This window comes from Macaca thibetana, chromosome 17, assembly GCF_024542745.1.
Source record: "Macaca thibetana thibetana isolate TM-01 chromosome 17, ASM2454274v1, whole genome shotgun sequence".
Taxonomy (NCBI): Eukaryota; Metazoa; Chordata; class Mammalia; order Primates; family Cercopithecidae; genus Macaca; species Macaca thibetana.
The window spans coordinates 43,778,741-44,067,098 of record NC_065594.1 but is presented as its reverse complement, the minus strand read 5'-3'; positions in this window follow the sequence as shown (position 1 = coordinate 44,067,098).

Below are 288,358 nucleotides of genomic sequence, written 5' to 3'. Positions count from 1 at the left end.
AAAAAATTATAAGACCACTTTTTCTTCAAGAGAATGTGCTAAGAAATATGAAAAGCATCTGATTGAAGGAGAGAGAGAGAGCACGAGAGACAGAGAGAGCAGAAAGACAGAGTAGCATATATACATTAATAGAAGAATGAGAGATCAGATTTAAGAATTTCAGCATGGTTCCTTGAGCATAGAATTGGCCTAGATGTTAGAATTATCTTACAACTTAAATGTTAATAAGAATTGTCTGTAGGAAATTTCCCGCAGTTCAAATGAAGTTCTTTTTTCCCCTTATTGCTATAAGCACTCTTAGACTAAGACCACCATTACTTTGTCAAGACTCTGTAGTTCTGGGTCTTTTAATAAAAGGATTCTAAAATGCCTATCATACATGCTATAGTAGAAATGAGGTCACAAATCCATCACCATTATATTGATAGTTACTCTAAAGCTAGATGTGCTTAATTTGGTGTCCATTGCAGGTCTTCAAAAAAACCCATTAACAGACAAAGTGTTTTATATACAATGGACATTTTTTCTGGGGAAAAAAGCCATATGTTTTACTAATATGATAGATTCAACAATGACTAATATAAAAGTATGTTATCTGAAGACTATTTACCCAATTTTATGCCAACATGTTTTAAATTTTGTTCCATGAATGTCCAGCCTCAGAATCCCCTGGAGTGCTTGCTTATAATGTAGATTTATGTCCTAATCTCCCATTTAATGGGTCATAATCTTGACATATGAGGCTAGAATCCATAGTTTAATAAACTATTCATATATTTTCGTGCATAAGAAATGTTGAATACTACATGAAAGTAAAGTGAGTTTTCCTATACTTTGCATCAATTTCTACCCTCTGACAACAGAATATTTTTAAATGGTACTAGCTTCTATTCCACATGAATTTGAGCTAAATGTGATACTCATTTGGTGCTAACCTGTTTATTGTTTATGTCAAGCAACGAGAGTTAGACAAAAGTCACTAACATTATCTTGTATGTTTGATAAGTGGAAATGCAGTCAAACTTATGCAAAGTTCCATACATTTTGTATTGATTGGTACTTACTGTGGGAATAATTTATCCTTTAAAAAAATCAGTAATTTAAGAAACAGAGCTCTGCAATGCTAATCTTTCATTCACAAAAATTAATAATACTTCTAAAGACATACCAGGACATATTTTGCTTAGGTACTTCATACAATAAATTTCTTAAAGAGGTTACAGTGGATAGAAAACGTGACTGACTGATCAGGTGCTGTGGCTCATGCCTGTAATCCCAGCAATTGGCAGGCAGATCATGCAGTCAAGGGGTGGAGAACATCCTGGCCAACATGGTGAAACTCCATCTCTAATAAGAATACAAAAAAAAATTAGCTGGGCATGGTGGTGCACACCTGTAGTCCCAGCTACTCAGGAGACTGAGGCAGGAGAATCACTTGAACCTGGGAGGGGGAGGTTGCAGTGAGCTGAGATCATGCCACTGCACTCTATCCAGCTTGGAGACAGAGCGAGACTGCATGTCAAAATATATTTTGACACACACATATATATATGGAAAAATGTTTTTGCAATATTTATTGACATCAAGTAGATGGTTCTGAGGGAATAAGTTGGTGACTAAAAATGTAATGATCTATAAACAAGAGTAATGTTGTAGAAGTGGACTGGAGACCATTTCATGTATACATAGGAAAGACAAGAGGCTTCATTCAAAATTGTTTTCCTTGTGTTGCACCCATTCTTATTGCTGTGTATTTGGAACTACCCTAGAAACATTTGTTAGCTGATTATTTTTAGACCAAATGAATGCTTGTTCTGTTTTGTTTTAATATGTTTGTGTCTCTTGGAACACTATCTAATTATCGTTAAAAATTAAGAAAATCAACTAAAGAAATCATTTTTATTTGCAATATTTTGTATTCTATTTTGTCCTTAGATTTATTCAACATTAAATTAAAATCACACTGAAGAATATTTTGTTTTATTTATAGACGGACTTAAATAAATTCATTTAAAAATTTTGTTCCATACCACTCTAAACTCATCTGTAATTTATTTGTAAGACAGGTACTGTAAATTGCCAGTTCTGATACGTAAAAGGACTGAAACCTTTATTGTATGACTTTTAAGGTAGCAATTCTCTCTATCACCTAAAATTCCTCTCACTATGCTCTAAATTCCTGAAGTTTACAAGTCTTATTTAACAAAAATTTGACACACTCTCAAAAGGAAATATGTAACATCAAAAATAAACATTTACTTAAATATTTGAAGAATTTTATTAGAGTAGTTTTTGAGCTCATGTTACATTAACAAAGAGAAAAATAACAATATCCTGGAAAGCTAAATGGGACGAGGTCTGGAATAAAAGTAGCAAGAGTTGAGCTTTTTTAAAAAACTGAACATTGATTTCCCCAAATACTAAATGTGAGTCAGAATAGAACCTGTTGAAATTATTTATCAAATTTAAGAATAAATGAGTTATTGATTCCAAGTAGCTGTTCAAATTTACAACTTTTAGCAGCATCATCTATGTCAGGGGTTGTCAAACTTTCTCCGAAAATGGACCAGATAATTATTTTAGTTTTTGTGAGTGTTTCAGTCACTGTCACAACATCTCTCACAGCTGCTAAACACTGACATGGTAACATAAAATCAGATGTAGACATATGTAATTGAATGAATTTGGCTGTGTTCCAATAAAACTTTATTTACAAAATGGTACTGGGCAAGATTTGCCTTGTGGCCTGTAGTTTGCTGATCTCTGAACTAGATGAGATCTTGAAGATAACTACATGATAACTTGTTGGTGAATCAGTATGTATAAAAATGAATATAAAGGAGTTAGTATTAACATTTAAAGAGACCTCTGTTAGCTCTTGCATTCCTCTGTTTTTGGACCTGTCTCACTCAATCATTTCCATCATAAATTGCATTTCTTCACTTCTGGAAGAGTCAGAAAACACGCACACATATATATAGGAATGAGCATCAAATAGTTGAAATATATATATATATATTCATATAACAGAAGTTGTTGAATGTAATAATAAGAATAATCTTGAATTCAGTAAGCTAGAATAATAGAACACATTTATTGTGGCTAAGCAATATAAGGATAATATAAAATCTAATAAATGGTTAATACACCTAATTGTACAGCTTACATAAAGAAGGCATGACTTAAAACAACATTTGTGAATATGTACATATATTCACAAATTTTAAAAGCATAAGAAAACTTTGAAATTGTACTTAAAACCTACTCAATTTTACTCTCATTACTTACATTATTTTTGCTTTTCAGATTATTAATCTTTCTTTAAAAAGCTGTAAACCATTTTTCTAACACAAATAATTGACGTAAGTAACATACCTGTGCACTGAAATTGTATTGTGAGGAATAAACAAATAGATTCTCAAATTCAAGAATCTGTAAAATTCAGAGGTTATTAATGCTGATATTACACTTTGATTGCTGATTTACTTATTGCATTACTTCAATCTGATTAGTTACTCTGAAATTTTTGCCAACTCAATTGTTACTCATCTTAGTAATAACTTCTGCTAACATCATTTCCTTGTTGAGAGTAAATTCCCTTTTCAGAAGAACGGTCCGTTAGGGGTACAAAATATACTAGAACTGCTAAAAGTAGGTGATGAATGATGCGCACTTATAATAATAAAATGATTTTTATTAAAGCTGAATTTTTTCACAAGACATGCATTACAACATACACTACAAATAAGAATGATGGAAGAACATAAATAAATAAATGATTACTATGTTTTATTTCTAGGAAAGAGATGATTAAATATTTTACACTTTTTGGTTGAAATTATTTAAGATTGTACTTTTAAAATCCAGTTTACTTTTATCTGAGCTTAAGGAGATGAAAAATATTGGTGTTTTTTTTTCTGAAAAATGCTTTAAAATAATATCTCCTGTAAAATTATAAAAATATATAATTAATATTAGAAATGTCATTAAATATACTATTGGATGGTATCTTGATAATTTTTATGAGATCAGTAGTACTGTTGGACTTTCATTTCTTAGATTAGTCTTTATTTCCTTTATTTAGATAAACATCTATTTAATAGTTTTACTCTGTATTTGAAGGAGAAACTTCATAACCAAATATCTCCTGTTGAAAATGTTGGTCTTTGAAAGTATTAATTTAGTTCTTTCCTACCTTCTAGTCTACATATCCCCACTCAGAGGAATATCATACACACACACACACACACAGACACACATTAGCTATCTCACGCACACACACCTCCTTCTGACTTTTTTTTTTTTTTTTTCATCCCTCAATACCATCATGTAACTTTCTGGCTCTCCAGTGCCTTGTACTTGCTTTATTATTCCTTCTGTGAATATCATGCAGTGTTCTTCTCATCCTAGTCATACTTGAAGAACAATACATTCTCCAAGTAGTGTTACAATTCAATGTAGCTATTGAATTTATCACCAGAAGGAAAAACAAGAAAACAAGTATTTATTACTTCCCCTACAAAACATGCATGGAGCTGTCATTGAAAATCCACTAATTTTTACCACCTTTCTTTAGCCATGTCAACTTCCTTCCTAGATTATTAAAATGCCCTACAAGCTGACTGTCTTGCTTCTAACATTGCTCCCTGTTGTAAGTTGAATTGTATCCCCCAAATAGTATGTTGAAGTCCTAACCATTGATGTGGGTACCTTATGTGAATGTGACCTTATTTACAAATAGTATCCTCGTAGATGTAATCAAGTTAAAATGAGTTTATACTGGAATACATTGGGCCTTAATGCGGTGATTGTTGTCCTCATGTGACTCAGGAAATTGGGACACAGACACAAAGAGAAAACAATGTCATGTGAAGACAGAGGCAGAGACTGGAGTGACAGATGTACAAGCCAAGAACCTCAAGAGAGCCGGCAATTATCAGAAGCTTAGAGTTAGGGATGGATCATCGTCTAAAGATCAGAGAAATCTAGTCCTGACCTGTCAACATGTTGATTTCAGACTACTAGACTCCAGAAATGTGAGATAAAAAAATTTAATATTTTAAGTTAAAAAATTTGTGGTAATTTGTTCCTGCAGCCCGAGCAAACTAACAAGCTCACTTTCAGTTCAATTTCGTGGAAGAATAGAACCATCTTTTGATCCCATAACACAACCTCTCACTCAGGAGAACTCTGAGTGATTTTAAAAAGACACACCAAATATTGTCCCTTTTATGCTCAAAATGATTCAGCATTTCTATGTCATTCTTAAAATAAAAACGAATATATTATAATGTTTACAGGCTTGTATTTGATCTGGTCCTCCATAAGTCTCTTGTCTTGATTTCATATTTCCTGTTGTGCTAACTGTTTTAAGCAACTAGCCCTATTGTTCCTAAAATAGAGCTGAAATTTCATTTTCAGGCATTAAAACTGTGCATTCCCTTGGTCTGGATTTTTTTACCTCAGATATTCACATGAGTGACTCCCTTACTTCAATCATTGTGCAGATTTCACTGTTTCTTTCTATCCTATTTTGATCAAATTTATGGCACTCAAAAATTTCATGAACTTTAATAATTTGTTTTTGTTCATTATTTATTATCTCTTCCTGCTGGAACATGTTTTTAAAGTCACTTCAATTTTCCTTCTCTGTTTCAGAACTGCTCCATTGAATACAGTAGCCACTAGTCACACGTGGCTATGGAACTGGTGGATACACATTTATTATGAGCTTGGCATGTAAAATATGCACCTTGTTTCAAAATATTCATGTGAAAATGATGTTAAATATGACATTAATATTTATTTATTGATTACATATGAAATGATAATATTTTGGATAATATGGTTATATATAAATAATTTTAACTTTATTTAACTCTTTTAAATGTGCCTTCTGGCAAATTTTAAACTACATATGTATTTCATAATTCTGGAGTGCATTAAATTTTTACTGGAAGAGTGTTGATCTAAATAAGCCTGATAATAACAGGTAAGGGAGAGAGATTAATGCTAAATGGTTGCTAATATGCTCATGCTTTCTGGGAAACACATACACTTTATGAAGGAGTTTCTGTATGTACATTTTTAAGGTAAACAATGTACTATTTCATACTGATTTCGATAACAAAGTCAATTAGAAAGCACATCTTTGGCTGGGCACGGTGGCTCAGGCCTGTAATCCCAGCACTTTGAGAGACCGAGGCGGACATCCTGGCTAACATGGTGAAACCCCGTCTCTGTTAAAAGTACAAAAAATTAGCCCAGCATGATGGTGGGTGCCTGTAGTCCCAGCTACTTGGGAGGCTGAAGTAGGAGAATGGTGTGAACCCAGTAGGTGGAGCTTGCAGTGAGCCGTGATCGTGCCACTGCACTCCAGCTTGGGTGTCGGGTGACAGGGCCAGACTCTGACTCAAAAAAAAAAAAGAAAGAAAGAAAGCACATCTTCATTAGAAATTGTTTATTTTGTGATTCCAGTTTTGCAAATTGAAGTAGAGTAAGTATGTAAAAAATAAATATATGAAAAATGTATGTTGCCCAGAACAAAACACAGTTATAAAATTTTATCTTGATTTCAAAAGTAATGCTTTTATGTATTATTAAAATTTATACAATCTTGTATTAGATCACAAATGTAGTTTTAAAGTGTGTGTAGTGCTTGAGCTGAGCTTTTTATTATCTGATAAATTAGAATATTACTACATCTTAAAAGGCAAGAAAAAAACGTTTAGTTTATTGTATGAATGGAAAGAGAAATAAATTTCTTGAGTTATTTATATTTATTTTATTGTAAGAACATAACATAAGATCTACTGTCTTGATTTTTAAGTTAACACAGTATTGTTAGCTACAGGCACCATGTTGTATAGCAGATCTCTAGGACTTATTGATTTTGCATTACTGAAATGTCACACTTATGGATGAGCAACTTTCCATTCTCCTCTTAATATGGTTTGAATTTGTATCCCAACCCAAATCTCATGTGGAACCTCTAATTCCCAATGTTGGAGGACAAGCCTACTGGGAGGTGAATGGATCATGGGGACAGATTTCCCCCTTGCTGTTCTTGTGATAGTGTGTGAGTTCTTATGAGTTCCAGTTGTTTAAAACTGTTAGGTAGGCCAGGCACGGTGGCTCACGCCTGTAATCACAGCACTTTGGGAGGATGAGGCAGACGGATCAAGAGGTCAGGAGATTGAGACCTTCCTGGCTAACATGGTGAAACCCCATCTCTACTAAAAATACAAAAAAATTAGCCAAGCGTGGTGGTGGGCGCCTGTAGTCCCAGCCACTAGGAAGGCTGAGGCAGGAGACTGGCATGAACTCAGGAAGCGGAGCTTACAGTGAGCCGAGATCACACCACTGCACTCCTGCCTAGGCCACAGAGCAAGACTCCATCTCAAAAACAAGCAAGCAAACAAGAAAAACTGTTAGGCAGCTTGCCTTTCTCTCCCTCTCCCTCTCCCTCTCCTGCCTCAGCCGTGTAGAAGGTGCCTACTTACCTTTCACCATCCACCATGAATGTAAGTTTCCTGGGGCCTCGTCAGCCATGCTTCCTGTACAGCCTGCAGAACAGTGAGGCTATTAAAACTCTTTTTTATATATTACCCAGTCTCAGGTATTTCTATATAGCAATGCAAGAATTGACTAATACAGAAAATTGGTACCTAGGAGTGATGCATTGCTATAAAAATAGCTGAAAATGTGGAAGCCACTTTGGAACTGGGTAATGGACAGAGATTAGAATAGCTTGGTAGACTTGGAGGAAGACAGGAAGATGAGGGAAAGTTTTGGACTTCCTAGAGACTTGTTGAATGGTTGTGACCAAAATATTCATAGTGAAATGGAAATATTGATAGTGAAGTCCAGGCTGAGGAGATCTCAGACAGAGATGAGGAACTTATTGGGGACTGTAGTAAAAGTCACTCTTGCTATGCTTTAGCAAAGAGACTGGTGACATTGTGCCCCTGCTCTAGGGATCTGTGGAACTTTGAACTTGAGAGAGATGATTTAGGGTATCTGGTGGAAGAAATTTCTAAACAGGAAGGCATTCAAGAAGTGGCCTGGATGCTTGTAACAGCATATGCTCATGTGCATGAGCAAAGAGATTATCTGAAACTGATACTTATATTTAAAATGCAAACAGAGAATAAAAGTTTGGAAAATGTGCAGCCTGACCATGTGAGAAAAAAAAATAATAAATAAAATTCTGTGGAGGAATTCAAGCAGGCCTGCAAAAATTTGCATAAGTAAAGAGGAGTCAAATGTTAATAGCCGAGACAATGGGGAAAATGCCTCAAAGGCATTTCAGAGATCTTTACAGCAACTACTCCTGTCACAGTCCCAGAGGTCTAGGAGGGAAGAAGGGTTTCCCAGGCTGGGCCCAGGGCCTGCTGCCCTTCACAACACTGGGACACTTCTGCCTGTGTTCCAGCTATTCCAGTTCCAGCCAATACTAAAAGGGCTCCAGATATGTCTCAGGCTACTGGTCCAAAGGGTGCAAGCTGTAAGCTTTGACAGTTTCCATGTAGTGTTAAGCCTGCAGGTGTGCAGAGGGCAAGAATTGAGGCTTGGGTTTCTCTGCCTAGATTTCAAAGGATATATGGAAAGGTCTGGATGTTGAGGAAGATTTCTGCTGCAGGAGTGGAGCCCTCATGGAGAACCTCTACTAGGACAGTGCAGAAGGGAAATGTGGGGTTGGAGCCCCAACACAGACTCTCCTCTGGGGCACTGTCTAGTGAAGCTATGAAAAGAGGGCTATCATTTTCCAGAGCCCCAAATGGTAGGTCCACTGACAGCTTGCATCTGGAAAAGCCGCAGGTACTCAATACCAGACTGTGAAAGCAGCTGTGGGGCTGTTCCCTGCAGGGCCACAGGGGTAGAGCTTCCCAAGGTCTTGGAAGCCCACCCCTTGCATCAATGTTGCTTGAATGTGAGATATAAAGTTAAAGGAGACTATTTTGGTGCTTTAAGATTTAATGACTATCCTCCTGGGTTTTGGACTTGAATAGGGCCTGTAGACACAGTCTTTTGGCCAATTAATACCTCTTCAAAAGGGAGTATTTACACATTACCTAGATCCCTATAGTGTCTTAGAAATAACTACCTTGTTTTAGATTTTACAGGGTACTAAGCAGAAGAGAATTACCTTGTCTCAAATGAGTCTTTGGAAAGTGGACTTTTTGCTAATGCTGAAATGAGTTAAGTCATGGGAGACTGTTGAGAAGGGGTGATTGTATTTTGCAATGTGAAAAGGATAAAAGATTTGGGAGGGGTTGTGGGGTGGGGGAATTATATGGTTTGGAATGGTATGAGATTTGGGAGGAGTGGTGGAGAAATTATATGGTTTGGATTTGTGTCCCTGACCAAATCTTATGTTCAATTGTAATTCCCAGTACTGGAGGAGGGGATTGGTGGGAGGTGATTGGATCATGAAGGCAGATTTCCTTCTTGCTGTTCTTGTGAAGATCTGGTTGTTTAAAAGTGTATAGTACCTCCCCATTCTCTCTCTTCCTTTCGCTCTGGCCACATAAGATGTGCCTGCTTCCCCTCCACCTTCCACCATTAATGTAAGTTTACTGAGGCTTCCCTAGCCATGCTTTCTGTACAGTTTGAGGAACGACTAACTAATTAAACCTTTTTTCTTTATAAATTACCCAGTCCCAGGTATTTCTTTATAGCAGTGCAAGAACAGACTACACCCCCCTCTATGGTCCTGGCAACTACTATTCTAATCTCTGTGTCTATGAGTTTGACTATATTACATACTTCATATACATTAATAACACAGTGTTTGTTCTTCTCTGACTGACTTATTTCACTTAGCCTACTGTCCTCGAGTTTCATACATGTTGCTCAATATTGCAGAATATTCTTTTTTTTAATTGGATATTGCATTCCAAAGAAGATGAAAAAATGGCCAAGAGGTATGTGAAAAGATAATCAGTGCCATTAATCATCAGGCATATACAAATAGAAGCCACAATGAGATAATACCACAAACTTGTTAGGACGGCTATTATTAATAAAAAATAAAATTAAGTATTGGGGAGAATGGGGAGCAACTGGGACCCCTGTACTGTTAATGGAAATGGTGCAGCTTTATAGAAAACAGCATGGAGGTTCCTCAAAAACTAAAAGTAAAACTGCCTTATGATCCAGCAAGGCTACTTCTGGATATCTATCCAAAAGAACGGAAATCTTAATCCTGAAGAGATTTTTAGCACTGCTATGTTCACTGCAACGTTATTTACACTAGCTAAGATGTGAAAACAAACTAAATATTAATTAATTGACAGAAAGATAAAGAGTTATATTTGGAACAATAGGAATTAAACCTTTTTTATATTTACATTTCCTAAACGAATGCACTGAGATAAAGAATGCCTTAGTTTTGTTGATATCAAGCTACATGGAGCCATACTACAATATGTACCTTAACACAAGACTGACTACCAGTCAGAGGTGAAGACTGTTGTCTTTTACCAAAATTTATTTCTCCCATATTCTATTAGAGAATTATAACTGGAGAGATAGCCATCTAATAAGGCTGTTTCCCAGCCTGTTTACTGTATGATGTGGGCACATAACTAACTTGTTGATAATAAAGTGATTATATGTGAAAAAATAAATAAATAAAATAAAAAATAAAAAACCAATTATATATGAAAATTTTGGGTCTGACCTTGAAAACATGAGTTACTCTTTCCCCCATATTGTGCTTCCCTTTTCACAGCCATGAAAGTGGACAATGGGAATTCCAGCTTTGGGACATCAGACAAGGCTTGTTTTCACTAAACTAACTGGACACTTGTCATTCATAAATTGACTATATATATATATATGATTATTACTAGACAATGTGTTTTGTTTTATTGATCTCTATGTTAATTCTTACACCAATTTCACATTGTCTTTATTAGAGTTGCTTTATAGAAAGTCTCAATATCAGATATGAGTACTTAATATTTATTGTTTTCCATCATTGTATCGGATACTTGCATTTTTTAATTTTCCCATTTAAATGTTGAAATCAGATTGTCAATTTCTGACAAAATCATCAACTGGAAATGTGGTTTAAAGTATGTAAAATCTATAAATCAACTTGAAACCACATAAAATGATAAAATAATAAAATTTTTGATTTGTAAAGGCAACATATATCTTCATATATTTGTTTTTTTTCTCAATTTTGCCTTCAATTTTTATAGATTTTAGTATACACATTTTTCTCATAACCTGTTTAATTATGCCTAAGCATTTCATATTTTATTCTATTGTGAATTATGTCATTTTAAAATTTTAATATCCTGTTGCTCATTACTGTCCTCACATGTAAATTATTTTGCATATTGGCATGAAAAGTTTTGATACTCTAAACTCACTTATTATTTGTAGTAATCCATTATATAGTTTGCAGTTTTCTAGTCATTATGCTATTCACATATAAAATACACAAATATGATACAATTATATTTCTGTTTTTTCAAAGTCTGTACTTTTTATTTCCTTTCCTTGTTTTATTGTATTTCCCAAGATATCCAAAAATGTTCAATAAAAGAGATGATTCTACACCCTTGCCTTGATCAATCCAGTGAGAATGTATTCAGTCTTTTGCCATTATGTAAGATGTTAGGTATAAGTTTCTCACATACAGACTTTATCAGATTGAATAAATTTTATATTCTTTGCTAGTTTAGAGTTTGTAGTTAAATTTTGTAGTTAAAATTTGTAGTTAAAGTTTGTAGTTAAATTTTGGATGTAATTTGGTAATATTTGACCAAGGAATTTTAGTTATGTGCTTATAAATGTACAGTGCTTATAAATTTTGGTTATGTGCTTATAAATGTACAGTACTTTTTTTCCTTAATTTTTAAGTCCGGTTTTGATCTCCGTACAATTTTAATTTCAGAAGTTAAATTAGAAACCGCCCCTGACTTTGATTTTTTAAAAATTATTGTGTAGAATTTCCATTATTTGTTTATAATTATTTGTTAACCTCATATTTATTCATTTATTTTTTCAGTGATTTATCAAACTTATTGATATATATACAAATAATATGTATAATATATCTATAAATACATATTATATACACACACAGATGGAGAGGGAAAGAGAGGAAGAGAGAAATACTGCAAGATTGATTGCATTTTATATAAATGTTGCAATGCAATGTCATCAATGTTTTAAAAATGTTGCCAAATAGTATAAGAAAAAATACTATTATATGCTCTGTTACTTAATCTTATCTACTTAATGCTTTTTATTTGTTTAAGATTTAAAAACAGTAAATTCTATATGAAATTATACATACAATAAACAATATTTGCTGGAAGATTTGTCATTTCCGGATGTAGTAGCAGAAAAGAAATCTACTTCAACTGGGTTAGTGTTAGGCATAACATAACTTCTTAATTTGGAAATATTACACTAAACTTAAATTGAGAAAAGCTTTAAAAAATAAATGAACACATTTTTGGTTGAAAAGTTTAGTGAAGGCACTTAATATTTTATATACTGAGAAAAAGAAGTACTTAAATTTTCTCTTCATTTTGTTAGTTTTCTATTCTTGCTCTAATAAATTATCATTTAGTGACTTAGAACAACACAAATTTATAATCTTACAGTTCAGGATGTCAGATGTCATACATAGGTCTTTCTGCACAGAAATCAAGATGTCAGTAGGGCTGAGTTAATTTCCTGTGGACCTGTAAGAGAATCCACTTTCTTGCCTTCTCCAGCTTCTAGAAGTCACTTGTTGTTTGTTGTTGTTGTTGTTTTGTTTTGTTTGGTTCATGAGTGCCTTCTGCCATCTTCAGAGCCAGCAACATTGGGCCAAGTCCCTCTGATAATGCTAATTCTAACTCTGTCATCCTATTCTCTGATTTGCTTTCAAAGATGTGTGTAATTACCTTGGGCCCACCCAGATAATCTGGAATAATCCCCCTATTTTAAGGTCAGCAAATTAACAACCTTAATTCTATCTGTAACTTCAATTCTCCTTTGCCACATATAAAAATACACATGTTTTAGGAACTAAGATGTAGATAACTTGGGAGCTCATTTTTTCTTCTTACTAAAAGATTAAATCATAAATGGATAAATAATTTTAAAATTAAAGTGATCACAGAAATAATAGGAAAAAAAGCTAAGTAAAAGCTCAAAAGAGTAAAAAAAAAAAAAAAAAGGAGTACTGCAATGATACAATAAGTGGAAGAGGAACAGAGAAGATGATTCTGTAGATAAGGGTAACAGAAAAGAGGAGCAGACTTCACTCTAAATATTATGATAGAGTGAGAAACACTTCAAAATATGTTACAGTGTATCCTCTGAAGATTGAATACATATTAATGAATATATTGCTACTTTTGATGATAATAATGATAATTGAGAAGTAAATGATAAATAATAGTGATGGATGATTTAATTGACTCATATGTAAATTACATTATTCTTAATGAATTTATAATTATCACATTTTTTCTATTATATTTCTATTAATAAGATTCTGCATATGTGCACTATATTGGAACTGTGGGTTTCATCTTTCGTACTTTCTTTACTTCATCTTTCACAAATTACATGGAAACAGGAAAATAAAAGCGTATTCTAAAATTTCTTTTTATATGTTTAAGCAGAAGAAACACCACCTTAGAATGTGTCCTTAAAATGGACTTTCTCCAAATTTTGTAACTTGAACAAATCACTTAGCCTTTTCCAATCCCTGCTATTGTATCTGTGAACATGGGAATAGCATAGTAAATTAACCCTCAATCAGTGACATCCCAGCAAGAAACATAGAATATACTCAAACTCAGTAATTGAAAGAGAGTTTGAGAAATTTTTGTTTTGATTAGAGTATAGCAAACTCAAAACTTTCTATGACACATAATTGGGGGTGGAGGGATGAGTAGATAAGGGAATATTCATTCGTACAGCTATGCCTAAAGGGACCAAATGACTCAGTTAACTTGGCCCTGAACGAATCTTTGAGTGGAGAGGGCCACCTGATAGGAATTCAGGAATTGCAACTTTGAGTCCAGGGTCACAGTTAGCTCTTAATAAGTGGGGAAACATATGAGCCTGACCTCACTCTCCACCTTCTCTTCAATTGCCACAGGTGCCCATTGCCTCCAATACTTAATAATTATGTGACCTTAACAATTTACTCAACTTTCTTGTGATCTTAATTTCTTTAATAATATGTTTATTTTGATCTTTAAATGTATTCATATCTGCAACTTTATTAAAACTGTGATGAGTCCTTAAAAAAACTCGGGAATTGCTGATTGCAATTATTATTAGAAACATTATCATCACACGTCTCTTGGTTGTAGGGAATTGATTCAGAACACAACATTGGCATGTTTAGGGCATTAGATTGGAGAAACGAGAGGTAAATAAATAGAAATAAAATAGTTTATTCAATATTGAGTAGTTAATATATGTCAGGAATTTTGTAGGCATTGTAAATACTTCATGACACCGGGTACACTGGTAAATTAAAATTCAAGATGGTATATGGCTGAGTTGAACTGTGAACAAAGGCAGTTAAACTGGAATGTAAAATAATCAATTTTGTATTTTTCTAAGATAGCTGCAGAAACAGCTTGTATGATGAATATAATGAAGGACAGAGTGACTTGTAAAATCGGTTAGCAAAATATATGACAGGCAAATCACATTCCTCTATAACAAGAGGACAAATCATTGGCTATCACCAATCTGAGAGCCAACATCTGAAAGAAGGCATCAGAAAAAATTTAATCAAAGCACAAGTGTCATACATTTTTAAAGTATAGTTCTTCCTTCAGAATTATTAAAGCTCTTCTTTTGCCTTGAGAATTTCACATAAAATGAATTCGTAAGAAGAATAAGGTATAATTCTTAGTTTCTTTTGTGAGCTATATTGATAGGGAAGATTCATTTATATTGCCAATGCATTATTTCACAAATCTCTCATTTGAACATTTCAAGTAGAATAGAAAGTTTAAATTAACTATATTGTTACTTAAAAATGAATTTGATTAATATGTGCTATCTTTAGAGTCCTAAAGGATCTGTATAGTTTTATACAAGAAAGATGGTCCTTGAGACTTAAAAAAAAAAAAAAAAATGTAATCAAGTAGAGGGTGAAATTCTTTGTGCCTCACTCTTCACTTGGTTTCTGCATTTTGTATGCGAAAACCAGCTCACATACATACATGTAACAGAGGACTTACAAAAGAGTATATAATGCAAAGAATCCTATTTCTTGGAAGGTTGTATGTGGCTGTTTGTCAAAAGTTATAATGTCGTTAAAGAGAAACACATTGTATAGCACAATACAAATTATTATGATGCAATGTGGAATAATGAAAAAAGAGGTAGCTTGGATATAATCAGCCTGGGTTTTAGTTTTTCCTGAGGCTTCAGATATTGAACATAGTGGTTTACTTACGAGGATCCTAAAGCTAGACGGTGGAATTTGAATCATGTTTCCACAACACATGCCTATACGTGACAAACATGAGCAAGTTATTTTTCCTGATTTTATCTCAGTTTTCTCATCAATAAAATTGTCATGATGAGCATTTAATATAAAACACAGGTAAGACTTCTTTTTAAAAGTACTTAGTAAGTGCCTGTCAAGGTTGCTTTCATTATTGTAATTATTAATATAAATATTTTAGTATCCTATTTAGAAGTCTAAGTTATGGAGGCCTCCTCCTCCCCTCCACAGATGCTCTCAGTCTCCATCACTGACTGCCTTTGTTTTCTTAGACGAGTCACATAACCCTTAAGCAATGTGTCTTCATTGTGAAGTGAATATAAAGGGATTCCTAATATTTAGTATCTTCGCAACTGTCAAATTATCTAGTGATTAGAAGAGAAAATAAAACACAACCTCTTTGCTATCAGTGTTGCTGATATTTTAAGAGGAACTTGTGAAGAAGCTGTAATGCTCCCTGAAGTTGGCAAATCTGCTGGGACTTGACTTTCTGCTCAAAGTAAATTCTGAGTCTCTGGTTGTCTGTGGCATGTTATTCATCGCCTGATGGATGACTCAATGTTTAAACGGTAAGGTCATTGTATGCACACATACATGCACACAAGTACACACACACTATAGAGCCACAATTATTTTGTTTTGCAGACTCGGGGTATTTTGTAGATTTTTTTTTTTTTTTATAATGAAGCTGTGGTATTAAAACTGAAAAGTTAAATGTAAAATGTAACAGTTTGTCACAATTACGTTTCATATTGGCAGGTGTTCTGAACTTTCTGTTTGATAACTAGACATATAAATTTCACTTCTTAAAGCTTTGCAGCCAATTTAAGGGCTCATTTATTTCACTGACAGCAAGATGTATGTGCAGCCTAACATACTGGATGTCTGGGGCCAAAATCGGCACTTCGTTGCTTGCTTGTCTCACAAGGAGTAAATAGTAGCAATTTTTCAGCATAGGCATGCTAGCACAAGGTGTTTAGCAAATAAATGAGCATAAGATGACCTGTGGTGTCCTGAAATTACTAAAATTCATGAATAATAAAATGATCTATAGATTGTTAGCAGAGGGCTACGGCACAGGCTAATTTGCAGCCAGTGAAGCTTTACAGGATAATTTATAACTTTTGAAAATTTAATGACTTCATCAATTTTTACCTATTTTTTACCAATATAATCTCCTGAATACCACTTTCAGCTATGATTTCCTCATAAGAAAATATCTAAGTCACCTACATGTTTAGGTTATTAAAATTAAGGTGGCTTTATTTATTTAGATTTTTTGATTGTTTTATATAATTCTGACAATAATAGGGAATAAAATTTGAGTGGGTTTTTGTGTGTTTTGTTTTAATAAGAAAATTTGTACAGAACAAATATTTAATGATTCTATGTAAAGAACTTTGCTATGACATACTACTTAGGTAGTTTGTTGCTATAATTTTGGAGCCTATTATTTCACTTTTGACAATTACATTTTTTATGTTAAATTCAAGCTTCAACACCAATTCGTGTTTTCTTTGCAAACTTCATGGAAAAAAAAAATTACTTAAAAATAGAAATATATATGCACTCTTACACTAAACACTACTTGGGTAATATTTTTTAGTTCTTTTAAAACAATAAATAATACTTGAATTTTAGCTTTATGTTCACCTACTAAAGATATATGATTTCTTTAAAATTCTAGAATGTGCCAGTATGTATGTTTTGTTTCACAACATATTTACATTTTATAGCTAAGTGCCTTAGATCAGTTATTAGATTGCATTTAGATTATGGCTTTATGAGTCTATTCATTATTTTTATTTTCTGAATTTTCTGGTGGCTAAAACTTTTATATCATTGTCACAAATATGAATAATACAATTTTTATAGACAGAATGTTGTATAGTATAGACTTTTCTCAATAATGTAGAATTTGTTCAATGAAGATAAATCTGGTTATGATGTGGAGCAAAGAGTATTTTTCTACACTGTCTAAACAGGTTAGACAGCACATAAAGTGATATAGGCATTATCAAAATGGAATATGTACATAAAGCAATGAAACTATTCTAATCTGTGATACACAAAAAAGTTGAATGAAATTTGAAATGTTTGCAGTTGTATTTAGAACAGTGATACTACATAACTGTGGTATGTTGGTGTGTAGACCTACATTTTATACTGTACATATATTTAATGACAAGTATTTGTTTTTCTGAATTGCTCTTACTTTTTCTACTAGCATTTAATATAATGGAAGGAACATAAGAAATAAAGTAGTCCAGGCCGGGCGCAGTGGCTCACGCCTGTAATCCCAGCACTTTGGGAGGCCGAGTCCAGTGGATCACAAGGTCAGGAGATCGAGACCATCCTGACCAACACAGTGAAACCTGTCTCCACTAAAAATACAAAAAATTAGCTGGATGTGGTGGTGGGCACCTGTCGTCCCAGCTACTCGGGAGGTTGAGGCAGGAGAATGGTGTGAACCTGGGAGGCAGAGCTTGCAGTGAGCCGAGATCGCGGCACTGCACTCCAGCCTGGGAGACAGAGCTATAAAGAAAGAGAGAAAATGAGAGAGAGAGAGAAGGATGGAAGGAAAGAAGGAAGGAAGGAAGGAAGGAAGGAAGGAAGGAAGGAAGGAAGGAAGGAAGGAAGGAAGGAAGGAACGAAGGAAGGAAGGAAGGAAGGAAGGAAGGAAGGAAGGAAGGAAGGAAGGAAGGAAGGAAGGAAGGAAGGAAGGAAGGAAGGAAGGAAGGAAGGAAGGAAGGAAGGAAGGAAGGAAGGAAGGGAGGGGAGTCCAAATGTCTTATTTATATTCTTGCCATTGCATTCCCTGGATCTCAGTTTTCTTATCCATAAACATGACATACTAATAAAAGTCATCATGACAATCTTGACTTCTGTGAGTACCATACAGTGCATGTGATAGCCTTAAAGTACTCCAATTATAATTCCCATAAAACAAAGAGACTACTGGCTAAGTGAAGAATTCAAAAATAATTATGTTGCAAATATGTCAACAAATTGTGAAAACAGAGAGGAGGAGAGAGAAATTTTTAACCTGTTTAGAGATAGAGCAATCTATTTTAAAGTGAATTATCCTAGATTATGTTTAATAACTTATTTTTCCATTTGCCAAAAGTTATTCAGTGTAAATATGACTTGTCAGAAAGAGATTTTAGAGTCAAGAGGATCAGAGTGAATTATTGACAGTCCAAAACTGAGTGTGGATATTTACTTGCCTTTAGCTTATTTTTTTCATAGACAAACTGAGCTATTTCAAGGTTCTGAGTTGAGATGGACAAATAAATGTGATATATAATTGAACAAGTAATATGTATTGAGAAATGTATTCTACAGGAGAAATGAACTTGCCAGTATAATACAATAAAAAACTTTGATGAAAAAGAAATACTATCACCATCAATTTGACCAGTTTAACATAAATTAAACGTAGTTTGGTATATGGGAACCCTTACTTAAATCCTCACCTGTTTTTCCTATAAGCAATTTTTCATTTTCTTTCTTTTACTGTCTCATTAATTTCCATTATTATTTTAAATATTGCTGTGAATAGTGAAAAATGGATATCAAATTGAGAGTCAGAAAGGGAAGAGCAACTAGAAACAGAGAATAGGATCAATCAGAGAGCTCTCATTCCATTTATTACCTCTCAGTCTTTTTTTATCTTGTCTTTATTTTTTTTTATAGCTGAACGTTCCTTCCCATTATCAAACCTTAGCTTCACTACTAAAAAGGGGACTGTGCTTACTTCTTGTATTTCAAATCTTATGAGAAATTTTGGTTTGTTTGGCTTGGACGATATATTTGCCCTGTGGCTACTGGGCAGGGTACTGCAGGATATTAGTCCTTAATTAGCAGTAAATGATACAGAGTCCAAGGGAAGACTGACACAAGTTTCATTGTTTACCAAATCTGTCCAATTCATCTACTTTCTATCAGGATGAATAATTATCTAGGATCTTTCAGGCCTTCTCCTGGAATGTAAAATGTATTTATTTTAGAAATTTTCATGTATCTCACAGTCCAAATCTCCTTGAACTAGAGGTTTTCTAGAATGTTGAAGATTAGACATCCTTTTGACATAGTTGAGGTTTTTCTGTAATCATACTACAACAGATTTTACCTCATGAAATTTTTTGGTAGAAGGCCTATGCTAAATAACCTGCTTAGTCATTATCTATAAAACTAACATCTCTGCATGTAAAGGCTCTCACATCTGAACCACTAGGTAGAAGAAATCTATTTAGCTATCCTAAGGGCAGAGGCTAATCCTGTAGACTTGGCAATGACTTCCAAGAAGTAGACAACTAAAGGCCAGAGTGCTGGCATGACTCACCAACCTGGGAGTTGCCATTTTCTTCCATGTTGTGTCTCATTTGAGGACAAATTCTTATTGGTCAAGTATGCAAAGTAATTGGAGATGGGAACGCCTGTCTATAGTTATTAAATGTTATAATATTTCCATTCTGATTTGTATAACACATTTAATTTTTAACATATGCGCTGAATTTCAACATTTCAACTGGCGGTAATTTAGTTAAAATATATATATATATATATATACACACACACACACACACACACACACACACACATACACACACACACACACATATATTATATATAAACATAAATGCTTGGCTATCTAGAATAGGTGAATAAAGACACTTTTATAAAACTGCATGTCTTTGTTGATATTGTAACCTCTTATTTTTCCTACAGTAACTTTAAAAAGTGAGAATATTAATATTCTCATATTCTGACTCCCCTAAATATCCACTGTTGATGGGCATGAGGTCAAAATAACAAGGGATCAAAAATATGGTCAAAGTCCTGAAAGATAATATCAATATTGTAATTTTCCGAAACCTGAAGTTTGCTGATTCTTAGTGCCCTTATCTTATGTTGGCCCAAAGTTCCACATTTTAGGTTTAGTAATTATTACTAAATAACATTTAGTAATTCACCATGATATTTTCAGTTAGTAACTTCTGTTTTAATTACGATTAGTTTATTTTAAAAGTGGAAATCATAATACAAAATCTATGTGCAAATCCGGTAGAAAAGGGAAAAATTGTAGTCAGGCCTTGTTGAAAACGGGGAATAGGAATTTACATGCCCCAGAGCTTCACTATCTTTCTGTGAAAGATTTAAGGTTGACCTTCACTTTTGCCACTGGAGGAAAAAGTGCCATTATTTTCTTGGTTTCAATTTGAGGGCTATCTAAAATAGTATCCTTCTTTAGTAGCCATTTAACTTCTGACATAATTGTGTCCTTGTAGACTCTTGGTGTTGTTGTATTTATTTTTATACAAAATTGCCTTTTAGAGTGTCAAAATGTCATGCCTCAGAAATAATATGGTTATTAGTTGCTGATTATTAATTCTAGTATTAGATTTGCACTAAATTACCACTGTAAACAGAAGATGAGGATGTGATATGTTAACATGGAAACTGGGATGATTCATTTAGCAATTTACTACTTCAAAACAAAACAAAAGAACCCTGTTGGTTATATGTTTTATACTTTCATATACATTGCTTTTTAAGTTAAGGTATGTGTCTTTCCCCTCATGATCTCTGAGTTCCCACTGGCCTTATCTCTTTTATTTAAACAAGTATTTTTGTTAGCTAGTTGATGAACACATAATTTTTAAAGAGTTCTCATTCTAATTTTATGAATATTCAATAAAATATATTATATTTCCAAATGCTACTAATCGTTTTAGCAAATTACTTTAAGCTTATTTATACATTTTTATGTGAGAGCAATTTAATAAGCTAATGTTCACATAAACATAAGTTAATGTGCATATGTAAAATTATAAAAGTTGCAACATAACATTCATTGCTATTTTAAAAAGTAGTTATCTATGCATTTTGCAACACCTATATTTTTGTCACCTGATAAAGACTTGTATTATAGCAACATCTGAAGATATATAACAAATAGTGCTAAAATAAAGAACAATTTTGGGGTCCCATTTTGAGCTATTGAAGTTAACATCTCTTTGGAAGCCATCAATTATAAATCATGTAAAGATAGTCATGAATTACCTTGAGTTTCCCTATCTGCAGGATTAGCTATTTTTGGCCTCCCCTCAAAATAATTATTTAATTTAAAACTCCAGAGATTGTCAACTTCTGTTACTCCTTACACAGGTTACTTATGTGCCAAGATACCAATCTCCTTAGTTTTCCCATCTCTGCAGGCCCTGGGCTGGTTCCTTGATGTACGTAAGAAAGTATTTCAGTTTCCCACAGCCTGGTATATAAACATTATTATTTTCTATGTATAATCCGCTTCTTACCTCACCCCCTGCTCAGGAAAAAAAAAAAAAAAAAAAAAAAGATGTTGAGGATTACCTTCTTAAGTTATGTCTAAAATGAGTGACACTGAAGAACAATTTTGGTAAGCTGGCAAAAATGGTGTCACAGGATTGACAAGGAGGGAGAAGAACTCATCAATCTGTCTGGAGATTATGGTGCCTTTTTCCACATCTACGTATTTATTTCTAAGAGAAGGTATTTATAAGCAGTTGCAGAGTTAAAGCAGGTTAAATTTAATGGCTTTTACATTTTGACTGACACTTATTTTGTACACAACAAATATTCTTATCCTTATCCTGCCATTTTAAGTAAAATATGTTGTATTTGGTTTGGAAGGTTTGGTGGTTTCTTTGAGGACGGGTGATATCTTGGTGCAGTTCGTGGTGGAAGAAAGGTCAGCAGAAATTATCATATGTAAGCACCATTTAAATTCTCTCTACTCTCAAAGTTGAGGGGAGATAATGAATCATTTATTCACCAGGTTAAATCTAAGATTTGCAACATGGAACTTTCTCTAAGTGAGGCTGGATCCCACTTTTTTGCCCTTTAAAAATGTCTTGGATATATTTACAGAGCTTTTATTTTTAATCTAGGAAAATTTGAAATTTAAAACTTTCACCAATTTTCTGACTGATTGATGAATCTTTGGGTTAATTATTTCCCTTTGACAAGTTGCATTGATAACTTCACCTGTGAAAAGAATATTCATAAATGCTGGATAATCATAATAATTGAAATAAACCAATGAATTACACTTAGAAAATTTAGCAATGTTCTTGGAATTATTCTTAGGAACACCCAATTGCCTTCATGCTGGTCAGCCATATGAGCGACATGCAGGTACCAAAAAGTACTTTTTAAAAGTTTTTATCTTGTTTGAAAGTAAGTAAATGATAGAGATGCAAAGTGAGTATGCATGGCAATTCTTTCAGTCACAGGGTTCAGTGATTTGTCCCACAAAAAAATATGGTGTTTACATCCCTTTGTCCCCCAGTTAATCCTCTTCAGTGAAATTAATTTATGCGTACCTCTAAATGACTCCTTGCATTTGAAATTATACCTGATGTTTGGAAAACAGAAGTTTGTCCTACCTTTTTGTTGTTGTTGTGGTTGAGACAAAGTCTTGCCCTGTCAACCAGGATGGAGGGCAGTGGTACAATCTCAGTTCATTGAGATCTACACCTCCTAGGCTCAAGGGATCCTCCCACCTCAGCCTCCCCAGCACCTAGGACTACACGGGTGCACCACCATACCCAGATAATTTTTTTTTTTTTTTTTTTTTTGTAGAGATGGGATTTCACCATGTTGTCTAGGCTGGTCTCAAACTTCTGGACTCAAGGGATCTGCCTGCTTCAGCCTCCTAAAGTGTTGGGATTACAGGTATGAGCCACCATACCCTGCCTTGTCCTAACTTTGAAAAGTTGTCATTTGCTATCTATTCAACTACTTTCCTTTTCTCTGGCATAGGGCCAAAAGCTCCAAGCATAACCGTTCCTCTTTATTCATCGTAACAGAGGAGTTATGCTTCTATTTGTAAATCCTTATATTCTCATTCCTGAAATCTCCATGTGTTTTTTCTCTGCAGGCTGGGAATGAAGCAGTGGCATCATGTCACACTTCCCTTGAAAGGTGGTAACGATATAGTCATGACTGTTTAACTTAAGTGCACTTTTCTCAAATCTTCAGCAACCCTCTTTCTATAGCCAAGATAAAGGTGATGGCGTGGGTGAACATGTCAGTTTCTTACTATACCCTGAACATTATAGCACCTTCCTTTTGAATCAGTTACCTTGGTACTTTGTACCTGTTTATTTTTTTTCAAGTCTGTGGCCTTAGTGAAAGTGAGAATGAAATCTTTACACATGTAAAATGATAAATTATATCATATGCCTTAATATGCTATTAATATTTAAAGGTCATTGTAACTAATTACATGTAGTTTTATCAAACTTTCATCATTCCCTCCTTTCTTAAATTTCTCATTTCTCAAGCATAAAAAAAAAAAAATTTGACCTTGAGATTACAGCACCATATGTTACAGAAATAAAAGGAGCTTTTACAGTGTAGCTGGTAGCCTCTTCCTGAAGAAACCTATGTCCAATGACTTCTTAATACTGGGGTAGAAGAGCCTGGCCTCCATGTTTCAATTCAAAACAGCTGTAAAAAACCATTCCAACTGCAGAACATAGAGGCAAGTTGAGGGCTTTTCTGAGACCTTTTCACAGTTCACATCCAATCTCTGGCCAATCCTGAGTCTTTCCTTTGCTGTCCTCAGAGAGAGAAATCCTAAATTGACTCTCTAATCAACCTCCTGTATGTTACCCCTCTCACTTGCTTCTTGGAGAGCCCAAACAGTGGCATACAGTCAGTGATCACAAAATACAAACCGCACAATACTCGCAGATGAGGTTAAAGAAAATCTTTAAATGATTTGAGGACTCTTTGAGAATATCAATCAGAATGCGTACTAAGGGAAAGCAAATCACTGTACCATCTATGTTAAAAGTTTAAAATATATCATTTTCTTTAAAAAGTATATGAAAACAAGCATAAACAACTTAATATGTGAAATGTTATGATACAATATAAGGTCCTAAATTTCAGCAGTTATTTCAATGAGAATATAAGTGAGAATATATTCTCTGTCATGAAGATATTTAAAGTAGTAACACAGTTTTGGAAGTCAAAATTGACTGTGTTTACATTAAAAAACACTCAAAACCTTAACATGTTACAAGTGAATACATGATGGTTTTAATGTATAAAAACACAAAAATAACATCCATAACTTGAATCGCCCAAAGTAAAAGGATTTCAGAAAGAAAAAAAAAAATCACTGTTGCCTATAAAATTTTTCCTTGCTTCATGATGTTTTCTTTTCTTGAAATATGTTTGCAGTTCTAGGTTTATATATTTCATGAATAGATCAATAGAGGTACATCCTTTAAAAACAAATAGCTCTTGGGCCAGGTGCGGTGGTTCATGCCCGTAATCCCAGCACTTTGGGAGGCCGAGATGTGAGGACAACTTGAGGTCAGGAGTTTGAGACCAGCCTTGCCAACATGGTGAAACTCCGTCTCTACTAAAAATACAAAAATTAGCAGGTTGTGGTGGCACAGGCCTGTAATCCCAGCTACTCAGGAGGCTGAAGCAGGAGAATCACTTGAACCCGGGAGGCAGAGGTTGCAGTGAACTAAGAGTGCACCACTGCACCCCAGCCTGGGCAAAGAGCAAGACTCCATCTCAAAAAAATAAAAATAAAAATAAAACAGCCTCTACTTTTGCTCATTGATGTTATGAGCCCAATTTTTTAGATATAAGTATATAAAAATTATAATTAATACAATAGCTTAAACTTCATCTGTTTACCAAGCTTAAGTTACCTGTGGTGCCCTTTTTAGAGCTGATAAAATGTGCTGAGACTAGAGGAAGCAAATTATTGCCTATTTCACTCTCCACCCCCAGTCCTTCTCATTGATACCTTCAATAAAACAACTCTGATGAAAGCCAATCTACTAAGAGAGTTTGCAAAAATGATATAAATGAAGCAGACTGTACATACATATACACATTTAAATGCATCTAATTTATAAAATAGAATGAGCAAACTTAGCTAACAGAAGTTTCTTAGAATAAATAAAATAAGATGTAAATGATATAGCATAAAGTAACTTATTTAAATTGGTGACTTCTAGTACTGTATTACTCTACAGTCGTACAGTAATACTCCACTCCTCCTGGTAGATAGTTTAACCAGGTGACCAGGTGACCAACTACCCACCAGGTGACCAACACGAACAAATATCTGCTTCACTCCCATCTTGCTTTTTCTGTACTTTTTCGTATTTCAGTTAATTTCCAAAAGACCTAGTCCTTATTATCTTAGAAAAATTGATAATTATTTCAGCTGACCTTGAATATTCTAGCCTCTATGTTTAAAGTCCTTGACTCATCCAAATTGTGACCTAACACTTTTCAGTTACTTTCTACTCTGTGGACCTAAATGAAATGTTAAGATGTTGAAATACAAACCCACCTGATAGGAATTATTTTAAGTTTACTTTAGACGCAATGCAATGAAAAGATCATTAGAAATAAATGGGATTTCCTAGGAAACCACTTCGTTTTTAAAGTGACCTTAGAAAAACATTTCCACCTTTCTGACTTAAAAAATCCTTTTTGCATGAGGTAATATAGTAACCGTTTTCTCTGCTTCAAAGGAATACTGTAATAATTGAACGAAACATTGGGAGCTCCATTAGTCAAGTTTTTCCAGAGAGACAGAACAAACAAGATGAATAAATAGATTAAGGATAGAAAGATACATAGATGTAGATATGTAGATATAGATATATGAGAGATAATTCATTATGAAACTTCTCTCATGCAATTATGGAGGCTGAGAAGTCTCATGGCAGGCTGTCTGCAAGCTGGAAACCCTGGAATGCCAGTAGTGTAGTACAGTCTAAATCCAAAAGCCTCAGGATCAGGGAAGCCCACATGTAACTCTCAATACATTGCCCAAGGTCTGAGAACCAACCAAGAGTTGGAGGAGGAGGCACTGGTGTGAGTTCCAGGGTTCAAAGGCCAGAAAGCCTGGAGTTCTGATCTTCAAGGGTAAGAGAAGGGTTTCCCAGCTCCAAAAGAGACAGAGATAAAAATTCTCCTTTCCTCTTCTTTTTTGTTCTATATGGACCCCTAGGAATTGGCTGGTGCCTACCCACATTCAGGGTGAATCTCCTCAGCTCATTTCACCAATTCACATATGAATCTCCTCCGTGAACACCCTCACAGATACACGGAAATAATGCTCTACTAGTTTTCTAGGTATTCCTTAACCCAGTCAAGTTGACACTTAAAATTAACCACCAGAGACCAAGAGGCTTAAGTACTATACATTATTTGCCAATTCAGTATATGATCATGACTGCTGATGCTCAGAATCATTTAAATATATCTGACAGAAAACTCTGGGAAATCTTTTATTAACATTAGCAAGGCTTAATTAATTCTATAGAAATCAAGAGGCTTTACAACCTCCCTTTCAACTTGCTCTTCTCCCACCAAAGAGAAATAAATACACAGGATAGCATAGCTCTAGCAATATGGGTTTTTGTTTGTTTGCTGTGTTTGAAATTTTTAATTAATTTAAGCTTGCTGAAATTTAATTTACAGAAATAATACATCTCTTTTCCATTACATGTTCTCCTCTTAAAAATGTTTGTTGGCCATATGTGATGGCTCAAGCTTGTAATCCCAGCACTTTAGGAGGTTGAGGTGAGAGGACTGCTTGAGACTAGGAGTTTGAGATCAGCCTGGGCAACTTAGTGAGACCCATCTCAAAAAAAAAAAAAAAAAATTAGATGAGCATGGTGCACAAGTGCATGTTGTGGTCCCAGCTACTTGGGAGGGTACAGTGCCAGGACTACTTGAGCCCAGGAGGTTGAGACTGCCATGAGCCATGATTGCACCACTGCACTCCAGCCTTTGTAACAGAATGAAATGAGACCCTGTCTCAAACAATAGCAACAACAATAGCATAACCAAAAATATTTGTCAAAAAAAAGAAAAATAATTACTTGTAGAATCAATGATTTAACATCATAGAAATTTATATCTAAGAGAATGATGCATTTTATGAGCTCAGTTGATCAATTTATTTTTCTTTTCTTTCAATTTTTAAATTAATAAAATTAGATTGTATTATAAATAGAAGTAAAATTTGATAGTATTCTTATGACTTGTATTTTGTGATATGTAAGAATTCACAAATGTAAATTAGAAATAATTTTGGAAATAAAATTAAATGGCAAACACCTGCACACTAAATTTTGCTTTGAGATCACATACATAATATAAAAAGAAAAAAGAAATACACAGATAAGAAAAAATTTGAAGAAAAAGCATTATTTCTTTATTTTATTTTATCTTATTTTATTTTATTTTATTTTTTGAGACGGAGTCTCGCTCTGTCGCCCAGGCTGGAGTGCAGTGGTGCGATCTCGGCTCACTGCAAGCTCCGCCTCCCAGGTTCACGCCATTCTCCTGCCTCAGCCTCCCGAGTAGCTGGGACTACAGGCGCCCACAACCGCGCCCGGCTAATTTTTTGTATTTTTAGTAGAGACGGGGTTTCACCGTGGTCTTGATCTCCGGACCTTGTGATCCGCCCGCCTCGGCCTCCCAAAGTGCTGGGATTACAGGCGTGAGCCACCGCGCCCGGCCATTTTTTTTTTTTTTTTTTTTTTTTTTTTTTGAGAGGGAGTCTCGCTCTGTCGCCCAGGCTGGGATGCAGTGGCCGGATCTCAGCTCACTGCAAGCTCCGCCTCCCGGGTTTACGCCATTCTCCTGCCTCAGCCTCCCGAGTAGCTGGGACTACAGGCGCCCGCCACCTCGCCCGGCTAGTTATTTTTTGTATTTTTTAGTTGAGATGGGGTTTCACCTTGTTAGCCAGGACGGTCTCGATCTCCTGACTTCGTGATCCGCCCGTCTCGGCCTCCCAAAGTGCTGGGATTACAGGCTTGAGCCACCGCGCCCATCCGAAAAAGCATTATTTCTAACAACTACTGTAATACATTGAGATCTGAAAAGTGCATGAGAAACATTGTAAAAAGAAAGAGTTTATGGTAAAACAGAAAACAGAGAGGCAAAACTTGTTCTGGTCCTGCCAAGTATATACATGTTCATCCTAGTCTTAATTTAGTATTTTTCAGTAAGAACTTTGACTTTGCCTGATATTTCCTCATAGTCAGATTCAGGTTTTTCATTTTAGGTAAGTATATTAGGTTGTGGTGGTGTCTTCAGGTTTCTTTCTCCATTGTAAAGTTAGTTTTTCCTTTATAATTAGCAAGTACTAGAAAATACTAGAGAATATGTAACTATCTTGGTATTCTTCACATTTTAACCAACGGTTTTAGTATCCATTGATGATGGGAATCAATCAATAAGTCATTTTCATGAAAGTTGCAAAATAATGATTTTCTAACTCCAGTATTGCCTTAATTTTTGTTGGCATTTTACTCTAAAGAAGTACTAATTTCGACAGTAAAGTGAAAGCAAGTTTATTGCGAATAGGAACAGCTCCAGTCTCCAACTCCCAGCGCGAGCGACACAGAAGACTGGTGATTTCTGCATTTTCAACAGAGCCTCTGCTGCTGATACCCAGGCAAACAGGGTCTGGAGTGGACCTCAAGCAATCTCCAACAGACCTACAGCTGAGGGTCCTGACACTTAGAAGGAAAACTATCAAACAGGAAGGACACCTACACCAAAACCCCATCAGTACATCACCATCATCAAGACCAGAGGCAGATAAAACCACAAAGATGGGGAAAAAGCAGGGCAGAAAAGCTGGAAATTCAAAAAATAAGAGCGCATCTCCCCCGGCAAAGGAGCGCAGCTCATCACCAGCAACGGATCAAAGCTGGACAGAGAATGACTTTGACGAGATGAGAGAAGAAGGCTTCAGTCCATCAAATTTCTCAGAGCTAAAGGAGGAATTACGTACCCAGCGCAAAGAAACTAAAAATCTTGAAAAAAAAGTGGAAGAATTGATGGCTAGAATAATTAACGCAGAGAAGGTCATAAACGAAATGAAAGAGATGAAAACCATGACACGAGAAATACGTGACAAATGCACAAGCTTCAGTAACCGACTCGATCAACTGGAAGAAAGAGTATCTGTGATTGAGGATCAAATGAATGAAATGAAGCGAGAAGAGAAACCAAAAGAACAAAGAAGAAAAAGAAATGAACAAAGCCTGCAAGAAGTATGGGATTATGTAAAAAGACCAAATCTACGTCTGATTGGGGTGCCTGAAAGTGAGGGGGAAAATGGAACCAAGTTGGAAAACACTCTTCAGGATATCATCCAGGAGAACTTCCCCAACCTAGTAGGGCAGGCCAACATTCAAATCCAGGAAATAGAGAGAACGTCACAAAGATACTCCTCGAGAAGAGCAACTCCAAGACACATAATTGCCAGATTCACCAAAGTTGAAATGAAGGAAAAAATCTTAAGGGCAGCCAGAGAGAAAGGTCAGGTTACCCACAAAGGGAAGCCCATCAGACTAACAGCAGATCTCTCGGCAGAAACTCTCCAAGCCAGAAGAGAGTGGGGGCCAATATTCAACATTCTTAAAGAAAAGAATTTTCAACCCAGAATTTCATATCCAGCCAAACTAAGTTTCATCAGTGAAGGAGAAATAAAATCCTTTACAGATAAGCAAATGCTTAGAGATTTTGTCACCACTAGGCCTGCCTTACAAGAGACCCTGAAGGAAGCACTCAACATGGAAAGGAACAACCGGTACCAGCCATTGCAAAAACATGCCAAAATGTAAAGACCATCGAGGCTAGGAAGAAACTGCATCAACTAACGAGCAAAATAACCAGTTAATATCATAATGGCAGGATCAAGTTCACACATAACAATCTTAACTTTAAATGTAAATGGACTAAATGCTCCAATTAAAAGACACAGACTGACAAACTGGATCAAGAGTCAAGACCCATCAGTCTGCTGTATTCAGGAGACCCATCTCACATGCAGAGACATACATAGGCTAAAAATAAAGGGATGGAGGAAGATTTACCAAGCAAATGGAGAACAAAAAAAAGCGGGGGTTGCAATACTAGTCTCTGATAAAACAGACTTTAAACCATCAAAGATCAAAAGAGACAAAGAAGGCCATTACATAATGGTAAAGGGATCAATTCACAGGAAGAGCTAACTATCCTAAATATATATGCACCCAATACAGGAGCACCCAGATTCATCAAGCAAGTCCTTAGAGACTTACAAAGAGACTTAGACTCCCATACAATAATAATGGGAGACTTCAACACTCCACTGTCAACATTAGACAGATCAATGAGACAGAAAGTTAACAAGGATATCCAGGAATTGAACTCATCTCTGCACCAAGCAGACCTAATAGACATCTATAGAACTCTCCACCCCAAATCAACAGAATATACATTTTTCTCAGCACCACATCGTACTTACTCCAAAATCACCACGTAATTGGAAGTAAAGCACTCCTCAGCAAATGTACAAGAACAGAAATTATAACAAACTGTCTCTCAGACCACAGTGCAATCAAACTAGAACTCAGGACTAAGAAACTCAATCAAAACCGCTCAACTACATGGAAACTGAACAACCTGCTCCTGAATGACTACTGGGTACATAACGCAATGAAGGCAGAAATAAAGATGTTCTTTGAAACCAATGAGAACAAAGATACAACATACCAGAATCTCTGGGACACTTTTAAAGCAGTGTGTAGAGGGAAATTTATAGCACTAAATGCCCATAAGAGAAAGCAGGAAAGATCTAAAATGGACACTCTAACATCGCAATTAAAAGAACTAGAGAAGCAAGAGCAAACACATACGAAAGCTAGCAGAAGGCAAGAAATAACTAAGATCAGAGCAGAACTGAAGGAGATAGAGACACAAAAAACTCTCCAAAAAATCAATGAATCCAGGAGTTGGTTTTTTGAAAAGATCAACAAAATTGACAGATCACTAGCAAGACTAATAAAGAAGAAAAGAGAGAAGAATCAAATCGACGCAATTAAAAATGATAAAGGGGATATCACCACCGACCCCACAGAAATACAAACTACCATCAGAGAATACTATAAACACCTCTACGCAAATAAACTGGAAAATCTAGAAGAAATGGATAATTTCCTGGACACTTACACTCTTCCAAGACTAAACCAGGAAGAAGTTGAATCCCTGAATAGACCAATAGTAGGCTCTGAAATTGAGGCAATAATTAATAGCCTACCAACCAAAAAAATTCCAGGACCAGATGGATTCACAGATGAATTCTACCAGAGGTACAAGGAGGAGTTGGTACCATTCCTTCTGAAACTATTCCAATCAATAGAAAAAGAGGGAATCCTCCCTAACTCATTTTATGAGGCCAACATCATCCTGATACCAAAGCCTGGCAGAGACACAAAAAAAAAAGAGAATTTTAGACCAATATCCCTGATGAACATCGATGCAAAAATCCTCAATAAAATACTGGCAAACCGGATTCAGCAACACATCAAAAAGCTTATCCACCATGATCAAGTGGGCTTCATCCCTGGGATGCAAGGCTGGTTCAACATTCGCAAATCAATAAACATAATCCAGCATATAAACAGAACCAAAGACAAGAACCACATGATTATCTCAATAGATGCTGAGAAGGCTTTTGACAAATTTCAACAGCCCTTCATGCTAAAAACGCTCAATAAATTCGGTATTGATGGAACGTACCTCAAAATAATAAGAGCTATTTATGACAAACCCACAGCCAATATCATACTGAATGGGCAAAAACTGGAAACATTCCCTTTGAAAACTGGCACAAGACAGGGATGCCCTCTCTCACCACTCCTATTCAACATAGTGCTGGAAGTTCTGGCTAGGGCAATTAGGCAAGAGAAAGAAATCAAGGGTATTCAGTTAGGAAAAGAAGAAGTCAAATTGTCCCTGTTTGCAGATGACATGATTGTATATTTAGAAAACCCCATTGTCTCAGCCCAAAATCTCCTTAAGCTGATAAGCAACTTCAGCAAAGTCTCAGGATACAAAATTAATGTGCAAAAATCACAAGCATTCTTATACATCAGTTACAGACAAACAGAGAGCCAAATCAGAAATGAACTTCCATTCACAATTGATTCAAAGACAATAAAATACCTAGGAATCCAACTTACAAGAGATGTAAAGGACCTCTTCAAGGAGAACTACAAACCACTGCTCAGTGAAATAAAAGAGGACACAAACAAATGGAAGAACATACCATGCTCATGGATAGGAAGAATCAATATCGTGAAAATGGCCATACTGCCCAAGGTTATTTATAGATTCAATGCCATCCCCATCAAGCTACCAATGAGTTTCTTCACAGAATTGGAAAAAACTGCTTTAAAGTTCATATGGAACCAAAAAAGAGCCCGCATCTCCAAGACAATCCTAAGTCAAAAGAACAAAGCTGGAGGCATCACGCTACCTGACTTCAAACTATACTACAAGGCTACAGTAACCAAAACAGCATGGTACTGGTACCAAAACAGAGATATAGACCAATGGAACAGAACAGAGTCCTCAGAAATAATACCACACATCTACAGCCATCTGATCTTTGACAAACCTGACAGAAACAAGAAATGGGGAAAGGATTCCCTATTTAATAAATGGTGCTGGGAAAATTGGCTAGCCGTAAGTAGAAAGCTGAAACTGGATCCTCTCCTTATTCCTTATACGGAAATTAATTCAAGATGGATTAAAGACTTAAATGTTAGACCGAACACCATAAAAACCCTAGAGGAAAACCTAGGCAGTACCATTCAGGACATAGGCATGGGCAAAGGCTTCATGTCTAAAACACCAAAAGCAATGGCAGCAAAAGCCAAAATTGACAAATGGGATCTAATTAAACTAAAAAGCTTCTGCACAGCAAAAGAAACTACCATCAGAGTGAACAGGCAACCTACAGAATGGGAGAAAATTTTTGCAATCTACTCATCTGACAAAGGGCTAATATCCAGAACCTACAAAGAACTCAAACAAATTTACAAGAAAAAAACAAACAACCCCATCAAAAAGTGGGCAAAGGATATGAACAGACATTTCTCAAAAGAAGACATTCATACAGCCAACAGACACATGAAAAAATGCTCATCATCACTGGCCATCAGCGAAATGCAAATCAAAACCACAATGAGATACCATCTCACACCAGTTAGAATGGCGATCATTAAAAAGTCAGGAAACAACAGGTGTTGGAGAGGATGTGGAGAAATAGGAACACTTTTACACTGTTGGTGGGATTGTAAACTAGTTCAACCATTATGGAAAACAGTATGGCGATTCCTCAAGGATCTAGAACTACATGTACCATACGACCCAGCCATCCCATTCCTGGGTATATACCCAAAGGATTATAAATTATGCTGCTATAAAGACACATGCACACGTATGTTTATTGCAGCACTATTCACAATAGCAACGACTTGGAATCAACCCAAATGTCCATCAGTGACAGATTGGATTAAGAAAATGTGGCACATATACACCATGGAATACTATGCAGCCATCAAAAAGGATGAGTTTGTGTCCTTTGTAGGGACATGGATGCAGCTGGAAACCATCATTCTTAGCAAACTATCATAAGAACAGAAAACCAAACACCGCATGTTCTCACTCATAGGTGGGAACTGAACAATGAGATCATTTGGACTCAGGAAGGGGAACATCACACACAGGGGCCTATCATGGGGAGGGGGGAGGGGGGAGGGATTGCATTGGGAGTTATACCTGATGTAAATGACGAGTTGATGGGTGCAGCACACCAACATGGCACAAGTATACATATGTAACAAACCTGCACGTTATGCACATGTACCCTACAACTTAAATTATAATAATAATAAATAAATTTTAAAAAAAAAGAAGTACTAATTTCATTATTTAAATTAAAGAGTCTTTGTATTATGTGTTAAGATTTCAGAGGCTAGTCAACCCTTGTAACTTTTCTGTTTAGTGTATGTGTTTAGGCTCATTTGAAGCTCAAAATAGTTCTGATAGAATTTTATTGCAATTTTCTACTTACAAGTGATTTGAGGTCTATGATCTTTATGTTATTTTATTTATGAATGATCAGGTAGCTTTTATATGGACCTAATAGTTCTTTTTTTTTTTAATGTGGCTATTTTGGAAAATGCATGGAATGATTTTGGTTTGTGACTGCTACTTTCCACAGGTTATAAAAAATAAAAATATTTTAAAATATGATTAAAATCCTGGTTTGCAAATGACTATCTTATTTCTGATAAGTTTATATGAATATTTGGACTAAACATTGAAAGCAACCTAAAAAATAAATTATATAAATAGTGTTTTATAAAATTTTTAAAAAGCAGGAAGTGAAATTGAATTTTATCAAATATTCTGAGCAATCATCAAAATAATTATACATTTAATATGCTAATGTAATGGATTATATTGCAATGTTTTCTAAAATTGAATCTTACTTGAATTATTCAGCTAAATTTTATTTGAGGTGTTTATTGTTTTGCTCTAAGTGCCTGGAATTTCTCCTTATTCACATTGTATTTGCCAGAATTTAGTATGGCAGTTTATTTTTATATTTGAAAACTAATTGTAATTTTAAGTCTTTTCCTTGCCCTTGAAAAAAATAGATAATATCTATATGGTTCTTCCTAATTGTTGGAAAAAAAGCAAAACTTCACTTGTGAAATTGCACTCACCCATTTAGCTTTGTGTTTGTTTCCTTTGCCTAATTATCTAACTTTCTTGCATCAATATTTCATGTGCAAATTTTCATTTCTTATTGAATAAAATTTGGTTGTTTTTACTTTTTTAACATATGTTCAATTTCATTAAAGTTATCAAATGTATTAGCTGAGGATATTCACAGAATTTGACTTTTTATCGATCTCTGCTTCATTTTATACTATTTCTAATTCATTATGCTATAAAGTGGTTGTTTTGCCCATTCTTTTGTCAGCATTCTTATTAATATCAAATGAGGGAGAAAGAAAGGAAAAGAATCTTAAAGGTATTCATGTACTTTTAAAATACATTGTTTTTTTCATAATTTTATTTCTATGTTACACTTTTTTCTAGTTTATTAAGGTATATCCTAAATCAATATATTAACGGCAAACTATCAAATAATATATAAATTTTTTATGTTCAAGCTTGCTGCATCAGAAACCCTTCTACAACTTTCCTCTCAAATTTTGAATTGTTGTATTTACATTTTTATTTCTTTATTAGAGAGTAAGTTCAAGTTTTTCCCAACACTTTATAGGAATCAAATACTGTTTGATTTTCAATAAAAAATTTTTAGTCAATGAATACATAGATAAGTCAAATGGCTTTTTTATTTTCTAAGATCCCAGAGCCAGTAGCATGGATGATAGTGTATACAGAGGCAGCCTCAATAAAGATCTATCTCTATGTGATTGTTTTCTTTTGAGGCGATTGCCAATAACTTTTATGGCTGTAAGCTGCTTTTTAAAATAATATAGCTAGATTTACAAGATAGATTTACAATATAGCAGGATATTGTAGTGCCAATAGCCTTTCTGACAAATGACACTGGTACAACTGGATATCCATATGCAAAGGAATAAATTTGAAACCTACCTCATGCCATCAGTGATTTCAATATACAAGCTGAAACTATGAAACTTTTAGAATACAAAATAATTATAAATATTTGTGATCTTGGATTAAGAAATAGTTTTTCAGAGATGGTTCCAAAGCACAAGTAACGAAAGAAAAAATATAAATTGAATTCAAAATTAAAACTCATTTGTGCTTCAAAGGATACTATCAAAAAAGTGTGAAGACAATCCACATAATAGGTCAAATCATATCTGACAATCATCTAGTATCCAGAATATCTTGCTACTCAATCATAAAAAAACAAATTGCAGAATTTTTTAAGTTAGGTAAAATATTTGAATAGACATATTGGCTGGACGATATACCAAATAACATTGAAAGCATCTGAAAACATATGTTCATATTAACATTTGTATATGGCCCTTCATAGCAGCATTATTCCCAATAGCTAATATTAGCCAAGGGCTGAGAGAAGGAGAATGGAGAACAAATGGTACTTGGTAAAGTACTTCTTTTCGGTGTGATAAAAATGTTCTAAAATAGAAAATAGTGATGGTTGCACAATCTGTGAATATACCAAAAGTTCTAAAAATGCTGAAACTCACTAAAATGTACACTTTAAAAGGTAAATTTGTTTTCTTTTCTTTTCTTTTTTTTTTTTTTTTTTTTGAAGTGGAGTCTCACTCTGTTGCCCAGACTGGAGTGCAATGGTACGATCTTGGTTCACTACAACCTCCACCTTCCAGGCTCAAGGGATTCTCCTGCCTAAGTCTCCCAAGTAGCTGGGGCTACAGGCGCGTGCCACCATGCCTAGGTAATTTTTTGTAATTTTAGTAGAGACAAGGTTTCATCGTGTTAGCCAGGATGGTCTTGACCTCCTGACTTCGTGATCTGCCCATCTCAGCCTCCCAAAGTGCTGGGATTACAGGCGTGATCATATATGAATTTAAAATGTGGGAAAATATAGAATTTTGTGTGTGTGTGTGCACATATATGTATATGACTACTAAAAGATCTGCAACCTAGAAATCTGATCACTATCATTTGGAATCACTACCTGCAGATGTTTGTGGAAGTTGTGGAAACTGAGATTTCAAAGTGAAGTATAAAGAAAAGGTGTGGAGGTTTTAGGTACAGACTTTGAAAAACATCCACACTTAATAGGGAAAAGAAGGAAAAAGAAGCAAGAAAACTTTCTGTGAGAAACCCTACATGACGTTTCACCATAGACACCTATGTGTGTAACCCGCCCTGAGCACTAGTCAGTATGAAAGGTGCCCTTCTTTTGTAATCCAAATGGTCATCTCTAACTCCTTAATGTGACCTTATTAACAGTACTCACTTAGGTTAATCATTTATTCATCTTATGATTTTCTTAATTTGTCAACATAAATCTGCAGTCCATTTTCTATGTGTGTTCTAAGTAGTGTTCTATCCACTAAAAATCCAGGATTCAAAGAAAAAAGTCTCTCCCTTTCATGGAGGTTACATAGCAGTGAGGGTAGCAAGCCATATATAAATGTATGTAAAAAAGTCTACAGTGTTTCAGACGGTCATTAATGTTATGAAGAAAAATAAAAAGCAGAATGGATAAGGATACTGGGGTCATAATGGGAGACAAAGATTTTTGTTCACTTTTGAATTTTCCTTCAAAAAAAGGGTGTAATTTTAAATATAGATATCAAAGGAGGTCTAACTAGAATGATATATTTGAGTAAAGACCTGAAGGTCATAATGGTGCAAGATCAGTGAGTTTTTTGGGGAAAGACTTTTTTTTTTTCAGGCACAGGAACAGAATGGTACAAATGCCTTGAGGCAGAAACATTCATCTAACAAATCATAACTTGGAATATAACACATTCTACTTTGTATAATCTAACGCAATATGCTCAATTAATTAATCTTCAAAGTACTGTATTATCATACTTTATTTGCACTTGGGTGAATCCATGGTTTGTGGTTCATGTATCATCAGATACAGCTTTTTAAGGGGCAGTTTTCAGATTATCAAATGAAATTATACCTGGATTTTGTGTGTTGTATACTGCTGTATACTCACATATTCAATTTCTCTAAGCGTTAATGATTATTGAAAGTCTAGGTACTTTTCATAGGTTTTCTCCCAAGTTTTATTTTTTTCCTTCTCTGGAGGAGTAACAGGTATTTGTGATACAAGCCTTATTGCATAATCCTTATTTATAACAATGGTATAACAATTTTGTGACATTCTTTGTCAACAATATTACACAGTATGATTTAAAAATGAACTTCATTTATACATTTAGATTGAAATATAAGCAATTGATAATATATGAATTAAGTATATTGGATTAGTATTTTTATTAATCTGAACAACATATTACCTGTCTTTGCTTGCATTCTTCATGATTTAATGTAATTCAATATAACATTATGGAAAATATAAGGATAATGCTGTTTTCACAAATTATTTCTCTTCTAGTGTTCAGTAATAGCAACATTAACTTTTCGCAATTTTGACAGTTAAATAAGGAAGTGGGTAGCTTATCTATAGCAAACTACAAAGGTAAAAGTCGTAAAGTAATTTGCAACCACTGAATGGTTTTTAAGTTGTTTGCTTTTATATGTAAAATTAATTAAACAAACAAGATTGAAAGTTGACACACTATGGGTTTTATTTCTTTTGCCTAATGTAGCATATTATTTCTCTCTAAAAATAATACTCTGTTGTAATTTCCTTTTATTTTCTCCTTTTAAAATATCTGAAAGTTTAGTTAACTACATCTGGCATTAAGTGATTTTTCCCCAGTAATGTGTTCTGTTTACAGATCTGATACTTTCATATATCATATAAAACTCAGTTTGTCATAACTAAACCAGAAATATTTTGCTATAATAAAAATGCTATGTACAGTTTGAATTTTTTGAAGACATTAAAAAGAATAAAAATGAAGCTAGTTGTAAGACATAAATTGCTTGCATAAGAAACTTGAAGGTGCTATTGATGCAGAGAGAGAAAAATAATTTTCTATGGCAGGTGTTCCACTGATATTTGCATTGGTTAAATATAATTTATTCATATATCATTCTTTCATCATACTTCATGATGCTAAACACAATTAGGGTAGAATGCCATAAATAATTATACATTTTAAAGGAAACTGAATTTACTGCTTTGTATTATGGCAACAACATTTCATCTGCTTAAATATTGTTTTGTAAAAAGTACATGGCTTTTGTTAATAAAAGCCCTAATGATTAGTTGTTGAAATCACTTACGATTATCGAGGTTGTGGTAGATATCCTAAAAGTATTTTGTTAGCTCATATGAAAGATGAATGCTTGTATAAGAACTATCATGTTATCTTCTAAATTCATATGATTTTGTTTCTGATGCTTTATAAATATCCTTAGGATTATTAATTTAAGTTCCAGCCACTGAATAAATGGCATTAAATAGCTGTGTGGAGAAAAACATATGCTTAATTAGTAGAAAAAATAAGCAAAAATGTTTACTATTAGGAGATAATAATTCAGTTAGTTCTATATTGCTTGGACAGTTCTTCAAAAATAAGAAAATAACTTATTTTACCAGAAAACAAAATGTAGAAATCCAAAATTTATTTGTTTGAGTTATTAACATAGTGGGTTATTCCCCTAGTGAGTAACTAAATTTAGTTGGATAGCATTTAATATCTACTTTTACTAAAAAATTTTCCAAGTAAACTTTTAAAAAGCTTTTATGTAAATCATTTAATATCATTTTAGTAATGCTAATAATTTTACTTTTTAACTTGCTTTATATTGCCACTAGGTGGAACCAGTAAACTTTATTATTTCTTCTAATACATTTTTGTCCTATATGTATATACTGATAAACTCTTCAACTAAAAATTCTAGAAATATTTCAATACTCAAATCCCTCAACTCTGTGATAGGCATCAAAACTAATTATCAATCTAACAATACTGAGAGCAAATACTAGAGCAAAACAAACAACAAATATCATCAACACAAAAAAAAATTGAGTAATTTAAAGATATCAATAAAGATATGCAGTTTTTGAACAATGAAGAGAAAAAATCAAAATTAGAAACTGTACTGATATATTTATTTATCAATATTAAATTATGTCTTGGTAGAAATATGTTAAATGTACCAAATAGATATATACCAATTTTTTGACTTACTAATATTTATTGGAAATCATTAAAACTTAGATTAAACATATTTTGAATGTTTCCATATAAACATTATTGCTGGTGACCAACATAATCAGGTAGTTTATAATTTCCACTTGTGTTGGCACTTTATTTCTCATATTAATGTTTTTGTCTGGACCTTAGTAAAGGACTAAATAAAGAAGGGATTAGCAAATAGAGAATGCATGGTGGTCACATAATAAACTTTTTCTGCCTTCATGTAGAGGCTTGATTTTTTTTCAATACATCTAACCCACAGAATTAGAAAGCACTAGTTGATAATATGTTCTATAAAAGAAAGAAACAAGTAAGAGAAGTGATAGGATAGTTAGAAAGTAGCATTCTTGAATGTTTCTATAACTTCAGCTTGGAAGGTCTGGAAATTGAGGCTTAAAATGTTTGGTAGTTTTCACCAAAACAACTACCTTTTAGAGCTGGTTTCTTATATAAGATACCATGCTCTTAACCTCTATGCAAAAGAAAAGCATGACTGGAATGTAGCATATAAGGAACAAGTGAAAAGCAATGAACCAGAAAACAAAAGCTTAGATCATTAAAGGCCTTGAATGGCATGTAAAATTTTTTCCAGTATTGATGACAATTGTAACCACTGAAATTGAAACGGTAATGTGGGGAATATGAAGACTAAGAATAGAAGAAAAAAAGGACAGAAGACAAAAAACCAGCATCTATATTCATTTGCTAAAGCTGCCTTAACAGAGGACCACAAACTGGATATCTTAAAACAACAGGAAAGTATGTCTTACATGCCTGAAAACCGTAAGTTTCAAATCAGGGTTGGCAGGACCATAGTCCTACCGAGACTTTGAGTACATCCTTCCTTGTGTTTTCCTACCTTTTGGTTGTGGCCAGAAATCCTTGCCATTTTCCTTTCCTTGCAAATGCATTGGTCTTGTCTCTACTTCTAAGGTCACATTGCTAGTGGCAGGAGGCAGACAAATGCCTAGGCAGATAGCGGCAGGTCCTTGCTGAAACCCCACCTCCAAGCCGAAGACAGTTTAAAGCCTGAAAGCCAAGCTACAGATCTGTGGACTGGATTGAAAACCTGTCTTTTAATTTGGTGGGCTTTCCTCTGATTGATCTCCACCCTTCACTTATTTTACATATACCTACCCTTTCCTATTTGGTTTTTTACACTGCCATACCCACTTTTGAGTGGTGCCTATGCTTTAGCCTTTCTTTGCATACTCACAAACCAATCAGTACACATTCCCCAATTCTGAGCCCATAAAAGCACTGTCACCACATCCTATCTCCAGTGACAGCTGTTCCATTGCTCAATATGAAAGAAAGGGCAGTGCGATCTGAGCCAGCCCCAGGGCCACAGACCGAGGTGGGGCAAGGGCGTTGCCAGCTGGGTGTCTCCAGCTGGCAAAAGTGACAGAGAAATATCCTGCATCAACATAACCTTCTTCCCATTGTCTTACCTCTGTGTTTGTCTGTGTCTGTGTCTAAATCACCCCCCTTTTATTAGGACATCTGCCATATTTCATTGGGACCCATTCTAACAACCTCAAGTTGATTAATGGCAAATATCTTATTTCAAAATAAATCACATTCAGAGTTTCTGGGTGTTAGGAATTCCACATATTTTGGGAGATATAATTCAAATTATAAAACCATGGTCATTGTGCTTCTACACCAAAATACCTGAGACTGGGTAATTTATAAGGAGCAGAAATTTATTTTCTCGCAGTTCTGGACATTGGGAAGTCCAAGATCAAGTCACCAGGCTGTTCAGTGTCTGGTACCAGGCTGTTCAGTGTCTGGTAAAAGCCTGTTCCTTATAGATGACAATATCTAGATATCCTCATATGATGGAAATGATAAAAGCAGAAAAAGGAGAAAGATATTATGTCCTGTCATGGTGAAAGAGTGAGCAGAAGGGACAAAAAAGGAGACAGCTCCCAGGAATTTCCATTATAAAGATGCTAATCCCATTCATGAAGTCTCTGTACTCACGACTTAATCACTTTCTAAAGTTCTCACCTGTTTCACATTGATGATTAAGTTTAAACATATAAATTTTGGAGAACATATTCAGACCACAGAAACCATATTTAAACAAAGTACTCAGGAAATACTACGTATACATCTAATGGAAGAGTCTACTAAAAATGCAGTTTTGATCAAGTTTGTTAATGGCACAGATTTTTAAGTAAGAGTAGGACTGAAGAAATTCTGTTAAACTTAGCAGCAAATACATTGGTAATGTTCGCAAAAGTCATTTTAAGAAACATAGTAAGGCCGAGCGCGGTGGCTCAAGCCTGTAATCCCAGCACTTTGGAAGGCCGAGACGGGCGGATAACGAGGTCAGGATATCAAGACCATCCTGGCTAACACGGTGAAACCCCGTCTCTACTAAAAAATACAAAAAACACTAGCCGGGCGAGGAGGCGGGCGCCTGTAGTCCCAGCTACTCGGGAGACTCAGGCAGGAGAATGGCATAAACCTGGGAGGCGGAGCTTGCAGTGAGCTGAGATCCGACCACTGCACTCCAGCCTGCGCGACAGAGCGAGATTCCGTCACCAAACAAACAAACAAAAAGAAACAAGAAACATAGTAGATCTGGTAGAACAAATTTTTGTGAGATGATTATGAATTATTAAAATATGAATATTTTATCAGGAATCTTAATTTTGAAAGGAAGATAATATTGCTTAAGATGGGAAAGTAATGTGCAAATTTAAACTGTTACAGGAAAACAAAATAAGTAAAGAGGGAATGTATATGCTTTATTTAAAGGGGGAAAAATAACTTACTGAGTGAGGATGGTGAGGTGGCATTAAGAAATTTGAATGAAACAGAATTGGATTGATTGGTCTTTCACAGAGTCTTTAAAGAACATGAGAATAATGTTGGCCCATTCCAATGTTTTGAAGCTATGGTGAACTTCAGTATAATATCTATTTTTTTTTTTTTAGAAATTGATGGTGAAATCAACTTTGAATATAATTAGATTTTGGTAAGAACATGATTGAGTATATACCCAGTAATGGGATGGCTGGGTCATATGGTGCATCTAGTTCTAGATCCTTGAGGAATCACCATACTTTTTTTCCATAATGGTTGAACTAGTTTACAATCCCACCAACAGTGTAAAAGTGTTCCTATTTCTCCACATCCTCTCCAGCACCTGTTGTTTCCTGACTTTTTAATGATCTGGGTATATACCCAAAGGATTATAAATTATGCTGCTATAAAGACACATGCACACGTATGTTTATTGCAGCACTATTCACAATAGCAAAGACTTGGAATCAACCCAAATGTCCATCAGTGACAGATTGAATTAAGAAAATGTGGCACATATACACCATGGAATACTATGCAGCCATCAAAAAGGATGAGTTTGTGTCCTTTGTAGGGACATGGATGCAGCTGGAAACCATCATTCTTAGCAAACTATCACAAGAACAGAAAACCAAACACCGCATGTTCTCACTCATAGGTGGGAACTGAACAATGAGATCACTCGGACTCAGGAAGGGGAACATCACACACAGGGGCCTATCAGGGGGAGGGGGGAGGGGGGGGGAGGGGGGAGGGGGGAGGGATTGCATTGGGAGTTATACCTGATGTAAATGACGAGTTGATGGGTGCAGCACAGCAACATGGCACAAGTATACATATGTAACAAACCTGCACGTTATGCACATGTACCCTACAACTTAAAGTATAATAATAATAAATAAATTTAAAAAAATAAATAAAAAAATAAAAAAAATTAAAAAAATAAAAAAAAAAGAACACGATTGAGGAAAATGTTGAAGGTTTGAATTATCACTCTGCAGAATGAATGAGATAGATGAGTAAAAATATAAACATCTAGCAGTACGTGCCCATTTATTTAAAAAGATTGAAGTTGTACACAGTAACACAAGTACTACGGAAAGGAAAAGTCACAAAATTAGAATGAAGGAGCTTTGGGCTGAATTGTAGTTACGTAGCTGGTAAGAGTAATGTAGGATGGAAACTCTGTGGTGACAGGTATAAATAAGAAGAGAAAATAGAAGTAAAAAACACGTACTCTCTAATTTAATAATATTAGCCCATTTTACCCTCTGAACATTTCAAAAATGACATTGAACATATATATGATTTCAATATTTTTAATATTAAAATATGTAGATATATCAATGTGAACTTTTGATTTTGTCTTAAATTAACCAAATAGTTGAATCAATTATTGACTTACAGATTTAGGTCCATAAAAATTGTATTTAATTTTGAGTTAAATAAAGAAAATAAACAAATTGAGGTTCAGGACTTGTACCTATATTAAACATATGGATAAATATAGAAAATGTCTTTCTTTATAAAACGTTAACATCAGGAAAATATTCAAAACGTTATTGAATAACTCTGTTTCAATCAGTATTTACAGTCATATGGTCACATACAGATATGTATCATTTTTCTAGGACTCTCAGAGTATGTAAAACATCCATCATAGTCATAATAGCGAATGGGTCCCATGGGCAAAAACCAAAAATGTAAATGGACTCTTAATGCAGAATAGTGTTGATGAGTCATTGTGTCTCCATTTAAGCTGAGAGTTTTTTTATTGTTGTTGTTCATTTCTTTTTAATGAAAATGTCTGCAAGCTAGAAGTTCTCAGCTCACAAAAGCTTTTTGCTGGAGGTGAAACTACAAATCTCCTAGTTAAATTTGTAATTATGTTTAAGTGTCCAGAGACAAGAACACATGTAGAATAAGGGGCAAACTCATCATTATTGCTTGTGACCTACCCTCACAATAAATGATTGTAGAATTAATTGTGACATCAAGATATCATTGTCACACCAGGTTGTTCACAGGTCAAGGAAAGAAATACAGAGCAGTTGGCTGTAAATAATGAAAAAAAAAATTAAAGAAATGAAAATGTAAGAAAGAGATAGCTAAATAGGTTTCATTAACTTCAAATAGCAGGAAAGCTAAAGGTGGCTGAGTACAGTGGCTCATGCTTGCAATCCCAGCACTTTGGGAGGCTGAGGCAGGAGGATCACTTGAAGCCAGGAGTTCGAGTCCAGCCTGACCAACATGGCAAAAACCTTTCTCTACTAAAAATATAAAAATTAGCTGGATGTGGTGGTGGTCACCTGTAATCCCAGCTACTCAGGGGGCTGAGGCAGGAGAATCACTTGAACCCAGGAGGCAGAGGTTGCAGTGAGCCAAGATTGTACCACTGCACTCTAGCCTGGGCAACAGAACAAGACTCTGTCTTAAATAAATAAATAAATAAATACGAAAAGAAAGAAAGAAAAGCTAAAGCTAATGTTTTTTGGTATGGTGTTTTTCAGAACCAGACACAAAATTTAAAATACATGACCTTTCCACAAGGTAGTATTTCAGTAAGGTGTGCAGAACTCAAAGGAAAATAAAATTCATATTTTAAAAATACTCAGTTCATGAAATATAAATTCTCCTAGATTAAATCAATTCATTTTAAAGCATATTCTATAAAACTGTTGGAAATATACAATTAAGGCAGGGTTACTTCTCTTTGTAGCAGTTATGATTCCTAGTTTAATAAATTACAAGAAATATAACCCAGATCAAACAAAAATAGTTATTACAACCTACATTGAAGTTGTAGAAGTATGACTGGCTATAGTCACAAATGGGACTAGGGTCTGAGTCAATGTTTCTGTGATTCTCTTGATGAATGGCAACAAAAGACTGAGGAGTTCTGGGTCTCATTTCTGTAGGCCACTCTACCCTAAACAGTTGGAGGCTACTCTTTACAACACAAATGTTATTCTTCGTTCTGACCAAATCATTCTGGGCCTGTCGCTATGGTAATGGTAACGGCTGCTGCAACCACTCCAGTGTTCCTAAACAAGAATAGTTCTCACTCCTAGAGGTAGGGGTAAATTTCATTTCACTTTGACTCTATTGTGTCCCAAAATAGTAACAAGAGTCAAATTGTTGTGGGGCTATGAGACCAGAGATGACAACTATTGAGAAGTTGTTATTGACTATTCAAAGAAGTGAGGAGTTGGCAGTGGTGTATCCAGGACTGTGGAGAGGGGAAGGTCTGCTTGAGGAGCAGGTTTAAAAAAAAGTACATTGACTAGAATTTTAAAACAAAAAAAAAAAATAAAATCAAGTAAAAGTTGCTCTACTCCTTATTATAACCGTGCACTCACAATTCTAAACAATGTCTCTGATAAATTACCCACCCCTAAAATTTCTTCTTCAGTTTATCTAAATTTTATTTTAATATATGTATAATTTATTTGCCATAAAATGCATATACTCAGTGTATCGCATGATTAATTTTGACATATACTTTGACATATACACCTACATAACCACTAACTCTCTTATCAACCTATGGACCATTTCCATCAACTCTGAGAGTTCTCTTGGACTTCTTTTCCTTTTTTTTTTTTTTTTTTTTTTGGGACGGAGTCTTGCTTCGTGGCCCAGGCTGGAGTGCAGTGGCCGGATCTCAGCTCACTGCAAGCTCCGCCTCCCGGGTTCACGCCATTCTCCTGCCTCAGCCTCCGGAGTAGCTGGGACTACAGGCGCCCGCCACCTCGCCCGGCTAGTGTTTTTTGTATTTTTTAGTAGAGACGGGGTTTCACCGTGTTAGCCAGGATGGTCTCGATCTCCTGACCTCGTGATCCGCCCGTCTCGGCATCCCAAAGTGCTGGGATTACAGGCTTGAGCCACCGCGCCCGGCGGACTTCTTTTCTATTCATTCCCTACTAAATTCCCAGAAACAAACACAGATATAAGTTCTGTTAGCACAGAAAAATGTTGCCTGTTATTCAAATTCATTAATGGAATCACACAGTGTGTCCTCTTTTGTGTCTGGTTTCTTGTGCTGCATATAATAATGTTCAATATTAGTATTTGTTCTCGATTGCTGAGTAATACTCCATGGCATGAATACAGCATAATATGTTCACCCATCTTCTCTTCATGTAAATTTGCTTTCTACCACAGTTTTTTTTTTTTTTTCTATTATGAATAAAGCTGTTATGATCCTTTTTGTAGACGTGCTTTCATTTTTTTATTTTTTAAGCAAGAAAAAATAGATAACATACTTGCTTGGCCATAAGGTAGGCTTATTTTCAATGTATTAAAAAATTGTCCAGAGTTTTTCAAAGTAATTTTATAGTCAGCTTCCTTGAACATTTTATGAGAGTTCCAGTTGATCCACATCTTTGTTGGTACTTGTTACTATCAATCTGTTAAATGGAGTCATTCTACTGGTGTGTATAGCTATTTTATTTTAGTATAAATATGCATTTTTAATGATAAATGATGCTGAGGACAATTTAGATCAATCATTTGGATATCCTCATTTATGTAGAGAGCCTTTTCTCATGGAAAAACTCCTCAATTCTATAAGATTTGCATAGATTTATCATATTTAAAAAATAAGAAAGAAAGAAAAAGTAAAGATAGGAAGGAAGAGAGAGAGCGAAAGAAAGAAAGAAAGAAAGAAAGAAAGAAAGAAAGAAAGAAAGAAAGAAAGAAAGAAAGAAAGAAAGAAAGAAAGAAAGAAAGAAAAAAAAGAAAGAAAGAAGAAACAAGAAAGAAAGTAAAACAGAAAAAGAAAAAGAAAGACGGAAAGAAAGAAAAAGAAGGAAAGAAAGAAAAAAAGAAAGAAAGAAAGAGAAAGAAAGAAAAGAAAGAAAGAAAAGAAAGAAAGAAAGAAAGAAAGAAAGAAAGAAAGAAAGAAAGAAAGAAAGAAAGAAAGAAAGAAAGAAAGAAAGAAAGAAAGAAAGAAAATGAATATTACCCACATTTCTCAAGGATTTTTTCTTATTAGGCTCTTGACTCCACTACTTCTGGTTGCTTGAGCAACTTTCTAAAACTGTTAATCAAATATCTTTATCGCTTGCATTTATATGTTTACTTGTTAATCTTAGTTTGTCAGGGGTGGTAGTAGGGCTGGTGAGAAGTTTTCTGCTGTGTTCTTCCTTTCCTGAGGTGTTTTCTGATTCTCATTCACTAATGGTTATATCGCAAAGTATTTTTAACTACAGAATTTTGTGTTTGTTGGTTACTTGGATCTCCTTTATTTGAACCATCTTTATATGTGTGTGTCCCTTCCACCAGTTCTATTTGACTACATATGCTCACTCTCTATTTACTTCTGTTCCAATATCACTTTATTAGATAGAATTTCTTAAGTATTCTGTTAAAAATAGCAAAACAGTATAATTTTAGACCCCTTATACTACAGTTTTTAAAATCTGAACACTTCTTATTCCCAGATAGAATATACATTTATATTTTTATTTCTCTTTTTTTCTGTTGTTCTTGATCCTCTGCTCTTCCCTCCGCTAAATTGCAAGGCTCCTGAAATCTGAGATTCCATCCTATTTCTTCTATGCTGTCTCCCATCGCAGCCCATAGTATAGAAGCTCAATACATATTTTTGGAATGTAAAAAATGCATTCATAATGTAATACATTCTTGTTAAATCAGTTTTTCTTTCCAAAATGACAGTAGTCTCTACACTTCATGGCGCTGCACTGTGATATCTTGGAGGCCTTCAGTCCTTTGCCATTGAACACTGAGATCATCTAAGAGGCAAGAAGATCCAGATATACCTTACAGCTTTGTATACATATCGGGCTAGGGATGGTAATAAAGGCCTGGCACATTTATGTTTTGGTCAATGAAAATATCCTAATGAGCAAGACCTTCCCAGGTTCTGTGGCTTTCCACTTGTATAGACTGAATTTGTCTCCCTGTGAAATTCATACGTTGAATGCCTAAACCTCAAGGTCACGCTATTTGTAGACAGAACCTTTAAGGAGGTAATTAAAAGTAAATGAGATCATAAACACAGGGCCATAATCTGATAGCACTATTATCCTTATAAGAGGAAGAGACACAGTGACCTTTCCCTCTTCAGGAGCACATAGAGGAAAGACATGTGAGGACACAGCAAGAAGGGAGCCGTGTACAAGACAGAAAGAGAAGCCTCACTGGAGAATGTGATTGCACACTGATCTTGGACTTCCAGCCTCCAGATCTGTAAGAAAATAAATTTCTGTTGTTAAAGCCACCTAATACGTGATATTTTGTTCTGGCATCCCTGATAGATGAATACACCAGTCCTTTCCTCCTATCTCTCAGGCAGTTTTCTAAAGCGATCTCTCTAACTCAATCATTAGAGACTCTCATCATTCTCCCATTCATTGAATAAATCCCCACACAGTCCCAGGACTCAAACTCAGGTGCCATAAGCCTAAGCATTCTTCCAGCTCAGTAAAGGCCAAATACTCGGAATTTTAAGTAAAGAAGTGAACCATGCTGATTTGGATTGTTTCCAGAATGTGCTATTTGCTTTTAATTTTTTATTAAAATCTCCATGCTTACCTAAAATAGCATATTCTGTGACAAAGTCTGATGCCTTTATCTGCAACTATTATGTAGATAAAACAATCCTACAGAGTGACATTTATCATATTTTAATCAGAATATTTCAAATACTGTAAATCCTAACAAAGACAATTCTATACACAGAACAACACTTTTTGTTGTTGTTGAGACAGGGTCTTGTTCTGTCACCCAGGCTGCAGAGCAGTGGTGCCATTTTGGCTCACTGCAACCTCCATCTTTCAGACTCAAGCAATCCTCACACCTCAGACTTCCAAGTAGCTGAGACTACTGACATGCACCACCATACACAGTTAATTTTTTGTATTTTTGGGTAGAGATTGGATTTTGCCATGCTGTCCAGGCCGGTCTCAAACTCCTGAGCTCAAGCAAGCCACCCACCTCTGCCTCCTAAATTTCTGGGATTACAGGTATGAGCCACCATGGCCTGCCTCTTTACAAAGAGCGATACTTGATGTTCTGAGACTGAGCTGCTTATCCACTACCATATATTCCTATCTCAATTATAAAAATTCTAATTTTATATGCTTTGCACTTATCTATCTAGAGAATACATTTATTACATTTAGTGACTACATATGATTCTTCTTCAAATTTACTAGATAATATGTATTAAATTGGCATTCAATAAACAATTAAAATAAATGTAATACAAGAGAAAAGGCTCACAGTGTTCCTGACTGTTATCAAATTATTATCAAATAGCTCTAATTTCAAAGTCCTGGTTAGCAAGACAAGAACAACCAAAGTCTAGCTTGTTGTATATAATTTAATCACAAAAATTTAATTAGCAAGTTTGTCATTTATTTTCATTTTATATGCCCAGCATTCAGTATTGTGGTTAATAATATATTATTTTGATAGAAGAGTGAATTATCATATAGAGAGTAACTTCAACAATGTGAAGAACTCGAGACCCCAATTTCTAATGCCTTTTAGGTATCCAGTTAGGGACTTCAAACTTAAAAAAAAAAAAAAAAAAAAAAAAAAAAAAAATATCTTTTTCTATAGCTTAATAAAGTCATCACTGTAAAGAACTACAAATATGAGATAGCAGGTATACATTTGATAGTGATATTTTAACAAACTTTCAAACTGTCATTATGTGGAAGATGCATTAACAAATTAAACAAATAAAAGGAAAAAACAGAATCTCTGGAGCACACACCTAATAAAGCGAATTCTGATCCTACTGCAAATTATTTCATCTTTATTGAAGTTTACCATGAAAGGATCTGAACAGTTTTATTAGCACATTAAAAAAACAACATAAGACAGAAGACATGAAATATTTTCTTTAACAAAGTCAGAAGACTTTTAAATTTATAGTAAACATGTTATATAAATTTAAATTATTGTTATATTCTATTGTTCCACTTCAACTCCATACTACTTTCAAAGTAACAAAAATTAAAAAGAATATTTAGGTTTTAATAAATTGTTATTTTAATTAGTTGAACAGTCATTTTCATTATCTTGTAATTTATGTTTTTATACTCCATTTGCTTGATATCATATTGCTACATATGTTTGCTTGTTTTTGATTTGGGATTAATTTTAAAATTATATTGTCCAAAAAATGTAATAATATTGATATCTACTAATTATCATCAGTAATTGATGAATTCATTTAATACCACTTTTAATTCTTAGGTGTTCATAAAACTCACATTTCTACTAATAAAACAAGGAGTTGTTTTGAAATTCTGACGACTTGGAAAGCAATATTTGGATAATTATATAAAGGCTAAATCATCATTTATAATGATTTTATAATAATGAGATATAAGAATATATTTCCCAAATGAAATCATTTCAATTTGAACCATATTATACGTTTTTATTTTCAGTATGAATGCACCCAAAATATATCATTTTTTCTGTATAAAGAAATAAACAGGAACATCTCATATACATCTCATTAGTATTTCTTTATGGTGCTCTTATAAGATCACATTTAATGCTGAAAACTCAGAATAAGGATCATTTGCATTTTCAAGCTGATTTGTATCATTTTGTAGTTAAATATGTATTGCTGATACCTTTGAAATCTAGAAAATATTTTCCTCAAAAGCAAATTTATTGCTCTGTAATTGGATTTACAATATAATTTTCTACAATGTCTTGAATAGTATATTTTTAAAAAGTTGTAAATTGATCATAATTATGAAAGCATTACCCTAGAAATAATTTTGACTTTGTTGTTGAACTTAATGATACACCCTGAACAAAGTAGTATCTTTAAAAATTTTATTTATAGTTTCACATTTAAATGTAATAAAACACACCTGTGAATCTATAAATAACCATTACCACAAACAATTTCACTAGAAAAAAAAAAAAAAAAACAAGCAACTACACGTTGCAATCAAAATTGAAATGAAGGATTCAAGAAAGCTGAGATCTAAGTTTAACTACATACTTTTATTTATCTAAACTTAGGTTTGGGCCTCTGTAAAAATCAATGATGTTAACATGTCTGAATTAAGCCAATGCATATAGTAAAACACAAGATGTGTAAAACAATGGCTGAAGACCTTAACTAATAAAGTGTCTTTACATTGTTGCAAAGGTTTATTATTACTCTAAGCCCAAATTATTTTAAAAGTCATACCTTTATCACAGAAGTGAACTATAGTTAATTTTACCCTTCACAAGCCTGTGACAAAACTCTTTATAATACAAACTCAGCACTATTAAACTTCATTTATTTATCAAAAATTATGACATAGAATATTATTTTCAAAATGTTAAGCTACTGATTACAATTGAGCATTCAAAAACATTTTAATAAAGCATGAATTAAAATCCCTTATAATTTTTTTCCCAGGAAAAATTTAAGTGTATTATATACATAAAGCTTTTATATCTGTTATAAATGTTAAACTGTTAAGAAAAAAATACTGAATTTTATAAAAACAGAACATGTTATTTCAAATGCACTTTATGCCACATTCCAGAAATACGTTCTATTTATCTACATTGTCCATTCAGAAATAACATTATTTTAAAAATACATGATAGGGTAAAATTATTCATGAAACTAAATCCAAAATGTAGAAGAAAAAGAAGTATAACAGCAAGTGAGTCAAAATTTTAAAAACATAACTATCTTAAAATTTTATCATTTAATATTAGGCACATATTTATAAATAACCTTTAATTGAATCATTATTTGCTGTCATTTATGTAAAGATCTCTGCATAGCAATTTGCTGATATTTATTAGGCAAAATCCTTATCCATACTAACTGTACAAGTGACACTATATTTGAATTATTTTAGAATTTAATTGTAATTAAAATGCTCTATGTTGGGTGTTTTCAAATTATCCTTTTATCATAACAATATTGAGCGATAGGTATTGCTAGTCTACTTTGTAAAATCATGCTTAGCATTTTTAAAAATATTTCCTAAATGATAAAATAAGAGTTAAGATTTAAATCCAGGGCTTTGAATAATAAAATGTATGCTCCTCCCAATAGATTATGCTGGTTTTCACTAAAATTGTATTGAAGAAAGTGTTCTTTGAAAATAAAACATAAAATGAACCAGACATACACAAAAAAATTTTCAAAATATAGAAATTCAGAATATATTAGAAACTCCGCTAAATCAATATTTAAAATACATGACATCCAAAGTTAAGTGAATGACTTCAGCAGTCATACTGTTGGAGAAAACTATGCATGGCAAATCTATATATTTTATATCAGCTTTTCTTCTGGATTATCATTTCTAGTATCTTTGGTTAGTCAATATTTGGGATTTTTGCCTATTTTAATTTAAATTAGTGTAATAGAATAGCTAATAAACTAATATTCCCTTTTGACATGCTCCTTTACTCAACAAAAGGTATGTGAATCATTATATTTAGCCTATAGCTATAGTTTGTTCATTTGCGTAAATGTATAACATTTTGTATATGTTCTTTCCTGCTTTATGCATTACACTTTTGAAGGACAATTGAAATACTGTCTCTGTATAGGTAAAGAAAGCAGATTTGTTTTCTGTACAAAATAGTAAAGATAATGCTCTTTTTTTCTTTCAAATAAAATTATGGCAGCGGGCTGGCAGCACCCTATAATAGTTTTGAGTTCCTCCGGAGTGATATAAAACCACTTTGTACTTGTCGTCTATCTAGGCCCTCCTCTGCATACCTTTGAAGGGACTTGAGGGGCTAAAGCAACCAAAGCAAACATGGAGCTCATGCTTTCAAATGTGTTGTGAATAATTAAGTCATTTTTACCTGACCCAGGAGTTCTGTGTCTTCTACCAGCATCTACAAAACTGTATCAAGCTAACTTGTTAACTTACATACAGAGGAAAATCTCAAATGCTTCATAGGTCTAGGAATATTTCACTAAAAATAAATAAATAAATAAATAAATAAAATAATTAAATAGACAACATACCTATCTAATGGTGGACAAAATTACCATTCAGTATCAGTAAAATTTATGTTAAAATCATAATGTAATCCCAGTACACATATATCCAATCAGCATGTTTAAAAGTTTGACAACATCAATTTTTCACAAGTTTGTGGAACAATAGGAATACAAATACATCACTGACAATTGTGCAATTTAGTACAACCATCTTGGATAAAATTTGGACATTACCTAGCCAAGTTGGAGATATATAAAAATAATTCTACTCCTAATTACTTAATGTAGAAAATTCCTACAGATATACCCTAGGAAAAAGGCACTGTGCCTTTTATAAAAGCACTATTTTGAGTAAAGAAAACCTGTAAAAATTAATTGTTATTCAAAAGTAAAATGCATTAAAGGGTAACATGATCATTCAATAGCATATTATACATGTATTCAAATGAAAAGAATCATATACATACAATGTGATGAATCACACACAATTTTGAGTAAAGAATGCAAGAATATTAGTTGATTATTCTACTAATTTTAAGTTAAAACACAAAAAACTAAAACATCCCATGATATATGCATATGTTTTAACCAATTAAGAAAAAAAAGACTTGAGTTATCTGAAGAATGTCATTACCATCATGTGATATTTGAAAAAATACAGGTAGAATAGTTTGTGAAGACCAGCAGTCAGTTTTTATGATATTAAGTTGAACATGTCTTTTATATTCAAGTGGTGATGTTTATTATTCGCTCAAATATAGTTTTGTTCTTTAGTGTGAAAGAAAAATCAAGGCTTGATGTATCATTTTGAGGAAGTCAGTATATATGTAGCATTTAAAGCCATAAGTCAGAATGAACATTTCAAAGAGAGAATATACATAGTGATGACCAAAGATTGAGACTGCAGGTTTTCAACAATAATCATCATAGGTAAAAAGGAGAACCATCAGATAATACTGATAAGCAGTGACCAGTGAGGTATAACAACAACAACAACAACAACAACGACAAAAAAAAAAAAAAAAAAAAGAACAGCAGAATGTAGTGTTCTAGAAAGAAAACTAAAACATTTTGTCAAGAATTAGAGTCTGCATCAAATATTGCTGAGTAGTCAAGCAAGATAGGAACTAAGTATATACTATGCCTGTGTATCTAAAATATGCAAACTATACATATTGTAAATAGTAATACGGAGTTGAAATGACCAGAAAAATGCTATATTTGGTGGTACATTGAGAGTAAATGTCTGATTTATAGAAAATAAGAGGTGAATGATTGACAAGATCAAGGAAGGAAAGTTATTTTGAGAAGCTTTAACAAAGAATTTGGAGAATAGCATCAAGAAAATCACTTCAAAGGAATTTATCTCATAGAATGGAAGAATATCAGCATGTATTTACACTGAAGAAAGTGATGCAGTAGAGAGCAAAGAAATAAAATGTAGTGATTTTAGTAAAATCATAAAAACCATTTGGAATAAGAACCTTAAAAACCTTCCCATAAAAGAAAAATATAAACTTATGAAAATCATTAGAATGAAATTTTTCAGAACACCAAAAATTGATTCATAACATGTAACTATCCAGGAATCATTTACTTAAGAAAACTGGCTGAATTGTAGTAAAAATACTAAGTATATAGCCTTTTAACCTGCCTAGTCTCATTTCCCCTTTCTATCTAGATGGTAGCCAGGAAAGAAACACTTACTGTTTTTTTCTGGAACTAGCATTGGAGGTTACAGAATGAGGTTGAAATTCTTTTAAAGTCATTTATAGAGAATTATTATTTTACCTATCTGATAATACCTCATTTACAAAGTTGTCTGTATTTGCTATGACTTGTAGTTTGCTGAGTACAAAAAGCTCATGCCACAGAGAATTTGTCAAAAATAACTACAGGTGCTTATCTAACATTGCAGCTGCCTAGATGGTGGATAACGGTTGGAGCAAACAATAGATGAACTAAAAAGATTATAAAAGGAAATACTGGAAATTACATGTCTATAGGGAATTTGAAAAGCTACAACACTGAAGGCCATGTGCATGTGTAGGGTTGTGTGTATGGCCAAGGATGTGCTCTCACTTCTGGTTGGCCTTGAAGCTTTGAGAAAGCAAAACCTGTAGGATAAGGCAAGGGTGTTAGCTTTCTGGCTGAATGTCAAAAGTATGTTCCAACAATTGATACAGAGCACCTTGGCAAAATGTGAGACTTACTGGCTCTATTTAGTAAAAGAGCTTTCCTTACACCATTAGCTGAACACCAAATTAACTGAGTACAGCAGAGACTTCAGTGGTCATGTAAAATAATTTTTAAAAAAGCAGATCAAACACATTTTACTAAAGCAGCTAAAAAATATGACAGGACAAAGAAACAAAACAACTAAGGCAAACAGCAACAAATAACCCTGGAAAGAAAAACAAGTTTGATTTCTAAAGATACCACATCATACTATATAAATTGTCTAGCTTTTCACCAAAAATAAAAGGCATTCAAAGAAATAAGAAGTCATAATTCATACATAGAAAACAAATCAATCAAGAAAACTAGCTCTGAGAAACCTCAAATTTGGGCTTAACTGTACAAAAACTTTAAATCAGTAATTTTAAATATTTTCAATCAACTAAAATAAGTCATATCTAAAAAATAAGAAGTATGAGAATGATACTTTATGATATATAGAATATAAATTAAAATAAAGAAGAAAATATTTTAAGGATAAATTTTGAAGATCATGAGCACAATGATTGAAATGAAACATTCAAGAGGGGCTTCATAGTATATTTTAACAGGTGGAAGAAAAAATTATCAAACTTGAATATAGGCTAATTTCAATTATTGATACCGTTAGGCTTTGTGTCCCCACCCAAATCTCATCTTGAATTGTAATCCCCCTGTGTTGAGGGAGAGACTTGGTGTGAGGTGATTGTATCATGAGGGAGGTTTCCCCTATGCTGTTTTCATGATAGTGAGTGAGTTCTCATGAGATCTAATGGTTTTATAAGTGTTTGGCAAGTTTCTCCTTCGTTCACTCTTCTCTTGCCTGCCACCTTGTAAAACATGCCTGCTTCCCCTTCCACCATGATTGTAAGTTTCTTGAAGTCTCCCCAGTCATGCAGATCTGTGAGTCAATTAAGCCTCTTTCCTTTATAAATTACCCAGTCTCAATTATGTCTTTTTAGCAGTGGGAAAACAGGCTAATACAATTATCTAGTCTGAAGAACAGAAAGCAAAAGAATAAATGAAGATGAAGAAAGCCTCAAAGACCTGGATGACATCATTAAGCCTACCAAAAAACACATAATGAGAGAGCAAGGTGGAGAGGAGAGACAGAAAGGGGTAAGCATGATTTGAAAAAATAAAGCCCATAAATTTAACAAATTTGATTTCAAAATTTAATCTATACAAAAACAGAAGCTCAGCAAACTCCAAACATGATAAACTTAGAATTTAGGGCCTAGACTAATAGCCAAAAATCAAAGAAAAAGAGAAAATTTTACAATCAGCAAGAGAGAAGTGACTCATTACATACAAATAATCTCCAATAAGATTAAGAGAGAATTTCCCACCAGAAACCACGTTGCCAGAAGGCAGTAGGATGACCTACTCAAAACTCTGGGGGTGGAGAAACAATAACAGAACAAACAACCCATGTTAACCAATAATTCTATATCCAGTAAAACAGCACTTTGTGAACAAAGAAGAAATTAAGACATTCCAAGACAAACACATCCAGAGACAATATTTTACTAGCAGACCTGCCCTTTAAAACATAACAAAGATAATACTTGAAACTAAAATTAAAGGACACTAAAGTGGCATAAACCCACATGAAGAAATAAAAGAGAACCAGTATAGACAACTCAATAGGTAAATATAAAAGACAATGTAAATTCATTTTCATTTAAAATTATTTTTTCTCCCATATGACAAAAATAGCCACAACTTAAACCAAAATATGAAGTAAATGTTATAAATGTATTGATAGGTACACTTCATCAATATGTAATCTTTATGATAATAATAGCACAAACGAGGGAGGAAGAAACAGCTACATAAGCACAAAGATTACTGCCAACACTTGAAATAAATTGGTATTAATTTGAACCAATTATTATAAGTTACAATGTTATTTTTCATCCTCAGAAAAACCACTAAGAAAAAAATAGTAAAAGACCAGGAGAATGTAAATGGTAAACTGGTACATATATGTATGTATATATATATTTATGTGTGTGTATATGTGTGCGTGTGTGCAGTGCAAAAGAAGTCCACACAGAGGAATACAGAAAAATAAGACATATAGAAACCAAACAGCAAAATGCCAAATATACAAATAATTGTATCAAATTTAAATCTGGTTAACACACCAATTAAATGTAGAAATTGGAAAAATTGATAAGAAAACACACTCCAACTATATGCTCTGTACAGGATACACACATGAGATTTAAAGACAAAACTAGGTTGAAAGTAAAAGGAGAATACAGATCTATTAAACAAAAGTAATGAAAAAAACTACAGTGACCATATAAATATGATACCAATAGCCTTAAATATATCTGCTTTAACTAGATACAAAAAAGGACATTTTACAATGACAAAAGTGCCAATCCATCAACAAGATACAGTAATTATAAACATATATGCATCTGTATTAGTATGTTCTTTCACTGCTAGATAGAAATATTGCGACTGGGTAATTTATAAAGAGAAAATATTTAATTGGCTAACATTTCTGCAGGTTGTACAGGATGCGTGATGCTGGTATCTGCTCAGCTTCTGGAGAATCCTCAGGAAATTTACAATCATGGCAGAAGGCAAAGAGAAAGCAGGCACAAATTATGTGGCCAGACCTGGAGGAACAGAGAGCAGAGGTAGGTGTCACACACTTTCAAACAATCAGATCTCATGAGAACACTATCAAGTGGAGCACTAAGAGGATAGAGCTAATCCATTAGAAACTGCCCCATGATCCAATCACCTCCTGCCAGACCTCACCTCCAGCATTGGGGATTACATTTTGAAGTGTGATTTGGGCATGGATGCAGATGCAAACTATATAAGCATCTAACAAGAGAACCCCAAAATACATGAAGCAAGAGGTAACTGAAATGAAAAGAATATAATTCAACAATAACACTTGGTGAATTCAATACCACACTTTGAATAACACAAATAAATATGCAAAAGAACAACAAAGAACAAAAGCCATGAACAACATTATAAAACAACTGGACTTAATAGACATCTAAATATTACTCTAGCTAATGAAAGCAGAGTACCTATTCCTTCTCAAATGTGGATAAAACATTTAAAATATTGGACTGCATTTTAGAATGTAAAATGACTCTCAAAAATTTAAAAATCATTAAAGTAATAGATATTGCATTCCTCAGACATAATGGAATAAAATTAAAAATCAATAACAAATGGATACTGGTGAAATTTACAAGTACCTAGATTTTTTTAAAAAATTCACAATAACCAGTGAATTAAGAAATTAGAGTTGAAATTATAAAATATTTTAAATTGTATTAAGGAATGAAAATGAAAATATAACATGCTAAAACTTACAGAATGAAATAAAAGCAGGCTTAGAGGGAAAATTAAAGTTGTAAACAATTATGCATAAGAAAGAAAGAAGGAAGGAGCAAAGGTAGGAAGAAGAGAAGGAAGGAAGGAATGAAAGCAGGGAGGGAGGGAGGAAGGAAGGAAGATTAGTCTCAAATTAATACCCTAACATTTCATCTCAACACAGGTGAAAAAGAAAAGCAAAGTAAACTTAAAGCAAAAAGAAGGAAGATAATAATAAAGACTAGAGTAGAAATCAATAAAATACAAAATAAAACCACAACAGATACAATTAGCCAAAAAAATCCAAAAATTGTGTTTTTTTGAAAAAAAAATCAACAAATTTATGATATGAAGAAAGAAAGGACTGAAATGTGTAAAATCAAAAATGAAGAGGGGAAATAATGAATTTACTGAAAAAAAGGATTATAAGGAAATACTGTCAAAATGGTATGCCAGAAACAGATATCTTAAATAAAATGGACAAATTTCTTAAAAGAAACAAGCTATCAAAACTGACAGGAGAAGAAAATCTCAATAAACGTATAACAAGTATAAGATTTAATTAGTAAGAAAACATTCCCATATAGAAAAGCCCAAGTCCAACTGGTTACACTGGTGAATTCTAACAAATGTTTTAAAAACAACTAACAGCAGCAACCCTTCACAAAATCTTTCAAAACACTGAAGAGTAGAGAACACTTCCTAATTCATTCTGTGATGTCAGTATTCACAGATACCAAACCAGTGCAACATACCACAAGAAAAAAAGAAATAAAAACTACAGATAATTATCCTTTATACACAAAAGGTACCAAATGGCAAAATTCTAGCAAACAGATCCCAGTAACATGTGAAAAGCATTGTATATCTTCACCATATAGGGTGTATCTTGAGAATGTGAAGCTGGTTTAATATCTGAACATCAATAAATGTAATAGACCATATTATTATAAATAAGTAACAAAATCCAAATAACTATTTCAATTTATGTAGAAAGGGAACTTGACAAAATCCAATAACATTTCATGATAAATATTAAATAAACCAAAAATGAAATGGCACTTTTAAAAACTGACAAAGGTAATATCTAAAACATCATAGCTAATATCATATTTAATGTTGAAACCTTGAAAGTGCTTCCCCCAAGATCAAGAGCAAGACAAGCATGTCTGCTCTAGCAATTCCATTGAACATTGTGCTAGAAGTTCTAATCAGGGCAATTAAGCAAGAAAAATAAATAAAAGAAAATATAGATAGGAAAGGAGGAAGGAAAACTGTTGATGTATTTAGATGACATTATTGTATATGTACAAAATCCTGAAGAATCCACAAATAATTGAATTTCATAAACAATTTCAGCAAGATTGCAGTATACAAGATCAATATATGAAAATGTGTTGTATTTTTAGGTACTACCAATGAACAATCCCAAAATGAAATGCAGAAAATGATTCATGTATAATAACATAAAACAGTAACAAATAATTAGGAATAATTTAACAAAGAAGTATGAGACTTATGCACTGAAAACAACAAAGTATTGCTAAAATAAATTACAATAAGATCTCAACTGAAAAACATTCTTTATTCATTGGATTTGTAATATTAATAGGATGGCTATACATACCAGATTGAACTACAGACTTTTGTAATTCCTGCCAAAATTCCAGTCTCTTTTTGGCAAAAAAATTGACAATCCCAAATTTTATCCAAATATGTATTCCAAAATTTATTCCAAAAGTTGTCAAAAAATCATATGGAAATGCACGTGAAAGAGGATAGTCGAAATCTATGTAAAAAGAAAGGTAAATCTGGGGGACTTCCACTTCCCAATTTCAACACTTCCTATAAAGCTATGATAAAGAAAAATGGGTAATACTGGAATACAAGTAGATATATAGATGAATGAAATAGAATTCAAAGTACAGATATAAACTCAGACATTTACAGCAAATTGATTTTCAGCAGGAATGACAAGACCAGTTAATGAAGTAAGAAGAATCTTTTCACCTAATGGTGTTGGCACAACTAGATAGATTCATGAAAATAAAAGACTTTGGAGCTCTACTTCATATTATTTACAAAAATTAACTCAAAATGGATCAAAAATCTAAATGTAAAAGCTACAAAAATATAAATGTAAATACTACAGAACTTTTAGTTGAGGTCACAGGCTTAAGTTTTTCTCTCTCTCTTTCTTAATCTTGGATTGGGAATTTGTTTTGTAAATACACAGCTAAAGCACAAGCAATAGAAGAAAAATGAGAAATTAGAGTTTATCATAATTAAAATATTTTGTGCTCCATAGATCACTATTCAAAAGTAAAAGTAAAACACAATGAAAGAAAGATTTTCAAAACATGCATTTGATAAAGGTTTATAATCAATAATGTATAAAGAGTTCTTACAACTCAAAAATTTGAAAACCAGCAAGCTGAATTCAAAAGTAAGAAAATACTTGATTAGATATTTTCCCAAAGAAGTATATATGAAGCCAATAAACAAATTAAAATATGTGCGATATCGTTAGTGTTTAGTGAAGAGCTAATACAAACCACAATGAAATGCCCTTTCATATCTCTAAAATGGTTATCATCAAAATTATGGACAACTGTTGAAAAGAATGTGGAGAACCCAGAAACTTTATCAATTGTTGGTGAGATTGTAAAATGTGGCTGCTTTGGAAAATAGCCTGGGAGTCCCACAAAATAGTAGGGTTTCCATATGACCCAACAATTTCTATCCTAGATACACATCTACTCGATTAAAATTATCCTTACAAAATATGTGTACATGATTATTAATTAGAAGCGTTATTTATAACAGTCAAAGATAGAAACCACCTGCATTAGTCAGTTATCATAGTGCTATAAGAAATACAAAAGACAGAGTAATTTATAAAACAAAGAGGCTTAATTGACTCACATTTACACATGGCTGTGGAGGCATCAGGAAGCTTACAATCAAGGTGGAAGGTGAAGGAAAAGCAAGCACCTTCTTTACAAGACAGCTGAAGAGAGAAGTATGAAGGAAGAATGAGAACTCACTCACTATCACGAGAACAGCATAAAGGAAACCAACCCCATGACCCATTTATCTCCCTCCCTGGACACATGGAGATTATAGGTCCCTCCCTCAACATGTAGGGATTACAATTTGACAAGTGATTTTGGTGGGGACACAGGCTAAACCATATAATTCTGACCCTAGCTCCTCCCAAATCTCATGTCCTCACATTTCAAAACCAATCATGCCTTCCCAACAGTCCCTCAAACTCTTAACTCATTTCAGCATTAACTCAATAGCCCACTGTCCAAAGTCTCATCTGAGACAAGGCAAGTCTCTTCTGCCTATAAGCCTGTAAAATCAAAAGTAAGTAAGTTATGTCCTAGATACAATGGGGGCACAGATATTAGGTAAATCCTGACATTCCAAATGGGAGAAATTGGCCAAAACTAAAGGGCTGTTGGCCCCATGCAAGTCCAAAATCCAGCAGAGCAGTCTTTAAATCTTAAAGCTCCAAAATGATCTCCTTTGACTTCATGTCTCACATGCAGGGCACTCTGATACAAGAGGTGGGCTCCCATGGTCTTGGGAAGCTCCACCCTAATGGCCTTGCTGGCACAGCCCACTTCCTTGCTGCTTTTACGGACTGGCATTGACTGTCTGCAGCTTTTCCAGGTTTACAGTACAAGCTATCAGTGGATCTACCATTCTGGAGTGTGGAGGATGGTGGCCCTCTTCTCATAGCTCCACTAGGCAGTGCTCCACTGGTGACTCTGTGTGGGGGCTCCATCCCCAGATTTCCCTTCTGCACTGGTCTAGCAGAGGCTGTCCATGAGGTCTTTGCCCCTGCAGCAGACTTCTGCCTGGACATCCAGGCATTTCCATACATCCCCGGAAATCTAGGCAGAGGTTCCCAAACGTCAAGTCTTGACCTCTGTGCACCCACAGGCCCAAAACCAAGACGTGAGGCTTGCACCCTCTGCAGTCATGGTCTGAGCTATACTTTGGCTTCTTTTAGTGCCTGCTGGAGCTGGAGCAGCTGGGACCCAGGGTACCTAGTCCTGAGGCTGCACAAAGCATTGAGGTCCTGGGCCCAGCCTAGGAAATCATTTTTTTTTTTTTTTTTTTTTCCTTTTAGACCTCTGGGTCTTTGATAAGAAGGCTGTCATGAAGTTCTCTGACATGTCCTGGATACATTTTCCCCATTGTCTTGGCAATTAACATTTGACTCTTCATTACTTATACAATTTTCTGCAGCTGGCTTGAATTCCTCTCCAGAAAATAAATTTTTCTTCTTTACCACATCATCAGCTTGTAAATTTTCCAAACTTTTAAGGTTTGCTTCCCTTTCAAACATAAATTCCAGTATCAGATCATCTCTCTCAGGTTAAAAGTTTCAGAGATCTCTAGGACAGGGGCAAAATGCTACCAGTCTCTTTGCTAAAGCATAGCAAGGGTGACCTTTGCTCCAGTTTCCAACAAGTTCTTCATCTTCACCTGAGACCACTTCAGCCTGAACTTCATTGTCCACATCATTATCAGTATTTTGGTCAAAACTATTAAACATGTCTCTAGGAAGTTCAAACTTCCCCACATTTTCCTATCTTCTGAGCCCTCCAAACTGCTCCAACCTCTGCCTGTTACTCAGTTCCAGAGTCATCTCCACATTTTTAGGTTATCTTTATAGCAGTTCCCTGCTCTTTGTGGTACCGATTATTGCATTAATCCATTCTCACATTGCTATAAAGAAATACCCCAAACTGGGTAATTTATAAAGAAAAGATGTTTAATTGACTCACAGTTCCACATGGCTGGGGAGGTCTCAGGAAATTTACAATCATGGCAGAAGATAAAGGGGAAGCAGGCACCTGCCTCACAAGGTGGCAGAAGAGAGAAGTGTGATGGAGGAACTTCCAAACACATGAAACTATCAGATCTCATGAGAACTCACTCACAATCACGAGAACAACATGGAGGAAACTGCCCTCATGATCCAATTACCTCCATCCCTGGTCACGTGAGGATTACGAGTCTCTCTCTTGACACTTAGGAATTACAATTCAAGATAAGATTTGCATGGGGACACAGAACCAAATCATATCACCATCTAAAAATGTACCAATCAATGAAAGTATGAACCAAATATGGTACATCCATATAATGGAATATTATTGAGTCATGAACAGATTGAAGTTCAGGTACATGATGCAACATTGATGAAAGTGGAAAACATTAGGCTAAGAGAAAGAAAAGGGGAAGAGAAAGGGGGAATTAACTGCTAATGGCTGCAGGCTTTCTTTTTGGAGTAATAAAAGTATACTAGATTTAGATAGTGGTGATGGCCACACAACTTGTGAATATAATAAGAAACATTGAATTCTATATTTTAAAAATGTGAATTTAATGTTATGTAATTTACATTATGTTACGTAATTTACATCTGAGTTTAACAAAAACTAGTGGTGCAAGGGAGAAACTAACTAATTTTTTGTGCAGTATTTATAAAGATATGAGGCCTGAAGGTATTTGCTTTGTGTAATTTAGTCAAATGTAAGGTGAAAATGCAAAATATGTGGGCATAGGTACAGGCCAAGTGGTCAACGTAATAGTATAAGTCAATAAGTATTCTTTTCTGATTGCTTCAATTTGCTCAGTCAATTAGAAATGAAGTTATTAGTTACGGTGAAGATGGGAAAGAGGTGTTGGAGCTCAGGTAAAAGGAACATGTAAAAGCTGGGTGTGGTGGCCCATACATGTAATCCAAGCATTTTGGGAGGCTGAAAAAGGAGGATTTCTAGAGGTCAGGATTTTGAGGCCAGCCTCGGTAATATAATAAGACGCTATCTCTAAAAAGAAAAAAAATAAGGTTAAAATATTTCTCTAAGAGAGCAAGAGAATGCAAGAGAATGAGTATGATAGGTAAATAATATGATTGCCAAGAAGCATTAAGGGCTCATTTGAGCATCATGGATGAAAATTAAATGCCAGAACTGTCAGCTTTTGTTGGTGTGCTTTCCCCAGGGATATTAATTAGAAACAATGTGGGTGTATAAGAGTTGTAGGGTTGCTCTGTTTCCAAGTGAGTCTTGTGGGAGAAAAAAAAAAAAAGTCAAGATGAAAGAGGCTACATGAAAGGGAATTTTAATGATTGTTTATATAATCAAAACTGCATGAAGAAAGAAGTAAAAACACTAAACGTAGGTGGGCATAATACATTTAAGGTCTCCTTGGGATGCAAGCACTGTTGTGGTTCAGATGCTGTAAGAAATGAGCTGAAAATGCTGGAAGTAGTAATCAGGAATGAGATTCTGATAATTTCAACTATGGAATGATAGTCGTTAGGGTTAATGACTGGTTATATGGTAAGTTAATGAGAATGAATAGGTTAGGGTGGAGGACAAGGACATACACAAATAAAGGAAATGAGATATCAGTAAATGAATCATCTTGTGTATGAGAGCATCACAAATTAAGGCAGTAATAGTCTTGGAGACTGGGACATTGAGTCAGTCGTTGAAATGATTGCTGAATGAAACAGAATGTCTCAGTAGAAGGAATGACCCAGGATTGTTAGATAATAAAAGCAATAAATTTTATCACACATGATTTAGAATACTTAATCCCAACTTGCTAGTTATAAACTAATTGACCAACTTCTGGCTTTTGCTCTTCCACTAGTGGCATTAATTGTCATTTGTAGATACGGTGAAAGTGTCCACAATGGACCTGGAATAACAATTCATAAGTCCTGTTCATCATCTGATGGTATATTCACTATGCCGTGCTTCTCTTACTGTAGAACAGTGTAAATATTTTATGTGTAAGTTTTCTTTAATAAAAACTATTTTTAATTTCCACCTGTAATCATATGTAAATATCATTAAGGTAAATATTCTTAAATAACCTTAGGTGCTAGTCTATAATCAATTTTGGATAAAATTATCAGGTGAAAAATACCTGCTTTAAATTTCCATCCTCTTTGTCCTGATATATCCATTTTACTTTTTCCACAAATTAGCAATATTAGAGTGTCCTATGATTTCATAAAACATTCTCTACTTATCTTTCCACTAACAACACAAACACTCATAAGTTTGAGTTTTAACCAAAGCTTTGTACTTAATTACATGTATATAGTTGATTATTGATGAGATAATAATGTTTTAATCATAGAAGCAAAATAATGTTGACCAAAGTGATTTTCTCTTATCCTAGATGATTTCCTGCTGCCTAGAATTGTGCCTTATATATACTAAGCATTAAAAATGTTACCTTTCTAAGGTTATAGTCTTTAATATAGGTAAATGCATTGTGATAGATTACCAAAGTGGCCCAAATATTTTATTCCTTTATTTTTTCATCATATAATTTTGCGGCATATTTTTAATCTGAATCTGGTTCAGCCATATGCCCCTTTTTAGTCAGTAAAATGTTAGATGACAGGACATGAACAGAGAATATATACCCGATTAGGCTTACTCTCCCTCCTCCTTGTCTAGCACTGTATGTGAATATCACCAGGCTAGCCTGATGGAGCAGAAAAAGCATCCAGAGAATTGCTATGTGGACCAGCATTTTCCAACCAAAGCCACTATGATATGAGCACAGCAGTTGCTACTTTTGTGTGATACTGTAGTTTGTAACCATATTATTGTAATATTATGTGTATATGTATGTGCATATATATGTGTTTTATATATAATAAATACATATATGTGTGTTTTATATATAAATGCATATAAAAGGTATATGTATATATTTATATATATATCCTATATCACAGATATACTAAATTCATACTTGTTGAAACACACAATGTTCTCTACAGAAAAATATGACTGTATAATGACTACTATAGAAAAGTATCTATCTATCTATCTATCTATCTATCTATCTATCTATCTATCTATCTAGTAGACAGAATGATGGCCCCACCCCACCCCAAAGATATTTGTGATGTAAGCCTTGGAACTTGTGAGTTAGGCTACATGGAAAAGGAAAATTAAGGTTGGATTGAATTAAGGTTGCTAATTCATTGACCTTAAAATAGGGAGATAGACCGGGTCATCCAGGTAGGCCCAATGAAATCACAAGAGTCTGTATAAATAGAGAGACAGAATCAGAGTGACATGATGTAGAAAAACTTGACCTTCCATTGCTGGCTGAGAAAATGTAAGGGGGCAAATACCCAAGAAATACAGGTGGACTCCAGAAGTTGGAAAAGGTGAGAAATTGAATTACCTTCCAAAGCTTCCAGAAAGAAATGCTACTCTGCTAACACAGTGATTATAGCTCAATGAAACCTATTTTGAACTTCTAACCAAGAGAATTATAAAATAATAAATCATGGTATTTTAAGCCACTAAGGTTGTAGTAATTTGTATAGCAGCAATAGGAAATAAATACATATATGAATATTATTTATGGTGTGTGTGACTTAATAATATATGTGTCACTATTGTAACAATTCAGTTTTGGGACAATTATCCTCAATTAACGAAGAGATGTAGATGTAAACTTTAAAAATAATACAACTGGGGCAGAGCAAGATGGCCGAACAGGAACAGCTCCAGTCTCCAACTCCCAGCGCGAGTGACACAGAAGACCGGTGATTTCTGCATTTTCAACTGAGGTACTGGGTTCATCTCACTAGGGAGTGCCAGACAATCGGTGCTGGTCAGCTGCTGCAGCCTGACCAGTGAGAGCTGAAGCAGGGCGAGGCATCGCCTCACCTGGGAAACGCAAGGGAAAGGGAATCCCTTTTCCTAGCCAGGGGAACTGAGACACACAACACCTGGAAAATCGGGTAACTCCCACCCCAATACTGCACTTTAAGCAATCAGGCACACCAGGAGATCATATCCCACACCTGGCCGGGAGGGTCCCACACCCACGGAGCCTCCCTCATTGCTAGCACAGCAGTCTGAGATATCTAGCAAGGCAGCAGCGAGGCTGTGGGAGAGGTGCCCACCACTGCTGAGGCTTAAGTAGGTAAACAAAGCCGCTGGGAAGCTGGAACTGGGTGGAGCTCACAGCAGCTCAAGGAAACCTGCCTGTCTCTGTAGACTCCACCTCTGGGGACAGGGCATAGATAAACAACAACAAAAGCAGCAGAAACCTCTGCAGACGCAAACGACTCTGTCTGACAGCTTTGAAGAGAGCAGTGGATCTCCCAACACGGAGGTTGAGATCTGAGAAAAGACAGACTGCCTGCTCAAGTGGGTCCCTGACCCCTGAGTAGCCTAACTGGGAGACATCCCCCACTAGGGGCAGTCTGACACCCCATACCTCACGGGGTGGAGTACACCCCTGAGAGGAAGCATCCAAAGCAAGAATCAGACAGATAAACTTGCTGTTCAGCAATATTCTATCTTCTGCAGCCTCTGCTGCTGACACCCTGGCAAACAGGGTCTGGAGTGGACCTCAAGCAATCTCCAACAGACATACAGCTGAGGGTCCTGACTGTTAGAAGGAAAACTATCAAACAGGAAGGACACCTACACCAAAACCCCATCAGTACGTCATCATCATCATCAAGGACCAGAGGCAGATAAAACCACAAAGATGGGGATAAAACAGGGGAGAAAAGCTGGAAATTCAAAAAATAAGAGCGCATTTCCCCCAGCAAAGGAGCGCAGCTCATCGCCAGCAATGGATCAAAGCTTGACAGATAAGCAAATGCTTAGAGATTTTGTCACCACTAGGCCTGCCTTACAAGAGACCCTGAAGGAAGCACTAAACATGGAAAGGAACAACCGGTACCAGCCATTGCAAAAACATGCCAAAATGTAAAGACCATCGAGGCTAGGAAGAAACTGCATCAACTAATGAGCAAAATAACCAGTAAATATCATAATGGTAGGATCAAGTTCACACATAACAATCTTAACGTTAAATGTAAATGGACTAAATGCTCCAATTAAAAGACACAGACTGGCAAACTGGATAAAGAGTCAAGACCCATCAGTCTGCTGTATTCAGGAGACCCATCTCACATGCAGAGACATACATAGGCTCAAAATAAAGGGATGGAGGAAGATTTACCAAGCAAATGGAGAACAAAAAAAAAGCGGGGTTGCAATGCTAGTCTCTGATAAAACAGACTTTAAACCATCAAAGATCAAAAGAGACAAAGAAGGCCATTACATAATGGTAAAGGGATCAATTCAACAGGAAGAGCTAACTATCCTAAATATATATGCACCCAATACAGGAGCACCCAGATTCATAAAGCAAGTCCTTAGAGACTTACAAAGAGATTTAGACTCCCATACAATAATAATGGGAGACTTCAACACTCCACTGTCAACATTAGACAGATCAACGAGACAGAAAGTGAATAAGGATATCCAGGAATTGAACTCATCTCTGCACCAAGGAGACCTAATAGACATCTGTAGAACTCTCCACCCCAAATCAACAGAATATACATTCTTCTCAGCACCACATCACACTTATTCCAAAATTGACCACATAATTGGAAGTAAAGCACTCCTCAGCAAATGTACAAGAACAGAAATTATAACAAACTGTCTCTCAGACCACAGTGCAATCAAACTAGAACTCAGGACTAAGAAACTCAATCAAAACCGCTCAACTACATGGAAACTGAACAACCTGCTCCTGAATGACTACTGGGTACATAACGAAATGAAGGCAGAAATAAACATGTTCCTTGAAACCAATGAGAACAAAGATGCAACATACCAGAATCTCTGGGACACATTTAAAGCAGTGTGTAGAGGGAAATTTATAGCACTAAATGCCCACAAGAGAAAGCTTGAATGATCTAAAATTGACACTCTAACATCACAATTAAAAGAACTAGAGAAGCAAGAGCAAACACATTCAAAAGCTAGCAGAAGGCAAGAAATAACTAAGATCAGAGCAGAACTGAAGGAGATAGAGACACAAAAAACCCTCCAAAAAATCAATGAATCCAGGAGTTGGTTTTTTGAAAAGATCAACAAAATTGACAGACCACTAGCAAGATTAATAAAGAAGAAAAGAGAGAAGAATCAAATAGATGCAATAAAAAATAATAAAGGGGATATCACCTCCGACCCCACAGAAATACAAACTACCATCACAGAATACTATAAACACATCTATGCAAATAAACTAGAAAATCTAGACGAAATGGATAATTTCCTAGACACTTACACTCTTCCAAGACTAAACCCAGAAGAAGTTGAATCCCTGAATAGACCAATAGCAGGCTCTGAAATTGAGGCAATAATTAATAGCCTACCAACTAAAAAAAGTCCAGGGCCAGATGGGTTCACAGCTGAATTCTACCAGAGGTACAAGGAGGAGCTGGTACTATTCCTTCTGAAACTATTCCAATCAATAGAAAAAGAGGGAATCCTCCCTAACTCATTTTATGAGGCCAACATCATCCTGATACCAAAGCCTGGCAGAGACACAACAAAAAAAGAGAATTTTAGACCAATATCCCTGATGAACATCGATGCAAAAATCCTCAATAAAATACTGGCAAACCGGATTCAGCAGCACATCAAAAAGCTTATCTACCACGATCAAGTGGGCTTCATCCCTGGGATGCAAGGCTGGTTCAACATTCACAAATCAATAAACATAATCCAGCATATAAACAGAACCAAAGACAAGAACCACATGATTATCTCAATAGATGCAGAAAAGGCTTTTGACAAATTTCAACAGCCCTTCATGCTAAAAACGCTCAATAAATTCGGTATTGATGGAACGTACCTCAAAATCATAAGAGCTATTTATGACAAACCCACAGCCAATATCATACTGAATGGGCAAAAACTGGAAAAATTCCCTTTGAAAACTGACACAAGACAGGGATGCCCTCTCTCACCACTCCTATTCAACATAGCGTTGGAAGTTCTGGCTAGGGCAATCAGGCAAGAGAAAGAAATCAAGGGTATTCAGTTAGGAAAAGAAGAAGTCAAATTGTCCCTCTTTGCAGATGACATGATTGTATTTTTAGAAAATCCCATTGTCTCAGCCCAAAAATCTCTTTAAGCTGATAAGCAACTTCAGCAAAGTCTCAGGATACAAAATTAATGTGCAAAAATCACAAGCGTTCTTATACACCAGTAACAGACAAACAGAGAGCCAAGTCATGAATGAACTTCCATTCACAATTGCTTCAAAGAGAATAAAATACCTAGGAATCCAACTTACAAGGGATGTAAAGGAACTCTTCAAGGAGAACTACAAACCACTGCTCAGTGAAATCAAAGAGGACACAAACAAATGGAAGAACATACCATGCTCATGGATAGGAAGAATCAATATCGTGAAAATGGCCATACTGCCCAAGGTTATTTATAGATTCAATGCCATCCCCATCAAGCTACCAATGAGTTTCTTCACAGAATTGGAAAAAACTGCTTTAAAGTTCATATGGAACCAAAAAAGAGCCCGCATCTCCAAGACAATCCTAAGTCAAAAGAACAAAGCTGGAGGCATCACGCTACCTGACTTCAAACTACAAGGCTACAGTAACCAAAACAGCATGGTACTGGTACTAAAACAGAGATATAGACCAATGGAACAGAACAGAGTCCTCAGAAATAATACCACACATCTACAGCCATCTGATCTTTGACAAACCTGGGAGAAACAAGAAATGGGGAAAGGATTCCCTATTTAATAAATGGTGCTGAGAAAATTGGCTAGCCATAAGTAGAAAGCTGAATCTGGATCCTCTCCTTACTCCTTATACGGAAATTAATTCAAGATGGATTAAAGACTTAAATGTTAGACCTAACACCATAAAAACCCTAGAGGAAAACCTAGGCAGTACCATTCAGGACATAGGCCTGGGCAAAGGCTTCATGTCTAAAACACCAAAAGCAATGGCAGCAAAGGCCAAAATTGACAAATGGGATCTAATTAAACTAAAAAGCTTCTGCACAGCAAAAGAAACTACCATCAGAGTGAACAGGCAACCTACAGAATGGGAGAACATTTTTGCAATCTACTCATCTGACAAAGGGCTAATATCCAGAACCTACAAAGAACTCAAACAAATTTACAAGAATAAAACAAACAACCCCATCAAAAAGTGGGCAAAGGATATGAACAGACATTTCTCAAAAGAAGACATTCATACAGCCAACAGACACATGAAAAAATGCTCATCATCACTGGCCATCAGAGAAATGCAAATCAAAACCACAATGAGATACCATCTCACACCAGTTAGAATGGCAATCATTCAAAAGTCAGGAAACAACAGGTGCTGGAGAGGATGTGGAGAAATAGGAACACTTTTACACTGTTGGTGGGATTGTAAACTAGTTCAACCATTATGGAAAACAGTATGGCGATTCCTCAAGGATCTAGAACTAGATGTACCATATGACCCAGCCATCCCATTACTGGGTATACACCCAAAGGATTATAAATCATGCTGCTATAAAGACACATGCACACGTATGTTTATTGCGGCACTATTCACAATAGCAAAGACTTGGAATCAACCCAAATGTCCATCAGTGACAGATTGGATTAAGAAAATGTGGCACATATACACCAGGAATACTATGCAGCCATAAAAAAGGATGAATTCGTGTCATTTGTAGGGACACGGATGCAGCTGGAAACCATCATTCTTAGCAAACTATCACAAGAACAGAAAACCAAACACCGCATGTTCTCACTCATAGGTGGGAACTGAACAATGAGATCACTTGGACTCGGGAAGGGGAACATCACACACCGGGGCCTATCATGGGGAGGGGGGAGGGGAGAGGGATTGCATTGGGAGTTATACCTGATGTAAAGGACGAGTTGATGGGTGCTGACGAGTTGATGGGTGCAGCACAGCAACATGGCACAAGTATACATATGTAACAAACCTGCATGTTATGCACATGTACCCTAGAACTTAAAGTATAATAATAAAAAATAAATAAGTAAATAAATAATAATAATAAAAATAAAAATAATACAACCACACTTCAAATTAAGATTGTTTGAATCCAATCCCAGAGTTTCAAACAACACATTAAAATTCTTATATTATTTATTCACATATTGGTTATTTTCTTTATTGTAATACTAAATTATTTAATGTTTCATATTTTAAAATATTATTTCAAATTGTGCCATTAAAATTATCTAATATCTTTCAAAGTAAATACTTTCTAAATTTAAAGATGTCACTTTCAAGCAACTGAGGTTCACATGAAATTATATTAACTTTGTATTATTTACGCAGGAACTGCTTTTTAATAGTTCATGTGTAACATGACATGATTATCACAATTGTTTGATTATCGCTGATATAGTGTAATTAATATGTGCTGAAAGAAAGTTATGTTTTCTTGATTCTATAGTAAAAATAATCTCCAGATCATATTTTCATTATCTCAATGAAATTTTCAAAAATTGATGGAATTTTGTCCATAAAATTTTGAGAATGTCGAAGAAAATACATAAGAAAAATAAAAAATATACAGAAGCATTTTAATAAAAGACTTTTAATAGGATTTTATTTTACATAATAAACATTAAGTTAAATCCAAAGTTTGCTATAATTGAGAATTGACAATGTTTATTCTGCTTTGTCATCAATTTAAGAACATATAGATATACCCACTTTAGGCATATTTTATAAAATTATATATCATGTTCTTCAGAGAAAAAGTTTCACATATATAAAGCTGATTTTGTTGTCAGATGTACAAAACACTTGGGTACAATCCAAGTGACTAATAAGCTAAAATTTTTAAAGAATTCTACTTATTTTAACATAGATCAACATTAACATATTTGCAGATTTTTGGGGGGATATTACATTTGTTTGGATAGCAGTAGACTACTCAGAGTTGAGTTCAAAATTAAAGCTTAACAAATGAGACTATTTTTTGGAAACTGAACGTTGGGTCCTAAGTTGGAAAGAAAGCAACTGATGTAAATAATTGTTTCAAGTAAGGTGCATTTGCAGTGATGAATCTATCTCAAGCCCTTCATAATACTTACAGTTTAAACAATGCTTTATTGATTGAGTGATCGATTCATTTTTGTTATAATTCTTACCAGATTCCATGTTATAGTTATAATAATAATAATAATAAAAACCATTTTTACCTTCTGCAAAAACTAGGAGTTTAAATACAAGAAATTAGAAGGTAATTATTCTGGGACAAGCCAATCCTTTGAAGAAAAATAAACAAATATACTAATGTTAAGTATTAAGTTGTAAACCATTGAATTAAGACACTTCCTTGCTAATCTAATGCACTATTGAACCCCCTTGAAAGAACATCAGAAACGTTTATATACCATATCAATTTTAGCTTTTTTGTCATCTTTACTCACTTTGAATATTAAAATGTTTGCAGGATATTTTAAGATAACAAAACATTTGTAAATAGAGTAGAACAGTGAAGAACAATATTAGAAACAAACATGTATAATCACTATGCTAGTATCATGGTTTTTCATGGATTTTATTAAAGCATTCATGGTTATAACCCTCTTTGTTTAAATTCACTTTAGCGTTGTGCAATTATGTTTCAGAATTTTGTACTGCTTAGTCTGTACTGTCTGATAAATGCCCAGATAAAATTTTTTATGTCATAAGTAATGAATATTACTCATTGATCCAATTCGTGAGCTTTATAGTTTTATTATATTTTTTATAACTTTATACAATTTGATCAGTTAAGTACTATACCTGATGTACCTATGCCAGTATGTATTCTTAGTTGTAGTCAAAACAAACAGAAAACAAAGATATATATGTACACACACAATCACACAAACTCACACACACTTATTTGCATCTGAGTTTCTTAATATACAATGTAGGCACTAAAATAAATTCCTTGTAAGGGTATACTAAGTATTAGGCCAGGCGCGGGGCTCACATCTGTAATCCCAAGTCTTTTAAAGGCTGAGGCAGGCAGATCACTTGAAGTCAGGAGTTCAAGAGCAGCCTGGAAAACACGGTGAAACCCCATCTCTACCAAAAGATACAAAAATTAGCTGGGAGTGGTGACACACACCTGTAGTCCCAGCTACTTGGAAGGCTGAGGTGGGAGAATTGCTTGAACCCAGGAGGCAGAGGTTGCAGTTACCTGAGATCGCACCAATGCACTCCAGAGTGGGCAACAGAATGAGACCCTGTCTCGAAAAAAAGAAAAAAAAAAGTATATTAAATATCAGTAGGAACACATATATTAGGCATATAGAATCATCGATAAATGCATAGGAGATAATACATTCTAAATAAGTGTAGCAACATTTATTAAGATTGCTTTATTGCTGTTATTTATATATGAAAAGAATATGATAAACTTACCCAGGTTTGCATTTCTTGAGTAGTCTTACTTAGTATTTGATAATTTGAATTTCTTTTTATGGAACTATCTTCACCTTGTACATTGTTTTCTACTCCAATAGAAAAAGAGGTGTTCAAATCAAAAATAAGATTTGACATATCTATACTGAAGGAATTGTCACTCACGCAAAATAAATGGCTAATTATAAGGACCAGCTTAGTAGATAAAACTTGGTAAGTAAAAGTAAATAAAAACATGGACTCAGTTCACATAGAGCTGGATTCACAATATGACACCACGGGTTACAACAATATTACTTTGTGCCTATTTGTATTTCATGAATCTAATTATTCTCTTTTGTAACATAAAGATAATAAAACCAGATGCACATAATGATGATAAGAATTTAATGAGAAAGTATATGTGAAGTTCATATTACAAAACTCATAATTTAATTAAGAACAAGTACATATTAGCTATAATAAATATTATAATCATTTCTATTTTATCCATGGCCACTATTTTAGAAGTTGACCTATTATATTCTGTATATATAGTAATTTTTTTCTCCTATTACACAAAATTTTTACACTCTTTTTCAATTCTAAATATTGTCATATTGCCAAGTTGACAAAACTGACAGGATCACAGTAAAGAAATTCCAAATTTATGATTTATCACACTAAAAAGAAACCACAGTTTTAGATCCTGGATAGAATCTCATCAAAATTATTGAATTTAAAAATTCAGAGCTTGGAGACTAGTATACATCATAGAACAGTTCTTAAAAGTTAAATTAAGGATACATAAACATTTTGTAAATGTGTTTCTGGAATTTACAGAAATTAGCAACTTCACTGCAATCTCTATAACTTTTACATGATATTGCTGATGCACTAAGTGAATGGTGATTTCTAACGAGAGCATTCTTGTGAGAGAAAGAAAAAAATGTTTGTTGACTCAACGTAAACACAAAGATTGTAGTAATAGCAATATTGATTTCTTTTCTTCAGGTCTCATTTTACCACTTGAATTTACTTTTAATCCCATTTTTATTAATATTTTTAATTTTATTCATGGAGATATTGCAATAATAACATAAGGATATATAACATAACATATAATATATCGATCAATAGCTTGAGATATGAAGAGAGTTTCTATAGATGAAAATATGCAGATATATGAACATGTGTTTGAGTCAATCAACAACAAATTGGAGAGTACCAAATGAATGAGAAAGACCAGGTGAAGCTGGTCTCTCCTAAAACACACACACAAAAAAACATATTTTAAATGACAGTAAAACTAAACACGAAGAATAAAAATAGGAGATCTTACAATTCTATAATAAGACTTCTAACAGGTGTGAAGAGAAGAAGTATTCTGTGCATCCATCATTCATTCATTCATATCCCCATTTGTTTATCAATTCATTTATCATCCAGCAATATTTATGTACCCCCAGAAACTTCTTTCATATTTAGAGATAAGAGTGATAAATTTGAGAAAAATAAATAAATCTATTCTTTGAAAGTTCACACTGGGTCTACAATGTGGGGAGTGATTTGAAAGTAAATACACAACAAAAAATAAAATAAAATACATAATATGGTAGGAAGTGATAAGTAAGAGTGACCTCGTGAATATCGAATAGGGAATGTTCCGGAAAAAAACAAAAGTAAATGTGAAAAACCTAAGGCAAGAATGTGTTTGCAGTCTCTGTGGAACAAGTCAAAGGTGATAGAGGGCGAGACATAGGGAAGGTGTTAGAAGAGGCAACCAAATATTAATAGTAGAAATAAAGGAAGATGCACAATATATTTTTAAAGTCATCTGTCTGAAGAAATATCTTAGTGCAGAAGTCAAATGAATTAATGATAACGAATAACACCGATGAAAATAAATTTGTAAGTAGATACATGTTGGTCCTTAAAAAAAAAAAAAAAAAAAGAATGAAGAAGAAACTCTACATTCCAGTAGACAGAAATGAAGAAATAATGAGGTTGACGTTAAGCTGTTCTGCAACACCAAATGTCAGAAGGCAAGGGCTCATTATCTGCATTATATGAAAAAAAGGTTGTGTCCTCTGTGACAAAATCTGTCAGACTGTCTTTCACATGGGAGATGAGAGAAGGACATTCATTGACTGCAAGGAGTCAGAAAGTGGGCAATTCTCATAATCTCTTTAGGAAAAATAGTAGAGATAACAATGTATTAATAGACAGGAATGAGGAAAATATCTGTAAAATAAGCAGAATACCAAAGGCTTTAGTAACAATTACAGAAACTCTAAATAAAGTAGTGCTAACATGATTATGAAACAAAATGTGGAAAATTGTTAAAGTATGGGGTATTATAAAATCGCAATAAAATCTGGGGAAAATACCCTTTTACTTTGTGAAAATTAATAAATGATAAAATATTAGATAAGAGTAAATGCATATGGAAGAGTTGGGGAAATGATATTAGTGCACAACAATAATAACTAACAATAATAACTTTATGGCAAGGTCTGCTTTAATAACATTTTATTTAGGGACATATTTAAATTTCTTAAGCCTGTAACATCTTTTCTAGTATTACCTACAATCAAAATTATATTTTTAAGCAAAACTTACTTGTAAGGAAGACAAATGATTTTCAAAGGAGTGAAAGAAAAAAAAAAGAAAAAAACCTCAGTTTCAGAGCAGTTCATTTATTCACCTGAATAGCAATGGTTTTTTTATACACAAAAGTGGTCCTGGGCATAGTTAGAGAGAAAAGGTAATTTGAAGACTGAGGGGGAGATGGAAAGATGGCAAGGAATGAAAAACAAAGGTCTAGAATTCCAGTGAGTGGGTGAAGCTCTGGAGGGAGTAAGATGAGAAGGAAGTAATTAGTATAATCAATATCAGGGTGTCCAAAAAGTTCTTCCGGTGATGAGGATGACACATATGCATTTCAACTTTGACGGTGACAGGCAATAGAATGCAACTTTTCATGTCATAATCATACAAAAAAATTACAGTTCTTTTGCATATAGCAGGCCTCAATTCCTGATGTCTTTGGAATCCGGGTGTAAATATGATAGAGGAATAGTTGATAAGAGCAGGGAAGTGAATTTACAGGCATGACTTCGGACCAGAAATGACTGACACCTTGGTTGGAGCACTGGACTTCGGACCAGAAATGACTGACACCTTGGTTGGAGCACTGGACTTTCTGCATAGAAAATGAAGGCTTAGGTCAAAGATATTTGGATATTAAACTGATAGGGGAAAAAATTATGTTATAGATAACTAATATTATAACTAATATTTAAAATTATTTCCATCAGACAATCGCCTATGAAGACGATCACCACAGCACTATTTATAATAGGAAACTTTTCTAAATATAACTTTTATTCCTAAATAAGGGATTAGTTGGATAAGTTAAGTAATACATATGTTAAAATACACACATAAAATACATATATACGTACATATCATCCATTCACTTTACGTTACAGAACACTGTAATAGTGCTGAGATATTTTCAGGACAAGTTAAGAAAAAAAAAAATAAAAAGTGCTAGAAGCTATACAGTGTGATACCTACTACCTCTTCTGAATCTATGTGGTTTTGGTGTGTTTATTTTGTTTGTTTTTTAACTTTCACTTTAGGTTCAGGAGGATATGTGCAGGTTTGTTTTATAGATAAATTACATGTCACATGGTTTGATATACAGATTATTTCATCAGCCAAGCGATATGGTTTCGATTTGTGTCCCTACCAAATCTCATATTCTTTTTCTTTTCTTTATTTTATTTATTTATTTATTTATTTATTTATTTATTTATTTATTTATTTGACAATCTCACTCTGTTGCACTGGCTGGAGTGCAGTGGAACAATCTTGGCTCACTGAAGCCTCCACATCCCAGGTTCAAGCAATTCTCCTGCCTCAGTCTGTCGAGTAGCTGGGACCACAGGCACGCACCACCACGCCGAGCTGATTTTTCTATTTATAGTAGAGACAGGGTTTCACCCGTGTTGCCCAGCTGGTCTCGAACTCCTGACCTCAAGTGATCCACCCACCTCGGCTTCCCAAAGGGCTGGGATTACAGGCATGAGCCAACCGCGCTCGGCCTCATGTTCAATTTTAATCCCCAGTATTGGAAGTGGGGCCTGGTGAGAGGCGTTTGCATCACGGGGGTGGATCCTTTATGAATGGTTTAGCACCGTCTCTTTGTTGCTGTTGGCTTGATAGAGTTCTTACAAGATCTGGTTGTTTACAAAATACGTAGCACCTCCCCCACTCTCTCTTCTGCCGGCTCCAGCCACGCAATTCATGTCCACTTCCCCATTGCCTTCCACCATGATGGGATATTTCCTGAAGCCTCTCCAGAAGCAGAAGTCACCATGTTTCCTGTAGAAACTGCAGAACTATGAGCCAATTAAACCTCTTTTCTTTATAAATTACCCAGTCTTGGGTATTTCTGTACAGTAGCATGGGAATGGACAAATACACCAGGTAATAAGTATAGTACCCTATAGGTAGTTTTTCGACCCTCACCTTCCTCCCATCTTACTTCCCTTAGAATAATGGCCTCCAGCTTGTTCTTGCCTTATTTCCCTTAGAATAATGGCCTCCAGCTCCATCCATGTTGGTGCAAAGGGCATGATCCCTTTCTTTTCATGACTGCATAGTATTCCCTGGTGTATATATACCACATTTTCTTTATCTAGTCTACCGTTGATGGGCACTTAGATGATTCCAGATCTTTGCTACCTTGAATAGTGCTGCAGCAAACATATGCAGGCATGTCTCCTTATGGTAGAATTATTTATATTCCTCTGGTTATACAGCCAGTAATGGAATTGCTGGGGCTAATGGTCATTCTGTTTTAAGTTACTTGAGAAAACACCAAACTACTTTCACAATGGCTGAACTAATTTACATTCCCACAAGGAGTACAGTATAAGCATTCCCTTCTCTCTGCAACCTTGCCAGAATTTGTTATATTTTTGAGTCTTTAATAGTATCCATGATGACTGGTGTGAAATTGTATCTCACTGTGGTTTTGACTTTCATTTAATAATTACAGATGTTGAGCATTTTTTTCATATGTATCTTGGCTGCATGTATGTCTTCTTTTGAGATGTGTCTCTTCATGTTCTTTGCCACAAACAATGTGGTTGGTTGTTTTTGCTTATTAGTTTGTTTAAATTCCTTACAATTTCTGGATATTAGACCTTTGCCAGATGCAAACTTTGAAAATATTTTATCCCATACTATAGGTGATCTGTTTATCTTGTTCATAGTTTCTTTTGTGGTGAAGAAACTCTTTAGTTTAATTAGGTCCTATTTGTCAATTTTGGTTTTTGTTGCAATTACTTTTGGTGTCTTCATCATAAAATCTTTGCTAGGGCTTATGTCCAGAGTGGTATTTCATACTGAATCTAATTATTCAAAAAAAAAAAATTAATAGTAAAACACTTTGTTTCTCAGTATTTAGAAAATAGGCCTTTTGACAGCAAATTATTATAATAATTATCTTCTAAGGCTGTTATAATTTTCGGTCCTACATTAAATCTTTAATCCATCTTGAGTTGTTTTTTGTATATGGAGTATACAAAACTGGAACTGGAACTGGAACTGGAAGGGGTCTAGTTTAAATCTTGGGTTAGGTGTGTTGTTTTCTATTGAGTTTAATATTAGGAATTCAATTATTCACAATGTCTGGTACTCTTTGCCTTGTGGATACATAAGAAAATGTATTTCTCAGCCGCTTTTCAGTTAGGTGGGCTGCATGAGAATTTTTGGCCAATTGGTTACGATTATAAACAACTTTCAGGCAAAACATCTAATTTCCTGTGTGAGACTTTCTAGGGCTTTATTTTTCTCCTGGAATAATCATATAAAATTCTCCTTAACAAGAGGATAGACCCATAGTCCTGTATCCTTGAAATGTATTCAAATGTTGCTTGAAGTTACAAACAATTTTGCTGTGTTAAAAATAAAGCTTTCTTATAATAAGTAATTGCTATGTAGATTTTTGTTGTTTTTGTTTTTGTTTGGTTTGGTTTTAAGCTTAAGCATCTAGAATAACCTTAGCTATCCAGAATAATAAATAGTGGGGAACAACAACAGTTTGCATGTCCTTCTTAAAATTGAGGAAATTAACTTAAAAATAATTATGATATTTACACCTTTAAGATCAATTTTAAAAATAAAACATATTATGTTCCTCCTAGATTCACTTGTTCTTTATTTACGGTTTCTTTTCTTTCCCCCCAACATGAGCACTTATTATTCAGTGGTTGCTATGTAGGCTTAAAGAGATTATTATCACAATATTTCATATCCAAATTGCTTTAATTTTAATACTGAGGTGATTATCTTTTTCCATTGCATTACTTCATTTATACACAAACTTACCAAAGAGTAACAAAACTGGTTTTATTGTAAAATAGAATAAAAGTGATCCAAAGTAAAATAAAATCTACATACTTTGAAGAAATCAGTATCGTTCCCTTTGGAAACATCCTCAAATTTCTATGAACATTTTCTGTATAAATTTTGTGTGTTTTGGCTTATCCAGATACAAATAGAAGTAAACAAATAAGAAAAGTATTACTTCTTAAAGTTTCAGCATTTTGCATATCTATTTAGATTCAAGAACTAAATTAAAATAAAAAATTAAAAAAACTCTTGGTGATGCAAAGGTACATAGTGAATTACAATAAATCATTTTATAATTCTTAGTAATCTCTCATAAATTCTATTTGTCTATATTCTTTAATACTGTCTCCGGAATGTTAAAATGCATCTCTTTTGTAAATTTGGGAATATGTTTAACAGTACCTACAGCATTTTCATATTGAAACTAATTACTCCAAAAAAATTTTTTAGTAGAAAAACACTTTGTTTCTCAGTATTTAGAAAATGGGCCTTTTGACAGCAAATTATTATAATAATTATTGGAAAATATTAGACAACTTGACATGTATAGATTTTACTTTCAGACTACTAAGTTTTTCTGTCCTTTGGAAAGGTAAATGTGTTTCAGACCGAATATATATATCATATATCTCTCTCTAAATTTTGCCATGACTATGAGCCTTGTATTCTAATCACTATTTTAATATAATTTATTACATTAAATATTATAACTATAACATAAGGCATATGACATGAATTTATAAAAACTAATGATTAAATGAAAACTTTTATTCATCATTATGTTCCATGATATCCCAGTTCAACACTAATTATAGCTCTTAAAATCCCAAATTATTTGCAATTTTCTTCAACCTCATTATTTTTAGTTACACTCTAGTTTCCATCAAGGACAATTCTTAAGACATTCTTCAGTAATTGAGACTTTTTTTCTAGCCCCGGGGAAAGAGTTGTTTATTTCTTGTTCTAATTTTCCCTAAATCATCTTTCAATGTCACTCTGACACAATGCCTTAATCTCTCATTCTCTTTACCTTACATATTCAAAATTTTCCTATTCTAGTGTAATATTCTCACAAACATATAAATATGACATAGTATAGCCTTTCTAGCTAGCACACCAAAAATGTGTTTGACTACACCCCACTATTCCCTCAGCTCACTTTACTCTTAAACTGACTCAGGCTTGGACTAGTTCCTGTCATTTGACTCACAGTGTTATCATTATGCTTCCATTTAACCAAATAATTTCCTTGATACCATCTTATTTTTGTTTTATATCTCTCTAGCTGCTATTTTCTCTTTCAGTGTTTTAGATCCTTCTCCTCTAATTCCTTTGAAATAATTTTGTAGGTGAGACATTTCACTTCAGTTTTCTAAGCATTTTCTAGATCATTCTCAAGCTTTTAATTTTTATTATTATGCTAATTATTCATTGATTGAAATCCAGTCTAGAAATCTTTTCTGAGCTGACACTCATATAATACTGCCTATTTGAAATCTGAACTTAATCAAATTTAGGTATTGTAAATGCAACATTTTCAAAATTATACTTGTGTCCTTCCCATTAACTTTCCTCCTCACTTCAACTCTTTCATTTAGCCCACCTACTGCTCCAGATAGAACTCTTCAAGTCATTTTAATATCATCTTGTCATACATTCCATATCCTAGTTAATAAGTAAATTGTGATAATTGTACTTGCAAACATATCTTGAGCCCAGATACATCTTTTCTATATCACCATTATCATCACCTCAGTCCAAGTCACCATCTCCTACTAGAGAAGAGGTTAATGCAACAACTTCCTAACTTGTCTTCTTGCTTCAACCTGTGTTTTCTGTTTTCTCCACATGGCAACCAAAAGTATCTCTCTAAATTTTCAAATGCCAAATATGCACTTACTGATTACAGTCCTGAGTTATTTCTTCTTTATCTTTGCCCTGCTTAAATATTACAATTTTTTAAAAAAGTTATCCTACTCCCCTCATACAAAAATGTCGTTTCCTTTATAATACCTCACCTACACTGTCCTTGTTTATTACTATATGTGTATGTATTTGTTGTTTTACTCAGTTTCCCTTTCATAAAGCAGAACTCATATGTATTTCATTCACTTGAAAACCTAGTTCAATGTGTGTTGTTTGTGTCCAAATTATATAATTTGAATGAATGATAAAACATTATCTTTTCTTCTGCAGGTCACATCATGTTCTTGTAGCATTCATTCGTAATATACATTTTATTTGACTGAACTTCATAATTTATTTTCAAATAATTAGTCGATTGATGTCAGTACTTGACTATTAGCTATGTGCATTCTCTATCACCTTAATTCTTTGTTTTTATTCAATATGCTTTAACTTCACGTCCTACTTTATATCTTTCTGATATTGCTCTCTTTTCTTTGTGTTTGTACCCTATGATGTACTAACTCAACATTGCTATATTTTCAAAGTCATCTGAACACTGATTTTGAGCATTTATATACTTTGAATGAGTGATACAACATGATCTCTTCTTCTGCAGGTTGCATCATGTTCCTGTAGCATTCATTCATCATGCACATTTTCCTTGACTAAACTCAATAATTTATTTTCAAATAGTTAGTTGATTGATGTCAGTACTTGACTCTTATCGATGTGCATTCTTTATCATCTTAATTTTTTATTTTTATTCAATATGCTGTAACTTCATAACCTATTTTATATCTTTCTGACATTGCTGTCTGTACTCTATTACATACTAATTCAACATCGCTATATTTTCAAAATCATCTGAACTCTGATTTTGAGCATTCATTAATTTTTGCAATGTAATGAGCCTACTCCAATACCCACAATTATCTAAAGATGCTAAATTAAGTCCTAGAAGTATACAGGTTATAATTTCTGTGAGTTCATGACATTGTAGCCTCAGTTATGCACCCAATAGTGAGATTAATTTATGTTAGACTAACAAGACTAACTTATGTTAACTCCTGAAAATTTATTTAATTTCAAATATTTCATTATGATGTCCAGTTTAATAAGCTATCTAGATAGTAAATTGTGACAAGACCTCCCATAAACCTTTAATTTGAGTTGTTATGTAATCACAGTGAACAGTTAAAGTGGTCAACATTAAACACTAGACTGCAATAATTAGATCCCAAGAATAATTTGCAATAGCTGCTTTCAGTTGTTTATCCGAGTATCTTAATATCTGAAAAAATAAAGCAAAGCACACAAGAATGGTTATTACATTTTTGCAAAGTTTAAAAGCAAGAAAAATAAACAGTATTTGGGCGATAAAACTATATGTAGATTTTGTATGTTTGTGTGTTGTGTGTGTGCCTGTAAAGAAATAACTAAGACATAATTTTCATCTATTGCCAATTAAGATGAAACACAAGGATGAAAACATGGCCATTCATGGAAAAATGATGATTAGATACTATAAAACAAGCATTAGGGGTAGCCCACTTCTTTAATCTAGAAAACTAAATAAGAGGGGGAGAAGAATGACAACTGTGATGGAGCATCATGCTACTTTTTTTTTTTTTTTTAATTTATTATTATTATACTTTAAGTTGTACGGTACATGTGCATAACGTGCAGGTTTGTTACATATGTATACTTGTGCCATGTTGGTGTGCTGCACCCATCAACTCCTCATTTACATCAGGTATAACTCCCAATGCAATCCCTCCCCCCTCCCCCCTCCCCATGATAGGCCCCAGTGTGTGATGTTCCCCTTCCTGAGTCCAAGTGATCTCATTGTTCAGTTCCCACCTATGAGTGAGAACATGCGGTGTTTGCTTTTCTGTTCTTGTGATAGTTTGCTAAGAATGATGATTTCCAGCTGCATCCATGTCCCTACAAAGGACACAAACTCATCCTTTTTGATGGCTGCATAGTATTCCATGGTGTATATGTGCCACATTTTCTTAATCCAATCTGTCACTGATGGACATTTGGGTTGATTCCAAGTCTTTGCTATTGTGAATAGTGCTGCAAGAAACATACGTGTGCATGTGTCTTTATAGCAGCATAATTTAGAATCCTTTGGGTATATACCCAGTAATGGGATGGCTGGGTCATATGGTACATCTAGTTCTAGATCCTTGAGGAATCGCCATACTGTTTTCCATAATGGTTGAACTAGTTTACAATCCCACCAACAGTGTAAAAGTGTTCCTATTTCTCCACATCCTCTCCAGCACCTGTTGTTTCCTGACTTTTTAATGATCGCCATTCTAACTGGTGTGAGATGGTATCTCATTGTGGTTTTGATTTGCATTTCTCTGATGGCCAGTGATGTGGAGCATTTTTTCAAGTGTCTGTTGGCTGTATGAATGTCTTCTTTTGAGAAATGTCTGTTCATATCCTTTGCCCACTTTTTGATGGGGTTGTTTGTTTTTTTCTTGTAAATTTGTTTGAGTTCCTTGTAGGTTCTGGATATTAGCCTTTTGTCAGATGAGTAGATTGCAAAAATTTTCTCCCATTCTGTAGGTTGCCTGTTCACTCTGATGGTAGTTTCTTTTGCTGTGCAGAAGCTCTTTAGTTTAGTTAGATCCCATTTGTCAATTTTGGCTTTTGCTGCTGTTGCTTTTGGTGTTTTAGACATGAAGTCTTTGCACATGCCTATGTCCTGAATGGTACTACCTAGGTTTTCCTCTAGGATTTTTATGGTATTAGGTCTAACATTTAAGTCTCTAATCCATCTTGAATTAATTTTCGTATAAGGAGTAAGGAAAGGATCCAGTTTCAGCTTTCTACTTATGGCTAGCCAATTTTCCCAGCACCATTTATTAAATAGGGAATCCTTTCCCCACTTCTTGTTTCTCTCAGGTTTGTCAAAGATCAGATGGCTGTAGATGTGTGGTATTATTTCTGAGGACTCTGTTCTGTTCCATTGGTCTATATCTCTGTTTTGGTACCAGTACCATGCTGTTTTGGTTACTGTAGCCTTGTAGTATAGTTTGAAGTCAGGTAGCGTGATGCCTCCAGCTTTGTTCTTTTGACTTAGGATTGTCTTGGAGATGCGGCCTCTTTTTTGGTTCCATATGAACTTTAAAGCAGTTTTTCCAATTCTGTGAAGAAACTCGTTGGTAGCTTGATGGGGATGACATTGAATCTATAAATTACCTTGGGCAGTATGGCCATTTTCACGATATTGATTCTTCCTATCCATGAGCATGGTATGTTCTTCCATTTGTTTGTGTCCTCTTTGATTTCACTGAGCAGTGGTTTGTAGTTCTCCTTGAAGAGGTCCTTTATATCCCTTGTAAGTTGGATTCCTAGGTATTTGATTCTCTTTGAAGCAATTGTGAATGGAAGTTCATTCCTGATTTGGCTCTCTGTTTGTCTGTTACTGGTGTATAAGAATGCTTGTGATTTTTGCACATTAATTTTGTATCCTGAGACTTTGCTGAAGTTGCTTATCAGCTTAAGGAGATTTTGGGCTGAGACAATGGGGTTTTCTCAATATACAATCATGTCATCTGCAAACAGGGACAATTTGACTTCTTCTTTTCCTAATTGAATACCCTTGATTTCTTTCTCTTACCTGATTGCCCTAGCCAGAACTTCCAACACTATGTTGAATAGGAGTGGTGAGAGAGGGCATCCCTGTCTTGTGCCAGTTTTCAAAGGGAATTTTTCCAGTTTTTGCCCATTCAGTATGATATTGGCTGTGGGTTTGTCATAAATAGCTCTTATTATTTTGAGGTACGTTCCATCAATACCGAATTTATTGAGCGTTTTTAGCATGAAGGGCTGTTGAATTTTGTCAAAAGCCTTTTCTGCATCTATTGAGATAATCATGTGGTTCTTGTCTTTGGTTCTGTTTATATGCTGGATTGTGTTTATTGATTTGCGAATGTTGAACCAGCCTTGCATCCCAGGGATGAAGCCCACTTGATCATGGTGGATAAGCTTTTTGATGTGTTGCTGAATCCGGTTTGCCAGTATTTTATTGAGGATTTTTGCATCGATGTTCATCAGGGATATTGGTCTAAAATTCTCTTTTTTTGTTGTGTCTCTGCCAGGCTTTGGTATCAGGATGATGTTGGCCTCATAAAATAAGTTAGGGAGGATTCCCTCTTTTTCTATTGATTGGAATAGTTTCAGAAGGAATGGTACCAACTCCTCCTTGTACCTCTGGTAGAATTCAGCTGTGAATCCATCTGGTCCTGGACTTTTTTTGGTTGGTAGGCTATTAATTATTGCCTCAATTTCAGAGCCTGCTATTGGTCTATCCAGGGATTCAAATTCTTCCTGGTTTAGTCTTGGAAGAGTGTAAGTGTCCAGGAAATTATCCATTTCTTCTAGATTTTCCAGTTTATTTGCATAGATGTGTTTATAGTATTCTCTGATGGTAGTTTGTATTTCTGTGGGGTCGGTGGTGATATCCCCTTTATCATTTTTTATTGTGTCGATTTGATTCTTCTCTCTTTTCTTCTTTATTAGTCTTGCTAGTGGTCTGTCAATTTTGTTGATCTTTTCAGAAAACCAACTCCTGGATTCATTGATTTTTTGGATCGTTTTTTGTGTCTCTATCTCCTTCAGTTCTGCTCTGATCTTAGTTATTTCTTGCCTTCTGCTAGCTTTCGAATGTGTTTGCTCTTGCTTCTCTAGTTCTTTTAATTGCGATGTTAGAGTGTCAATTTTAGATCTTTCCTGCTTTCTCTTGTGGGCATTTAGTGCTATAAATTTCCCTGTACACACTGCTTTAAATGTGTCCCAGAGATTCTGGTATGTTGTGTCTTTGTTCTCATTGGTTTCAAAGAACATCTTTATTTCTGCCTTCATTTCGTTATGTACCCAGTAGTCATTCAGGAGCAGGTTGTTCAGTTTCCATGTAGTTGAGCAGTTTTGATGGAGTTTCTTAGTCCTGAGTTCTAGTTTGATTGCACTGTGGTCTGAGAGACAGTTTGTTATAATTTCTGTTCTTGTACATTTGCTGAGGAGTGCTTTACTTCCAATTACGTGCTCAATTTTGGAGTAAGTACGATGTGGTGCTGAGAAGAATGTATATTCTGTTGATTTGGGGTGGAGAGTTCTATAGATGTCTATTAGGTCTGCTTGCTGCAGAGATGAGTTCAATTCCTGGATATCCTTGTTAACTTTCTGTCTCGTTGATCTGTGTAATGTTGACAGTGGAGTGTTGAAGTCTCCCATTATTATTGTATGGGAGTCTAAGTCTCTTTGTAAGTCTCTAAGGACTTGCTTTATGAATCTGGGTGCTCCTGTATTGGGTGCATATATATTTAGGATAGTTAGCTCTTCCTGTTGAATTGATCCCTTTACCATTATGTAATGGCCTTCTTTGTCTCTTTGGATCTTTGATGGTTTAAAGTCTGTTTTATCAGAGACTAGTATTGCAACCCCGCTTTTTTTTGTTCTCCATTTTCTTGGTAAATCTTCCTCCATCCCTTTATTTTGAGCCTATGTATGTCTCTGCATGTGAGATGGGTCTCCTGAATACAGCAGACTGATGGGTCTTGACTCTTTATCCAGTTTGCCAGTCTGTGTCTTTTAATTGGACCATTTAGTCCATTTACATTTAACGTTAAGATTGTTATGTGTGAACTTGATCCTGCCATTATGATATTAACTGGTTATTTTGCTCGTTAGTTGATGCAGTTTCTTCCTAGCCTCGATGGTCTTTACATTTTGGCATGTTTTTGCAATGGCTGGTACCAGTTGTTCCTTTCCATGTTTAGTGCTTCCTTCAGGGTCTCTTGTAAGGCAGGACTAGTGGTGACAAAATCTCTAAGCATTTGCTTATCTGTAAAGGATTTTATTTCTCCTTCACTTATGAAACTTAGTTTGGCTGGATATGAAATTCTGGGTTTAAAATTCTTTTCTTTAAGAATGTTGAATATTGGCCCCCACTCTCTTCTGGCTTGGAGAGTTTCTGCCGAGAGATCTGCTGTTAGTCTGATGGGCTTCCCTTTGTGGGTAACCCGACCTTTCTCTCTGGCTGCCCTTAGGAGTTTTTCCTTCATTTCAACTTTGGTGAATCTGGCAATTATGTGTCTTGGAGTTGCTCTTCTCGAGGAGTATCTTTGTGGCGTTCTGTGTATTTCCTGGATTTGAATGTTGGCCTGCCCTACTAGGTTGGGGAAGTTCTCCTGGATGATATCCTGAAGAGTGTTTTCCAACTTGGTTCCATTTTCCCCCTCACTTTCAGGCACCCCAATCAGACGTAGATTTGGTCTTTTTACATAATCCCATACTTCTTGCAGGCTTTGTTCATTTCTTTTTCTTCTTTTTTCTTCAGATTTCTCTTCTCGCTTCATTTCATTCATTTGATCCTCAATCGCTGATACTCTTTCTTCCAGTTGATCGAGTCGGTTACTGAAGCTTGTGCATTTGTCACGTATTTCTCGTGTCATGGTTTTCATCTCTTTCATTTCGTTTAGGACCTTCTCTGCATTAATTACTCTCACCATCAATTCTTTCACTTTTTTTTCAAGATTTTTAGTTTCTTTACGCTGGGTCCGTAATTCCTCCTTTAGCTCTGAGAAATTTGATGGACTGAAGCCTTCTTCTCTCATCTTGTCAAAGTCATTCTCTGTCCAGCTTTGATCCGTTGCTGGCGATGAGCTGCGCTCCTTTGCCGGGGGAGATGCGCTCTTATTTTTTGAATTTCCAGCTTTTGTGCCCTGCTTTTTCCCCATCTTTGTGGTTTTATCTGCCTCTGGTCTTTGATGATGGTGATGTACTGATGGGGTTTTGGTATAGGTGTCCTTCCTGTTTGATAGTTTTCCTTCTAACAGTCAGGACCCTCAGCTGTAGGTCTGTTGGAGATTGCTTGAGGTCCACTCCAGACCCTGTTTGCCTGGGAATCAGCAGCAGAGGCTGCAGAAGATAGAATATTGCTGAACAGCAAGTATACCTGTCTGATTCTTGCTTTGGAAGCTTCCTCTCAGGGGTGTACTCCACCCTGTGAGGTGTAGGGTGTCAGAGTGCCCCTAGTGGGGGATGTCTCCCAGTTAGGCTACTCAGGGGTCAGGGACCCCCTTGAGCAGGGAGTCTGTCCCTTCTCAGATCTCAACCTCCGTGTTGGGAGATCCACTGCTCTCTTCAAAGCTGTCAGACAGAGTCGTTTGCATCTGCAGAGGCTTCTGCTGTGTTTGTTATTGTTTACTGTGCCCTGTCCCCAGCGGTGGAGTCTACAGAGACAGGCAGGTTTCCTTGAGCTGCTGTGAGCTCCACCCAGTTCGAGCTTCCCAGCAGCTTTGTTTACCTACTTAAGCCTCAGCAATGGTGGGCGCCCCTCCCCCAGCCTCGCTGCTGCCTTGCTAGTAGATCACAGACTGCTGTGCTAGCAATGAGGGAGGCTCCGTGGGTGTGGGACCCTCCTGGCCAGGTGTGGGATATGATCTCCTGGTGTGCCTGTTTGCTTAAAGTGCAGTATTGGGGTGGGAGTTACCTGATTTTCCAGGTGTTGTGTGTCTCAGTTCCCCTGGCTAGGAAAAGGGATTCCCTCCCCCTTGCGCTTCCCAGGTGAGGCCATGCCTCGCCCTGCTTCAGCTCTCGCTGCTCGGGCTGCAGCAGCTGACCAGCACCGATCGTCCGGCACTCCCCAGTGAGATGAACCCAGTACCTCAGTTGAAAATGCAGAAATCACCGGTCTTCTCTGTAGCTCGCGCTGGGAGTTGGAGACTGGAGCTGTTCCTATTCGGCCATCTTGCTCCGCCCCCCGCTACCTTTTTTTTGTTAGAAACCAGGAAGATAGGATTTTTTTTCAGATGGAAAAATGTGGATTTATAAAAATTAGTCGGACTTATGTGTTGAAAATATATTCTCCCACAAGGACTCTTTCATTTGCTTGTATGTGCCTTTTAATACTGATTTCTTGATTTTAAAATATGCATATTTACCAACACACTCTTTATTACCTTTTAAATATATAAAGATTTAGGCAGGGCACTGTGGCTCATGGTTGTAATCCCAGCACTTTGGGAAGCTGAGGTGGGCGGATCCCTTGAATTTAGAAGTTTAAGACAAGTGGGGCAACCTGACAAAACCATGTCTGTACAAAACAATACAAACAAACAAACAAAAATTAGCCATGCAGCTACTCAGAGTCTGAGGCGGGAGGATCCCTTGAGTCCGGGAGGCTGAGATTGCAGTGAGCCGAGATCATACCACTGCACTCTAGCCTGGGCAACAAACTGAGACCCTGTCTCAAAAAACAAACAAAAAAATAATAAATATATATATATTTATGGATTTGATATATATATTATGGATTTGATATATGCATGTATGAAATTGATTTTCTAAAAGATATAAACATTTGTTTCTGTCATTTAAGGTTTTAATCCATATTGATTTTAGGCACACACTAGGCAAGTATCCTTCTCATGAGGTAGGGAAACAAAATTATCTTTTAAATTTTTTTGAAGTTAGTGTATCTTATTATTTCATTGAACTCACGTGCCAGTTTTTCAAAATATCAAAGTTACATATATACATGGTCATTTTTGAACTCTTGCTCTATTCTGTTATTCAATTTTTCTATTCCTGTTGCAATAACATATTATCTAATTTCTTGTTGCTTTACATCTTCATATTGGGCAAAGCAAATATTCTTCCTTCCTCATTAGCACAATAAAGTTCTGCCAAAAAAATCAGAGCACAGCATTAGAAAATATATGGAGTTGGAATTGCATTGAATTGACCAATCAGTATGTTGAGAAATGTCATATTTCTCAAATGTCATATTTGTATGCCTTTAATATCTCTACATTTAGTCTTATAATTTCCCGTGTATAAGTATTCAATATCTTTTATAAAAAATTGTTACTAGGTACCATATGACATTTTTTCTATTGTAATATTAATTTTAAATTATGTTTACCAATTGTTTCCTGTGTCCTTAGAAAAAATCTTTGCTATTTTCCTAGATTTTTGTGTAGTAATCCATTTCCAGCACTTTAACATTTTATCATTTATAATAATTTTTATAGATGATTGGCTTTTCTCTGTATTCACTTATTTACTCCTAATAATGGCCATTTTAGTACCCCCTATCATTTCTTGTAATTTAATTATTATATATGTCTGATTGTCATAGTGAGGACTTTTAGCACAAAAATAATTAGACGTGGTGATGACAGACATCTCTGTTTTGTTATTGCTCAGAAGAGAGTATTTGTCATCATTCCCCACTTAGAATAATATTTGCTGTTGGTTAAATTCATTACCTTTATCAGGATGACAAATTACCCTTTGATTTTTCATTTATTAAGAGTTATATTCATGAACAAGTGCTGATCTTTATAAAATATTTTTTCTGCATACTTTTTTCCTTATTTTCTTCTAATGCAGTGAATAATTTATAAATTTTTCAATAATAGTAAATTTTCCTTGTTTACCTAATCCTCAAAATGTTCATGAAAATTTTTGTCTTTAGTACACTTTTGGGTTAGTTTTGCTATTATTTGACTTAGAATTCTTCTTCTGTATAAATTAGAGAAATGGGTCTGCGATTTTCATTCTCTGTTTTTGTTGGGTTTTGTAGCGCAGATAATGCTAGGATGATACAGGCTATTTTGAAACAATCCTTCATTTTATATTCCCCACATGATGTTCAATGGGATTATAATGCTGTGCTTTAACTCTAGAATGTTTGGCAGAATTTACTAGCAAAGCAATCTAAGATTAGTATTTCTTCATGAAGGGTATCAACAATGGCTTAAATTAATTTAATAATTACTTCGAACTTTGCTGAACTTTGTTTTAAAAAAACTCTTTTAAAACATTTGGTCCTTGAAATCTACTCTTTCCTGGAATCGTTTTTATTACAGCATATTTTAGAATCTGTTTCCAGAAAGATGTACATAGCATTTCCCTATTCTCTTCTTTGGTGTCTTCCTTATTTTCTGTTGTTTTTTCCTATTCATTTATCAGAATTGTGTGTCCCTCTCCCCACTTTATCCCTACAGATAATGTCTATTATGTTAAATACTTCAAATAATCAATCTTTATCATGTGTTTTTTCTCTATTATTTAACATTTTGCTAAGTATTTCAGTTATTTCTGTATTTTTTTCTAATATTTTACATTTTATGAATTGTTATGTTGTTCTGTCTCTAAATTTTCAACTGTATGGTTAGATCATTTTCATGATTTGATTATTACATATTGGATGCATGTATCAAAATATTTCATGTACCCCCCAAAATATGTATAAATATTACATATCAATATAAAATAGAAATTAAAATTTTAAAAATAATAACATAAAATAAGTGTTTGCAGTGACAAAATTCCCTCAAAATCCTGTTTGTGCTGAATTCCAGAAGTTTTATATTCTTTGTTTTAATCTTTATTTGTTTTTAAATATTTCTAAAAGTTCTATTATAATTTATTGTTGATTCATAGATATATAAAATCATATTACTTAATTTCTAAGTAAAGTCATATTATTTAAATGCTTTTAACTCCATTGAAATTGCATTTTGGTCAGAGCATGTATGATATATTCATTATAATGTTTATTTTTTAAAAATTTACTGAAAATTGAGCTAAGGTCTAATATTGTGATCAAGTTTCATAGTGTCCAAAGTGTGCTAGAGAAATATGTGTATTCTCTAATAGTTGCATGAAAAATTCTGTATCAAATTCTCCATGCTTCATTTTATTAACTGTGTTGTTCAATATTTTACATCTCAGCAGTTTTTGTCCGCTTGATTTTTGATAATCAATGAAGGAATTCAAAATCTCTCCTTATAATGTTTCAGTTTCTCCCTACTATCTATTAGTTATCTATATATTTGGAGTATTTTTATTATATTCTTATATTCAGAATTATATTTTTTGTGGAATTTTTCTATTTTGTGAATACTTTCTCCTCCATGATTTTTTGATAATACACTCCATTAAGAATTTTACCTTCAAAAGTTAGGAAGTTGTTCTGAGACATATTTGGTAGTCAGAATTGAAATACACCAACCTTTTAGTAAGTAACTACTAATATTAAAAATTAATTGTACATTTGTTTCTGTTGCTAGACAGATGGAGTAGATGTGTCTTTCCTTATTATTCTATGATTTTTAACTAAAAACTTTGATTATTATATATAAAATAAGCATTTAAAAAATCTCTTAAAGCTGGAAAGAAGGCACTCTGGCAAAGGACATCATGATACAAGTAATGACATGGTGATAAATTTACTGAGTTTTTTTTTTCTTCATATATTCCTGATTTGGAGATAGAGAAGCTGGCAAACTGGGAACATCAATGAGCACAGAAAAACAAAATAGCCCAACAAACCCCACTCTCCTGTAAAGGAAGAGTTTAGTAAAATAGGAAAGTTTTAAGCAATAACCACTCTCATTCAGTCAAATGCCACAAAAAACAAACAAACAAACAAAAAAACAAAATCCCTACTAATGATAGATAAGGTTGAATAGAAAACCGGGTCTTACACCATTCCAAGGCTATAACAAGATTCTCTCAAACAGCACTGTTGGGTTAATGTCAGAGAAAGCCAGGTGGGAAGCCAAAACTTTCATTTCTGTCTCCAGTAATGAACCCCATCCACAGTTAGAAGAGGAGACCATATGGGAAAATTGGACTTCCATCCACATATGGCCATAATGGGGCACCTTTCTCCACCCATACTGGAATGGTATAAGAGAAGGGGTAATAGAGAGTCAAGACTTGCATTATCACTCCATAATAATAAAGTCAACCACAGCGGAGTGTCAGTAGAGATGATACAGCAACCCAACACTCCCATGTCCACCTAACAGTAACGAGGAACCAATCTCACCTTGGGTACCAATGGAGGCTGAGTGAGAGAACTTAAGTGTATCTGTTTATTATTATCGCTGTAACAAATTACTACAAACATAATGGGCTAAACAATATAAATTTATTAGCTACAGTTCTGGGTATCAGAATTCTGAAGTGAGAATTGCTGGGCTAAAATTGAGAGGTGATTAGGATTGAACTATTTCTGGAGTCTCTGGAGAAGAATCTGTTCCCTAGTCTTTTCCAGTTTCTGGAGCACACATACATTTCTTGGTTTATGGGACCTTCATTTATCTAAAGTCAGCAATTATAAGGATCCCTGTAGTTATGTTGGGCCAACCTAGGAAAATCTTGACATCTCAAGTTCTATTAGCAATCTTAAATTTATCTGCAACCTTAATGCATCCCTTGCCATATAACATGTAATTTATGTTGCCCGTGTATTAGCATATTAACATTCTAGGAGAGGGAGCATTATTCTGCCTACTACACAATAAATAATGAGGAAAAAAAATATCATTTCCCTGTTGGAATGGTGTCAAAGAACACTAATAAAAAGGTTTAAATAAAATCCAGTGTTTCATAAGATAATCTGAAAATGAGCTTTTAACTGAAAATTACTTGATAGAAAAGAGCTGTAAAGATATCTAGAAGAAGGAAAGAAAACAATCTATGTGTACTAACATCATGAAAATTGAAAAAAAAATAAATATTTTAAATCAGTATGAAAATGCCTTGATGAACAACTAAAAACACCCTTGAAATGAACGTCTAAGAAAGTGTTCTGAAAGAAATAGGAAGTCTCATTAAATAAATAGATGGAATAAGGAAGAACCTATCAAAAATATTTGAAATAAAATGCTTAAAATAAAGCAAACTAAAAGACCAGTGGATAAGCTTGTGAGCATATAGAAGGGCAATGGAAATAATCAGTAAACTAGAATATACAACAACAGAAATTGCCCACTCTGAGCAAGAGAGAGATAGAAAATTACTTAAAAGAGACAAATATGAATCTCAGGCACCTGTAGAACCACAACAGAAAATCTGACATTCATGTCCCTGGAGTCTCAGGAAAGAAATGAGAAATCACATGTGGCTGGAAAAGTCCTGAAAGAAATAATGGCTAAAAACTTCACAAATTGGCAAGAAATGTTGGCCTACAGATTTAAGAAGCTCAGCAAATCTCAAAACAGAATAAACTCAAATAAATGCATGCCAAGAAACTTCATAGCTACATTTAAGAAAGCAAAAGACAAAATACACTTAAAAGCAAACGGAAGGAAATATGTATATTATCTACACAGGAAAAACTGAATGACTTCAGAAACCATAGAAATTAGAAGAAAATGATGCAATATTCAGGTGCTGAAAGAAAAGAACTGTCAGCACTGAATTCTATATCCAATGAAAATATTTTTGGAAAGATGTGTGGCATTGGTAAACAGTCAAATCGAAGGCACAACCGTATGCATCACAGATAAAGGTAAATATGGTGGCTGCAGCTGAGTTGTATACAATATAAATTCAGGAAATCAGTTGACAAAATTTAATGATATCATTACAAATGGAAGAAAGAGTTGCTGAAGATATATCCCAGATTTCTGGAAGGAGCGCCTGGGTTGATGGGAAAGCTTGTATTAAAACAGGGAAGACCTGGGAAGTAACAAGTATTTGGAAAAATACCAAGAGTTTTAAGTTTTGTTCAACTTCTCCAATCTTACAAAAACCTGTTTCTTAACTTTAATGGAACTACGAAACTTATTTTTTCTTAAAATAAGTTTGTTTCTTTCCTAATTATTGAATTAGTAACAGATAAAGGAAATTATTGAATTAATAACAAATCAAAGAAATAGTTACATTTGTTATCAGCTATTAAGTCATATTCATTGCATTTTTTAACCAATAAAATTGACACTCTTTTGTTGTAAAATTCAATAATATTGACAATTGCATAAGGTCATTTTATAATACCAAAACCAAGAAATAGAATATTAATCCAGAAAACACCCCTATGTTCCTTTGCTTTCAATGTCCCTTATGACTACCCCGGCCATAGCAACCACAGATTTGTATTCTTTTCTTATCCTTTTCCCTTTCTCGAAATGTAACAAATGTATTGATTTTGTATCTAGCTTTTCAAACTACTACTGTGCTTGGAGATTCATATATATTGCATAATTCAGTAGTTTGTATTTATTGTTGAATAGATTTTATGGATACACAACCATTGGCTTATCCATGTATTGGTTGAGTAATAGATTGCTTCCAATTTGGGATCATTAAAAATAAAGCTGCTATAAAAATTTACTTACAGGTTTTTGTGTGACTATAGATGTTCATTTTTCTTTAGTAAATACCTAAGAGTAAGATTCATGGATTCAGGGACTATATGTTCTGCATTTCTATAGTTATTTAGATTTGATTATGTATTTAATATTTGAAATATATTCAGTCAGTTGTTTGTTACCACGGGTCTGCTTTTTTAAGACTGCATTTTGATTTATCATGTGCCTGGTTCAAAAAAGAAATATTTATTAATATGTGCAGATGAGTGATGCCTTCTAAATTCTTGAGCTTCTAACCATATTTTATTGATGTTATAATATGTGGATGACATTTGATTTGGAATATAATTTTTCCTCTGGTGAAATCTCTGAGGATCTCACTCAATATTTGCCAGTTCTGAAGGGAAATCTACAAACTACATACTCGTCTCTTCCTATTTGTAGATAAAATGGTAGAAGTCCTTGATACACATCTGTGGTTTTGTTATGGATAGTATTTTAAATAATTATGTTTATTATATTTTCTATGTAGTATGTGATAAATTATTTTCATTCCTCACTCAGGATTTTTTACTTTTGTTTTCTGAATTGTAATATTAAATTGTGTTTCATCTCCATTAAAAAAACCTCTTTATTGCAAGAATTTCAAATAATTGAATCTCAGCTCCTTATGCACTTTTACATTCTCACTCTTCATGGTCTTTATACATTAATAGCCTCCGTTTGGATTAATTTTGTTTGTTTTGTACATTTGGTTTTAAGTTGCTCTGTATTGCTATTTGCATATTTACAGTATGTTCCTAATCTGCTTGTGCTCTTTATTGCTGGAGTTAGAACTGTGGTTGTATCACATTAGAAAATTAATATAATCACATTAGGTTTATGTTTTTTTCATATAGAAGTTTGGGTACAGTATGTGTTTGATTAGAAAAATTTTAAAACAAGTTTTAATTTCTAAGTTTGAAGGCTGCTATAGTATCTCCTACTTCCTTATGTTTCTTATAAAATAGAAATTGCACAGTACACCTGTGGAAATTATAATAATACATTGAACTCAGACAGGAATTGTTGCATTTTAATTTTCCATCTTGATTGGCTTGGTGCCATACTTGCAATAGAAAGTGAGTACTCATCTCATTGTTTAAGTGTGTGGTTCCTCTCCCTTTCTGCCACACTGTCTCTTGCTTCTGCTTTTGCCATGTGCTCCTGCTCCATCGCCTTGAATAAAAGTTTCTTGAAGCCTACCGAGAAGTCGAACAGATGTCAGTACCATGCTTGTACAACCTGCAGAACCAAGAGCCAATTAAATATCTTTTCTTTATAAAGTACTCAGTCACAGGTATTTTCTTATAGCAATACTGCAATGACTTAATAACAGGATATAGTCCATGAAAATTTCCCCAACCTCACCAGAGGTGTTGACAGGCAAAGTAGAAAATTCAAAGAAACCCTAAGAGATACTATACAATAGCATCATCCCCAAGACATATACAGATCAGATTCTCCAAAGTCAATTTTAAAGAAAAAAATATTAAAGGCAGCTAGAGAGAAGGAGCAGGTTCCATTTGTACATGGAACCCCATCAGTCTATAGACCTTTCATCAGAAACCTTACAAGTCAGAAGAGATTGGGGACCTATTTTTAACATCCTTAAAGAAAAGAATTTCAAACAACAACAAAAAAATCATTTTCAGCCAAACTAAGCTTTATAAGCAAAGGAGAAACAAAGCCTTTCAAACAAGCAAATGCTAAGGGAATTTGTTACCACCAGCTTTGCCTAATAACAGATCCCTAAGGGGGTACTAAATATGAAAATGAAAGACTGATACCTTTCATCACAAAAACACACTAAAGTACAGAGCCCACTGACACTATAAAGCAACTGTACAATTAAGTCTACATAACAACCACCTAACAACACTATGACAGGATCAAACCCTCACAAACCAATATTTACCTTAAATGTTAACTGGCTAAACAGCCACACTTAAATGGCACAGAGTGTCAAGTTGGATAAAGAAGCAATGCCCAACTGTATGCTGTCCACAAGTGATCCAGCTCACATGCAATGACACCCATAATCTCAAAGAAAAAGGATGGAGAAAGGTTTATGAACCAAATGGAAAACAAAAAAGAGCAAGAGCTGCTATTCTTATTTCAGACCCAAAAGACTTTACACCAACAATAATAAAAAGGACAAAAAAAAAAAAAGACCATTACATAATGATAAAGGATTCAATTCAGCAAAACAACTTCACTATCCTAAATATATATGCACTCAAAATTGGGGCACCCAGATTCATAAAACACGTTCTTAGAGAGCAACGAAGAGATTTAGATAATCACACAATAATAATGAGAGATTTCAACACCCCAGTGTTAGAGAGATCATTGAGGCAGAAAACTAAAAAAAAAAAAGATATTCTGAATTTACACTCAACACTTGACCAAATGGACTTAACAGATATCTACAGAATATTCCACCCAACAACAGAATATACATTCTTATCTGCACATGGCACATACTCTAAGTTTAACCACACATTTGGCCATAAAGCAATTCTCAACAAATTCAAAATACAGAAATCTTACTAACCACACTGTTGGATCACCACACAATAAAATGAGAAATCAATACCAAAAACATCACTCAAAACCATATGATTACATGGAAAGTAAACAATCTGTTCCTGACTGGCTTACCCTTAATTTCATTCTTTACCCAAATGAAGGGGAATAAAATAGCAGAGAGAGAGATGCTCATTCATTAAAGAATAAAATTAAGTCAGGAATCACAAAAGTTTTTGAGACAAATGAAAACAAAGGTACAACATACTAGAATCTCTGCAACACAGTTAATGCAGTGTTAAGAGAAAAGTTCATGGCACTAAATGCCTACATAAAGAAGTAAGAAGATCTCAAATTAACAAGCTAACATTGCACCTAGAGAAACTAGACAAACAAGAACAAATTAACACCAAAACTTGCAGAAGAAATAACGAAAATCAAAATCAGGGCTTAAAGAATGACACTGAGAAGTGAAACTCCATACAAAAGATCAATGGACCAAAAACTTGCTTCTTCAAAAGAATAAATAAGATTGATACACGACTAGCTAGATTAATAAAAAAGTTAAAGGTCAAAATAACCACAATCAGAAATGACAAAGGGAACATTACCACCAAACCCACAGAAATACAAAACATCATCAGAGACTATTGTGAAAATCTCTATGCACACAAAACTAGAAAACTTAGAAGTAATTCATAGATTCCTGGAAAAATACAAACTCTTAGGACTGAACAATGAAAAAATTTAAATCCTGAACAGAACAATAACAAATTATAGAATTGGATCAATAATTTAAAAATCTACCAACCAGAAAAATACCTGAACTAGATACCTTTACAGCTGAAGTATAGCAGATGTACAAAGAAGAGCTGGTACCAATCCTATGAAGGTATTACAAAAAATTGAGGAAGAAGGACTACTCCCTAATCCACTTTGTGACACTGGCATCATTCTGATATCAAACTGGCAGAGGCACAGAGAAAAAACATCAGGCCAATATTTCTGATGAACATAGATGCACAAATCCTAAACCAAATACTATCAGACAGCATCGAGCAGTACATCCAAAAGGTAATTAACCATGATTAAGTTTGCTTTATTCCTGTTATGAAAAGTTGGTTCCGCATATACAAATCAATAAGTTCTGATTGAGCATATAAACGATGCTAACAACAAAACGACATGATCACTTCAATAGATGCAAAAAGGATTTTTGATATTGAATATCTCTTCATGTTAAAAACCCTCAACAATGTAGGAATCAAAGGAACATACCTCAAAATAATAACAGTCATTTATGACAATCCACAGCCAGTAGTAAATTGAATGGGCAAAAGCTCGAAGCATTCCCCTTGAGAATCGGAACAATAAAAGGATGCCCACTCACACAACTCATATTCATTATAGCACTGGAAGTCCTAGACAAAGCAATCAGGCAAGAGAAAGAAATAAAAGTAATTCAAATGAGAAAATAAGTCAAACTATCTCCTTTATCAGACAATATATATCTATACCTAGAAAACCTTGTAAGTTTACTTAAAATCTAAACGTAGAAAGCGTCTGCCCAAAGGCTCTTAGAACTGATAAACAACTTCAGTAAGTGTTCAGGATACAAAATCAATGTACAAAAATCAGTAGCATTTCTGCATAGCAATAATTTTCAACCTGAGAGTCAAATCAAGAAACCAATCCCATTCACAAGAACCACAAAAAGAATAAAATATCTAGGAATACAGCTAACTGGGATGATGAAATATCTCTACAATGAAAATTACAAAACACTACCCAAATAAATCAGAAATGAAACAAATGGAAAAACATTCCATGTTCATGAATAGGAGGAATCAATATTGTTAAAATGATAATACTGCCCAAAGCATTTTACAGATTCAGTGCTATTTCTGTAAAACTACTAATGTCATTTTTACAGAATTAGAAAAAAAACTATTCTAAAATTCATATGGAACAAGAAAATAAATAAATAAAATCCTAAATGATCAACATAATCGCAAAAGGCAAAAAGCAAAAAGAACAGAGCCAGATTCATCATACTACTCAACTTCAAACTGTACTACAAGGCTACAGGAAAAAAGCATGGTACTGATACAAAAATAGACACAGAGACAAATGGAAATGAAAGAATGCCACACACACACACACACACACACACACCTACAATCATGTGATCACTGACAAAATTGACAATAACAAGCAAGCGGAAACAAATTCTCTATTCAATAAATGATGCTGGAATAACTAGCTAGCCATAGGCAAAAGATTGAATCTGGACCCCTTCCTTTCACCATAGACAAATATCAACTCAAAATGGATTAGAGAATTAAATGTAAAATCAAAAACTGTGAAAACCCTAGAAGTAAACCTAGGGAATATTACTCTGGGCATAGGCCTTGGCAAAGATTTCATGATAAAATCTCCAAAAGTATTTGCAACAACAAATAATAGATAAATGGGAGGTAAGTAAACTCTAGAGCTTCTGCACAGCAAAATAAACTATTAGCAGAATAAACAGAAAACCTACATAATATAAGAAAATATTTGCAAACTATAAATCTAACAAAAGTCTAATATCCAGAATTTATAAGAAACTTAAGTCAATGAACAAAAAACAAACACTGCCATTAAAAATGGTCCAAGGGCATGAACACACACTTCTGAAAAGAAGACATATATGGGGCCAACAAACATGAAAAAACACTCAACATCACTTATCATTAGAGAAATGCAAATCAAGACCACAATGAGATACTATCTCACACCAGTCAGAGTGGCTACTATTAAAAATACAAAAAACCACAGTGACTGGCAAGGCTGAAGAGAAAAGGAAGTGCTTATATATTGTTGGTGCAAATGAAAATTAGTTCAGCCACTGTGGAAAGCAGTTTGAACATTTCTCAAAGATGTTAAAACAGAATGAGACCCATTAGGCCCAGCAATTAAATTACTGGGCATATACCCAAAAGAATGCAAATGGCTCTTCCAAAAAGATACATAGACCCATGTGTTCATCACAGCACTATTCATAAGAGCAAAGACATAGAATCAACCAAGATGCCCATCAGTGGTGGATTGGATAAAGAAAATGTGGTACACACACATCATGGAATACTACACAGTCATAAAAAAAATAAAATCATGTGCTTTGCAGCAATGTAGATGCAGCTGAAGGCCATTATCTTAAGCATATTAATGTAGGAACAGAAAACCAAACAATGCATGTTCTTATTTATAAGTGAGAGCTAAACATTAAGTACACATTGAGTCTCACAAAGATCAGAACAGTAGACACCAAGGCCTACTTAAGGGGGCATGTTGTGAGGAGAATGAGGTTTGAAAAATTACCTATTAGGTACTATACTATGCTCACTACCTGTGTGATGAAATCCTTTGCACAACAAACTCCAGAGACTTGCAATAAATTAATGTAACAAGCCTGCACATGTACCCCTTGAACCTAAAAGAAGGTTGAAAAAAAAAATCAGATAAATGCATGGAAAATCAAAAGATGGTACAGGTTAAATGTCCTCATGTACTGAAATTTCATAAAGTATGTGATGAGGAATTTTCTATAGGGTTAAACCAACTCTGAATCTCTCACTGTCTTCTTTCATATATATAAAGTTTTATATATATATATATAGTTTTGGAAAAGGATCTATAGAATGTATCTTTCAAGAGCTTTTATACAATAGGAATGTGTGCTTGATATATTTTATTTAAACTGTTACCTGAATATCTTTTCATGTTGCTATCTTGCAAAAAAGGTTTCTTCAAAAGCCTTTTAATTGCATTACAAAAGTTTACAATAAATTAACTGGTAGTCTGCATTTCAATTCTAAAACTTCACCTGATATTTTTCTATTTAAGTAAATCATAACATAAATATACATAAAAATCAGCATTTCGCTTCAATGTACATTAATAACTATTCCAATTTGGCACTTATAAGTGTTTATCCTTATAACAAATGTAACATATTAAATTATAGTACAAAAAATATAATCATTCCATGATTAAAACCCAAAACTAAATGATTATTAGGTCATTTGTGATAATATTATTGAATATGAACTATTATAACTACTATTTCAAATACTTAGATGTCACATATTCAAATATGGAGCAAAATGTAATTATTTTGGTTGACTTCCATTATAGAAACCACTTAGAAAACTGTTAAACAAAGATGACTTTATTAAACTTATTGTTTAATAAGTTCCAAGGGTGAATAACACCCTCACAAAATTTCAGTTGTGTTTCCAAAGAAGTTAGTGATCTGAGTTCAAGTGGTTTAATTAATTTTTTAAGGTAAGGAACCAGTTAAAACTAGGATAAAGTTTTAACAGATTGTTTAGTGCTGGTGGAGAAGGTTATATTTCATATCTAATTAGCAAAATGTGGTGCTGAAAAGCAAGCTGTTTGCCTAGCTAGGAAAAGTGTTACCTGAGAAAAAATTCCATGCCCAGTTGAACAAGCTGATGGCAAGATTTTCCAGAATCAAACAGGAAAACTGCTTAATGATTTGCAATCTTATTTTCCTGTGCAAGAAATTTTTGAGGTGAATAATTATGTTATATTTGCAGAAGCAGTCTCAGTTCTCAGCCTCCATCACTGAGTTTATATTAAGGTAAGTGCTCACATTTCTCATTTATCTCTACTGATCTTTCTCCAGTCTGACTTCAAGAATACACCACTATATATAGACATGGTCAATCACCATATCACAATGGTTTCAGATGTTATGATTGTATACCAAACTTCCAATGATGGCTGTTTCAATCACTATAAAAGCCAGCTCTTCTTTTTTAAATTAGTATTTTGTAGAACCATTTCATGGGACAGTTATTGCACACACCACATAAGGCCATAATGATCACACTATTGGAAACATGCAATAAGTATAAATACTAAAAGAAAGATTGTATAAGTCAGGTGATAAGCATATAAAAATTATGCTAAGAGAAAGAATATCATCTTTAATCTATAAAGCCCAAAGAACCATATACAATAAAGTTAGTCAATCACTTAACTGCTTGATATTTCTGTTTCCCAATTCCTTTGTTCTCTCTCTCTCTTTCTTATGACAAATATGTCACCTTGAAACTCTGGTAGTGGTTTGTTTGAAAACACTACTCATTTAATTTCATAAATTCTCCAAAGGTGAAAATATATCAAAAATAAAAATGAAACAAAACAAAACAAAAAAACCCACAAAATTCTTATTGGATCACCAAATATTATTGTATGATTTTAGCACTACCCAGAAAAATTAGAACTGTTCCATGTTTCAATATTCATAATAATCAATAGATGAATTTAAAGAATAAGTGTACAGGTGTGCTTAAATGGGAGCTTATCTTTTAGTTTCAATAAAGTGAGGCATTTTCAAGTGTATACCATTCATTTCATAAATGAGAAAGCTCTAACATATGAATTCACTAAACAAGAATTATACATATGAAGGATTAAGCTACTATATCTACCTACCACATAATGTCTCCAGGAAATGCTTCAATGAGATAAGTACCTCCTATTTTAGGAGTTTTATGATAGTCTTAGACATTTGGCTCTCTGTAGCCTTAACCATCTGAAAAGCTGTTTTGATAGAGTGTGATGACAGAGTTTAGCTCAGAAATCACCTGACACATTGCATAGTAATGACAGGGAAGGAAAGTGGGTGGCACTACAAAAATAGTGTCACTTCTCAAGAATTGTTTTGATGGTGTATTTTAGTTAAATCACAAGCAAAACTGAGGGTATAGTTTGGACTCATATTGAAAGAGACTGGAGGCTCAAAGAAGAATATTGTTAGAGAGCTGATTGATGTACTAAATGAGTGATTATGACTATTAGTGATTCAGATACTAAGATAGAAGAAAACAGAAATAAAAGCTTCCTGGGGTGGGGAAAGTATTAAAACAAGAACATGCAGATTGAAGCATGCATATCCATGGTATTAGTCATCTATGTCTTGTTCATAGGGTCTTGGATGAAAGCTGCCTACTTCATGGAGTGATTCAGTGATACCTAAAATTCCAAGAAATTTTGAACTCTTTTTTTGTTGTTGAAATCATAAGGTGATAAACATAATAGTTAAATATCTGTTGTTGATACTAAGTGTTATTTATTGATGAGTTAGATCAATGCAATTATACATATTGTAAATTAATTATTTTATAGCTTGGACATTAAATATACCTTCTAACAGAAACATCCCTCTATACTAGAACTTTGTTTTATGAGGCCAAAAATGTTAAGTGGAAAACTAATTCAAAGTTCTATATCTATAGATAAATATCCCCAATAGTCTATGTAGCCCAATTAAAAATAAAAGCTGACTAGGAGAAAATTAGTTATCAATTTTTTTTAGAAAATGACAGATGCACTATTTCTTTCTAAAGTTGAAAATAATAGCTCAGTATCAATTAAAGCCATACATGTAAGTTTCTCTAAATTGTTTACCAATAATTTTAATTACCCTTGTTTGTTATTCATTTGGCTGACAAAATACTTACAAATTCTCCTTAGTATGCCAATTGTTATTTATTAAATGTTAATAAATTGGGATAATAGTAAAATTGATTATTTGGAATATTTTGGCAAAAATCAGGAAGTATATATACATCATTTTGTGTATCAGTTTTGCTCCTGAAATTTTAAAAAGAGTGATATGCACAGAAAACTAAAAAAATGGAATTACTATTTTGATACAAACTGGAATTTTTGCTCCTAAAATACACTGAAGAATTTGAGTGAGCTATATAGAAACCTGGAGAGACCATTTTCAAAAAAGGGAAAAAGGCAAGCAAAAGTTAAAATCCATATATTACAATATAAATGTGAAGAAAAGATAAAGAACAAATAGCAATTAGAAAAACTAAAGGGGGCACTCCAGCCTGGGCTACAGAGCAACACTCCAGTCAAAAAAAAAAGAAAGAAAGAAAAGAGAGAGAGAGAGAGGAGAGAGAGGAGAGAGAGAGACGGGGGCGGGGGGAGGGGGAGAGAGAGAGAGAAAAAGAGAGAGAGAGAGAGAGAGAGAAAAGAAAAACTAAAGGGGAAAAAACAGAAGAGATAAAGTGTTGAGACAATTTCCCCAAAACCACAAACAATGAAGGAAGAAACTCTCGAGAGGGAGTTAAGCAATCCACTGAGCTAAATTACACCTCAATAAGCAACTAGGCATAATAGGGCAATTTTTGCCAATCTGGACACATTGAAAATAGAGAAAGCATAAGAGAGAAGTTATACAACTAAATACTTCAAACTTTAACTGGCAAGGTCTGTACTCATATTTGTTTCTCCTCCTCCTCCTCCTCCTCCTCCTCCTCCTCCTCCTCCTCCTCCTCCTTCTCCTCCTCCTTCTTCTCATTCTCCTTCTCCTTCCTCCTCTTCTTCCTTCTTTCTTCTTCCTTTTTTCCTCCTCCTCCTCCTCCTCCTCCTCCTCCTCCTCCTCCTCCTCCTCCTCCTCCTCCTCCTCCTCCTCTTCTTCTTCTTCTTCTTCTTCTTCTTCTTCTTCTTCTTCTTCTTCTTCTTCTTCTTCTTCTTCTTCTTCTTCTTCTTCTTCTTCTTCTTCTTCTGCAGCTGCTGCTGCTGCTGCTGCTGCTGCTGCTGCATAACCTCTCCTTGAAAATTTTAGCTATAACATATAAGAAAAAAATTCAAAAAGTTTGTATCTGACATTTACCCATCTTAGAACTTCCATACAGCTTTTTAATTGCCTGTTAAAAGTCATACTCTTAATATTTAATAGATGTCTCAGAATAAATATACCAAAATTGGAGTTCATTTTCCTATTTCTGGTCTTCCTCTAGTATTATGTAATTTGGTTAACAGCATGGCTAAAAGTCCTATGGGTTTCTTTCATAAATAAGGTATAATATATAAATAACTTGTTTTCTTGCCCTCTATATACAGTCACATGTCTTCTGTTGATTAGTATTCCACCGTATCTCTCTATATCCAGGTATTCATAATCACGTGCATTCTCATTGTCATAGTTATTTTTATGTTTTTATTTCAATGGATATAACAAACTAAAACATAAAATGTAAAAAGTAAAATAAGATTTCCTATATATAGAGATTTCATATATATATATTTTTTTTCTCATGTCTAAATCAATATTAACATGTTATCACAGGTATTTCAGATTTTTTTGTGAAGTAACATGTTTCCAGTTTTTGACAAATAACAAATCAAAACAAAACAATGTGTCTGGTTAACTGACTTCCTTGAGCCACAAACTGAAGATGACTTAGAAATAAAGGAGTGTGGAGAAACCTGAGAAACTAATGTAACAGCCTGAGAGATTCTTAAGAAAAAAAATATGTTGTTTCCCAGAGTTAGAAGGGTTAGAATTTAGAGAGATTACTGGAATAAGGAAAGCTTTTGAGTTATATTCTTTGCTCTTTCACTCCACCAAAATTGTCCAGGAAATAATATTTTCAAAGATTTGAAGCAAATAATTTATAATTGATAATTTTATTTCTAGCAGAAATACAATTAAAATGTGAAGAAAAATTAAGCAATATGAGTTCTCAAAAAGTTAACAGAGAGTAATCTTATTTGTAAAAAACACTTTGGGAGCTAGAAGAGAGAGAAAGTGATGCAGAGAAAGAGGGAAATGAAGAAAGAAGGAGAGATGCTAACTGTTACTCCCTTTGAATCAGGGCATTCTTCAATCTACCTACTGTTTGATTGTTTTTATCTCTTCGTGCTTCATACTTCCAGACCCTTTTCTCTTTTTCTATCTGCCTCTTTCTCTCTTCCTCACCTTCTCTCTGCCTCTCTCTCTCTTTCTCGCTTTCTCTCTTCCTCTCTCTCTCCTTCCCATCCCCAAGCCTTCCTCACAATGACATCTTAATTGTACTATGTATATACACATATATGTTTGTATCTATCAATCTGCCTACCTACTGACCTACTTATCTGTTTATTTTTTACTGAGGCATAAGGTATAGACACAAACTATAGAGGGCCAAACCGAACTCATATCAACTGATGAATTTTTACATATGTGTATAACCTTGTAAACCTTACCTAGATCAAGATAAAGAATGTTTCTAGCACCACTCCTACCCCTAGTAATCTCCTCTCTGTCTTTTAAGTCCAAGTCATTGCCTAGAGATAAACACTGTTCTGATTTTTTATCTCAATTGTGCAAAGTTGTCTGTTCTTCAGTTTCACATAAATGGAATCTTAAGTAATGTACTCTTTGATGTTGGGCTTCTATTTCTGAATACAGTGTCTGTGAGATATATTCATATTGTAGGGTATAACAGTAGAGAGCTTATTTTTATTACCGCACTGTATTCTGTTGCATATACAATTCATCCATTTCAATATTCAGTGCCTATTTAAGACTTCTGTAAATTTCCAGTCAGATTATACACATTTATACTGGCTAATTTCAATAAGTTTTTTTGCATATATTCTGAATATGTTTTGGTTAAATACATATACTGTTAATGTATTACCCCAGACTGTGACTTGCCTTTTGTCTTCCCAAGTCGTTTTTGTGGATTAGCAGAATTTCTTCATTATAACAAAGTTAAATTTGTCAATTGCTATTGTTAAAGTTAAATTTTTCCACGCTATTTAGAAAAATTTTGCCTCATATAAAGTCAAACTGCAATTTTTCTTATAGAAGCTTTATTTATTTACATATTTGTTTACTTACTTATATTAGGTCTATAGTCCATCTCAGATTGATTTTTGCATCTGGTGTGAAGTAGGGATCAATGCCCACTTTTTCACATAGATATGCAAATACTTCAACACCAGTTATTGAAGAGATTGTCTTTTTTGTTTATTTACATTGGCATCTTTTTGTTAAATCAAGTGACAATTCAAGACATGCCAGTCTGTTTCTGGATTTCTCATTGTTTTTCCACTGATCCATTTGCTTATATTGCATCAATGTACACTGTCTTAGCTAAGGATTTTCTTCATTCCCTATATTCAATAGTGTACCTGTTTCTCTTCAAGGTTGTTTAGGTTGTTTCAGTGGGGAAGGAAAAGCTACAATTCTCTCTTCTTTCATACAGACGTCTGGGGCAGTGTTGATTCTAATTAGAATATTTTGTAAACATTTATAATTTATGATAAAATTTGCTACCCGAAATGTGTGGAAGGTTAGTAGTCTCTTTAATATTGAACTCGGAATTGTTTCAGCAGAATATACCTAGTGTGTCTAGATTATTTCTTACATTATTTGTTACAAATTATTAAATACATTGCAATTTGTGGAGTAATAGAATGAAGCAATGACATCGTATTTTTATATAAAATATAAACTATACAATTATTTGTTAACTCATTCTGCATTCAATATTTGTTTCTACATGCCATAAATATATCCAATGTGGAAATGGGAACCAGAGAGCTGCTTCTGATAAATTAACAACCTCTCAGTGTGGTTCATGTGATAGCTTCTTTTATATATGCTTTGCAAATCATTGTTGAATCTTAGTGCTGAATAAGATTGAGATTTTGTGTCAGTCTAATTTACATGTTGAACTTTATTAAACGGGTGAACAAGAAGGGCAGTCTTTCAGATGCACACTATACAATAACATAATGTCTAAGAGATATATTAAAAAAATATAAAGTGACAAGAGACACAATAAGAATTTGATTTAGGTCATTGTCAACTACTGCAAAATTTGAAGTGGCTAAAGCTTTGGGACATGTCGTAGATTACATGGCCTATTAATAAAATTATGTAAGATAAACTCAAAATAGGGAGACTAATAGATTGGTATATGAGGACATCCAAATTCTGAAAAAAAAGAAGCACCATTTCTTTTTCTGGATATCATTTCCAATATAAGTTAAATTGAAACTTGTAATGAAGAAAATTAAGATACTGACAAAGGCAGTATATGATATATTTGGTTTCTGAGAACCTACTGATACTTACATGGCTTCCAGATCAGATATAATAAATAAAGTGACTATTTATGCCTGATAAAACATATATAAGTAGATATGACCTACGAACAAATAATGATAGTATCCAGAAGGTATTCTGTGAAGAAGGTGGATCATATGATGAAGAAGTACCAATAGAAATTGTATGAACCCCTACCAGCATAGATTTTTCAAATAAATGATTGGGAAAAAAATATTGATGCTAGAAACTGCTAAATACTGACAAACACAAGAGATTATCTGCAGTCATGCCCAATGGCTGCAAAGTTTGTGGATAGAAATTTCTCAATTACATGGTAGTTAATTAGCCATGGTGAACAAAAAAGGACATGAGTCTACCTCTCATATAAAGCTATAGAAGATGAAAAGATTGAACAAGTGGTCAGAATGTGCTCAGTCAACTCCTGGGGAAGGATTATGAAGGATATATGCGTTGACATTGTTACTGGCTCAGGATTGGTAAACAAAACTTTTTGTTAACATCAAACACTAGTTCTGTATAATGTTCTTCCAATGAGGGATAGAGAGAAAAAATACTTTTTAAAAGCCCTAAAAAAAGTTAGGGACAATCTGGGGCTATGTTTTGTGGTCCTAAAATTGTAGCTTGACTATGAATTGAAAAATGAGACTTGAGAAAATATTCTGTGGCTGAAATCCCTTACCAGATTTTTCAGTTGATGTGCCTATATATAAAGAAGAAGGTTTTGTCTCTTTCATTCTCAAATTAGGTGATGACCAAATATTTCCTTCACCCAGTTTTGATAAAGCATGCTAAATGGGAATCTTTGGAACTGTTCAATCCCTCCTCTGTAGAACTATAGAGAAACATAGATAATATAGAATTCCAGGAGAGCAATAACAGATTGCTTTTTATAACAGAAAGGGTTAACTCAGAGAAGTCCAAGCTGACATATTAGGACACCTCACTTCTAAAATTACGAGAATAGTTGAAAGATGGATAATGATATCCACTAATTCAATTTTAAATATTCCCATATGACAAATATATAAAGCAGATGGCTTAATGGGCTGACTGTAGACTATTAGAATTTAGACAAGGTAGTTCTCCTGATAGCCTCAATGGTACAAGATATAATTAAAATATTTAAAAGAAGTAGAAAATATCAAAGGTGATGGTATGTTGTAATACATTTACAAACACTTTCTTTTCTATACTTATATTGGAGACCAGTCAAGGTAAGCACACCTGATTTAGGCGAAATGGCCTTCAGAATGTACAAAGGATATTTAAATTGACCAGAAAACTATTAAAATATAGGAGAGCAACACTAATCCATTAAGATTGAGCATTCTCATTAGGAGTAATTTGGTGCCCAACATTAATGATATAATCATTGCCTGTTCAGAAGACAACATATGTGATGGCAAAATAAACAGTGGCCTGATAAACAAATAAAACCTTTGGAGTTTTACAAACTGGACTTGAATGGCAGACATTAAGACCAAATGCCCTTCCTAGAGACTCCTCATCAAGATGAAAAACACTTGCTGTCTTAAGAAAAAAAAGCTCTTTTCCAGAAAATTGGCAAGTTAGCAGTAGTCCATTAAGAAAGATAATGAAGTGATTTGTTAGTAGAAGAGGCACATTTTTGATTAGATGAAACTTTTTTGTATCAAACAATAGTGGAAAGAAAATTACATTAGCCAAGAAAAAAATAACTATAGGTATGGGATAAAAATCTACTTATTGTCTACAGAATTCACCATATATAATTCATCCGTGTAAGCAAGAACCACTTGTACCCACAAAGCTATTAATATTTTTAAATATTTTGTATAGAGAGAGATATATCATGATATATCATATATATGATATATATATAGAACATATATATCTATAGATATATATAGAACATAGAATATATATAGAGAATATATATATCATATATATGATATACATATATATCATGATATATCATATATAGATATATATCATGAGATATATATGATATGTATATTTTTATATATGATAAGGCATGCTAAATGGAAATCTTTGGAATTGTTCAATCCCTCTTTCGTAGAACTACAGAGAAACATAAATAATATAGAATTCCAGGAGAGCAATAGCAGATTGTTTTTTATAACAGTAAGGGTTAACTCAGAGAAGTCCAAGCTCACACATTAGGACACGTCACTTCTAAAACTATGAGAACAGTTGAAGGAGGGATAATGTAATGTGTGTGTGTGTGATATAAATGTGTGTATGTATACATATAAATGTGTGTGTGTATATATATGTATATATATACACACATGCATACATGTATGTGTGTGTAGATATATGCATACACATATACTATATATGTATAAGTGTATATGTGTATGTATCTATATGTGTGTATATACATACACACACACACACACATATATATATATATATGAACAAATGAGTAGTTGACCAGCAGAGAAGCCCCAGCTAGGGACAGGATACTTATAAAGTCATTATGATATTAATAAATCTAAATGATGAAAGCTCATCTATGGATAGTGTGGTCTTCATCTGGATAAATTGTAAATTGAACATTTTAACTTTAAAATTCTAATTTCTCAGTAAACTTAATTTTTGGGAAAATAAATTATAAAACTTACGTAATATCAATCAGAGATAAAGTGTCAATGGTAAGTAAAGAAGCCTGTAAGCACATGTTAAGAAACTATACTATAATAATAACATATAGTGTGCCACAAACAACTTGGAATATGTAATTTATTAAGCAATGGTCTTCAGTAACTAACTCAGGATATGCAAATATATAGTATACGGGAAACAATTATTTCTTTTGAGAAAAAATGGTAAGTGAAACTATAACTTTTAAACAGCTAAGCAAACCCATCAAGAATAGTACTAGAAAAGAAGGACCTTGATTTCTGCCTACCGAGTACAGTGATCACCTCTGCTTTCAGTTCTACATAGATAGCCCTAATATTAAAAGTGAACAGCAGCCTTATGTACTATTGAGAATGGTTTAGTTGAGATTTCATCAGTGACCAAAGCTTAGTTATTTAGAGGAATCTCAGTAAATTGAGCCAATGTATTTTCTTTGAGAGCTGGAGCAGGGGGTCACATTTTGTACTAAGGAAGGGCTGCCACTTTTTCACATGAAGTCAAGATACCGGTGGGAGCAGATTCCCTGCATTCTTTTCCATTTGGCATTTCCATTTGAAAGTGAAGCTGGCTGGGCTCTTCTCACCTTTTTCATAATTGAATGTGATTTGACACCACCTTAACTTAGGAATATGAGGCCGGAGAGTCAAAAGGCATACATAGTTTGTATGTTTAGTTTAGACATGAATACAAGATAAAGCTTGTCACTTCTTTTCCAAAAGAGTGTATCTGGCAGTAGCAGCAGCATCAGGGAAGCAATCAACCCTGAATTCTAAGGAGCGATCCAAGTACATAAATCCCCTTTGCCAAACTTCAGTTGGCAAAACATTCAGTCGCAGGAACTTGTCATTTAAAGGTGTCATTTGGGTAGTTAGGCCAAAAAGGACACTTTTACAACATGGCCTATTGACTTGGTCCCCACTCAAAAAATACTGATTTGTGGACTAAGGGCAATGCACAAGTGAAACATTTAACAATGCAAAGCTATGCTTTTGCACCTCTAGTTGATGACATATGAGCATATTATTGTTCCAGAACACTGAAAAAATGTTAAATGGTATGTAATCGATGTTAAATATTCCCTTGTTTAAACAAAAAAAAGAACTGCTAGTATAAAATGACAATAGTAAAAATATTAAAGTATCTCATTATTCTGTGTCCACTTAATTGTCAACTGTTTCATTGTTAACACATAATATTCAATACATAGTTTTATGTAGTTGTCTTGGGCTATAGTAGATTCTATCATTGTTTTCCACCCATACTTGCAACTCTTCCATTTATATACTGGAGAAAGAAGGCAAATGCCCCTTTACAATGTTTTAAACTTTTATTTTCTTGAAATTTGAATAGTTTACCATGTATTCTGTGCCTTAACTATCTCTTCTTCCCTGGCATGATATCTTAGTCAGTTCAGACTGCTATACAAAAAACCCATAAACTGAATGGCTCATAAAAACTAAAAATATATTTCCTTCAGTTTTGGAGGCTGAGTGTCTGGTATCAGGGTTCCAGCACGGTCGGGGGCTGGTGAAGACTGCCTTCTAGGTTGCGGACTGCCAACTTTTTATCATAGCCTCACATGGTAGAAAGAGGGTGAGAAAGCTACTGGAGTTACTTCCAATAAAAGCTCTAATCCCTTTCAAGAGCACTGTACTCTCATGACCTAATTATTCCCAAAGTCCTGTCTTCTCATACCATCACTGTGGGTGTTAGGATTTCAACACAGAAATTTGTGAGGTTCATAAACATTCAGTCCATTCCACATACCCAGTATTTTACCTTGCATATAATAGGCTCTCCAAAATGTTTATTGAATTCAAACATCACGAGAGGGATAATAGAAAGTAACTTTTATTTATTGACAATATTTGTGTCCTTTTATATTTTTGTTACCTTTCTTAACAAATGTCAACAGCAAAGTATCTCTTTTCATCCATCTAATAAAGACATTAGAAGTAGAAATAATTAGCAAATGTGACTCCCAGTTTTGACATGAAAACTGAGGAGCTGTGTAAAGTTTGCAAGACATTAGTTTCTTTTCGTGTTTCTTTACAGCAAAGTGAACCAGTTAAGGCAATAACACATTTAATTAGTCTCCAGAATAAGGACATTTTACACAAAGATAGATTTTACGCAAAATAGATTAGAATCAATAATAACTACCCAATAGTCAAAGCCTGCTCTAGCATGTCAGTCATGGGGCCACTAAGATTTTAAAAAGGAGCAATTTCATTGGGCTATGGAGATATGCTGCAAAATATTTTAAAACATTTGTTTATCTGTGCATTTTAAATACAGAAATGATCATTTCTGACGTTTGGATCAGTAAATGTCTCCTATTCTCTTACTTGCACTACTATATTGAGTTTGCAGATGATCTTCCACCAGTAGTGTCCCACATGCATTTATGCTTTTGGGAATCTATATAAAAGGAGACTTGATGGAGGGTATGCTTCTGCACTGCACATCCCCAAGTGAAAGTATGCCTAAGTGGGTTGCCATCAATACGAAACTGAGGACTCTTGCCACTTAGAAGAACAAGAAGGGAAGTGGCTGGTTATTAGATACGTGGGAAGAGAAGAGTGGGTAAGGGTCAAAGAGAAAGTTTATTCCACTTGCTCTATTTACTTTACATTTCTTTACAGTCATAACCTTGCATGCCACTGAAACCAATTCTATTTCTCCATCTTTCATATATTTAAATTGAAAGTGTCTAAAACAGGATGTAAATTTTAAACAAAATTGTTGACCGGGTGTGGCGGCTCACACTTGTAAACCCAGCACTTTGGGAGGCCAATATGAGAGAATTGCTTGAGGCGAGTAGCTCAAGACCAGCCTGTACAACATAGTGAGACTGTCTGTACAGAATTTTTTTTTTAAACCAGCCTTGTGTGGTGGCATGCCTGTAGTCCTAGCTACTCGGAAAGCTGAGGTGGGGAGATCCCTTGAGCACAGCAGTTCAAGGCTACAGTGAACTATGATCACACTACTGCCCTCCAGCATGGGCAACAGAGAGAGACTCTTTCTCAAAAGAAAAAAATTGTTGGAGCAACATTGACTGCCATTTTGAATAAATTAAAAATCATATCCTCTAGATACTTTATATAATTTATTAAGGTACTTTGTTTTTTAAGACATGTATGTCTCACTTTGTCACCCAGGCTTGAGTGTAGTGGCACAATCATAGCTCAGTGCTGCCTTGAACTCCAGGGCTCAAGGGATCCTCCTGTCTCAGCCTCCCAAATAGCTAGGACTACAGTCACACCATCACACTGGGCTATTTTTTTTTCCTTTTTTTTAATTTTGTGGAGGTGGAGTCTCACCATTTTACCCAGGCTGGTCTCTAACTCCTGGGCTCAAACAATCTTCCCCGCCTTGGCCTTCCAAAGTACTGGCATTGCAGGCATGAGCCATCTCATCTGATCTACATATTTAATTTCTATTCATCACAACCATCTTGTAAGGATAGAGAAGTGAAGATTAAATAATTAAAATAATTTTATAGTAAACCGTGGTTCTGGGTATCAAACCTAGTTCTACCTTTTACTAAAGTTCAGGCTATTTCAGCTATATGACATTAATTTCCAAACAACCTACATATACTTTATCCAAAATAGGTATATTAGTATAAATATTCTGGATAATATTTTCTTTTATTATATTGCTATGGTATAACAAAATCTATCAAAAGTTATTCATAGGCATGCCCCTTAAATTAATAATACTATTAATTAATCATTTAATAACCACATCTTATTCATTCCTAATTATTTACCTTTTCCTGCCTTGTTTCTTTTGTTTCTTTGTTTTTTATCAAATATCAAGGCCTATACTCATCCTTAATGGTCCAGCAGCACTGATGTCCTTTTCGTCTTAAAAACTGGGAAAGCTTAGTCCAGCTTATAAAGCTGCTTAGCCCAGTCTTGTTGAGTATTACATTCAAAATGCTGCATAAACAGTTGTGGGAAGAAAAAATACCTCATTGTCAAATAGAAAATTACCCTGATCCTTCATGATTTCTCCATGCTCAATACTTTTTGTCTATACTACATATATAGCCTTCAGGACTTTGTTCATTCATAAATTTAACAAGTAAACTTTGAGCAATTCTCATGTGTCAGATCTGTTCTAGACAGTGATATTTAGCACTTACAAAAAAATAAAAAGAAAATCCCACCTCCATGAAACAACCATTCTAGTGGGAAAAAAGAAGATATACAAATATAGAATATATCATATGGTGATACAGGATGTATAGAAAAATTAAGTAAAAAAGGAAGAAATGGGATAGGATGATAAGATAATGATCATAGCACTCACTACACTATATCAAAATTTTAATTCAAGTATCTCTTTAGTTTCCAAACTGAAATTTCCTAAAAAGCATCTACTATGTCTTTTTTTCTCTCTGATTAACTGTGATTGCATTTCTTCCTTATTACTGTTTTAAGAAATTACCACAAATATAGTGACTTAATGCAGCCCTGTTATTGTAGTATGATTCTGAAGATCAGAGTTTTAAATTGATTGGCAGGCCATGTTCTTTATGGAGGTTTTAGGGTAGAAACTATTTCCTTGTTTTTCCAGCTTCTAGATACTGATAGCATTCCTTAGCTCTCAATCTCCTCATTCATCTTCAAAGCCAAAAGATAGCATCTTTGACTCTTTTACTCTCTCTCTCTCCCCCATTCCCCCTCCCTTTTCACTTTCTCTCTCTCTCTGATTCTGGCCTTCTTGTCTGTATTTTATAAATACCCTTCTGATTACATTGGAACCACCTGGGTAATCTAAGATGATAGCCAGGTTTCAAATTCCTTTCAAAATTAAAAGGCACTTTTGCAATGTAAGGTTACATATTCACAGGTTCTGGGTATTAGGACATGAACATCTTTGAGGTGCAATTGTTTTGCCTATCGCAGATTTATAATTTAAGTATCAATAGGACATGTGTGGTGTGTTTATGTGTAGCATATGTAAAATTTACAAATGAGTCTTTTATAAATATTTATATGACACATAGTGTAAGAACATAATGTGTGCACACATACAATATAATATGATAAAATATAACATATAAGGTACATATGTGAACTTGTGAGTGATTCATTTTCAAAAATAGAGAGTAAGCTTTAAGAAGATAGGGATGTTTTGTTTGAAAGAACAAACGAAGAGATGCTACATGGGTTCAAAAGTCCTGAATCTAAACCTTTAAAGTCTGTGACTTTGTCAAACTTTTATCTTTTCTGTAAATGCCTACTTCAAAAACTTGTAATGAATCTCAACAAAATAGCACATACAAAAGGCATTTTATGTACTTAAATATGCTTTCCCCTCTATCTACTGACCTCTATAATTACAGCTACACTAAAACAGTGACATAGCATGATAATAATAGAACATCATTCAGAGGCAAAATTGACATTAGAGTAGTTGAAGGAGTATTAGCTGTGGAGACAGAAGAGGAGTTTGTCTGTGGAATCATACAGATCTGTGTATGCATTACAGACCCATCAATTTTACTGTGAGAACCTGAGCAAGCTGTTTCAATATACTGTACCATAGATTTCTTATCCCTCCCTCTCTCTCTTTCTTTCTCCCTCTCCTCTCTTTCTTCCTTCTTTCCTTCCTCCCTCCCTCCTTCTCTTTCTTACTTCCTTTCTTTCTTCCTCTCTCTGTCACTTCCACCCTCCTTTCCTTCTCTTTCTCTATGCTTTCCTACTTACCTATCTTTAGTGGGGAGAATAATAAAGCCTAAAATTTTTGCAATAATTAATTAGCATAATTCTAGAATTTCTGATGCATTGATGATGATGATCAATGCCAATAGCTAATGCTTACTTTATGCATAATTTGAGCATTTTACATATTAGCTTATTTAGTTATCCAAACAATTCTATCAAGTAAGAAGCATTTATTCAATATAAATAAGGATAACTGAGGCACAAATAAAGGATCTTGGTTAAGATCACACAGTTAATAAGTGATAAGATAGGGTATGAGCATATGAAATCAGACTACCAAACCTGTATTCTAACCACCAAACTAGACATCTTAGATCTCTTTTTCTTTCCCTCTCAACAGACAAGTAATTTGACATTCAACTAGTAGTTCTCATTTGTAAATCTAAAACATTTTTCTACTTTGCTTAACAAATTTGTTGTTAAAATAAATGTGGGGTAAAAGTGAAGTTAATGAGCCCCACCATGTACTGGGAACAATATATATATATATTGTTTATATATATATTTTTACATATATATATAAATATATATATATATTTTATTTATATATTTTATTTACAAATTAGAAAGTAAAATTTGGAGGACTGATGACCTGTCAAAGTCACACATTTATTAAGAGACATATCTGATTTTAATGTCCAAATTTTTTCCACCTAAGTACTTGTCACCCAAGGAAACAAGGCAACACATTCTATAACATGAAGTATAAGCATGGCACATTTTTAAAGACTTAATGAGGAAAAGTAAATCCAAAGGTCTTAGAAAGTGATAAATATCAGTTTTTGACATTGTGCTTATTGTGACCCATGTAGAAATGAAACTTTGGAGCAGTTTGAACGATGACATTGGTTGCATTTCACATATTATACGGCAAGATTCTCCTGAATGACTAAAATATTCTCTGAGATTATTTGTTTATGCCAGGGCTTAGCACACCATACTTCTAAAGGGCCAAATAGTAAATATTTTAGGCTCTGTGTGCTAAATAGTCTCTGTTGCAGCTTTTTAGTTCTATTTTAGTATAAAGGCAAAGGCAGTCATAGACAATACACAAATGAATGGGTTCAGGCTGCGTTCCAATAAAACTTTCCTTCCCAAGACAGGCAGTGGACCAGATTTTGCCCACAGTTGGCTGGCTTAGTAACTAGTTAAAATTTCAAATGTGTTCAAAAAGATAATACTATATGTTAAACAAAAAAATCAAATAAAACAAATTCTCTGCTCTAAAATAAATGCTTATTAAATACAGTTGATAGCTAAATTTTGCATTGCATATAGGATGGTGCTAGGGACTCATATAAGTCATACAAAATTTTATTTAGGTAAATTTTACAAGCAAAACTTTAAGATTTTCAGGGGCACACATCTAATCAGTAATGCAGCTGAGGTCTGAACGAAGTCCACCTGTCACATGATTCCTTCATTTTCACCATCACACTTCATCCTCTCTTTATCTAGATCCACTGACTGTTTACTCCTACAGGTAAGATTGACTAAATTTTAATCTCAGCACCACAGACATTGTTGAGGTTAAACAACTTGATTTCAATCTTGAAACCAGTTCCTCAATTTAATAAAAAATAATTTGCCATGAATATTTAAATATAGCTTTCCATATGGGAGAATCACCATAAGTCAATAAAACATCATGGAATACTGATCATTTTATCTGGAACCATATTTGAGATTACTAAAAAAGTAAAACCAATCTTAATTGATATTATGAAATTATAGATGTGCCAAACATTTATAACTTTAACTTTAAATTACTAAGTTCAAGTCTACAAGATTTTGGATGTTGTTCAGATTTTGTAGGGTCAGTATTGGACAGTGTTCATTCAGTACTGTTCTGTGCAATGGTCTTATCACTGATCAAATTTAGCTGTAGAATAGAATTTAATCATTAAAATTTTGCAAATCATTTTTTCATCTTTAAGAAAAGATTGATTTATAGCGGTTAATATTTAAAATAAAGCATGTTAATATTACTAGTTATTAAGGTAAGAACAATAAAGTGTTATATGTTAATAAAATATTTTGTGTGAAAACAAATGCTTGAAATGTATTGAATTTAGTATGCTTTTTAATACTATAAGCTATATATCAACATATGTCATAATATTTTCTTTGCTAGAAACTAGAACAATTCAGCTTATGTAAAATTTTTAATAAGCCATATCCACGTTTAAGTCGTCTTAAGGAAACTAAATACAAATATTTTAAAATAAAAACATTAACTAAATAAATTAAAAATTGAATTTAATTGGGAGCTCCTTTAAAAGTACAACTATATTGAGTATATATATTGTGAAACAATATTTTATTTTAACTCTGATTACAAAATAGCAGTAACTATACATGAAATGATAGAGTTCTCATTTAATATCAGCAAACTCTGTGATATATAATTTAAAAAACATTTGTTTTCTCACATTACCCAGTATTTTTTAAATATATGTTAATTATACTGCTATGCTAAGATGCTCAACACATTATGCTGGCATGGCTTTGGAGAAAAAAACATCCAATAAACTCACTTCAGTCTAAATCACCATCAAGGGAACTGAAGCAAGTATGTGTCAGTATGTTCAGTATTATAGCCCAGGGGGACATAACACTTGCTATGTTTGGGGGAAAACAGCAGGACTTTTCAGTAAAAAGGAGACAGAAGGAAAACTCGTGATCATAAAACAGAAAAGCATATTGCTGATAAGACATAAGTGTTAGAGGTTTTCTACAACCTCAAGCTGTGCTTCTCCCAACAAAAATCTCATACTAATTTACACAAGGCAATTTTAGTTGCACAGCTAGAAAGAACTGTGAAAAATGAAATTAGTTGTTCTTTTACTAGAGATGATTCATTGCAAACTTCTGAAATGCTTTTCTTTTTTGAACTCTATTGAAATAGCAGACTTTGGAATTAAAGAAAACAGGGGAATAGTCATTTTAATACATTTGGACATAGTCTTACTCCTTTCCATAATAATGATCTTCGTAAAACTTGTATGCCTAGACAAAAGGAAGATTTAACTAGACTTCTGATTGTTGCCTAGAGCCTATGCCCTAAGTAAAAATGCACCACCAACCATAGCTAAACAATTCTCCATTGTTTATTCTGTAAATGGAGTGAAAATAAGAGTAAATATTTCCCTTCAAAATTATCTTATACCTTGACTTCTTGTATTTGTGTTGTTTCCTGGCCCCAAATATATAGGTTTGTTTCATTGACATCTAAACAGAAGGGTGTAGCTCTCCTTATCAAAGTGTATGATGATTATAATATCACAAATTTAAATTACAAGGAAAAGTAAATCAATCCAATTGAGGTAACTGTAAAATGTAAATAATCTATATATGTACTATTTCCTAAAAGTGATTTAAGTGATTTGTGTTTGACTTGTGGATGCCTGACATGGGGTTCCTTGTGAGTCATGAATAATTCCAGTTGGGCTCACACTTTCCCAGTGCCAGAGAAACTTAACAGAACTCCAGTTTCAGGTGGAAATGAAAAAAATAAGTTTCCCAGGAATTAATTCACAAAAGAAATTGAAGAGATTCTGACTTTCACTTACTTATTAATTTTACTCAAGTTAAGTTATAGTTGTTATATTTCTATAATTAAAGAGATATAATGACACAGGATTTTAGAAGTAAAGTTCTTGCTTTTGAAACTAGTGTATCCTTTATTTCTGTTAACCAACAATCATTACCCATGTTGGGAATACTATGAATGTCTGATATTGTTTGCGTCTGTGTCTATATCCAAATCTTGAATTGTACTCCCATAATTCCTATGTGTTGTTGGGGGGGGGCACGGTGGGAGATAATTGAATCATGGGGGCAGTTTCCCCCATACTGTTCTTGTGTTAGTGAGTAAGTCTCATGAGATCTGATGTTTTCTTCAGGGGTTTCCACTTTTGCGTCTTCCTCATTGTCTCTTCGCCTGCAGCCATCCATGTAGGATGTGATTTGTTCTTCCTTGGCTTCCACCATGATTGTGAAGCTTCTGTAAGACAAATTAAACCCCTTTCTTTTGTAAATTTCCCAGTCTCAGGTGTGTCTTTATCAGCAGCATGAAATTAGACTAATAAAGATACCTGAAAATGTGGAAGTGACTATGGAACTGGGTAACAGTCAGAGGTTGAAACAGTTTGGAGGGTTCAGAAGAAGATGAGAAAATGTGGGAAAGTTTGGAACTTCCTAGAGACTTGTTGAATCTCTTTGCCCAAAATGCTGATAGCAATATGGACAATAAGGTCCAGGCTGAGGTGATCTCAGATGGAGATGAGGAACTTGTTGGAAACTGGAGCAAAAGTGACTCTTGTTATGTTTTAGCAAAGAGACTGGCAGCATTTTTGTGGAACTTTGAACTTGAGAGAGATGATTTAGGGAATCTGGTGGAAGAAATTTCTAAGCAGCAAAGCATTCAAGAGGTGACTTGAGTGCTGTGGCAAGCATTCAGTTTTAAAAGGGAAACACAGAATAAAAGTTTGAAAAATTTGCAGTTTTACAACGCGATGGAAAAAGAATCCCATTTTCTGAGGAGAAATTCAGGCTGGGTGAAAAAAAATTGCATAAGTAACAAGGAGCCAAATATTAATCCCCAAGACAATGGGGAAATGTCTCCAGGGTATATCAGAAGTCTTAATTGCAGCCCCTCTCATCAGAGGCCTGGAAGCCTAAGAGGAAAAAGTGGTTTTATGGACCCGGCCCAGGGTCCCCTAGCTGTGTGCAGCCTAGGGAATTGGTGCCCTGTGTCCCAGCCTCTCCGGCCATGGCTGAAAGGGGCCAACATAGAGCTCTGGCTGTGGCTTCAGATAGTGCAAGCCCCAAGCTTTGGCAGTTTCCATGTGGTGTTGAGCCTGTGGGTGCGCAGAAATCAATAATTGAGGTTTGGGAACCCCTCTTAAATTTCAGAAGTTTGCTGCATTGGCGGTGCTCTCACGGAGAACCTCTGCTAGGGCAGTGCAGAAGGGAAATATGGGGCTGGAGATGCCACAGAGAGTCCCTACTGGGGCGCCACCTAGTGGAGCGGTGAGAAAAGGGCCACTGTCCTCCAGACCTGGGAATGATAGATCAACCAACAGCTTGCACCATGCACCTGGAAAAGCCACAGATACCCAACACCAGCCCATGAAAGCAGCCAGGAGGGAGGCTGTAGTCTGCAAAGCCATAGGGACAGAGCTGCTCAAGACCATGGGAACCCACCTTTTGTATCAGCACAACCTGGGTATGAGGTATGGAGCCAAAGGAGATCATTTTGTAACTTTAAGATTTAACTGCCTCACTGGATTTCAGACTTGCATGGGCCCCATAACCCCTTTATTTTGGCCAATTTATCTCATTTGGAACAATTGTATTTACCCAATGTCTGTAGCCCTATTGTATCTAGGAAATAAATAGCTTCCTTTTGATTTTCCAGGCTCATAGGCCAAAGGGGCTTGCCTTGTCTCAGATGAGACTTTGGACTGTGGACTACTGAATTAATGCTGAAATGACTTAAGCCTTCGGTGGTCTGTTGGGAAGGCATGATTCATTTTGAAATGTGAGAACAAGAGATTTGGCAGGGGCCAGAGGTGGAATGATGTGATTTGGCTCTTTTTTTCCCCACTCAAATCTTATCTTGAATGGTACTCCCATAATTCTCATGTGTTGTCGGGGGGAACTGGTGGGAGACAATAGAATCATAGGGGCGGTTCCCCCCATACTGTTCTCGTGGTAGTGAGTAAGGCTCACGAGATCTGAAGTTTTTATCAGGTATTTTTACTTTTGCGTCTTCCGCATTCTGTCTTTGCTTGCTACCATCCATGTAAGACACGACTTGTTCTTCCTTGGCTTCTGCCATGATTGTAAGGCTTCCCCAGCCATGTGGAACTGTAAGTCCAATTAAACCTCTTTCTTTTGCATATTTCCCAGTCTTGGGTATGTCTTTATCAGCAGTGTGAAAATGGACTAATACAAGGTCCCTTCAACTAATAATAGTAATATCTAACTTTCGTTGTATATTATATGCCAGGCATTTAGCTCTGCCTCTGTACATTTTATCATATTCTATTTAATTATTTAAAACTTCTATGCCTTAGCTTCAGTTGTGGCCCATTTACAGATGAAGTCTTTGAGGCTTACGCATGTTACCAAAACTGTTTGAATATCTCAGAGAGAGCAGTTATTCCAGAACTCAAATCCTATTTTTTATTTTATTTTATTTTATTTTTTTCTGAGACAGAGTCTCGCTCTGTCGCCCAGGCTGGAGTGCAGCGGTGCGATCTCGGCTCACTGCAAGCTCCGCCTCCCAGGTTCATGCCATTCTCCTTCCTCAGCCTCCTGAGTAGCTGGGACTACAGGCGCCGGCCACCACGCCCGGCTAATTTTTTTCTGTTTTTATAGAGACAGGGTTACACCGTATTAGCCAGGATGGTTTCGATCTCCTGACCTCGTGATCCAGCCGCCTCACCTCCCAAAGTGCTGGGATTACAGGCATGAGCCACCAGGCCCTGCCTTCAAATCCTATTCTTAATGAAATTTAAAATCATTTCTTAAAACTGAATTTGTGCACATACAGTCTTACAATCTCTCATCCCCATAGCTGCCAGCTGATTTTGCTCCCATTTATGTATTTATTTCTGTTCCAATTATTACTATATATTTTTATTAACTGCTGGTCAACAGGCTAAGTGCACTGTTCACAAATGTAGCCATCAACTAAATATTCAATGCTCAAATTTGCGGACATTTTAAATCCTCGCCTTATTTTTCTTTCGGAGACACTATAAAGCGACTCTAGTGAACCTAGCTCTCAGGAACTGCATGAAACTTATGGTCATTTAAACAATATGCAAATAGGGTAGTAAAAATGTTTCATTATTTCTTTGAACATGTACTAGTAATACAATAATTTGGACATATTTATTCAAGTCTATGATCTTTCCTTGCTGCCAGAAGTGTTTTCATTGATGACAATATATTTGAAAGGATGAAGGAAAGATGAAAAGTAGGAAAGTAGCAAAGAAAGAAGTATTTCTAAAGATTAAAAAATTATTTGAACATTATTAGATGAGAACCAATACTTTATATTGCTCAGTAAACAATGTAATAATGATATTATGTGTAGTCCGTACTCATAAATGTATAGTTTAGTTTCTTAGGGAACAAAATATTTATATTGTTAAACCCATAAAGCCTATTATTTTTAAATATTTTCTATGCTGCTTGCTCAATACCTCTAAAATTTCCTTGTTAACTCTACTACCTCTGCTAGTTTTTCTTATTATTCTTGTTATCTCTGTATCGTAATTTGGCAGGATCTCTTTGTTACCATTGGTCATTTTGATATCTTAGCTCTCGATCTGACAGGGTGACATATCTATGTATCGGTCTGAGAGGCACCTACTAGTCAATAGTCCAAATGGAGAACAGATTTTCCCTCCCTCCCTCCCTCCCTCCCTCCCTCCCTCCCTCCCTCCCTCCCTCCCTTCCTTCCTTCCTTCCTTCCTTCCTTCCTTCCTTCCTTCCTTCCTTCCTTCCTTCCTCTCTCTCTCTTTCTTTCTGTCTTTCTTTTCTTTCTTTTCTTTCTTCATTTTTTATTTATGAAGCCCATGTCACCCTTATTTTAGTTGAAGTGGTCTACTAGGATTTGTTCATTCTAAGAAGATTGTTTTAGGCTGAAGAAGTCCATAAGTAAAAAAGCTACTTGTGGCGGGGCGCGGTGGATCACGCCTGTAATCCCAACACTTTGGGAGGCCGAGGCGGGTGGATCACGAGGTCAGGAAATCGAAACCACCCTGGCTAACACAGTGAAACCCCGTCTCTACTAAAAATACAAAAATTAGCTGGGCGCGGTGGGCGCCTGTGTCGCAGATACTCAGGAGGCTGAGGCAGGAGAATGGTGTGAACCCGGGAGGCGGAGCTTGCAGTGAGCCGAGATCGCACCACTGCACTCCATCCTGGGCGACAGAGCGAGACTCCTTCTCAAAAAAAAAAAAAAAAAAAAAGCTACTTGTACAACATTGTGCCTATGTGCCTGTAGTTAACTCTACTGTATTGCACATGTAAAAATGTGTTAAGGGAGTGTATCGCAATTTGTGTTCTTATCACAATGAGAGAGAGAGAGAGAGATTGAGAAGTTAGCCACTTGCCTGTTGGAGGTAACAGGGAAGGTGAGGTGGGAAAGCTGCAGCACACATCCAGATCAGTTCTAACTTACCATTTAAACGGGGAGGAAGGTGATTAAATCATGGAGGGGGTCTCACCTATGCTGTTCTCATGATAGTGAATTAATTATCATGAGATATGATAGTATTATAAGTGTTTGGAAGTTCTTTCTTTGTTTTTCTCTCTCCTACCACCTTCTGAAGAAGGTGTCTGCTTCCCCTTCCACCATGATTGTAAGTTTCCTGAGATCTTCAAGCCAGGTGGAACTATGAGTCAATTAAACGTCTTTTCTTTATAAATTACCCAGTCTCATGCAGTTGTTTATAGCATTATGAAAATAGACTAATATCAACTCCTAATATAGTGTCTTGCGCATAGCAGGCACTCAATAAATTTCTGCCAAATAAAAATATAGAATATAAGTTGTACAGGTTTCCATTAAAATGTCTGTACTCAATCCTTGCAAGGTTAAATGCAAAATTCTAGGCCCACAGCAACAATAGGTGCCAATTTTGAAAACCAAGGCTAAAGGTTGTAACTTTCTATTCTGCTTTAACATTTAAGTTGATTTGCTTTGCAGCCCTCTTTATGAATGTCTAATGCTGTTTCATATCTATGAGTTAATTGAATTGTGATCTCCAGTAGTAACTAAATGATGGTGATAAGATTAGGTATGCCTTTATTAAAATGGCCTTATTCTATAGTCCTTGACCAGTAAAATTGAGTTTAATTTATGTCCGTCCCTAAAAAAGAAAGATACTCTTTTTAATTCCATAAATATTTTTTAACAAAACACTTTAGTTAAATTCCAAATGTCAGCAAGTGTAGCAAAGGCTCATAGCTACATACTTTACAAAATAAGGCACTGCCATTGTCTGTAGTTTTGTATATTTTACTGAAGAGCATTAGTACTTTCTTTGATTCTGCCTCAATTGTCAAGTGGTATAATGCTCAAGAACTGCTAGAAAACAACAGGGTTTTGGTTATTAGATACAGAAGGTGAGTCTGCATAGAACAGAGACCTAATACGGACTGTGTTTGTGTTGTGCTTGTGCATATATAGACATTTTTCAACTCATGTGCCAAAATTGCATGTTATATTTAGCTTTCAACCATATAGACACATACACATACACTCTTTCTCTCTCTCCTTTCCTCAGTGTTTAAAACAATACCTACCACATTTAAGTACCCCAAAATATTAACTGAATGTATAAATATTTGTTTACATATATAATGATTTGTTTAGAAGTAACTTAATGAAAATCTTTTCTCATACATTTTTAAGTGGTACAGAAATCTGTGTATTTTTAAGTTATGACACTAAAAAACTCCTGTATGGTACAGATATCAAATTACTATTTACTTAAATATTTATTTTGATTTATTTCAATAATCAAATTATTACATCATCTTCTTCATAGAGTATAATTGTCTTTTTGCCAAACATTTACAAATTAAAAATAAAAACAATGCATAAATAACAATATAATATTAACTTTACTTACATCTAATAAATAATTTTGGTTGTGGCCGGGCGCGGTGGCTCAAGCCTATAATCCCAGCACTCTGGGAGGCCCAGGCGGGTGGATCACGAGGTCAGGAGATCGAGACCATCCTGGCTAACACGGTGAAACCCCGTCTCTATTAAAAATACAAAAAACTAGCTGGGCGAGGTGGCAGGCACCTGTAGTCCCAGCTACTTGGGAGGCTGAGGGAGGAGAATGGCATGAACCCGGTAGGCAGAGCTTGCAGTGAGCTGAGAGCCGGCCACTGCACTCCAGCCTGGGCGACAGAGCGAGACTCCGTCTCAAAAAAAAAAAAAAATAATAATAATAATAATAATAATTCTGGTTGCTTATTCACAAAATAAACACATATGGTTTGTTATTAGCCTACTTTTTTAACATTCAATTTTTAAAGTCTGCATTTATTGGTATTAATTTTACTAGGTTTATGACAAAGGTCATTATCTTTTTTCCATGCATTATCCTCTCTCTCTCTCTCCATATATATATGTGTGTGTGTGTGTGTGTATGTATGGCTCTCTCTATATATATATATAAATCTGTGCTAATTTTGTCTTTGCTAGCTAAGCAGTGTATGTGATATTTAAAAGAAGGACAGATAATTAAAGAAGCTCCCACTATTTAGTAATTTACATTTTAATTATCCTTTTAGAAGTTAGATCTTGCTCTTTGTTTTGATTACAAATAGATTACCAGAGTGCCTACACTGTACCTTTTTAGTCACAATTCACCAAATAGAAACCCATTATCTCTGCCCATATGATGGTTATGAGGTTAGCAAAATAATACATGGTTTAACGATAGTTCATGATTCTCTTCAAAAATTGATCTAATATTAAATGGTGTCATCTTTAGTAAGTATATCTACAAATCATATTTGATATAAACAAATTCTAAACATTAATTTTTGATATCACAGTATGAACTTATTGTTATAGGTATGTAATATTAAAATAAACAAATATAAACAAATCTTTGATTACAATTACTTTGATTACAAATTTACAAAAGATGATATAAATAATGGAAGTTAGAATTGTGGTGGACTTAAAAAGGTCACAAATTCTTTTTTGATTCTTCCATCATTTGGTAGATCTACTTCCCTTGAATCTGAACTGTCCCTGTGAATAACAGTAGTCAGTAAAACGAAGTGAAATAATGGTGAGTGATTTCTGAGTCTCAGTGTCAAAAGAAGGTTCCACTTTTAACTCTTGTTCTTTTGGCAATCTGAGACAATTATGCTATTATGAAGCACACAATGAAGAGCCACATGAAGAATAAGGCCCAGTCATTCCCCCCGACGAGATTCCAAACACATGAGTAAAAGCATCTCAGGCATCTAGCTCCAGCCAACCAGCAAACTGGCCACAGCCATAGGAATGAGCACAGGCTAGATCACCAGAGCATCATGCAGCCAATTCACAAAATGATGGGGCATACTCAACCATTATCATTTAAGTCACTAAATTTTGAGACTGCTTGTAAGACAGCAGTAAGCACCATTTGTATATGTATGCATGCATGTATATAAACATATATGTATGATTTACATGTATCATGTATAATTTTATATTATTTTGGAAGAAACAAAAATGAAAAAGTGATTGGTTTCATAATCATTATTTTACATACATTTATTTATCTGGAAAAAAAGTACTTTTTCCATAATATGGTAACGTGCCCTGTATTTGGCACATAAAGATATATTATCTATTTTATTAAGAAGTTGAAGTATCTTTATCCACTTTAACAGAGTACAGGATGCTGTTAAAATTCCGTTGTATAATAAGAATATGAGTAACAGGTAAATTATATGATTATAAATTGAGATTACAAGGTAATGAGAAAAATCTAAAAGGAAGTAATAAAGAGGAAAAAACAACACTTGATAAACTGGACACGGAAAATATTTCTATTATTACTCAATTAATAAATTTTAGTTAGAAAATTTAATCCTTAAATTTTTTTAAGAATGTCAAATAGGCTGGATGTGGTGGCTCATGCCTGTAATCCCAGCGATTTGAGAGGCCAATAATGAAGGACTGCATAAAGTTAGGAGTTCCAAACCAGGCTGGGCAACATAGCAAGACCCTATCCCTACAAATTTTTTTTTTTAACAGCTGGGCATGGTGGTGTGCACCCGTAGGCCTCACTACATGAGAGACTGCGGTGGGAGGATTCCTTGATCCCTGAGTAGAAGACTGCAGTGAGCTATGATCATGCCATTGCACTTCAGCCTGGGTGACAAAGCAAGACCCTGTCTCTTGAAAAAAAAGGAAGAATGTCAAATAATAATAAGGAAAAGATAATAATAGTACAGTTTCTTAATCTGAGTATAATCAGAGTACAAGAAATTTAAAGAATTGAAGTGGAGGGTAAAGAGTCAGGAATGTGAATCAGTTTATAACGAAATGTTTCATCTATTTAAAGCTTCTCTGCTTAACTATGTATTCTTTAAAAGTTCTTTTTGAAATGTTTCTTTTTCTCAATATATTTTGCTTAGTTAAGTTGTCACCTGTCAGGTTTTTTCACTTTATCACACCACTCTATGAACATAAAGATGTCTTTGATCTCAAGAAAAGCAATACTCATGTATTTATGTATGTTCAAACTGGCAGGTGACCCAGTAGTTTTTTTAGATTTCTATGTATTTCTAGGTGTTTAGTAATTATCTTGAAATTCCTTCTAATAAGATTAAGTATTCTCCTTATTGAGTTCTTATACAGAGCATAAAACTGAATCTATTCATAAGTCTAACAAAGGGATAAACTTTTTGACAGACTATATTATTTCTGAAACACGCATTCAATTATATATTTTGGAAGATATCAGATACTCAAAAATTAAACTTTGAAACAAAAATATTTTTATTCGGAGAATGCAATAAATGTTTGCTATAATGTATTTAAATGTATTCACATACTATTTATACAGAACAATATACATTATACTAGTTACAATAACTTTAAATAATTTTTTGAAGATTTTCACATTTTTGGTCACAAGTAATAGCATCCACTAGAGTTTGATTAACTAATACAGGAGAGAAATAATGCTCTGATTATTTCGGTATTTTTTTCCATAGAAGTCTTAAAGAAGTGTTCTAACAGAAAATGTCAAATTTGGGAGCCAAGTGCAGATCTTTAGGAATTCTCTATTTCATTTACTTTCAACAATAATATCAATAGAAATTATGACAACACTGTGGCAATTGGAAAAGATGGTGATTAGTCTATCTGAATTCTCTCTTTCCATATTCTTAGGAAATCATATAAATTATCTCTTACTCAAATTCTTATTATACAATGAAATTTTATTTCATTTATTTAACCTGTACTCTGTTAAAATGGTTAAAGAGACTTTAACTTCTTATTCTTACAAAAAATAGAAATATTATCTTTTCAAATCTAAAAAAAAATAAGCAATTATAAAATATTGTTTCTGTGTAAATTATTAGTTGTAGTGAAAAGAATAAACAGGATTTTTGAGACAAGAAAATGGACAGAACAAGAAACAAACAAAAATCTGTTACAGGTCACATGATCTGACTTGTAACATGATCATAATATTACCAGCAAGGAGTCCTGATTCAGACCCCAAGAGAGGGTTCTTGGATATCTCACAATAAATAATTCAGGGTGAATCCATAGAGAATTGAAAGCAAGTTTATTAAGAAAGCAAAGGAATAAAGAACAGCTACTCCATAGTCAAAGCAGCAGTATGGGCTGCTCCACTGATTATACTTATAGTTATTTCTTGATTATATGCTAAATAAGAGGTGGATTATTCATGAGTTTCCCAGGAAAGTGGTGGGCAGTTTCCGGAACTGAGAGTTCTTCCCTTTTTTTAGACATATAAAATGACTTCCTGATATTGCCATGACATTTGTAAACAGTCATGGTGCTGGCGGGAGTGTCTTTTAGCATGCTAACGCACATTATAGATAGTGGGTAATGAGCAACAGGGCAACTAGTAGTCACTTTCACCTCCATCTTGGTTTTGGTGGGTTTTGACTGGCTTCTTTCCTGCAAACTGTTTTATCAGTAAGGTCTTTGTGACCTGTATCTTGTGCTGACCTCCTGTCTCATCATGTTACTAAGAATGCCTCACCTACTGGGAACGCAGCCCAGCAAGTCTCAGCCTTATTTTACCCAGTCCCTATTCAAGATGGAGTTGCTCTGGTTCAAACACCTCTGACAATGATATTACATATAACATCAGGGTAAAATGAAAGACATTAAACAATTTCCAGGCATACAAATAAATGATTGAAATAAAGATCTTTTCTGACTTTTATAAGGTCAATATATTCTAGAAAACAATGCAACAGTACTACAAATTTCTAGGTGAGTTGGTTTTTCAACCAAGAATACTATACTTCTAAAAACAACAACAAAAAAACAAATATAATAAAATTATTCCCATGTATTAACTCAATATATATTTAGGTAATTTTCAGAATATATAATTTAGTAAAACAAAAAATTAACCACAAACAAGAAGGGATTGGAAGTCATGGAATCTGGGAGTCAACAGGCCCAGTAAGAATTAAGGATGATAGCACAGAAAAGTATTTGAATATCTTGTGTGCACTTATTTTTTAAAAAATCAGCTCACATAGCAGCAGAAATAAGGATAGTGTGTTATTTAGATCTCCAGGGGTGAAGGGGAGAAACGTGAAACATTTCTGATTAATTTGAGCTTTGAGGAATACATTAGGAACAATGAACATGAAAAAATTCCCCTAGAGGGTTTTTTAAGAATGTAAAATGGAATGTAGGCCCCATTCCATTTCTGATTATCTTAATCAGCTCTGGCAGTTATAACAAAGTATCATAAATTAGGTGTCTTACACAAAATAGAAATGCATTCCTCACAGTTCTGGAGGCTGACAGTCTGAGATCATTGTGCTAGCACTGTTAGGTTCTGCCCTGTTGCAGGTTGCCTACTGTTAACGAGGGTCCCTTTTATAGAGGCACTGGTGCCATTTATGAGGCATTACCAAATTACCAAATTACCTCCTGTAGATCCTACCTCCTAATATCAATACTTTTGGAGTTAATATTTCAACATTTAAATGTGGGCGTAAACAAAAATTCGCCCCATATCAATGACCCAATAAATTTTAGTGAGGGTCAGATAATTTGTACATTAAACAAATTCTAAGGCTATGCTGATGCTGCTTGTTGGTCTAGAGACCCCACGTTGAAACACCATATTAGATTTTTGGAATAACTGGAAATAAAAGAACCATAACTTTAACACTTATGCAAATAAAAAATAAGCATTAACTATAAATAGTAAAATAATGTGTGATAAAGTAATCCTAGTAATGAATAATACTTTTATAACTCATTTTGATCTTAACATTTTATTAATTTAATTAAAATTTAGTATTTGGAGTTAGGTGGTATAGAAAGTAAGGGGATTGCAATGTAACAGAACTAGTCATTAGCAACTAAAAGAGAAACTAGCTATATAAACTACTTCGCAAATAAAAAACAAAAATTTGTCAAAATTTTTATCCTGATAATAGGATAATGTTTGGGATTGGGAAAGTTTACAGTTCTATCTTTTGTCATAGAAAGAAAGTCAAACCTCAAATGTTTAGTTCTGTACATTTGTTACTATGGTTAAATTTTTTAAAATACAGTAACTGAAATTTAAATAATATAATAATTTAAAGAAAAACTCTAAGTGAGCTAAGGAGTAGTATAGACACAACACAAAAGATAGGAATTGGAAGGTATAACTGAAAATATACTAAAATGTATTATAAATCATAAATAGACCAACAGTATGAAATAAAAAATATGATGGAGGAAAAATGACAATGGCAGTTGATATTTAAGACATTTCAGATGGATAAAATTGACAAAATTTGGGCAAGGAAACATTGAAAGATTTCACTGGGAATCTTAAAACACAAGTTTCCTTTGAACCTTCCTCTGGCAAAAGTAGTCCCAATCTTAATTTTTTTTTTTTTTTTTTTTTTTTTTTTTTTTTTTTTTTTTTTTTTTTTTGAGATGGAATCTCACTCTGCCTCCAAGTCTGGAGTGCAGGGGCGTGATCTCGGCTCACTGCAACCTCTCTCTCCCAGGTTCAAGCGATTCTCTTGCCTCAGCCTCCCCAGTAACTGGGAATACAGGCATGCGCCACCACACCTCACTAATTTTTTGTGTGTATTTTTAGTGGAGACGGAGTTTTCCCCTTGTTGGCCAGGCTGGTCTTGAACGCCTAACCTCAGGTGATCCGCCTGCCTCGGCCTCCCATAGTGCTGGGATTACAGGCATGAACCACCACTCGCGGCCCCAATATTACTTTTAATGGCGAAAACCGCAATTACTTTTGCACCAACCTAACAGACGAGAGCAGTGTGCCTTGACTTGAGTTCCTGCGAGGTTCTTACCAGAGGTAAGTGTCTCTCAGAATTTTACTTGTCCTTTTAAAGATGATGCCCTGTCATAACTCAAGCTTATAAACACATTAAGGGCTGAGAAGAGACCAAGCAGGGATGCAGAGTCTCTGCTCAAAGAAGAAAGTCCTAGATACTAACTGAATTGTGAATTGTGCATAACGCATACCAGTAGGAATATAGGAAGCACTTTTGAGAATGGATCTTATAATCTTAAGACTGTCTGATTAGATAGAAGAGTGCAGAATAGAAGGCTAGAGAAGGGAGAACTTCTTGACAGGGGAAAATGATCAATGAGTCAGCATTCAATATTCTGGCAAGAACATCTGAGGCTGAAAGTTATTTATGCTGGAGTGGTTCTTTGATGTTTGGCCGTGAGGACAGCATTTAGTAAAAGGAGAAGATGCTAGAACTTTCTTGAAATAGTATTAAGGAAGGGATCAAAGGCTCAGGGAGGTATTAATGTTAGAAAGAATTTATTTTGTACTGAAAGTTACCACTTGGCTCTGTTATCCAATCCTCATTAAGATAATAGAGAAGCCCTACAGTGGTTGTTTTGTAGGAAATGCTAGAATGGAAATTGGCTCTGAAATATCAGTGAGGATAATGGTTTTCAGAATGGCAGACCGGGTGACAGCCCTTAACCATAAGAGGCTAAATGGATGTAATTACTGAAATTGTCAAAAAACTGAAGTGGCCATCAGAGTGGCTTGACCCAAAAGAATGTGTAACGATGGCCAATACTTTACAGAATTCATCGGATAAAGATTCATAACTGACAGGATATTACTGACACAATGTTTGAGGCCGGCTATCCGAAGACTGATGTCTGCTCCCACAATGGAAAATCACTGCATCTCTCACGGCTGTCTAGCATTTATTAATTTACAGACACAGAATGCACACAGAGCATGAACTCTATCTCACCAAAACTGGTCGAATTTTTGCCAACGTGGAATTTTCCAGCCTGTCTGCAGCAAATGCCATCAAAATGACTCAGTTCCCCAAGAAGACCTACTGGATGCCAAGTTGATTACATCAAACCTATTCCTTCCTTGGGGGGCAAAGATAAATTACTGTCACATTTCTAATCTTTTGCTGCTCTTTTGTTATAAAGTATTAGTTTATTGGAATCTTAATAATTACTTTATAAATTACTACTAATAAGCATCTTCCCATGTAAATAATTGCCATTTATATTACTCTTTTCTGAGATTTCTGTTCATATCTTTTCACCATTTCTCTACTGTGTTTTTGTGACTATCTCATTTACTTGTATGCATTATTATATATTTTGATAAAATTGTCATTTTTCAGTTATATATTTTGCAAGTATCTTTTTCGGTTGATAGTTTCTCTCCTTTTTTTTTTTTTTTTTTTTTTTTTTCTTTATGATGTCCTTTGATAAATAGCTATCTAATTTCAATGTAGACACATGTATCTCTTTTCTTTTGGAGAATAGTACACTCAGGCTTTAAAAAATAAATCATTCTTGGCCGGGCACGTTGGCTCACGCCTGTAATCCCAGCACTTTGGGAGATGAGGTGGGTGGATCACCTGAGGTCAGGAGTTTGAAACCAGCCTAGACAACATGGTGAAGCCCCGTCTCTACTAAAAATACAAAAATTAGGCAGGCGTGGTGGCAGGCGCCTGTAATCTCAGCTACTGGGGAGGTTGAGGCAGGAGAATCCCTTGAACCCGGGAAGCAGAGGTTGCAGTGAGCCAAGATCGGGCCATTGCATTCTAGCCTGGAGGACAAGAGCGAGACTTGGTCTAAAAACAAACAAACAAACAAAAACATTCCATTCTTATCTTTTATTTTACTAATATTATCTCCAGTACTGTTTTATAACACTTTTCAAGCTTTGTTTTCCGTACTAAGTATGAACTTTCTTTTGAATATAGTGCAATAGAGATGTGGTTCATTTCACTCCAGTGAGCTTAACACTATTTGTTAAACAATGCACACTTCCCAATCTGACTTGTTCTTCTGTGTTCAGGTACTGAATTGTTATATGTTCATGAGACCTTTACTGTCCTTTCTGAATGGTTTTATTAGTTAATATAATGAGTTCTCTCTCAAATGAACTGTCTTAATTACAGTTTTTTTGCGATACCAATTGCACTAGCTTTATAATAGTTCTTGGTCTCAGGTAAAGCAGTTCATTCCAATATCAATATTTCTCCTGGGGAGAGACTTCAAAATCCTTGGCCCTTTGTACTTCCACAAATATTTAGAATCATCTTGTCAATTTGTACAAAAAAAAAAAATGAAAAATGTGATTGGCATAGCAATAAAGCTGTGGATAATTGGATGAATTAAAAATTTTAATTATTGATTCTCTATTTTAATTTGGCCTATTCTTCTATTTAAGTTTTTTGAAATGTCTATCAATAAGTTATTATATTTTTGATTCATCAAAAAACTGTACATTTTTATGAGATTTAATTATTCAATTTTAAAAACTATGATTTTATCTTTAAATGTAATTTTTGCAAATTTATTTTTATTCACCTTTTATCCCATTGCTCTTGATAATTTTTTTCTAAACTTTAATATTTTTTTCAATAGATTACTTTGGCTTTTACTATGTAGATAGTCACACCATCTTTAAGGAATGACAGATTTGCCCCTTCATTTCCAAAATCTCACATTTAAAATCTTGTTTTATTTTATTTTCTAGGGCTTTCCATGAAAACTGAGTAAACACCTTGTCAGTAGGCATTCTAACACTGTCCATAAACACAAACAGATTTTGTTTGTGACATACTATAAATGTTAAAATTTAAAAAAAAAATATTTTTTTATCAGGTTAAGGAATTTCTTTTATTTCTAGTTTGCTAAGGACCTTTAAAAAATTGAGTCAGTGGTTTTCTACATGTGTAAAGATGATTTTATATATTATTCCTTTGAATAGTTAGTATGATAAATTATATTTCTATGTTTATTTAGGTTAAAGCTGGTACAATTAAAATAGTGCATGACCTGACAGTTATGCTTCTTGTTTTAATTTTTAACTGTTTTATTATTTTTGTTTTTATTCTTGAAATGTTCACTCATTTTCTCAACAGAGAATCAATTATTTAAAAAGTATTTTTTTCCCTATGGTAATATATTCATAATTAGCAGAAAGTTTTTTAGAGTATTTTGTCAACCATACTGCCAAAATTAGAAGTGTATCTATACTAGAATTTGTTGAATTATCTTTGAAATTTCAACTTATTACTATCAATCTATTCCCCAAACAATAAGTAGATTATATTTGAAAGATAATTAATGAAATCTGCTTATTAAAACATGTTTGCCATGTTAAAGGAAAGAAATTAGGTTTCATAAAAAGAAACCTAAAAGTGACTCTTCTAGAAAGTAAGAAATGCAATATCTAAAATTAAAAACCCACTGGACATATTTTGAAACTCAGAAGATAGAATTAGTTTACCAGAAGATAGATCAGAAATTATCCAGAATGAAATATATATAGATTAAGATAAAATAAAATTTGAAAGAGAGTAATAACATAAAAAAATATTGAAAGTATCTAAAACATAACTGGTCTCAGGAGAAAAACAGGAGTTAGCGCAAATCCAGTCTATGAACATTGAAGACACATCTTTTTTTTTTTTTCATAATTAGAAAAACCTATCAATTCATAGGTTTAGGAATCCAATAAATTCAAATATTATAAATATTTTAAAATCTGCACCAAAAAGAGAAACTTCACTGCAGAAAAGCAAAAGAGAAAATCCTACTTTCAAGGATAAAGTGAGGGTGGAGGCATAGATTACATTTAAATGAATGGTAGTGAGATTAGTAAACCAGAAGGAAATGGAACATTACACAGTCTTTCCTCATATATGTATATACGAGTATATATACATGAGTATATATGTGTATATATATGTGATTGTATGTATACCATATACAATATAAGATTGTATTTGATATATATACACACACACAACATGATCACATATGGTTTATATGTATGGTAGTCTTAAAACTTCATTGAGTTTACAAAGTGTAAAATGGAATATATGTAAACTGAATTAAATAAACATTTATGTTTTGTGATTTAAAAAATTAAATTTCAAATAAAATAATGTATATGCAATACTTAAATTCTTCCAGAGAATAGAAATATAGAAAAAAAAAAAAAAAACCCTGCAAAAAAGACATTTTACATCATGGGTTAGTAAACACAATAATATAAATGTGCATTTTTCTTGCAATTTATTTATAGTTTCACTTCAGTCTCAGTTAAAATCCTGAGGATTTGAGTAGAAATTGATAAACTGATGCAAACTATGAAAATGCAGGATGTCAAAGAATATCTCCCCAAATAAACCTACACATATATGGACACTTCAGGTATGGCAGAAATGGTACAGGATAGCAATAATCATATCTTGGCCATTTCTATAAAATTTACTGGAAATATTAGATTTCCATATGGAAACAATGAAATTTGACTCCTACCTCAAACCTTAAACACAAGGAAATTCCTGTTGAATTCAATACCTAAATGAAAAGTAAATTTATGAAACATTTAGAATGTAGAAGAATATGTGTTTGCTTAATATTTATGAAATTATATGTTTTTATAAACTCCTCTGTAATATAATACAAGTTTTAGTAATCTGTTTTTGCAATATAATTTCACTTTGTTAAGAAAAATAGATACATATACATAAAACTTAATTACAATTAAAATGTTATTTAGACATGCTTTTTTAAATCGTAATCGTGTTTCCCATGTGTATTTTGTGGATCTACTTTCAGATATTTGAATATTCCTCTCACTACAGATGACAGCAAATAGGTAGACATTTGATTATATTTTTGATAAGCATTTTTTACACAATTAAATTACTTTTAGTTACATTCCTTATGTAAGAACTGCAATAATTAAATATTTTCAGTCTAAAAGGTCACCTGATTCTCTGAAGAGTCAGTTCATTCTTAATCTAGATTGTAATGTTTTTCTAAGTACATTTATTTTACTGTGCTTGGAAATCACCATTAAAATTGGATAATTCAGATCTCATAATAATATAGAAATAAAAATAATTTCAAATACTTAATAATTTTAATATCATATCAAAAATAATTAATTTCTGGAATATGAATGTATTTCCCATATGATAAATGTTACCTACTATAATTTCATAGTGTTCTGAATCTGACTGTCAGCATCCATCTTGGTTTGTTCTGCTGATGCTAGTAAGTTGTATCTTTTGAATCCCATGTTTTTTGATTTTGCTTTTTGTTTCCCCATCCCTCAGAATTGTGGAGAAAAGATCTTAAGTGTTGCAAAAATGGTTCCTTTTAAAATGGTATAAAGAAAAGCAATCACTAGTGTACTCTGATTACGTAATCCTACTGCCAGATTTCAAAGGGAAGACAAATCTTACTGCAGACAATCCAAGTTACGAAGATATATTTCCTCTGGATTACATAATTTTTAAAAATATGACACCTATTGGGAAAGGTAAGTAAGTAAGTGGTATAAGAGTGACTTGCATTATATAAAAGTACTACTTAAATGGTAAATTATCTATCTGGGAATGTACAATAAAATACTTTCTTCCCTGGCCATAAAGGCTTAAAATATATGTAAGATTCTGAACAACTTCAAACTGAAATGGAATTCGGATAACACATCATAATGGATTTTGTAACAATAAATCTAAAAGGTTTTATTACAATAAACCCCCTTGAAGAAAACTTTTTCTCCCTGAATATGACACATAAAAAGAGCAGACTTCACACAATTGTGTGTTAGAAAATAAAAGAGTGAACTTCTCTAGACTAGAAGAATAAAAAGCAATAGTGACATTTTAGTACTTCCAAAGAAAATTACTGGCTAAAATAGACTTTGTACATTGACTCTGTCTGTATACACTGAAATTTCACCAGGTGTTGGATAGATAACTTTAATATGACTTGCCCTACACTCACAGTCAGTTCAAGGAGAAAGTGTTTGGAATATTCCCAAGTGCTTATCTCTTCTATTGCTCAATGTTTCATGATATAGTTAACACCATAAAACAATAGACTATGATTTTCTACAAACTTCATTGTAACTGGCAGTCTTCATGATATAGCACTGCAGGATACACTATTCCCTCCTCTTTTCACAGGACCACATCACAGTTAGTGAGAAACCCTCCAACATCATGATGAGGCACTAGAGCAGGTGGCTCTGTGCCAACTCAGCAGAAGTGCTGCTTGAGACTCTCCAATAATGAATTCTAATTGGGTGGATTATTTGTTCTGCATATTTGGTTTCCCTGAGACCATGATGGGAGAACTGTCGAGCAATTTTTAAAGGTATAATTGGCTGCTGCTGCTCCAGAACCTTTTTGAGTTTCTTACATGCCAGGAAAGTCCCATGAAAAGCATTAATGCTTAATAGACTCCTCTAAAAGTCTTGAATTCAGAGCAAGAGCCCATGTTTTCTGTTTGATAAGCCATTATTGTCACATAAGGGGAGTAGAATCACAGTCAGAAATAATTTTAATCTCAAAAATACTTAAATCAATTCTCTCAGTGCCATAAATATATTTTCTCATAAGCTATACACTCAAAATTTGAATTTTCAGCAGCATTCCCTTTTATTTTGGAGTGCACATACCTCTAGAATAGTTTTCACATTAGGAATGCAAATTTCTGGCAATACTCCTGCTTAAATTATTTAATTTCAAAATCTAGTCTACTGTGGAATTCTACTAGTAGAAATCACAGTGCATATGACATACAGTGTTATCTTTAATTAACAAATAGTAGAATTTCATATGTTCCTGAGAATTTCAATATTAAGCCATATTACCTCTGTACTAATTTTTTTAAATGTTATCACTCATCTTTACATTAGAGATTGAAAAGCTACGGTGCAGAGACAATATGAAATTTTTTCAAAGTTACAAACATTAAAGAAATATGTTCAGTATTGAAATAGAGAGTGTCTGGTGCCAGAATCCATGCATTTAATCATTATGCTAGAGTGTTTCACCATTGTGGCTCTTAGTTTTGTGTTTTTATTAATATTAATGTAGTTGATGATTAAGTTACCTATGACATAACTATTCTTATACGTTAGATGGAAGCATATTAGTAAAAGCATTGTGGAAGATATTTGTTATTAAAATAAAATCTGATGTCAACGAAAAGGTCACCTGTTAAAATGACGTTGATCAGGGATGTTCCTGTTTGAGTGGGTCTCTTTTTATTTGAACATACTAAAAGAATAGATTGTATAATTAAAATAGTTTGAGCCTAAGTTAAAATCATAAACACATTGATTTTCAATTAAATCAAAGAAAATTGAAGAAAATGGTAAAAAAACAAAATGATAAAGATATTAAATAAATTGAAAGTAAAGATTTAAATATTTATGTAAAACAAAATTGCTTACCTTTTCATCTTCAGGTGATTGTGTCACAATAAAATGTAATTATTTTTTAGCTTTCTCATGAAGAAATACTATTTTTTCCAATTTTCAATTCATAAAAAATTTTATTGGGAAGAGGAAAATATACAAAATATTTGAACAGATACCTCATCAAAGATGATATATGGATGGCAAATAAACATATGAAAAGACACTCTCTATCATATGCCATTAGGGAACTGCACATTAAAAGAACCAAAAGACAACATGACAAGCCTATTAGAATTGCTAAAATGCTGGTGAGGATATGAAGAAACAGAAACTTATTTATTGCTGGTGGAAATGCAAATATACAGCTACTTTGCAAAGTAATTTGGCAGTTTCTTACAAAGCTAAGCATACACTTACCATATTATGCAGCATTCATGCTCTTTTGTATTTGTCTAAATAAGCTTAAAACTTATGTTCACACAAAAACCTGCAGATGAAATTTTATAGCAGATTTATACAACTGTCAAAACATGGAAGTAAACAAGATATCCTTCAATAGGTAAATAGATAAACAAACTGGTTGATTGATGAAACTAAATCTTAGTTCCAAAAAAAAAGTCTATCAAGCCATGAAAAGATATGGAAGAAATTTAAATGCATATTGCATATATATTATATATATTACATACGCAGATAGATAGATAGATAGATAGATAGATAGATAGATAGATAGATAGATAGAGATAGATATAGAGATAGAGATAGAGATAGAGATAGAGATAGAGATATAACTTTGTCTCCAGTCCCTGATACAGAAGGCCTGAAATTCTTGCAATTACCTGAGGGAATAGGGGTGCTAAGAAAATCTTTTGCTCTAATATTTGGTCTTGATCCTGGTTCCTGACACAGAACTTCTAATCACTTGGATTTTCTTGAGTAATAGGAATGTCTTTTGTTCTCATGAGGTGACCTTGGTAGGCCCCTGGATGGGAATTGGTAACCAAAAAGACCAAATTATGATTAGAAGCTTAAAATGTTTAGCCCCACTTTTCATCCTCCAGGAAGCGAGAGAGGAGCTGGCTATGGAGTTAATTACCTGTCATGCCTACACAATGAAGCCTCCATAAAAATCCTTGAACTACAGGGTTTAGGAACCTCTGCATATGTGCTGAGTACCTGTAAGGTGTTGTGCCACAGAGGGCATGAATCTTTCATAAAATAAAATATCAAACATAAACTCAACTCTATTAACAATATTAATATTTAATGTGAATGGATTAAAAAAATCCAACAAAATGCAGAAAACTTCAGCTAAAAAATAAAACCAAAAACCATGATTTGCCTATGTGTATATACAGGAGGCACACTTTAGTTTCAAGATAGAAATACATTGGATGCAAATAGATGGAAAAAAAAATGTATATTATGTAAACAGCAATCACAAGAAAGCTGAAGTGGCTACATTAACATACAAATAAACTTTTTGTTTTGTTTTGTTTTGGGGGACAGAATCTTGCTCTGTTGCCAGGCTGCAGTGCAGTGGCACAATCTCAGCTCACTGCAACCTTCATTTCCCAGGTTCAAGTGATTCTTTTGCCTCAGCCCCCTGAGAGCTGGGACTACAGGAGCGCATGACTGCGCCTAACTAATTTTTGTATTTTTAATAGGGACGAGGTTTCATCACGTTGGCCAGGATGGTCTCGGTCTCGTGGCCTCGTGATCCGCCCACTTTGGCGTCCCAGAGTGCTGGGATTACAGACGTGAGTCACCATACCCAGTCCAAATTAACTTTAAAACAGACAAAAATATTGTGAGAAATAAATACGAACATTTCCCAATGACCAAAGGGTAAATCCACAAAGAAGATATATCAATTATTGACATGTAAACATCTAATAAGAGAACACCAGAATACATAACATAAACTAATACAAATGAAGAAATAGACAATTCAAGAGTAATAGTTGGAGATTTCAATAATCTACTCAATAATGGATACAACAACAAGACAAAAGATCAATAGGGAAATAGGACACTTAAAACTGAAAACCAACTAAATCTAATAGTACAGAATACTAAGGCTAACAATGACAGAATATATGTTCTTCTCAAGTGTACATAGATCATTCTCCAGCCCATAAACTAGACTATAAAACAAACTTCAATACGTTAAAACAAATAGTACTCTGACCACAATGGAATAAAATAAAATAAAATAAAATAAAATAAAATAAAATAAAATAAAATAAAGCAAAATAAAAACAGTAGCAGAGGAAAGTTTTTGGAAACTTACGCATATGTGAAAATTAAGTGAAACACTTTTAAACACTTTTAAACAATTGGTCAAATAAAAAAATCAAAATGAATTTTAAAAATATTTTCAAAAGCATGAAAAGGAAGACACAAATATCAATACATTTGGGAATCAGCTAAAGTATACTTAAAAGGAAATTGACACTTACAATAACTAGATTATGAAAGAGGAAAAATCTCAAACTATTAATCTAGTCATCTACCTTAAGACACTAGAAAAGAAAAGCAAACTAAACCTAAATTAATGAAATTAAAAATAGAAAAGTTGTAGCAAAAAATCAATAAAATGAAAGTCTTGTTCTTTTAAAAGATCAGCAAAATTGATAAACCGTAACTAGAATAACCAAGAAAAAACTGTAAAGTTAGAAATGAAAGAGGGGATATTACAATTGCCCTTACAGAAATAAAAGCATTATAAAGGAATGATAGAAACAATTTTACAACAACAAATTGGAAAGCTCAGATAAATAGACAGGTTCTGGGGGAAAAAAAAAAAAAAAAAAAAAAAAAAAACCACACACACAAGCTACAAGAGACTGAAGAAGAAATAGCTATCTGAATATACCTAAGAGTTAGAATGAATAAACACAACCTATCCTAATAGGAGCCCTGGCCCAGTGGTTTCACACTAAATCCTACTACACATTTAACAAATAATTAATTCAAATTCTTCACAATGTCTTTCAAACACACAGAAAAAAATGCATGTCAACTTATTTTACGAGCTTAGTATTACCCTGATAAAAAGATCCCCGAGAAAGAAAATTATAAACCAAATCTAGTATGTATATAGATGCATTCATTCTCAACAAAATCATCAAACCAAATCTAACAACATCAAAAGAAAATGATGCACCCTGATGAAGTACCTCAGGGCTGCAAAGATGGATCAAGATGAGGAAATCAATCAGTATAATGCATCATATTAACAGAATAAAATACAAGAATTACATCATATCAGGTGCAGAAAAGCAATTTGACAACATCTAAATCTCTTTGATGATTAAAAAACACTCACATAGTAGAATATTTATGAATACAGTCAATGTGATAAAGGTCATCTATGAAAAACACACAGCTGACATTGTAACATTGCATTTAGTGGTGAAAGACTGACATTTTCCTTTTAAGGTCAGACAAGGTTTTCTGCTCTCACTACTGATATTCAACATTGTATTGGGGGTTGTAGCCAGAGCAAAGAGGCAGGAAATGTTTATCTAGATTGAAAAAGAGGAAGTAAAACAATTCATATTTGGAAGTAATATTATCTTATGCAGTTGACCCTTCAAAACAACCTAAGTCTGAACTGTGGGGGCCATTTATATCACTTGTATATGAATTTTTTTGCAATAAAAATACACAAAATGTGTCTGCCACTCCTGCTTCCCATTCCACCTTCTCTATCTCTCTTCAACCTCTATCACCCCTAAGACAGCAAGAACAACTGATCCTCTTCATCCTCTTCCTCAGCCTACTCAACATAACACAGTGATGAGTTACATCTATGTAATGAATACTAATTATATTTTCTCTTCATTATGATTTTCTTGATGACATTTTCTTTTTTATAGCTTACTTTATTGTAAAAATACAGTATATAGTATATAAAGCATACAGAATGTGTGTTAATTGTTTATGTTATCAGAAAGGCTTCCAGTTAACAGTAGGCTATTAGTAGTTTAGTTTTGCGGGAGTCGAAAATTATGCATGAATTTTCAACTGCATAGAGCTCAGCACCCCAACCCAAACATTGTTCAAGAGTAAATTGTATATAGAAAATCATAGGAAATCCATTAAGTAAATTAAAATTAATAAATTAAGAAAGTTTGCAGGACACACAAGCAATACATGAAATCACATGTATGCTTATATATTAGCAATGAACATTCTGGAAATAAAATTAATAAAGTAATATAGCATAAAAAAGAATCTAATACTAGGGAATAAATTTAACTAAGATAATACAAAACATATACTCTGAAAATTAGACAATGTTATGGAAAAGTAACACATAAATAAATGGAAATATATCCCATGTTTATGAGTCAGAAGACTTAAAGTTGTTAATTTGACTACAGTATGATCCTTGAGTAGCCTTGGCTGACCCAGTTCTCTCCTCTCTTCTTGATTGTGATTCTCAGAATAACCATAGATTACACAGGAAACGCATACTGAGATGGGGAGAAACTGCCTGAAATAGCCCAGACTTTGTTCCTGTCACTCCTCGGGAACTTCACATCACGAGTTAGGGAAGACTGCTGGGGACAACCTGGCCTCTGTTTCTGTTTCCCTAGAAACAGGATGTCCTTCAGTACTTTAGCCAAACACATTTCCTGTAGGTTATAAAACCAAGGGCAGGCTATTTTCTGAGGTACCTTAGCTGGGCCACAAGTGGGGCACATGCAGATGAAACTCTATCTACCCTTGGCAATTTTCCTGAGCACTGGGGTACTGGATCATCATGAATTTTGGGTTTCTGTTGTCTTTGGCTACCTTTCTATCTGTAAATAATAAATCTGCTTCATATAACTTGGTTTGTGTGTGATCTGTGTCATCAGATCTGGGCAAGTAATCAAAGTGTAACTCAAGAGTTAGTGGACTGAAATTTAGACTACTCTTCCTGAGGGTTGGCATGGTGGTGATTTTTGCTAGCTTCTGTGCAATGGGAGTCTTCCCTTAAGATTCATAATCAGTGAACCTACTTCACAATGACAATACTCACCAAATTTGATGTACAGATTGAATGCAATCTCTGTTAGAACTCCTGCTGACTTCTTTCTTAAAACATGGCAAGTTGATTTTTTAAGTTAATGTACAATTGAAAGGGATTCAGAAACCCAAAGTAATCTTGAAAAAGAACAAAGTAGGAGGCCACTCATATTCCAATTTCAAAACTTACTTAAAGTAACAGTAATCAAGACATTGTGTTAGTCACACAAAGAAAATTTTATAGATCAATGGAATAGAATGAAAATGTAAAAATAAACTCTTACATCTATGCTTAACTGATTTTCTATAGGTATAACAAGACCATGCAAAAAAGGAAAGAATAGCCTTTTCAACAAATGCTGTGAGACGGGTTAGCCAAAGGATGAAATTGGGTCCTTACCTCACATCATATACAAAAATTAATTCAAAATGAATCAAAGAACTAAATGTAAGAGCTAAAACTAGAAAATTCTGAGAAAATATTGAGTGAATCTTAATGACCATTAATTTGGCAAATGATTCTTAGATTTGACACTAAATGCATGAATCATACAATTTTAAAATATAGATAAATAGAACTTGAAAATTTTAAAACTTCTGTATGTCAAAGGACTGTCACTAAACTAAAAAAAAACACTGGATGGAGGAAAGATTTCAAAGTCATTTATAAGATAAGCAACTTATATTTAGAATATACAAGGAACCTTCACAATACCATTATAAAAAGTCTAATAATCTATTTTTTAAAATAGGCAAAGGACTAGAATAAACATTTTTTTCCAGAGCAAATATACAAATGACCTATAAGAACATAAGAAGATGTTCAACATCTTTAGTTTTCAGAAAATTATAGATCAAAACCACAATGAGTTTATAGTAGTTATTAAATAAATAAATGTTGAATTAATGAAAGGTTAATTATAAATGGCTATAGTGGATAAGAAGAAGATACAAGAATCAGAATAAGATACTAATGAAGTTGAAAACTATGTGAGCAAACAAGTTGGAAGCATTGAAGGAAGTTACCAGAGTGGAATTTTGAATTTGAGGGTTTTTTTAAATTTATGGCAAATAGCAAAAATTAATCTACACACACATCCTTATGAGGAAAGCCATAGTCTTGGAGTAATGTTTCGACAGACAGTAAGAATTCCATTGAGATAAAGAAGTCAGTATTATCAAAACAGTTGATATTAGAGAATAATTTTCTCAATGTGAGATGACACTTTGGTGAGTTTAGGGAAATATATTAAAGAGGAGTACACATTTCAATAGAGAGAAAATTTATAAAAAATTATGACAGTAGCAGTTGAACAATTCAAAAAAAAAAAAAAAAAGAGTATTCATGTACTGGAGGCAAGAGAATGTTTTTGAGAGGCATCATGAATTTAGTCCCAATTGTCTGTTGAAGAAACTGGAGGAAAGGAGGCCGTCAAGAAAAACAGGATTCAGCTGCACTTTGGTAATCATGCTCAACTTATACTTTAAACATATTTAGCCTGAAGTTTGTAGTTTTGAGAAGCATGTTAATTGTCATCACATGATATAAGTAGTCTTTTCAGTTTCCATTAGTGAACTCGCTAATTACCAACTCTATAAAAAGTCCACACTGGAGGGGGAGCATCAATAAAGTTAAGTAAAGAAGAAGAAATAATAACTTTATGGTGTGAGAATCTTATTGTATTAGTCAAGGAATTGAACCAGTAGGAGATTAACTGCAGTACAATTAACGGTGGTGGAATTCTAGAAATCTGTTAGGGTGTGTCCCCAGCTCATTTTCCCATATCACATAGGATATGACAAGACCAATACTAAATAAAGTAAATGTAGAAGAATATGGATTGAATGCCCAAACTCATAAACAGTCTCATCATTTTGATTGAATTAATTCATCTATATTAAATATCAGTGTAATCAAATATGAAATTTGCTTTAAAATGTATTATTACATTATGTTAAACATAATGCTGTGTGAAAACACATAATTGAAAAATGGGAAGGTTTTAATAATGGCATCAAGCATGTGATTATTTTCTGTAGTTATTAATTTTAAAACTGGCTGCAACATTGTGTTAAGGATACAGTAACAGATGGGGATTTCCCTACAGAGAAATTTTAGTTTCACTATGCAACAAGATTGATTGGCCTCATCAAGAAAATGTATGGTAGGTCAGAAAATACAGTCCTTTGGGGCTTCTTAGTCATTAAAAAAACAGATGAAGTTTTCTGATAGTAAAAATTCCAAATAATTTTTCTTTCTAAATTTTCTTGAAGAGAGTGAAGTCTGAGGCTTGGAGGGTAGAAGACAAGAAAATTCCTTGGAACATTAAAGAAGCATCTATGCCATTTCTATGTTTTTTTTTAAAAAAAAAGAAATAGAATTAAGTATCACCAGGAGTGGTGTCTAGTTACTTCATTTTTTCTCATAAAGAGTATAAGACCACTATTAAATCTCTAAGTAGAAAATATTGCTCTTATAGGCTTTATTTCTATGAGTATACTTACAACAAATCATATCACATATGCTCTAGGATATGAATCTAGTTTGCATTCCAGTTTCACTTATCATAAAAAAGTAAAAATAAAAACTCCTATTTCAATTAAAACCTTACTTTTAAAACAGCATAAAGAATACAATTTTATTTTTTTTATTTTAAAATTTACTTGGAGAAAATGCCAAATGCACATAATAAGTTGGTTTGCTACTAAAGGTCAAATTTACAATGCATATAATGCCAGAATGAGCTTAATTAAAATATCATAAAAAATCTCATTTATTGATGATTTTAGTTCATGTTAGTGGCTTTGACCTTAGGCTAGCCTCAGGCATCTTTCAAGTTGCTTGCTTTAACAGGCTATGAATACCCAAACCAGTTCAGTATTGCATATGATTTATTTCAGAAATGTGGTGTTGAAAGACAGAAGTCACCAGACTTCCTAAATGTTGATCAGTTTTTCCTCCTCTCTAATCATATAGTGATCACAGCATTGATGTTTCACTTTAAAGTTTGTACAGTTCAATTATCTAAAGAGAGATGAGTTCATGAATTCAGCTAAGAATATAGGGCTGTTGTTTAGTCACCTGGTTTTATAACCCAAAAATGATTAGGAGAACAATAGAGAATTATACAGATTTTTAAAAAATCTCTCATTCTCCATTATATACATGTAAACATACATCAGAAATCAGCAAATATTCACTTAAAAAGCTAAATAGGGCCAAGAATGGTGGCTCATGCCTGTAACCTCAGCACTTTGGGAGGCCAAGGTGGGCAGATCACTTGAGGCCAGAGTTTGAGACCAGCCTAGCCAACATAGTGAAACCCCGTCTCTTCTAAAAATACAAAAAAATTAGCTGGGTGTTGTGGCACTTGCCTGTAATCACAGCTACTCAGGAGGCTGAGGCAAGAGAATAACTTGAGCCTGGAAGGCAGAGGTTGCATTGAGCCAAGATTGTGCCACTGCACTCCAGCCTGGGCAACAGAGCAAGACTCTGTCTCAAAAAAAGAAAAAAGAAAGAAAGGAAAACAAACAAACAAATGGTATACAATTTAAATCTCTAGGCTGCACTATCACTGTTACAACATCACTATTCTTTCCTCTCAAGGAAAATAAAACAAACAAAAATCAGTCATAGACAATAAGTACATGAATGTGCGTGGCCACATTCTATGAAATCTGTGTTTATGGAAACAGGCAACTGCTCAGGAGGCCAAATTCACTGACCTCTGATATACATTATTCATCTTTACTATTTCAATGGCATTGGACTCTCTAGTTCTTCCGTTAAATCTGAAGGTGAATGCTAATGCTCCTGGGTGTTAAAATAAGGACCCAAGACACCTACTCAATTTATGTGTATTTAATGTTATTTTACTTTTTCTAGGTTTAATTGACCAACACGGACCAATTAGATTGCTTTCATCATCATGTCATAGACTTCTTTAGCATATCTCTTTGTTGAGATGGGAAAACTGCTAGGAACCTTGCATGCCCTTTGCACCTTCTTGCTGGGACAGCCAAATAAATGTGCAAGGTGCTGTCTACTTTTCACTCAGCCCATTTGTCCTGTGTTTACAGCAAGCCATCTTAAGGGATAAGGTTATGTCTATGCCAAGGTGAAAATCAGACTTACTTCAGCCTTCTATAAAAGTGATGATTCCAGAAGCTCAGTGCTTCTTTCCTCCAAAATGTTCTACCGCATGCGCCGGCATCACAACACGCATTCCGCATCCATGAAACATCAATAAGAGAGCTTGTTAGGGTTTTAGAAAGATAAAATCTCAGACCCTGCACAGTTCTGGACAATTTTGGTGACAAGGATGTGATAATTCACAGAGATAATTCACAGATGTGATAATTCTTAGAAGAGAAGAGATGGACAGAATGTACATAAAAAGACTCTCCAGGACTCTGTAGTGAATGTTCAGGAGTATGGGAAGCCTGGGTGGCAGAGTGTCTTCCACTGTCTCATCTGTTAATGAATGTTTAGAGGCTAAAGAGGGAGAGTTAGAACTGAAACCAGCCTCCTGATCGATTGTTATTCACTCTGCTTGGTTGTTTACCAACTTAGTTGTTAATCACCCTCCTTTGGAAAAGAGGAGGAAAGAATGTGATCACCACAATGGTCTGAGGCCTCAAAGTAAAGGCAATATGGTTGTGGCTGCTGAGTCAAAGATCTCCAATGTTATAATCAATGGTGTCAGCAATAATGATAGAGATGAACCAAATCCAGATGTTATTTGGTTCATCTCTATCATTATGTTCATTTGTTGAAAAGGTATAGCCACTCGAACCTTGAAGTGAATGAAAAGTTTTACTTAATAGAGCTAAGCCTCTCTCTCCCTCTAAGCCTTCTGATGATGGCCTCCTTGTCTCCCATTATTTTGGGTACTTTAAGGAAAACACTGAGAATCCTGAAAAACTTAGGAGGAGGGGAAGGACTCAAACTGTTATGGCTCTATTGTATATAGGCACCAAAGCATCAGTATACCCCCTCTCATGGGGGAAAGAGATGCTGGACTCAGGAGGCTGAAAGTGTTAAGAACGATGAGGAAGAACTCTGGTGAATGACAGGACCAATATGTTTCTTGACTCTGGAGCTGTTGCCAATGACTTAGGCTTCTGAAATTTCACTTGAAAAACTATAGTATGGCAGATTAGAAACATCCTTTTCTGGGGCCACAGACTCAAAATAAATTGCTGCTGATAATTGAATCATCTGAGTTAATTCTGTAGATACTAACATCAAGGTCCTGCTCTTTAAATGAGATAAACTGGAATCAAGTTTCTGATCAATCCTATTCTGTAAAGAATGACACCCAACAAGGCATATCTATCATCAAATATATCTTTGTTTGTAGGCTGGGTACAATTGCGTCAGACTTGTGTAAATCAGAATTTGTGTAAATCAGACTTATGATTGTGCTCATTAAGATAAAACACATCCCTGGTTAATCCAACTCTCTGCCCTTCCCCTGTCTGGACTGACAAAGTTATTCATGCCTGGCAAACACACACACACACACACACACACACACACGCACGCACTTATTTCAAATTGATGTTCAAAAATCTTAAGTGAATCTTTACTTGTGCCTGACACTATTTTCTTAGCTCATTAACTTTCACAATTTTTACATATTTTCTCCTCTTTCTTCAAACTTTGAAACATCCTCTTATTTTAAATTGCAGCTGAAAATCTTGCTTTCTAATAGACAGCAATATTAATTTCATAGAGCCATCTATCTGCACCTGTCGTTATATAGTTGCCCTTCCTTTCTCCTTGACAGGATGAATTGTAGCACTAAGATCCTAGATAATATCAACCTCTGCAAAAGTATCCTAGATTCCATCCCCTCTTGCTTTCTCACCCCAGAATTTTCCCATTTATCCTCTGTTATTTATTTCTTTCTATACTGACTTATTCCCATTAGTACATCAAGATGAAAATTTGTTTTGTATCTGCCTCTTTTTCTAACTACTCCCTCATTTCTGTCATTTTTACTTTAAAGGATTGTCTAAACTTGTCTTCAACTCATTAACATTACATTTCATCCTCAACATCCTACCCAAACTGCTGTGATCAAGGTCATCAATTACTTCCACTTTACTAAATGCAATTGTAATTGCTCTGTTGTTATCCTTCTTGAACTATCTGTAAGCACTCAGATTTGCTAATTACTTTTCCTTTGTGAATAATGCATTTCCTTGACTTTGTGGAGAACTCATCTTCTACCTATATTTATGATTTCTTTTTTTTGGTGACTTTTCTGTTTCCTCTTTGTTTCTCCCAACTGGATGTTTACATTGGTTCAGGGATCAACTATTTGATTATTTTTCTGTCTATGCTCCCATGTTTGTTTATCTTATATAGTCTCCTGGCTTTATACACCATCCATGTGCTGACTTCAATCTAGTGTTCTCTAAATTTCTAATTTGTATGTCTAACTACCCATATGACATTTCTCTCTGGATTCACAGTAGGAATCTCAAGCATAGCATGCCCAAATCTGAGTTTCTTTTATTTCTCTCCAACCCTGCTCCTCCTCCTGTAGTCTTCATCATCACAGCTAGTGATAATTAGTCTTTTAACTGCACACACCTACACCTGGTACACCTGAGTTTTACCCTTGACTCTCTTTCCTCCTTCTTTTTGTCTTAACTTCTTGCATCTGATCCATCAGGAAATCTCAACATTTATTTTTAAATTATGTTCAAGATGAGACTACTTCTCACCAAACTCACTGGTAGTATCCTGAGAAAAGAAGGGCAACTATATAACGACAGGTGCAGATAACCTAATTACTGTTCTTCCTGTTTCTACCCTTACTGCCTTAAATTTATTCTCAACATAACCATCAGACTGATCTTCTCAAAACACATATATTGTTATTTCTCTGCTTGAAGCACTCAAATGGCATCCCATTTTATTCATATTGATAATACTACATGATCACCATCCTCATTAGTTCTTAGAACACAACATTATACTTTTGCTCACTCTATTCTAGCCACATGGGTTTTCTTGATGTCCCTCAAACCTTCCAGTAATGGTGTAGCCCCATACTTGCTCTATTTTTCTGCTTAGAATAGTGTCACTTTGCTCTCCAGATGGCTACCTCTCACGTTTAATCAGTTTGTTTTGCTAAACTCCTTCTCAGTCAAGCATTTCCAGGCCACCCTAGGCAAAACTGCAACCCTCAAACATGTTTATCAGGACCAAATGTTGATTGAGTGAAGAATTTATATCTGCTTTGTTTCTTGGCTTATCCCTAGTGCCCAGAATGATGCCAGAAATATAATAGGTTCCCAATAAATATCTGTTGACATAATCAATTACCTAATACAAAACATAGAAGAAAATATATAGTGAACAATGCCATTTAATACAAACAATATGAATAAGTGCCCAAAAGAAATATTGATAGGTATGGAAAAATCTCTATAAATCTCATAGAAAAAAGTGTAATGAATTTTAAAAAATACTGTGTTCTGATATTTCAATATCAAAAAATATGCAATTTTTTTCTAATATGTTACAAAAAGTCTCACATGTTCTCAACCAAAAATATAAGGAGGTCTTATTTTTGGAACTACAGAGAATCATTCTAAAATGAATTAGAAAAAATATACAGGAACGGCCAGTGAATATTTTTAAAAATATGATCAAGGTGTACAAACCCTGATTGAATTTAAAATTTGTTTTAATATTTAGCATAATAAGGTAATGGAACATGAAGAAAAAGACAAATCAATGGAACGAGATAAAGTTTGAAGTGGGATCATAAATATGATTATACACACACATCTATACACAAAAACAGACACATTTTTAGTGTATGATAAAGATAGCATCTTAGTTCTATGGGAAGTTTATTTAGTCTGTGAACTGTGTGATGTAGGTCTGCAGCAAGGTAAGTAGCATGTGACTAAGCTGACTGTTTACTTCTGTCTATATATTTTTCTCATAGCAAGAAATGAAATGTACAATGAAATGTACAAGGAAATGCACTACATTATGATATAAGCTTCTTAATTTGTTGCAGAACAATAAGAAAAATTATGTAGTTTAATGCTTTGAATAAAGAGCCTTGGAGAATTTATTTTCTTCTCCTTTGAGCCAGAATATATTTTTGTATATTTTAACAATCTTATTAAGAAATGATTGACATAAAAACTGCATTCATTTAAGGCATACAATTTAATAAGATTTGACACACCTGTGAAGTCATCATCACAATCAAGTTTTTGAACATAACCGCCCCCAAATTTTCCTCATGCCCCTTTCTTTTATTACCCCCAACTCCTGCGTTCCCAGCCAACCATTAATCTGCTTTCTGATTAGTTTGCATTTCATAGAAATGTATATCAATGGAATTATAGAGTAGGCACATGTTTTTCTTTTTTTGTGTGTGGTTTCCTTCACTTAGCATAATTACTTTCAGATATATCAATGCTGTTAGTATGTATCCAATAGTTTGTTCCCTTTATTGCTGAATAGCGTTCCATTTTATAGGTATATAGAAGTTCTTTATCCACTTATCTGTTAGAGAACATCTGGGTGGTTTCCAGTTTTCAGCTACTGTAAAAAAGGCTGCTATGAATGCTCATGTATACATCTTTATATGCACTTCTAGTGTCAATGTAACATGATACAACATTATGACATAGTTCTAGCCATATATTTAAAAAGTTAAATATATGCTTATATGTTATCCAATTATTTCACTGTTAGGTATTTATATCCATAAAAAATTAACCGTTTTGATGTAGCCATATTTATTTCAGTTACTTTATCCCTGTAAATGTACTCACAATGTAAAAATGATACAGGTACAACTTTATACATTGCAGCATCATAATTTATGACAGATTGGAAACTACACATGTGCCCATTGGTAGGGAATAAACTAATTTGAGGTACACTCATATACAGAAATATTATCTATCTAAATTGATAATTTAGAAACAGTTTTAGAGACTGACAGCAGAGGATCTCCAAAATATGTGAAAGGTATAGTACAACATGTTAAAGAAGAGTGAATAATATAATGAAATAATATTGGGGAACAAAAAGGTTTCTAAAAATAGTAAAATTATTTTTATTACTTTGATAAACCATATTTACCTAGAATGCTAACTTTTATGGCTTTACTGTGTAATTTCTTAACCTGTAAGTTTCATTATAAAGGAATCATTTTGGCACTTCAACAGCAAAACTGTAAGAAAGGAGGCAGTAGGATCATCATTATGTATCATCATTGTGTATATATATTTGTATATACATGTGATGTTAGATGGACTAATAGTAAAATGTCTACTCATTTATTCATGTTACAATACCACAATACCATTCCAGTAGAAAAGCAATGATGGATGTTCACTAGCATTTCTATTTGTTTTGTGGTTAAAAGGAACATTAACCAAGAATCATATGATCTTAATCATTTTAGAAATGATCTAAGAAAAATATTTATCTTCCTAATGATTTCAAGAAAATGAATTTTACAGTATAAACTTTTAAAAATTGTAAGTAAAATTACTTATGGTATTGTTGAGGATTGATGTATTTTTGGTTCAAAATACTATATCACACATCTGTGGTGTTTTCTAAATAGTTCATATTTTAAGGCAATTTTAGAAAAAAATCACTGAATGCAATATACTAACACCTACAAGATTTTGGAGTATAATCTTCAGTTCTACTTTCCTTTATGTTAGAAATAATTGACAGAGGAAATTCATCAATTTTGGCAATTTAAAAAAACACATTTTTGAATGTTACCTTCTTATTAAAATGGAAAGTAATGTGCCTTATTATTTGCTTAAGAAATTGACAATAATATGTCTTTAAATAGAGTTTGTAGAAGACATGTGGTAGCCTCACACTACCAAGACTTCATGTGAAATTATAGCTTCATGAAGACCTCTAAAAATCAGCCATTCAATGTTATTCTGATATAGTGAGATGGAATTAACAGGAATCTGCTAAATTACAGCACCATTAACCATAGCACCTGTTTTATTTCATGCAGGATTCCTTTTTAACAAATGACCCTCTACATTTTTTCTAACACTTAGAAAAATGAAATAAATAACTGAGCTTTATAACTCTGAATGGGGCAATTTGAGGGTTAGTTTTTAGTACTTTATACTACCAAAAAACATATATTGATTAGCTATTTCTTGCTAGGCCATTACATAGCAGGTCAGTGTCATTAGTTCCAATTTATTAATAATGTCCTTTGGGTCTAAAATGGCAAAATGTGTTGGCCGAATCTATCAGGGAATTAGCCAAGCTCTCAGGTTGAGGACTCACATAACCAGTTCACATCCTTAGCTGGGCTAAGTCCATTAAACACTCACACTTGGTAGGTCAAGCAAATAATACTTTCACATCAGCAGAAATTAGTTCTAATAGTAGGAAAAATAATCTCTGAAAATAGATTTGCTGGACTCATCCATTTTTACACATTATAGACTTGCCAACTCAGATGAAAGCTAAAGTTTGAAAATGCATGTATGTGAGAATATAAACTACAATCCATCTTCAATATTTATTCGACTGTTTTATTGACTATGGTTTACTAATATTTTAATATGCCAAATGTGGACGTTTAAATCATGTTTAACATCAAGTGTAACCTACCTTTAATAGGTGATAGAGATTTTAAAAATGAACATGCTGAGATAGCATTTGGCTGATCTCTTAGAGTCTTTTGAAGAAAGACTGTTTATAGGCTGGGGGTAGGGGATGGCTGACTTAACTGAAGAAAAAAAAAACACTGCATAAAAAAGAGAAATCTTATTTCACAGAGGTATCATATTTCCAGGAGCACACAATCTGAGAAATAACCCTTTTAAATCTCTTTATCTATTGGGCACACTTACTGACTGTCAGTAAGCAACCTTAAACTTGAAATGTAAAGAAAATGCAGGAATCAGCATCACAAGAGAGTTATGATAGAAAAACATTAAACAGAGTAGAATGCAAACAAGCAGTGAATGGAGAATGCACTGTGTTCTTGTAAAGAAGAGGAAGTATCAAATAAATTATGTGTAAAGTAGTAAGAATGCATAAGAAAGACATAAAGGAGAAGAAAAATGTAACCCAAAAAGTGTTGCTGTTAATCTAACACAAGCCTAGAGATGATAATTACAGAAAACAGAGCAACTTTCTAACATATCTGCAATAGTCTTGTAAAGTGCATTAATAAATGTTACAAGAAATAGCAAAGATGAGGAACTTTGATATTTCTTTGGTAGCCATTATGTTTGCAAACTATGATAAGTAACAACATGAAGGGCTTAGTGTTTAAAACTAATAAACTCTTTAAAATTTTGTCTTTAATTGACAAGTAATAATTACATATTTATAGGGTTCGGTGAGATGTTTCAGTACATATACATATGGTGTAATAATCAAATCAGAGTATTTAGAATATTCAGTCACCTCATACATTTATTATTTCTTTGTGGTGAGAACATCCAAAATCTTTTCTTCGAGGTACATGATAAAGAATGAAATCCTGTAATTTACAGCAACACAGATGTACCTGGAAGACATTATGTTAAGTGACATAAGCAAGGTACAGAAAGACAAATACATGACCTCATTTACATATATAGAGTCTAAAGAAGCTGATCTGAAAGCAGTAGAGAGTAGAACAGTGGTTACCATAGCCTGGGGAGGGTAGAAAGGAGAGGGGAATAGGGAGAGATTTATCAACAGGCATAAAGTTATATTTTCATGGGAGGAACAAGTTCTGGTGTTCTATTGCACAGTAGGGTGACTGTGGTTCACACTGTACATTTAAAAGGAATTACCTTTAATATGTTATTTCTTACAATATATAGACCATAATTAATCAAGTAATATCTATTTTAAGTGTTTAAAAATCTGGTTATAATCTTATGCACCTATTTATATTAACATATTAAAAAGGCAATACTAATTCTGAAAACACAAAGATGAATTGATTATATCACGAATACCTGAAATTTAGTGAACTAATATCTTCTTGGTTACTCTACTTAGGTTTAGATAAAATAGCATAATGTAAACTTTCTGGGTAGAGAAGGAGGTTTTTGTTTTTGTTTTTTTTCAATAGGATGAGTATCTAAATTTCAACATATAGATAGATACATAAAGTGTGAGAAAACCTTAAAAGTTCAACATCTATATATTTTGTTATTGTATTTGTATTATGAAAGTCAATAAGAGACATTCTGAGATGATGACTTCAGTGTCATCCACAGAATTTTTTGTATTTAATGGACATTCAAATATATGATCATGTTTTGCATTCAATCAAATACTTGCATCTGATACAGTGTTATTCAGACTATACATTTAGCCACATAAGTGACATATCCATGGTTATATGTAACATTCCATAAATTCTGAGATAAAAATTTCTCAACCTTTAAATGGGTGAAGTAATGAAGTTCAAAGTTAGTGGCATTTTAGTATTGTATCATAAATAGTCTGTTTTTTAGCTCCCTCCCTTCCCCCTCTAGTAGTCCCCAGTGTCTGTTGTTCCTGCGTTTATGTCTATTGTGTTTAAAGTTTAGCTCTCACTTATAAGTGAAAACATGCAGTATTTGGTTTTCTGCTCTTTCATTAATTATCTTAGGATTATGGCCTCTAGTCCAACTATGTTGCTTCAAAGGACATAATTTCATTCTTTTTACTTGCTGCGTAGTATTCCAGGGTGAACTTTTTCTTTATTCAGTCCAACATTGATGGACACCTAGGTTGATTATGTGTCTTTGCTATTGTGAATAGCTTTTTGATGAACATACAAGTGCATGTGTCTTTTTGGTAGACTGATCTATTTTCCTTTGTGAGTATATCCAGTAATGAGATTGCTGGGTCAAATGGTAGCTCTGTTTTAAGTTATTTGGGAAATTTCCAGACTGCTTTCCACAGTGGTTGAACTAATTTACATTCCCATCAACAATGCATAAGAGTTCCCTTTTCTCTGCAGCCTTGCCAGCATCTGTTGTTTTTTGACTTTTTAGTAATAGCCATTCTGACTGATGTGAGCTGCTTTCTCATAGTGGTTTTGATTTGTTTTTTTACTATGATGAGCATTTGTTCATGTGTTTGTTGGCTTTGTGTATGTCTTCTTTTCAGAAGTGTCTGTTCATGTCATCTGTCCTTTTTAAATGTGGTTGTTTTTTGGTTGGTAATTTATTTTCCTTATATGTTCTGTACATTAGACCTTTGTTGGATGCATAGTTTCTGAATATTTTATCATGTTCTGTAGGTTGTCAACTCTATTGATGGTTTATTTCACTGTACAGAAGTTCTTTAGTTTAATTGGGTCCCACTTGTTAATTTTTGTTTTTGTTGCAATTGCTTTGAGAACTTAGCCAAAAATTATTTGCTAAGGCTGATGTCAAGAAGGGTGTTTCCTAGGTTTTCTTCTAGGATTTCTATAGTTGAGCTCTTACATTTAAATCTTTAATCCATTTGGGATTAATTTTTGCATGGAGTAAAAGGCAAGGGTCTAGTTTAATTCTTCTGGATTTGGCTATCCAGTTATTCCAGCACCATTTATTGAATAAGCAGTCCTTACCCCATTATCAAAACAAATCTATTGATGTTTCAAAATGCAATGGAATTATATGACAAAAAGGTAAATAGAATTGAATAAGAAATGGCTTATGTTCTAAATATTAGATTCCTGAAAAAAATCATTTATTTAAAAAACCATTTGTTTTAAAATTAACATTGCTTATACAGTATTTTTATTTTTAATTGAAAAATAACAGGCTTATATTAACATACATATAGCTAACATACATAAGTTATATCTACAAACCATGAATTGAAAATATACTTTACATATAATTTTAAGACCAGAAATAATGTTAGTATTGTATCATATATAGCCTGCTTTTTAGCTTTATAGTAATTTCTTTGGCATGTAAAATAAAGATGTGTCTTAAAATGATGTACTTTTATTTAAAGAAATATGTTATCAGAAAAGTTTGGTGGAGCAATTTTCAATAAAATAAAACATAGAGCCATAGTATTTTTAAATTGTGAAATTATATTTCATCGTGAATACTATATCATTCAATGACTCAACATTTTACTTTTCTTCTTAAAAATGTGAACACTATTCAAATGGAGATATTTTAATTTAATATAACTTATTTTTTCACTTTGACCATATTGTTATAGGAAAGGAATATTATGACAAAATGTACATTGTTGAGCAAAGAAGGACCGTATAAAAACTAATTTTATGTTTAACACCCACATTTGTATTCAAACACACACAACCTGACAAAGTTATATGGTCTTTTATGTTATAATGTATCCTAGGAGAGTTTATTTCTGTTCAAATTATTCACTCCATATATTAGAACAACATTTTCTAGATTTTTTTTTTGTTGTTGTTGTTCTCTTTAATTTTGTCTTTTGCATACTTAACTGTATGCTGAAAAGCAAAAAGCATATGTTAAATACCTGGACAGATTTCTCTTAAGTGCCACAATAAGGGATTTTTGATTTAGTGGGTCTGAAGTTGGTTCCTAACATCTGTAGTGAAAGAAAACAAACCGGAAACAGAGCAAAACAAACAAAACCTCCCAAGGTAATGCTGATAATTAAATTTTAGACACCACTGGCTAAGACAAATATGTTACAGTTAAGTTGCCTAAAAAAAAAACTTCCTTTTAAGTCACTAGAAATGTTTTAAGGAGTTAAAGAAGTATGGATAGAAAATTGTTAAAATTATTCCAATTAAACATGAAACTGATTTTGAAATTAATACAGTTAAAATTACTAGACATATTAAAAATATTTGTTTTTATTTTTCTTTTTTAATTTTATAAATAAAGCAGGGGATACAAGTGCAGTTTTCTTATAAGCCATAGTAAAATATTTTTAAAAACAGACAGAGTATAAAATACATTATTTAAAAAATATATCTTTATCAAGCGTGGCTTATTCAAAGAAAACAAGGGTTACTTGCTATTAGAAAATCTGGTATGTAATTCATCACACTGATAAATCTATTGAGGAATATCAACTGTGTATCTCCACAGGTACCAGGCATTATTTAACATAATTTAACTTTCATTTATATTTTAAAATAAAATTAATAAAATAGGAATTTATGTTTCTCTTATATACTATCTTCTGGAGGTATTCCTCCACAGATAGGGAAAAAAATTGAGCCCACTTTCTCTACCACTAGTCACTTTTTATGGGTAGTACTAACCCAGCACTTTGGCAAAAGAAAAAAAAATACAGACATAATGAAAAGTAATGGAATAAAATAGATGAAATATTTTCTACATTCAGGATATGCCATATATATTTACATATATTAAAAATATTTGAAAATCAATAGAAATTACTACCTCGAAATAATAAAATTTGGTTAGTAGTAATATATACACACCAAAAAATGGAGCATTCATTTGGCCATTATTTTATAAACTGTAAATTAGAACAGCTGAAAGGTTGGGGAGAAGTAATTCATTCTATAGAAAATAAATTCAGCTAGTAAATGAAGAATAAATGATAGATTTTTAAAATTTTGATTTTATAAGCTGATATAAAAATAGTTTAGGCAACAATATTAAATAGAAGCTCAAACCAAAAGTTAAATTTTGAGGAAAATTTTATATTGAATGGTTAAATCTGAAAAAATCTTGGATCTATTTATCAATTTCATTATCATTAGAGGTAACAATAGCAGATATTATATAACTCCTAATATGATGCACTAAGAAATTCACAGCACAATCTAAGAGAATTTTGCTTAAATTAAACCCCAATCCGATTAAATTATATTCATTTCCAAGCTACAGAAAACATGGGGCATAGAGGAAGCACTTGTGGTACAGCAAGAAAAATTAATTAACCACACTCAAAATGTAAGACATTCTATGACCCATGGCTCATTTTCTTAACAAATCAATGGTATAAATACTATGATGTAGAACTGAGGAAGGAAGATGACCATAGAGTAAACAAAAATAAATTACCTAACATCTAAACACAAACGGAGAATAGCCCTGATTAAAATAAACCAAATTTTAAAAGTCCTATTAAAGAAAATGAGAAAAATGTGTATCTCAATGAACTTGTGTATATTTGTAAGTAATGAATGATATTATCAAGTATGATAATGGCAGTGAGATTATATGAAGCAAGTCTTATCAAATAGGGTTCTACACTGAAGTATTTATGAGTAAAATGACATAATTTTGGAAATTTCTTTTGTAATACTCTGCAAACAATAGAAACAAATGTGTGTATGGGGTGAGTATATAAAGATTTCCTCTTATTTTTTACAATAAAACATTTCTTAAATGGAATTTGATTCTCACTAGTGTTTATACCATGGTAGTATTATATGTATCATAACTTTTAGTTTCCTCTTTAGATCATACATCAGTTCACATTCATAAATAATAATGCTATTTCTAAATTCATTTGGGAAAATTTTGTGTAAAGCTGTAAACCATGTCAAGCAACATATTTGAGAATTACACACATATTTCTTATCAATTCTCCTTCAGTGATTCTTTGGGAGAATTGAAGTCTTTTCTATATAGGAAAATTAATATTAACATTTATTTATTATAATTTATCATTTATAAGTTAATGTGTTTCCAAATTAAATATTGTATTTCATTAAAACTTCTTTATCCATTAATCTGTGGAGATTCTTTAAATCAATTTTATCTAAGAATATATGCAAATGACTACTTGTCAAACAATCTATACTTTTTCATTTGTTCTGTTTCTATTCATTCCATTTTTTAGGGATTTGTTAATATCAGGGCTTTGAATAAAGAATAACCATCAATTTTCACAGCTCACGTGTAATAGAAAAGATTTATCTTGTATTATAAAGCTTAAAAGACATAATACCCTCCATTTTTTTCCTCTGAAATATGTTTTATCTACTGACTTAGAGTACTAATTCTATGAAATTGTGGAACAACATAGAATTGTGCTTATAATATGACTGCAGTGAAAATCACATTAGGGATAAGTCATAACACTATGACAGCATATAGTAAAATTTTTATAGATGTAAGAACTTAGAACCAAGTTATATTTCTGCAAGACAAATTAAAAATTAATTATTACCAAACAAAATAATATGTGTAAAATACTGTTTTATTTAATATAGAAAACACTGGTAATCACCTGTCCAATAAACATTTTTTTTTTTTCTTTCCTGTCTTGCTAGTAGGACCTTGCTTTCTCTCAGGTCTCCTGCCCCACTCAATGTGATTCTCAGGAAGGTCACTCCATCCTCTGCTTCAGGGTTAAATCTGTTGCTCAGGATTGTCTTTTGATCTCCATGAACCCAGACTCTGTTCACTGAAAGGATTTCTTTATCTAAAGTCCCCCATGGTCATACATGATTAGTTCACTGGGCAGTGTCCTTTCCAGGGGCTGTATAGCTTCAGATGTACTTTCTCTTTGTGGAACTGTAGTGACCTAGATATAACCTTGGAATTGAAAAGTAATAGGCTATTTCAAGGCAGATTTGGTATTTTTTTGGCAATGTAGCAAAGAATTATTAGATTTATAGTATACTTATCATATAAGATAGTAATTCCTTTATTATGAAAGCCTTTTTGAGTGAGTTTTTTTTTTATTTGGAATCAAATACATCCTAAATATCACCTTCGGTATCTATGATTATACTGTGTGTGACATACAGATACTGAAGGTAATATTTATATATAAAATACACACACACACGTATTGTACCATGCATTTTAAGCTGATATAATCCTCAAAATAACTGTATGATTAATTATACTATTAGTATTCTATTAGTAATAAAACTTTAAAGACTTTCAAATCAAAACTTGCAAAAGTTTAGCAAATTGTTATGATAAAACAGAATAATAGATATATACAATCCATTCCCAGTTAGTCTGAATTTCAAATTTGTAACTTTCCCTTCAAAAATGCAAGTATATAGGCTCTCTTTTAATATAGTTCATATATTAGAAGTGCATTTCATCTAAACTTTTCTTTGAAAGTCATGAAAGACATATATTAATACTTATGTCAAAAAATTTTAGCATAAGAGAAAAATTTATTGAGTTAACATTAAAAATACATTTTTTCTTATTATTAAAAAGCATATCTAAATATAATGAGCCGTTTCCAGACTTGCTGCCTTTAACATGAGGAAAAAATATACCAAAAATATTGACATTTATTCCTTCCCTTTGTTAAATGTTTGGCCAGTAAGTCTGAATATCTATGATTCTAACCAAACTTTTCAATGCATAATAAAGAAATAATGCATTATTCATCTTACTAACCATTGAAGCATATTCTGAAGTATCTTTATAATCAGAATTCCAATTGCTTGCAATCGAAACATGTCACAGACAGCTTTATGTTATGTGACAGCCACTCAAAATAAGATATACAACAATAATGGCATCAGAAGAAGCAGGAAACCATGAAGATGTTATTTAACACATCGGATTTCCATAAGTTAGTTCCCCAAAGGAAAAAAAAAATCACTCCTCTTTGAAATAGATGTCAAAATTTTATTATGCCTTTAGAATTTCAGGTATCATTATTCTAAATTCCAAACATGCTTACACTTTGAGAATACACTTTATTGGGTTTATGTATTTCTACAATTAAAGCAGCCTACATGATATTAGCCTTTTAAACTATTGAATGCTTGTAGGCATTCTTTTCTGATTTGTATATCACTTAAGGGGCTATCATAATGCAGTAAGGAAAACTGGAGAAATATAAAACTTGGAGGCCGGGCGCGGTGGCTCAAGCCTGTAATCCCAGCACTTTGGGAGGCCAAGACGGGCGGATCACGAGGTCAGGAGATCGAGACCATCCTGGCTGACACGGTGAAACCCCGTCTCTACTTTAAAAAATACAAAAAACTAGCCGGGCGAGGTGGCGGCGACTGTAGTCCCAGCTACTCGGGAGGCTGAGGAAGGAGAATGGCGTGAACCCGGGAGGCGGAGCTTGCAGTGAGCTGAGATCCGGCCACTGCACTCCAGCCTGGGCGGCAGAGCGAGACTCCGTCTCAAAAAAAAAAAAAAAAAAAAAAAAAAAAAAAAAAAAAAAACTTGGATTTGGGAATTTGAATACATCTGGGCCAAAGTGAGTAATATAAAATAAATCTAGTCAGAAAGTAGAGGACAGAACCCAACTTGAAACAGTATAGTCAAACAATATATACAACTTATAGCATGAACAATCAAAAGTCAATAGGCTGAATATAACAATGGGATAACAGTCTAATGTTATAAAGGAAATGGAAGTTAGAATCAGAATTTCAGTCATAGTAATACAGTCTTAATATTGGACTTCCATTCTGGAAGAACAAGTGTCTGCAAGTGTAATAACAAATTATGTTGTGGTAGGAGTATTGGACATTATATCAAGGAAAAGGATCTGACATGGCACAGAATGGCAGAAGTAAAGTTTTTTTCATAAATAATGTACAAACCTTTTCAAGAGCAGCCATTAGCTCAGAGCAGTGTTAAAATGAAGATTATTAATTTCTAGTTGAATCACTTCAATACGAATCTAAAGAATTCTTAAAAAAAAAAATCAGTTTTGGAATCAAAGACATGGATGGGACTGGAAGTACCTAGTTGATGGTAACGAAAGTTTTTTAACAATTACAAAATGTTCTTTTGGCGTTAGATTTTATCTAGCAATTAGTTTTGTATTACAGTTTCCAGTAAATTACATTGCATAGGGTAGATCCCACAGAAGAAAAATGATTTCCCTACTAAGGGCCACAAAGATTGGAACATTTGAAACATAGAATGGACTTATAACGTTTAGACATTTCCAGTACTTGAGTTTTTTGTATTGCAAAACCATATCATTTTCCATGACAGTGGTAGTAGCATGTATGTCAACAAAAAAGCCCTTTCATTTTCAAAATGTATTTATAAACAATGCACTCTTTTCTGGTCTAATGATTTCCTGAAAATAAATATTATTCTGCACATCTATCTTTCTTATCCTTAGCCGATATAAGTTCTTCCAATGGACTCTGCTTTTATTATCTACCGTTATCCATAGCCTCAAGCCCATGATTCTTTAAGAACACAGAATATTTTGATTTTGTTCTCTGTTCTAAGCTTTTTTCTAAACTACTTTAAGACTCTTTAATAATGCCCAAACATATACACACTAGTTCTAAATTGTTACAATCCTACTGTAATTTATTTTTTTCTAGGTTCTCTGTTTCAGATATGAGTTCAAATATAACAAAACAAAACAACAAAAACGAGGAGCTCTTTGTTTTTGCTACTGGCTATACCCCGTAAAATCATTTAAAATATTCCTTAAATATATTCTTAGTGTCTCAAATTTTTGTTGAAAATTTTGAATGGTTGCTGTTTCCTTAAGGAAGGGCTTCTAAAAAGACTCAATGCCATTTTTCACTTATGCACATCTTGGGTTATTGAAATTTTTTCCCAATTTATTCTATCTTACTACTTTTAACCATATTGTCTTTTCAAGAAGTTAACCTAACCACTTTATTAAACTAGTCAGTATGAGTATAGGACCACAGTTAGTCGTAAGTCTGAATTTATGAACAGAGACTAGGAAAAGCTCTAAGCATTGTCCTCAGAATTTGGACTAAACCAAGTGACTTCATTTCAGAGTTTGATAAGACACGCATCTTGGCACAATTTGTTCTGCTGTCTAACAGATTTAAAAACATTGGTACTCCAAGCCAGTCTGCATCAGAGTTGTCTCGGGCCTATTCTTCTTAACTTCTTTGTGGGGTACTCTATTACAATATCCAATGTACAGAAAAAAAGTAAACTGCTCTTACTGTGAGAAGTGTTCTTTTATAGCTATCAATTAGACCAGCTGGTTGATAGAGTTGTTCTGGTCTTTTAATCTTTGATGATTTTCTGCCCACTTGTTCTGTTGGTTACTAAGAGAAGATTATCTTATAAATAAGTCTATTTCTCCTTTAAAAGTTCTACCAAATTTTATTACATATACATTGAGACTCTGTTGTTAGGTGCATATATATTTAAAATTGTTATGTCTTCTTAGTAAATTAACCCTTCTAATTATTTTTAGATGTTTTTGTTATTCATTGTAATTTCCTTGTTTAATGACTACATTGTTGGCATTGATAGAGCCACAATAGCTTTCTTTGGATTACATATGCATGATATATTATTTTTGCAATAGAAATTTCACTCATAATATTTTTCTTATTCACAACACATTGTTGGGCCATATTTTCTTAATCCAACTCAAAAATCTCAGTCTTTTAACTTGTGTTTTTAGGTTATTTTTATTAATATAATTATTGGTGTGGTTGGACTTATGTATACTATTTTGTTTTGGTTTGGTTTTTGTCTTTTTTGTTTTTGATTTTCTGTTTCCCCTCTTCTGCTTTTTTGGGGGGATTATGTAAATATTTTAAATTTCAATATTGTTTTATTTGGCCATGTCTTTCCGAATTATTTCTATAGTAGTTTCCTAGGGATATGTACATATATATGAAATCTAGAAATATAGATTACATATATATTTATACATATATAGCATGCATAAACATAAGTATATATAATTAATTAAAATTTTTTAATTACATACAAAAAATGTGCCCAGTGTACAGTTCTATGAGTATTGGCAAATGCAAAAACTGTTACTATCAGGATGGAAAACAGTTCAATAATCACAATAATGACCCCCTTTTGCTACTGCCTTTTGAGTTCAAGCCTCTTCCACCCTTTTGCTGTCAGTAACCACTGATCTTTTATCAATCATTATACTTTTATGTCTTCCAGTATGTCATATAATTGAAATCATAGCTTATGTAGCCTTTTAGTTCTTTTGGATCAGCAAAATTTATCTGAACTCATTGCCATTATTGTGTTTTTCAATAGTTTATGCCTGTTTATTGCTAAGGAGAATTTAATTGGTATACTAGTGTTAACATCTATTTACCAGTTGATGTACTTTTCAATCGTTTCCAGTTTTTGGTAATTTTGAATGAAGTAACTCTAAACACTCAATACGTGTGTGTGTGTGTGTGTGTGTGTGTCTGTGTCTGTGTCTGTGTATTCATAGGCTTTTATTTCACTTGGATAAAAACCTGGAAGTGTAATTGTGGGCATACATGGTAATATAGTAATGCATGTTTATAAGAAACTTCCAAACTGTGTTCTAGGTTTGCTGTACCGCTTTGCATTTTCACTAACAATGTACAAGATTCCCTGTTACCATGTGTCCTCATCGGTAATTGGCATTACCTATTTTTCTTCACCTTTCTAATAGCTGTGTAGTCATATTGCATTGTGCTTTTACTTTGGTTTTTTTTTCTGAATAACTAATGGTGAAGAATCTTTTAATGGATATATTTGTTATCACTATGTCTCCTTTGCAGTAGTGTCTTATATTTTCCCCATTTGTATATGTCTACTTTTTTACTTACTATTGCATTTTAGGTTTCCCTCTTATAGTCTAGATATAAATCCTTTGTCATAAGATATTTAATATCTGGTGTTTTTTTTTTCATTTTTTACCACGTGGCTTTATTCTCTCAGCATTATACTTTTCACAGCAAGAACTTTAAATATTGATGAAGTGTAGTTTATCTTTTTTTTTCTTTTTTATTTCTTTTGAGACAGAGTCTTGCTCTGTTGCCCAGGCTGGAGTGCAGTGGTGCAAACTCAGCTCACTGCAAGCTCCGCCTCCCAGGTTCATGCCATTCTCTCGCCTCAGCCTCCCCCAGTAGCTGGCACTACAGGTGCCCGCCACCACGCCTGGCTAATTTTTTTTTGGTATTTTTAGAAGAGATGGGGTTTCACCGTGTTAGCCAGGATGGTCTCGATTTCCTGACCTTGTGATCCGCCCGTCTTGGCCTCCCAAAGTGCTGGGATTACAGGCGTGAGCCACCACACCTGGACTTTTTTTCTTTTATATAAGATGATTTCAGTGTCACATATAAAATTCTTCACTAAATCTAAGCCCTGGCTGGGCACAGTGTCTCATACCTGTAGTCCCAACACTGTGGAAGGCTAAGGTGGGAGGATTGCTTTAGGGAGGAGTTTGAGGCCAGCGTGGTCAACATAGAGAGAACCTGTCTCTACAAAAGAGTCAGCTGGGCCCAGTGGTATGAACCTGTAGTCCTAGCTACTAAGGAGGCTGAAGCAGGAGAATTGCTTGCACCCAGACTTTGAGGCTGCAGTGAACTACGATGGTTCCACTGTACTCTGGGTGATCAAGGGACACCCTGTCTCAAAAACAAATAAACAATGAATCTATGTCCTGAAATACATTTTCCTAAGTTTTCTTCTAAAACTTTCATATTTTCACTTATTAGTGTTATGATCCAATATCTGTACAAGACTGAGGTATAAATTTAGATATATATATATTTCATGTATGGATATCTAATTGAAAATACTATCTTTGCTGTTGTACCTTTTTAAAATATAATGTGCTCAGATTTGTGCAATGTCATGGTTTATACCTGGTGGTTTTCCTGCTTCTGAAGTCTATTTTGTATGATGATATATTCATTCCAGCTTTCTGGAATCGTATTGTCATGGTTCATTTTTGATAGCATTTACATTAAATATCTTTGTATAGTGTATGTATGGTGTATCTTTTCCTGCTTTGCATGTATCTTCATGGTACATCTTTTGATAGCGTTTGCACGGTACATATTTTGACAGCTTTTACTTTTAATCTAAGATACTTTCATAATTAAATTTAGTTTCCTGTAGGCAACATATAATTGGGTATTATATTTTTATTCGATTTGGTAACTTGTGTTTTGTAATTGATATGTTTTGGCAATTCACAGCAGTTTTAAATTTTTAACTTACTACAATTGGATATGTTTCAGTATTTTTTTAAAACAAATTAAATTTTGTTTTTAATTTTAATATATTTATTTATTTTGAGACCATGTTTTGAGACTGGCTAATTTTTTTATTTTTTGTGGAGACAGAGTTTCAATATGTTACCAAGGCTGGTCTCAAACTCCTGCCCTCAAGTGATCTGCCTGCCTCAGCCTCCCGAAGTTTTGGAATTACAGGCATGAGCCACTGCTGTATTTTTTATTATAATTTTTGCTTAGAGATTACAACCTCAAAATCTATTTTTTCTCAGACTATTTAGAGGTAATATATTTTAGCAATTTAACTAAGACTTAGAGTCTTGAAGACATTCATACAGCCAACAGACTCATGAAAAAATGCTCATCATCACTGGCCATCAGAGAAATGCAAATCAAAACCACAATGAGATACCATCTCACACCAGTTAGAATGGCGATCATTAAAAATCAGGAAACAACAGGTGCTGGAGAGGATGTGGAGAAATAGGAACACTTTTACACTGTTGGTGGGATTGTAAACTAGTTCAACCATTATGGAAAACAGTATGGCGATTCCTCAAGGATCTAGAACTAGATGTACCATATGACCCAGCCATCCCATTACTGGGTATATACCCAAAGGATTATAAATTATGCTGCTATAAAGACACATGCACATGTATGTTTATTGCAGCACTATTCACAATAGCAAAGATTTGGATTCAACCCAAATGTCCATCAGTGACAGATTGGATTAAGAAAATGTGGCACATATACACCATGGAATACTATGCAGCCATCAAAAAGGATGAGTTTGTGTCCTTTGTAGGGACATGGATGCAGCTGGAAACCATCATTCTTAGCAAACTATCACAAGAACAGAAAACCAAACACCGCATGTTCTCACTCATAGGTGGGAACTGAACAATGAGATCACTTGGACTCAGGAAGGGGAACATCACACACCGGGGCCTATCATGGGGAGGGGGGAGGGGGGAGGGAATGCATTGGGAGTTATACCTGATGTAAATGACGAGTTGATGGGTGCAGCACAGCAACATGGCACAAGTATACCTATGTAACAAACCTGCACGTTATGCACATGTACCCTACAACTTAAAGTATAATAATAATAAATAAATTAAAAATATATATAAAAAATAAAATAAAATAAAATAAAACCTATAAGTCCTTTTACTCTACATGTTATTGCTGTCCCATATACTGTATCTGCATGCATTACAGTTTTCAATCATATAATTTTTGTTTCCTAATGTATTATCTTCTATTTATCCAGCTATTTATCAATTTTGTTGCTCTTCCTTTATTCAGAAATTCCAATTTTCCATCTGATATAATTTGTATTCAGCCTGAAAACCTTCCTATTGCATTTCTTACAGAGTAAATCTGCTGGTCACAAACTTTCATAGTTTTCCTTTAACTGCAAAGTATTTATTTATTTAACCATTATTCCTCATAAATATGATCACCATTCATAAAATTCTGAGTTATTACTTGTTTTAGAAGTTGGATTATGTGATGCTATTGGCATTGTTTTCCTTGTGTTTATCTCTCTACTGCAGATATTCTTTCATGCTCTCCAGCTCTGATAGGCCCTCTGCTTGGTCCACTAAGTAGGAAGCTGGAGTTCTGTCAGAATTATATCCACTCAAGCCCTCTCCCACTGTTCTGCAGTTCCATGCAACTGGGAGAGAGCTGTGAGAGGTAGTGAGAGAAAAGAGAGGAGAAAAATAATAATAACAACAGGAATCTCCACCTACCCCCAACTCTTTGGATCACAGGTTCCTTCTTTTCAGCCCCTTTGCCCAGAAAGATAGGCTCTCTCTGAGTCTTAAATGATAACTGCAGCTGTGAGATTTTGACCCTGGGTCTGGTCCTTGCACTGGTTAGGGAGAAAGAGAGGAAAAAGATTTCTCTTCCGCACTCTCCTCTACACATAGGCTCTTTTTCCTATTTCTTTGGTTAGAAAACATGGTTTCCTCTCGGACTTTTTTGCTGTACACAGTCATTGACCATTTTCATGATTTGGCCAATTCATAGGTGAAAACCAGTAAATAAAGAAGGAAAGAAAAAAATGTAAATTTTTTACTTTTATGTAGATTCTTCAATTTTGATTCCTCTATCTACCTGATATTCTTTAAAGGTGAAACGAGTAAATAAAGAAGGAAAGAAAAAATGTAAATTTACTTTTATGTAGATTCTTCAATTTTGATTTCTCTATCTACCTGTTATTCTTTATAGGTGAAACCAGTAAAGAAGGAAAGAAAAAAATGTAAATTTACTTTTATGTAGATTCTTCAGTTTTCATTTCTCTCTCCATCTACCCGATATTCTGTAGTTTTTAAGAGTCCTCAGAGAGTTTTCATTCTTTCCAGACTTTTAGACGTAATGAGTGGGAGAGATGAGCTGATGTGGACTCATTCAATCTAGATTAGCCCAGAAGTGAAATCAGTGTTTTCTACTATTAAATTTGTTGAAAAGAAAAAAAAAAAAAAAAAAAAAAGACTGAAAATAGTATTGAGTTAACTAAGATTTGAAAATATCAAACAAGCATATGTATTTCTATTACCTTTCTTAATATGAAATGAATAACAAATGTTCCTGTTACCAGCTGGCCATTCTAGGAACCTCATAAAGAATTTACATATAAAATACATTTTACCACTTTTAGTGCTCTAAATGTGAGACTTTTATTGGGAAAAAAGGGGTACCTAGAAATAGTTATCAGAGGGGACAAGATAAGGAGCTGCATTCTTAGAAACAAAAGATAAACAATCTATAGGTAATATTTTCAAAATCTACAACAATAAATAATTTTTAGGAACTCCAATTTTAAAAATGAAGGCATGTTTTATTAAAATTATTTTAAAAGGTTTAGTGTAAAAATTAGCAATATTTTGATCATAAAATGCAGCTCTCTGGAGCACAGAATAACTAAGTCGTTTTACAGAAAGAAATAAACCTCTCATTTGTCTCCTTTTGTATACAATTAATCTAAATATATGCAGGTTTTTCTTGTTGTTTTTAACTAAATATATTTCTAAATGTATCTTGTTAGACATATGCAAATGCATAATTATAGAAACATGTAATTTTAATTAGTTTCATCATGTCAATAATATATGTATTATACTTTATCTCATTTGAAATAATTTTATAATGAAATGGAAAAATTATATCATTTTTATCTTCTATGTATCTGTACTTTGAATAACTATTTTATATCCAGTACAATCTCAACTTTTATCTTAAATACCACCTAACCATAGTGACTAACTTTTGTTTTTAACAAACTTAGGATCACAAATTGGAGATGGAAAACTTGAAACTCTCATGAAATGCTTTCCCCCATTGAGAGGTGAAGCCAACTGGGCTTCTGGGTCAGGTGGGGACTTGGAAAACTTTTCTGTCTAGCTAAAGGATAGTAAACACACCAATCAGTGCTCCATGTCTAGCTAAAGGATTGTAAATGCACCAATCAGCACTCTGTAAAAATGCACCAATCAGTGTTCTGTGTCCAGCTAAAGGATTGTAAATGCACCAATCAGCACTCTGTAAAATGGACAAATCAGCACTCTGTAAAATAGACCAATCAATGCTCTGTAAAATGCACCAATCAGCAGGACATGGGTGGGACCAAATAAGGGAATAAAAACTGGCCCCCTGAGCCAACAGTGGCAACCCACTTGGGTCCCCTTCCACATGTGGAAACTTTGGTCTTTCACTCTTCACAATGAATCTCGCTGCTGCTCACTCTTTGGGTCCGCAATACCTTTCTGAGCTGTAACACTCACTGCAAACGTCTGCGGCTTCACTCCTGAAGTCAGAGAGACCACGAACCCACCGTAAGGAACAAACAACTGCAGATGCACCACCTTTAAGAGCTGTAACACTCACTGCAAAAGTATGCGGCTTCACTCCTGAAGTCAAACAAGACCACGAACCCACCAGAAGGAAGAAACTCTGGACCCATCTGAACATCTAAAGGAACAAGGTCCTGACACACCATCTTAAAAACTGTAACACTCACTGCGAGGGTCCATGACTTCATTCTTGAAGTCAGCAAGACCAAGAACCACTGGAAGGAACCAATTCTGGACACATTTTGGCAACACGAAGGGACTATCACCAAGTGGTGAGTACCATCGGACCCCTTTCACTTGCTATTCTGTCCTATTTTTCCTTAGAATTCAGGGGCTAAATACTGGGCACCTGTCAGCCAGTTAAAAGTGACTAGCATGGCTGCCGGACCGACCACATGGGTGTTGGGCTTTCTGGGTAAGGGCTCTCTAACAACACCTGACTCTTCAGAGTTGGGAACACTGGTTTGCCTGGAACCATCTTCCACTTTTCCTTTAGTTCTGGGCTGAGTCAAGGTTCAACAGAGAGGAAACCCATTCAGCTACAGGGTCCTGACAACAAGTTTGTTGACCCTGCGGCCATGAGCGGAACTCTCAAAGTCATGTCGCCCAAGCTAGACTCACCCATCTATCCTATCTATCCTGACCCTTGCCTCCTGGGTCCTAATGCCTACCAGACAAACTTCCTCTCGCCTCTATTATTTGAGGCTAGTCCCGCTTCTAAAACCCACTCCCTGTCTCTGTTGGTTTTCTAGTTTCACCTATAAGAATGATTTCTAGTATAAACTCCAGGACTCTGTTACCTTCTTTAGGCACCTGGGCTCACCAATCAGAAAGACATAATTTTTGCCCAAAGCCCCATCATAGGGGTGACCATCTGGAATTTTAGAATACATCTTCAGACAAGCAGTTCCTGAAGCTAGGATATGGGGAGCCTCAGAAACTGTATCCTTCATATTCATATAAATGAGGACAAAAGGCATCACTCTTCCAACTCTGAAGATCCCTCCCCTCCCTGAGGGTATGGACCTCCACTTCATTTTGGGGGCATAATATCTTTATAGGACAGGGGTAAAATCTCAATACTAACAGGAGAATGCTTAAGACTCTAACAGTTTTTCGAGAATGCATCAGTAAGGGCCAGTGAATCCAACTTTTCTCCGTCCTCCTTGTGGTCTAGGAGGACAGGCAAGGGTGCAGGTTTTCGAGACTGTGTCAGTAAGGGCCACTAAATCCGACATTCCTCGGTCCTCCTTGTGGGCTAGGAGGAAAACTAATGTTTCTGCTGCTGTGTCAGTGAGCTCAACTATTTTGATCAACAGGGTCCAGGGACCATTGCAGGTTCTTGGGCAAGAGGTGTTTCTGCTGCTGTGTCGATCAGCACAACTATTCTGATCAGCAGGGTCTAGGGACCATTGCAGGTTCTTGGGCATGGGGAGAAACAAACAAACTCAAACGGCAGGCAGTTTTGTCCTTCAGATGGGAAACACTCAGGCATCAACAGGCTCACCCTTTAAATGCATCCTAAGCCAATGGGACCAATTTGACCTGCAAACTCTGAAAAAGAGGCGGTTCATTTTTTTCTGCACTACGGCATGGCCCCAATGTTCTCTCTGTGATGGGGAAAAAATGGCCACCTAAAGGAAGTATAAATTACAATACTATGCTGAAGTTTGACCTATTCTGTAAGAGGGAAGGCAAATGGAATGAAATACCTTATGTCCAAGCTTTCTTTTCATGGAAGGAGAATCCACAACTATGCAAAACTTGCAATTTACATCCCACAAGAGGACCTCTCAGCTTACCCTCATATCCTAGTCTCCCTATAGCTTCCCTTCCTATTAATGATAAGCCTCCTCTAATCTCCCCCACCCAGAAGGAAACAAATAAAGAAATCTCCAAAGGACCACAAAACCCCTGGGCTATCGGTTATGTCTCCTTCAAGCTATAGGGGGAGGGGAATTTGGTCCAACCCAGGTACATGTCCCTTTCTCCCTATGTGATTTAAAGCATATCATAGCAGACCTGGGGAAGTTTTCAGATGATTCCGATAGGTACCTGGATGTCCTGCAGGGTCTAGGGCAAACCTTCGATCTCACTTTGAAAGATGCCATGCTATAGTTAGATCAAACTCTGACCTTTAATGAAAGGAATGCGGCTTTAGCTGCAGCCCAAGAGTTTGGAGATACCTGGTATCTTAGTCAAGTAAATGATAGAATGACAGCCAAAGTAAGGGACAAATTCCTTAACAGTCATCAAGTTGTCCCCAGTGTGGATCCCCACTGGGACCTCGACTCAGATCATGGGGAATGGAGTCATAAACATCTATTGACTTGTGTTCTAGAATGAGTAAGGAGAATGAGGAAAAAGTCTATCAATTATTCAATGATGTCCACTATAACTCAGGGAAAGGAAGAAAATCCTCTGTCTTCCTCAAGTGGTTATGGGAGGCCTTAAGAAAATATACTCCCCTGCCACCTGATAGGGTCAATTGATTCTTTTTTTTTTTTTTTTTTTTTTTTTTTTTGAGACGGAGTCTCGCTCTGCCGCCCAGGCTGGAGTGCAGTGGCGTGATCCTGGCTCACTGCAAGCTCCGCCTCCCGGGTTCACGCCATTCTCCTGCCTCAGCCTCCCGAGTAGCTGGGACTACAGGCGCCCGCCACCTCGCCCGGCTAGTTTTTTTGTATTTTTTTTAGTAGAGACGGGGTTTCACTGTGTCAGCCAGGATGGTCTCGATCTCCTGACCTCGTGATCCGCCCGTCTCGGCCTCCCAAAGTGCTGGGATTACAGGCTTGAGCCACCGCACCTGGCCTAATTGATTCTTAAAGATAAGTTTATTACCCAACAATCCACAGACATCAAGAGAAAGCTCCAAAAGTGAGTCCTGGGCCCTGAGCAAAATCAGGAGGCATTATTAAACCTGGCAACCATGATGCTCTATAATAGGGACCAAGAGGAACAGGCCCAAAAGGAAAAGTGAGATTAGAGAAAGGCTGCAGCCTTAGTCATGGCCCTCAGACAAGCAAACCTTGGTGGTTCAGAGAGGACAGAAAATGGAGCAGGCCAACCACCCACTAGGGCTTGTTATCAGTGTGGTTTACAAGGACACTTTAAAAAAGATTCACCAATGAGAAACAAACCATGCCTCGTCCATGTCTGCTATGCCGAGGCAATCACTGGAATGTGCGCTGCCCCAGAGGACAAAGGTTCTCTGGGCTAGAAGTCCCCAATCAGATGATCCAGCAACAGGATTGAGGGTGCCCAGGGCAAGCACCAGCTCATGTCATCACCCTCACTGAGCCCCGGGTACGTTTAACCATTGAGGGCCAGGAAATTGGCTTCCTCCTGCGGCCTTCTCGGTGTTAATCTTCTGTCCCAGACAACTGTCTTCAAGGTCCATTACCATCTGAGGAATCCTGGGACAGCCTGTAACCAGGTATTTCTCCCACCTCCTCAGTTGTAATTGGAAGACTTTGCTCTTTTCACAGGCCTCTCTTGTTATGCCTGAGAGTCCCACACCCTTATTAGGGAGGGATATATTAGCCAAAGCTGGAGCTATTATTTACATGAATATGGGGAACAAGTTACCCATTTGTTGTCCCTTACTTGAGGAGGGAATCAACCCTGAAGTCTGGGCATTGAAAGGACAATTTGGAGGGGCAAAAAATGCCCATCCACTTCAATTCAAGATCCTACCACTTTTCCTTATCAAAGGCAATATCCTTTAAGGACTGAAGCTCATAAAGGATTACAGGATGTTGTTAATCATTTAAAAGCTCAAGGCTTAGTAAGCAAATGCAGCAGTCCCTGCAACACCCCAGTTCTAGGAGTAAAAAACCAAATGGTTAGTGGAGACTAGTGCAAGATCTTAGACTCATCAATGAGGCAGTAATTCCCCTATATCCAGTTGTACCAAACCCCTATACCCGGCTCTCTCAAATACCAGAGGAAGCAGAATGGTTCACTGTTCTGGACCTCAAGGATGCCTTCTTCTGTATTCCCCTGCACTCTGACTCCCAGTTTCTCTTTGCCTTTGAGGATCCTACAGACCACATGTCCCAAGTTACGTAGACGGTCTTGCCTCAAAGGTTTAGGGATAGCCCTCAACTGTTTGGTCAGGCACTGGCCCAAGATCTAGGCCATTTCTCAAGTCCAGGCACTCTGGTCCTTCAGTATGTGCATGATTTACTTTTGGCTACCAGTTCAGAAGCCTCATGCCAGCAGGCTACTCTAGATCTCTTGAACTTTCTAGCTAATCAAGGGTACAAGGCATCTAGGTCGAAGGCCCAGCTTTGCCTACAGAAGGTCAAATATCTAGACCTAATCTTATCCAGAGGGACCAGGGCCTGGGCAAATACTCATCTAGGAGATGGGAACCAGGGGCAGAGGCAAATACTCATCTAGGAGAATGGGAACCAGGGGCAGAAACAGTCTTCAAAACCTTAAAGCAGGCCTCAGTAGAAGCTCCAGCTTTAAGCCTTTCCACAGGACAAACTTTTCTTTATACGTCACAGAGAGAGCAGGGATAGCTCTTGGAGTCCTTACTCAGATTCGTGGGAACACCCCACAACCAGTGGCATACGTAAGGAAGGAAATTGATGTAGTAGCAAAAGGCTGGCCTCACTGTTTAAGGGTAGTTGCAGCAGTGGCCATCTTAGTGTCAGAGGCTATCAAAATAATACAAGGAAAGGATCTCCTTATCTGGACTACTCATTATGTAAATGGCATACTAGTTGCCAAAGGAAGTTTATGGTTATCAGACAACCACCTACTTAGATACCAAGTGCTTCTCCTTGAGGACTGGTGCTTCAAATACGTACGTATGTGGCCCTCCACCCTGTCACTTTTCTCCCAGAGGATGGGGAACCAATTGAGCATGACTGCAAACAAATTATAGTCCAGACTTATGCCAACAGAGGTGATCTTTTAGAAGTCCCCTTAGCTAATCCTGACCTTAACCTATATACCAATGGAAGTTCATTTGGTGGAAAATGGGATATGAAGGGCAGGTTATGCCATAGTTAGTGATGTAACTGTACTTGAAAGTAAGCCTCTTCCCCCAGGGACCAGTGCCCAGTTAGCAGAACAAGTGGCACTTACCCGAGCCTTAGAACTGGGAAAGGGAAGAAGAATAAATGTATATACAGACAGCAAATATGCTTATCTAATCCTACATGCCCATGCTGCAATATGGAAAGAAACAGAATTCCTAACCTCTGGGGGAACCCCCAGTAAATACCACAAGGAAATTATGGAGTTATTACACGCAGTGCAAAAACCCAATGAGGGGGCAGTCTTACACTACTGAAGCCATCAAAAACAGCAAGGAGAAGGGAGAACAGTAGCATAAGCAGCTGGCAGAAGCAGGGAAAGACTAGCAAGAAGGAAAGAGAGGAAGACACAAAGAAGGAGTCAAAGGAAGAGAGAAAGAGAAAGAAGTAATAAAGAAAAAAACAGTGCACCCTATTTCTTTAAAAAACAGGGTAAATTTCTGTCTATGTAGCCAAGGAATATTCTTCTTATGTGGAACGTCAATCTATGTCTGCCTCCTCACTAACTGGGCAGGCACATGCACCTTAGTCTTTCTAAGTCCCAACATTAACGTTGCCCCAGGAAATCAGACCTATCAGTGCCCCTCAAAGCTCAAGTCCATCAGCGTAGAGTCATACAACTAATACTCCTACTTATAGAGTTAGGAATGGCTACTGCTACAGGAACCAGAATAGCCAGTTTATCTACTTCATTATCCTACTACTACACACTCTCAAAGGAATTCTCAGTTTGCAAGAAATAACAAAATCTGTCCTTACCCTACAATCCCAAATACACTCTTTTGCAGCAGTGACTCTCCAAAACCACTGAGGCTTAGACCTCCTCACTGCTGAGAAAGGAGGACTCTGCACCTTCTTAGGGGAAGAGTGTTGTTTTTACACTAACCAGTCAGGGGTAGTACGATATGCCACCTGGCATTTACAGGAAAGGGCTTCTGAAATCAGGCAACGCCTTTCAAACTCTTATACCAACCTCTGGAGTTGGGCGACATGGCTTCTCCCCTTTCTAGGTCCTGTGACAGCCATCTTGTTATTACTCGGTTTTGCGTCCTATATTTTTAACCACCTTGTCAAATTTGTTTCCTCTAGGATTGAGGCCATCAAGCTACAGATGGTTTTACAAATGGAACCCCAAATGAGCTCAACTAACAACTTCTACCAAGGACCCCTGGACCAACCCACTGGCCCTTTCACTGGCCTAAAGAGTTCCCCTCTGGAGGACACCACAACTGCAGGGCCCCTTCTTCACCCCCATTCAGCAGGAAGTAGTGAGAGCAGTCACCACCTAATTCTCAATAGCAGTTGGGGTGTCCTGTTTACAGGGGGCCTTGAGAGGTGAAACCAGCTGGGCTTCTGGGTTGGGTGGTGACTTGGAGAACTTTTCTGTCTAGCTAAAAGATTGTAAACACACCACTTAGCACTTTGTGTTTAGCTAAAGGTTTGTAAACGCACCAGTCAGCACTCTATGTCTAGCTAAAGGTTTGTAAATGCACCCGTCAGCACTCTGTGTCTAGCTAATCTAGTGGGGACTTGGAGAACTTTTCTGTCTAGCACTCTGTGTCTAGCCAAAGCATTGTAAATGCACCAATCAGCACTCTGTCTGGCTAAAGGTTTGTAAATGCACCAATCAGCACCCTGTCAAAATGAACCAATCAGCTCTCTGTAAAGTGGACCAATCAGTTCTCTGTAAAATGGACCAATCAGCAGAATGTGGGTGGGGTCAGATACGGGAATAAAAGCAGGCGGCTGGGGCCAGCAGCGGCAACCTGCCCGGGTCCCATTGCAAGCTGTGGAAGCTTTGTTCTTTTTCGTTCTTCATAATAAATCTTGCTGCTCTTCACTCTTTGGGTCCAAACCACCTTTAAGAGCTGTAACACTCACCACGAAGGTTTGCAGCTTCACTCCTGAAGCCAGTGAGACCACGAACCCACTGGAAGGAACAAACAACTCCAGATCTGCTGCCTTTATGAGCTGTAACACTCACCGCCAAGGTCTTATGGTTCACTCCTGAACCCAGAAAGATCATGAACCCACCAGAAGGAAAAAACTCGGAACACACCATCTTTAAGAACCGTAACACTCACCGCCAGGGTCCATGACTTTGTTCTTGAAGTCAGCGAAACCAAGAACCCACCAGAAGGAACCAATTCTGAACACACCATGAGCACATATTTTATATTGGCTTTATAAAATGAAAAGAGTCAAAAATAAAAATACTAACATCATGTAAAGATATTTTCATTTTCTGTTACTCTACAGAAGTTCTAAAATGTATAAGAATAAGAAGTGAAGGTAAATTTTTAAATTGTAAAATAAAGAGCATTTTGTGTTTTTTCTTTCTCAGATCTTTAAATGAGAATCTTTTAATGAGGCTTTAAATGAGGATCTTTTAATGAGGCCAGGTGTAATCAGTGTTTCCTGTGAGTGGGAGACAAAAGAGTCAAAGTCCGACAAGGGGATGTGATGGCTGAGGCAAAGTTTGGAGAGATGTAGTTGCTGAGTTTGAAGATACAGGGATCACAAGTCAGGGAATGAGGTTGGCCTCTAGAAACTAAGAAAGACAAGAGCCTCCAAAAGTAGGACAGTCCTACCAACATCATAATTTTATCCCCATGAGGCACATTTCAGATGTCTAACCTCCAGAACTATATATTTTAAAAAGTGTTGTTTTAAGCCATGAAGTTGGTGGCAATTTGTTAGAACAGCAATAGAAAATGAGTACAGTCTTTTATTTCTAAAGATCTGTCCTAAGTTAGAAGCCATGAGATATTCACTTGATAATAATTCAGCAGAGAAAGTGTAATGCATATATCTGAAGTCATCAACCCTAAAACAAAGTAACCTTTGAGTGTAGACTTTAGAAAACATTATTCTCCTGGCAGATGGGAATGTGAGAATAGAAATTTTCTTTATATTAATCTTACAGTTTGAAAAATATGTTTGATAGTATGGTTATTTTTCAAAGATCTTGAGAAAGATACTATCTTTACATCTGTCAGAATGGAAGACGCTGGAGAGGCAAATGTCTACATTCTGTATGTCTGTGAAGCATGATGAGGCTTTGCTGTGACAGCTCCCTGAGTAGAGCTGAATGCACGCTGTTGCCACCTAAGCAGCAGGGCAGAGCCTACTCTGCTCTTCTGAATATGAAACAGGTCCAATTGTTTCACACAACCGATGTTTGTGATGTTTGTGGTTTCTTTGAATAAACATAGAAATTGAGCCTACCAGTCTTAAAACTTGAAAAAGTTATATTTGTTTCATGTACGTTTCTTTGTCAGGAAACCAACTATAAGGCATCCCAGATAGCATCAAGGAGCTGAAACTCACTGGATCACTACATTTGGACAATGAGATGCCAGACCCCTGACTTGTCATAATTGCCTATCTAACCACCTGCTTCCTGTTGACCAATTCCTTTTCCTTTCATCTCCCTAATTCCTGTTTTCCCACTCATGATTACATTTCTTCTCTGCTATATAAATTTCTAATTTTAGTCAGTCAAGGAGACAAGTTTGAGACTGATCTCCCAGTTCCTTGGCTGCAGCACTCAATTAAAGCCCTTCTTCCCTGACAAATTTGTTGTCTCAGTCATTGCTTTTTGTGCATCAAGCAGCAGGTCCTAGATCAAACTCTTAGTTTTGGTAACAAATACAATATAAAAAATGTGAACAGCAGAAATTTAGAGAAAGAAGAACTTGGATTGCATGAAGAGATTGGTGATATTTTGGTGGCATTTTTGCTTGAAACAGTTCTTGTTTCTTCCAAAGGGTCACTGTAAGAAGCCTTCTGACATTCCCAGGAGCAAATTATTAGAAATAAAATATAGCCAATTGACAGCTATCTGCGCAACCTCATGTTTCATATTACAGGGTGTTTATTGCTTACTCAAACTATACACTTGCATGGACATCTGACGGCAACAACATATATAGAATATTGGACAGCCCTAGTCTTTACCGACACACAAGTAATGAGGACCTTATGGACTGGACTTGGAATACATAGTCCAGCCATTTTCTCATGGAAATAGGGGCATTAGATGGGGAGCTGTTCAAGGAGACTTGCCATGGCTGGCAGTTTGAGAAGAAAATAAAAGAATTCACGTGTGGACTGAATGCACTACTTCACTGAAGAAACATCTCTGTCAATGACACAACTTTTCAACAAACCAAAGAAAGGGTTTGTACCCTCAACTTCTATTAGATATGTCTGTATCACTATAGAATCTGAAGTTTTAAAGGTCAGTGACTAGACATTATAGCGACAGAGCCAGAATGCAGTGAAATAAGAATAATTTGTAGAAATATTGGTAAAATTACACTATGGTAGTGTGGCTTTTATTAATGTTTTCAATGGCTGGAACATAATGGTTTAAAAGAGAATTTTAACCAGTTAATTTCAACCAGTTAAAAGTGGGCCAACAGAATTGTATTCTCAGGTGAGATGGATGGGCAGTATTTCAAAATAATATCTGAAAGTTTGTATTGGTGAGAATCCATATTATAATATCTAGAATACAGTTATATCCATCACCCTGATTAAAACTACAATATACTAAGCAATATGTTTCTGTTAGTAGCCCAGACACTGTAAATATGTAGTTAATGGGTAAAAGTATTTCTATTAGATACGAATAAAAATGGTACTCTAATTTTAACCATTTGGCATGTTAGATATTAATCTATTTATCTAAACGTTCTTCTATAGCTATGCAGTATAAAAATGTTTTATAATATTTTTAGCAAAATTAAATGGAGATGATAAACCACAGGATACAAAAGTATTTGGAAAAACTGAATTGAAGCCTCTAATTGATATAATAGCTGGGGAACTGGATTAGCCAGAAAAAGAGGTCAGTGTGACCTGGCCTTAGTAAAATTAGGATGCAATACAATGCTTCCATCATTACATGTAAAAATGTACTTGTTAACACATGAGGAAAAATAATATTCTAATTGGTAAAGGTGATCAAGAGACTTGCAAAGTGAGAAGTTCACAGTTCATTTATTTTTGTTTTTTAGAAGAAATTTTCACTTTTCCTCACATGTACAAATCAAAGTTATCATCAACATGGTAGAAAGTGTCCTGCATTCTATAAAATAAAGCAGTAATTGTCTTAATACAGGAATGGTAAACAGTGTCCTGCATTCTATGAAATAATGCAGTTGTTATCTTAAGATGATTAACGTAGATGAGGCGAAGTGATACTGCTCAGGGTCAGAGTGTACACTGGGATGGGATGGAGAAGCAGTAAGCAGGTAAGGTATTTGAGGACTTGGCTACAGCTGAGACAGTTTTTATCTTAACTAGAATTCCTTGTAAATATTGACCAATGGAACTTAGTAACTGAAAGATAATTGAGTACTTCATGGGCGCTTTACTGATTACTGATCTAGCAATGATTTTAAATGACATACCTGGTCCCTTAAAGTTGTTTATTGTAAATAAACTTGTAACTTATGCACTACATACAGCTGACTAATGAAGTGTATAAGCTGAGAGACACTAAAACCTAGTAGCATCCCTGGCTTAACTCATCCTGCAAAAGTCCTTGTCTTTCAGCATCTGAAAACACTTCCAGGGGTGAGAAGGGGTTACCAGAAATACGCATCCGCTGCCACTGGGGTCATCCAGATGTTGATGTGAGAGATTTGCCCCTTTTGATTCTCTCTTGTTTCCTTTATTATTTTCTATTCCAGTTGGGTGTTGAATGAGACTAAAAGAACAAAACTACTCATAATTGAGCTAATCGTTTCTGACCACTGAATTTTTAAGTCTCTGATATCTGTATCTACATGCTATGTCTTCCGCTTCCTTATTTCGTTCATTGTTTCTTTTTTCCTCTCACTTGCCCAAGAGTTTTACTTCTCCCTGTTATCAATATTTCATTTTAATTCCATTATAATCAGTTCATTAATATATTTCAATATCCAAATAAATACAATTTTAACAGTTGTAATTTAAAAAAACCTACCACCTTCTCTCAAGAGGGCAATTTTGATAGTCTTATGATAACTCAACAATAGGAAAATAAACAAACTGATTAAAAAAATGGGCCAAAGACCTGAATAAACACTTTACAAAGAAGATATAAAGATGGCAAGTAAGCCTGTAAAGGATGCTTATTATCATATGTCATCAAGGAAATGCAAATTAAAACAAGATACCACTACATCCCTATTGGAATGGTTAAAATCCAGAACAATGACAACATCCAATAGTGGCAAGGATGTGGAGTAAGAGATACTTTATCTTAGACAACAATGGAGATAGTAAAAACATCAGAGGTTACAAGGGGTTGTGGGGAAGAAAGGAATGAGTATGTGGAGCACAGAGGATATCTTTTATAGATTTACAGAGAACAAGTGAGTTTTGGTTAGATACATATTTTGTGTAGTGGTGAAGTCTGAGCTTTTAGTGTAACCATCACTTGAATAGTGTAAAGTATACCAAGTAGGCAATCTTTCATTCTTCACCCTACTCATCACCCCACCCTTTAGAGTGTCCCATGTCTATTATTCCATACACAGAGGGGGTTTTAGGGCAGTGAAACTATTTCGTACAATAATGGTAGATACATGTCATTATACATTCATCAAAACATACAATGTACAACACCAAGAGTGAACCTTAATATAAACTACAGAATCTGGGTTATAATGATGTGTCAATGTAGGCTTAACCATTATAACAAATATACTACTCTGCTGGGTGATGTTGATAACGGGGAAGCTGCACATTTGAGTATACAGGGAGTGTATGAAAATTCTCTGCACTTTCTGTTCAATTTAGCTGTAAACCTAAAACTGCTTTAAAAAATAAAATCTACTTAAAAGAAAAAATCATGAGATATAACTAAACACCCAATTAGGGTGTCTATTACTTATTTTTTTAAAAGCATTTGTATAGCTAGTAGCAATGTAAAATGATGCTGCCTCTGTGGAAAATACTGTGAAAAAATGGTGGTTTTTAAAAAAATGAAATATAGAATTACCATATGACCCAATAATTTTACCTCTGGGTATAAAAAACAAGGATTAAAAAAGTAAATAACATGTAAAATAAAAAAAAAGTAGGTTTCTCCATTATTCATATCTATTTCATTTGATACCATACTTTTGAAAATGTCATTCCTTAAAAAAAGATATGCATATGAATGAATATGAATTTATAAAATAGTTTATTGTCTCCATGACTGAACAAGAGTTGTCTGTTTTGTTTATAGCTCAAGTTTCAGAATCCAGAAGAGACACTTTTATATAATTGTGTCCGGAATTGGTGGGTTCTTTGTCTCGCTGACTTCAAGAATGAAGCCGCGGACCCTCACGGTGAGTGTTACAATTCTTAAAGATGGTGTGTCTGGAGTTTGTTCCTTCTGACATTTGGATGTGTCCAGAGTTTCTTCCTGCTGGTGGGTTTGTGGTCTCGCTGACTTCAGGAGTGAAGATGCAGACCTTCACAGTGAGTGTTACAGCTCTTAAAGGCGGCATATCCAGAGTTGTTCATTTCTCCTGGTGGATTCATGGTTTCACTGGTTTCAAGAGTGAAGCTGCAGACCTTCACTGTTAGTGTTGCAGTTCATAAAGGCGGCTTGTGTCTGGAGTTGTTCATTCTTCCCATTGGGTTTGTGGTCTCGCTGGCCTCAGGAGTGAAGCTGCAGATCTTTGTGGTGAGTGTTACAGCTCATAAAGGCAGCACAGACCCCGAGTGAGCAGCAGCAAGATTTATTGTGAAGAGCAAAACAACAGAGCTTCCAGTGTGGAAAGGAACCTGAGTGGGGTTGCCTGTTGGCTGGGTGGCCTGCTTTTATTTCCTTATCTGGCCCCACCCACATCCTGCTGATTGGTCCATTTTACAGAGAGCTGATTGGTCCGTTTTGACAGAGTGCTGATTGGTGCATTTACAATCCTTTAGCTAGACACAGAGGACAGATTGGTGCGTTTACAAACCTCTAGCAAGACACAGAGTGCTGATTGGTGCATTTATAATCTTTTAGCTAGGCAGAAAAGTTCTCCAAGTCCCCACCCACCCAGAAGCCCAGCTGGTTTTACCTCTCAATGGCACTCACTGCAGGACTTTTGGGCACCTAGCCTGGGCACTCTGGCATCCCAGAGGGAGTTCATCCCACAATCAAGCTGAGCAGGCACTGGCCGGCAGTGCCAAGTGCAGGGCCTGCCAAGCTTGTGCCCACCCGGAACCCTTGCGGGTCGGCAAGCACCACTGGCAGTCCCAGGTCCCACCCGTGCCTCTCCCTCCAGGCCACCCCACAAGCAGAGGGAGCCGCCCCTGCCTCAGCCAGCCCCAGAGAGGGGCCCCCTACAGCACAGCAGCAGGCTGGAGGGCTCATCGAGTGCGGCCAGAGCCGTGGCCCAGGCCGAGGAGGCGCCAAGAGCCAGCGAGGTCTGCTAGCACCTTGTCTCTCATAATCAGGTTTTAATACTTATTCCTCACACACACAAAAATTCTATTTATAAAGACTAGAATAAAAGCACACCCTTTTCGATTTCTAAATTTGTTGCTTTTTACAAATGTTATTATATCTATACATAATTGAAAAAAACAGATTTAGAGTTCATAACATATATTATTATATCTAAAACTAAATGTATGCCATACTGATAGATGTAAATATGCCAAAATAATTTATATTTAAAGGCTCTTTTAAAAATAAAACGTATGTACTTTTTAAAAATTGAGTTAAAACAAACCAAGCAAATGGTTAAAAACAATCACAAAACAAGCAGGCATCATGAACTTATTTTCAAACAAGTATTAAGTCAATTAATTAAAACAAATATAGCAACGAAATAATAAAAAAAGATATAATCTATAATTTAGAACTACAAGCTGGACCTTGTTAAACTTTATATATTTGTTAGAACTTAAACATATTTCTAACTTATAATTTGTGATTGCCAATATAGAAAATATTAACATAGGTTTAAAATATAACCCAAGTCAAAATGTGGTGCCTAATAAATTCTTGTACTGTGGTTCAATGCAGAATCCATTCATTTTTAGCATCTTACTGGTAATGTGCCATAAAATGACACATGTAAAGTGATAATCCTAAAATAATATACTTTGGGTTACTAAATGCAAACATTGCTGTGTTGATTATTTATTAAGAGATACACCATTTATCAATATTGTGGGCATAAATAAAGACAGAAACCATAGAATATTCTTCAATTCGGTTACCTCCATAAAAATTTATGGCACCTTACTGTTTTTTTGTTTTTGTTTTTGTTTTTGTTTTTGTTTTGAGACCAAGTCTTTCTCTGTCACCCAGGCTGGAGTGTAGTGACTTGATCCTGGCTTACTGCAATCTCCACCTCCCAGATTCAAGCAATTCTCCGGCCTCAGTCTCCCGAGTAGCTGGGATTACAGGCATGTGCCAGCACGCCCAGCTAATTTTATATATTTAGTAGTGATGGGGTTTCGCCATGTTAGCCAGGTTGATCTCAAACTCCTGATCTCTGGTGATCAGCCTGCCTCGACCTCCCAAAGTGTTGGGATTACAGGCATGAGCCACCATGCCTGGCCGGTACCTTGTTTTTAAAACACTTCTATAAGTAATCTTTTACATGTTGAAAATAATATAGCAGGGAATCAATTTTTTTTTTAATTAAAGTGATTATATTGAATCTCCTGTGGACTAATATCTATTTAACACATAATTCAGTTGAAAACAATATCTGCCAATTTTGTGTTAAATGGAAGATACTACATTTGAAAAAATTTACAGTCTCATTTAGATTTTACTTGTAACAAATATGCGTAATTAATTTGGGACTTCTCAAATACTTGCAAACAAATTTATATTTATAGGAAAGAAATGTATACTTCAGAAAATAAAATATTAAATTTGAACGGAGCAAAAATTTTTATAATTAATGTTTGACAAATCAAATATAACATGCAATGTGAGCACATGAAAGTTACGCCAGGAGATACCATAGACAATGTCATCTATAAGAGCGTCTGTTTATTCCACAATTCCAGCAGAAACATTGCTGGTCCACTATATAAATGGCATCCACTATATTGTTCAGCAAGGTGTTCTTATTTCACGATTCTACCACAATTACATTTCGAATTTTAATGTTTTGTTATCAGGTAGGCATGCCCATATTTGTAACATAATTGATCTTCCTAATTCCAATCATATTTCCAAAAAATTTGTATTTTACTGAGGCAAAAATTATTTGGATTGTATTTCATGCCAATAATAAGCATAACATGAAAGTAATGAAATTATTCAATTTCATTTAAAATAGTTACCTCAAATGCATAAAGCCTTCTGGGCAAAAAAATTATTATCACTGGAAGGAAAGTTAATGAGAAAAAAGACAAAAAAAAATAGAAAAATGGTAAAATATATAATTGTTCTATTCCTAGAAGAAAAAAAAAAAAAAAAAAAAACATGTAGCCAGTAAAATTTGAATGGTGATTTAAAAAATTAGCAAAGAGGGAAAAAAAAAAAAAAAAAAAAAAAAAAAAAAAAACGTAATTACAACTTTGCCAAACAAAGATATGGCAATATTTTAAAATTTTGAGATTATTATTTATTGTTAAGCCTTATAAATACTATTATACATTGTGATTTATGTTTTCCTCATCTCAAAGAACTTTTTGATAATTACATTGATAATTGGTTATTACTGGACTGGAAATATTTTGATATTTTTATGTTGACCTTGTTTAAAGCAAACTAACTGATTTATTAACTTACTCTATCAATGCAGTAATGTATTATCTTGCTTTTCCCAAATTATTTACGTAATTGGTGTCTTTTTTTTTTTTTAACAGCTCTTATACTTCTTTTTTGGTTTGATTTTAATGAAAATGCCTTGGTATTTCACTAATAATTTAGGTGTTTTTCATGATTTTCTGATAAAAGTAGTTTGCCTTTTATTGTGATAATCCTTAAAGAAGATCTTCCATTTTCTTTTTAATGTTATCATTCTCAACTACATTTGGGATTTAGACCATCATAGCCTGTTTTGTTATTTTCAGAACATGTTATGTTTTCTTTTACCCTGTGTATGGAAATATTAAGAGATAAAAGAAACCTCTCTATTAAATATGTATTCTTAGTTATTCTTCCTTTGGCCTTCAGCTCTACTTTCTTTCCATTTACAATTTTCTTTGTGTGGTTTGGATTCTCTCTCTACTTAAAAAATGTTAAATGTACTCACATTGCATTACAGTCTGTATCAGATCTTCCTGAAGCAATATACTGGAAGATTTCCAGTTTATTCTGTTTGAAATAATTGTTTTACAGGATTTAAAAATAAATTTGTATATATCACAAAGCATAATATCTTAGACTATTTCCTATTTGTCTAGGATTTATTAAATTATGTAAAGAGATTTGTAGCCAAATGACGCTTATGTGAAAGAAACAATATGTTGTATCCACCTTCAGTACAACAGACACTTGACTAGTCACTTGATATTTAAAGTTTATACCACATTCCTACATTTTGAGATAATATTATTTTATAAATTAGGCAGTAAGTTTGTACAGCTAAGGGCTAGGCTAGGTTTCAAAACTATATCTAACTAGCATCAACAATTTAGCTATATAACACAAGATTTTGTTGAAGAAGGATGTCATAGACTGAAGATCTCTCTTTATCCTGTGTACATGCACTTGAACGTGTGTGTGTGTGTTAACAGAGACTTTTATGAGAACAAATTGTTGGGTTGAGAAGTGAATAATTTGCATTTTCACAAATAATATTAAATCTGTATTATTTATGGTGACTGAAAATCAGTAAACTTCAATATAATGTTATCAGCACAAATACAAGAATGGGGCAAATAGTAGAAATCGTAACTATTAAGAGCTAATGCATAGAGGGGTTCATTGTACTGTTAAAACGTGTGGCATAGTGAACAATTGACAGATGAACTTTTGGAGACATTATATGGTTTCTCACAGTATTATTTACTTGGTTGCTTTATTTTAAACTATATAACTTTGTACTAATTCCCAGCTGAAAAAAAAATGTAAGAAATTACATTGAAAATAAAACAAAATTAATAATTCTGAAGTCTGTTTATTTACACTTTCTTTCTCCTATTCTGGAATATGAGCCACTTACAGAGTAGAAGTTTATTTACTCTTTTTTTTTTTTTTTTTTTTGTCCATTGTACCTGGCAGGATATCTGGCATAAAATTGGCTGCTCAAACATTAAATGAAATGTAATATTAATTCAATAGAAAGAACAGCTACAAAAACAGTTTAGCTTAAGTTAATCATGTTTCCATACAGTTGTTAAAATTACATTTTTAATGCGGGTTGCATGTGTCCCTCTACCCTAAGGTTTCATCAATAAAATAACAAAGTAGTGACATAAGACAAAAGTAGGGGTGTGCTCTTATCTAGCATTTAAAGTAGTAACTTTTTTTAAAAGTAAAGTTTGTTATCAAGACAATTTCCCCTTCTCTTTTGAACCTTTAACATTATACGAATAAAAAGTCTGGTATAGTGTTGAGCTGAACCTCAGGAAGTGAAAACATCTATCCACTAAATGTGCTACATTGTTCTAATTGAAAACAATATTCAGCAATACCATTAAGGTAATTAGAATCCGTATTGTAAATTAACAACTTTAAGAAAACTAATTTTCCAGATAGGATTGCATGGATAATGTAAGCAAATATGTAGCTAATAATTGTCATTTCAAAAGTATGCTTACCCTCTAAAGGAACATTTTAAGACAACATTTTCTAATTGTTACTAACTTTCATTTAACTTTTCAATAGTTGAATTTTTCTTTCTCTTAAAATATCATTGACTTTAGCTGCCTATTTTTCTTCTTGATTAAAACAATTTTGTATTATCAGTCATAAGTCAGAAAAAGAATATAGACAAACTGATAATGCTTTATTTATTAATATTAGATATACAGATTTATTGGTAAATTTAATTAATCATCAAGAACATTTCTTTTGGATTATTTACCACTATTGTAAAATTCAGAGATTAGCAAAGGTACCATCATGGAGAAGCCTAGTAACATTCCCCTATTGTGCCTTATTATAAAGTCACCTGTAAAATCAATGCTGTGTAACAGTTTTCTATAAGAATGACAATTTCCAGCACCTGCCTGTTGAAGTAGACGCCCCACTGAAGTAATTCGTAGAGAATGAGTAACATGAGAAACACCTGGAGTTGTTCCATTCTTTCTTCTGGGAGGTCTTTCATGAATTCTTTCAAGGATTCTTTCACGAATTCATGATCCTTACTTTCATGAATTAAAGTAAACATCCTTACTATCCTCGTCATTGCATCAAGTAACTCCCTAAATCTAGCTCTCAGTAGACATCATTATAATAAAGTTACCACTTTCTATTCTAGTCTGAATGCTCTTTATTTACAGAAATAATTTCTGCTTTATCCACCACTTATCTGCAGCACCTAACATAGTACCTGGCATAAAGTATATACAAGATAAATACACAAATAAAATAATACATAACCAATTATTATTTCAGAAATTTATCGAATTTCTTCAAGCCTTGAATACTGTATATAGATATTTAAAATGTACTTATCAAAAACCTTCAAAATACAATATTCTTATAATTTAGTGCAAGTACATGCTTATATATTTTCTCTTGGCCTATGAACTCTTCCAAGTAAAGGAAATCTTATCTACCTTTTTTATCTCTAAGATCTGCTTCAGTAGCTATCTAATAGTAAGTCTAGATAAACTTTTAATGAACTATGTATGAACAAAAGCACGAAGTAGGTCAGGAAGAATTCGTCAGAGCGCTTTTCAATTCACCTTATTTAAATAAGACCTTGTAAGTATTTGAAAAGTTGAGAAACTTAAGTACATATTCAATCTATCTCTTTATCTATGAATTATATATACACACGCACACTAAAACACACACATACACATAATTTCTGCTAAATCCTAAAATACGTGAAGGGGGAAGTTTGTCTAGTTGTATAAAATTGTGCATTGCATAAACCGAAGTTAGAGAACATGACCTCTTCTAACCCACTAATTGAATGCTAGCATAGTTCTGCATGTTTGTGAACTATTATAGAGAATGAAAATTATTTTATTTTAGCTACAACTGGGAGACTGACTTGATTTAAAATGTGAGCCAACATACGTAGCTATTTTATCCACTTAAATAGCAGAGTTGATATGCTATCAGGTCACCAAGGAAATTTTCAAAAATGTCTCTGAGTGGCAAAAGAAAGACCCAATGATATTTTCAGAAAAAAATAAGTGAGACAATTCATTCAAAATATATTTTAGTGACAATTTAAAACTCATTTGTGTTTTGTTTTATCTATGCCAAAGAAAGGCTTTTAATTGTTTCTTCAAGAATGTAGGTAAAAATAAAAATAATAGTATATACCACATCATGGGTAATATACAGTATTTTAAAAATCACAATTCCTTGTAAAGTCTTCTAAGCTCAATTTATACTTAAAAATCATCAAAAAAATCATCATTGATTTTCTTAAAAACAGATCTGAATAACAGAAATAATGCCTATAGCTCTATTCCCAGCTGTCCTATTGACTCAAGTATACTTATCAACCTTAGTGTGACCTTGGAAGATTACAGATCAAGCCCATTTTTTCAGTGGTCTATCAATGTCGACTGGTGCCAGGACCCGGCTATGCCCACTGTTGGTCTACTTACATTTTTTAACATCTTTTCATTGGTCACACTAGATTAATTGGTACAAGGAACCAAGTCCTACAAAAAACACACAAATTAGAAACAAAAAATATTTCAAAAAAATAATTTGAAAACATATTTTTTGCCACCTAAAAGTCATAATCCCTACACACAACTCTGATCTGTTCTTGACAGGAAAACAAACAGTACACACACACGCATGTGCATACACACACACACACACAATCTTAAACCTAGAGGAGTTCCTCAAACTGGTTTGAGGCCACATATTTCTAAAATAAACAATGTCCCAAAGGCTTTGCCCATCGCTTTTCAGTCCAGATCCCCTGAAAAGCAAATGCCAAGACGTCTTTAGATGCGCGCGCACACACACACACAAATGTATTAGGTGAACTGCCTTTAAGAAAAGTAAAGAGAGAGGCAGGAGTGGCTGGGAGAGCTGATAGCCATGAAGACGGGAGCTTGAGTGAAGGTGAAAGGAATGGAAGGAGGATTTAATGTAGTTTACTTCTGAGAAAAGTTCCAGCATAGCAAATGAAAAATCCTTGAACCAATGTCTCATTAGAAGAGTTCAGAATCTTCCCGGAAAGAGACTACTTCAGTATCCCTGTCACATCATTAGTGGTTGGGAGAAACCTGTGAGAAATGAAGCCTCAGCAGAAACGTAGAGATGGATCCAAGAGAAAGCTGATATTGTATGTCAGTTTCACTCTCGCTACTGGGAGATCTCGGAGGCTCCTGCTTATGGCTGCCTCCCTCACTCTCTTGTCAAAATTTACTCTAGACTCATTTCAAGACTCACACTGTGTCCGGAATTGGTGGGTTATTGGTCTTGCTGACTTCAAGAATGAAGCTGCGGACCCTGCTGGTGAGTTTTACAGTTCTTAAAGATCGTGTGTCCGCAGTTTATTCCTTCTGATGTTTGGACGTGTCTGGAGTTTCTTCCTTCTGGTGAGTTCATGGTCTCAGGAGACTTCAGGCGTGAAACCACAAACCTTTGCAGTGAGTGTTACAGCTCTTAAAGGTGGCACATCTGGAGTTGTTTGTTCCTCCTGGTGGGTTCTGGATCTCGCTGGCTTCAGGACTGAAACTGCAGACCTTCGCAGGGAGTGTTACAGCTCATAAAACTGGCGCAAACCCACAGAGTCAGCAGCAGCAAGATTTATGCCAAGAAGGAAAGAAGGAAGCCTCCACAGCATAGACACAGACTGCAACCAGGTTGCCGCTGCCGGCTTTGGTGGCCTGCTTTTATTCCCTTATTTGGCCCCACCCACATCCTGCTGATTGGTCCATTTTACAAAGAGCTGATTGGTCCATTTTACAGAGTGCTGATTGTTCTGTTTCGACAGAGTGCTGATTGGTGCATTTACAAACCTTTAGCTATACACAGAGTGCTGATTGGTGCGTTTACAATCCTTTAGCTAGACAGAAAAGTTCTCCAAGTCCCCACTGGTTTAGCTAGACACAGAGAACTGATTGGTGCGTTTACAAACCTTCAACTAGACCGAGTGCTGATTGGTGCCTTTACAAACCTTTAGCTAGACACAGAGTGCTGATTGGTGTGTTTACAATCCTTTAGCTAGACAGAAAAGTTCTCCAAGTCCCCAGACCCAGAAGCCCAGCCAGCTTCACCTCTTACTGGCACTCACCAAGTGCAGCACATAGCCCTGACAACCCGGCAGCCCAGGGGGAGCTCCTCCTAGACAATCAAGAGGAAAAGAGGGGAAGTGAGAAAGAGAGAAACCTGCTATTGTGGCCAACTATCCTGTGAAGAAGGAACGGTGGTCCACGCCGGGATTCAGCCTCTGATCAAGCCCAGTAGGCGCTGGCAGGCCCTGTGGAATGCGGGGCTTGCAGGGCTTGCCAAGCCTGCACTCACCTGGAACCTGCAAAGCCTCAGCCAGCTTGCAGCACCAGCTCCCGCCCACGCCTCTCTCTTCACACTTCCCCTCCAGCAGAGAGAGCTGAATCCGCCCTTGGTCAGCCCCAAAGAGGGGCGCTCATATCACAGTCGGGGCTGAAGGGCTCCTCAACGGGGCCCAGAATGGACGCTGAGGCCAAGGAGGCACTGAAGGAGAGCGAGGGCTGCTAGAACTTTGTCACTTCTCAATACATTCATCTTTGTCTTTTCTGAAACAGGACCCCTAAAACTCTGTCTGCAACTGTTACATCAGGGTAGGATGTGAAATGCATTTTTTGACTCAAATATAAACACGCAAATTTATTTTTATCTTATTGATAAATGCAGGAGGCCGACAAATGCCTAGGCAGATAAGGAAGGGTCGCCAGAGAATCTCCACCTTACCCCACAAGTCTTTATGCCAGATGATTTTCTGCAGATAAGGGAACCTGCCAAGGGTCTTGCCTGGACATGACCAGAATGGACTGAAGGCCCACAGGCACCGGGAAAATGGGATAGAGCCACCAAGAATTTGTGTGTTATGCTGGGAAGGATCCTGACCTCTTCAACTGGCATGTGGTGGTCTGGTATTCAATTCGTGAGGTGGAAACCTCCGTGCAGGACCCCTGCGTGCCTATTTTTTCCTGATTGTGAGATTAGAACCCTGATTTACCTGAATCCTGCATCATTATTAAACATAAGCCTTTAGGGCCAAGTGTCAGGCCCCTCTCAGCTACATCATTAGGCACATCCAAGAGCATGTTCACTTTTCTGCAACAGATTACAAATCCATGGTCTGTCACAGATTTATAAAACTTCATGTCCTCAATTTTCTCCAAATTACCAATGACCCTGAACATTTTCAGAAGGAGTTACAAACCATTGTGAACTGTTATGTACTTCACTGACTAGAGTATAATTAATTACTCAAAGTTGTTTTCCCAGCAGACAAATTCTTCAAAGTATATACAAAAGTCACTGACCAATAAACTAATCCATTGGAATTATGGGAATTTCTAGAAGCAGAAAAAGATAAATGGGTGGATATATTATTTACATTCTATTCCTAAAATATTAACAAGTTTCTTAAAATAGACAAAATTAATAGGCTGATGAAAAGTCCTAAAACACTTTTTTTTTTTGGAAAAGCCTCTTTGTGTTTTAGATATTTTGTTGTTCCACAGGTATTCGTTTAAATTTCAAGAGCAATTTAAGATCATTGCAACCATCTGAAAATCTGATCATCACAACTCATGGACAAATTGGCAAAACTAGTAAAACATTGTGAAGAATGTAACTGAATCGAAAGAGATAGCGGGGCTAAGTTAATGGCATGTGAAATTTCACATTTCAATTTAAATCACTAAGGTGATACAGGGCTTTCAAGAACAAGGGAAGTTCGATGAAAAGAGAGGAAAATCAAAGAGTTAATAGATTTTTAATTCCATCTGGAGTATATCATTCCACTGAGCAAGAAGGACAACAAAGTCAAATAGGCCAATAATTCTATTTAAAAAACCTCTCCAAAATACGCTGAAAAAACTGACAATCACCCTGTTGGGCAGCCTATTGAAATCAGACTTCGATTTAACTATTCTTGTATTTCTAAAGAAGGAAGGTTTTTTTTCCATTGTAAAATTGCAGGTCATCAAATCTATTTTCTCAATGACAATAACTATATTATATGGCATAAAGAAAAAAATTTGAATTACTTTCCTCTCTAAATTGTCCATGCTCATAGATTTTCCAACCATATAGTAAATTTTTCCATGAGAAAATTTTCTATGCCCTTTGATCTCTTTTATCGTGAATTTTTTCTTACTCACGGGTTAATCACATTAGTGATACCATTTAAACCATTTGAAACATGTGATTTTAGATTGACAGATGATATCAATCTAAATATTTCCCTTTCCTCCGAAGAGGTAGCTCAGGTTCTACTCACATTCTCATCAGAATGCCAGATGTATTCTCTCTTTTAGAATCAGAAAAATAACCAGTCTAGTTTCTTGTAAACGTAATCATTCTAATTTATGTAACATATTATTCATAGAATGAGTTCAATAACATCTCTCTTTGTCTTCCTCAATATCCTGTCAGACAGAAGATAGTATTAAACCCATTAATAGCTGTCTTCTGTAGAAAGATATTGTAGTCTTTGAAACAGTCCTTACAAAACCGTAATTTTCCTAATTAAAAAAAAAACACAAAACAAAAACAAAACTGACAGGTGTACCTATTTTTCTAGAATCTTTTAGGTATAATTAAAACAGTATTTCTCTCTTTTCTTGAAGTCACTAACTGAACCCCCATCCTTACTGATACTTTATGTGTAGGATTTTGTTTGCTTGGTTTTTAGTGCTTGCTTGTAGGTCGTGTGTGCATGACTCTTCACATTGACAACTAGTACCTCTTTGCTTTTAGGTAAGAGATATATTGTTTAAACTATATAACAATAGGGATTTTGTAAATCCCTATCCTTTTTTTCTCTCTCCCTCTTTGAAAATAATTTCAACTGGATGTTTTTATCTCTTGACTTTATGTGAGTTCTGTATATTGATAGTCTCATATTTTGTTATATTTCTATTATGTATACCAGAGATTATTATCCATTTATGGCTACTTTGTATAGCAAGTCCATGAATCAGCTATGCAAATTCAACTGTTTCCAACCTAGGCACAACATCTGGGACATGATCTCTTTGTTAGCACCTTCTGTGAGGCTGATATTATCCAGTCATGTCTGGACCCAGACTTAACACCTTATCATAGTGGATTCCTAGCTGTATTTTAACCATGCCTCACTTCTTAAGCCCTTACAAACTTCAGCCATATTAGCATTTCTTGAATCTCCCTACAGAAGATAGGAAGAGAAAATGTCACTTATTTTATTGTAAAGTTAATTAGAGAGTTCTTAAAATTCTCCCAAATGTAAATTGGGTGTCACTGTCATCCTTATTGACAAGAGTAGTAGAAAAACAAGTGAAATTCTTCGAAAAAAGTAAGCTAAAATCTTTGGAGCCAGGTGAAACCTTAGCACATAGGAGAACCAAAATCTGCTTTTGACCTCCAGTGAAATATTTAAGGAGAAACCTACATGTCATCTCAAAAGCAGCAACAGCATTCTACTAATAATATTCCTCCAAATTATTGCAAGACACTAATTAATTGGGAGAGATTCTACTTTTTATAGATCTGGAGATCACTGTGAGTCTCCTCTAAAAGCTCTGGACATCAGTTACTTTTTAATAATTCAAACCACACAGTAAATGACTTTACCAAGTTGTTCTATTAAAGTCCACTATTAAAAGGGACTTGGATCAAGGTCCAGGATGTGCCTCTTACTGCGAGCAGGTATATGTAACAATCAATGCCATGACCCGATATTTCCTCTTCATAATGGTATTTGTACGTTTATTCTGTTTTCTAGAATACATGTTTCTATGACTATTTTTGGTTATTTTGCTTCTTGTAGAAGATACAATGCTGCTATACCACGAACCTTAATTGCACCAGTTCCCAGCCAGCTGGATTTTTCCATACTAATGGCTTCCAAGGATGTGAATAGGCCACTGACTGACCCAGATTTGGTTTAGACACATTATGTGTTACATACATCACATTTCCAGAGTTGATTACTACTCGAAATGCTGACGTGCTCACTTTATCATTATCAGCTATATTCTATTTTAGGAGACACTAGCTGACTAGGCATCCCAAAACCAAATTCAGGGCTCTTTAGAAAATCAAGCTACCAATAATCTCAGTCATCTTTCCTTGGGGCTAGAACTAACTTGAATAATTTGAGGTTAGTGCCAGACCACAAATTATATACAGTAAAACAAATAATTCATCCACAATTTTCACACTATAAAATCATACTCATTACTGAATGGATTTAGAAAATAACAACTGACCCTGTATGAAATTAATCTATTTGCTAAATATGTGTACAAGAACTAATCAATGTGCATCAAAGTCTAAGCTCCATCAGTATTTCCACCAGACAGACTACTGTATAGAAAGCATGAAACTTATAGTAAAACAAAAAAATATTACCTTGGGGAGTAGATTTTGCTAATAAGTAGTAAAATATAAATGTTGACAAATAGACAATGAGTTTTGTAGTTATGGAAACCACTGTGTGTATGCAATAATTTCACCCATAAGACAAGTTTTTGTGAAGGCAATCCCACCTACATAACTGCTTTTAGATTACTCAAGTAACAAATCATTAACACATTTTTACAGGGATTTTTTTTCCTTAACTTCTAATCAATCTTTGAAATATGAGACTACAGAGTTTTAAATCTGGAAATGGCTTTTTACTCTATTCCTTGTATATAGCTACTATGCTAAATAGCACCTTTTCATTGTCAATAAAATTTCATTCACAATAGTTTTCCTTTAATATTGTAAAAATAATGTAATCCCTGATTTTACTTATTCAGCCCCATATAATCAGGCTTTGTTATTAGCTCATAAATACGCTCATAACATTCTACCTTTCAATTGAAAACTAAAACTGTAATGAGATTTTGTATTATATGAGAAGTCATTGAACACAATCACATATACAATAACAATTCCAGACAAAGATCTAGAAGAAATAACAAAAAGTTTCGTTAGGCTATATGATTGTTTATATTATGATTAGAGATAAACGAATTGGGGAAAAAAAAGCTCTCCAGTGCTTTTTGAACAATTAGCATTTTGCCCAAAAATTGTATTCGAAAATTTTAAACTAAAACTTTGACATGACTGGTATAACCAGACAAAATTGAATATCATACATTCTCCACTGAAGGCAATATAGAAACATTTCAGCTAACCAACAAATTTGGCCAGCTTTGGACATTTCTCTAAAGACAGATACCCTAGTCAGTACTATACTTGTAATTCACAAAGTACCCGATGAAAAGCCATCTTAAAAGAGTTACAGTGGTTGTCCTTTTGATTTTACATTCACTATTTCCTCTTTTTTGATAATAAATGTTGCCTTAAAGCTCCTATAGAAAGGATTTGAGAATATCTTCAAATGCATTCACAAATAAAGAAAAGTAAATAGAACAGGAATACTTTTATGCAAATCTAGCTTTTAACATAGAAATCAGGTTGGAATGAAGAAATCCTTTTTAGCAGAAAATCACGATTTGTACATTTATCTTACTCTATTCTTGTATTATTATAAAGTATACTTCAGACTGGGTAATTTATAAAGAAAAGAGGTTTAATTGGCTTATGGTTCCACAGGCTGTACAGAAAGCCTCTGTGTGGCTTCTCAGGAGGTTTCAGGAAGCTTCCAATCATGACAGAAGGGGAAGGGAAAGTAGGCACATCACATGACCAGAGAATTAGCAAGAGAGAGTAAAGGGGAAGGTGATAAACACTTTTACACAATGGAATCTCACAAGAACTCACACATTATCATGAGGACAGTAGCAAGAGGGATGGGGCTAAACCATTCATGAGAAATCCACCCTCATGATCCAATCACCTCCCACCAAGCTCCACCTCCAACATTGAGGATTACAATTTGACATGAGATTTGTTGGGCACATACATCAAACCATATCTTTCTACCTCTGATCCCTCCTAAATCTCATGTCCTTCTCACATTGCAAAATACAGTCATCTCCTCTCAATATTCCCCCAAAATCTTAACTCATTTCAGCATTAACTCAAAATTCCAAGGTCCCACATCTCATCTAGAGATAAGTTCCTTCTGTCTATGAGCCTATAAAATCAAAACAAGTTCTTTACTTCCAAGATTTGATGGGGGTACAAGCATTGGGTAATGACTCTCATTTCACAAGGGACAAATTTGCCACAAGAAAGGGGCTACAGACTCCATGCAGAACCCCCAAAATCCAGAATGGCAATGATTAAATCTTAAAGCTCCAAAGTAATCTTTTTTGACTCCATGTTCAACACCCAGGGTACACTGGTCTGAGGGGTGGGCTTCCAAAGCCATGAGTAGCTCTGCTCCTGTGGCTTTGCAGGCTTCAGCCTCTGAGGCTGCTCTCACAGGCTGGCATTGAGTACCTGTGACTTTTCCAGGCACATGGCACAAGCTGTTGATGGATCTACCATTCTGAAATCTGGAGAATGGTAGCCCTCTTCTAACAGCTCCACTAGGCAGTGACTCAGTGGAGACTGTGTGAAAGATCCAATCCCACATTTCCTCTCCACTTTGCCCTAGTGGTGGTTCTCCATGAAGGCTCTACCCTTGTAGCAGGCTTCTGTCTGGACATCCAGGCTTTCTATACATCTAAAATCTAGGTGAAGGCTCCCTAGCCTCACTCATGAACTCTGCACACCTGCAGGCTTAACACCACATGGAAGCCATCAAAGCTCAAGGTGTTCACCATCTGAAACAGCAGCTTGAGATATATGTGGGTGCTTTCGAGCCACTTCTGGAGCTGGAGTGGCTAGAATGCAGGAAATCATGTCCTAAGTCTGCACAGGGCAAAGGGGCAATGGGTCTGGCCCATGAAATCATTCAGTCCTCCTAAGCCTCAGAGTCTGTAATGGGAGGGGCTGCAAAGGTCTCTGCCTTTAAATCCTTTTCTTTATCGCCTTGGCTATTAGCATTTTGTTCCTCTTTACTTATATAAATTTCTACAGTATGCTTGAATTCCTCTCCTGAAAATGGGCTTTTCTTTTCTACCACATGGCCAGGCTATAAATTTTTCAAGCTTTTAGGCTCTTCCCTTTTAAATATAATTTCCAATTTCAGGTCATTTGTTTGTTCATGCATATAATACACTCTTACAAGCAGTCAGGCTACTTCTTGAACATTTTTGTTGCTCAGAAATTTCTTTTGCTAAGGCATAATAAAAGTGACCTTTGTCCCAGTTGCCAATGAATTCCTCATTCCCCTCTGAGAACTCATCAGTCTGGACTTCACTGTCCATATTACTATCACCATTTTGGTCACAATCATTTGACCAATCTCTAGAATGTTTCAAACTTTCCTTAACCTTCTTGTCTTTTGAACCTTCCAAACTCTTCAAACCTCTGCCTGTTACCCCATTCCAAAGCTACTTCTACATTTCCAGCATTATTACAACCCTCCATTCATTGGTATCAATTTTCTGTATTAGTTTGTCTCACATTGCTATACAGAAATGCCTGAGACTGAGTACTTTATAAGAAAAGAAGTTTAATTGGCTCATGGTTCTGCATGCTGTATAGGAAGCATAATACTGGCATCTGCTTAGCTTCTGGAGAAGCCTCAGGAAGTTTCTACTTATAGCAGAAGGCAAAGGCCAGGTTACTCACTTGGCTCAGGAAGATCCAAGAAAGAGCTAGCGGTAGGTGATACACACATTTACAGCAACCTGATCTCATAAGAACTCACTCACCATTGCAAGAACAATACCAAGTAGGATAGTGCCAAACCATTCATGAGAAACCTGCCCCCCTGATCCAATCACCTCCCACCAGGCCCCATCTCCAACATTTGAGATTAAAATATGACACGAGATTTGGTGGGGACACAGATCTAAACTATATCAACACTCAATAAATTTATTTACCTTAAAGTAATTGTCTTTATCAACTTAAGCTGCTATAACAATTTGCCATAGACTGGGTGGTTGAAACAACAGAGAGTTTATGGTGAATGCCTCTTTCTTGCTGGAAAATTGGTTCTTTTGCACTGTGTCCTCACATGCTAGAAAGAGAATTCTGATCGCCTTCTGTCCTTAAAAGGATATTAATTCCCTCATGGGAGACCTGCCCTCATGACCTCATATTAACCAAATTACATCCCAATAGCCCCATCTCTAAATACCATCACACTGCTTCTTAAGGCTTTAACATATGAATTTGAGGAGACAAAAACATTTAGTCTATAACAATAACATATATCACAAATATACCACCTAAGTTAATAACAAAAGTTAACTCTCTTGTGATTTATGCTTTTACACAGCTATGAATAAACACAAGTGTTTTATTCTTAATTTATCCAACATCCTAGTAATATGACTAAAATTCATTTGATAACTGATATTTTGAAATCTGAAGAGTGTTCTTCATTCCTCTGATAGTATAAAGCTATACGATATATATGCCCAAGGCAGAGCCTGAACTCACCTTTCACTAGGTAATTGTGGCTTCTGCTACATGGCTGCAAAAAAAAAAAAAACAAAAAAAAAAAAAAAAAAAAAATGTTTTCCAACTGCTTCATACACTGACAATTATTTATTTTATTTATACCCTAGCTTATCATATTAAATGATTCTGATGATTGGGACAGCTGACTTTGTATATTTGAGTGCAATAATGCTAAATCATTCGTAAGAAATCTGTCTCCATAATCTAATTACCTCCCACCAGATTGCATTTCCAAAATGAGGAATTAAATTTCAACATGAGATTTGGGCAGGGACACACATCCAAACTATATTATGCTAACTTAAAGATTAATGGAACAGAGAAGATAATTCATAGCTATGGATATACACACATGTGTTCAATGCTCAAATGATTTTAAACAAATATACCAATACAATTCATGGAGAAATAGATTTTCAAGTAAATTACACTGAAACAATTGATTATCTATATGGAAAATAATGAACCTCAAATCTGTCTTCAAATATGTCATTAACATTATCTCAAAATGGCTATGGGCCTTATGGTTAAAGCTAAATCTAAGATATATTTACTAGAAAAACAGAAGATGGTTCTGATCTCAAGTTAGGCAATATGAATTAGAAAAGTCACAAAAAGCATAATCATATAAGAAAAAATAATAAATTGCATTTTATCAAAATTAAAAACTTCAACTCACAGACATCACTAAATAAATAACAACATAATCTTGGTGTGGAAAAATATATACACACTACATATATCAAAGAACTTTATCAATAATATATAAAGAACTATATTTCTGTAAGAGAAACAACATATACTGCTCTCAGAAGTAAGAATGTCAGTAAAGTTAGTCTTAGCAAAGTATCATTATTTTAATGACTTTATTATGAACTCTCATTTCAGTTATTGCCATTATAATATTTGCTAGTTCATAAAGAATAAAATGATGTTTCAAAGTAATTTTCATATACATTTTTCTGATTAGAAATCAGGGGAACATTTTCCCTTTTTGTTATCTGATTGTTTCTTACTACTTATAATAACTTTTAGAGAAATTCATTTTTAATAAGTATACTTAGGTTTGAATCTTCTGTAGTATGTACTTTAATACATATAACACAATTTCATAAATGTCTTTCTGAAAAGTAAATTATTGAACTGAGCAATTAAATCAATGTGAATTTTTATTACTTGAAAGGGAAATGCATGACAGCTGTATACAGCATATTTTTCCATCAATGTTTAGTTTGATGAGACAGATAAAAAGATCCAGACTATTATTTTGTTTACCTTATCATACGAATGTAGTGAAAAGATTAATAAACTTTTAGAATGCCTGGCCAAGTAACTGTTTTAACCTGAATCACAACTATACCAGTAAGTGTGATGTATGAAGTAGCCATGTGTTAAGAAAGGTTATGTGTTAATAAAAGTTCAGACTTTTTCTGAACCAGAATGGCTTCACATCTGAAAAGCTGAATTCAGCTGGACAGGGTCAAGCAATACAGTGACATTTGTTTTGGATTATATATGGCATTTTATTTATTTATTTATTTGCTATTAGGCCACAGACATCTTTAAAAATACAGTATCTCAATATTTTCATGAGGTCATAACAAAAGCATTATTTTTAGTGATGTTTTCCTATATTATCTCAAGCCTTTGAGATATATTTCTTATAGTTAAAATAGTTAATTGTATGCTTTAGGTTTAATGGGGGTAGAGGATAGGTTTGTAATCACATTACCTGTCCTTACACGGACTTCCATGTGAGTATTTATCTCCTTATATAATACAACATGTTTGTCAATGTAAACATGATTATACTCTTCCTTTGTTAGTCTTTCAACTCTGTTTACATAATATAGCCTAATTCCGATGCAGTAGTATCACCCAGGGCCACATGTTTTCCATTATCTTCAACCCCAAATTTGCTTCATTGAATATTTTAAAAAATCAATGTCTGTGTAAAAAAAATCAATGTCCACATTAGGATTCCTGTAGATAATGGAAAACAATATTGGACAATTATCCAGCAATTTTCCTTGTGATTTTTTAATAGTCAGAAAAGTACACAGTTATGTATCATTTAACAATGTAGATACATTCTGCAAATGTGTTGTTTATGATTTTATTATTGTATGAATATTATAAAGTGTACTTACACAAACCTAGATGGGATAGCCTACTATATACCTAGGATATATGATATAGCCAATTGCTCCTAGGTTATAAACCTGTAGAGCATGTTACTGTACCAAATACTATAGGCATTTGTAACACATTGAAAATTATTCATGTATTTGCTCATTCCATAGACCCAAGTGACCATGTCCAAGGAACACACAGGGATATTTGCTTGTAAAAGTTCCAGTCACTTTTTGGTCCTACAAGGGAACTTTTCTCATCGGCTTTGACTTGTTCTATGGCTAACAGACCCCTCAAATTTCCACAAGACTATGCTTTATATGGCTATCTTTTTAATTCTCCAGTTCCCTCTATAATCCACCATTCCACTGGAAAGAAATGCAGCCCAAGCCGTGGAAGATTACTTTATAATTTCCAAGCCCTAGAGCTATCCTGGGGAGAATCTGGAAGACTGTGTGAAGGAAAGGTCCTGAGAACAACTTCAGGTAATTTACCAGACCCAGGAATAACAGGAGGATACAACTTTTAAGCTTTGCTCATAGCAAGCTGGATAATTTTTGGTGATCTAGAAGTGGCAGCTGCTGCAGGCACTAGACTATCTCAGGCAGAAGATTGGAGTACTAAGTGGAGCATGGGAAGGGCCTGAGCAGCCAGAATTGAGTAACGAGTGTGAAGTGCACGTTAGTTGTAAGTTCTGGAATTGGGCTCTTCTACTTCATGGAACCACAGCAAAAGGAGATTCACTGGAGCTTCAGTTTTGCCTGGGAGGCAAGATTTGGAGAAAGAGATTGCTTTACAATTTAAGGCAGCTCTGCATGTTACTGTCTTGTGTGCTCCAGCTTGCTTACTTGGTCAGATTGAGAAATAAACTCCATAATTTATGAGGAGTAACAGGGAGGCAAGTTCTATATGCACTTGTCTGGACTAGGAGATTAGGCCACTTATCTATTTCCATACAAGAAACTTGGTGCAGAAGCAGTTTCTTCAGGCTTCACCAGGCTTTTGGCAACTACCCTGCAGATTCCAGCAGATGTGGTGCTTTCATTCACCATTGGGGGGCCCAATTATGGAATTGCCCAGTCCAGCTGAACCCAGCTTTGTCTCCACTTTGAGACTGAGTGTGAAACCCATGTGTATTCCACAGCCTAGCCCACTGTCTGTGACACAGAAGAGTACTTCTTCTGCTCTTACCTGTAAGTGCCACCTATTTGCCTGGTGGTTGATCTGCACACCCTACAAAAATTATGTTGACACAAGTGCACAGTACTTGGGAATAATATGTCTCTTGTGACCCCTGCCACACTGGCTTCACAGGAGACTGTAAAGCCTGTTTACACTCCAACTACATTTCAACTAAAACTGGCATTTGAGAAAATCACACTCAGACTTTCTATAACCAAGGAAGTGAACACATGCAGAAAATCGTTGAACACATGCAGATACAAAGCCAAATGTCCCTGCACAAGACACATTACAGTCACATCCTCAAGAGAAAAAAAAAAAAAAGTCTCATCCTAATGAATGTAAATTAAAAAACAAGAAATGACAGTTTCTCCAGATGAGAAAAAAATTCAGCATAACAATTATTTATTAAAAAGCAGGAGGTAGTGAAATTCACAATGGAGTCTAACACAAATGAAAAAAATTTAATGCCAGATAAATTCAAAATAATGTTTTAAAGAAGCTCAATTAGATCCAAGAGAAATCAGAAAACCAATTCAAAGAAATTAGAAAATTAAAATCAGGATATGAATAAGAAATTTACCAAGGACACATATATAAAAAATAGAACTTCTGGAAATAAAAAAAAATTATTAAAAAAATACACAGTACAGTAGAAATCTTAAACAAAGACTGACCAAGGAGAAGAATCTGAGAACTTGAAGAACAGTCTTTTGAATTAATCCAGTAAGATGAAAATTTTAAGAAGAATAAGAAGGAATGAACACAGCGTTCAATAAAAATGGACCTACTAAAGTCTTAAAATTTATGAATCATTGGTTTTATTGAGGAAAAATAAACAAAACATTTGAAAAATCTATTTATAAAAGTAATTGGTAAAACTTCCCAAGTCTTGCAAGACATTTAGACATCCATATACAAGAGACCCAACAAACACCAGTAACATTGGTATGACCACAATATATAGTCATCAAACTGTCTAAAATAATGTGAAGAAAAAAAATTGTTAAAATCAACAAGAGAAAATTGTCTATCCACCTAAAAAGAAACTCCATCAGACTCATAATGGATTTCTCAGAAGAAACCTGACAAATCAGGAGAGACCGTGAACCTATTTTTAGGGTGCTTAAATTAAAAAATGTCAACTATAAAATATATATCCTGTTAAAATAATTTTTATAAATGAAGGCAAAACAAAGTATTTCCTAAACAAACTCTGAAGGAATTTGTCACCACCAGACCAGTCATACCAGAAATGCTTCAATTTTGGAATTCTAAACATAGAAAGAAAAGATCATTTCTGATTATCCTAAAAATACATGAAAGTGCAAAACTCACAGATCTTATAAAACAATAACATAAGGAGAAAGAGAGAAAGAAATTAAATGGCAAACAGTACTCCACCAAACCACAAAAACAGACAGACAGACAGGAGAAATAAAAGAAAAAAAGATAGTCGATAAAATGACAGATAAAAATGAATATTATGACAAGAACAACCCTTACATGTTGATACTAATTTTGTTTGTAAATGGATTAAATGCTACACATAAAAACCTGTAGTGTGCAGACTGGGCTTAAAATAATAATAAAAATCTAACCATTGCTGCTTGCAAGAAACTCACCTTACTGGTAAGCACACTTATAGACTGAAGGTAAAGAGGTGAGAAAATATTCCACACAAACGTAAACCAAAAGCAAGCAGGTGTAGCTCAACATACATCATATAAAACAGACTTTAAATCAAAAACCATGAAAGAAATACAAAGAAAGTCCCTATAGAGTGAAAGAAGGAACAACTTAGGTAGAGGATACAATAATTTTAAATATATATGCACCCAACACCAGAGCACCCAGATTAATCAAACAAATATTACTAGATCTAAAGGAAGGTATATACAGCAATTCAATTATAGTGAGGTTTTGACATCCCACTCACAGCACTAGAGAGATTATTGAGACAGAAAAGGAGCAAGGAAACACTGGAATTAAATTGGATTTTAGAACAAATAGACCTAATAGATATTAGAGCAAAACTAAATAAAATTGTAATTAAACAATATAGTAACAAAAAATGCAAATAATCAACAAGAGAAAGTTGTTTTTTTTTTTTTTTTTTTTTTTTTTTTTTTTTTTTTTTTTTCGGAGTCTTCACTCTGTCAGGCTGGAGTGCAGTGGCAAACATTCGGCTCACTGCAAGCTCCGCCTCCCGGGTTCGCGCCATTCTCCTATCAGCCTCCCGAGTAGCAAACTAAGGCGCCCACAAAATTTTTGTAATTAGTAGAGCCGGGGTATAGTGTTAGCCAAAATGGTCTCGATCTCCTGACCTCGTGATCCGCCCGCCTCGGCCTCCCAAAGTGCAATTACAAGCGTGAGCCAAGAAAGTTGTTTTTTAAAAAAGATTTTAAAACTTAATTAACTGGTAGATAGACTAACCAAGAAAGGAAAAGCTCAAAATAAACATAATAAAAAATGAAAGAGTAAATATTACAATTAATATCACAAAATTGCAAAAGATCACTAGAGAATGCTGTGAACAACTCTGATTTCACAAACTTGAAAACCTAGAGAAAATTAATAAGTTCCTGGAAACATACACCTTGTCATGACTGAAACAGGAAGAAATCAAAAAGGACCAGTAATGAGTAGTGAGATTGAATCAGCAATAAAAAGAAATTCCAAATTAAAATAAGCCTACAGACAAATAGATTCAGAGCCAAATTCTACAAAATGTACAAAGGATAGCTTGCATCAATCTTATAGAAAATATCTGAAAAAATTATGGAGGAAGGAATCCTCCATAATACATTCTACAAAGCCAGTATCATTTTGATACCAAAGCCATACAAAGACACAACAAAAGAGAAAATTACAGACCAATATCTTTAATAAACAGATGTAAAAATTCTCAACTAGAAACTGGATCCAACAGCACATTAAAACAATAATACACCACAATCAAGTGGGCTTTTTTCCAGATATGCAAGGATGGTTCAACATACGCAAATCAATAAATACCATTCATCACATAAACAGAATTAAAGACAAGGCCTGGCGCGGTGGCTCAAGCCTGTAATCCCAGCACTTTGGGAGGCCCAGACGGGTGGATCACGAGGTCAGGAGATCGAGACCATCCTGGCTAATATGGTGAAACCCCGTCTCTACTAAAAAATACAAAAAAACTAGCCAGGCGAGGTGGCGGGCGCCTGTAGTCCCAGCTACTCGGGAGCCTGAGGCAGGAGAATGGCGTGAACCCGGGAGGCGGAGCTTGCAGTGAGCTGAGATCCGGCCACTGCACTCCAGCCTGAGCCACAGAGCCAGACTCCCTCTCAAAAAAAAAAAAAAAAGAATTAAAAAATTAAAGACAAAAAACGTAATTATCTCAACAGATGCAGATAAAGCATTTGACAAAAGTCAGCATCCCTTAATAATAAAAATCCTCAATAAACTAGATATAGAGAGAAGAAAACGCAAAACGATAAGACTCATATACAACAAACTCATCATAACACCATACTGAAGAAGAAAGTGTTGAAAGCAATCCCCCTAAGAACTGTAACAGGACAATGATATCCTCTTTCACCACTAGTACTGGAAGTCCTAGCCAGAGAAATCAGGCAAGAAATAAAAAGGATCTCAATGAAAAAGGGAAGGTCAAATATCTCTGTTCACTGATTATATGATCTTATATTTAGAAATCCCTAAAGACTGGTTCAAAAAAACTCTTAGAATTGATACAAAAAAATTTGGGAAAGTCTCCACATACAAAATCAACCTACAAAACTTAGTGGCATTTCTATACACCAATAACAATCAAGCTTAGAAACAAATCAGGAATACATTCCCATTTACAATAGTTACAAAAAAAAAGTCTAAGAGAATATTTAACCAAAGAGGTAAAAGACCTCTAAAAAGAAAACTATAAAACACGAATAAAAAATTGTGGATGACACAAAGAAATGGAAAAACACTCTATGATCATGGATTGGAAGAACCAATATCATTAAGATAACCTAAGTATCCATAAACAGATTAACGGATGAAGTAAATGTAGTATGTGTGTGTGTGTGTGTGTGTGTATACATATATACACATACAATGGAATATTACTCAGCCATAAAAAGGAATGAAATCATATCTTTTGCAGCAACATGGCTGCAACTGGAAACCATTATACTGAGTGAAACAACTCAGAATCAGAAAATCAAATATCACATGTTCTCAGTTATTAGTGAGAGCAAAATAAAGTATATACATGGACATAGGGTGTGGAATAATCGTCATTGGAGATCCCAAAGTGTGGGAGGGTCAGAGGGGGAGTGAGGTATGAGAAATTACTTAATGAATACAAAGTACATTGTTCAGGTGATGGTTACCCAGACTTTATCACTATGTAATATATCCATACATAAAACGGCATTTGTACTCCTTAATTTATACAAATTAAAAATGTAAAAAGACTATATTGCTTAAACAGAGTGGATGAATTAGATAGATTTTCCCCAAAGTGTAAAATAAATTGACGATTAGCATTAATTTTTTTTGTCATTCATAGATAATATATAGTTGTCTTCTAACAATAAAGGGTTTATGGGCAATATCATGATCATTATTATTTAGAAGGTTTCCAAAGTAAAATAAAAATAACTTATTTCATATCTAAGTGTGTGTGTGTGTGTGTGTGTGTGTGTATGTATGTATAGAAGTCCCCTTAATTTGCAGTTTCACTTTCCACAATCTCAGTAACACATGTTCAACTTCAGTCTTAAAATATTTAATAGATAGTTTTCAGAAATGTTATAAGTTCTGAACTGCCCTCTGTTCTGTGTAACATGATCCTACATCATTCCAACTGGATGTGAAAAATCCCTTTGTCCATCATACCCACACTATATATTCTACCTGCCCCTTAGTCACTGAGTAGCCATTTCAGTTAACAGATTGAAAAATCATGGTATACCTAGAATCCAGTACTATTCGCAGTTTTAGGCATCCACTGTGGGTCTTCAAGTGTATCCTTCACAGACAAGGGGGTAGACTATAGTCACATTTTGCATGTAACTGAGCTGTAAAAGAGTAATAAAAATAACCTCAAAATTTCCTTGGAAAATTATTTGAGTCAGTTGCTGCCTTCTCTCGTTTTAAGAGAAGAGGTTCAGCCCAGGATCAGAGCATTAACAATAATGATGAGATACTGGCGTCACAGAAGTGCATTACACCTTCTTTGGAAAATTTTTTCCACTACAAGACTATACTAAAAATATGTAAAACTGAATCCCTCATGAAATATTCAGCAGATTGGATCTACATGTTTCCTTAAAAGTTATATATGATTTATATAATAAATTAATAAAGACTAATACTTAGTAATTGTATTAGCCTGTTTTCACACTGCTATAAAGAACACCCAAGACTGGGTAATTGATAAAGGCAACAGGTTTAATTGACTCACAGTACCACATCATTTGGGAGGCCTCAGGAAACTTACAATCATGGCTGAAGGTGAAGGGGAAGCAAGCATCTTCTTCAAAAGGCAGGAGGATAGAGAAGAGCTAAGCAGGAACTTCCAAACACTTATAAAACCAGCCAGTCTCGTGAGAATCCACTCACTACCATGAGAACGGCATGGGGGAAACCACCTGCATTATCCAATGACCTCCCTCCCTGCAATTGTGGGAATTACAGGTCCCTCCCTCAATACATGGAAATTACAATTTGAGATGGGATTTGGGTGGCGACACAGAGCCAAATCACATCAGTAAAACCCTATCAGTAAATGTGCTGAAAAATTTCAAATGCAAACATTATATATATTCTTATATATACACTCTGATTCTGTTTGGCAGTTAGTCTTGAATGACAGAATTTAACTTTACAAATTATTTGAATAATATGACATTAATCGAATCAATTCCTTGCATGTGTTTTATAATATATATTTGTGTCTTGAGGCAATTGACTGAATTTACAAAATCTCAAATGTATCGGTGTCTGTAATTATTCATAAATTACTAACCCTGAACCACTGTATGATTTATATTTTCAAGACTTAATTTTTTAAATTTATGTATTAATTAAATAACCAACATCTATTGAATAGCCCTTGAGATATAACCCACATATTCATGATTTCTTAGAGAATCTCATTGAAGACTTACGGTGCAAGAGAATCTTAAGTCATCAAAGAAATTTCAAGTTGATATAAAATACAATGAAAAAAGAAGGGGAAGTTAAATAAATTAATACTTATTGAATGCATGCTGTATGTAATTTATTTGCATATATTCTGATGTATCCTTTACAACCTACAAATTTGATACTTTATAATGAGGAGGTTGATTTTGATGGGATTATGTGATTTTTCAGAAAATAAAGCAACTAGCAAGTGTAGAAGTAGGAATTTGAGCTCTGATCTATTTGATTCTAATACACTTGTGCTTGCCACTAAATTGTGCTACTCATGAGTTAGGTACTCCAAAATTTTTGTGTTTCAAGAATTCCACAACTAATGATGAATGGTACCAACACTTCAACCAACTAATACTACTATGATTTCAGTTTATTTCTTTCTTATTCTTTTACTTTGGACAAAACATTTAAAGACAAATTATGATGCCAATAATAGAACTTTCATTTAAATAGAACATTTTTGAGTAAACCAACTTTATGTTCATACATGAGCCTTTATTAAACTTTTCCCCATGCATTTTCTGATTTATTACACAAAGCAATAGAAATAACTTCCATAAAATGGTACCATATGAAATTATTGTTTTGAAGATCAAAAATAAAATGCAGACAATTTCATATTATTCAAAGTAATATAATTTTATTTATGTAAAAAGCAAAGGACACTCATAATCATCAGTGAGTTTATAAAGTTCACACAGGTAGGGAACAGTAGATCTGGAATCAAAGACTTTTGAATGTCAAGTTGAATGCAATTTTCAGTGAATTAAGGATGTCTTTAGTGATGATCGGTGATTCTGAAGATGAAACAGGAAAGGCAACCAAACAATATTTTCAGTGCAGTTCATGCCTACTGTTTCATCTTTGAGCTACTACAAAATTGTTCTTCTCACGGATCTGCTAGACATTTGGTTTGAGTTGTTGGAAGCAGCTAAGAATTTAGAAATAACAGTAAAAATTGAAGCAGACAAGTTACTGGCCAAAATAGAATTTGTGGTATTGTTCAGTTTTATTTTAAAAAGAAAGTATTAGCAGGATATTTACAACATAAAATCTATGCCTTGAAAATATAGTTATTAAACTTCCCAGACACAGGTATGATATTTGAAGCCATTTAAAGTTGTCTTTGAATTCTCCCATATTTCACCAAAAATATGTAGCACGTGAAATCTATGCCTTAAAAATAATTTTAAAACTTGACTTACAAAGGGATGATATTACAAGCCGTTGAATGTTGTATTTGAATTCTTTCATACATTACAACTAAAGCACCCTCTTTCAAGTTACAACTTTTGTAGTGCTGTACTCCATATATTCCCTTGAAATGAATATCTAATTATAATTAAAAAGGAATAAAAGATAAACATTTATCTACAATGTATTTTCACATGCTTTAAATTATAAACAGAATTATTTGTCCTTGCATGTATTCTGTATATATATTCTGTTAATATTGAGTTGAATGAATGAATTAAACATAACTTCTATATACTTATGTTAGAATTACATATAAGGGAATAATTATTTTTATTTCAATAGGTTTTGGGGTGAAGGTGCTTTTGGTTACATGGATAAATTCTTTAGTGGTGATTTCTAAGGTTTTAGTGTACCTGTCACCCAAGAAGTGTACACTGTACCCAATTTGTAGTCTTTTAACCCTCACCGCCCTCCCAATATCCCCCCAACAGGTCTCCAAAGTCCATTATATCATTCTTATGCTTTTGCGTCCTCAGAACTTAACTCCCACTTATAAGTGAGAATATATGACAATTCATTCTCCATTTCTGAATTACTTCACTTAGAATGACGGCCTCCAGCTCCATCCAAGTTGCTGCAAAAGACATTACTTTGTTCCTTTTATGGCTGAGTAGTATTCCATGGTATACGTAAGTACTAAATTTTCTTTATCCACTCTTTGGTTGATGGGCACCTAAATCGCTTCCATATCTTTGCAACTGCTAATTTTGCTGCTGTAAACATGCCTGTATAAGTGTCTTTCTTCATATAATCATTTCATTTCTTAGAGGTAGATACCAGTAGAGGGATTGCTAGATTGAATGGTATTTCCAGTTTTAGTTATTTAAGGGATCTCCATAATGTTTTCCACAGTGGTTGTGCTAATTTACATTTTCATCAGCAGTGTAAAAGTGTTCCCTTTTCACTACACCCACGCCATCTATTGTTGTTTGACTTTTTAATTGTGGCTGTTCTTGCAGGAGTAAGGTGGTATCTCATTTTGGTTTTGACTTTTATTTCCCTGATTAGTGATGTTAAGCATTTTTTATATGTTTGTTAGCTGTTTGTATGTATTCTTTGCAAAAATGTCTGTTCATGTCCTTTGCCTACTTTTTGATGGAATTCTCTTGCTGATTTGTTCGAGTTCCTTGTCAATTCTGGATATTAGACCTTCATTGGATGTATAGTTTGAAAATATTATCTCCCACTCTGTGAGTTGTCTCTCTACCCTGCTGATTATTTATTTGGCTGTGCAGAATATTATAGTTTAATTAGATTCCAGTTACTTATTTTTGTTTTGTTGCATTTGCATTTGGCGTCTTAGCCATGAATACCTTGCCTAAGCTAATATCCAGAAGAGTTTTTCCAATGTTATCTTCTACAATTTTCACGGTGTTAGGTATTAGATTTAAGCCTTTGATCCATCTTATAGTTGACTTTTGTGTAAGGTGAAGAATGGGGATTCCATTACATTCTTCTACATATGACTTGCCAGTTTTCCCAGTACGATTTAACAAATAGGGTGTCCTTTCCCCAATTTATTTTTTGTATGCTTCATCAAAGATCAGCTGGCTGTTAAGTGTTTGGTTTTATTTTTGGTTTCTCTATGCTGTTCCATTGGTCTATGTGTTTATTTTTATATGAATGCCATGCTGTTTTGGTAACTATAGCCTTGTAGTATAACTTGAAAACAGATAATGTGATGCCTCCAGATTTGTTCTTTTTGCCTATTATTACTTTGGCTATATTATTATTTTTGCCTATTATTGCTTTGGCTATATATATTATTGCTTCCAACTCTTTTTTGGTTCTATGAATTTTAGGAATTTTTTTCTAGCTCTGGGAAGAGTGGTAATGGTATTTTAATGCAAATTTCATGAAACCTGTAGATTGCTTTTGGCAGTATGGTCATTTTCACAATATTGATTCTTCCCATCCCTGAGCATGGGATGTCTTTTCATTTGTTGTATTATCTATAATTTCTTTCAGCAGTGTTGTGTGGTCTTTCTTGTAGAGATCTTTTACCTCTGTAGTTAAGTATATTTCTAACTATGCTATTTTATTGCAGCTGTTGTAAAAGAAATTGAGTTCTTAATTTGATTCTCAGTTTGGTTGTCATTGATGTACAGTAGAGCTATTGATTTGTGTCCATTGATTTTTTGTCCTTAGACTTTAATAAATTCATTTACCAGATCTAGAAATGTTTTAGATGAGTTTTTAGGGTTTCTAGGTGAATGATCATGTCCTTGATGAACAGCAAGAATTTAACTTCCCATTTTCCAATTTGGATGCCCTTTATTTATTTTCCTTGACTGAGTTCTCTGGCTAGGACTTCCAGTATTATGTTGAATAGAAGTGGTGAAAGTAGGCATCCCAATCTTGTTCCAGTTCTCAGAGGAAATGCTTTCAACTTTTTCCCATTTAGTATGATGTTGGCTGTGGGTTTGTCACATATGGGTTTTATCACAAATGTTTTATTACAAAATAAGTCCCTCGTATGCCTACTTTGTTGAGGGTTGTTATCATGAAGGAATACTGAATTCACCAAGTGCTTTTTCTACATCTATTGACATAATCATATGGTTTTTGTCTTTAATTCTGTTTATTGACTTGTGTATGTTACACCATCCCTGCATCCTTGGGATGAAACCCAGTTGTTCATCATGTATTATCTTTTTGATATGCTGTTGAGTTTCATTATCTAGTATTTTGTTGAGGACTTTCGCATCGAAGTTCATCAGGAATATTAGTCTGTAGTTTCCTTTTTTTATTATGTCTTTTTATGGTTTTGGTATTAGGGTGATACTGGCTTCATAGAATGATGTAGGGAGAATTCTCTTTCTCTATTTTTTCGAATAGTTTCAGTAGGATTGGTACCAATTTTTCTTTGAATGTCTTATAGAATTCAGCTGTGAATCCATTTGGTCCAAGACTTTTTTGTTGGCAATTTTTATTTTCATTTCATTTTTGGTTCTTTCGAGACAGAGTCTCGCTCTGTCACCCAGACTGGAGTGCAGAGGCGCAATCTCGGCTCACTGCAACCTCCACCTCCCGGGTTCAAGAAATTCTCCTGCCTCAGTCTCCTGAGTAGCTGAGATTACAGGAACACACCACTACACCTGGCTAATTTTTGTATTTTTAGTAGAGATGGAGTTTCACCATGTTGGTCAGGCTGGTCTCGAGCTCCTGACCTCATGATCCACCTGCCTCGGCCTCCCAAAGTGCTGGGATTATAGGCATGAGCCACCGCACCCTACTGACAATTTTTCTATGACTAATTCAATATTACTGTTAGTGGTCTGTTCAGGGTTTCTACTTCTTCCCTATTTAATGTAGGAGGATTGTATATTGCCAGGAATTTATCTAGTTACTCTAGATTTTCTAGTTTATGATTGTAAAGGTATTCATAGTTGCCTTGAAATATCCTTTGTAGGGGGGCGGAGCAAGATGGCCGAAGAGGAACAGCTCCAGTCTCCAACTCCCAGCGCGAGCGACACAGAAGACCGGTGATTTCTGCAGTTTCAACTGAGGTACTAGGTTCATCTCACTAGGGAGTGCCGGACAATCGGTGCTGGTCAGCTGCTGCAGCCCGAACAGCAAGAGCTGAAGCAGGGCGAGGCATCGCCTCACCTGGGAAGCGCAAGGGGAAAGAGAATCCCTTTTCCTAGCCAGGGGAACTGAGACACACAACACCTGGAAAATCGGGTAACTCCCACCCCAATACTGCGCTTTAAGCAAACAGGCACACCTGGAGATAATATCCCACACCTGGCCGGGAGGGTGCCACACCCACGGAGCCTCCACATTGCTAGCACAGCAGTCTGAGATATCACGGCAAGGCAGCAGCGAGTCTGGGGGAGGGGTGCCCGCCATTGCTGAGGCTTAAGTAGGTAAACAAAGCCGCTGGGAAGCTCGAACTGGATGGAGCTCACAGCAGCTCAAGGAAACCTGCCTGTCTCTGTAGACTCCACCTCTGGGGACAGGGCACAGATAACAACAAAAGCAGCAGAAATCTCTGGAGACGCAAATGACTCTGTCTGACAGCTTTGAAGAGAGCAGTGGATCTCCCAACACGGAGGTTGAGATCTGAGAAGGGACAGACTGCCTGATCAAGTGGGTCCCTGACCCCTGAGTAGCCTAACTGGGAGACATCCCCCACTAGGGGCACTCTGACACCCTACACCTCACAGGGTGGAGTACACCCCTGAGAGGAAGCCTCCAAAGCAAGAATCAGACAGGGACATTTGCTGTTCAGCAATATTCTATCTTCTGCAGCCTCTGCTGCTGACACCCAGACAAACAGGGTCTGGAGTGGACCTCAAGCAATCTCCAACAGACCTACAGCTGAGGGTCCTGACTGTTAGAAGGAAAACTATCAAACAGGAAGGACATCTACACCAAAACCCCATCAGTACGTCACCATCATCAAAGACCAGAGGCAGATAAAACCACAAAGATGGAGAAAAAGCAGGGCAGAAAAGCTGGAAATTCCAAAAATAAGAGCGCATCTCCCCCGGCAAAGGAGCGCAGCTCATCGCCAGCAAAGGATCAAAGATTGATGGAGAATGAGTTTGACGAGATGAGAGAAGAAGGCTTCAGTCCATCAAACTTCTCAGAGCTAAAGGAAGAATTACATACCCAGTGTAAAGAAACAAAAAATCTTGAAAAAAAAGTGGAAGAATTGATGGCTAGAGTAATTATTGCAGAGAAAGTCGTAAATGAAATGAAAGAGATGAAAACCATGACACGAGAAATACGTGACAAATGCACAAGCTTCAATAACCGACTCGATCAACTGCAAGAAAGAGTATCAGCGATTGAGGATCAAATGAACGAAATGAAGCAAGAAGAGAAACCAAAAGAAAAAAGAAGAAAAAGAAATGAACAAAGCCTGCAAGAAGTATGGGATGATGTAAAAAGACCAAATCTACATCTGATTGGGGTGGCTGAAAGTGAGGGGGAAAATGGAACCAAGTTGGAAAACACTCTTCAGGATATCATCCAGGAGAACTTCCCCAACCTAGTAGGGCAAGCCAACATTCAAATCCAGGAAATACAGAGAACGTCACAAAGATAATCCTTGAGAAGAGCAACTCCAAGACACATAATTGCCAGATTCACCAAAGTTGAAATGAAGGAAAAAATGTTAAGGGCAGCCAGAGAGAAAGGTCAGGTTACCCACAAAGGGAAGCCCATCAGACTAACAGCAGATCTCTTGGCAGAAACTCTACAAGCCAGAAGAGAATGGGGGCCAATATTCAACATTCTTAAAGAAAAGAATTTTAAACCCAGAATTTCATATCCAGCCAAACTAAGTTTCATAAGTGAAGGAGAAATAAAATCCTTTACAGATAAGCAAATGCTTAGAGATTTTGTCACCACTAGGCCTGCCTTACAAGAGACGCTGAAGGAAGCACTAAACATGGAAAGGAACAACCGGTACTAGCCATTGCAAAAACATGCCAAAATGTAAAGACCATTTAGGCTACGAAGAAACTGCATCAACTAACGAGCAAAATAACCAGTTAATATCATAATGGCAGGATCAAGTTCACACATAACAATATTAACTTTCAATGTAAATGGACTAAATGCTCCAATTAAAAGACACAACTGGAAAACTGGATAAAGAGTCAAGATCCATCAGTCTGCTGTATTCAGGAGACCCATCTCACACACAGAGACATACATAGGCTCGAAATAAAGGGATGGAGGAAGATTTAGCAAGCAAATGGAGAACAAAAAAAAGCAGGGGTCGCAATGCTAGTCTCTGATAAAACAGACTTTAAACTATCAAAGATCAAAAGAGACAAAGAAGGGCATTACATAGTGGTAAAAGGATCAATTCAACAGGAAGAGCTAACTATCCTAAATATATATGCACCCAATACAGGAGCACCCAGATTAATAAAGCAAGTCGTTAGAGACTTACAAAGAGACTTAGACTCCCATACAATAATAATGGGAGACTTCAACACTCCACTGTCAACATTACACAGATCAACGAGACAGAAAGTTAACAAGGATATCCAGGAATTGAACTCAGCTCTGCAGCAAGCAGACCTAATAGAAATTTATAGAACTCTCCACCCCAAATCAACAGAATATACATTCTTCTAAGCACCACATCACACTTATTCCAAAATTGACCACATAATTGGAAGTAAAGCACTCCTCAGCAAATGTACAAGAACAGAAATTATAATAAACTGTTTCTCAGACCTCAGTGCAATCAAACTAGAACTCAGGACTAAGAAACTCAATCAAAACCGCTCAACTACATGGAAACTGAACAACCTGCTCCTGAATGACTACTGGCTACATAACGAAATGAAGGCAGAAATAAAGATGTTCTTTGAAACCAATGAGAACAAAGATACAACATACCAGAATCTCTGGGACACATTTAAAGCAGTGTGTAGAGGGAAATTTATAGCACTAAATGCCCACAAGAGAAAGCAGGAAAGATCTAAAATTGACACTCTAACATCACAATTAAAAGAACTAGAGAAGCAAGAGCAAACACATTCGAAAGCTAGCAGAAGGCAAGAAATAACTAAGATCAGAGCAGAACTGAAGGAGATAGAGACACAAAAAACCCTCCAAAAAATCAATGAATCCAGGAGTTGGTTTTTTGAAAAGATCAACAAAATTGACAGACCACTAGCCAAAATAATAAAGAAGAAAAGAGAGAAGAATCAAATCGACACAATAAAAAATGATAAAGGGGATATCACCACCGACCCCACAGAAATACAAACTACCATCAGAGAATACTAAAAACACATTTATGCAAATAAACTAGAAAATCTAGAAGAAATGGATAATTTCCTGGACACTTACACTCTTCCAAGACTAAACCAGGAAGAAGTTGAATCCCTGTATAGACCAATAGCAGGCTCTGAAATTGAGGCAATAATTAATATCCTACCAACCAAAAAAAGTCCAGGACCAGATGGATTCACAGCTGAATTCTACCAGAGGTACAAGGAGGAGCTGGTAGTATTCCTTCTGAAACTATTCCAATCAATAGAAAAAGAGGGAATCCTCCCTAACTCATTTTATGAGGCCAACATCATCCTGATACCAAAGCCTGGCAGAGACACAACAAAAAAAGATAATTTTACACCAATATCCCTGATGAACATCGATGCAAAAATCCTCAATAAAATACTGGCAAACCGGATTCAGCAGCACATCAAAAAGCTTATCCACCATGATCATGTGGGCTTCATCCCTGGGATGCAAGGCTGGTTCAATATTCGCAAATCAATAAACATAATCCAGCATATAAACAGAACCAAAGACAAGAACCACATGATTATCTCAATAGATGCAGAAAAGGCTTTTGACAAAATTCAACAGCCCTTCATGCTAAAAATGCTCAATAAATTCGGTATTGATGGAACGTACCTCAAAATAATAAGAGCTATTTATGACAAACCCACAGTCAATATCATACTGAATGGGCAAAAACTGGAAAAATTCCCTTTGAAAACTGGCACAAGACAGGGATGCCCTCTCTCACCACTCCTATTCAACATAGTGTTGGAAGTTCTGGCTACGGCAATCAGGCAAGAGAAAGAAATCAAGTGTATTCAGTTAGGAAAAGAAGAAGTCAAATTGTCCCTCTTTGCAGATGACATGATTGTATATTTAGAAAATCCCATTGTCTCAGCCCCAAATCTCCTTAAGCTGATAAGCAACTTCAGCAAAGTCTCAGGATACAAAATTAATGTGAAAAAATCACAAGCATTCTTACACACCAGTAACAGACAAACAGAGAGCCAAATCATGAATGAACTTCCATTCACAATTGCTGCAAAGAGAATAAAATACCTAGGAATCCAACGGACAAGGGATGTAAAGGACCTCTTCAAGGAGAACTACAAACCACTGCTGAGTGAAATAAAAGAGGACACAAACAAATGGAAGAACATACCATGCTCATGGATAGGAAGAATCAATATCATGAAAATGGCCATACTACCCAAGGTGATTTATAGATTCAATGCCATTCCCATCAAGCTACCAATGAGTTTCTTCACAGAATTGGAAAAAACTGCTTTAAAGTTCATATGGAACCAAAAAAGAGCCCGCATCTCCAAGACAATCCTAAGTCAAAAGAAAAAGCTGGAGCATCATGCTACCTGACTTCAAACTATACTACAAGGCTACAGTAACCAAAACAGCATGGTACTGGTACCAAAACAGAGACATAGACCAATGGAACAGAACAGAATCCTCAGAAATAATACCACACAGCTACAGCCATCTGATCTTTGACAAACCTGAGAGAAACAAGAAATGGGGAAAGGATTCCCTATTTAATAAATGGTGCTGGGAAAATTGGCTAGCCATAAGTAGAAAGCTGAAACTGGATCCTTTCCTTACTCCTTATACGAAAATTAATTCAAGATGGATTAGAGACTTAAATGTTAGACCTAATACCATAAAAACCCTAGAGGAAAACCTAGGTAGTACCATTCAGGACATAGGCATGGGCAAAGACTTCATGTCTAAAACACCAAAAGCAACGGCAGCAAAAGCCAAAATTGACAAATGGGATCTAATTAAACTAAAGAGCTTCTGCACAGCAAAAGAAACTACCATCAGAATGAACAGGCAAGTTACAGAATGGGAGAAAATTTTTGCAATCTACTCATTTGACAAAGGGCTAATATCCAGAACCTACAAAGAACTCAAACAAATTTACAAGAAAAAAACAAACAACCCCATCAAAAAGTGGGCAAAGGATATGAACAGACATTTCTCAAAAGAAGACATTCATACAGCCAGCAGATACATGAAAAAATGCTCATCATCACTGGCCATCAGAGAAATGCAAATCAAAACCACAATGAGATACCATCTCACACCAGTTAGAATGGCAATCATTAAAAAGTCAGGAAACAACAAGTGCTGGAGAGGATGTGGAGAAATAGGAACAGTTTTACACTGTTGGTGGGATTGTAAACTAGCTCAACCATTATGGAAAATAGTATGGCAATTCCTCAAGGATCTAGAACTACATGTACCATATGACCCAGCCATCCCATTACTGGGGATATACCCAAAGGTTTATAACTCATGCTGCCATAAAGACACATGCACAGGTATGTTCATTGCGGCACTATTCACAATAGCAGAGACTTGGAATCAACCCAAATGTCTATCAGTGACAGACTGGATTAAGAAAATGTGGCACATATACACCATGGAATACTATGCAGCCATAAAAAAGGATGAGTTTGTGTCCTTTGTAGGGACATGGATGCAGCTGGAAACCATCATTCTTACCAAACTATCACAAGAACAGAAAACCAAACACCGCATGTTCTCACTCATAGGTGGGAACTGAACAATGAGATCACTTGGACTCAGGAAGGGGGACATCACACACCGGGGCCTATTATGGGGAGGGGCGAGGGGGGAGGGATTGCATTGGGAGTTATACCTGATGTAAATGACGAGTAGTTGGGTGCTGACGAGTTGATGGGTGCAGCACAGCAACATGGCACAAGTATACATATGTAACAAACCTGCACGTTATGCACATGTACCCTAGAACTTAAAGTATAATAATAATTAAAAAAACTACTTATATCAATGAAATTGAATATATAAAAAACATACAAATTAGTTAAAAAAATAAAAAAATGGGCTATGAAAATGCAATTTACAAAACAAGAAAGGTGGATGACAATTAAACTTATCAAAAAAATGCTCAAATTCACTGTACTCAGAAAAGTGTAAATCAAAATATAAGTGGACAACATTTTTCTGTCAGATCCGGGAATATTAAAGAGTCTGATAACTTCCAGATTTTAGCGACGTTGCTGAAAAATAGCCACTTGCATATAGAATTGACAGACAGGGGATGGAAAAACAACCTAAATATTTTGGGGTAGGATCTGAGAGTATCAATTAATACTAAAATAGTGTGCATATTATCTCACTTAATGTATTTGTGATATATATCCTATGTAAATAACCAAAACTGTAATATATCTCGAATGCATGCTTTGTTTATAACTATAAACCCTGGGAAAAAAAAAAAAAAAACCCTAAGTTACATATTGATAGTGTAATGGTTGGGTAAGATATGAAATAATCATTAATTAGAATAAAAGTAATAATTTACAAGAAAAAAAAAAAAGAAATATCCTTTGTATTTCTGTGACTTGTAATATCACCAGTTTCAAGTCTAATTAGCTTATTTGGAACCTCCCTCTCATTCTCTTTGTTAATCTCACTAATGGCCTGTCAATTTTGTTTATCTTTTCAAAGAATCACCTTTTTGTTTTATCTTCTGTGTTTTTTGTTTCTTTGTTTGTTTGTTTCAATTTCATTTAGCTCTGCTCTGATCTTTGTTGTTTCTTTTCTTCTGCTCAGTTTGGGTTTAGTTTGTTCTTGTTTCCCTAGTTCCTTGAGGTGTAACATTAGGTTTCAATTTGTGCTTCTTCAGACTTTTTGATACAGGCATTTAACACTATGAACCTTTCTCTTAGCACCACTTTTGCTGTATCCCAGAGGATTGGATAAGTTCGTGTCACTATTTTCACTCATTTCAAAAAATTTCTTTATTTCCGTCTTGATTTCATTAAATCACAGCTAATACAAGAACAGATGATTTAATTTATTTGCATAGTTTTGAGTCTTCCTTTAGGAGATATTTTCAGTTTTATTCTACTGTAATCTGTGAAGATATTTAATATGATTTCAATTTTCTTAAAATTGAATAGATGAGACTTGTTTTGTGGCCTATGTATGGTCTACCTTGGAGAGTTTTTCATGTGCTAATGAGAAGAATGTATATTCTGCAGTTTTTGGGAAGAATGCTCTGTAAATATCTGTTAAGTACATTTGCTCTAGGGTATAGTTTAAGTCCATTGCTTCTTTGGTGAATTTCTGTCTTGAATAGTCTTGTGTTGTCAGTGGAGTATTGATGTCTCCTAATATTATTGTATGGCTATCTATCTTGTTTATTAGGTCTGGTAGTAAATGTTTTCTAAATTGGGAACTGCAGAGTTAGGTGGATGTAAATTTGGGATAGTAATATCTTCCTGTTGGACTAATTGTTTTATCATTATATAATGTCCTTCTACTTTTTTTTTTTAACTGTTGCTGCTTTAAAATCTGTTTTTTTCTGATGTAAGAATAGCTACTCCTGCTTGCTTTTCATTTTCATTTGCTTGGAATATCTTTGTCCACCCTTCACTTTAAGTTTATATGAGTCTTAATGTGTTAGGTGAGTCTCTTGAAGACAGCAGACATTTGGTTTGTGATTTAGTATCCATTCTGACATGCTGTATTTTTTTCAGTGTAGTATTAAGTTCATTTACATCCAATGTTATTATTGAGATGCGAGATACCGTTCTATTCATCACGTTAGTTGTTACCTAGATACTTTGTTGTTGTTTTTATTGTGTTATGTTTTATAGGCCCTGTGAAATTTATGCTTTAATGAAGTTCTATTTTGATGCATATCGAACTTTTGTTTCAAGACTTAGAACTTCTTTAACATTTCTTGTAGTGCTGGTTTGGTGGTGGCAAATTCACTCTGCATTTTCTTGTTTGAAAAAGATGATCTCTCCTTCATTTATGAAGCTTAGTTTTGCTGAATACCAGATTCTTGCCTGACAATTATTTTGTTTATGGAGGTTAAAGATAGAACCCCAATCCCTTCCAGCTTGTATGGTTTCCCCTAAGAAATCTGCTGTTAGATTTATAGGTTTTCCTTTACAGGTTACCTAATAGTTTTGTCGCACAGCTTTAAAATTATTTCCTTTGTTTAGTCTTTAGATAGCCTGGTGACTATGAACCTTGGTGATGATCTTTTTACAATGAATTTTCCAGCTCTTCGAGCTTCTTATATTTGAATATCTAGATCTTTAGCAAGACCAAGGAGATTTTCTACAATGATTTCTTCAAATAAGTTTTCCAAACTTTTAGACTTCTCTTCTCCCCCAGAAACACCGATTATTCTTAGGTTTGGCCATTTTATTTAATTCTATATTTCCTGGAGACATTGTTCATTTCTTTTGGTTCCTTTTTCTTTACCTCTGTTCAAAAGCCTTGTTTTGAGCTCTGAAATTGTTTCTTCTACTTGTTTAGTCTATTTTAACTTTCCACTGCATTTTGTATTTCCCTATGTGTGTATTTAATTTCCAGATGTTCTGATCGGTTTTTCTTTATAATATCTATCTCACAGGAAAAAATTTCATTCATATCCTAGATTTTTTTCTCTGGTATCTCCTTGAGTAACTTAATAATCAACTTTCTGAGCCTGGTCATGGAGGCTAGCACCTGTAATCCCAGCACTTTGGAAGGCTGAGGTGTGTGAATCACATGAGGTCAGGAGTTTGACACCGGCCTGGCCAATATGGCAAACCCTCATCTCTACTAAAAATACAAAAATTAGCCAGTTGTGCTGGCAGGTGCCTGTAATCCCAGCTACTCAGGAGGCTGAGGCAGGAGAATCACTTGAGTGTGGACAGCAGAGTGAGACTTTGTCAAAACAAAACAAAATAAAACAAAACAAAACAAAAAAGAAAATCAACCTTCTGAATTATTTGTTTTTCATTTTAAAGATTTCATCTTGGCTTGGATCCATTGCTGGGTAGCTAATGTGATCTTTTTCTGGTGCTATGGAACCTTGTTTTTCATATTACTAGAATTACTTTTCTGATTTCTTGTCATTTTGGGTAGACTATCTCTTCAAATTGTTCTGGCAGTTGTTTTTGATTGAATTACATTTCTTTTTAATTTCTTTTCTTTTCCCCTCTTAAGGACCAGACTTTAATGTTTGTATTTTATTATAGTTTAATTTGATTCTTGATGCTTTTCGAGGTGTAGACTCTGTATGCGTTTCTTAGTTATAGTAAGTCTTTGTGCACTGGTTTCCCAGATGCTAGTTGTAGTAGTTATGTACTTGGAGCATGGGCAAGTTCACTATCTCCTATGGGGTTGGAATGGCAGTGATCTCTTGAATCTTATTGCATTTTTTCATAGTGTATACTATCTATTTATTTATTTTTCCCCAATATTTCATTTACTGAGTTGATGGTTCAGGCTTCAAGTCAATAGAGGAGGCACCCTTATGTAGGCACTGGTTGTAGCTAAAGCAGGTGGATAGATGTAATACCCAATTGTGGGCAATGGTCCCAGTCTTGATCAAGGTGGATGGGGGAGCTCTCAGTTATATATGCTGAGGTTTTATAAGAGAGAAGAGAGGGAGCCACATCAGCTTCCCTTCCAGGCCAGCAGGAAAGCTATCTACATCATAGCCTCACTCCTGTCCCAGTGTTCTGGCTATTCAGGTCAGACAGGCACTTTTCTTTTTTTTTTTCTTTTTTTTTTAACTGTAAGAAGGCTGACATTCCAAGTAAGGAGGAATTTTGACTCTGCCTCTCGTGTGAGCCTGAATCTGGAGAGCACCCCTCCTGTGGGGCTGCAATCACCCTAAATTGTTCCAGGAAAGCTGTCTATATGTGTATCCATGCTGTATTCCTGTGGGAGAAGCTCCAGCTGTGCTGCAGTGGTTTGAAAGGGGAAACAAGGGCCCCTTCTCCAAGACCTTTTATGATCACAGAAACTGCCTGTTGGGGTAGATGTGCAGATTGTCACTACTGTGCCTAGCACTGCAATTATGTCTCTGTGGTAAGAAAATTCCCACAAGTGGAAAGATCTTGGACTCATGGCCCGCTGTTCAGATTCTTTTGACCCATAAGGGGTTCCTTTGATGTGGCATTCTCTTCTCCTCTACAAATGAGACATCTTCAGAACCAGACTACAGTGATTGTTATTGGTTTTCTGGGTATAGCCACCCAGTGGGGCTACCAGACTCTGGGTTGATGCTAAGGAATGTCTGCAAGGGATAATTATGATTAACGTAATTAAACTTATTAACTAAATTCAATCATGTTTGATTTATTTAGAAAAATAAAAGTTGGCTTGGTGTGGAGGCTCATGCCTGTAATTCCAGCATTTTGCAAAGCTGAGGTGGGAAGATAACAGCTTGAGGCCAAGAGTTCAATATCAGTCTAGGCAACACAGCAAGACCTTGTATCTGTCTTTGAAAAAGAAAATTTTCTAGGTATGGTGGTGCCTGAAGTCCTGAACTTAGAGAGAACTTGGGAGGGTCACTGGAAGGAAAGGCTACAGTGAGTCATGACTGTGCCACTGCATTTCATCCTGGGGAATGGAGACCTTGGCTCAAAAAAGAAAGAAAAAAAAAAGAAAGAAAGAAAGAAAGAAAGAAAGAAAGAAAGAAAGAAAGAAGGAAAGAAAGAAAGAAAGAAAGGAAGGAAGAAGAAAGGAAAAGGAAGGAAAAGAAGAAAGAAGGAAGAAAGAAAAGGAAGGAAAAGAAGAAAGGAAGAGGAGAGAAAGAAAGGAAGGAAGGAAGGAAAGAAGAAAGGAAGGAAGGAAGAAAGGAAGGAAGAAAGGAAGGAAGGAAGGAAGGAAGGAAGGAAGAAAGAAAGAAAGAGAGGAAGAAAGAAAGAAAGAAGGAAAGAAAGAAAGAAAGAAAGAAAGAAAGAAAGAAAGAAAGAAAGAAAGAAAGACAGACAGAAAGAAAGAAAGAAAGAAAGAAAGAAAGAAAGAAAGATAGAAATAAAGAAGGGAAGGATAGAAATGAAGAAAGAGAAGGGAAGGAAGGAAGAAAGCAAGGAAGGAAGGAAAAAGAAAAGAAAAGAGAACAGAAAAAAGAAAGAAAGAAGAAAGAAAAAAGAAGAAAAAAAGAAAGAAGAAAGAAAAAGAAAGAGAAAGAAAGAAAGAAAAAAGAAAGAGAAAGAAAAAAGAAAGAAAAAGAAAGAAAAAAGAAAGGAAAAAAGAAAAGAGAAAAGGAAGGAAGGAAGGAAAAATTAAATGACAGGGTACAGTACACTCCCTGCTATCCACCACAACGTCACTGTTTTTTACATATTTTTAAAATGCATGAACATCTCAATCTTCCTCCTTTCCAGAAACAATAACTACAAAACAACAGAACATGCAAATGTACACACAGAACATAGAAGTCTCCCTTCAGCTCACAAGATCCCGGTCTTGCAATTCCTCTATTTCTGTCTAGTTGTACAGCCAAAGTCTAAAGTTGCCTGCTAACAGAAATTTAAAGACATTTTCCCATTTTTCTTAATCTGCAATGACTCACACAATTCCTTCTCAATATCTCTTCATATAATCTCTCATCAACATCTCTTTTTTCCATGTGTCTCCCATTTCCTCTCTAAAAGTTTTAAATATAGTTTATTTATTTTATAGTCTCTAAAAGCACACAATAATGTGTCTCAATCTGGATGCTGCCACATTAGTAGGTCTGCACACTCAGAGGACATTTATCTACAGATTCACATCCATCAGCACCTATGATGTTAATCACTTATTACTTACGATTTTCTGTGTTCTCTCACTTTAGGTAATGATTAGTCAAATGTAGAACTCCTGAATTGATATATATTTCAAATAATTATTCTCCTAAAATTTTTCTTATATTTTTTGAGATTTTTTTAAAAACATTGTCTGTTCTCATTGATTTCCATTGGTACAATCACTTGCTTAGTATTTCCTATAATTCTGATTTGTTCTTTTAACTGATCTTTTATTACAGTATTCTATTCTTACATGATAGATTCTGTGTCTTTTCTTATATATCTGATTATAATGTCCTATTTTATAAAGATAATAATCTATTTTATGAAGTTATTTTTACCTTCCTGTTTTCTTGGCATGCTCTTTTATTTCATTTATGTTTTCTTTTCTCTGTTCTATTAATTTTGTTTCTCATATGATAAAATCCCTTGAAAACATGATTTACTTGCACTTCTGTGTGCATTGGTTTAAACTCTCTAGCAAGAGCTCTTCATAGAAAAACTGGATAGTCACTTTTTGAAAATTAGATTCAAAATATTATTTTCAATAAGTCATCTATCCAGGTTGCTTTACTTTCCAAAGAAAAATATCTTGCAGTCTCTTATCACAGTGTTTTAGGCAGTTACTTGCATTGTGAGGCGACGGGAAATGACTTTAATTCTCTTCATCATTAAACCATAGAGACAGGAATCAGAATAGATATTTCTGTGAGATGGGGATACTATGAAAGCATCGGTTGGAATAGGGAATATAGGAACTATCTGAAGTTATGAAAATGTTCTATATCTTGAAGTGAGTGAATTTTTGAGATCTATAAATAAATGTAAAAGAGAACTAAGTTGTATACTTAAAATATGTGCACATCATTCTATATAAATTAAACTTGTATAAAAGTAAAATAAATAATATTAAAAATTAAGAACTATTTTAAGAATACCCAAAATAATATAGGTAATGGAATTTTTATCATTAGTTTAGAAATGCATCACAGTAGAGTGTCCAGGCAGGTTGTAAGAGTCAGATACTTAAGGACACGCATGGAGTCTGCATACATGGCCTCCCGCCCTCAATTCCACAGGTAGGTAACAAAAGATTGAGGCATTAAAGGAGACAGACAAGGCTAAAAAAACTCTGCAAGGAAAAGCAGAAAAAGTAAGGACTTTAAGGTGTTCTGCTAGAATTCCACATTCTCCTACTCAATCCTCTCTTTTCCCAACTCCCTGAACCTAGTTATCTTATAGGTATAATAAATACTAGTAAATAATGTCATGCTGAGGGAGTAATAAAGAAATCCTCCCTGAAACTAGAATCTTAATCCTCAGTTTGAGTGAAAGTAAGAACAATACCTTCCAAATATCCCCAATTATTTAAGATTTTGAAAGAGAAAACTAGAAAGGAAAATATTTGATAAACAAACCATATCCAACAACGGCCTGCCTCGTCTCCTTCCTAAGGCTATTAGAATAAAACCCTCTGGAAAAATACAGCATATTGAAAAGAAAAAAAGATTCACATTATAAGATGCTACCTTAGTTACAAATATATATCTTATGCCTAAAGAATTCCAAAGCAGAAGCTGATCTGTGCTATTTTAGTCATATCTCCAGGCAAACATAGTCAGTTTCATACTCAAATAAAAGAAATAAACATATTACAAAATAATGTTAATTAAAGCATTTATTTTCAAGTTAATTAAGCTATATGAAACAGATGCACAGTTTGATGCATATTATGTATGTGATTTGTTTATTATTCTGAGGTTCAAAATCTCAATAATATTCTTTATGTCTTTCTCAGCTTTCCCTTTGCTCTCTACAGGGTATGAGAAGTTAAAAACAAAAATGAAAATAATTTAAACTTATAACTAATTGAATATCTTTTGTAAAGTTTAAAATTCTATGATGTTAAATTTTTATGATTGCTTTAAAAAATAACTTACACAAATGCATTGTGAAAATGTTATTGCAATTCCATATTAAGTTTCAATAACAATTATTATCCATATATTTTGCATTGTTGCTAAATATTTCTGTAAACTTACTAAAATTAAAATAACCTAGTCATACTAGAAATTTACTCATAGAATAAGCATACATCATATTCATAAAACTTTGTTTTTAGTATCTATATTCATTAAAATTATTCTGAATACACATGTTTATGGAGCAGAACAGTTTATTTTTCCTTACTTGGAGAAAATCTTCATGACTCCCTGTGTCCCAGTTCTTACCTCTGGAGTGACATGATGAAATCCAGATAACACCCTATACTTTTAGGTTCTATATCATAGTCAAGACACAACCACAAAATAATTTTTCTCTGTATATGTAGGAGAAAGAGACAGCTGTACCTTCTTCTCTGAGAAAATTTCTTTGAAACATAATGGGAAAAATCCTTGGTTTCCTATTCTGTTTAGTACATAAATAGATCTCCTCAGGGAAAAGATAAAACCAGAGTTGCCAACTTTGTCACCCAAGAATATATCCACAGGATCTCATCACTCCTTGCAATAGAAATGCAAATCTCAGGAGAGTTAAATATCTCTGGGGTTCTCTCTTTATATACTCAGTCTTAAATGACCTTTCAAGGCTTGTTTTTCTGTGCAGTTTTCAAGTTTCAGTAAGAATTATTCAGAAAGCCCTAACTGCAGAAATATATTTTCTCATTTCCAAAGTTAAAGTATTGCAAAAACAAACAAACAAAAATACTCAAACTGTATAGCTAAGCAGCTATACCCCATTTCATACACTTCCTTAAGATAAACATAATTACTCCTCAAGTAAGAGGACTTGACAGCACCATTTGTTAATCGTAGTTCATTCTAACATTACCTGGTAATTGAGGTGACCTTCTGTGTTTGCTAATTGGCTTTACCTAGATGAAAAATGAATTTCTCGTACCTTTATGAGAGAAGGCAGTTTTCAAACTTAGAGCACAAGGCCTACAAAAGTTAGACTCCAACCATACTGAAGAAAGTGAAATGTAGTGGAGTTATCTCCCTTGATTATTACAATTCAAAGATCGCTCCTAGGTCCCTAAAAAAGATATTCCTGAGTTATACAATTTACAAAGGGCCAATCTAGTTTTTAGAAACATTTACATATATTTGGAAGAAGTACTTAGAATTTTAAGTTTCCTACAGTAAATGTTCTACAGAAAAGTTGGGAGAGAGACATTTTATTTTCAATAAGGATAATTTAGCCTCTTAATTTAGTATTAGTCCCTACAATAAATAGTAAGGTCTTAAATTTAAATGAACTGCAACAATTAAATATTCTGTACTCTTTCAATTTAAAAAATTGTTGTTGCATCAGTAGAAATGATGAGGTTCTACATGATCTGTATAAATATTCCAAACTGATAAATTTTCGATTGTTTCAAAATATCTAGGAATTATCTCTAGTAAATGAAGAAAGATATAGCTGATGAATTTTGGAAAACATTTCTTCCAGTAACTTTCTTAATATACATCTTGAAAAGTCTCTGAAAATTAGTCTTGATAATATTACTGAAATGAAAAGTAATATTTATCCTGCTTCATAGTTAATGTTATTGAACATTAGACAAATAGAAGCACTCAGACATTGAATAAATAATCTCACTTTACTCATACCCAGAACTCTTTATCCCTATCATTTAATACTTTCTCATATATATATATATATATATATATATATATATATATATATATATATATTTGATACTTAGTTTTGCTGCCTAGGCTGGAATGCAATGGCACAATCTCGGCTCACTGCAACTTCTGCCTCCCAGGTTCCAGCTATTCTCCTTCCTCAGCTTCCCAGGTAGCTGGGACTACAGGCGTGCACCACCACACCCGGCTAGTTTTTATATTTTTAGTAGAGATGGGGTTTCACCGTGTAGTCAGACTGGTCTCAAACTCCTGACCTCAGGTGATCCACCCGTCTCAGCCTCCCAAACTACTGAGATTATAGGTGTGAGCCATAGCGCTTGACCATTTGTTCATATTTTTATATGCAATACAATATTACAATGCTGCTTACTCCTTTGGATATTTTATATTGATGCCCCATAAGCATTTTCAGTGAAGGGATAAGAAAAATATTATCTCAAGAGTGTCTCATAAAAAGTCCTGAAAATATCATAAATTGTAGTTTAAAAAAGTCAAATGTTTTTAAACTAACAGATAAAATGTGTTAACAAGAAATGTTTTTGAAGCTAGTTTGTGAATATAGATATTGTTTTAAAAAGTACAAATTAAAAATCAAAAAAATTATCCCAATTAAAAACAAGGAAAGATACTTCTTTTTCCATGTTTTTAGAGAATTTACGGTTATGTATCACATAATGACAGGAATAAGTGCTGAGAAATGCGTCATTAGATAGATGATTTTTATCATTGTACAAACATCATAGAATGTACTTATACAAATTTAGATGGTATAACCTACTACACACGTAGGCTGTATGGTATAACCTATTGCTCCTAGGCTACAAACCTGTACAGCATGTTACAGTACTAAATACCATAGGCAACTGTAACAAAATGGTAATTATTTATATATCTAAACATAGGAAAGGTACAGTAAAAATGAGGTATAAAAGATCAAAAATGGTACCTGTATAGGGCATGTACCGTAAGTGGAGCTTGCAGGTCTGGAAGTTGCTATGGGTGAGTCAGTGAGTAAGGGATAAGTAAATGTGAAGGTCTAGGTCATTGCTGTATGCTACTACTGTAGATTTTATAAATGCTGTAAATTTAGGTTACACTAAATTTATAAAATAAGATTTTTCTTTCTATCACGATAAGTTATCATTAGCATACTGTATTTTTTTTTTCACTTTAGAAACTATTTCTTAACATTTTAACTCTTTGGTAATAACACTAAGTTAAAAAAATACTACCATGTACAGCTGTGTAAAATATATTCCCCTATTTATATCTTTATTTTATAAGCTTTCTATTTTTATGGTTTTAAAATTTATTTTTCTGCTTTTTCAACTTTCTGTTAAAGACTAACACACAAAGACACATTTTGGCCTAGGCATATACTGGGTCAGTGTTATCAATATCACTGTCTTCCACCTCCACATGTTGTCGCACTGGTAGGTCTTCAGGGACAGTAACGTTCATAGAGCTGTCATCTCCTATGATAAAGATGACTTCTTCTGGAATACCTCCTGAGTACCTGGAATATCTGACTGAGGCTGTTTTACAGTGGACTTTTTAAAATAAGTACAAGACCTACACACTAAACTAATGATAAAATGTATAGCATAGTAAATATATGTACTAGCAACATAGTTATTTATTACCATTTTCAAGTATTATGTAATGTACATAATTCTATGTGTCATACTTTTTTTACAAGTGGCATCACAATAGGCTTGTTTACACCAAAATCACCACATACATGTGAGTAATGCACAGTGCTATGACTTTATGATGCCTATGACATCCTTAGGTAATAGACATTTTTTCAGCTCTATTATAATTTTAGGAGATTTTGTTGTACATGTGGGCTATCATTGACCAGAATGTTGTTATGCAGTGCATGACTGTACTTTAACATAATCTAAAACATTCTGAAAAGTTTAAGTAACCAAAAACGCTACTTCAAATAGTATCTGACAATTGTATTAAAGGTGATTTCAAAAGTAAATATTAAGATTGTCACTATGTCTTTTCAGTGCAATTTTTTTGGTGTTTATTTATGAAAGACCATACAATCTTCTCTTTTTTATCTTCTTTCTCTCTTCTTCTCCTTCTTCATAATGTGACAAGCTAGTTGTAAATGTATTGACTCCATAAGTATTTTATCCTGGGTTTTTAGTAAATGTCACATCCTGGGGCTCAGCTAAATTAGCTAAAAAATGTTTACAAGCAAAACTCAAAATCTCATGTAATCTCTGCAAAAAAAGGAGCATAATGGATGAAACATCTTTTACATATACATTGTTTTTGATAAATATAATCATATCAAACAATAATCAGCAGGAGCAAACTCTGATGTAACTCGGCTGGAAAGAGCACCTCTTTGATTTTATTTTTTGTCACTGTGACCAAAAAAGAAATGCAAATGAGTAAGTAAGTAAATCTTAACAAATTCAGGTAAGGTTTTAACAACCTACCCTTCATAATCAGCCCAAATATTTAACCACCCTGAAAGCAGCTAATTTTATATACTTTATATATGACTTTTGTAGAATGTAAGGGTGACAGAAGACATAGAAAAGCAAAAATTAATATTTTCATGTAGATAGATTTGTTTCAGTATTCATCACAGAATTTTAAATAAATCAAAGCAACCATTTTTACCTAGTGAAGAATAAATCTTTCTAAAGACTTGTCTCTAACCTTCTCATTATAACACTACATAATATATGCCTATTGCTACCATTTATTATTACTTTCAGTATGTTTATTTGTAAATTTTGTGTTTACACAATATTCTATATTTTGCAAGTAATGTAAGGTATTTGAAAATGTAATCTACACATACTATAAAACACTATAATTTGGCATTAAATTATTTATATGCATAAATTACATTAATAATGTAAGTCATCACTTCCATTATAAAAGCAAATTAGTTTTTTGAAAACTAATTATTTGGTACTATATCTGTTAAACAAGCTTTATATTTGAATAGAATTTTAAAAAGTAGTTGACTTTAAAAGTTATTAATTTCAATAAAGATAAAAGTCAGTAACACCCCTATTTGATAGGCTACAACGTTTTTATTAAAATGCAAACATGAGGAAATAAAGTATAGGTAAGAAAGAAAACTGCACATATTATAGTTTTCTCTAATTTTTACATTTTACATTAAACAAGACATAGTTTGAAATCCTCTAAATGTGTCTCAATCTGGAGGTAGTCCAGATGGTTGTGAGTTGCGAGTTGAATGCTTGCTCTCAAAACTTACTTGCTAAATGATACTAAGAAGGGTGTCGATCTTCCTGAGCCTTCATGTCGTCATTTATAGCATATATAATTTCCAAAGCTATTTTAACATATGATGAGATAGTGTATATATAAAGTAATTATGAAGTGCCTACATTTAATAAATTTTATAAATACACTATTTTATTAATAAAATATAGATTAACAAATTTGACATTATATATTATATTTGTATAAGTTATATGTAATAAAACATATATAAACAAATTTGAATGCTTTATTAAACTTGGAAATAATCAATTTTATCATTTTTAAGAACAATTAAAGATCAGACCGCCTAAATAATTTCTTTGTAACCTCCTATCATGTCAGTATCAAATCTGGAATTCAAACTTTGTCTTTTTAGTAGAATTACATTTGTCATTCCATTAATCTGGGCTGAGTTTATCCTAAATCTATATATCCTTCATTCAACAGCTGTAAATGCCAGGCTTTGATTCATTCCTGCAAGACATAATCACATTCCTATAATATTCATATACTTTTCATCTTCTTGACTCCCAACCATCTAGACAAGAATATGCTGTGAATTTTGTCCAAAGATTCTCAGAAACTACATTGATAAATGGAAAAAGAGAATTTTTTGTCCATAAGAAACATTTTAAGTGTTGCTTATTAGCTTGGCTTTATAAATCAAGCAGCAGTAAAGAGTGTTAATTCATTTTTAATATTTCCTCATGTTATTTAAGAAAAATATAAATGCATATTTGCTTAGCCAATCAGAAAATTATTATTTTTTTAATATTCCCCTCTCCTCTTCCTTTATCCCCTTCCAATCCAAGCAGGGACATGAAAGAAATATCATAAAGGTATATACTGAAATAGAGAAAACAGTGTGTAGTTTAATGTAATTGAGATGCATAATGTATATCAGGGAGGGAGAACAGAAGTCCCCAATATAATCCTTGGAAATAAATTTGATATTTTATCCACAAAATGGTTGCATTTTTATATCTCTATGAAACATAGTAATAAGTTGAAAAGAGTGACACTCAAAGACATATGGTCTAATTTATACACCATAAAGTATAAGAGTTAAAAATAGGATTAATTTCGGGCATTCTCATTGATTGGAGCTATTACTTTGAAGACAATTTATTTTACTACTCTTCACAATCTGTGCTTATAAACTGACAGGCTATGTAGTGACATCATGCCTCCTGTATTACAAATATTTTATGTGTAACTTTGAAGGGGAATTGAAAATACCATTCAAGCGGCTTAAAGGGAGCAGATATTTCTTCAGTATTAAACAAGATTATCTCTCTGCCTAGCCTGTTCTTTAATTTTAACTTTCACACCATGAGGAGTCTATTGATGGACAATGTAGCACAAGAGTTTTTAAAGATGTGATCATTTTTTTCTAAGTAAATTTGGTCTTAGAGGTAGTTCTTTCTAGAAGCTCTTATGGAAGTGATAAATATGTGCATGAATACTTGTCATAATTTAATCTTCTGAATTTTCTTAATGATGGACCTAGAGTCCCAGGGTAAAAAACAAACACATTTGATCAAGGAGAATTTGGAAGAAGATGAGGGAAGAAAGAAACTTCTAAAAATCCAGTCAAAATTGACTAGAAATGAACCAAAAGATTATTTGGTAACAAAAGTAAGAACATGTGCATGTTTGTGGTCAGTTAAAAATAAAATGGTGGTTTGAACAATTCGGGTATTTTTAAAGATGAGTGAGTAGTATACATTTAGGGGCTCTACTCTCTAGAAATGTTTTAAATTTGCTTTTGTGGCATCCAAGTAAAAGCATATTGTAGAAATGAATAAAGAATGTATATCTAAGATATGTAAAATGATAGAACAATTATGCAGAAAAATGGAATTAGACCTATTCTGAGGAATACCCTCTAAATACATGTATGGAATTAGATGCTAAAGCAGAAGGAGTATAGAAAGGTAACTCAATGAAAAATCTTAGCCTCTTCTTTGCAGTATTAGAAAAGTAAACAAGAAACAACAGTGACATGACCTCAGTTCACTGAAATCTCCGCCTCTCAGGTTCAAGAGATTCTTGTACCTCAGCCTCCTGAGCAGCTGGGATTACAGGTATGCACCACCACACCCAACTAATTTTTGTATTTGTAGTAGAGACAGGGTTTTGCTATGTTGGTCAGCCTGGTCTCAAACTCCTGGCCTCATGTGATCCACCTGTCTCTGGCTCCCAAAGTGTTGAAATTACAGGTGTGAGCCACCACACCCAGCCTTATTTTATTTTTAATCGACAAGTATTTGTATATATGTATGTGGGTAGTGTTAGGATGTATGTATACATTGTGGAATTATTACATCAGGCTAATTAGCATATCTGTCACCTCACATACTTAGCATTTCTTGGTGATGAGAACATTGTGATTAACTTTTTTAGTGATTTTGAAATATAAAAGAAGTTTGAATCATTGGTCTTGGAGAAGCCAGGAAAATCCCTTAGTAAATTATAAAATTATTTGTTAAAATACTACCTATATTAAATTCAGAACCTGTATGAAAAGCCTTGGAAAAGAAACACAATAATAGACTCAGCCCACTATTGTAGAGAGGTACTGAAGGAGTACCTCGGCATTTGATAGGCAGTAATTTATGGTCATAACGGGACAATATTTTAACTATGAATTTAATTAACTATAGAAATAGTCTATGAATGGAATATATTAGAGCCATACTTTATGTTTATATTACAAATTTAAGGATACTGTCTTCAAGGTGTTGAAAACAATAGAAACTGTTGATTCTAACAGACTTTACCACTGTAAACAATGCATTGGAATCATAAACTAAATTTTTGACCATCCAAAAAAAGAAAATGGAAAGGATAAATGCCTTCTTTCAGAAAAAGAACAAAATATTAGTTACACCAGGCAGTGGAAAAGTTTTTAGGTAATCTTTCTCATAGAGGATAAAAAATTAAAATGACTAGACTACTACAGTGTCAGAATTTAAGACACTTAACATCTCTCCTTTATGGAAGGAATGAATGAGATCCCAAATAAACTCAAACTTCTGTCCCTCAAAGAAAGATAGAAGAACAGGGGTACTGAAGGTATGTGCATCTCAAAAATTGTTATGTTGAAGCCTAAAACCTCAATGTAATGACTTTTTAAAGACTGGACTTTGGGAGGTAAGTAGGTAATGAGGGTAGAAGAGTCATGAGTGGAATCATGTTTTTATAAGAAGACACAGGAGAGAAATGATCTTTCTCTCTGCTCTACACCATGTGTGAATACATCGAGAAAATGGTCATTTCAACAAGAGAGAGTCTTCAATAAGGAAGAAAGCCCTTCAAAAAGAACCTGGTCACATTGGCACTGTAATCTTGGACATCTAGCCTGCAGAACTATATAAAATGTTTTGTGTTTTAAGCTACCTACTACATAATAATTTTTCATAGCAGCCCAGGCAAACTAAGACAAGGGTTTATTAATTTATCCATAGTGCTAGAAACCTGGAATCATGCCAAAGATGGTCAAGAAAAGGCTTTCAGTAGCAACCTGTAATGTTATAAGGAAATCTGGGAAAAGCAGTCAGCCTGTGGACCAATCGACTGAGACTAATTAGTGCACTCTTCATTGAATTTGGAATGCCTTAGCCCCAATTGCAGAGAGCAGGTGTTTCCCAGTGGAACCAAAGAAATGCGTGCTATTTAATTGTTTACTGGTAAAAAGAGTGAGAACATTCCTATAGCACTCTGCTACAAAGTGGGTGATGATTAAGCAATTGCCTCACAGCTTTTCTGAAACCCTAGTCTCTTTAAATAGCCAAAACCGATAATTATTTGAAGTATTTCTATCTCTATACAATATAACTATATCTTTGAGGACTTTGAAAAAAATGAAAAGTGACCACTAAAATTGCTCAAACACCTTGAGGTACACTGGTTAAAAATTAACACTTAATAAGTGTTAAACCTGCCATAATTTATTAACTATAAGAAATATTTCCATTTTCAAAAAAAAGTATAAATATAAATCCACAAATTATTTCTGCCCCCATTAAACTGACCCCTGAATGGATACTTAGAAAACTCTGACTAATTTAGCTAGAGATCTTCTGGCAGTCCCCAAGACTTTCTTAGAGCAGTGGAGCAGAAAACACTGGTCCAAGGGGAGAAAAGCAACTTGTGCCCTATTGAACTGAGAAATATGGGAAGAAAGGAGTGGAAGCAACATTAAAAGGTTTAAGAAATGCTGGCCCAAACTATTCTGAAAACTTGTGGAAATAAGTGGATGCAAAAGCTAATATAGTGTCTCACTTTGTATGTAACTAAACTGACGATCTCTAAGTGTCGCATCTACTGGTGAATATGGCTGCTAATTATAATAGCAAATGACCAAAAAGACACTATGCCCCCCAGACAAGGTAACAGGAATAAAGGCCATGTGACATTTTGCTACATTTGTGATTTCAAAATGAGCATTGATAGTCATCTGCTAAGAGCAAACTCTGTCTCTGATGCACACTGGTTAGGATTCATGTTTACTTCTAAGGGTAATAATGGCTGCAATGGCAGCCTGAGTTATTAAGATAATATAGGACAACAATGTGTTAGCCTTTGGAGATCAGTGGTACACAGAAATACCCTCAGTACAAGGGTAAAACTGTGTCATATAGGATCCAAATGTTTCAAGCTAGTTAAGAAAGCAGCCACAATTCTCCATCTGCAGTGGCATATCGTGCAAGAGGTGGCGGAGAGGGCCCAGGACTCCTTGAGGGAAAAAGAAGTAAAATGTTCCTGGAGCAATGGAGATGGAATGGCAAATTCTCCAGATGAGTGTGCAATGACTCTCCTATGCATATGCACTCCTAGTGCATAATGAAATAGGAAATTTGTATTCTTTGCTTAGAGACTAGAGAGGGATAATAATAGAAGAGACACTGAAAGGAGAACAAATGGAAACTAAAGCCAGAAAATGGACTCTCATTAGTTAACTAATTCTACACTGTGTCTGTTGGAACTCAATGGAATTTGGTGGTAACAAACAACATTGCATGTGTCTTTATATTAATTTATTACTCATATTGTATCCTCATTAGTAATAAATTGTACATCTAAACTCTGCCACACATTGCAAGGTAGAGCAAAAGCATTATAGATAATGCTAACTTAGTTATCATATACTAGTCACTTTTCTGAATGATTATGTACCTACTTACTATATCCTCATGAGCTTTATGAGATAAATGTTATTTTCAATCTTCCTTCTTACAAATAAGGGAATTGAGGCACGTATTTTTTAAGTAACCTCCCCAAAATTACACAGGTCGTTAATGGCAGAACTTATAATGAACTCTTGGGCTTTTCTCATTAGCAACCTCAATCTCAGTGCAAGAATACTTAACATCAATATCCAGAGTTAAACTCTTCCTCCTATTCTGTCCTAAGGGAAACAGAAGCTAGACTTACTAGGTGTGTGGAATCCTCATGTGTATTTAAAAATCAAATGTTATAGGACATACATTTCTAAGGGGTTTTATTTGACCTTTAGCTTCACAGCCAGCTGCTAAAGTTAGTGCTGAAAATAGTCCTGCCAAAATCATGGTCCAAACACGGAAGAGTGAATTAGGATATTTTTCGAGCAATTATTTCATTATGTTCTTCAACTTAAAAATCAAATCTTTTAAGCAGAACCATTCAGTCTTTGAGGTGTTCACTAGTAATTCTGCCATTCAAAATTCATTGATGAGAAATGTCCTTTCCATTACTCTTCTGTCTATCTTGATGAATTTAACATTTAGGTCTTCTCTTTTACAGAAATGGGGTTAGTATTAATAGTTACAGAAAGATATTTTATAATTTCAGTAACATAACACCAATTACTAGCATGTTATTACATTAAGATAAAATTATGATGATGCAGTACTATCCACTTAAATTCTAATTTGAAATGAAAGCCAGGACTTAAACTGAAAGTATAGATTGGCTATTTTGAAATAAAATTGAACTGTTAAACTAGAAACATCAATATATCTGGCAAAATGTTTATTATGTTAAAAGGCAAATTATGCCCTAGGTAGCTGTAAATATTTCAAATACTCACTTCAACATCTTTCAAAGGTGTTACTCACAGGCTGAATTAATTTCATATGCATTTTTACTCATGTACTCTATCACAGTTGAGGAAAATAGAATAAATATAGAAATTTGTTTTCTATAATGGATTTCCAAATTGTACAATGGTGTCCTATTTAAAATGAGATACAGTTGTTCCTAATTTATGAAAGTGAAGCTCAAGGAGCAGTTTTTCAGAATTATCACATTTTGTAAGGCAATGTGTTTAATTTTTCTATATGAAATATAGGAGAGAACTGATAACTCCTTAAAAAAAGAAGAACTATCTATAAAATGATCACTATTTCATTATATTTAATGGCAGCATATATTATCAATTTATTTAATTTTAGGTAATTTTTAAAAATAAAACAGCATACAATGTTCTCTTCAATTTTATAAATTTCAGAAATACCTTTTATTGTCTATGTTAGAATGACTAGAAGATGGTAGACGTCTAAAATTTTCCATCCTCTCATATTTTTGAGTATATCTCTGTAAGTTTTAGTTCAATAATATTGTGTATCCACATTGTGCAATGAATTCTTACCATGAAAATGAAAATATCACCAAGATCTTGGGGATAATTGAGTCCTTAGAGAACATAAAACTTGTCTAATTTTGAAAACCACATAAACCTAAATTTACAATTAGACGAAGGGAATGTAGTGTATACAGATCACATACACACACACACACACACACACACACACACACACACACACACACAAAGTTATATGCGGCATAACAATGTCCAGTTAACAGCAGACCACATGTATATGTGTCACATTGTATAATGGTGGTTCCATAAGGTTATAATGGAGTAAAAAAATTCCTATTGCCTTGGGAAGGTGCAGCTGTCATAGCACATTACTCACTTTTTTTGGGTGATGTTGGTGTATAGAAACCTAGAAAACTATTGCACTACCTGTTGTATAAAAGTACAGCACATACACTCACATACAGTACATAATGATTGATAACAATAATAAACAACTACATTACTGGTTTAGATATATACAGTACTATCCTTTTTATTATTTTAGAGTGTACTAACTCCTACTTATAAAAAAAAAGTTACCATAAAACAGCCTCATGCAGGAGGTATCCAGCATAAGGCATGGTTATCATAGGGGATGACAGCTCCATGCACATTTTAGCACCTGAAGACCTTCCAGTGGGACAAGATGTGAGGTGGAAGACAGTGATAGTGATAATCCTGAACCTGTGTAAGTTTAGATTTAGGTGTGTGTTTGTTAGTTTTCAACACAACAGTTCAAAAAGTAAAAACAGAAAAAAAAATTTAATTCAAAAATAACCACTTATAGAATAAGAATTTAAAGAGGGCAATACAGTTTTGTACAACTTTACATCATGTTATTACATAATGAAAAAGTTAAAAAATTAAAAGTTAATGAAGTAAAAATATTACAAGTAAGCTAAGATTATTTATTTATTTATTTATTTATTTATAGACAGAGTCTTGCTCTGTTGCCCAGGCTAGAGTTCAGTGGCATGATCTCAGCTCACTGCAGCCTCCACCTCCCGAGTTCAAGAGATTATCCTGCCTCAGCCTCCCTCATACTTAGGATTACAAGCACCTGCCACCACACCTGTCTAATTTTTGTATTTTTAGTGGACACAGGGTTTCACCATGTTGGCCAGGCTGGCTTCGAACTCCTGACCTCAAGTGATCCACCTGGCCTCTGCCTCCCAGAGTGCTGGGACTACAGGCTTGAGCCACCGCACCTGAACAGATTAATTTATTATTGAAAAAATAAATTTTAAAAATAAATCTATGTAGCCTAAGATGAAAGCATTTATAAAGTCTACAGTACTGTAAAACAATATCCTGGGCCTTCATATTCATTCACTCACCACTCACTCACAGACTAATCCAGAACAACTTCCAGTCCCACAAGATTCATACATGGTAAATGTCCTATAAAATTTTTTATCTGTCCTGCAAAATTTTTTTATCTTTTATACTGTATTTTTCCTGTACCTTTTCTATGCATAGATATATCTAGATACACAAATACTTACCATGTGCTACAATTTCCTACAGTGTTCAGTAAAACAAAATGCTGTACAGGTTTGTAGCCTAGGAACAACAGGCTGTGCCATGCAACCTAGACATATAGTAGGCTACATCGTGTAAGTCTGTGTAAGTACACTCTATGATGTTTGCACAATGAAGAAATTGCCTAATGACGCATTTCTGAGAACAAATCTCATCACTGAATGACACTTGTGTGACACACACTGTGTGTGTGTGTGACTTAAGCAAGAATTATTTATCCATGTTTCATCTTATATAATTCATGCCCAACAGTCATCTTTTAAATCTATTTTTCATGCTTTTATCTGTCTCTTTAGTACCCAGAGATGTCAGACTGTGTTATAATGTCACATTGAAAAGTATGTGATTTGTTAAAATGTAATTTGTCTTTTTCTTTATTGCTGTGCCTTGATAAGAGAATATTTTTATGAACTATTTTCTGATTAGGAGTCTTCTTCTTTGCAGTACTTTTTAAAACTCTGATGCAGATTTACATTCTTCTATCTGCTATCTAAAATCTTTAACTTTTTTTCCATGTTCTTAATTTATAATTGCCCTAACCAAATAGGCATTCGAAAAACTGTATAAAGGAGACAGCCTTCGAGTGGGAGAAGTAAGAATTTGGCTTCACCCACTTTCCCCCAGATCAATGAAAGTACAATATACATCAACAATTTAGAACTCTGGAAATTAACCAGAGGCACAAATTGAAAAGTATCTCTTGAAGAAAAAAAAAAAAAACCTCTGCTGACCAGCAGAGACAGTGGTTTTTAACGTGGGGTTATTCCCATTTCTCCTCCCTCCCCACCTCATTGATATGGTAGTCGTCAAAATTTAACAACTTTACATCCAACACTGAGGATTTACCTATTCTGAGTCTCCATTATAAGTTCCATCACTAGAGTGCATATAGTACTTTGATCAAGCTAGAAATTCCCTAGAAAATCACCATTCAAAGGTGTTCTTGCTATTTAACGATTTGGAATTTAGCTCTGGGGTGGGGGATGGGAATGCTATCCTCAGGTTTTACTAAAAACATTAACAGTCTGCTGGTTCAGCTGGGACAAATAAGAGCCTGACCAAAGAGCTAAAAGGAAGATCTGGAGAACCACGTTACCATGGGGAACTTTGAAAAGCTCTGACAAATTCCTGGGGATCTGAAAGTTGACTTGTATGTACACGGCTGTGTGCACACACAGGAAAGACCTAAGAAAAAGGAAGGCCCCAGTTACTCACCTCCAGGTGAACTGGAGGCCTTGCACAAATAGGAAGTGAAATTTGAGGCTGACTTAACTCCCTGTTTTTTGAAAGTGTACATATTCCAATAGAATTGATCCCTTGGCTAAAGGTGGAGGACTTACAGTCTGAAAGACTTTAAGAAAAATGTCTTACCGAAAGACATTTGGCTGAACATTAAATTACGCTGATCTAATAAACACCATTAGGAAGCCAGTTTTAAAAGAAAAGATACACTTAAATAAGAGAAAATTGGTGACACAGAACTCAGTGGCTACAGACTGCAGAGAATATGGAATCTACGGAATTAGTCTAGAAAGTGACAAAAAAAAAAACACACGAAAAATGAAAACAACAGCAATTACAATCACAGCTAAAACAACAAACTGTTATGGGGAAAGAGATGTGATATCATAATTATTCTATTATTTATCTAAAAGTCCACTTTTTAAGAAAAGATAATGTAATATGCAAATATTGAAAATTATTTTTCATACACAGAAAAAAAAGTCCCTGGAGATCAGATGATAGATTTAGAGATAAATATTTTAATCACCTCTGATTGACATGTTCATAAAACTAAAGAAAACTATGCAAAATAATTAAAACAAAGTATGAAACTCTGTTTTACCAACTGATAGATAGAAAATATTTTTAAAAACCAAATAGAAATTCTGAAGGGCAAAATTAAAATAACTGTAAATAAGATTAACTCCAGGAGATTACCAACTTATTTTAGCTGTCAGAGTTAAGAACCAGTAAGTAAAGATTATCCACTTTGAGGAGCCACAGAACAGGAAGAAAAATAAGCAAAATCTCAGAGACCTGTAGGAAACCGTGAAACATACCTAAGTATGGATAACTGAAGTCCCAGAACAAGGGGCAATAGTAAAATAATGTTATCATTTATAAGTGATCCTTAATAAGATAAATGTCTGACTTCTTATCAGAAATCATTGGAGTCAGAAGACAGTGAGATGACATACTAAAAATGTGGGGAAGAAAAAGGCTAAGAAATCAAGAATTCTATGTCTAGCAAAACTACCCTTCAAAATGAAAGGGAATAATACCAGCTGCTGGCAAGAATGTAGAATAGGAGCTGTCATTCACTGCTGGTACAAATGCAAAATGGTACAGCCACTCTGGAATATAGTTTGGAAATTTCTTAAAAAGCTAAACACAGCCTTATCCTATGATCCAGCAATCATGCTCCTAGGTATTTACTCAAATGAGATTAACACTGATGTCAAAGCAAAACCTGCATATGAATGTTTATAGCAGCTATTTATAGTTTCCGTAACTGGAGGCAAGCAATATGTAAATGGATTTAAGAAAACCTGAAGTACTTCCACACAAGGAGATATTACATAGCAGTAAAACCCATGAAGCCACAAAAAGACATAGAGGAAACTTAAATGACTATTGCTAAATGAAAGAAGCCAGTTTGAAAGGCTACATTTTACTTCAATCATTTAAAGCTCTGGAAAAGACTGTAGTGACAATAAAATGATCAGTCATTGTCAGAGGTTTGGTGACAAAGGGAGAGGTGCACAGAGCATAAAGAAGCACAGGGGAGTTCTAGGGTGATGAAACTATTCAGTATATTTTGATGATGTAAATTTAACATTATCCATTTTTCAAAATACAAGAGTATACTTCAGCAAATAACATTGTATCAATATAGGCTCATCAATTGTTACAAATTTACAACACTAGAGTAAAATGTTAATAGTATGAAGGACTCTGTGTTAAAGGACTTTTTTATTTATTTATTTATTTATTTATTTTATGTATGCATTTATTTATTTATTTTGACAGTCTCACTTTGTTGCCTAGGCTGGAGCACAGTGGTGTGATCTCAGCTCATCGCAACCTCCACCTCCTAGGTTCAAGCGATTGTCCTGCCTTAGCTTCTCGAGTAGCTGGGACTACAGGCACCCACCACTATGCCCAGTTAATTTTGTATTTTTAGTAGAGACATGGTTTCACCATGTTGACCAGGCTGGTCTCAAACTCCTGACCTCTGGTTATCCTCCAATCTCAGCCTCCCAAAGTGCTGGAATTACAGGCGTGAGCCACCTGGTCCGGCCTTTCTTTAATTTTTTCAATAAAGGGGAAATAAAGACATTCTCACATAAACTAAAACAAAGGAAATTTGTCACAGAAGGAGTGCTCTTCAAGAAATACTAAAGGAAGTCCTTCAGGCTGAAAGAGAGAAGTAAATAGAGAGCACCAACAAGGTTAATTACATAGGTAAATATAACTGTAACTGATGTTTTACACAGTTGTTTACAAGACAGTCTAATGGACTTACAAAGTATAAATTTGTATGTCCAAAATAGTACAAAGGAGGGAGAGAAAAAAAAGTGTATCAGAGGAACATTTATATGTACTGTTGTAATTATTATTATTAATCTGAATTAGACTTTTTAAAAAGTTAAGAGGTGCATTAATATCCTGAGAAATGGCCAAGCACGGTGGCTCACGCCTGTAATCCCAGCACTTTGGGAGGCCAAGGTGGGCGGATCACCTGAGTGAGGTCAGGAGTTTGAGAACAGCCTGGCCAACATGGTGAAGCCCTGTCTCTCCTAAAAATACAAAAAAGTTAGCCAGGTGTGTTGGCAGGCACCTGTAATCTCAGCTACTCGGGAGTCGGAGGCAAAAGAATCGCTTGAACTCAGGAGTCATAAGTTGCAGTGAGCCAAGACCGCGCCATTGTACTCCAGCCTGGGCAACAAGAGCGAAACTCCGTCTAAAAAAAAAAAAAAAAAAAAAAAAAAAAAAAAATCCTGAGAAATGACTTAGAATATGATTAAAACATATAGTTAATAAAAGAAACTTAAAATATACACCAAAAATAGGTAACACAAAATAAGGCAGCCACGGAGGTACAGAGGAAGGAAAAAAGCATGCCTTGGTGAAAAACATAGCATGTAAATAACAAATAGTTCTAATTGATAACCTATCAATAATTATATTTAATGTAAACAGTTTTGAGTAAATGCTAAGATTTTCAATCTGGATTAAAAGAAAAAGAAAACAGGCTCTAATTATATGTTGTCTACAAGAGATGCACTTTATGTTCAGAGACCAATAAGTTGAAAGTCTTAATCAACTTAAGAGAACTGAGATATTCAAAGTATTTTCTCTGATTACAATGAAATAAAATTGGAAACAGATGGAAAGAAATTAGGGATCTCTGAAAATGTCTGGGAAATAACACTGTTCTAAATAACCCTTTTGTTAAAGAAGAAATTACAAGACAAATGAGAATCCACCACAGCCAAATTTATGCTGTGTAAATAAACTGTGTTTGGAGCCAAATTTTAGGTTTAATGCTATAAAAAGTGTCAAGTTAACACACAAATCTGAATTTTTAAGTTGAGGTGGGGTGGAGCAAGATGGCGGAATAAGAGGCTGTATCAATTGTCCTCCCTGCAGGAATACCAAACTTAACATCTATCTATACACACAAAAGGAAACTTCACAAGGACCAAACATTAGGTGAGCATTCAGAGCATCTGATTGTAACTTCATATTACTGAACGATGCACTGAAGAGAGAAAGAGAGACACTCTTGAATTGCTGACGCTACCTCTTCCCATCCCCTGGCAGTGGCTGCATGGCGAAGAGAGTCTGTATGCTTCGGGAGGCAGAACACACTGATGGTGAGACTTTGCACTGAATTCAGTGCTGCCTTGTTGTAGCAGAACCAGACTATACTTAGCCCATGCCCGCCTAGGGAAGGAACATTTAAAACAGCCCTAGCGACACAGAGGGGAAGTGTCTGCCTTAGTTGTTGGCACTTGGGTTCCAGCAAACCTCACAACATGAGTCCATATATAAACTTGAAAGACAGTCTAGGCCACAAGGACTGCAACTCCTAGATGAGTCGTAGTGCTGAGCTGGGTTTGAGCAGCGGACTGTGGTGGGAGGCAGACAACGTGCTGAGATACCAGCAACAGCAGCTAAGGGAGTGTTTGTGCCATATTTCCCCCAACCCCAGGCTGTACAGCTCACAGTTTCAAAAGAGACCCCTTCCTTCTGCTTTAGAAGAGGATAGGGAAGAGCAAAGATGACTTTTTCTTGCATCTTGGATACCAGCTAAGCCACAGTAGAATAGGATACTAAGAAAGGTCATGAGGCCCCCATTCCAGGCCCCAGCTCACAGACAACATTTCCATACACACCCTGGGCCAGAAGTGCGCCTGTTACCAAGAAGGGAAGAACCCATTCCTGGCAGGACCCACCACCTGCTTACTAAAGAGTCCTTGGGCCCTGCATAACCAGGAGAGATAGCCAGGTACTAGGTCATGGGCCTCGGGTGAGACTCTGAAACCTGCTAGCTTCAAGTGAGACACAGCACATACAAAGCTGTGGTGGCTCTGGTGAGAGACTCTATCTGCTTGAGAAAAGCAAAAGGAAAAGTAAAGTCGTCTTTTTCTTATACCTTAGGAACTAGCTCAGCAAAAACAAAAACTTGTACCTTAGGAACTAGCTCCAGGCTTTGGCAATTGGATAGCGTTTATGAACCTGATGTGGGCCAGAGGAGAGCACCCTTCCCTGAACACTGAGTCCCAGGCCTGGCAACATTACCACAAGCTGACTGAAGAGCCCTTAGGGCTTAAGTGAACATTGACAGAAGCCTGTCAGTACTCTCCATGGGCCTGTGCTGGTGGTAGACATGCAGTGAGCCTCCTCTGCCTGTGGAAAGGAGAGAGAAGAGTGGGAAGAACTGCATCTTGTGGTTTGAGTGCCAGCTCAGCAGCAGCACAATAGGATACCAGGTAAATTTTTAAGGTTTTTGGCTCTAGTGCTTGTCTCCCGGATGGCATCTCTGGATTCGCCTAGGCCTAGGGCAATGCAGAGCACTTTGGGAAGACAAAACTACAAGTCTGTGTGGCTTCACCATGTTCTGATTGTACAGCCCTAGGACCTTGAGCAAACATAGGTGGTAGCCAGTTAGTGGTTACAGTGGGCTTTTGGCAAGATCCAGTGCTGCACTGGCTTTAGGTCTTACCCAGTGCAGTCGCAGTGGTGGTGGCCACAGGTGTTCTTGTGTCACCCCACTCCAGCTTCAGGCTACTCAGGACAAAGGAGACAGAGAGAGAGAGAGACACTCCATTTGTTTGGGGGAAAGTAAGAGAAGAAAACAAGAGTCTCTGTCTTGTAATACTGAGATTCTTCTGGACCTTACTCATGACCACCAAGGTGGTACCTCTAGAAGACTGCTAGAACATGACATTATGGGGCTTGAGGTGCCCCCTAGGCAGATATGGCTTAGGTCACAACACCCAAGTCCTTTTAAATACTTGGAAAGCCTTCCTATGAAAAAGGTGTAAAAATAAGTCCAGACTACAAAGACTGCAATAAAGACATAACTCTTCAGTGCCCGGACACAGATGAACATCTACAAATTTCAATATCATCTGGGAAAACCTGACCTTACACAAAGGAAATAAAAAAGGTGCCAGGGACCAACCCTAGAGAAACAGAGATGTTTTACCCTTAAGACAGAGAATTCAAAATATTTTTTTGTAAAACTCAAAGAAATTCAAGATAGCATAAAGAAGAGATTCAGAATTCTTTCAGATAAATTTAACAAAGAGATTGAAATAATTAAAAAGAATCAAGCAGAAATTCTGGAGCTGAAAAATGCAATTGACATACTGAGGTGATCAGAGTCTTTTAGTAGCAGTATTGATTTAGTGAGCTGGAAGACAGGCTATTTGAAAATATGCAATCACAGGAGACAAAAGAAAAAATAATAATAAAAACATGAAGCATGCCTACAGGATCAAGAAAATGTCCTCAAAAGGACAAATCTAAGAGTAATTGGCCTTAATGAGGAGGTAGAGAGAGAGAGAGTGGTAGAAAGTTTATTCAGTAACAGAGTACTTTCCAAACCTAGAGAAAGATATCAACATCCGAGCACAAGAATCTTACAGAACACCAAGAAGATTTAACCTAAGGAAGAGTACTTCAAAGCATTTAATAATCAAATTCCCAAAGATCAAGGATAAAGAAAGGATCCTAAATGCAGCAAGAGAAAGAAAACAAATAAATTAATATGTGTGGCAGCAGACTTTCCAGTGGAAACCTTGCAGGCCTCTTAAATGTTGATTATGTATTCTACAACTTTACTGAATTTTTTATCAGTTATAATCTTTTTATTTCGATGGACTCTTTAGGTGTTTTCAAATATAAGATCCAATCATCTGCAAACAAGGATAATTTGACTGCTTCCTTTCCAATTTGGATGACCTATATTTCTTTCTCTTGCATGATTGCTCTAGCTAGGGCTTCCAGCACTATCTTGAATAACAGTGACGACAGTGTGCATACTTGTATATATATTTCTTTTTTTTTTTTTTTTTTTTTTTTTTTTGAGACGGAGTCTCACGCTGTTGCCCAGGCTGGAGTGCAGTGGCGCGATCTCGGCTCACTGCAAGCTCCGCCTCCCGGGTTCCCGCCATTCTCCTGCCTCAGCCTCCTGAGTAGCTGGGACTACAGGCGCCCGCCACCGCGCCCGGCTAATTTTTTGTATTTTTAGTAGAGACGGGGTTTCACAGTGGTCTCGATCTCCTGACCTTGTGATCCGCCCGCCTCGGCCTCCCAAAGTGCTGGGATTACAGGCTTGAGCCACCGTGCCCGGCCTATATATTTCTTATACAGGTATTGTAGACATCCTCTCTAGGTTATCAAAAATCAATTTATGACCTTCCTTCTCTGTATGTCCATGTTTACCCATTGTTTAGCTACCAGTTATAAGTGAAAGCATGTAATATTTGATTTTTTTGTTTCTGAGTTACTGAGGACTCCAAAAACGGGGAGATTCTGATGGTGGCAAGGACTGAAAACTATCTATTGAGCACGATGTTAACTATTTGGATGATGAGTACACCAACAGTTCAGATATCACCATTATGCAACATATTCATGTAACAAACCTTCATGTATACCCCCTGAATCCGTAAAAAGAAAATACATTGTTTAAAAAGACCTTTCTTCTTACTAGTAGAGACTTGATTTGCTTACATATAATTACCAAGGAAGTTTTATTGAACTAAGAGTAAAATTTGAATTGTGAAAACTAGAATCACAAGAACTTGTTTTGTGGTTACAGTACAAGCATCTGTACATATTGGTAATAAAATAGGGGGGAAACTGAGATTTTAAGAATGCTAAGCAGAATAGAAAAGTAAAATTCATGGGGTTATGATACTCAAAAGGTTGTCAGGATAATAACAACAATAAAGATGAAGTTCAAAATCTATGGGCTAACAACTGCAGTTAAAGATTGTGGAATAAAGGCATGTTTCACTCTTCTTGATTCTATAACACACAGAAAACAACAAAAGTAGTATGAAGGAGATAAAATAATGATACCATTTATGAAAGGTTAAAATCACCACAAAAAATGGTGACAATAAATGAAGAGTATCTATTATTGGTTCTTAAATCAGGGAGAATGGACAACGGTGACTTATAAAAGTCTGATAATGTTTTGAAATGTAAGTGAACATTGCTAAAAGTCTCAATAAATTATTTGTTTCTACATAAAATGATATATTCTAGAAGGAACTGAAAGGGCCACAGGAAGCGGAATACTGTAGTACTATCCCTATAGTACTATTTCCACATTACCACACTAAAATATGAATGTAACAGGCTAAGATTAAAATTAAGCTACCTAGATATTATATATTTAAATTCTATAATTCATACTTTAAACTTCAAAAGGTGCTTGGAGAAGTAAGAGGAAGTTTGGAATAATCACAGACATCACCTGCAGCTGCTGATCAAAGTCAGCAGTGGTAAGCACAAAATATTTTAAGACCAAAATAAAAGAAAAAAAAATTATTGTCCTTTTTCCAATTGTTTTCAAAAACTTAGAATACTTTTTCATAAAACATTCTGAATTCTGAGCTTTTGAATTATTTCCTGTCTTTTAGATGGCAATAAAATTAAACTAAGAGGTGTAGAAATAACATTTCATAAATGCTTCTCAATAAATGGAAACATTGATCCTAGAAAAGAAAGAGTAGATTTCAAGAAGACACAACAGTTGAAAAGTAAACTGATAGAGCTCTAAAATACATAAACAAATGAGCAGATAAATTAACAAACTCCAATTATGGGAAATACATCCACAGAGCAGACAAAAGTAAAATCTAATAATAAACAGTCCTGAAGAAAATATTGGATACGAATCACAGACAATCCCATAAATATAGAATTGGTGTTTCTAAAAAGAAAAAGTAAATGATATTAAATAGTTTTCCACACATTTTAAAATATGCATATATACATATATAATAAACCAGTAAATATGTTTTTTTAAATGTTTCTGAGTATAGAAAATCTGCAAAATTATTACACATTCATTTTATGAGGCTACTATAATGATGACATAACTACTAAGAAATATGTAATAAAAACAGAAATTAGGGGCCAAAAATGATTTTCAGAAGTCCAAATGACAAAAATAATTCTAATAAGATGTTAGAATAGGTAGATAACATGAGGCTTTAGCAAAAATTAAAAAGACTGAAATTACCTACTCTTAGAGCATATGCACCTAAATGGTCACTTTCACACAATGCTGATAATACTAAAAAATATGTAACATCATTTAGTAAGGCGTTTGAATGTTTTTAAGCAAAAATTCAAATTAACATGTTTTGCTCTATATGGATACAAAGATTTATACACACAAGGTTTTAAAATTATTAAATTATTGCTCAGAATCACCTTGGTACAAAGCAATAAAACAATCTGAGTATCCATTAATTGGATATCTACCTACAATCTTGGAATTGTTATTTTAAAAATGTAGACTCTGTATTATATTTGATATATCTAGCAAATATTTATGACACACCAGGCAAGCAAAATAAAAAAAAAAAAGAACACGCATGAATTTAATGAAAAACATGAGATAACATTCCCAACTCCACTCTGTGAGCTTCCTGAGGATTGCTTCATCCTATTCCTCAGGGAAGCCCTCCCCTCAATTCTGTGTTCCTTTTCTATGGCTTACCCATATTCACCAAAAGTACTCTAATTCTTTTTTTTCACTAAATATAATTTATTTAAGATTTGGGTAGATTAAGTAGTTTCACCTTGTGTGGATATATCAAATTTTATCATTTCATTCTCTTTAATTGTTCTCAGGTTTTTAATGTTATAAATAAATTTATGAAAATCGTTGTGTATATTTTCTTGCAAATAAATATGAGAGAACTTCAGGGATACACCTTTAAGAATAGACTTGGTGGAAATGGAACAATAGAGTACTTCTAAGCATGAAATGTAATAACCCTCTATGTCAGGATTTAAAAATGCTTTTAAGAATAAAGAAGTTACAGCAATATATTATTTAATTCCCATCACATGTATTTCATATCATAGAAGAAATGTTATCATAAGTTAAACCATCACTGAACCCCTAAAGAATTACCGCAAATCTCTCTAAATTTGCCAGTGTAAAGAGGCTCATGAGAACATTTTACAACTTTCGAGGAATACATATCATGTGCCTTTTTATTTTATTAAAGACACAGAGTAAAATGTGTCATGTTCTAACTACTTTAATGACACCAAGTTTTTATACCAAAACTTAAAAAATTGTACAAAGAAAAGTAAATAAATGAAATTGTTTAAATAGACCAAAAGCACTTAATTTTTAGTAATTCCTCATGATACAATCTTGCAGATTTTTCACCCATACAAAAATAAATTCCCATCAAATTTCATAAACATTACTAATAAACAATAAAGCTTTGAAGAATAACATAGAAGAACATATTACTAACACTGGATTAGGCAAAGATTCTGTAAACAAAACAGGTGAAAATGATAAGCATAAGCTGCGCAACAATTGATTATTTATCAAATGAAAGCATTAAAACAGTAAAAATACAATTCAAAATTTAAACAGATATTCTCATAATACATACGACAAGGTACTTTTATACAAATTATAGCTTAGAATCTTCAAACAATTAATAAGAAAAAGACTTAGATATTTGCAAAGAGGAAGTATAATTGACCAAATACCTGTGAAAATATGCTCATATTCCTTTGGCATTAAAAATCCAAAGTAAATCTTCATGAAAGAGCATCAATGGCAACAACAAAAAAAAATGGAATATCTCATGTATTAGTAAAGAACAGCCAGAGCTCTTATATTTGTGTAGAGAAAGTAAATTGATACAACCTCTTTGAAAAATTGTTTGGTATCATCAATTGAAGGCGGACATGAGCCTGCTCTGTGGCCCAACAATTTCACTCCAATAATATATAGAGTAGACATGAAAAAATACATTTCACAAACATATGCCAGAATGTTCATAGCAATGCTATTTAAAATAGACAAAAATTGGAAACTATTCAATATCCATCAAAAGTAATATTCCAAAGGAAATAACATAGAACATTAAGAATAAACAAATAAAATGTTGACTTAAAAGAAGTAGACACAGATTAGTACATACTAATATATAATGTATATGGGGTACAACTGTGGAGACATAAATGTATGATAACAGATGTTAAGATAGTACTTACCCTGGAAGCAATAGCAGCTGCAACCAAACACAATCAGGTTTCCTAGTTGATAAAGTCAGTTTCCACCATGTACACTATGAAGTAACAGGAAACTAGTACATTTATATCTCTTCCCACCACTCTATTCTTAGGTCTTTTAATCTGTATCAATATTATTAATGGGATACGAATAATCTATATCAGGTGTCCCCAACCCCCGGGCCACGGACCGATTGGTCCATGGCCTGCTAGGAACCCGGCCGCAAAGCAAGAAGTGAGCAGTGAGTAAGTGAACGAAACTTCATCAGTATTTACTGCTTCTCCCCATCACTTGCATTACCGCCTGAGCTCCACTTCCGTTCAGATCAGTAGCAGCATTAATTGTGAACTGCTCATGTGAGGGATATAGGTTGCACGCTCCTTATGAGAACCTAATGCCTGATGATCTGTCACTGTCTCCTGTTACTCCCAGATGGTACCATCTGATTGCATGAAAACAAGTGCAGGGCTTCTACTGATTCTATATTATGGTGAGTTGTATAATTATTTCCTTATATATTACAATGTAATAATAATAAAAGTAAAAGTGCACAATAAATGTAATGCACCCGAATCATCCTGAAACCATTCCCCCACCTCGTCCGTGGAAAAATTGTCTTCCATGAAACTGTTCCTGGTGCCAAAAAGGTTGGGGACTGCTGATGTATATTATCACACAAATCTGTATTATTATCAATATTAGTACTCATCATTCAGCAATTGAGAGAACATAGTTTACAAATTTAGCAAAACTGTAGATCTGAGAATTATTAATCCTCTAAATCTAATTTGTATTTATGGACTACTACACACACTGCACAAAATGCACTATTTTCAAATATACATGGTATATTCACCAAGATAGATGATGCAATAATCCATAGACTAATTCTTAGTTAAGTAAGATAATTGAAAACATGGTAATTGAATCCTGACAGACAAATACAACTTTAGCGTGGGCTCACAGTCCAAAGAGAGCTATATAAGGAGGGTATAAACTTTGCCTTAGACATTTTTGAGACCTCTTTTTTGCCATAAATTGTGCATTATTACCCATGTTTCATTCAGAATAAAATTCTAATTATAAAATATTTTGTTTGCAGCTTTACATTAATTTTTCAGTATATATTTTGATCTTTATGAACAGTGCACTGATACTAAAATATCTTTAGTCAGATTCTCTTATATTTTCTAGTATTGATCATGGGAACCTCTCTGTTCCTCTTTTCTATTCTATTCAGCCATTAAGACACAACACAAATTGGATGTTCTTTTAATAAAATTGTATTGTCTTTCTTAGCCTACAATGGAAGATGTCTCCTTTCCCTGCTTGAATGTATATATACCATAAAAATAATACTGTGACTCTATTTTTGTAACTGATACTTTCATTGTTTATCCCTTTCTCTGTTAACCTCTTGATTGTTTTGATTATTGCTGCCTCCCATTGTTTACCCAGACCCTGGACTGTGGTAAATACTCAGTAGACACCTATTGAATTGAGTTGTAACTTAACAATGTTTATTATTTTAAAATGAAATATTTAATGATCAAGGAACATAGCATATGCAGGGACTTTGTATTTTATTTTCTTCTCATCAAATATGCCTGATAACTAAGATAGCATTTCTTAGTAAGTATTGAATTTCAGCAAGTTAAAGTAGGTTATATTCAATTTTAATATTACCATCAAAAATGTTAGTCAACTAAATTACTCATTATCTGAAAGCCTACTACATACCAGACACAGGATCTAGGATAATCTTTTCAAGTGTCAGAAAAAAAAAAAAAAAAAAAACTTGTAAGGTGACCCAAATTTCCTTAATATTCAATATTCTTTCTAAGCTGGAAAATTTTTTAAAGCAAGATGTGCAATATATAAGTTACAAATTCTTACTGTCTTTTTTCTAGAAATGATTACCATGACCTTTTTTGTAACTTTTTTATATCTCTCTTGATTTCAACATGATGTTATAAAAATGTTAAAATGCTGACAAAATTTATTGGTACTACATTCAGGTAACGTCTAGGAAGCTCCATAAACTCATGAATAATATGATGTAACTGCTCATGAATACTGAGTACAGTATATTATCTGATACATTCCTTATGAAAAAATATAGAACACTATAAATAGCGCCTGACTTTTTATTAGTTCAATTAAAGAAATTTATTCTCTAATCTGAGAGTAATTATTTTCATTGGTATTTTGTTGAAATATTTTTCTCCTGGATTTCCGAGACTAACTTACTGTGGTGTATTAGCTTCCTATTGCTACTGTAACAAATTACTACAAAATTTGTGTCTTAAAACAGCACAAATGTATCATCTTACAGTTCTGAAGGTCAAAAGTATGAAGTATAAATTACAGGTTAAAATCAAGGCATCAAGAGAGTTGTGTTCCTCCTAGAGATACTACGGAATAATCCACCATTGACATTTTCAGCTTTTACAGAAAACCTGCATCCCATGGCCCATGGCACTTTCCTGCATTTTAAGTGCATTACTTTGTGCATCAAATATGTTTCCTTTATCTTTCTGATTCTCACCCTCCTCCCTGAATCTCCTTCTTCTTAAAAGAACTCCTATGATTCCTTTGGGTCCACTCGGACAGTCCAGCATAATCTTCCTGTATCAGCATCTTTAGCTTAATCTAACTACAAAGTTCCCGTATCAGTTTGCTCGGGCTGCCATAACAAACTACCACAGAATAGGTGGCTTAGACAACAAAAATTTACTCTCTTACAGTTCTGGAGGCAAAAAGACAAAGAGCAAGGTGTTGGCAAATTTGAATTTTCCTGAGGCCTCTCTTCTTGGCTTGCAGGTGTCATCTTCTTGTTCCATCCTCGCATGGTCTTTGCTACATGCATGCATCTCTGCTGTTTTCTCACCTGTCAAATTTCCTCTTTTTATAAGGAAAACAGATTGGATTAGGCCCCATGCTGACAGCCACATTCTAATTTCATAACATCTCTAAAGGCCATGTTTCTAAATATGATTACATCCTGAAGTACTGGGTGTAGGGATGCAACATACAAATTTAGGAGGAATATAATTCAGCCTAATATAATTCAACAAGTTCTTTTTAACATATGAGGTAATATACTCACAGGCTCCAGGGATTAGGACATGGATATATTTGGGAAACCATTATTCCATTTACCACATATGATTTCTATAACTACTTGCCATCTAAAAGTTAAACTTATTTAACTACTCAAGTCCAGAAAGGTGATGACTTTTAGAAGACACAAGTCTCTTCTAGGTTTTGCGTTCCTATTCTGACATCTCTTTTTAAACAAGTATTATTGCCATTATTACTTAATTGCAACATATTAGATAAAAGGTTGAAAGTTTGTTTCAGCAGTCAAAAATTTATTTTTCTTAATGTTGATTTCAGAATTAAAAGCCTAATTACAAGTAGGCTTTTTATTATACTTCATTTTGTAGTGTAAATTTTTAACTTTTTTGATTTAAAATAGACTAGAGGTATATGCCTTAGAAATTTGAGAAACCCAATGCAATTTTGTGTATTTTTCATTTTTTTATTAATACATTGAGCATATTAGCAACTTATTCTAATGAGCATTTTCTTCATTCAACTTTTTTATCTCTAGAGAAGTTGTCTTGATATTCCAATTCACTATATTCTTACTAATTACTACAAACGAAGGTAGGCAATTTATCTTTGACTGTTTTCTAATTAAAAATATATTTCAAAAATGAGCAACATTTGGCCAGTTCTCATTGGGTCCTTCAATAGCAATTCTTAATCATATTTCAATTTATGTGGTTAAATTATTTTCTGGTGTTTTGTAATGCCATACTAACACACATGGCTATCTCAATAAAACAAACAAGCAAATAAAACACTCTATTTTTTTGACAGTGTCATCCCATTCAAACTGGCATCATGTATTTGTTAGAATTTATTTTCTCTCCCCTCAAAATGTTACACTTTATATCCAAGGGATCATTTAAACACCTTAGGCAGTGATAGAATACAGTAAATACAACTTTAGTGTCATAGATACAGTTCAGCATCACTAGGGGCCTTACTAGTAGGGCATGCTATATTTAATGTTCTTCAATTAGTGCTTAGTACTGTTAAATTTCGTAGTATTTCTTGGTTGATAGCAATAAGTCAGTAGAGTGAATTCCCAAAACTTTAAAAAATTTTAAGAAGTTGTTATTTGTATATGTATATTTTAAAATAGAAATCCCCACTTATAAATGTTAATTCCAAAAATTAGTATCTAAATATTTATTATTACTGTGTATTTACTGGTTTTGCAAAATGCATTTGGTTTCCTTTAATTGAATGACCTTGTCAAGAGTCGAAAATTCCATTTTGAAGTATGTTTCAACAACAGTACAAAGGCTTTTGTTTTCACTTACTTTAAAATTTGAAGGGACTTCAGGGTATATTTTGTAGACAGTTACATTATAAACTCCAACTGGATTTATATATTATGGTGGAAGTACTTTATATACTGTCTTCAATAGGTATTTCCACATGCCTTTGTTGTACTGACATTATTATTATAATGTATTTAACTCAAGAACAGAGTATTTTAGCAAACCTAACAACAAAAGCTGCTAGGGCATCTTAGCATTTTCATTATTTTCTTGATTAGATGCCACATCTGAATCAATTAAAATTTCATGTGGCAATCTAACTTAATTGTTAGGGACACTAACATGAGCCAGTTAGCTTTTTGAATGTGATTGCTTGCAGGAAAGTGGAACTAGTAGTGTCCTAGCAGCTAGAAGGTCAAGGTAATTTGGATGTTGACATTATGCCTTTATCAGAGCTGAAGATTGAACTTGTAAACTAATACAATCTAAACCCATGCATGGCTGCACATTCTCAACAAAATTATATTTAATAGTTCGATTTTGAGTCTGGAACTGATAAAAATTTTCGAATCAATATTCCACAAATTTAATGTTACTTATTAAAAACAACAGATAACCAAAAGTATAATTGTCTTAGGAAAGTTTATATATTTTCAAAATATTTTTTAAAAGACTATTAAAATAAAATTTAAGATCAATAACAATTAACTGACCTTAACTTATAAATATTAACAATGGCAATAAATATAAGCCATGTGTGGACAGGACACATATGATATGGATCATTTTTTATTCAAAAGTTTGGTTTTAACCAAATGGAATCATTTATGTCAAATGTATGATTAAATTATATTTTCACTAATGGTGAGATTGAAGCATAATTTTTATTTGAACACTTCATTTCTTGATGTTTGTTTTCATTTTTAGTTACTGTAAAATTTAAAACAAAGTTTTAAAAACCATATGTATAAAAATAATAAAAATACTAAAGACTTGATAAAAATCCATGTTTTCTTATTTTATCTTTTTTATGAATACAAATTACATATGAATGGGTACTTTTGTTCTCTCTAAAGGAAAATGATTCAACATTCTCCAGCTTATAGTTTACTTAGATTTTCATTATTTTCTCAGTAATAAAACTGATTGAATCAAATACAATATCTTGGAATAAAACATACCCTGAAATTATACTGAAAAGTAAGTGTAATAGTCTCATATGAACAACAAGGCATGTACTGTTCAAATCAGAAAATTATTTTTCTTTCTTTTACTAATTAAATAGCACACCATCGAGTAACACACTTACTTCTTGCTAAAATCTTTACTAAGTAAACTGTACACGTAACTCATAATTCATTGAAAGGGAAGTTTTATGAAATGGATAATGTCCATTGGCCTGCACAATTGAGTCCCAAAAAGTGATGGATCTAGGCCTGTCTTGAGCAATGAGAAACAAATTTGCAACTGCTTCAAAACATTAGTTTTTAGCTGAGAGACAGAGAGAAAGAAAGAAACTGTTGGAGAGAGAAATAAGATAAAATTTTTATAAATAATCTTATACAACTTATGTATTATTTTAATGCTCAGGAACACACAGATTAACATAACTTGTTTATGTTTCAGAATTTTATTTTAAAAATTCTGTTTAGAATTTTGCTGATTAAGGTCTAATTATTTGAGGCTATATGTGTGTCCAAATACGGCAGTGCCTATTGACTATATTAACACTTCATAATTACAGTATGTTAAATAATACAGTATTTCAGAAATCAAAGTAGTCTTAAGACCATTTATTTATATGAAATGACAAAACTGCCAATAATGTTAATGAATTGAAATTATTTACATGCAAATATAAATATGAAGATGTAAAATGCAAGTTATACAACATTGATTACAATATTTAGAGCAAGTAAACTATGCTCATTTGAATGTCTATAGAAAATATTCACCTAAACATTAGATGTAATCATTCACAATAGCCAAGATATGGAAACAACCTAAATGCCCATCATAAAGGAATAAAGGAAATGTGGTATACATACACAATAGTGTATTATTCGGCATTTAAAAAGAAGAAAATCCTGACATTTGTAACAATATGAATAGGCTTGGAGAATATTTTGCTAAATGGAATAAGTTAGACACAGAAAGACAAATATTATGTGGAATTTTTTTTTTCTGTGAGTTCATAGTTTTTTTATTAGATTTGCAAACTTTTTGATCATTTTTTCAAAGATGTTGCTTTCCCCCTTCTCTCCTTTGAATTCTTTTTTTTTTCTTTTTTAATTATACTTTAAGTTCTAGGATATTTATGTATGTGGAATTTAAAACAGTTAAACTCATGAAACAGAAAGTAGAACTTTGCTGCCAGGGTCTGGGAGGAGGTTGTAATGAGGAGGTGTTGGTAAAAGAGTGTAAACATTCAGGCGTGCAAGATAAATAAGTTCTGTAGAGCTACTGTACAAGATAGGGCCTACGACCAAAAATATTGCATTGTATACACAAAAATTTGCTAAGAGAGATCTTACATAAAAGAAAGAAACAATACAACAACATAAAACCAAAGGGGGAAGAAGGAAACTTTTGGAGATGATGGATAAATTTCTGGCATTGCTTATGATGGTGATTTCATGGGTGTAGACTTATCTTCAAACACATCAAACGGTATATAATAAGTCTTTATAGATTTTTGTATGTCAATACGATCTCAATATAGATGCTAAAAAATCGACTGTAGCTACCTTTGGTTGTTAAAATTTTAGAATTTTAGTAGTGCTTCATATTTCTGAAGGATAATGTGTAAGATTCCTTATCTTTCAGGATTATTGTAAAACATGCAATAAACTGATCTGGGAGCAGAAGAGTCCAAAATTACTTCGGTAGTTAAAATGTTTAAACTCAAATCCTGTTCAAGTTGTTCTTCTTTTCCTTCTTCCTGTACTAAATTCCTAAAGATCTTTTTCCGCAGAAAAAAAATCCATAATGATATAAAATTGAGCCAGAATTGATTGTAGATGTTATCATAGACTGCCTTGAAGACAGACATAAGCTTACTAATACAAAAAAGCCTAGCCCAAAAGCAACATATTGATCAATATATTTTTGTATTATAATACTAATACTTGTCAGACACACAATTTTATACTTTCGGCCCAGATAGCCCAATGGGGTTTTAAATATGGAATTATGTGGTGGCATTAGCCAACAGGGATCAATTTCTACATAATGATTTTTGTTACAGAGAAATCAAAGATAAATCTGAACAGAGTAGCACAAAGTTTAGGCTAAGTCGTATAACTTGTTTATTTTAAGGTATCTAAAGTTGAGGCAGTCTGTATATACAAACCATTTGTTTTATAGCTGTATTCAAAACTCTATTTTTGTGAAAACTTGGAAACAAAGAGTCTTGAGTTTTGTTACTGTGAGGAGAATTTCCCTTTGTCTCAGGTTTAATGACTGCATATTTTTGGCTGTCAGGCAGGCCCATCACTGTGTTTGCCACGTGACACCACAAATTATTAATTAATACCAATTTCTCAGGACACCAACTGATTTTCTACAAGAAGCATTTTCAAAAGAAGCTGGGTACTAAGAAGGAATAAGATTATTAGTTGGAAAAAACTGCGGGGGGCGGAGCAAGATGGCCGAATAGGAACAGCTACAGTCTCCAGCTCCCAGCACCAGCGACACAGAAGACAGGTGATTTCTGCATTTTCAACTGAAGAACTGGGTTCATCTCACTAGGGAGTGCCGGACAATCTGTGCTGGTCAGCTGCTGCAGCCCGACCAGTGAGAGCTGAAGCAGGGGGAGGCATTGCCTCACCTGGAAAGCGCAAGGGGGAAGGGAATCCCTTTTCCTAGCCAGGGGAACTGAGACACACAACACCTGGAAAATCGGGTAACTCCCACCCCAATACTGTGCTTTACCAAGGGCCTTAGCAAATGGACACACCAGGAATTATATACCACACCTGGCCAGGAGGGTCCCACGTCCATGGAGCCTCCCTCATTGCTAGCACAGCAGTCTGCGATCTAAGGGCAAGGCAGCAGCAAGGCTGGGGGAGGGGCGCCCGCCATTGCTGAGGCTTAAGTAGGTAAAAAAGCAGCTGGGAAGCTCAAACTGGGTGGAGCTCACAGCAGCTCAAGGAAACCTGCCTGTCTCTGTAGACTCCACCTCTGGGGACAGGGCACAGCTAAACAACAACAACAACAACAACAACAACAACAACAAAAAGCAGCAAAAACCTCTGCAGATGCAAACGACTCTGTCTGACAGCTTTGAAGAGACAAGTGGATCTCCCAACACGGAGGTTGAGATCTGAGAATGGACAGACTGCCTGCTCAAGTGGGTCCCTGACCCCTGAGTAGCCTAACTGGGAGACATCCCCCACTAGGGGCAAACCAGCACCCCACACCTCACACGGTGGAGTATACCCCTGAGAGGAAGCTTCCAAAGCAAGAATCAGACAGGTACACTCGCTGTTCAGCAATATTCTATCTTCTGCAGCCTCTGCTACTGACACCCAGGCAAACAGGCTCTGGAGGGGACCTCAAGCAATCTCCAACAGACCTACAGCTGAGGGTCCTGACTGTTAGAAGGAAAACTAACAAACAGGAAGGACACCCACACCAAAACCTCATCAGTACGTCACCACCATCAAAGACCAGAGGCAGATAAAACTACAAAGATGGGGAAAAAGCAGGGCAGAAAAGCTGGAAATTCAAAAAATAAGAGCGCATCTTCCCCTCCAAAGGAACGCAGCTCATCACCAGCAATGGATCAAAGCTGGACGGAGAATGACTTTGACGAGATGAGAGAAGAAGGCTTCAGTCCATCAAACTTCTCAGAGCTAAAGGAGGAATTACGTACCCAGCACAAAGAAACTAAAAATCTTGAAAAAAGAGTGGAAGAATTGATAACTAGAATAATTAATGCAGAGAAGGCCATAAACGAACTGACAGAGATGAAAACCATGGTACGAGAAATACGTGACAAATGCACAAGCTTCAGTAACCGACTCGATCAACTGGAAGAGAGTATCAGCGATTGAGGATCAAATGAATGAAATGAAGCGAGAAGAGAAATATGAAGAAAAAAGAAGAAAAAGAAATGAACCAAGCCTGCAAGAATTATGGGATTATGTAAAAAGACCAAATCTACGTCTGATTGGGGTGCCTGAAAGTGAGTGGGAAAATGGAACCAAGTTGGAAAACACTCTTCAGGATATCATCCAGGAGAACTTCCCCAACCTAGTAGGGCAGGCCAACATTCAAATCCAGGAAATACAGAGAACGCCACAAAGATACTCCTCGAGAAGAGCAACTCCAAGACACATAATTGCCAGATTCACCAAAGTTGAAATGAAGGAAAAAGTCTTAAGGGCAGCCAGAGAGAAAGGTTGGGTAACCCACAAAGGGAAGCCCATCAGAATAACAGCAGATCTCTCAGCAGTAACTCTCCAAGCCAGAAGAGAATGGGGGCCAATATTCAACATTCTTAAAGAAAAGAATTTTAAACCCAGAATTTCATATCCAGCCAAACTAAGTTTCATAAGTGAAGAAGAAATAAAATCCTTTACAGATAAGCAAATGCTTAGAGATTTTGTCACCGCCAGGCCCACCTTACAAGAGACCCTGAAGGAAGCACTCACATGGAAAGGAACAACCGGTACCAGCCATTGCAAAAACATGCCAAAATGTAAAGACCATCGAGACTAGGAAGAAACTGCATCAACTAATGAGCAAAATAACCAGTTAATATCATAATGGCAGGATCAAGTTCACACATAACAATCTTAACCTTAAAAGTAAATGGACTAAATGCTCCAATTAAAAGACAAAGACTGGCAAACTGGATAAAGAGTCAAGATCCATCAGTCTGCTGTATTCAGGAGACCCATCTCACATCCAGAGACATACATAGGCTCAAAATAAAGGGATGGAGGAAGATCTACCAAGCAAATGGAGAACAAAAAAAAAAGCGGGGTTGCAATGCTAGTCTCTGATAAAACAGACTTTAAACCATCAAAGATCAAAAGAGACAAAGAAGGCCATTACATAATGGTAAAGGGATCAATTTAACAGGAAGAGCTAACTATCCTAAATATATATGTACCCAATACAGGAGCACCCAGATTCATAGAGCAAGTCCTTAGGACTTACAAAGAGACTTATACTCCCATACAATAATAATGGGAGACTGCAACACCCCACTGTCAACATTAGACAGATCAATGAGACAGAAAGTTAACAAGGATATCCAGGAATTGAACTCATCTCTGCAGCAAAAAGACCTAATAGACATCTACAGAACTCTCCACCCCAAATCAACAGAATATACATTCTTCTAAGCACCACATCGCACTTATTCCAAAATTGACCACATAATTGGAAGTAAAGCACTCCTCACCAAATGTACAAGAACATAAATTAAAACAAACAGTCTCTCAGACCACAGTGCAATCAAACTAGAACTCAGGACTAAGAAACTCAATCAACACCGCTCAACTACATGGAAACTGAATAACCTGCTCCTGAATGACTACTGGGTACATAACGAAATGAAGGTAGAAATAAAGATGTTCTTTGAAACCAATGAGAACAAAGATACAACATACCAGAATCTCTGAGACATATTTAAAGCAGTGCGTAGAGGGAAATTTATAGCACTAAATGTCCACAAGAGAAAGCTGGAAAGATCTAAAATTGACACTCTAACATCACAATTAAAAGAACTAGAGAAGCAAGAGCAAACACATTCAAAAGCTAGCAGAAGGCAGGAAATAACTAAGATTAGAGCAGAACTGAAGGAGATAGAGACACAAAAAACCCTCCAAAAAATCAATGAATACAGGAGTTTTTTTTTTGAAAAAATCAACAAAATTGATAAACTGCTAACAAGACTAATAAAGAAGAAAAGAGAGAAGAATCAAATAGATGCAATACAAAATGATAAAGGAGATATCACCACTGACCCCACAGAAATACAAACTACCATCAGAGAATACTATAAACACCTTTATACAAACAAACTAGAGAATCTAGAAGAAATGAATAATTTCCTGGACACTTACACTCTCCCAAGACTAAACCAGGAAGAAGCTGAATCCCTGAATAGACCAATAGCAGGCTCTGAAATTGAGGCAATAATTAATAGCCTGACAACCAGAAAAAGTCCAGGACCAGATGGATTCGCAGATGAATTCTACCAGAAGTACAAGGAGGAGCTGGTACCATTCCTTCTGAAACTATTCCAATCAATAGAAAAAGAGGGAATCCTCCCTAACTCATTTTATGAGGCCAACATCATCCTGATACCAAAGCCTGGCAGAGACACAACAAAAAAGAGAATTTTAGACCAATATCTCTGATGAACATCGATGCAAAAATCCTCAATAAAATACTGGTAAATTGAATCCAGCAGCACATTAAAAAGCTTATCCACCAGGATCAAGTGGGCTTCATCCCTGGGATGCAAGGCTGGTTCAACATATGCAAATCAATAAATGTAATCCAGCATATAAACAGAACCAAAGACAAAAACCACATGATTATCTCAATAGATGCAGAAAAGGCCTTTGACAAAATTCAACAGCCTTTCATGCTAAAAGCTCTTAATAAATTCGGTATTGATGGAACGTATCTCAAAATCATAAGAGCTATTTATGACAAACCCACAGCCAATATCATACTGAATGGACAAAAACTGGAAAAATTCCCTTTGAAAACTGGCACAAGACAGGGATGCCCTCTCTCACCACTCCTATTCAACATAGTGTTGGAAGTTCTGGCTAGGGCAATCAGGCAAGAGAAAGAAATCAAGGGTATTAGGTTAGGAAAAGAAGAAGTCAAATTGTCCCTCTTTGCAGATGACATGATTGTATATTTAGAAAACCCCATTGTCTCAGCCCAAAATCTCCTTAAGCTGATAAGCAACTTCAGCAAAGTCTCAGGATACAAAAGTAATTTGCCAAAATCACAAGCATTCTTACATACCAGTAACAGACAAACAGAGAGCCAAATCATGAATGAACTTCCATTCACAATTGCTTCAAAGAGAATAAAATACCTAGGAATCCAACTTACAAGGGATGTAAAGGACCTCTTCAAGGAGACCTACAAACCACTGCTCAGTGAAATAAAAGAGGACACAAACAAATAGAAGAACATACCATGCTCATGGATAGGAAGAATCAATATCGTGAAAATGGCCATACTACCCAAGGTGATTTATAGATTCAATGCCATCCCCGTCAAGCTACCATTGAGTTTCTTCACAGAATTGGAAAAAACTGCTTTAAAGTTCATATGGAACCAAAAAAGAGCCCACATCTCCAAGACAATCCTAAGTCAAAAGAACAAAGCTGGAAGCATCATGCTACCTGACTTCAAACTATATTACAAGGCAACAGTAATCAAAACAGCATGGTACTGGTACCAAAACAGAGATATAGACCAATGGAACAGAACAGAGTCCTCAGAAATAATACCACACATCTACAGCCATCTGATCTTTGACAAACCTGAGAGAAACAGGAAATGGGGAAAGCATTTCCTATTTAATAAATAGTGCTGGGAAAATTGGCTAGCCATAAGTAGAAAGCTGAAACTGGATCCTTTCCTTACTCCTTATACGAAAATTAATTCAAGATGGATTAGAGACTTAAATGTTAGACCTAATACCATAAAAACCCTAGAAGAAAGCCTAGGTAATACCATTCAGGACATAGGCATGGGCAAGGACTTCATGTCTAAAACACCAAAAGCAATGGCAACAAAAGCCAAAATTGACAAATGGGATCTAATTAAACTGAAGAGCTTCTGCACAGCAAAAGAAACTATCATCAGAGTGAACAGGCAACCTATAGAATGGGAGAAAATTTTTGCAATCTAGTCATCTGACAAAGGGCTAATATCCAGAACCTACAAAGAACTCAAACAAATTTACAAGAAAAAAACAAAGAACCCCATCAAAAGTGGGCAAAGGATATGAACAGACATTTCTCAAAAGAAGACATTCATACAGCCAACAGACACATGAAAAAATGCTCATCATCACTGGCCATCAGAGAAATGTAAATCAAAACCACAATGAGATACCATCTCACACCAGTTAGAATGGCAATCATTAAAAAGTCAGGAAACAACAGGTGCTGGAGAGGATGTGGAGAAATAGGAACACTTTTACACTGTTGGTGGGATTGTAAACTAGTTCAACCATTATGGAAAACAGTATGGTGTTTCCTCAAAGATCTAGAACTAGAAGTACCATATGACCCAGCCATCCCATTACTGGGTATATACCCAAAGGATTATAAATCATGTTGCTATAAAGACACATGCACACATATGTTTATTGCCGCACTATTCACAATAGCAAAGACTTGGAATCAACCCAAATGTCCATCAGTGACAGCCTGGATTAAGAAAATGTGGCACATATACACCATGGAATACTATGCAGCCATCAAAAAGGATGAGTTTGTGTCCTTTGTAGGAACATGGATGCAGCTGGAAACCATCATTCTTAGCAAACTATCACAAGAACAGAAAACCAAACACTGCATATTCTCACTCATAGGTGGGAACTGAATAGTGAGATCACTTGGACTCGGGAAGGGGAACATCACACACCGGGGCCTATCATGGGGAGGGGGTTGTGGGGAAGGATTGCATTGGGAGTTATACCTGATGTAAATGATGAGTTGATGGGTGCTGACGAGTTGATGGGTGCAGCACCAACATGGCACAAGTATACATATGTAACAAACCTGCATGTTATGCCCATGTACCCTAGAACTTAAAGTATAATAATAATAATAATAATAATAATAAAAAGGAAAAAACTCTGAACTTCCACATTTCTTAACCTAATTCAAAATGGGAATATAGTTGGGTAAGATGAAACTGTCACTTCCAAATTAGAATCCTTGTGTTATGTAATGATGAATACAGCCAGTTACAAAATCATAAACCTAAGTAAAATGGCAGATAAGATTAATAAAGAAAATTTATAAAATTTGAAATGAAAAGACTACAGTATTCCCCCCAATCTGCAATTTGACTTCCCATGATTTCAGTTAATTGCAGTACAGTACAATAAGATATTTTGAGAGCCGAGAGAGAGAGACTGCATTCACATAACTTTTGCTACAGTATATTTTTGTAATTTTATTATTTAATATTATTGTTAATTTCTTACTGCATCTAATTATAAGTTAAACTTCATCATAGAGATGGTAGTATATGAAAACACATAGCATACATAGGATTTGCTGCTAGCTATGGCTTCTGGCATCCACTGGGGGTATTGGAAAGTATCCCCTGAGGATTACGATAAACTACTAACTGTAAAAACAAAACAAAACAAAACAAAACTGAGAGAGTGACTCCACCTGAAATAACACATAGGACATAAATTTAAAGCGTGTATTAGAGGAAATTTTTTAAAATTTAATAATGTTTATCTTTTTCCAAGTCTTAATTATGGTCACACTAGTTCTTTCTGAATTATTATATTTGAAAAGTCACTATCATGCATCCAGGTCCACAATTTAAAAGTGGAGAAACACCTCTATTTCTCACATTTATTTTATAATAGAACAGCATAACCTGGTAATCTGCTTTCTAAGCATCCCTGACATCCCTTTAATCACCTTCATTACCATCTCTGTAAGCTAGTTTAAGCTACCAACTTTTATCTCCCAGACTACTGCATTAGATGATTGACTGTGCATATACATGACTAACTCCTCTAGTCTATTATTCACAGAGTAACCCAGAAAAATGATTATTTTTCTTCTATGCTTAATTTATTTCAATAGCCTTACTTTTATCTTGTGGCAAATAAGGGCATAACTTTAAATGACCTCCATCTTTCAGCTTCCTGTCTCTCTCTCTCTCTCTCCCCCTCTCTCTCTCTTTCTCTCTCTCTCTCTCTCTCTCTCTCGCTCTCCCTCCCCCGACCCCCGTTCCTGTCACACTGGCCTTCTTCTTTTTTTTTAAGATAATTTATCCTCAAATATTCTAGTACATATATATTAATATCAATAGCTATTAAAATGTAATTGAAAATAAATCTAAATAAAAAATGGTTAAAAAGCTAAAACCGTCAATCAAAGTTTCAAATGATCAATATATTTGTGAATAAATTCTCAAGCCAAATAGGTTAAAATTTAAAAATAAATATAACTTAAAATAAGATAGAAATCTGAAAACTTGCAATATTTAAGTCGGTTGTACTATAAAAAGAGGGTGATTTTCCCACATTGTTAGAAAAACTGCCATTGAAACTTACTTTATTTTTTTTTTTGGAGGAAAATTGCTCAGTATCCAAAATCTACAGTGACATACAACTTGGTTCAGCCAGCACTTCATAGAAATCATAGTCTATATCCATAATAATACATTTATGCATTAATATGTTGATTATAATATCTCAACATAGAAATGAATTAAATGTCCATTTAAAGGTAAATGAAAATAATGAAGTATAATGGTAATCAAATGCACCCAAACCTAGCATATTTGTAGTTTATTATGGCATAAGTAGTGGATGAGACAGAAAAGAGATTTGTCACCTCATCTTCTCTGACTATATTTCTTCATTTCTTACATTGCATCCTGTAACTCCTCTTGAAGGTGATAATGAAACAGCTATATAACTACAAGCCACCTAACCAAGCAAATCTACAGTAACCTGGAAATGTTTTTCTTTTATGAACGCCTCTTCCAACTTTTTAATTTTTCTTTAGGAAAATATTTGTGTTTTCAGAGTGTATACATAGCTGACATGTTAAGCACCTTACATTTCATTCTAATTGTTGACCAAATTTACTGGCAATTATGTATGTTTTGATTCCTCTGAGTTTTGAAAATAATTGTACTTACGTGTAACAAAGCAGGAGTGGGTTAGTGAAGTCATTGTTAATTGCATTAAATAATATCTGTCAGGAAAGTTAATCAGAACTTCAAACTCATTTTCTATGGGACCTCACTTGCTATGTAATCACATCGTTGAAGAGGTTATATAGTGTGAAATTGTAGGAAATGTGTGAAACTAATGCAGAGATTTTAATCACTTTTGAAACACAGCCAATTCCACAATATTTTTAGTTAGACAGTTAAGTAGTTTTGGTAAAATTAGACATAGAATCACATATCTAAATTGTATCACCGTTAATACAAAGTTAAAAAATGATACTAAGCAGACAGGTTTAGGTATCACCTCTGTCTCTAGAGATTTATACCTACCTACTCTGTGTCTTTCAGTGCTTCTCACCTCTTTGACCTCTTCATGTCAATCAAAATTCCTTTAACTACTCCCAGAATAATTTTCTTGCCCTAGAAAAGGCTGATGGCCATTTTGTCGAAATACGTTCATAATATTACTACCTCTCATCACTTCTCTTTACATCACCTTCGTACATGCCATCCTTATCTACTGTTTTATTCCAATTGCTTCTTAAGTGGTTTTCCTAGTTCTATCTTGTCCACTTTTGACCATTGATCATTGTCAAGAGCAGCTATATTCCAATTTAAACATAAGGCAAGTTAGAATATGATGTCAATTGTATTCAAAACACAGCTAACTCAAAGAAAAAAAAAAAGCCAAGATCATGTAATACCTGAAGGACTCTAACTGAATAGAACACCAATTATGACTCTGACATCATTGTGTTATTTTACTCTTTTCACTGACTTCACTACAACCACACTGATTTCAAGATACTAATCTGTGGTGTTTTCGTGATGAACTAATATCTACACATAGCTGCCAAAGATCGAAAATGAAAATGTGACTTCAATTTATTTTCTTCCAAGGTGTTGAGGCAATATGCTGAGCAGCACTTTACTATGAGATTGTCATTAATATTTTGCATTTTCAATGAACTCTACCCTGACCTTCCTATTTAAAATTACATCTCCCGAGATTCTTTCTTTTCATCATTCCTAATTTGTCCTCCCACCACCCATTTATGCTTATCAACTTCTAATATACAATCTGTGACCAATCATATTTTCCAAAGATGGCACCATCTCACTTTTGCATTTCAGCAGTTTGACACTGGTGGAGTCTAATTGTTCTCCTCTTGAATCTAAACTAGAATTCTAGTGACTGCTTGAACTCTATAGCAGGAGAAGTCATATTCTGGGAATTCTATGACTATGTCATAAGATGTCTCACAGCCTCTACACAATTCTCTAAGAATGCTTGTTCTTGGAACTCTCCCTTTTAAAATGTAAGCACCATGTTGTGTGATGCTCAAGTCACACATGGAATGGTTAAATATATTCGGTTAGTGCAAAAGTAATTGTGATTCTTGCCAATGTTTTTAATATTTGCACCAATCCAAGGTCCATCTGAGCTCTCAAATGACATCCAACATTTACTGCCAGACACTTTGATAGGGTTTGAATCTGTGACTCCACCTAAATTTTATGTTGAATTGTGGTCCCCAGTGTTGGAGGTGGGGCCTGGTGGGAGGTGATTGAATCATGGGGGCAGAGTTCTCACGAATGGTTTAGCAGCATACCCTCAGTGCTATACTCATGATAGTGAGTGAGTTATCATGATATCTGGTTGTTTTTAAGTGTGTAGCACTTCTCCCCTCTTTCTCTTTCTCAAGCTCCCACCATGTAAGACATTTCTGCTTCCCCTATCCCTTCTGCCATGATAGAAAATTTCCTGAGGCCTTCCCAGAAGTCAAGCAGATGCCAGCATTATGCTTCCTATACATCCTGCAGAATTGTGAGCCAATTAATCCTCTTTTCTTTATAAATTACCCAGTCTCAGGTACTTCTTTACAGCAATGCAAGAATGGACTTATACACACATAAATGAACTCTCTTGGATATCCAGCCTAGTTAAGCTTTCAAATGTCTACTGCAGACTCAGCAAACAACAGAATGCAGCAGTGAGAGAAATTCCAAATAAGAACAGCTCATCAGAGCCTAGTCATTCCACAGATACCTAAAAGATACAAATACATTCTGGCTTTTTGTTTGTTTTAAGCCATCAATGGTCTTTTTATTTTTAACACAGCAATAGATCATTATTATTTGTCATGTTTATTGGTTTTTTTAGCCTAATAATATATAAGCTTATTAGGCCAGGACACTTTCTCTTCTACTTGTTCAAAACCGTATTTCCAAATATGATATAGTGTTTGACACCTGTTACATACTCAAGAATTTGTTGCTTGATGATTGTAATAATTAATTTTATGTGTCAAATTGACAGGATCACAAGATGCACAGGCATCTAGTTAAATGTTGTTTCTGGGTATGTCTGTGAGGGTGTTTCCAGAGGAGGTAGTATTTGAATTAGACCGAGGACAGCGCATTGTACTCACTTATGTGGGTAGACACCATCCAATCCATTGCATTCCTGAATAGAGTAAAAAGATAGGGGAAGGGAGAATTTCCCCTTTCTCTGCTTGGCAACATGAACTGGAACACTGATCTTTTCCTGTACTTGGCCAGGTCTTCAGACCTGGACTGGAATTGACACCATTAGCCCTTTAAACTACACTACACCTTCAGCTTTCCTGGATCTTTATCTTGCAGAAGGTACATCATGGGACTTTTCAGCTTTCATAATTACATAAGCAAATACCTTAAAATATATACCTTATAATAAATAAATATATGCTCAAGTGATTATGGAAGTTTAGACATCCCATTCTCTACCATCTACAAGCTGGTATACAGTATGTAGAGGCATAAATAAATATATATTTTATACATCTATGTATACATACATATATATATTCAGACACACCTCTATCTATATCAAGTGTGTGTATGTATGTTATAGGTTCTATTTCTCTAGAGAACACTGACTAGCACAATGGACAGACTTAACATATGACACTGTATTGTAGAAGAACTATAGCATATATCTCTAGGTAATTTTTTATATATCCTGTACCTGTATTTAATCACTTTTGTTTAACTTCTCCAATTTTCTTTCAAACTCATTCAATCCGTTTGTCGAAGTTTTCATGTCCTAAATTATTTTTATTTATTTTTTTGCAATAAGAACGCTTAAGATCTACCATCTTAAAAACATAATACACAATAGTATTGTTAATTTCCTTTTCAACTGAAATTAGATACATTATGTTGCAGCTATTACAATATAAACTGAAGAAATTTAAAACTTCCAATGTGTGCCTAAAATTGCAATTGATTCATTCTTTGTTGAGAACTCTGAACAAGTGATAGGTTAGGTATAAGGAATGTGGAGTGGGGGATCAATGAACAAGACAAATTTGGTTCCCGTCTTCACAGAGGCTACTAACTAATGGGAAAACCAGAAATCAAATAGTCCTTTTTTAGAAAGAGAATGAAGGTTAGGAAAACCTGCAAGTGCTTTGGGTCACATGACAGTGAAATCTTAGCCATCTGTGAGGAAACAATGTTTAAACTGAAATTTAAAGATTGAGCATATTTAGGTAACCAAAAGGTATGAGCAAAGAGAGCTTTTAATTTGGGCAAAAGGAACTACGTGAATAGCTTGAAAAGGCAACAAAAGGAAGAAAGTTCTACTTTGAGTGAGAAATGAGAGTTGATTGACCCAAGACAAAGTTGTCAACTGTTATCACAAAGCTCAAAATTATGTCCACCATGCGGTTTTTGCTTAAACTTTTTTCCTAAAGAAAGAAGGTAGCCATTTGATGTGTTTTGGAACAGGAGCTAACATGATTATATTTTAAATTTACAAATATCTGTCTGAGTTCAGTGGGAGGAACGTGCTTGAGGGGAACAAGAGTGTATATAAAAAGTCAAATTAGTAAACTGCTGTAATATACAAATGAGAAATAATGCTAATTGAGACTATAAAAGGGCAATTAAAATAGATCTAAGTAGAATCCAGAAACACTATGAAGCAATGCCACAGAATGATCAGCCATGTGGACTTTGGTGGCAGAAAAATTAGAGTTTAAACTTTGATTTTATAATGTGTTAGGTATCTATGCTTTAATATGTATTGTGAGCTAAAATTGAAATTACTCTTGTCTATTAAATAATAGTAGTATATCAAGCACAGGGTTGTCATGTGGATTAAATTAATGCTTACAAAGCACTTTGTCACCAATTATATTGCATTACTACAGACTATAATTACGATTACTATAATGCTGCAAATCATGGGTTGTGAATAAATTAATGAAGAGAAAGGAATCAACTGTGACCAAGAACTTTTTTTTTTTTTTTTTTTTTTTTTTGAGACGGAGTCTTGCTCTGTCGCCCAGGCTGGAGTGCAGTGGCGCGATCTCCGCTCACTGCAAGCTCCGCCTCCCGGGTTCACGCCATTCTCCTGCCTCAGCCTCCCGAGTAGCTGGGACTACAGGCGGCCGCCACCTCGCCCTGCTAATTTTTTGTATTTTTAGTAGAGACGGAGTTTCACCATGTTAGCCAGGATGGTCTGGATCTTCTGACCTTGTGATCCGCCTGCCTCAGCCTCCCAAAGTGCTGGGATTACAGGCGTGAGCCACCGCACCCGGCCAATCACGAACTTTCAAGACTGAGAAACTAAGTGAAACAGTGGAGCCATTTAATTAAGATAAGAACCTAGAGAAGAAAAAATATAGTTCAGGGATATTGAGGAGGAGGATGATTTTCATTTGAAATAATAATGTTTAGTTTGCAGGCATTATATTAGGATTAAATAAAAGCAAAATGATACACATATCCTATCACAGAGCCAGCCAAGCAATAAACAATATTTCCATGTTTGTTTTGTCCTATATTTCTCCCTTTCCAGATACTTTTTAATCCCTCTGTTTATCAGAATGCTATTCTAGTTATTTTCAGTCTTCCATACAACTTTAGTATTTTTCTCTAGATGCTCCCTCGTTTTTGCCTACAAATTAAAAGTAAAAAGTCCCCTACAAAATCCACGAACATTTTCCCCATAATTATGCTTTTCATAGTTTTTAAAGCCCGTCTGCACATATTGGCTGAAATTCCTCAACTATGAAACCATTCTATGACATATTTCTGTCAATTTTTTCTCTTTTCCTTTAATCTATCTATTTTGCTAATGAAACTAACATTTATTGCAGTTAGTGTTTACAAATTCAACTAATATTCCACATTTATTGAATATAATGGTTTTTAAATTTCAATTAATAATTTTTTCAATTAATGTTAATTAATATTTACTACTAATAAAGTTTTCTAAATATTCTAAGCCACCTTTCATTATATGTTACCGAGTCTCTTTGATTGAAACTCTCATTCATTTATGAATACACATATGCATATGTACCCTAATATTAATTTAGTGTCAGTTTTATACCCGTTGTTTTTGTTAGGCATTCAAAACACAAGATTAATAAGCTCATTACACAAATATGTACTGGACATCTACTTTGGGCTAAACAGTTTTAGGTCACTGGAATGGTTCAGTAACCCAAAACCTTTTATAGTTGAGCTTACATTTTATTGTAGGAAGGGTGAGCCAAATTACACAAACAGATTTGTTAGTCTTCAGTTTATGGTTTTGTTTGTGTTTTAAACCACAGAATTGAACATGATCACATAGCCAGTAAAAGTACATAGAGAGAACAAAGTGGAACAGAGAATAGTTTGTGACATTTCAAAATAAAGAGAAACAGAGAAGACAGGAACAAACACAGGAGACTTGGAAGGAGAGGCCAATTATATAAGAAGACAACCAAGAGGAAACATATTTGAAAATGTCAGATAAAGAAAGTGAGTAGAAGGCTCACATGCTGGTGGTATGCCAAATAAGGTAAAAACACCGCTAGGCTGAACCATGCAGAGATCATTCATGACCTGTTTTTAAAAAAAAAAAAAAAAAAAAATTCACTAGAGCGATGGCTGTAAATTCCTATTTAAAGTAAATTACTTAAATTTAAATTTAAGAAAAAAAGGGGCCGGGCATGGTGGCTCATGCCTGAAATTCCAGCACTTTGGGAGGCCGAAGCAGCCGGATTACCTGAGGTCAGGAATTCAAGACCAGCCTGGCCAACATGGTGAAATGTCGTCGTCTCTACTAAAAATACAAAAAATCAGCTGGGCACAGTGGCTGTAATCCCAGCTATTCGGGAGGCTGAGACAAGAGAATTGCTTGAACCCGGGTGACAGAGGTTGCGGTGAGCCAAGATTGTTCCACTGCACTCCAGTGTGGGCGACAGAGCAAGAAAAAAGGGTTAAGTAAAATTAGAAATAGAATATAGAAAACCTTTTCCAGGACTTTTGTAAAGTCCTGGCAAACAAGAGGTATCGATTGGAACTGTAACCAGCAGGGGAAAGAAAAGATGGATCAAAAGAGATTATTGCTTTTTTTAAAAAAATGAGAGAGACAAAAACATAAGTTTCTGTCAATGGAAATAGTCAAGTAAAGAGAGAATATATTCTGAGAGAAAGCCGGAAGAATTGCTGGAACCAGGTCTTTCAGAAGGCATAGGGGTTGCATTGGCTTTAAACAAGAACAAGGACTCTTCATTTATAGAAACAGGCAGGAAAGAATAACTGGTGATATATAGGAGAAGAAAAGTTACATAAGAAATGAGGCTTGAAGCCGAAGGAGCAAATAAGTTTTTCATAGCTTAGTGTTTCTGAAAAGCATAATGCACTCAAGTTGATACTTTCCTATTTCCACCAAGAACAAAACAATGTGTCACAAATGGGTTTAGGAAGAATGTAGAACAGATGTCAAGAAATCTTTCATCATACGGAGACCCATAAACATATGGAATGACCCACCAAGCAAACTGTGAATTTGGAATCATTGTAACCCTCTAGGAAGTAATTAAAACACATATTTAGTGATCAAAAGTTTTATGAAGAAACGAGCTTGATGAATTGTACGATATTTAGATTTTTTACCCAACATTTTCTCTGCTTTATGCTTTTTCTCCCCGTGGTTTTGTAGGAAGATGCATTTCTTCCATCTGTTATTTACCATTTTGAGTACTGTATAGTAAACTGAATAATTCAACCAAAAAATTCAAAGAACACTTTCAGTGACTAACACTGGAGAAATTTTAAATATAATTATTTGGAAGCATATGAATCTGCAGTTTACAAACACTTAATTTTAAAATAATAAGGCATAATATATTTTTTCTTAGTTTAACTGGAAAAAATGGCTCACTTACTCTAAACTACTTTTGACAGTTTCAGTAGATAATACAAAAATATTTTTAATTAAGTTTGCTTTAGAAACCCTGTGAATCTGAACATCTCACTTTTTTGTTTATTTCTGTCTGTACATAACAGCGGATATAGAGAAAATGTAATAAGGTAAATGATATGGAGACTAATAAATTACTGTTATTAGTAATTAACGTTTTGATTAGGTATCACTTCTTTTATGTCTCTTTTTTCCTCAGATGCTATTTTTATTGTGCTAAACACCATTCATGTAAGTCACCACAAATAACCAAGTTTATAAGATTTTAAAAGTGATCAGGTAATTTAAGATGTGTCAAACAAAATAGTAGAGTTTTACATCATATTTAATCAAAAAACATGTTCATGTATTTCTTCTGTGTCAACAATTAAATTGCTGTTTTTTCTGCTATCGAAATCAAAGACAGAAAGTGCATTTGAGGTGATTATTATTAATGTATAGAAAGGATATATTGAATTTCTGATTATTACTTATAACTCTATTGGTTATTAAATGAAGATAAAAAGTTTACATTGATTTTATAATTATCAATTATGTTTAGTTGCTCAGTTTGAATGCAATATTATTCTTTATATTATAAGCCCACAATTTGGCAGGCTCAGTCAAGCTGTACTTACCTGATTATGTAATTAAAAAATTGAATTGATCAACAGAGTGTATTAATTATGTGCTCCAGGTAATTACAGTACCTTTTTAGTTTCCACATCTGATTCAGTGGACTAAAATAGGCATACTTTTAAAAATACAAATTTAAAACATTTCTCAATACTTTGAATTTGCTATTTTAAATATTGTGCATATATTTTAGCATTCTTGAATAATAAAATGATATTTAGCATGTCTCTCTTTTCTCACAGTGCCTTTTATATGAAACATTCATAATTTAAAAATAATTTAGCTTTATAATCCACAGTGTATTTACTTTTATTGCTCTTATATTTTATGTTTATAGAGAAGTGAATTTATAGACTTTCTGTGACTTACACAAATTGTTGGATCACACAACAATCACTTTGAATGGGGATATTTCATTAAAGCAGATTCATGAAGGTAGTTCTTATAATATCTATATAAATATTTAGTATGACCTTTAGAAAAGCATTTTTTTAATTCACTTAAAATTATTTTCTATAGTCTCTGTACCAAAGATTACCATAGTAAGTACCATATACTACTTGGTGTACCATAAAGAAGTTTGTTTATTTTAGTCAATCTTTTATTGGCTGATTTTCCGTTCTTTTTCTTCTTTCCAGTTACAACGAAGATGTGTTCTTACACCTATTCAAATTAAATCGCTTTGTCATGAAAGTCATAGATCCTCAATATCTTCTCAATGACCCGTTAAAGCAAAATAAATATGGCCTGAGAAGGACTCCATACTTCTATATTTGGGTCTTTGTGGAAGAACTATAACCTAGCTTAATAGGCAGACAAGATGGAAAACCTAACCTAGTAGTAGGCGCCTGTAACAATAGCTGAGTGTTGGCCAATCCCAGCAGCATACTTCAACCACTCATAGACTGAGTTCAAATAAGGCAAACCTCAACCTGTGACCAATCCAGCTGTTTCCGTACTTCACTGCCGATTTCTGTACATCACTTCCCTTTTTGTGCCTATAAATGTATTCTGACCACGAGACATCCCTGGAATCTCTCTGAATCTGCTGGGATTCTAGCATCTGCTCAATTCACGAATTGTTCATTGCTCAATTAAACTCCTTTAAATTTAATTCGGCTGAAGTTTTTCTTTTAACAGAACCCAATAAAATTCACTTTCTTTTATTTATTTATTTTTTTCCCCATGGTTTAGGTCTCTTTCTACTATCTTTTTTTTTTTTTTTTTTTTTTACGTTTTATGTTTAATTGACATATAATAGCATACATATTTATTAGGTACATAGTGTAGTTTCAAAATCTGCTATTTAATTCTAAAATACTCTAAAAAAGTATAACCTCAAAATAAACAAACCATGGGAGCAATATTTCCTTATCTTCTTCTATTACTCTCAGTTTCAACATAGGCAGAAAATTCCTTTTTGAAGTTTATATTTCCATAAAGATCAACTTACATTGTTCTTTATTTAATATTGTAATTATTCATTTTTAAAAGATTTGTTGAGCTATAATTTGCATGTCCTATAATTTATCCATTTAAAATGAATAGTCCAGTGATTTTTAGTATGTCACAGAGCTGCATAATCTTTGCCACAATCAATTTTAGAATATTTTCATCATACAGTGAAGAAATTCCATAGCAATTTGTAGTCATTCTGAACTCCCTGATGCCCTCGTATGGTTTCCTACCATCACACGTCCTGAGACAATAATTGTCTACTTTCTAACATTATTCTTATACACCCTTCATTCCTCTCTTATCTAGCTTCCCATCCCACCCACCACTATCACAGTCATTCACGTTACATGTATGATAACTAACCTGCTACCTAATTAAATGAATACTCTTTATTTTTCATTTTTTTTTAATCACAACCACTCTAAACCCAGCTTATCACTGCCATCTTTTTCAAACAACTTTATTGAGGTGCATTTGATATGTAGTAAAATATACATTCTTGAAGTGTGCAATTTGAAAAGTGTTGACACATGTGATGTGTACACAAGCAAAACATTACAACAATCAAGATAATTTGTAGATACATAACACCTGGATGTTTCCATAACTTTATATTTTTTTCTTCCCTTGTTTTCTTGCACCAACACTCACACTTGCTCCCCACCCCAGGCACACAGTGATAGGCTTTGTGTTAATATAGATTAATTTGCATTTTCTAGATTATGAGAAAATAAAATCACACAATGTTTACTTGTTTGTATGGCTCCTTTAATTAAGCATTATTTTGAGATTCTTTTCATGTTGTAATGTGTATAAATATATGAACTTAGTTTTTATTTTTTTCCTCTAACATGTCTGCTTAGAAGCTTTGTTAGATGTCTCATTCACTTGGAAATAGAAAAATAGTGTGTAGAAATTAACACTGTGAAATTATATACAAGAAGGAAAATGGGAGCTCAACATAAAAGCTAAAGAAACTTCATATACTTCATAATAAATACAGGAAGCAGCCTGCACTGTGAGTCTGGTGGAAAAAATATGAGTGAATCCACAGTGTGTGATGGGAAGAGAATGTCTCTGTGATACAAATTTCCACTGAGGAGCTAGGCAATCCAAGGCCACAGGGACTCCCAGGACCCCAGTCTCAATAGAAGGAAGCCATTCCTTATTCTCACATGTAGGTGACTGAGCAGAAACCTGCCAGCCAGCATAAGCAGCAGTCACAGGTTTGGAGAGTCTCCAGACTAGAATGTGTGATCTAGTGTCAAGTGGAGGAGAAGCTCTCATGGCTGGAATTGAGAGTCGGTATGGCATGTGCTTCAGTCACAAGCATGAGAATTGGTTGACTTCCTTTGTGGTACCCAGTGAGAAGATGTGTAGCCTGGAAGCCATGGATTTACTGGGCAGGAGGTTTTCATGATCTGAGGACAGAAGCTTTGTGACTTGGCTGGCTGTTTTAGCTTGCTCCCAGCAGCAAACAGTGGGAGGGAGCCCTGCCAATTGACAGCCTTGGAATAAGGTTCTACTATGGCCTGTTAGGCTGTAGAATCTGAGCCAACCAGCCTTCCCTGTGCTAATTCTTTGGTGCAACAGCAGTTACTCCACTCTTTCCTGGAGTATTGCCCCTGGGGCCTAAGAACTGCCTTCTGATCCCCATTGGGGCCAGTGTTTGTACCTGTCATTAGAGGGTTCAAGGCCAGACTTGTCCAGACTAGCCTTGCATGGCTTTTCTCCCCTATCACCTGCTTCAAAGTCAGAGCATGGGTCCAGGACCCCTGGGATTCCATGGCACACAGCCCACTGCTTGAAACACAGGATATTTCTGTTTAAAGCAGGTCAAGTATAAACCCTACTGCAACCACTATAGCAATCTACTAGTGAAGAGGTCAATTATAACATGTGCTGAAACACTGACACAATGCTTAAGAAGCAGACAAGCTTCATGTGACCTCTATTAACATCATCACTCACACCACCTCAGCTACTAAGGAGGCCTTGAGTTGACTAACTACATCTGGCATTTGAGAAAGCTATCACACTAAAGTGATGTATTACAAAGAGATTTACAGACATTTTGCCACTGAATGTTCCCAGAAACAAAGCTAAATAGCTCTACTCAATGTACTTTATAATCACATCCTTAAGAAAGAAAGAAAAGAAAAAAGCAGCTCTACTCAAATGAAAGTAAGCTAAAAAATAGGAAATATCTTTTACTTCAGATGTGAAGGAATAAGCATAATAATATTGGAAATATGCAAAAGCAAGTTGTTATGATCACACCCTCAAAGGATCATACTAACTCCCTAGCAATGGATTCTAACAAAAATGAAATATGTGAAATGCCAGATAAAGAATTCAAAATAGCTGGGTGCGGTGGCTCACGCCTGTAATTCCAGCACTTTGGGAGGCCGAGGTGGGTGGATCACTGGAGGTCGGGATTTTGAGACCAGCCTGACCAATATGGTGAAACTTCGTCTCTACTAAAAATACAAAATGTTAGCTGGGTGTGGTGGCATAAGCCTGTAGCCCCAGCTACTTGGGAGGCTGAGACAGGAGAATTGTTTGAACTCAGGAGGGAGAGGTTGCAGTGAGCCAAGATTGTGCCACTGCACTAGCCTGGGTGACAGAGCGAGACTCCGTCTCAAAAAAGAAAAAAAAAGAAAGAAAAAATAATTCAAAAAGTAATTTTAAAAAGTTCAGTGGGCCGGGCGCGGTGGCTCAAGCCTGTAATCCCAGCACTTTGGGAGGCCGAGACGGGCGGATCACGAGGTCAGGAGATCGAGACCATCCTGGCTAACACAATGAAACCCCGTCTCCACTAAAAATACAAAAAAATTAGCCGGGCGTGGTGGCGGCGCCTGTAGTCCCAGCTACTCGGGAGGCTGAGGCAGGAGAATGGCGGGAACCCGGGAGGCGGAGCTTGCAGTGAGCCGAGATCGTGCCACTGCACTCCAGCCTGGGTGACAGAGCGAGACTCCGCCTCAAAAAAAAAAAAAAAAAAAAAAAAAAAAAGTTCAGTGAGACCCAAAAGAAATCTGAAAACCAATACAAAGAAAGGAAAAAGTCAATTCAGAATGTGAATAAAAAATGTACTAAGGAGATTCATATCTTAAAGAAGAACCAAACAGAACTTACAGAATTAAGTTTCCAAATTCTGGAGAAGTCAGGCAGAGAAAGAAACAAATATGTTCCGATATGGTTTGGCTGTGTCCCCACTCAAATCTCATCTTGAATTGTAACTCCCACAATTTCCATATATTGTGGGAGGAACCCAGTGGGAAGTAACTGAATTATGGAAGCAAGTCTTTTGCTGTTCTTCTGATAGTGATTATAGTGATTAAGTCTCATGAGATCTGATGGTTTTAAAAACTGGAGTTTCCCTGAACTAGCTCTCTCTTTCTTTCCCTGCCTCCATCCATGTAAGATGTGACTTACTCCTCCTTGCCTTCCATCATGATTGTGAGGCCTCCCCAGCCATGTGGAACTATAAGTCAGTTAAATCTATTTTTCTACCCACTCTCAAGTATATCTTTATCAGCAGTGTGATAATGGACTAATACA